At 35.4% G+C, this 288,358-nt stretch overlaps 7 protein-coding genes, 1 long non-coding RNA gene and 1 pseudogene across 18 annotated transcripts; 1 reads left to right on the top strand and 8 right to left on the bottom strand.

Moving 5' to 3' along the window:
• Window positions 1–25,705: 25,705 nt before the first annotated feature.
• LOC126966685 (uncharacterized) lies at window positions 25,706–48,567 on the bottom strand. Its single transcript, XM_050810847.1, has 3 exons — window positions 48,395–48,567; window positions 29,318–29,438; window positions 25,706–27,850 (listed from the first exon to the last, which is right to left on the bottom strand). Exons 1-3 carry the CDS (start codon window positions 48,483–48,485, stop codon window positions 27,727–27,729), a joined length of 336 nt encoding a protein of 111 aa, XP_050666804.1. The 5' UTR covers window positions 48,486–48,567; the 3' UTR covers window positions 25,706–27,726.
• A 15,796-nt stretch (window positions 48,568–64,363) lies between these two features.
• On the bottom strand, window positions 64,364–110,487 carry LOC126966678 (uncharacterized). The gene is made up of 8 exons (XM_050810830.1): window positions 110,265–110,487; window positions 97,163–97,373; window positions 94,375–94,728; window positions 89,967–90,152; window positions 87,732–87,853; window positions 75,469–75,630; window positions 68,358–68,525; window positions 64,364–65,045 (listed from the first exon to the last, which is right to left on the bottom strand). The coding sequence occupies exons 1-8, from the start codon at window positions 110,448–110,450 to the stop codon at window positions 64,755–64,757; spliced, it is 1,680 nt and encodes a 559-aa protein (XP_050666787.1). The 5' UTR covers window positions 110,451–110,487; the 3' UTR covers window positions 64,364–64,754.
• Window positions 110,488–123,076: 12,589 nt separating this feature from the next.
• LOC126966676 (uncharacterized) lies at window positions 123,077–147,987 on the bottom strand. 7 transcript variants are annotated; one of them, XM_050810821.1, is made up of 9 exons: window positions 147,867–147,987; window positions 141,897–142,145; window positions 136,948–137,158; window positions 135,947–136,309; window positions 130,759–130,944; window positions 127,211–127,332; window positions 126,283–126,444; window positions 124,551–124,718; window positions 123,077–123,761 (listed from the first exon to the last, which is right to left on the bottom strand). In XM_050810821.1, the coding sequence occupies exons 2-9, from the start codon at window positions 142,101–142,103 to the stop codon at window positions 123,471–123,473; spliced, it is 1,710 nt and encodes a 569-aa protein (XP_050666778.1). In that variant the 5' UTR covers window positions 142,104–142,145; window positions 147,867–147,987; the 3' UTR covers window positions 123,077–123,470. The 7 variants fall into 7 exon arrangements, with proteins under 7 accessions (XP_050666778.1, XP_050666777.1, XP_050666780.1 ...); XM_050810820.1 differs by having other exon boundaries at window positions 147,879–147,987; XM_050810823.1 differs by having other exon boundaries at window positions 141,897–142,126; window positions 147,879–147,981.
• Window positions 147,988–151,147: 3,160 nt separating this feature from the next.
• LOC126966675 (uncharacterized) lies at window positions 151,148–193,267 on the bottom strand. The gene is made up of 9 exons (XM_050810817.1): window positions 193,017–193,267; window positions 172,747–172,957; window positions 165,963–166,325; window positions 165,132–165,317; window positions 163,617–163,738; window positions 159,968–160,138; window positions 157,354–157,524; window positions 155,140–155,221; window positions 151,148–152,498 (listed from the first exon to the last, which is right to left on the bottom strand). The coding sequence occupies exons 1-9, from the start codon at window positions 193,209–193,211 to the stop codon at window positions 152,290–152,292; spliced, it is 1,710 nt and encodes a 569-aa protein (XP_050666774.1). The 5' UTR covers window positions 193,212–193,267; the 3' UTR covers window positions 151,148–152,289.
• A 9,590-nt stretch (window positions 193,268–202,857) lies between these two features.
• LOC126966677 (uncharacterized) lies at window positions 202,858–229,841 on the bottom strand. Of its 3 annotated transcripts, none has more exons than XM_050810828.1 (9): window positions 229,784–229,841; window positions 229,183–229,383; window positions 227,688–227,898; window positions 217,705–218,061; window positions 214,442–214,627; window positions 212,763–212,881; window positions 211,285–211,449; window positions 210,489–210,659; window positions 202,858–209,196 (listed from the first exon to the last, which is right to left on the bottom strand). In XM_050810828.1, exons 2-9 carry the CDS (start codon window positions 229,369–229,371, stop codon window positions 208,906–208,908), a joined length of 1,689 nt encoding a protein of 562 aa, XP_050666785.1. In that variant the 5' UTR covers window positions 229,372–229,383; window positions 229,784–229,841; the 3' UTR covers window positions 202,858–208,905. The 3 variants fall into 3 exon arrangements, with proteins under 3 accessions (XP_050666785.1, XP_050666784.1, XP_050666783.1); XM_050810827.1 differs by having other exon boundaries at window positions 229,483–229,798; XM_050810826.1 differs by having other exon boundaries at window positions 229,183–229,798.
• Window positions 229,842–244,554: 14,713 nt separating this feature from the next.
• On the bottom strand, window positions 244,555–257,436 carry LOC126966681 (mitochondrial genome maintenance exonuclease 1-like). Of its 3 annotated transcripts, none has more exons than XM_050810833.1 (5): window positions 257,160–257,436; window positions 256,509–256,958; window positions 250,696–250,909; window positions 248,932–249,277; window positions 244,555–247,397 (listed from the first exon to the last, which is right to left on the bottom strand). In XM_050810833.1, exons 1-4 carry the CDS (start codon window positions 257,350–257,352, stop codon window positions 248,941–248,943), a joined length of 1,194 nt encoding a protein of 397 aa, XP_050666790.1. In that variant the 5' UTR covers window positions 257,353–257,436; the 3' UTR covers window positions 244,555–247,397; window positions 248,932–248,940. The 3 variants fall into 3 exon arrangements, with proteins under 3 accessions (XP_050666790.1, XP_050666791.1, XP_050666792.1); XM_050810834.1 differs by having other exon boundaries at window positions 248,979–249,277; window positions 257,160–257,420; XM_050810835.1 differs by lacking the exon at window positions 257,160–257,436 and adding an exon at window positions 257,074–257,088 and having other exon boundaries at window positions 248,979–249,277.
• A 4,323-nt stretch (window positions 257,437–261,759) lies between these two features.
• On the top strand, window positions 261,760–264,318 carry LOC126966680 (uncharacterized). Its single transcript, XM_050810832.1, has 2 exons — window positions 261,760–262,672; window positions 262,793–264,318. The coding sequence occupies exons 1-2, from the start codon at window positions 262,667–262,669 to the stop codon at window positions 264,296–264,298; spliced, it is 1,512 nt and encodes a 503-aa protein (XP_050666789.1). The 5' UTR covers window positions 261,760–262,666; the 3' UTR covers window positions 264,299–264,318.
• A 1,694-nt stretch (window positions 264,319–266,012) lies between these two features.
• On the bottom strand, window positions 266,013–275,150 carry LOC126966687 (uncharacterized). Its single transcript, XR_007729772.1, has 3 exons — window positions 274,856–275,150; window positions 274,321–274,407; window positions 266,013–266,480 (listed from the first exon to the last, which is right to left on the bottom strand). It is a non-coding gene; the product is annotated as an uncharacterized LOC126966687 (long non-coding RNA).
• Window positions 275,151–277,983: 2,833 nt separating this feature from the next.
• On the bottom strand, window positions 277,984–284,079 carry LOC126966959 (uncharacterized; annotated as a pseudogene).
• Window positions 284,080–288,358: the final 4,279 nt, after the last annotated feature.

Here is a 288,358-nt window from a genome sequence, read left to right as displayed (position 1 = left end):
AAGGTATCAAGAGTGGTTATTACCTGGACCATTAAGGCAAATAGGATAATTTTAGAGACACTTTTATATAATAAAATCAGATAATATCTAGGGTTGGCACTTTAGGGTGTCATTTAGTAAACTCGAAAGCTCATTAAACTAGTCGGAATTTCTAATATTGACTTAAATTATTTCCCCTCAAATAAAACCTTATAATGAAAACAGTAAAACTTTCGGTCTTTAATCAAATAACTTAATGGAGGCTTAAAACATTGCTAATAGACTCTTGTTGAAAAATGGTATTCATGATCGCATTTTAGAGCTAAAACCCTCATTATCACTTCGATAAAGCTGACGTGAGTTATAAATTATAATATCTAGGACTCTTCTATAAACCTATTTTAAGCACAATAACAAAAAACATGGTCGAATTTGATCAGCTGTCTGGTATTCGACATTTTTTTTCGATGTCAGTCAGATCGTAGCTGCTAATTAGTTATCATTACCAAACAACAGACTAGGCTCGCTACTGAAAAGTTCGATTTTTGAATTTAGAACTTAATTCTACGTCGATTTTTGACAACTGACTAGCCATTGACATTGAAAGATGTCTATTTCCATAGACAGTTACTCGTTAAATCAGTTAAAATCATGTTTTTTTGGTACGAAATGGCAACCTTGTGTACTATAGAAACGTTATAGTTATCAGAGGTGTATCAAACGATTATGATTAAGGAATTTTATCGAGCATTCGAAAGGTTTAAAACACAATTTAAGTACATAAGTTTATACCTTTGATAAGCATTTTTTATGAACTAGTAGTTGCCTCAAAGGTTTTACCTCAATAAAATATTTAAGTAGGGATAACAGAGAGAGTTGTCATACTGAAACATGCAGGGCAAGGCTGTTAGCCATAAAATTGTCATAGTGACATCCCATTCTGCACGGACGCATGCCAAGAAAGGGAAGATATTAGTAGGATAAGGCCGATATCTGGAATTCGATTTTGTTTGACAAATTTATTACGTGTTTGTAGTATACTTGCACAAGCTAATGCGTAATGTCATCTAGAGAAATATCAATATCTCTAGAAAGAGAAGACGTCTCAACTTGATAGTTTGTAACACGAGGTATGGACAGCTGTAGTCAACTCACTTAATTTATGCTTAGCGTTTGTAGCAATAGCACGCATTTGAGGAATGGGTTTTGTTTTAATACTTCATGTACTATGTAGATTTTTAAGCGGCAAATCGCCCGTGCGATTTCGAATCAACTCGTCAAAATCGGCGAGCAGCTTTCCAGTCACCCGACCGGATCACGCAAGTTGTGATCGTTGTTGAAAGCTGCTCTTGGTAACTTCAACCAGCCGTCCATGCCACCGTTGCACATGAGGAATGACACCCTGGCCCATACGGCAAAAGAGAAAGCCGATCTCCTGTGCGCTCTTTTTGCCTCCAACTCAACTCTTGACGACAACGGAAAAACACCGCCGACCATCCCGGTGTCAGAGCTCTATGCCTGAAGTCTCTACTTCTTTAGACAGAAAACTGTTAGGCGAGCTCTGTTTTCATTGGACGACAGGGCGTCAAGCGTACGGGGTGCTAAGTGATCACTACCGCCCACATTCTCTTGCAACACCAGAGGAATCACAAGAGCGTTGCCGGCATTGAAGGAAGGTGTACGCGCTTATTTGAAGGTACCTATGTCGTATCGTCCCGGAAACACCGCACAAAGAAGTTCAGTCCATAGCTTTGTAGTACGTCGAAGAAAGCTCCTTGAAAACCGCACTGTGGAGGACCGCCACACATCCAGATGGTGGGAATGATATCCTAATTATGTATTGTATAAAACATACATGTTATTTCAGCTCACAAAAACTAACTTTAATTTGACTTACTTGTGTAAGAGTAAGCCGTGTAACATTGAGTGTAAAATTATATATACGATGATTTTTTAATGAAAATAAGGGACGAGACGAGCAGCACGTTCAGCTGATGGTAATTGATACAGTACCAGTCCATTATAATGCAGTGCCGCTCAGGATTCTTGTAAAACGCCTAAAATTCTGAGCGGCACTACAATTGCTCTCGTCACCTTGAGACGTAAGATGTTAGTCTCATTTGCTCAGTAATTTCACTAACTATGGCGGCCTTTAGACCGAAACACAGTAATGTTTACACATGTTCGCGTTTACAAATAACTTCACGGCAGAAATAGGCGCCGTTGTGGTACCTATAATTTAGCCGGCTGTGCCAAGGAGCCTCCCACTGGTAATATGAATTTGTGAATTGACCTAAAGGAGTGGCAATGTGTTTCTTGTTGCTCCTTCTCATTAAAACTCAACTTTTTCCGAAGTGATGGTAAATGAAAAAAGAAAAGAAAACTTTCGACACTTATAAGTGTCATCCTTTACTTTACATCGTTTTTGAGGTGTTAGTCTGTTAATGGACACTTGACCAACGTGAGATAAGTGACGGTGATCATTCAAATGTTTTCATAATAAGCTTGTGTAGAACTAAAGAATTCATCACAACAGATAAATCCGAAGGATACCACATGCGTGTATCAAAGTCAAAAAGTCAAAAATATTTTATTGACATAAAATCAAAAGATTGCTCGTCAACGTCAATCACAAAAAATACAATTCGGATACATACATATTAATTATACAAAAGTTTAAACATATACATATTTTTAAAATAAAGCAATCCAGTAAAACAATACAAGGCTGAACGATAAAATCCATAAAAAAAACAACTATAATACTCTTCAATTCCATATTGTAATATCGTTTACGTGATCTTCAATAATGTAATAAGCCTTCAATATAAGTCTCCGATTAATAAAAGATTTAAGTATATTTATTGATAATTCAGATACATTTTTTGGTAATTTATTGTAAAATTTAAAACCATCGCATGCAAAAGATTTTTTTATTTTACAGAGCCTAGTAGCGGGCGCTATAAGCTTGTAGTTATTTCTAGTGTTCAAATTATGTTTGCCGCTTATTTTATTTTATAAATTATAATGTACGTGCAGGAGATTGCTATAAATATATTGGCCGTACATGGTTATAATAAAAATAACATTCAATTTTTCCCTTAGAGATTCTCGTGGTCTCATTTGGTATATGGCACGTACAGCTGTTTTTTGAAGTATGAAGATATTATTTACTTCCGTTGCACTACCCCATAGTATAATTCCCTTATTTTATTATCGTGTTGACAACCCTGAATGTCTATTTAACATTCAAACCCAAAGTCTTTCATTGTTTCCTCTAAGCAATAAGGAAAATAATTGAGTAAATTAATCCTGAAAGTTTAATGGAAACTGAGAAATGTAGCTCTCGGGAGAACTAGGAGTTGGCATGATTTATTCCGGGCGTCTATTTGTGTCGATTCGATTTCTAGGTACAGTTTTTATACCTTTGTTTATTTTAAAAAAAATAAGGTCTTTCTTAATAGATACACTGACTCGGATGATATAATTGTTTTTTGTATACGGCTTTTATAGGAGTTTTCATTCAGGTTGATTATAAATTATTATAATTAACTGACACTAAAAAGTAAGAAAAAAACTACGTTTAAAAAAACCAACTTCAAAAACTGAAAAGTATTAAATAACGAAAATTTTTATTTAATACACCTCTTATGCAAACCTTTACCTTTAATATTCATAACTATTATTTGTATGTGCTACCGCACCTACAGTATATTAAAAGCAAAAGTATCGTCCTGTGTCAATAATTTATACTGTTCTTTTACTAGTTCTCAGAGTCCATAGACCAAAAGGATCTTATAAAATAAACTGTTCTGTGATCTTAAGCCTTAAAACAAAGCCGTAATTGTCAGAGCTGCTATTTACTGTAATGTAAACATTGCGGTGTTTTTATCCAATTTTCTGAAACGAGTTTTTCTTTTACTGTAACAAATAAGATTCTTTAGGTTAAGTTAGTTTAGTTTAATTTATGTTAAGCAACTAGAAGTAATTATATAGATCTAAGGTGTAAAGGTATTTAGTTTTACAAATTTTAATAACCTTAATTAACAGGCGATACGGGACTCGAACCCACGCCTCAATGGATACGCTCCACCGCTTTAACCACTTAACCAATAAACCGACTGGCGCATGAAAGATAAGTCCCGGTATTTTTGATCAACTCTCCTCTTGTGTCGCCATCTTAACGGTCTACTTTAGTTGGGAAGGAGAGAAGTAGCATAAAAATAGCAAAGTTTAATGCTTATCCTTGATACATGCCATATAGATCGCACGCCAAGTATAGAAGCCGATATTACTCGGTGAATATTTCAGCTTGCATTGCTTTAACTAGGCTTGAAGTTTATTGACCATAAAATAAATGTTAATGTATTTTAAACTACCTCTTGCTACATGCGAATTTCGTATATACATAAATATTATAATCCGAGCATTCCAAATATGACATCAAAGTCCTATAATAAGTAATAAGAAACCCATTTTATCTTTTACAGTATTAAATTTTACTTCAACACAAAATGTACCCCAAACTAGGCCAGCTAAGAACCCTGCCTCGTAACATCATTCATTAAGCATATACCTTGAGTGCCTTAGACAGATAAGAAGCAATGACTATGTTGAAATGTAAATATAATTAAATCATTAATCACCGCACTAAACACTAATATGATTTGCATGGAAATGAAGTTGCTTCGTGTAGTTTCTATGGCAAAATGAGCATTAATTTTGCGAAACAAGTTTCACTATTTTCAATATTTGGTTATATTTCATGGTTTGTTATACAAATGCTGAGTCTACTTAACCAATCAGAGAAGAAGAAGAGAAGTTAGAAGAGATGCGGACAGATCAGTGGGAGGAGAGAAAGGAAGGCAGAAATGTTCAAGCACTATGTCTGTTTCAGTTTGATGGCGAGGCCAAATGTAATTTTAGGTTTCTGATACAGAGCGCTACTGCATTTAAGTGTGCAACGCTATTTTCCTCTCAAGAGAACGTCTTGCTATTCCCGCCAGTTTATTCTGTAAAATATATTCATGACGAAATGACTCATTGACAAGAGTGTCGGTAGAATAAATAATGTACCAGTCCTCCTGCCGAATTTTCTATTCGTCGCTCTTACATCGATGGAAATAGTTGTGAGGAAACTCACCCGCAAAGTAAGTCATAGCTTATGTGCGAAGTTAACCAACTTGCACTAGGCAAACATGGTCGACTGAACACAGAAAAGTTTTCATGCATAGTAGGCGCTCAATATATAAATAAACGTAATAAGCGAGATAACTTGGCTTTGTTTACGGAAGTCGCTTCATTGTGTGTCTTCAACGTATTTATCACGGTGAGTGTTCCGAATTCCACCTTCGCACGATACGCCACAAATTAGGATATCAACCCCACCATCTATATAGCGTTTCACCACAGTGCGGTTTTCAAGGGACTTTCTTATACGTACCACGAAGCTGTGTTTCCAGGGCGACACTACATAGGTACCTCCCTTCAAAAAAATCTAGACACCTAAACACAATAAACTCTAAATTTAAAGAGCCGTCAAGGCCCTCGTCATTCCTCTGAGAATGTGGACGGCGGTGATCACTTAACATCAGGTGACCCGTACACTCTCTTCCATAAAAAAGCCGTAAAAACCCACCATGACACATTCATCTTCATATCCCGTTTGTTCCCAATATTATTCCAAATTCTTCTGTGCTCTAACAGCAAGTTGATGGTGGTGATCACCATTAGGGGAACTTCAAGACATATATAATTTAAATTCTTGCAGGTATAGTTTTAATCTACACTGCTCGTCAAATTGCAAATATTTTTATGTATAATTGATTATAAATAAAATTTATAGAAAACTGTTATTCCTTACTGAAGAAATATTTTTGTGTGTTGGGTAATTGTATAAGGAATAAGATTCTTCATGTGATTCCTTATTCATAAGGGTTGAAAGGGTTCCATTGTCTGTCTGTCTTTCTGCGACAGCGCCTTTTTCAGTAACTTACATATTATTCGGTTGTTAATAAGGTAATGGTTTAGTAGCATTTACACATTTGAATACCATTATTAAACTAAAAGATTTCCTCTTTGTTGACATTATATATTATTATAATAATAGTAATAGATTGGATGAGGGCAGCGCAGGACCGATCGTCATGGCGAACTTTGGGGATAGGTTGGATGAGGGCAGCGCAGGACCGATCATCATGGCGAACTTTAGAGATAAGTTGGATGAGGGCAGTGCAAGACCGATCATCATGGCGATCTTTGGAGATAGGTTGGATGAGGTCAGCGCAAAACCGATCATCATGGCGAACTTTAGAGATAAGTTGGATGAGGGCAGTGCAAGACCGATCATCATGGCGATCTTTGGAGATAGGTTGGATGAGGTCAGCGCAAAACCGATCGTCATGGCGAACTTTGGAGATTGGTTGGATAACGGCAGCGTAAGACTGATCATCATGGCGAACTTTGGGGATATGTTGGATGAGGGCAGCGCAAGACCAATCGTCATGGCAATCTTTTTAGATAGGTTGGATGAGGGCAGCGCAAGACCGATCGTCATGGCAATCTTTGGAGATAGGTTGGATGAGGGCAGCGCAAGACCGATCGTCATGGCGATCTTTGGAGATAGGTTGGATGAGGGCAGCGCAAGACCGATCGTCATGGCAATCTTTGGAGATAGGGTGGACGAGGGCAGCACAAGACCGATCTTCATGGCAATCTTTGGAGATAGGTTGGATGAGGGCAGCGCAAGACCGATCGTCATGGCGATCTTTGGAGATAGGTTGGATGAGGACAGCGTAAGACCCATCGCCATGGCGAACTTTGGAGATAGGTTGGATAAGGGCAGCGCAAGACCGATCGTCATGGCAATCTTTGGAGATAGGTTGGATGAGGGCAGCGCAAGACCGATCGTCATGGCGATCTTTGGAGATAGGTTGGATGAGGGCAGCGCAAGACCGATCTTCATGGCAATCTTTGGAGATAGGTTGGATGAGGGCAGCGCAAAACCGATCATCATGGCGAACTTTAGAGATAAGTTGGATGAGGGCAGTGCAAGACCGATCATCATGGCGATCTTTGGAGATAGGTTGGATGAGGTCAGCGCAAAACCGATCGTCATGGCGAACTTTGGAGATTGGTTGGATAACGGCAGCGTAAGACTGATCATCATGGCGAACTTTGGGGATATGTTGGATGAGGGCAGCGCAAGACCAATCGTCATGGCAATCTTTTTAGATAGGTTGGATGAGGCAGCGCAAGACCGATCGTCATGGCAATCTTTGGAGATAGGTTGGATGAGGGCAGCGCAAGACCGATCGTCATGGCGATCTTTGGAGATAGGTTGGATGAGGGCAGCGCAAGACCGATCGTCATGGCAATCTTTGGAGATAGGGTGGACGAGGGCAGCACAAGACCGATCTTCATGGCAATCTTTGGAGATAGGTTGGATGAGGGCAGCGCAAGACCGATCGTCATGGCGATCTTTGGAGATAGGTTGGATGAGGACAGCGTAAGACCCATCGCCATGGCGAACTTTGGAGATAGGTTGGATAAGGGCAGCGCAAGACCGATCGTCATGGCAATCTTTGGAGATAGGTTGGATGAGGGCAGCGCAAGACCGATCGTCATGGCGATCTTTGGAGATAGGTTGGATGAGGGCAGCGCAAGACCGATCGTCATGGCAATCTTTGAAGATAGGGTGGACGAGGGCAGCACAAGACCGATCTTCATGGCAATCTTTGGAGATAGGTTGGATGAGGGCAGCGCAAGACCGATCGTCATGGCGATCTTTGGAGATAGGTTGGATGAGGACAGCGTAAGACCCATCGCCATGGCGAACTTTGGAGATAGGTTGGATAAGGGCAGCGTAAGACCGATCGTCATGGCGAACTTTGGGGATAGGTTGGATGAGGTCAGCGCAAGACCGATCGTCATGGCAATCTTTGGAGATAGGTTGGATGAGGGCAGCGCAAGACCGATCGTCATGGCGATCTTTGAAGATAGGGTGGAAGAGGGCAGCACAAGACCGATCATCCTGACGATCTTTGGGGGAGGCCTTTGTCTAGCAGTGAACGACTTCTGGGTGAATATAAAATATTTTGCTTTCATATTTTTAGGATATTAAATTAATCAGATTTTCACTTATATCAAGTCTGATTTTCATATTTGATTTATTTCCTGCGTTTTCGAATGCATAAAGCAAATCACAGAGATTAACATTATTAAATCATAAAGAGCTTTACTGAATATTAATATGATGTTGTCAAGCTGAATAATTCACAAAACGTGTCACTCTTAGCATGAAATAGAAAAGCGTTTGTGAATTCACACTGCAATATACAGAATAAAGTCAACGCATACGAATTTACATCACAAACAAACTTCGTATATATATATATATATATATTTTGTCTCTGAAAGATTTATATTGCTTTGTACATACGGTGAACCTGTTCTATTCTATGTACAGTAAAACTGTTATAATATTTCTATTATTATGTGTCACTATTATGTATTTTCAGACGAGATCGAATCAGAAATAAGGAGATCCGTAGGAGAATAAAAGTCACTTACATAGCCTCAACTGGTTTCGAAATTAGTTCAGTTCGTTAATAGTTCGGCGGACAAATGGCCGTTGGGGCTGTAAAGTCCTCGAATGGCGACCACGTTCCGGAAGACGCAGTGTTGGTAGGCCCCCCATAAGATGGACCGACGATCTAGTCAAGATCGCCGGAATACGTTGGATGAGGGCAGCGCAGGACCGATCGTTGTGGAGTTCTTTGGGGTAGAGCTTTGTTGTTTTAAGTAGTGGGTGTCTTCCGGCTGCTGCTGCTGATGATGATGATGATAATGATTATGTATTTTAAGTATTATTGAATACAATATTAGACAAATTTAGTTATATTTCATTACATAATATGACAATACATACAATAAGCGTGGGGTGCTTAATTTATGGCAAAACAACGTTTGCCGCGTCAGTAATCTTTAAACGAGCAATTCTTGTTTATATATTATATCAATATCCGGACGACCGAGCCTTGCTCGGATTTTTAAGAATGTACAAAACTTGAACAAAAAAAACTAATAGGACTTCTGGATTCGAACCGGGGCCTTCTACTTTCCGGATCACCCAATTTCCCATCTGAGCTATTAGTCTTGTGTATATTGGCGAAATTTACCTTTGTATTCTAATGTTATTGCAGCTGTTTCTCATTAAAACACAGATAAAAGCACATTTTTTGGAAGTTGAAACCTAGCTAGATCGATTTATTATATCTTATATCGAGTTACTCTTTTCAAAAAAGATTAGGTTTTACAAGTTCTTATTTTTAATGCAATTTACAAATCGTTTCAATTACAATATATGCAAAGTAACCCAACAACATTTATAATAATTATAAACACAAGAGTTATTGAGTACAGTAGATGCATCAATCCACACATACCGTAAAAAAGGCAATATGCGAGCATTTTATTAAATTAAATAAATAACTTTAATTTTAGTATAGTTAAATAAAGGAAAAAAACTGAAGCATACCTGGCATCCAATAAGGCTTAAACTAAGCGCTTTTGAATAGTCACTATAAATATTTATATTAAATTACTGAATTTACTATATGTTCGGAAAAAGTTGAGCTCGTGAGAAGAACATACAAGAAACTCAACGGCCACTCTTTACAATCAAGTTCGTATGCAAAACTAGAAAACTATGTAAATCTTACAACTCAAAAAGTGGAATATCTAAGCAATGTGAAAGCCTTGGACTAAATTACGACCCTGAATATTTTATAGCAGTAGCAATGACGCAGTACTATGTATAAAAATACTGGTAGACTTGCCCTGTTTCTTGTCTGTCAGAGCACTATTTGTTGTCGAAGTGATTGTGGTTGCAGAGTATTTTCCCCAGGCTTGTAAAAGACATTATTTACTTACTGGACAATTCTTAAACTTATTATTAAAACGTTAAATGGTTACCTAACATTGACATTGCAACTAGAAAAGATTCTGTATTTCCGCTAAACTATAATTAAAATTCTCTGTACAATACAGAACATACCGTTATCAAGTTTGTTCTCAAAGTACATTTTTAATCAACAAAAACAAACAAAATCCAAAGCATAAACAGAACACGAAAAATGTTCAAAATCTTGCTATCGGAAAACGGATTGATCGGATAGAGTTCTGTAAACTAAACCTCAATTTTATTTTTCAATCGCCTCGCACAGTTTAGTGGTCTTTTTATAACCTCAAAACAAAATTTCATAGCTATGCATTGAAAATAGTTTTCATATTTCACTTCTGTAATAACATCTCTTGAGTTTCTAGTTTTCGTATTTTATATACTAGTAATTGTTTTCCACTCAATATTACAAACGCTGCTTTTTCTTTATCATGGTATTATTTACTGTGAAAATAACTTTAGTTCTGTTAAAGTTAATGATTAATTAACTCTAGCTCTGATATTCATACATCAATCAATCTAATTCTCGCTATTTTCCAATTTAAAAATTTACAGACACAATGCGATTTGATACCTTTTAAGAAATAAATGAAATTTAACTCTTTAAATTGAAAAGGCATGAAATACATTTATTTTCTCAAAATTGATTCTGATTCTTTTTGTATTATATTAAATAATGCGCAAATCACACGAAATGATCTTAAATAATCAGTTTAATGTTTTTTTAGAGAAGAACAAACGAACTTACAGATCACCCGATAGTTCATCACCTCATATATTTTCTTTGAATGTCAGTAATCACTGGATCGTGGCCGTCTTTTAGGAAAGTGCCCGCGCTATATAGTAGCCGCTATTTCACACCGGTGTCGAGTGGGGGAGTGGTATTTTTTCCGGGTGTGCCGGCCCAATTCGGTTGTGTCCGTGGGGACTCAACATGGCTCTACCAAACAACAAAAGTGTCATATTTTTCATACGCTAGTACACGATTAAGGCGTTTTAACGCATCTTTCTATAATAAAATAATAATGATAGGTTTCGGTATTGTGCGTTTTAACTAGGTTCCTAAAATTCAAATTTCATGAAAAAAAAATTCAGTATAACCCTTCAAATATCTGCTTTCACCTGACCTGTGGCCGTTCATAACGTACTCATAAATTCTAAAAGTAAAGAAAACATTGCAATAGATAACCTCGCGCATGGAATAGATATTCTATATGAAGAAGGTTTATTCACAAATTTGTAAGTAATACTCAAAAACACATATTCCTTGGAAGAAGTATTATATTAGAATTTCTGCACACTATTTTTCGTTCAATGTTATCGCTTTCTCTTGCTTGTCATCAATAGGCGATATGCGGATGGGTTTTGAATGAAACAAGATGCTTTTCGACTATGTTCGCGTTGACGACAGACAGGACCTATTAAAGGAGTATTCCTATATAACATTTCCATTTCTAACAGAGATGAGAAATTTTATGTTCAAGATGAAAGCAGCATCATTCAAATGTTGACAGTCTCTCTCGAACACCGGTTCCTACGTTGTACCTACAACGGTTATCCAGGGGATGTTGTTTTTCTCTTTCCATGAAGTGAGCCACTTTACCGTTTGTCCTGCTAATAAGAAAAAATAAATGGATAAGAAAAAAATTCCAAATTTGAAAAGTTTATCAGAACTAATTCTGTTTGTTGTTAAATGCATATAAAATGCTCTTTACACAAAGTTCATATTTCGTTATTATCATCGAGCAAAAGAGCAGCTAACCATGCATTAGCACCTGCGGGATTCATTTTTATAACTAAATGCCTTAACTCTACCGCATTCATTAATTCATATTTGCTGAACAGTTCATACAAATATTATATATTAATGTTTAACTAGTGATGATCCGCTCGTGTTTCGTGTGTCACAAATCTGATTTCCAATGTGGAAAATGTTAGAACCTGAATAACTTTTGATCCCAACCATCTAGCAATCCAAACTCAATGATTTCAAGCTTTTCTCATCAAGACCTTTCCAACGATATATTGAAGGTCTGTACCTATTGTGGTTACTGAGGAAAAAAATTTCCAACGCAGTCTTTTTGCTTTATATATTTAGATTTACCTTTACTTTTAAATTTGAATAATAATGAAAATTAAACTAATAACCTTAAATCATTTATAGGTCTAGAGAGAGTATGACAGCTGTGAAAATTTGGAAAAAAAATAGAGATAGATAGAACTATCCTCTATATTTTGTTTGATTAATGCGAGTGTTACACTTTTAAATAAAACACTTTTAAAGGATTAAAACGCGTGTAATTGTACCTGTTTTTACATTAGATTTTTGCGTAAAAGTTACATTTTATTTTAGTTAACCCGACGTTTCAAGACCTTTCCAGATCTCGTTTTAACTCCCTTAACTTACATACTCCCCCTTAACAAAAATATATGCCCTTAAAAAAATGTTACTTATACGCAAAAATCTATTGTAAAATCAGTTACAACTAGCCTCTATTTAGAGCAATTCACGCACACTAACACAATGTGTCATACAAATCGCGACAGTATTTAAGTAATAATTATTAAATCCAGTGTTTTTCGCGTGCGTAACAATAAATTTTTATTATTATTATTTAATTCCGGTTTAAACATTATGGCACGGGATTACCCCATGGTAAGATGCATTTATATCATCAGTAGGGAAATTTGAAAAGGATCGCATTAAAAAATTGAGGTGGAATAGTATTCGGTACTCAGGGGATGATTCCTCCTTGAGTTAAGGAGGTTAATATCTAAAATTGCAAAGACCCTCATCATATAACTGGCAGTATAATTGTGAAGTTTGTCGACAATATTGTAACGAGTGTAATCGATGTCTATTCGTATCTTAGTTTTTTATAAATAATAACTAAACCCTCATATTAAGTGAGAAAATACGCAGTGTGGTACTTTAGATAATTAAAAAAATATTCCGGTACGATCAACAGATGAATGTCCAGAAAAGATTATTTTTAAGGTTTTTATTTACTTTGTTAAACTGAATAATTTTTTATTGAAATTTATTCTATATACCTCACAGATGATTGGACTTGATATAAGTGCACTCATATTAACCTGTAACTACGATATAAATAAAAAAAAAATTGGAAAATGGTTGACTCTAAAGGCCATTCCTGCAACTTCCCGCTAATTCCATACCTACATAGGGCACACTAACGGCCTTACAAATAAAATTGGCAAAAAGTTATAACTAAGCATAAACCAAGAATATGTAAAATGTTTACAACTAGACATTTTGCTTACGAATGGTCTATTTGGACGTTTAACGTTTCCCGTGTTTATTTGCAAGGCTGCTTGTCATTTGGAAAGCTTCAGAATTATCATTGTATTTGACATTGTTGTCAACGATATTATAAACATTTTGCATATTCTTTGTTTATCATCAGTTATAACTTTTTACCAAGTTTATTTGTTAGGCCGTAAAAGTTTCGGAACTATTTGAATTTCGAATGATATATTTTTGAAACGTTGCGACCTTCTTTGAAATAAATAAAAACAATTGGCGGGAAATCATTTGTCAATTGTATTTTATCACACATGAAAATGGAATTAAGTTGAAAAGATTTTAGAGCGATGATTTTAAAAGTTCTCTCTCTCCGCAAGACTATGCCGCTCGCCTTCAAAATGCTTTTAGGAGAGAAGCACCTTGCTTGAGCACCGTGAGGCGATGGTTTGCTGAATTTGAGAGAGGTTTCTTTACATAACGAATTTCGTGAAGGTTCAACTGCCGTCAACGAAAATAATGTGGCTACTGTTAAGCGGATAATTGAAGAAAACCCGCGGATTACCTATAAGACAATTCGAGGACTATTGGGGATTGGTATGAGCGAAATTCAGATTTGAGAATTGAAAGTTCGGAAACTTTGCAACTACTTTACTTTGTAAAGCGGAGCAGAACCGGGCTCGCGTGGAATGATGCTCACAGATGCTAATGAAGTAATACTGTTTATGACATTGTCACAGGAGACAATCTCGAAATAAAAATAACTATCTTGTGAATGGGTGTTTGAAAATGAGAACAGGCCAACAAAAGTGAGGCAGGCGAGAAACGTTGGTAAAAAACTGATCGCATTTTTTTTCTCGGCCCCATCTGTACAATTCCCCTTGAAGATTAAGAAGAAAAGAGTGTTAATGTTAATATTCTACCATTTTTTTACCCAGGGTGTTAAAAAAAGTTCGCGAAAGACGACCAAAAAGCCGCGATTTCCTACATCATGACAACGCTTCTTCACACACGGCCAACAAAATTAAGTAATTTCTAGCTTCCGAAAAAGTACAACTTGTCACCCATCCTGCACATAGCCCCGCCCTAGCACCCTATGATTTCTGCAGTTTCACCAAAATCAAAGATTTGATGAGAGATTTCACTTTTACCAATTCCGAAGAGGCAGTGATAGCATTCAATCAGCACGTAGAAAACATGCCTTCAGATCTGTGGTCCTCCTGTTTTAAAATGGGTTCGGTCGCATGAAAAAATGTTTAAAATGTAAAGGAGAGTATTTTGTTGTTTTTTTAAGTTACGCAAAACTTTTAGTTTGACCTACGTATACGCTTCAAATTGTACTTATAGCGCGCGAGTAAAGTGGTAAATAGTAGAGGTCAGTGGGACGGATAGTGTAGTCTTAATAATAGAGTTCCCTTTGATAAATTTTCGGTGTCGGAACTCGAAAAATTAACCGTTTTAATGTTGAGGTCGTATGAAAAACTCTCATAAAAGGTATCAAGAGTGGTTATTACCTGGACCATTAAGGCAAATAGGATAATTTTAGAGACACTTTTATATAATAAAATCAGATAATATCTAGGGTTGGCACTTTAGGGTGTCATTTGGTAAACTCGAAAGCTCATTAAACTAGTCGGAATGTCTAATATTGACTGAAATTATTTCCCCTCAAATAAAACCTTATAATGAAAACAGTAAAACTTTCGGTCTTTAATCAAATTACTTATTGGAGGCTTAAAACATTGCTAATAGACTCTTGTTGAAAAATGGTATTCATGATCGCATTTTAGAGCTAAAACCCACATTATCACTTCGATAAAGCTGGCGTGAGTTATAAATTATAATAGCTAGGACTCTTCTATAAACCTATTTTAAGCCCAATAACAAAAAACATGGTCGAATTTGATCAGCTGTCTGGTATTCGACATTTTTTTTCGATGTCAGTCAGATCGTAGCTGCTAATTAGTTATCATTACCAAACTACAGACTAGGCTCGCTACTCAAAAGTTCGATTTTTGAAGTTGGAACTTAATTCTACATCGATTTTTGACAACTGACAAGCCATTGACATTGAAAAGATGTCTATTTCCATAGACAGTTACTCGTTAAATCAGTTAAAATCATGTTTTTCTGGTACGAAATGGCAACCTTGTGTACTATAGAAACGTTATAGTTATCAGAGGTGTATCAAACGATTATGAATAAGGAATTTTATCGAGCATTCGAAAGGTTTAAAACACAATTTAAGTACATGAGTTTATACCTTTGATAAGCATTTTTTATGAACTAGTAGTTGCCTCAAAGGTTTTACCTCAATAAAATATTTAAGTAGGGATAACAGAGAGAGTTGTCATACTGAAACATGCAGGGCAAGGCTGTTAGCCATAAAATTGTCATAGTGACATCCCATTCTGCAAGCCGTCCATGCCACCGTTGCACATGAGGAATGACACCCTGGCCCATACGGCAAAAGAGAAAGCCGATCTCCTGTGCGCTCTTTTTGCCTCCAACTCAACTCTTGACGACAACGGAAAAACACCGCCGACCATCCCGGTGTCAGTGCTCTATGCCTGAAGTAGAGTTTAGACAGAAAACTGTTAGGCGAGCTCTGTTTTCATTGGACGACAGGGCGTCAAGCGTACGGGGTGCTAAGTGATCACTACCGCCCACATTCTCTTGCAACACCAGAGGAATCACAAGAGCGTTGCCGGCATTGAAGGATGGTGTACGCGCTTATTTGAAGGTACCTATGTCGTATCGTCCCGGAAACACCGCACAAAGAAGTTCAGTCCATAGCTTTGTAGTACGTCGAAGAAAGCTCCTTGAAAACCGCACTGTACAGGACCGCCACACATCCAGATGGTGGGAATGATATCCTAATTATGTATTGTATAAAACATACATGTTATTTCAGCATATTTATATTTATTTTCATTGATACAGTACCAGTCCATTATAATGCAGTGCCGCTCAGGATTCTTGTAAAACCCCTAAAATTCGGAGCGGCACTACAATTGCTCTCGTCACCTTGAGACGTAAGATGTTAGTCTCATTTGCTCAGTAATTTCACTAACTATGGCGCCGTTCAGACCGAAACACAGTAATGTTTACACATAACTATGTTCGCGTTTACAAATAACCTTACGGCAGAAATAGGCGCCGTTGTGGTACCTATAATTTAGCCGGCTACCTGTGCCAAGGAGCCTCCCACTGGTAATATGCATTTGTGAATTGACTTAAAGTAGTGGCAATGTATTTCTTGGTGCTCCTTCTCATTAATAATTTTCCGAAGTGATGGTAAATGAAAAAAGAAAACTTTCGACACTTATAAGTGTCATCCTTTACTTTACATCGTTTTTGAGGTGTTAGTCTTTTAATGGACACTTGACCAACGTGAGATAAGTGACGGTGATCATTCAAATGTTTTCATAATAAGCTTGTGTAGAACTAAAGAATTCATCACAACAGATAAATCCGAAGGATACCACATGCGTGTATCAAAGTCAAAAAGTCAAAAATATTTTATTGGCATAAAGTCAAAAGATTGCTCGTCAACGTCAATCACAAAAAGTACAATTCAGATACATACATATTAATTATACAAAAGTATAAACATATACATATTTTTAAAATAAAGCAATCCAGTAAAACAATACAAGGCTGAACGATAAAATCCATAAAAAAATCAACTATAATACTCTTCAATTCCATATTGTAATATCGTTTACGTAATCTTCAATAATGTAATAAGCCTTCAATATAAGTCTGCGTTTAATAAAAGATTTAATTGTATTTATTGATAATCCAGATACATTTTTTGGTAATTTATTGTAAAATTTAAAACCATCGCATGCAAAAGATTTTTTTATTTTACAGAGCCTAGTAGCGGGCGCTATAAGCTTGTAGTTATTTCTAGTGTTCAAATTATGTTTGCCGCTTATTTTACTGTATAAATTATAATGTTTATGTACGTGCAGGAGATTGCTATAAATATATTGGCCGTACATGGTCATAATAAAAATAACATTGAATTTTTCCCTTAGAGATTCTCGTGGTCTCATTTGGTATATGGCACGTACAGCTGTTTTTTGAAGTATGAAGATATTATTTATTTCCGCTGCACTACCCCATAGTATAATTCCCTTATTTTATTATCGTGTTGACAACCCTGAATGTCTTTTTAACATTCAAACCCAAAGTCTTTCATTGTTTCCTCTAAGCAATAAGGAAAATAATTGAGTAAATTAATCCTGAAAGTTTAATGGAAACTGAGAAATGTAGCTCTCGGGAGAACTAGGAGTTGGCATGATTTATTCGGGGCGTCTATTTGTGTCGATTCAACTTTTCTAGGTACAGTTTTTATACCTTCGCGACATTTTCTCCTTAGGCATATGTTTATTTTAAAAAAAATAAGGTCTTTCTTAATAGATACATTGACTCGGATGATATAATTGTTTTTTTAGGCGTTTATAGGAGTTTTCATTCAGGTTGATAATAAATTATTATTATTAACTGACACAAAAAAGAAAGAAAAATACTACGTTTAAAAAAACCAACTTCAAAAACTGAAAAGTATTAAATAACTAAAATTTTTATTTAATACACCTCTTATGCAAACCTTTACCTTTAATATTCATAACTATTATTTGTATATGCTATCGCACCTACAGTATATTAAAAGCAAAAGTATCGTCCTGGGTCAATAATTTTTACTGTTCTTTTACTAGTTCTCAGAGTCCATAGACCAAAAGGATCTTATAAAAAAAACTGTTCTGTGATCTTAAACCTTAAAACAAAGCCGTAATTGTCAGAGCTGCTATTTACTGTAATGTAAACATTGCGGTGTTTTTATCCAATTTTCTGAAACGAGTTTTTCTTTTACTGTAACAAATAAGATTCTTTAGGTTAAGTTAGTTTAGTTTAATTTATGTTAAGCAACTAGAAGTAATTATATAGATCTAAGGTGTAAAGGTATTTAGTTTTACAAATTTTAATAACCTTAATTAACAGGCGATACGGGACTCGAACCCACGCCTCAATGGATACGCTCCACCGCTTTAACCACTTAACCAATAAACCGACTGGCGCATGAAAGATAAGTCCCGGTATTTTTGATCAACTCTCCTCTTGTGTCGCCATCTTAACGGTCTACTTTAGTTGGGAAGGAGAGAAGTAGCATAAAAATAGCAAAGTTTAATGCTTATCCTTGATACATGCCATATAGATCGCACGCCAAGTATAGAAGCCGATATTACTCGGTGAAAATTTCAGCTTGCATTGCTTTAACTAGGCTTGAAGTTTATTGACCATAAAATAAATGTTAATGTATTTTAAACTACCTCTTGCTACATGCGAATTTCGTATATACATAAATATTATAATCCGAGAATACCAAATATGACATCAAAGTCCTATAATAAGTAATAAGAAACCCATTTTATCTTTTACAGTATTAAATTTTACTTCAACACAAAATGTACCCCAAACTAGGCCAGCTGAGAACCCTGCCTCGTAACATCATTAATTAAGCATATACCTTCAGTGCCTTAGACAGATAAGAAGCAATGACTATGTTGAAATGTAAATATAATTAAATCATTAATCACCGCACTAAACACTAATATGATTTGCATGGAAATGAAGTTGCTTCGTGTAGTTTCTATGGCAAAATGAGCATTAATTTTGCGAAACAAGTTTCACTATTTTAAATATTTGGTTATATTTCATGGTTTGTTATACAAATGCTGAGTCTACTTAACCAATCAGAGAAGAAGAAGAGAAGTTAGAAGAGATGCGGACAGATCAGTGGGAGGAGAGAAAGGAAGGCAGAAATGTTCAAGCACTATGTCTGTTTCAGTTTGATGGCGAGGCCAAATGCAATTTTAGGTTTTTAATACAGAGCGCTACTGCATTTAAGTGTGCAACGCTATTTTCCTCTCAAGAGAACGTCTTGCTATTCCCGCCAGTTTATTCTGTAAAATATATTCATGACGAAATGACTCATTGACAAGAGTGTCGTTAGAATAAATAATGTACCAGTCCTCCTGCCGAATTTTCTATTCGTCGCTCTTACATCGATGGAAATAGTTGTGAGGAAATTCACCCGCAAAGTAAGTCATAGCTTATGGGCGAAGTTAACCAACATGCACTAGGCAAACATGGTCGACTGAACACAGAAAAGTTTTCATGCATAGTAGGCGCTCAATATAAATAAACGTAATAAGCTAGATAACTTCGCGTTGTGTAGGGACGTCGCTTCATTGTGTGTCTACTAACGTATTTTGTCACGGTGAGTGTTCTGAATTCCACCTTTGCACGACACGCCACAAATTAGGATATCAACCCCACCATCTAGCGTTTCACCACAGTGCGGTTTTCAAGGGACTTTCTTCTACGTACCACGAAGCTGTGTTTCCAGGGCGACACTACATAGGTCGCCCTCATACCTCCCTCCCTTCAAAAAAATCTAGACACCAAAACACAACAAACTTTAAATTTAAAGAGCCGTCAAGGCCCTCGTGATTCCTCTGAGAATGTGGACGGCGGTGATCACTTAACATCAGGTGACCCGTACACTCTCTTCCATAAAAAAAGCCGTATAAACCCACCATGACACATTCATCTTCAATCCCGTTTGTTCCCAATATTATTCCAAATTCTTCTGTGCTCTAACAGCAAGTTGATGGTGGTGATCACCATTAGGGGAACTTCAAGACATATATAATTTAAATTCTTGCATGTATAGTTTAAATCTACACTCCTCGTCAAATTGTAAATATTTTTTTGTATAATTGATTATAAATAAAATTTATAGAAAACTGTTATTCCTTACTGAAGAAATATTTTTGTGTGTTGGGTAATTGTATAAGGAATAAGATTTTTCATGTGATTCCTTATTCATAAGGGTTAAAAGGGTTCCACTGTCTATCTGTCTTTCTGCGACAGCGCCTTTTTCAGTAACTTACATATTACTCGGTTGTTAATAAGGTAATAGTTTAGTAGCATTTACACCGTTGAATACCATTATTAAACTAAAAGATTTCTTCTTTGTTGACATTATATATTATTATAATAATAGTAATAGGTTGGATGAGGGCAGCGCAGGACCAACCGTCATGGCGATCTTTGGAGATAGATTGGATGAGGGCAGCGCAGGACCGATCGTCATGGCGATCTTTGGAGATAGGTTGGATGAGGGCAGCGCAGGACCGATCTTCATGGCGATCTTTGGAGATAGGTTGGATGAGGTCAGCGCAAGACCGATCATCATGGCGAAGTTTGGGGATAGGTTGGATGAGGGCAGCGCAAGACCGATCGTCATGGCGAACTTTGGGGATAGGTTGGATGAGGGCAGCGCAAGACCGATCGTCATGGCGAACTTTAGGGATAGGTTGGATGAGGGCAGCGCAAGACCGATCGTCATGGCAAACTTTAGGGATAGGTTGGATGAGGGCAGCGCAAAACCGATCGTCATGGCGAACTTTGGATATAAGTTGGATGAGGGCAGCGCAAAACCGATCGTCACGGCGATCTTTGGATATAAGTTGGATGTGGGCAGCGCAAAACCGATCGTCATGGCGAACTTTGGGGATAGGTTGGATGAGGGCAGCGCAAGACCGATCGTCATGGCGAACTTTAGGGATAGGTTGGATGAGGGCAGCGCAAGACCGATCGTCATGGCAAACTTTAGGGATAGGTTGGATGAGGGCAGCGCAAAACCGATCGTCATGGCGAACTTTGGATATAAGTTGGATGAGGGCAGCGCAAAACCGATCGTCACGGCGATCTTTGGATATAAGTTGGATGTGGGCAGCGCAAAACCGATCGTCATGGCGAACTTTGGATATAAGTTGGATGAGGGCAGCGCAAAACCGATCATCATGGCGAACTTTGGAGATAAGTTGGACGAGGGCAGCACAAGACCGATCATCATGGCGATCTTTGGGGGAGGCCTTTGTCTAGCAGTGAACGACTTCTGGGTGAAATAATCATATATTATTATTAATATATAATTAATTGTATGTAAGATATCGACATATCGAGAAAGTAAGAATATAAAATATTTTGCTTTCATATTTTTAGGATATTAAATTAATCAGATTTTCACTTATATCAAGTCTGATTTTCATATTTGATTTATTTCCTGCGTTTTCGAATGCATAAAGCAAATCACAGAGATTAACATTATTAAATCATAAAGAGCTTTACTGAATATTAATATGATGTTGTCAAGCTGAATAATTCACAAAACGTGTCACTCTTAGCATGAAATAGAAAAGCGTTTGTGAATTCACACTGCAATATACAGAATAAAGTCAACGCATACGAATTTACATCACAAACAAACTTCGTATATATATAAATTTTATCTCTGAACGATTTATATTACTTTGTACATACGGTGAACCTGTTCTATTCTATGTACAGTAAAACTGTTATAATATTTCTATTATTATATGTCACTACTATGTTATTTCCAGACGAGATCGAATCAGAAATAAGGAGATCCGTAGGAGAATAAAAGTCACTTACATAGCCTCAACTGGTTTCGAAATTAGTTCAGTTCGTTAATAGTTCGGCGGACAAATGGCCGTTGGGGCTGTAAAGTCCTCGAATGGCGACCACGTTCCGGAAGACGCAGTGTTGGTAGGCCCCCCATAAGATGGACCGACGATCTAGTCAAGATCGCCGGAATACGTTGGATGAGGGCAGCGCAGGACCGATCGTTGTGGAGTTCTTTGGGGTAGAGCTTTGTTGTTTTAAGTAGTGGGTGTCTTCCGGCTGCTGCTGCTGATGATGATGATGATAATGATTATGTATTTTAAGTATTATTGAATACAATATTAGACAAATTTAGTTATATTTCATTACATAATATGACAATACATACAATAAGCGTGGGGTGCTTAATTTATGGCAAAACAACGTTTGCCGCGTCAGTAATCTTTAAACGAGCAATTCTTGTTTATATATTATATCAATATCCGGACGACCGAGCCTTGCTCGGATTTTTAAGAATGTACAAAACTTGAACAAAAAAAACTTATAGGACTTCTGGATTCGAACCGGGGCCTTCTACTTTCCGGATCACCCAATTTCCCATCTGAGCTATTAGTCTTGTGTATATTGGCGAAATTTACCTTTGTATTCTAATGTTATTGCAGCTGTTTCTCATTAAAACACAGATAAAAGCACATTTTTTTGAAGTTAAAACCTAGCTAGATCGATTTATCGCCCCCGAAATCCCCTGTATACAAAATTTTATAAAAATCGTTGGAGCCGTTTCGGAGATTCAGATTATATATATACATATATATAAGAATTGCTCATTTAAAGATATAAGATATTAATCTGAATCTCTGAAACGGCTCCAACGATTTTCATAAAATTTTGTGTATAGTGTGTATTTCGGGGGCGATAAATCGATCTAGCCAGGTTTCAATTTAAAAAAATGTAGTCTTATCCGTGTTTTAATGAGGAAACCGCTACATTTTGCCAATATATACAAGACTAGAATAGCCTAAATGGGACATTAGGTGATCAGGAAAGCAGAAGCAGAGCTAGTTTTTTTTTTGTTCAAGTTTTGTACATTCTTAAAAAACCGAGGAAAGCTCGGTCGTCCGAATATTTGTTATTAAAAAGAGGATAATCATTTAGTATTTAAACAATTAGGCTTCTAATTAATCTAATTATTAATTTACTAATTAATTGGTGTCGTGACACTTGACGCGTGGGATCCAGAGGTGCGGAGAATGTTCAAAATATTATCTTCGCGCCTCAATAAGGCTACTGGAAACCCAAACGCTGGCAGCAGCTATATCGGTCAACGGATCAGCCTAGCTATCCAACGCGGTAATGCTGCCAGTATTCTTAGTAAGCTTCCACGTAATGATAGTTTTAATTTTATGTAGTCATAGTATTGTAAATATAGTTATAAGATTCATATTCTTTGAATAATAACGAACTATCAATACAGATAAATAAATGTTTAGATATCTAGGTTAGTGATAAGAGCCCGAGAGAGGAAATCATGAACTGACACGTGGATATTATCATGACCTTACTGTGATCTCATTCACTACAGTATCAATATGAACGTAGATAAATCTCATATTATTTCTTAGAACATGCCCAGTACTAGAAATATATTTATGCAATATTATTATATTGCAATGTATTTATTATACGCAATTTCAGAATTAGTTACATGTAAACATAATAATTTATTTCTTGAATTCATCTTAGGTTTATCTTTAAGAAAGTTTGATAGTAAAATACTTTAAATATATTACTTTTAAAAGATTAAAACGCGTGTGATTGAAACTGTTTGAGCGTAAAATTTTATTATTATTTAAAAAAATGCGTTAATCAAAGAAAGTCTATCTTTAAATCTATATTTAAAAAAATGGAATATTCATCGAAAATAGTAGATATCGCTCAAACTTTTGAGATTATAAGATTGAAAAGAATGGCCGTTGAGTTTCATGTATGTTCCGCTTACGGGCTCTACTTTTTCCGAACATAATATAATAGATTTAGTTTAAGTTTAATACAAATTACTTAATATTGTTAGTGACGACTCAAAAGCGCTTAGTGCCTTATGAAATAAAGTTTAATTGAATTTGAAAAGTAATCATTATGTTAAATTTAAAGGGATTGTTAAAATAGTTTTGTGTTAACGGTTAATATAACAAAAAAAATATGTAGTTAATGATTCCACTGATTGAGAATGGAGCGGCCACCCTCAGGCTATCTATACTTATTATCTATCTGTAGAGATCAAATTTCTGTACAAATAAAAAATTATTTTGGAAAAAAAAAATGGAATGTTTTGTGTCTCTGTCTGTTTGTACGGGCTAATCTCTGAAACGATTGGACCGACCTAATTGAAATTTTGCATGATGACACCTCATATCCCCAGTCAACATGTTTGATACTTTTCATCCCGGAAAATTAAAGAGTTCCCGTGGGACAGTTTAAAACCTCTACTTACTTAAGTTGCGTAGTACACAACAACGTATGCACATAATTTATTAAAAATTGGCATGTTGAAACCTTATATTGCCGGTCATAATCTTAGATACTTTTCATCACGCAAAATTAAAGAGTAACCGTGGGCTAGTTAAAAACCTCTACTTACTTATATAGCGTAATACACAACAACTTATGCACCTAATTTAGAAAAAATTACCATGTTGATACCTTAAATTGCCGGTCAACACTTTAAATACTTTTCACACCAGAAAATTTAAGAGCTCCCGTTAGATAGTTCAAAAACTAAAGTTACTTATATTGCTTAGTAAATAGTAACTTATGCACATAATTTAATAAAATTTGGTATTTTGATAATTATATTACCGGTCAACATCTTGGATATCTTTCATCCTGGAAAACTAACGAGTTCCCGTGGGTAAAATAAAATACTATAGTTTCTTAAATAGTACACAACAACTTATGCACCTAATTTAGTAAAATTTGTGAAGGTGGTAATTGATGCGGCCTGCCCATAACAATGCAGTGCCGCTCAATATTATTGAAAAACCCAAAAATTTTGTGCGGCACTAAAACTACGTTCGTCACCTTGAGATATAAGATGTTAAGTCTCATTTGCCCAGTGATTTCAATACCTACGGCGCCCTTTAGACCGAAACACAGTAATGCTTACACCAGGGGGGTGCATTGGATTTCTAGCAAGGTAGGCACTGTGGATCTAACTAGTCATTTTTGAGCTTTGGAATAAGCAAAGATTGCTTTATGTAGGTATTTAGTATTTACTGAAAGGAAAAAATTTATGAGTAGGTGTTCAATGGAAGTTTGGTAATAAAATAACAGAACCAAATTAAACTTAATTAACTTTAACACTAGTGCTTATTTAGGTTCATAACGAGGTAGGCACTGCCTAATTGCCTACATAATATGCACGCCCCTGGCTTACACATTACTGCTTCACGGCAGAAATAGGCGCTGTTGTGGTACCCATAATCTAGCCGGCATCCGGTGCAAAGTAGCCTCCTACTGGTAGATATGTAAGAAGAGATTTCAAATGTGATGAATGAGTGCTTCTTGAAATTGTTCCCTTTGAATACTTTTTCTATAGAATATCAAAATATTGGTAGTCTTCGTACTTCTACAACATAGTAATAAAAAGAACATAGTATTATATCTTCAACGATGATACGGAACCTTTTGTGTGCGATTCCAGCTTGCACTTGACTCTTCTCTCTACTCTAGTACTTCAGACGTTTGTATTTAAGATAGCTTTATTTTTTTATGTTGCGTCCACATTGTCGCGAAAAGAAAGCAGTAAATCATATTATTTATGCACATTTTTTTTTAAATATGCCAATTAAGTATGCTTCTTACGTGCGGGCATAACACGTGAGTTTCATGAGCATCGAAAGATCGCAGACCCCGCAGATGAGTTCCCTAGATAGAAAACCAAAAAAACTTTACAACTAATCACCATCTGAATCATGCTATAGAAAAAAATTAAACAAATATTTATAATGAAAACTAATTTAATTAAATAAATAACATTAACAATTTGGTGGCAAGATAGCTTCAAGAGTCAGATACAAATATATCTAAAACTCTTATAAAAGGAACTTAACAAACCCTTTGAGCATCAACACTGGTTACATCTTATCATCGACACATACATAATGCTAACTTTTAGTCTTAACAAACATTTACTAGGGTGCCGCAGTCGGACGGCGTACCGCTTCGCTGGGGCGTATATTTGAGCGAAGCGAGGTAAGCTATTGATGCTTATACATCATGAACAATCGAATATGATCAAAGGATAGAAGTGTTACAATAAAGACTTATTGTGATTTGATCAATCGGCTCAATTTTTAAATAAATATAAATAGCGCGCGCTAATTTAGAATTTGTAAATTGTTAATCATGTTTGTTTTTAATTATAATAATTGTATCTAGTCGAAATTTAAAATTTTGTTCCACAATATCCTAGAAAATTTCGAAAGCTTTCTTTGAGTTCAAAATTTTTTAAAATAGGTTCAGAAATGGCCGAGAAACAATTTAACACAGAAATCAATTGGAGTCACCCAGTGGGAGCTCCGCTCAGCTTCGCTCAATAATTGAAATTCCATTAAGGATTTACATCGCTCTTAAATTCAAGGAAACAAATGACACATAATAGTAAAGAAAAGTATAAATTGAACAGATGCATTATTCCATTTATAGAAAGCGTCGTATTTCGAAAGCAGTTGACTGTCAAACAGGTCCAAGTAACTTTTTCATACAAAGTATGATGGTTTTCGAGGACTTAATTATCTCAGACATAAGCCCGGCAAACTCTAGTATTATTTTGCCAATCCCATTTTAGTTCGGTTGGGCTGAAGAGGGTTAACTATTATAATAGATTTTACAAACAATGCTCAAACTTTACATGAAATTTTTGTAACGTTATTTTGTTTACAACAATTTACAAAATATGTTAATGTACAAAACATATATTTACATAGCTGTTCTTGATTTTAAATGTTACAATTTGTACAAATGATTTCACTAGATGAGTAAAATATTTTAACTGGAGCAGTAATCAAATGATCAACGTCATAAAAGTCATTGTGATTTTGACCTTATGTTTAGAAATATTTTTGATAACTTAATTTTAAACCTTGAGATAACAGTATAAGGCTAAATGATAGCATTTAACAACTAAAATTATCATCAAATCATTAAATAACTACAAAGATAACTATATGGTAGTGGATTTCTTAAGCTAACAACTAATCTGCAAGATTTACTTCCATAATCCTACGATTTCAACAATTAATTTTTCACTGCAATTACTATATATAGTGGAAGAGCTAATTAATCTGTTGTGATTCTAAATGGGAATGCGAACAATACGATTGTGAAGTTCCATCGCAATCAATGGTGCACCTGCTCCAATGACCAATGAGCCAACCCTTTCGAAAATGTAATCCCCATGAACCAACTGTGGCCAACGCTACTGCACTGCTACGTATAATCTTAAAAATATACAAAAATTTTTGTTTAATAAACTAAAGTGAGTAGTTTTTAAGTTACCATAAGTAAAGTATCAGCATTATTTTATTTATTTATTATTACATCACGCGTGAAATGATTGAGTGTGGCGCCAAGATAATGAACTAAATATTTATAACACTGTACGTCCCTAAGTATTGTTTTCTTATTAATATTGTTCATAATAGAGCTACTGCAATATTTAAGTCAGTAGAGACTTAAATATTAGTGAAAGAGTTCAATACAAATATTCCGACTAAAGTTAATTTTAGGTCAGTATCTATGGCATTATGGAGAATACGCTGGATGAGAGCAGCGCAGGACCGATCGCCGTGGAAATCTTTAGGGGAGGCCTCTTTCCAGCAGTAGACGTCTTCCGGCTGATGATGATGATGATGTATGGCGTTCCGACTGAATTCAGATTACATTGAGACTGTTGGCACGTTGTTGTAGCTGATGGTGACGTTTACTCAATAACCAGGCAATGCTTGATGGCATATTGATGCTAAATGAGATAGTTGTCTACTTCGCATTTAACATTTGGACAACATTCAGGATAGCTTTTGCTGAGGTCTTCATCAGTTATGAAGCAATTATTGTCATTGCCGGCTATGCCTACCACACCGCATCTGAAAGTAAAATTAATTGTTAACATATGAGTTGGAAATTATTTTCGTACGTGTAGATGGGGAAGAATTGTAACTTAAATGAGAATTTAATTTTTTGTATTATTTTTATATAAGTGATGGAAAACATCACCAACACAACCAGCTAACACCAGGGGTCAAGAGATTTATAGCCAGCCTTCAAGTTATGATCTAGCCTTGTAGGTCCCTAAGTCGTAGTCGGTTCGGGAAATCACAGCTGGTGTGTGTGTAAACACAACGTGAGTGATTTCACAAAGTGGTTACACATACCATTGTTATAGAATGCCAGATGTCAACCTAATTCCGGTTGAATTTCCCATTTTTACGTAATTTCCGGCGGTGCTATTCTGGTGCTGGTATAAACCCGAATAGCTCCTGTGAGAACTCCATGATATATGCGGTGGAAGATGCAGAGAGAACCCACGTATCTACGCATCGCCAAAGTATCAAGCCGATTGGAGATGACTTGGTCGTCAACCAAGAGCTGCTCTTGGTTGCGGTCAAATGGAAGAAGCTGCTACTGGAGAGCACCTGCCCATAGGTGACAACAGTACTCCATGTTAGGTCGAATTTGCACTTTATATAGTTCCAGGCGGTGGCTTGAAGAAAATTACTGTCCGGCCTTACTTTTTTTTCTAAGACTTTAATCAGTGTATAGTCCCAAAGGAAGCCTTATGCTTACTAATGACAAATGCAACTTGCCTTATACTGACCCTCCGGTGTTTGTAATTTATGATTACATTTAAACTAAATATTTAAGAAGCGTCAATGGTGCAAAGGTTTAGTCAATTGCCTCCTATCAGAGACGTGCTGGTTTGATTCCCGCTCGAGAAATTAATGTATTTTCAATTTTCAAATTCACTAGTGCATTTATTGTTTTTACGATACAGTAAAACATCATTAACAAACCTAAGCATACCAACGAATACAATCATAGGTAATGTGTAACGTTTGTCAACTTGCACTTGGCTCAGAAGGGTTTGAACCCATAGCACTTTCATGCAAATATACGCACAGCTATGGGATGCTGATGGTCACTCATAGGGCAATGGAGAGGGCTGTGCTCGGAGTTTCCCTGCGAGATCAATTCAGAAATTAGGATCAGTTTGAGAACCAAAGTCACGAACATAGCCCAGATAGTTGCGAGACTGAAGTGCAGTGGGCAGGGCACAAAGCTCGACGGACAGATGGCCGTTGGGGCAGTAAAGTCCTCAAATGGCGACCGCGTACCGGAAGAAGTTGTGTTGGTAGGCCCCCTACAAAATGGACAGGCTATCTGGTTAAGATCGCCGGAGTAGGTTAGATAAGGGCAGCGCAGGACCGATCATCATGGCGATCTTTAAGGGAGCTCATTTTGCAGCAGTGGACATCTTCCGGCACGGTTGACGAACTGTGCGTATCCATGTCAGCCGGAGTATTTTCCTAAAACGTTACTATAAAAATACTTACGAAGCATATGCAATTATGTCACGGTAGCACTCTATTCTGTAGCAGAAGCCAATAGGTGAGACGGTTTTTCCGAATGGTATCACGTCGTCAATTTCTTTCACGTAACATCCTTCTTTGTGAGCTGAAATAAAAATATTTTAAGTTAGTTATGTTATACTACAATCTGAGCCTCACCGGCGTAGACAACGTTTATCTACACTTTTCATGCTTTAAATCCTCTATTAAACATCATCAACAAACAGTTAGCTTATCGCCAATATTAAAACACCCAACGTCCTAAAAATCACTACATCATCCAAACGAGTGTTGTAATGAAATTCAGTACAACATTATATCATCCGTTTTCATAATAACACTCCTTTTGATGATATTATGATTACTAGGACTGGCTTTTTTAATGTTAGCAGTAAGCTAACTGTTTCAGAATCTTTTAAGAAAGATTCATATTATGGGTGTAGATAAAGTCTTGTATGCAACTGTTGATAATTAGGTATTAAAAATCTCATGTGATACTATTATCTTAAACCCAAATTTGTGTTTTAATACCCTTTATTACACAACAGTTGCATAAATAACTAGCAATGTAACGTAATTTTTATAAGTCACTGCATAAAACATTGATTGCATGCGAAGTAAATAAAAAAAACAACAAGAGAAATGTTACGTTAGAGCCATCCAAGAAGTGAGGGATATCGCTTAAAAATAACTGTTTAGATTTGCAATAGCGACATCTCAAGGTATCATAGGTTATCAACTGTAAAGTAGATCCTGTAAATGGAGCTACAACCTGAGAGTTGAAGTAGACAACTAAACTTGTAAGACGAAGGTTAAAAATAAGTTTTGAAATTTCAGCCACATTGACTAAAGCGCGTTTATAAATTAACTCGTATAATATCAAGCAGACCGGAATGAAACAGCAACTTAATATTATTGGGCACTTGTGAAACGCTTTCGAATCGGTTCAGCTGTTGCTAACACCAGCGTGCACAATCACAGACAAAAAGATAGAAACTTGTATTGATCATTTAAGTAAGTATTTTAATAAAAATCTAAAACACACTTAAATGGTGATATCCACAAAGCAATTAAGTCACCATTAATTATAAAATCCAATTAGAATGAAACTATTCGAATTTGAATTTAAATCACTCGATTAACCTATTAATTTTAATATACAACCAATTATGTGCGGCTTAATTAACGTCATATATTGGAATATTTGAAAGACCATAGACTGAATCGAATTATAAATAATTCAAAAGCGTCAGTGGCGCAATAGATATAACCGCTCTATCTCACAACGGTACCCCAGTTCGATCCTCGCCGATCAACATATTTTAAATTTTCGAATGCATGTTTATTGTACGCGTTATACCAAATTATTATTATTGTTGATCAGTGAAAATAATATGTATATATTATAATGGAAATATGATATACAATAAACTCTTAAACGGCCGTTTGATATTCGGTAAAATCAAATCAATCAAATTATTATGAATGTCAAAAGTTCTTTACTTACTTAGTACTTGTTAGTGATGAGTATAGATAAAAGTAGATTACTTATAAGTAAATAATAAATAAAGGTATTTTAGAGCATTTTATTAGCGATTATAAAAATATAATAACTTTAATGTATAAAAAAGTGCTGGCATAGAAGCTTGACTTTGATACTTCAAGTAATCATAATCATATACTTGATTTTGATTTAAACTTGACAACTCCATGAGTTTTGAGAAGAAAATGCTGGTAGACAAACTGGACAACGAGGTTATCTCAAGGGATAGGATATAAATAGGAAAACTTACTATAGCGTACCATAAAAGCGACTACAATGCAACCATAGACTTAATTCTGTGAGTAAATTTTGGGAGAGAAGAACAACGGAGTTATTCCTTCCGTAATCCGTATGGTCACCTGATGTTAAGTGATCACCACCGCCCACACTCTCATCATCCTTGAAACACCACGTAAAGAACTTTATTCCATAGTTTTGAGGACGTGGTAAAAGAGGTTGAAGTTCCTTAAAAACATCACTGTTGAGAAATGCTACATATCGAGATCAAAAAAAGATTTATATTATTCCTTTGCACCGGATGCCGGCTAGATTATGGGTACTACAATGGCGCCTATATCTGCCGAGAAGCAGTAATGTGTGAGCATTACTGTGTTTTGGTGAGAAGAGCGGCATAACTAGTGAAATTTCTGGGCAAATGAGACTTAACATCTTATGTCTCAAGATGACGAGCGCAGTTGTAGTGCCACTCAGAAAATTTCGGGTTTATCAAGAATCCTGAGCGGCACTGCATTGTATTGGGCAGGGCGCATCAATTACCATCAGCTGAACGTCCTGCTCGTCTCGTCCCTTATTTTCATAAAAAATAAATATATATATATTTAAAAAAATCTTCGGAATAAATATATGTGTTTGAAATACAACGAAGCATAGACTTAGAATATACTAGAGCTTAGACGATCAGACAGCTCGATAATGCGTGAACAATTTTGATTTGCCAATGTGTGCATTAGCTAATGGTTACTATTCAAATATGTACTATGGAACTAATGCCAAGAGTGGCTAAATGATTACGACAATTAATATCGGTTACAGTTACAGCTAGTATTTTGTAACGGCCGTTTTCAATAACCTATCTATCCTTAGTATAACTTAATAGAGGTAGACAAATCTATCCTTTTACGCTTACTTACATTTAAATAACCTATCGTCATAAAGCATTGGACTACAACTATATTGGACATAACTATGGATAGATAAGATCTTGTTCTTTAACAGTGACAGCAATGTATCCGTAACTAGAGATACGTTATTGAAAACGGCCGTAAGTCTATGCAATGAAGCTAGGGGCCTACTCCTAAAATCGATATTCGATATATCGTGGCATTAGTCGTGTCGAATCCTACTCTTAGTTACATCGTATTCAATGTCGAAACGATGATTGAATGAACGAAACATTTTTCGATATTATCGGTCCTAACCTCACCTCGGTCCCCCCGGTCAACCCTCTTAGTTGAAAATGTCATAGACGAATATTCGAATTCGACAAACAATCAAACGACACTTTTACGATAATCTCAGCGACACCTTCTAGGCTGTCGTTGCTATTATCGTTTCAAGTTGTATATATATATTTGCCATACAATATACATACCTAAAAAAAAAAATAATTATAAGTGATATACTATTCAACAGGATTTATTTACTACCAAGTAATTTAAGTCATTTTGTTGATCGTTTATGCATAGATAGTAATGCAAATGGCCGCCCGAGAAATAGGAAGTCGACGAGAAGGGTTGAGTTACTTTTTTTACATTTTATTATCCGCAAGTTTTGTATTATTTATTTAATTTTAAATAGTCATATTACATAATTTTCGAATATTTACATTTTGTGTAAATGATGCAAATTGGTGGTGCAGTCTGTCATGGTCCTAAGCGCCTAAGCTCTGTTTTTACTTTTGACACTTAGGAGCGACATAGCACAGATTTGCCCTGTACTTTCCCCGGGGCGTAAAAAGAATAGGGGAGTCCCAGGCCCATGGGTGTCGCTTTTTAGAAGTGGGAGAGTCACGCTGCCGTCTTATGACGTCGTAGCACAATCGGGCCAGACTTGTCCGGGTGAATTACCACACTCTTACAGAATACCGGCGTGAAGTAACTGCCTAGTGCCGCTATGTTTTGCATAGGTTAGTGTCGCCCCCCCCCCCCCCAAACTAAGTATGAGAGCGGTCCGTCACAAGATATTACCCCAGGAGGGTACCGGCTCTACCAGAGCCGAAGAATCCCTCCCCGAGCACTGTCGCTCGGGCTGCCCTTCGTAGTCTGGGGTGGGCACAGATCCGCGCATGACCGAGGACAAACGAGGCAGTAACACCACGGCACCCCGCTCCACGCTCAACGTGGACTTTAGCAATATCAGGGGGATTCACTCCAATTTAAACGCCGTCCACCACCACCTTGAGACGGCGCAGCCGGCCTTATGTTTCCTTACGGAGACGCAGATATCTCGACCTATCGATACGTCATATTTAACGTACCCCGGGTACAAAATTGAGCACAATTTTTTGCCTCATGCCGGGGTATGTGTGTACTTTAGGGAGGATATCTGCTGTCGCCGTCTCGGCAATTTTGAGGGTAAGGACCTGTCAACTCTCTGGCTCCGCGTAGATTTAGAGGACCGCGTCCGTATCTATGCGTGTGTCTACAGGTCCCATAGTAGTAACGCAGAAACCGATCATCTCATGGGCTGCGTTCAGGCGGCAATTGACGACGTGCTTGCACAGATCCCCTCCGCTGAAATCGTAGTCTTGGGTGATTTCAACGGGCACAATGCCGAATGGCTTGGATCACGTGCCACAGACTATGCAGGGCGATTTGTGCATAATTTTGCATTGGCGTATGGTCTGTCCCAATTGGTTGAGTCGCCAACGCGGCTCCCGGATGTGGATAGCCACATGCCGTCCTTATTAGATCTTCTGCTGACTACACATCCCGATGGTTACCAGGTCTTTGTCGACGCCCCTCTCGGAACGTCCGACCATTGCCTGGTCAGGAGAGTAGTGCCTATCCGACGCCAACGTCGCAGACCACCAGCGACCCGCCGCGTTTAGCACTACAAGTCAGCAGATTGGGATAGGATGAGTTCCTTTTTTGCATCCTACCCTTGGGGCAAGGTTTGTTTCCCTTCGGATGATCCTCGTACCTGCGCCGTTGCAGTAGCCGATGTGATACTGCAGGGCATGGATATTTTTATACCAAGCTCTGTAGTACCGTTCGGTGGCAGATCACAGCCCTGGTTCGATGCGTCAGTTAAAGCAGCATCTGACTGCAAAAAACAGGCGTATCGAACTTGGGTTGCGGCGCTGGGCACAAAGGATCCGAACTGCAAAGTTCTTAAGAGAAAATATAATGTGCCTCCAGATTTTTTAAGCGGCAAATCACCCGTGCGAAGTCTAAGCACTTCGTCAAAATTGGCGAGCAGCATTCCAGTTACCCGACCGGAACACGCAAGTTCTGGTCGTTGTCGAAAGCTGCTCTTGGTAACTTCAACCAGCCGTCTATGCCGCCGTTGCACATGAGGAATGACACCCTGGCCCATACGGCAAAAGAGAAAGCCGAGATCATGTGCGCTCTTTTCGCCTCCAACTCGACTCTTGACGACAGCGGAAAAACACCGCCGACCATCCCGCGGTGTCAGTTCTCTCTGTTTTCGTTGGACGTCAGGAAGTCGAGCGGGCCGGATGGCATTTCTCCAATCGTACTTAGAACGTGTGCCCCTGAGTTGACGCCGGTGCTAACGCGTTTATTCCGGCACTCTTATTCCAAAGGCGTATTCCCTGACTCATGTAAGTCAGCCTTTGTCCATCCGATCCGAAAAAAAGGAGACAGTTCGGATCCGGCGAACTACAGACCTATTGCTATCACCGATCTATATCGATCTATATCGAGGGTCACCAGTTGATCAATGACCGACAGTACGGCTTTCGCCATGGACGGTCGGCAAGTGATCTTCTGGTATACCTAACACATAGATAGGCGGTAGTCGAAAGCAAGGGGGAAGGCCTGGCAGTTAGCCTGGATATAGCGAAGGCCTTTGATCGTGTATGGCACAAGGCGCTCCTCTCAAAACTCCATCATTTGGGCTTCCCGAGAGCTAGTGCAAGTGGACCTCCAGCTCCCTCACTGGGCGTAGCATACAGGTCGTTGTCGACGGATATTGCTCGAACCCGTGAATGCTGGAGTGCCCCGAGGCTGTGTGCTATCTCCTACACTATTTCTTCTGCATATCAATGATATGTTGGACACCTCCAACATACATTGCTATGCAGACGACAGCACTGGTGATGCCGTATACACGGGCCATGCAGGTCTCTCTCGGGAAATTGTCGACTAGTGCCGGAAGAAACTTGTGTCTTCTACCGAGTCCTCTCTCGAGACGGTCGCGGAATGGGGTAAATTGAACCTTGTCCAATTTAACCCCCAGAAGACTCAAGTTTGCGCGTTTACCACTAAAAAAAACCATTTGTCGTATCACCGCTCTTCGAGAACACTTCTCTTAAAGCCGCGCCTAGTATCGGAATACTGGGTCTCGAAATCTCGAGTGATTGCCAATTCCGTGGCCATCATCTGGAGGGCAAAGAAAAATTGGCTTCGAAGAAGCTGGGCGTCATCAATAGAGCACGGCAATACTTCAAGCCGGCCCACATTCTAGCGCTCTACAAAGCGCAGGTCCGGCCACACATGGAGTATTGCTGTCATCTCTGGTCTGGCACACCCCAGTATCTGCTCGATCCATTTGACCGCGTGCAACGTAGAGCAGCTCGAATTGTCGGGAACTCAGTGCTCTGTGAACGGCTGGATCTCTTTGCGTTGCGTAGAGACGTCGCTTCATTGTGTGTCTTCTACCGCATTTATCACGGGGAGTGTTCCGAAGACCTGATTCCTGCCGCCGAATTCCACCTTCGCGCGACACGCCACAAGTTAGGATATCATCCCCACCATCTGGATGTGAGGCGGTCCTCCACAGTGCGGTTTTCAAGGAGCTTTCTCCCTCGTACTACAAAGCTGTGGAATGAGGCCTTAAAGGCCGGCAACGCTCTTGTGATTCTTCTGGTGTTGCAAGAGAATGTGGGCGGCGCTGATCACTCAACACCAGGTGACCCGTACGCTCGTTTGTCCTCCTATTCCTTAAAAAAAATGATTAAACATAGTTTGCGCATAATTCATTTACTCGAACATCGTAAGAAAATCAAAATATCGGTCTATGGTTACGATGTTGTTACGATAAACTGAATACGAACATTTGTTAGAGTAGGGTAGGTGCGATAATATATTCGGGTTAATATCGTATCGTTCCGAATACATCGTTGTCGATTTTGCGAGTAGACTTCCAACTTCGCTTCGTAAATTATCGTAGGCAGCTTAGTACTTTTCTCTAGATTATGCATAAAAAATTATAATGCATTATAGGCTCTCGTTTGCATTTTGTGCTGCATTCAGTATTTCTGGCGAGGTTAAATCTATCAATTGTTCATCTTCTGAACTTTAACTTGAAATTATGACAATTAATTAAGATACAGGAACAAATGCGATACACAAAAAATATGAAAATTATGGGATATGGCTCCAAGAATATTTTTTTTTCACACGCCAAATGTAAGGTGATTTTAAGGTGATTACAGATAGCTATACAATCTACTTCAAAATTATAATTTAAGTCATAAAATGCACATATTTTACAACAAATTATTGTGATTATTAAATAATTTTATAATAAAAAATGTTTTCGTCTTAATTTATTTATTATTTTTATTCCAAAAATGTTAGTGGATTTTCAGCGGCATAAAACTTTTGTTGTTTCAAAAAATCTGTACAACCCGATTAAATTGAATACTCTGTTAATCTCATATACTTTGCAGTTAGGTACTTACTTGACTTTATAGGGATAATTCTATTATGCACTAGTATGTTACATTATATTTTCAAGGAGCTTTCTTCTACGTACTACAAAGCTGTGGAATGAGCTTCCTTGCGGTGTTTCCGGGACGATACGACATACACCTCCCTTAAAGGCCGGCAACGCTCCTGTGATTCCTCTGGTGTTGCAAGAGATTGTGGGCAGCGGTGATCACTTAACAACAGTACGCTCATTTGTCCTCCTATTCCATAAAAAAATATATATAATGCACGTGTGTGTTACAGTTCGGTTTGTGACCCTAAGAACGATGTAATAATATTTTACCAGCAAGTGAGTTGAAAAATTAATTTTATGCTTTATCATTGCTACAATATTTTATAATCACACGAAAGGTCGGGATATCGAAGTTCACACTATTTCAAAAGTTATCATATTATTTGAACAAAGCGTGGCACTCAAGATCGCTTCTGCCCGTTATCTCAGTTCATATCTGTATCACAGCTAATATTTTAATGATATTTTTTCTATGAATTAGTTCCGCTATGACAATATTAATGTTGTTTGAAGTTATACTTCTTTAGGCGCATTATGAAAAAATGATGAGAATGAAATTTTAAGACGCGCGTATATAACACTGTAACACAAAAATAATGGGGTGAAGTTGGTTCCTAAGACTTTCTACCGTTTGCAACATTTGTTATTTTTTTTTTGGTTTCTTCGTCCATTATTAGGACAGGCAAAGGGTTCAAGCCCGTAGAGCCGTATTCGTTATTTAATAATTAATTGTCAAAGCCATCGTTGGAAGATTTTTACAATATTGTTCTTTCTACAAACGTAGAACAGCACGAGGAATAAATAATTTTAAGGATTTTTGATTTGTTTTCTTGAATGCATACATAAGTATCCTACACACACACTTTTTTTTTCTCGCAGTTTATCTATGACAAGATAGGCCGTGATACAATTGATACTGTTAACCTAATTCAAAGTAAAGCTTATCTATTCTGTACTCCCGTAGGAGTGCATTGTGATTGAAACTGCTGCTTATGAACGCGCGCGTTGTAACAGGGACGGAACCATGTTATTCTAGAGTGTGACGTCAGCAGCTGTTTATATTCAGTAGTCAGTTTATACCTCGGATTGGTGATCTTTCAAGTCTATGCGGTTACTATAAAATCACTAAAACGGGGGGCATTCTCTTTTTTTTATGGAATAGGAGGACAAACGAGCGTACGGGTCACCTGGTGTTAAGTGATCACCGCCGCCCACATTCTCTTGCAACACCAGAGGAATCACAAGAGCGTTGCCGGCCTTTAAGGAAGGTGTACGCGCTTTTTTTGAAGGTACCCATGTCGTATCGTCCCGGAAACACCGCAAGGAAGCTCATTCCACAGCGTTGTAGTACGCGGAAGAAAGCTCCTTGAAAACCGCACTGTGGAGGACCGCCACACATCCAGATGATATCTTAACTTGTGGCGAGTCATGCGAAGGTGGAATTCGGGGGCGGGCAAACTTCTTACTCAACGTACGAGTCAACTCATGGTCAGGAACTGTTGACTCGTGAAACGCTGAAATGAGAATTTTTTGCAAGTCAACAGCTACTGAGAAAGGGCGATCGCTCCATTTCTTAGGTGTGATTATTTATATTCAAAAAATTATATATAAATTTTAACTATACCACACAACATACAAAGGCTACTACTATACTATACTATACTACCTACATAAACACTTCTTAACAATTATTATTTTGATTTCATGACACATTTATTTCGTTTCTTTGGATGGTAATATTATAAGAGATTAAATCCTTTATAACGACACTAAAGCTGTGTATTATTAATAAGTTCCAAATTGGACATATAGCCTTTCTTTGTAGAATTTAATATCGGAAATACAGACATTAGAAATTAAGAATCGAAGTAAAAGTCCACCCGATATTGTATTTCAAGAACAAGAGAATTGACTTCCGGAGGGATTAAACATTGCATTGTCGAGAAATGTTGTTAATATTTTACCGGAAACTTTTTATTAGGAAAGTGACACACATATTGTTAACTTGGCAGACTATTCACCTGTATTAATAACTAAGTAATTCCTTTAACATAAATCCGGGCTTAGCTTAAATGACTTACTTATCGAATATTGTTTCTGATTTTCGAATGGTATACGTGGCAAACAGATTTGAACTATTACAAGTATATTTTTTATATTTTTCTCATCATTTCCTTTCAGTTATAATAAAATCTAATATATAAAATTCTCGTGTCATGGTGTTAAACTTTGAACTCCTCCGAAACGGCTTGACCGATTCTCATGAAATTTTAAGTGCATATTGGGTAGGTCTGAGAATCGGACAACATCTATTTTTCATCCCCCTAAATGTTAAGGGTGGTCCACACGAATTTCTTTTTAATTTTTTTGACATTTTTTTTTTAAATTTGTTTGATTATGAGTAAGCATTAAAAAATACATACAACTTCAAATTTTCACCCATCTACGATCAACAGTTACTTTTGTATCGCGATTTTAATATCGGCAATACAACGTTTGGTGGGTCAGCTAGTAATTTATATAATTGTTACATGTAGTGCCGATAGATTTAAAAATCAATTTTAATATCCCAAGTGCTTATTTATAATTTATAATATATTTTTATACTAACAATTACTTTGAATCAAAAATATTGGTTGGTTTTAATACAAAATACAGAGTAGCTTTTATTTATTATTTCGTCATTATTATACGTGGCAAAGGCCGGCAACGCTCCTGTGATTCCTCTGGTGTTGCAAGAGATTGTGGGCGGCGGTGATCACTTAACAACAGGTGACCAGTACGCTTGTTTGTCCTCCTATTCCATAATAAAAAAATTGATGACGTCCAGATTGATACTAAAGTTATAACTTAGTTTTACTGGTTAACTCTACCAAGTTGTATCGACAAACAATGTGTATGTCACAAATTTTTCCTAATAAATATTGAGAATGAAGCTCAATTAATCGCTCGCTTATCGATTGTAAACACTTACATTTGTAGACGGTGGTTTTAAATGAATCCATGCATTACATTGCGGATATGTATATTAAAAATTACAAAATGAAACTTTTTTATGAAATTTTCCCCCATTTAATAATGCATCTTAACACCTTTTGTGACATGTTTGGCTTCACTGCCAAACCTCATAATAAGATTTTACGATAAAAATTACCGTGTTGTTCCGATTGTTTCAATACCTTTCACAAAGTTAGCCGCAAACAGAAACGTACTAAAACAAATTTAAAGGTGTGGTTCAGTAGCGGGATTCCGGCGGTTGGGATTAGAGATTTTTAAATTTTGAACACTCGGAATCAAAGGCGAATAGTTTTAGTATTTATCATCAAATATTTTTGTATATGTACTAATATATAATACTATAATTGGTCATTTATTTTGGGCTCTATGTGTTAAAATAATCTTGAAAAACGGTGTTGTGTGTCAGTGTCGCAAACACTCGTCATAAGATTCAAACGCTCGACTCTGAAGTATCACCACCTCCCAGGAGGCAACTCCTCAAACAATTCTTTGCAACACTCCCTGTGATAAATGCGGTAGAAGACACACTATGAAACGATGTCCCTTCGCTAATATTCAACTTAGTCTCACGTATGCCTGGACGCCTTGATAAATGGATGGAAGATTCTTTCTTTTAGAAAGGAGAAACCTTAAATATAGTAATAATAATTCCTTACTGCTTATAATTACTAATCCATAGATTGTACTTAGACTTAGTATAATTATAATAATAATATTGAGACACTTTTACAAAAATTATCTTGCCCCAAACTAGGCATAGCCTGTACTATGGGTACAAGACAACGATATATTTAATACAATATACATACTTAAACATACATAAATACATATAAAAATCCATGACTCGGAAACAAACATCCATATTTATCATATAAATGATTGCACCTACCGGAATTCGAATCCGGGACCTCTAGCTTAGTAGTCAGGGTCATTCGGCTATCTGGTAGTATGAATCTAGAGAGTTAAGTTGAAATCCGTATTTATAAACATCGCTTTGAGTTCGAGCTAAGTAACCTTAAGTCCACTTAACAAGACTTAGGAAAAACTTAGACTATAGTATAAGCCGAACAAAAAGGAGATCGGAGAGATTTCTTGCGTCATTACAACAGCTGTTGATCGACGTTTTAAAATTCCCGTATAATACACGGATCGATTTAGTTAGATGTTTGTTACTTATCCAAATGTTGTGATTTTTAATGAGTTTATATTCCGCTGTAAATAATTGCAAAACTGAAGTGGCAGTGAACAGGGCACATAGTTCGACAGACAGATGGCTAGTGGGGCAGTAAAGTCTTTGAATGGCGACCACGTACTGGAAGACGCAGTGTTGGTAGGCACACCACAAGATGGACAATCAATGAGTCTCAAAAAATCCAAATTATTCTATTATGCTACGACGTATTGCTTGAGCAATAAAGAAAAATACAAACAAAATAAAATAAAAAATTACATACAAAATAAATGTATACGGAAGAAAATACGGCTAAAAATAAAAAGCTTTATAAAATTTATCACTTTACAAACTTACAAATTGACAGGTTTAATGGAATGCGCCATAGATAACACGCGACTTATTATATAATCCGACCAAATTATACAAATCTAATTGCATTATTCAATAATAAATCTATAATTTATCAACATAAAAACAAAATATGCGAAAATCTTACACGGAGCTGGCGCCAACTAGACATCGTAACTTTTTTACATAATCCATGCTATTAATATGCAAATATTTTAAAGATAATCGAATGAAATTGGTCCAATGTTTAAATCATGTTGGCGCCATTGGGACGCCATTCATTTTACTTTTGGCGCGTAATTGAGTCGAAAAATGGCAATTCGGCGCCGTTTGCCGGTCGCGAATCGTGAACAGATAGTGAATTATGGGACTTCAATCGAATAACAACATTTGGCGGTCAATTAATTTTTGCCGGAATGTTTTATGCGTCCTTGACAAGTTTTACATCTTTTTGGAATTCATTTTTTAAGGAACATAATTTTATTTCATTCTTTAGCGAACATAGTTTTATTATTATTTGTTATTTTTAAAAAATTAAAACGCGTGTAGCTGTAGCTGTGTACATACATTAGATATTGCGTAAAAGTTTCATTTTTATAATAATGGGGGCTGAGTCCCCCTGGAATCGGTCTTGTCTGGTCTTGGAACGTTCGGTTAGCTAAAACAATAATTAAAATGTAACTTTTACGCAAAAAGTATTGTTAAAACACTAATTTTAATTCTTTAAAAAGCGATTTATTTAAATGTGTAACACTCGCATTAATCAAAGATATGTTATTTGTACTTAAGGCAAATTGTATGTATTTCTATGTTACTATGCGTATTATTTCAGCTTGAATGAGTCAAGTGTGACCCCTTAACTGAACATCTGTCCGTGGCTTACATCTGCAAGGTGATTTGTAAATTTGATGTGCAAAAAGTTTTATTAGATATTTTATTTTTCTGTTACAATGTCAGATTATTTTACTCTGTGATTAAAGTTTCTTTGACGCTGATAATGCAAACATAAGTCAATCATAGTAAATTAGGTCACAAATATATTTTAGTGTCTATACATACCAATCACAAATGATCTAACATGAACTATTACCATTGTAGTAAAATAATTAAGTACTTGAAATCAATGAAAGAAAGTAAAACATTTTTGCGAAATGAATAATATAATAATGACTAAATGAATAGTAGAATAAGTCAAAACCTGAAAATTGAACAAGACATATCAAGGTTTATGTATGTTACGTCACTCGAACGGTTGGCTTAGTGGAAGAGCGCTCCAACGGAATGCGAGAGGTCGCGGAGCCGAGTTCGCGTAGCTCATAAATTTTGTTTTAAAATTTTATTTGTGTTATTAATCCGTAAGAAGTGAGAGTTACTTTAAAAAAAAGTGTGTATGTACTTATGTATGCACGCAAGAAGTTATACTTCTTGGGCCTAACGAAGCATAAATTATTAAAATGATTTATTCCTAAGAACCATTTTGTAAAAATCTTGCAAAGATGGCTTTGACAATTAAATATCTAATGAATACGTCTGTATAGGCTAGAACCCTTTGCCTATCCCCGAAAAAAGAAAACGAATGACGCAAGCTACAGAAAAGTTTAGAAACCAACTTCAACCTGTTACTTTTGTGTTACAGTGATGCGCGCGCATCATAAAATTTCACTCTCATCATTTTTTCATAACGCGCCTAAAGAAGTATAACTTCAAAAATAACAAATTAAATATAGTAACGATAATATTGTGTATGTATCTTTTTCGAACCGTAAATGGCACACTCAACGAAATTCGAAATTCGTAATTCAAAAGATGCCAACATTAAAATTAACTCCTTAAAAAGTACTGAACATGACCTCCTATTAATTAGGTCTCATGAATACCTAATTAGCGAGAACTTGAACTTTGTGCATTCAGTGTGATTATCTGAATCGATAAACGGAGGTCGCAAAAGGTCGCCATTGAAGGGTATAAACTAACAACAACATGTGTCTGTAATATATCTTAATTGTGATTATATAAGTGAAGATTAATTGCGTCGTAGTGTAAACGGAAAAGTTTAATCGTGTGTGCAATAGGCCAAATACTAAGGTCATTCGATAAATGGAAGCTAATTAATGATTCTAAACAATTTGTTATGTTTTTAAAGTGATAACCCTTACTTCTAGGATTAATAGACAAATAAAATTTGAAATCAAAATTGTATGAACGATACGGGACTCGGACCCACGACATTTGGCATTCCCTGTCAGTGCTCTGCCAACTGAGCTAACCGTTCGAGTGACGTATCGTCATAATATCTTGTATGCTTTGTTCAACTCTCAGGTTGTGGATTCATCTACAGGATTTACTTTACAGTTGATAACCTGCTCAACCCCAATATTTGCATATTAGGAAATTGACTTGAAATGTCGCTCTTGTAAATCTAAACAATTTGTTATGTCTAATTAATGATTCCTTAAACAATTGTATAACACGAAGTAAAAGTTTATGTGTCAAGTAAGCTGTATTATACAGTAGTATAACAACTTAAAAACTGTAAGCATAGATTACGGATGGGTCTCCACTGCGCTCCATCTACATACCGCACTACCTAAGAACAATAGCTTTTTTATTAAGGCAACTTGACACTTTATAAATTTTGGAACTTACGCTTCGTGCAATTTTACATTGAAATTAATGAAAAACAAAATATTTACTGATTCCCAGTGTCTTTCTACTTTATTGTAGTATTATTTTTACAAAGTTTTACTACGCAACCCGGCATTTTAGTTTAAATTTTAAGCAAAGTTCATTAGAACACGTGGCACGTCAACGTCACACATTGTTCAAGACTGGCTGGAGTACGCCCTTTTGGGCGTAGTAGTAGTTGCCGCAATTTTGTTAGTTCGCGTTGCTACTACGCCTGCGGTATTTAGTTGGAGCACAGCGGAGACCAAACCTTTATCTAAGACTGAAAGCCTATTATTTAGGACTTTATAGATGACTTACGGTATTGAAATTAAGATTGAACTTTATAATTTAGACCTTAACCATATAAAATAAGTCTTATTTTTTTAAGTATCTTCTTTAAGACATTACCAATAAAATACTCAATTTAACTTCTTAATTTTTACTTATTTTATCATTTTCATAATATATTTATATATTCCAGAATCACAAAGAAGTAAGATTACTATGTGAAATTTTAAAAAAATATGTCTTAGTAGATGCTGAGTAGGTACTACCTACTATACTAGTTCTAGTACTACAAGAATTATTTTGTATAATATACTCCCTGTAAATGGAGCAATGACGTTCTTTACATAATATAGAACGTCATTGCTCCCTGTTGTTAACTAAAATGAAATTGTTTCACAGCAGAACTGTCAAACCGTGCGTCAATAAATTCTCTCATAGAAAATATGTTCATACAAAACAAATATTGGAAATAGAAATAATTATGGGTCCCAAATCGAAATAAAAACTATCCTATCTCTCAAGTTGGACAAAAATGCACTCCATGAAGTAATCCCCATTAACATCCGTTCATTAGTTTAGGAGTCCATCGTGGACAAACAACGTGTTTCGTAATTTATATATATTAAGATTAACTTGACCTATCTATCTATACAGGATGTGACAAAACTACTAGTAAATCTGAAAGAAGGTAAAATGGTATTACCCTATTACGAGTCCATTCACAATATTTAAGAACCGTAGTAACGCTGTATATCTAACATTCCCCAAAAAAAAAATAAGTTTTAATTTTCACGGAAATGCAAACACTTTTCAGTAAAGTTAAAGAGTAAGCTACGCAGAACGTACATTTCTATCTAATTTGCTGAATGACAAAAATTTTAAAAGATATAACCTAATGAAACAACCTTAACGACTTTTTTATAATAAACGTCAAATTTACAGAAACGGCTCAAAGTGCTCCGCCTTGCTCAATACACAACCTCACTCGTCGGAATATGGTATGTGGCATTTCGCACCATTGTCGTTGTTATTGATGCGAAAATCCAACACGCTGTTCCATCTCGACAACCGTTGGGCAATCGGAGTAATAAACTCTGTCCTTCACATGACCATTTTTTCCAACTAGTCATTTTTTGAAGCCAGTACTTGAGTATAATGACATCCTTGTATTGAGGTAGCAAACATTTATGAATGAATAATAGAAAAACTATTAAAGTAGACAATTATTAGGTAAAATAGGTACGTAGGCCTTTCTGTTTAAAAATCTGGTTCCCTGACATGACAGCTTACTAAGATTGAAAAAATTTTTGACTTTGATATTTAATTATATTTTTACCCATTGCATAAGGAATTATTGTACGTGATTTTTGACCCGTTGAAAACGTCAGATTTACTTGAAACTTTGCACACTGCTAAAGTGTATTTTATTGTCAAAAAGCGTGATTTTTTTATGATATGTTTAAAATTACTCTACTTTTTCGAATCAAGAAAACATTTATACCAAAGTGACATCAAGCACCCGATGGTTTTTTACTCGGATAATTAATACGTCTCTAGGGACTCTATCTATAGAGCCCCTTGATGTTAGACAACCGATAAAAACAGGCCAGGAATATTAGTTTAGTGTGCGTGACAAGCTACGTCTTACACTCGCAATTTGTATGACACTTTGCGTTAGTGTGCGTGAATAGCTCAAAATAGAGGTTAGTTTTAAATCCAGTTTACTGTTTATTATAATATTTATATAATCACTCCAATCTTAGTTTATGCTTAATGAAAATTATTTTCTATTTATAACCGACTTCAAAAAAGGAGGAGATTCTCAATTCGTCGGTATTTTTTTTAGTTTGGTTTTGTTTAAAAGGGTTTAGTTTTTTTTATCTATTTTTATAAGAAGAAGTAAAAAACAGGAAAGACTTTCATGGTCCCCTAATGGTGAGTTAAGTGAGTGATGCTCTGACTATTACATTTTAATATCGCTTAGGAAACTAAGACTGAGATGTATAAAGCGTACTTAGACTTTGCTCAGAATTTACTCGGGAAAAACTTAGCTGAATGTGATGGGATGGGAAAAACTTTTACATTGAACTGTCTAGCATAATTTCATAATAAAATGACTACAAACCCGAAATCACCGATTATGCTAACCTTACACTCAGCTAGGTTTTACGTAAGTAAAGTCTAAGCAAAGTCTTAGTAAGCTCTATAGATCTCGGCCTTAGATACCTAACATTTGAAGCAGCACGGTGGTTGAGCTTGTCAGCTTAAGAAAATATTGATCCATCAACTGGCATTTTATGCTTTCCATCGGTAAAACAAATATCTATAGTACAAAGTATATAACTCATATTATTCCTATTCAATAAATTAAAAATCAATAAAAAACCTATAAAATAATTTAATAAAAAACCTTTTCGTCGGTCACGGTCGTGATCTTAGAAGTTGCAAACTTCGCGACCGTGACATATCAAAATGGCAACAATAAGTTACAATGAGATTTACACACACACACACACACACACACCTATAGATACAAACCATTTTTATCGACACTTGCTAGTAGGAATGTGTTTAGAGGTTAGCCGTGCGTTAATACACACATTATTACATATTATATGCAATAATGTGTTCATATTATTTTTAAAAAATATATGGAAAAGGAGTACAAACGAACGTTACCGCCTTTAAGGAAGGTTTATGAGCTTTTTTTGAATGTCGTATCGTCCAAGGAAGCTCAATCATCAGCTTTCTCGTACGTGAAAGAAAGCTCCTTGAAAACCGTGCTGTGGAGGACCACCACACATCCAGATGGTGGAGATGATATCCTATGTGTGGCGTGTCATACGAAGGTGGAATTCGGCGACAGGAATCAGGTGAAACAGCTCTTTAAGAGGCATAAAAGGCATTTATTTTCTCAAAATTGATTCCTTAAGAATTCTTTTTGTTGTCATTTCTAATATACTAAATACTACTACCGCTTCGGAACGAAATGGCGCTCTGAGAGAGAAGAAGCGGCGCAAGAAACTCTCCCAACATTCTTTTTTTGCGCTCTTTTTAATTATGCAAACTAACTTTTTTAAATATACAATATTGTAGATTCATTGCTATTGCTATAAAATAATCATAATCTAGTCCCAGGCTGTCCGATCATTTAGATATTCAGGTGTGGAGAAATAGGATTTACGACAGAGCCATTTTTTTATAAAACATTAATTATTTTTTATTAGATAATGCCTGAACAGTGGCTGGGACTTTATTATAAAAGTGTATACAATTACCCTTATAGCTATTATGTACCTTATGAAGCCTACTAGAATTAGTTACAAGCAATCCCTTATTTCTAGTGTAATAATACACTTGGAACACTTCCCGTGATAAATGCGACACATAATGTAGCGACGTCTCTATGCATTTAATAATAATCCATGCTTTTAGATTTAAGATCACACTCAAATGAAAAATGAAATGAACATGAGACCTCATGCCATATAATCTATACACTTAATAAAATCATAAGCCAGTCTCTACAATTTCTTTTTTGTTTAATAAAAAAAATATCCACTTTGTTGTTTGTTGCGAGGCTAAACTTTATAATATTTTGAATTTTTAATAAGTTTATCTGTTTGTGAATGCTAAATTTAATTATTTAAAAACTAATTGGTGTTTGAGTTGACAAGCTCTGTCAGATTTAGTTTGTTCTCCAAATAAATCTATGGTAGAGTCATGGACGCATCCAAGCTAAAATCTAATGTAATATACTTAAAATATTTTTATATCCGCCATACACAATAATAAAAGAACCAAGTAAATTACCGTGCCTGCTATAAGCTTGTATATCGCAATAAATAACAGACTTTGTAAACCTCTCCTTTTAAGTGTACAAAGCTTTACTGTTTTCAGAAAGTGGAATTATCTTAAGGTAAATGATTAAACGTATGCATAAGTTAATGCTCGTTCTTTAAAGCTCGTATACAAATTATTCTTTAAGGGATAGAATACTTTTTAAAATTGCTTTAAGTAATCTGAACATTATTAATAAATTACACAAGCCTTGAGTTAAATAACCAAAAGTTAAAACATTTTTTGTACGTACCAAGATGAGAGGGCTTTAAGGGTAGCTTGCCCTGCCAGGTGGCGCCACTGGCTACCGCCACAAACATTATCAAACACAAAATCCTCGACATCGTTAACAAACTCCAGTCGATCACACCGGTCAAGGCTCAGCACGTTCTGACTTCAGATACATCAACAAGACTGGCCATTCGCATATCTTACACATGTTTTTATTCGTAGTTGGCGGCGCGCACACCAGCGATTTTATGACAATGTCGTGTGACACTAACGCCTTTTTATTATTATTTTTTTGTTTCATATCGTGGTGAATGTTATATTAATGGGTTACCAGTGACGTTCTACACACATATAAGGACATATTATTCATGCATGCAGCAGACTGCATGCATGCACTTTTGCCGTTCCACTATCAGAATAATGGAACGGCAAAAGTGTGCTTTAAGACAGTGTAAGCATGCTTTTCTCCTTAGGCTGCATTTATGCTCGACCGATGGTGTGTCAACTGTCACTGTCCGAATGGGGTTTAATTCAACATCATCAGCAGCGGCAGTCGCCTACTACTGGACAAAGGCCTCCTCCAAAGATGGAGATCTTTGGAGGAGGTCTTTGTCCAGGATCCGTCCTGCGCTGCCCTCATCTGTTGTATATCAGTGATCTTGACAAGATCACCTTTCGATCTTGGGGGGCCTACCAACACTGCCTCTTCCAATTCAACATACGTAACCTCAACTGATAAAGTTTTCAAATTGCTGCTTATTGAACTGGAGTAAATGCGGCAATGTATAGATATAGCAGTCGAAGCTAATTATGGTGTAATTTGTGGCATGTTCCATATTTCGGCTTTGTTTTTATACGACGTGATTGGCGTATGTATAGAACGTCAATGGGTGAAATGGGTAGGTGTGGGTTAAATAAATAAAAGTATCTAAATTTGCATGGCAGACGTAATGAAATATATTATGTGGGATGCCATTAATGAAAATGCTGCTCTGCACATAATGCTTGTTAAGTTGGTAGCACAATGGCGCCTTTTTCCGTCATGAAGCCGAATTCTATTTCAAGAGCGCTGTAGCTAGTAAAATTACTGTATTAATGAGACTTAACATTTAATGATTAAACGTTTAGCTGATATTTTATTGTCACTTTAAGACATTAGAGTCTAATATATTATAGTGACAAGCGCAAGTGTGAATACTGAGCGATACTGCATTGTAATGGAAAGGACTATCAGTTAAAAAAACTCTATCTATTCTTTTTAATTTTCTTATTAATTATCTTTATATGTATATATCTCGAGACACTATTTAAACAATAGTCTTAGTTATCATACATATCATTATTACACATCAGTATATGATAAAGGTTATGCTTGACACTACAGGTTGTCATAAACACATTTTTTGGTGGCATATAATATTACAGATTATTATATTAATTATTGAAAGAGTAAATTAAATTTGATTTTATTTAAAAAAAAATCTATGCATAATAACATTTTTAATTTTATTTTAAAACACACTAAAATTCAGAAAGACAAGTAGGTGTCGCAGCGTGTGTGGTAAGCCTTACGAAGGTCGTCGCTTGTGAGGTATTTATTCGCGGGAAATACGAGTGATTCATCATCGAGATGTAAACAAACGTCATTATTATTATTATGACCAGTTCTTAGATCCGTGTGCTGGCGTCCTTATGTACGATTTTGATTAAACTTTGTCCCGATGTCGTACTCATAGCGTTATGGTATTTTTGTATTAAAAATATATCTGTTCTCACGTTTAAGTTTGGATTCAGATTAACGTTGTTATATACTTAGTTGTTTCTTGTCATAATGTTATACAAATTAAACATATCATATATTTTAAATTAATTAGAATGATTATCTATAATAATAAAAATTAGCAGGAACATACAGACCAGCAGATATTTATTTGAAATTGTTTATACGGAATAAGAACCAAACCATTCAAATCATTCCATTTTCAAGCCGTCTGTGTAAGAATTTACACAGACGGCTCGAAAATGGCTACTGGAACTGGTGCCGGCATGTTCTCACAGGAACTAAACATACACATTTCCATACCCTTGGGCACACACAGCTCCATCTTCCAATGTGAGTGCGTAGCCATCAAGGAAGCCGCCAGCGCTATATTAAGAAGGAAGGTACATGGCCACAGCATCAGATTTCTTTCTGACAGTATGGCGGTACTAACAGCGCTGAAGGGTACCACATACAACTCAGCACTAATACACGAATGTCACCAAACCCTGGAGCAAGTTGCCTCTTATAACCAGGTAGCTCTGCAATGGATCAAGGGACATAGCGGTTCGTTGGGTAATGATGCAGCGGATGAGCTTGCAAGGCGGGCATCGGCAAATATAGTGACTGGTCCTTTGCCACTTCTGCCACTGCCCTTCAGCCAAATGCGCTCATGGATACGCTCTGTCACCAACGACCTACACAACACCCGATGGATGAATGTCTCAAGCTGTAGACAGTCGAAGGTGGCGATACCTGCACTATCGCCCAAACTGACACGTAGACTTATCAGCCTCAACAGACATGACATCCGTATAATGGCGGGCACCCTAACGGGTCACACATCACTAAACAAACACCTTTTCACAATCGGCGTATCGGACAGTCCTAAGTGCAGAGGCTGTCTGACCGAAGACGAAACGGTCGCTCACGTAATCCTGGAATGTGCGGGGGTGGCCAACCAACGGGCAAATACCGTAACCAATACGAGGTCGCTCCAAGAAGTCTGTGAACACCCCAGGAATGTTCTGAACTTCTGGAAGGAGCTGGGCTGGTTGGAGTAACTGGCCATTGCTGCACGCGTCGGCCACGTAATAGAAACATTGACTCTAACCACGGTGCCGCCGTTTCTGTTGTTCTCCTTCGCCTCAATTGGCACATATTAAGGCGACACTAAATGTCAGCGACTGTTAACTATAACCAACAGCAAGCATTAGCAACCTAAAAATAAGACTTAAGGATATGTCTTACAGGATTAAGTAGTGTTCATAGCTCGAATTGCTATACTTTCACCATGTTTGCGTGTTTTCTGTTTACTCTTCGCCTGCGTTTTCGGTTTTCAAATTCATATGTACGTTTCTTCAATGTTGGCAATGCTCGTGTGATTCCTATATTGTGTAGAGAGAGTATAATAGGTTGCAGTGATTACGTGCCATTTCTCTTCCTCTACTAAAAAGCAGGTATAAAACCACGTCTAATAAATAAGTAACCTAACTTGACGGATTTGTATCATTTATGTTTAAACGCCAGGAATTATATAATCCAATCACTAATCTGTTATGAAAAATATTTTTAAATACATTCAATATATCAATAGAGGTATGATTTAATATCGTTTAGTAATTTCACCAATATTTAATCACGAAGTTCGTGTTGTAGTCTCAAAGAGATTTTATTTTTACAAACCGGATCAAAGGCATCTCGTAACATTGACCTAACCAGGATTTGCATTTGAGGACAATTTCTTAGTGTGGGATTATTGTTTTTAAGTTCTTGTTTGTGCCTTTTATAATATATCTTTAGTGCTTCATAAGTATCTTGAATACGAAATATGGTTTTGGAAATTTGGTTTTATGTGTCTTAAAATTCTTTATGAATTCTTAAGCGTGGGATTATGTGAGTGATTAACAGTGCATATAAGTGACCAAAACTGGTATAACAGACCAAAAAAAAATTAAACTGTTACACAAAATTCTGTTACGATATTATTACCCTTATTGCGCACATAATATAAACTCATAGTATTTAAAGACATTAGTAGATCTTGACTGGGGTCAATTTATCTGTACAAAAGGCTGAAGTGGATTCAGTTCAATTGGCTTCAACGTGTGGCTTCACATTTGTCAAGGGGAGTGTTCCAAAGAGCTGTTTGACTTGATTCCTGCCGCCGTATACTACCTTCACAAGTACGCCACAAATTAGAATTTCATTCGCACTATCTGGATGTGTTCCTCTACAGTCTACAGTGCGGTTTTCAAGGCACTTTCTTTCTCATACAATCAAGCTATGGAATGATCTTCCTTGTACGGTGCTTCCATGACGATACGATATGGGTACCTTCCAAAAAAGCGCGTAACTTTCTTAAAGGCCGGCAACGCTCCTGTGATTCCACTGGTGTTGCCAGAGAATGCGTGCAGTGGTGATCACTTAACATCAGATGACCCGTATACTTTTTTGTCCTCCTCTTCGATAAAAAAATTCAGAGAAATTTCGGCAGAACTTTCGAAAGGTCGATTTCAATATTCAATTATCGGTTAAATGTAATAATTTGCCATAAAGTTTGTTACATTTAAAAAAAAAACAAAACTTACTTTTTGGACAAGCAAAACCATACAACAACAACAGGTAGACGTGCTAGATATCTACTGAAAATCAGCGTAGGAATTAGGGAGGGGTAAGGGAATTAGAGCAAAGGGATATGTGTTGTCGGCCTATAAGTAGGAAATATTTTCCAATCTCAAAGTTCTAAGTCGTATCGATTGGGGGAAACTGCAGCCCGTAAATGATTGCACACGGTGGACGTGCAAGGCAAGAAAACTCTCGCAACACGTGCCAGACATCAACATAATTTATAGGTGGAATTTGTCATTTTGACGTAAATCAAATCATTCAATAAAATCAATATAAATCTCAATAGTTTTTGTAAAATTTTCTTTTTATCATGCTTTTCATTTATTTATTATTAAATACTCATACAGTCCTACTGCAAATAATAAATTTTTCCTACCTAATTTCCTCTAATGGTATTGTAACACTAGATCCACGTGTTATTTTGATAGTTTTCTCTTAATGCTGTCCGGGTTAATACCAGCGGCCGAATGCTACTACCGGACATTACGTCAAATGCAAAATACCATCCTGGCATTCCACATCCGCGCGTTTTGCAAGAAATCTTGCATCGCACCGCCACTTTGTGGAATCAATTACCTGCTGCTGCTGATCTCCGGGACCGATACTACTTAGAGGCCTTCAAGAGAAGAGCATACCTTAATGCCGGCAATGCATCTCTTGACATCTGTTGTTGCGGATGTACATAGGCGGTTGCCCACCAATATCCCCTTACGTGAGCCTCTTGCCCCATTTGCACCCTCTTATATATAAAACCCTAATAAACTAAGGTAAAATAGCGTGGGTAGCCCTATGCATGGGCACATAATTCTATTAATATCAGCTAAACTACGCCATTGCGGTTTATTTAATGCGTAAGTTAGTGACAAAAGTTACAGCCAAGAACTTATGATTACGTTAATCAGAATTACGTCAAAATAACTTGTTTATTCTTAATATTAGCAGTAAGGATTACTTTACATGTTAAGTATTAGATATTGTTTATTCTCCTATAATTTGAATTTGTTCCGATGAGCAAACTGTTACTAATATGCTAAACATATGATTTGTTAACCTAGATTTATGATACATGTATTTGTTGTTTTTTCCAAGAAAAATAAACAAATAAATGCAGTATACGGTAGTACATACTTTGAATGTAACTATGTGTCAGTTAATTGCCTTTTCTTTTGAACGGCGTATCCTGCAGAATCGAGTCTATTAGCCAATCCGTCAATGTGGGGTATGTAATTAAGAATCCTCTTAATAACATACACCAATGAATCCTCATTACTGGCAATTATCCATACACACGTTCTCGACTCTTTTCTCTGTGTTTTTTAAGACTAGATCAAAATCATTGTTAAATAAGATCAATATTTTCAATATTTGTTTTGCTTTTTGTGATATTCATGTTTTTGTAAGCGCTAAAGTACTTCAAACGATGCATAGAAAAGTCTTTATCATTTAGGCCATAAACTGATGCCTAGTGTACAAATCTTACAGTCTAACACTGAATATTTCCTTTCCATTTAGAAACACAAATAAAATTTGAAAATAAAATTTATGAACGATGCGAGACTCACCCGCGACGGCTCGCGTTTTTAAAAAGCAAAACATATTGTTTAGATTTGCAAGAGCGACATCTCAAGTCAATTTCCTAATTATAACATTGGGGTTGAGCAGGTTATCAACTGTAAAGTAGATCCTGTAGATGAAGCCACAACCTGAGAGTTGAACAAAGAATACAAAACTTATCGACGATACGTCACTCGAACGGTTGCCTCAGTTGGACGATCTTATCAAGATCGCCGGAATACGTTGGATAAGGGCAGCGCAGGACCGATCGCCTTAGAAATCTTTGGGGGAGGCCTTTGTCCAGCAGTGGACGTCTTCTAGCTGATGATGATGATGATGATGAATTAATCCCAGGAGTGAAGGTTATCACTTTAAAAAACATTAATTCTTTAGATTTCCATTCAGTTTCTAAAATATGCTCTTTAATTTTTAAAGGAATAATTGCCGAAACAAAACCCTATCGTTGAGATTTTTACACACGACTTTAAGTCGGAGCAGCAGTTGTCTCGTCCGTGTTAGTGCAACGGTATATGCTTTTAGAATTCTTAAACCTATGTAATGTCATGTAAGAAATAACAGTTATACCTAAAGCCCAGATCCATATAAAAGTATTTGCCGATATAAAATAAACAATTGAAGACACTCGCGAAGCTAAAGAGATACAGAACAGCGGATCAACTTCGGTGACAACTTTCTCAAGGTCATTTACATTATTCAATGTCTTTTAATTATCACTAAGTATCATTTTTTTAATTAACGTCACTACTGATAATAAATTTACAATCTTTGTCATTTATATGTTCGATTCGAAGTGAAAATCATGAATTAATTCCATGTAATGTTTCCTCAATCTGTCCCAATCGCTACTACGCTATTATTGTTTCCGTCTTCAGTACAACTAACAGCTTTTTAATAATGCCAAATCGTTTCATTTTAAATTGAAACAGTCATTTCTGTGTATAATCGAATGTTATAGTGTCACGTGTTTAAACAATAAAAAGTTTTTACAATAAGATTATGATTAACAAATCTATATTTTAATCAAGGCAACTAAAGTGTAATTTTTTTTATAACTCTAAGGGACGAGAGGAGCAGGGTGTTCAGCTGATGGTAATTGGTATGCCCTGCCCTTTACAATGCAGTGCCGCTGGGGATTTTTAAAAAACCCAATAATTCTGAGCCGCACTATAATTGTGCTCGTCACCTTGAGACATGAGATGTTAAGTCTCATTTGCGCAGCAATTTCACTAGCTACGGCGCCCTTTAGATGAAAACACAGTAATGCTTAGACATTACTGCTTCATGGTAGAAATAGGCGCCGTTGTGGTACCCAAAATCTAGCCGGCATTCTATGGAAAGGAGCTTCCCACTAGTAATTTAAAGCAATATATATAGTTTCTACAAAATGTTGAAGCGCATTGCAAATTGGACATAAAAACTACAAAATTCGTTACTAGTTTATATTTGGATAAGTATGAAATTGCCGTTTTGTTCTGAAAAAGTCACTTATGCGGCAGAAAATTGGGGACCGGGACTCAATAAACTATGTGAAGGCATTTTGTATTGCTCCTTGAGAAGATATTCTTAGGAAGTTAAAAATTATTGTTTAAATCATAGAAAAAATGGCAGTTTCTAAATGCTCCTGTAGGGTTAAAACAGTTTCTGGAGCCGTATGATATCTTGCGTTATCATCCAAGAGTTTGCAAGAATTGCTAGCGGTAGAGAATTACTAAGTTATATGAAATAATAAAAAAATATTCTTCATTTATGTGAAGTTTTTTATTCGTTGTAAAGCAAAAGCTTGATGGTATCAATTTTCAGATGCGCTGAATGTTATGTGATATAACTGCTAAAAGTAGTTAATAAATTCATTAATTTGTAAGTATCTTTACACGCTTTTTATTAGCTTCACCTGTATGTATGTTTGTTTGTATCCAACTCATTTGGCCGCAATTTTGACCCACTTTAAACGGCCAGATTTCGTTCAAATTTCGTAGATTTATCGAGGATCGATGACAATACATTAATTTGATAAAATTGTTTCAATTTTCAATTATTCCATTATTTTTTACCAATTTATCTGATATCAGGAAATTTTTGAATACCAAAGAGAAATTTGGCGTTGCGTAGAGAAGTCGCTTCATTGTGTGTCTTCTACCGCATTTATCACGGGGAGTGTTCCGAAGAGCTGTTTAACCTGATTCCTGCCGCCGAATTCCACCTTCGCACGACACGCCACAAATAAGGATATCATCCCCACCATCTGGATGTGTGGTCGCGATCCTCCACAGTGCGGTTTTCAAGGAGCTCTCTTCTACGTACTACAAAGCTGTGAAATGAACTTCCTTATGCGGTGTTTCCAGGACGATACGACATGGGAACCTTCAAAAAAAGCGCGTACACCTTCCTTAAAGGCCAGCAACGCTCCTGTGATTCCTCTGGTGTTGCAAGAGATTGTTGGCGGCGGTGATCACTTAACAAAGCTCGTTTACCCTCCTATCCCATAAAAAAAAAGTATGTGCTTTGAAGGTTGTTTTTTAGTTTTTCTTTTTTAATCTATTAAGTATATAATATTATTATTCTAAAATAACTTTTGTTTTAAGCTTTCCGAAATTAATACAGGAATAGAAGCGCAAAAATGTAGCAATGAACAAAACATATAATTTAAAACAAAAAATTTAAATTTTAACTAAGTTTTGCCAAAATCACTCTCAACACTCACTACGTTCAACCGTTGCTATTTACAAAACAAACAACAACCAATCAGAATAACAAATTTTATTTTCTTGTTGTTTTTCACGTTCATAGTGAATGCAACAATAACATAACAATTTATTATAAAATAACATTTTATTGAACAGGAAATATCTTTTACAATAACATGTTCAAATAGACATGTTTTATTAGTATGATAATAGCGGAAACCAATTTTATAATGTATTCAACGGAATAGCTGGACAGCTGTTTAACTGGTTTTTAACTTTAAAAGCGACAGCGTACTAAGACGGTTCCTACTTAGTTACGTCTATGATGGATATGTAATGAAATAATAATAATAATAACTTTATTTTCTCACCAACAACCAAAATTACAATACAGCGAAAACTTAAAATTACAGGGGATACAAAAGTTTTGGTCGTGGATCGCTGGTGCCTGTAATAAAATACCTGTATTCTGGTCACCAGGATTAAACTTTTACACAGTGACTAAAAAGCTCTAAAAATCAGAAGGATGGAGGTAAATGCGTGCGTGTGTATGCATGAGAGGGAGAATGTGTATGTGTGTGTGTATGTGTGAGAGAGAGAGAGGGTGTATGTGCAAATCACCGCCGCTTATAAGAGAAATCACAGGAATATCGCTGTCATTAAAGATAAGCTCATCTTTATCAAAGTAGTTTCAATTTCCGCTCAGAATTTTTGGGCTTTTCAGGAATACTGAGTGGTACTGCGTGTTTTTTTGATGAAACTTATTTTAAATTAGCGTTTAGAGAGTATGTATGTATTAGCGATAGGTTGCCTATAAATAATTTACCGCAACCTTTTTGCCGACTATCCCGTGCCAACTATCCAAAAACGGACGTGTGTTTTAAAAAATAAAACTATCAGTTATTGTTCTATAGTCAGTCATAAGTTATGTGTCCGCTTTGACTTTGAGCGCAAAAAAGAATGCTTTGAGAGTTTCTTGCACCGCTTCTTCTCTCTCATAGCGCTATTTGTTTCCAAAGCGGTAGTAGTATCTAGTATATTAAAAATGACAGCAAAAATAATTTTAAAGGAATAAATTTTGAGAAAATAAATGACTTTTATGCCTTTATGACTGGACTTTTCCTACCCACCTACCAATTGAGCATTGGCGTCAAGGCAGTAGGGAATTATTAGCGGTTATTATTGCAGTTTAATTGAAAACTATGTACTTATGTAATTCAGAGAAACAAGGAATACCTTAAGTCATATCTTAAAGTACACTTTTATTACATGAATAAAAATAAAAATCGCTTATATCCTCAAGTTTCTCAAAATAATTCAAATAAGTGCCCTCGAAGTGAAACCTATTATAATGTCAAAGCTACTATGGAACGTAAACAAAATGCCAATATAATAATACCAAGGAATTTCGATTTTACATCGGAATGCGAATAAATCGTCGCAATCGTTTGGATATCCCATGGACGTAAAAAAGTGGCGCCTACATTCCAAATATGAAACAATAAAAATACAGACAGAGTCAAACAATGCCACGGAGATGTTATACAGATGTATTTTTTTTTTCTGTAGTGTAATGAATGTGTAACCTCATGGGACAGAGAGCTGTTGAACTTTCAGCGTAGTGATGAAATGGTTTTGTATTGAATACAATATTATTACAAAGAATTAATATTGTCGGGGTTTGACTCAAGTCTGATGCTCGCTTTTACATCCTAAGTTCTTCTAGTCGCGTCACTCACTGTCATTTCACGGAACCAACCCTGGCATTTGATCAAATCACTAGATTTGTTTAGAGAAATGATAAAATCCTGTTGTTCTTTAAACATAATCCGTGATTTATTCTGATAAACTTAGGGAATTGACTAAGTCTCTATTATTATCATTTCCCTGCGACATATAAAATACACCAAAACTCTGAGACTTAACCTTAGTGACTTATCGAATTAAATAATAAATTATATTGATTTGATTGATGGTTAGAATGACTGTTTAAAATGGCCGTTGCAATTACGTAAGCAACTATCATAAAATATCATTATTTATATTTCGTATATCTAGACTATCCCTCAATTAAAGAGAAAAGCTACTTGGAGGATTCTTCTCAGCTACTCTAGCAATAACTTTATTTTTATTTATGTATTATTTTAATGTTACTAGACTTTTTACCAGTGGGAGGCTCCTCTGCACAGGATGCCGGCTAGATTATGGGTACTACAACGGCGCCTTTTTCTGCCGTGAAGCAGTAATGTGTAAGCGTTACTTTCTTTCGGTCTGAAGGGCGCCGTAGCTAGTGAAATTACTGGGCAAATAAGACTTAATATTTTATGTCTCAAGGTGACGAGCGCAGTTGTAGTTCCGTTCAGAATTTTTGGGGTTTTTCAAGAATCATGAGCGGCACTGCATTGTAATCGGCAGGGTGTGTCAATTACCATCAGCTGAACGTCCTGCTCGTCTCGTCTCTTATTTTCATAAAAAAAAGGCTACATTATTCGTACAGTAAAAAATGCAGCCTTCATTAAAATATATAAATAAGTATAAAATTTTTGGAAAGAGATAATTAGAGTTAAATTTACGTTATTCAAACCTACAACGTTTGATTTACAAATTCACCAAAAGTGTGTAACTTCTAGAAAAAATATTATATGGGGAATCATGTGAAAAAAGTATTAAATTTATTTACATTATTGTGATATGTCCGCTCTATGTAATCACTAGCTCTGAGTATTTATAATGCATAATCCGCGGATGAATATAATTTGCATAATACTTTGTTTTTATTACAATTCTTAATGATGGCAACACGGATCAGAGTTCGACCCACTGATTAACTAAGGCCGTGGGTTTATTACGGACATAAAGCGACATTTTGTTGGCTACTGCGCATGAAGGTTTTACTCGTAATGATAAAGTCTTGGCTTTAAGCCATAATGTAACTAGGTACTCTATTTCCAAACAACATATACCTCAAATAAAACTAAAAACAAAATATTATGAATGATGCGGGATTCGAACGACCTCTCGCGTTCCGTGCGAGCGCACTTCCAACTGTGCAAACCATTCGAGTGACATATCTTTTATAAAATATTGTATGCTTTGTTCAACTCTCAGGTTGGAGTTTTTGTGTTTTCAGGATTATTTGTGTAATTTATCCAAGAAGTGATGGTTGTCACTTTAAAAACACAACTGATTATCAACATATACAAGTTGCGAAATTCTAACCTCGCACAGCCACTCCGTGTAATCAATTACCGGTACCTGTTTTTAACCGACTTCAAAAAGGAGGAGGTTCTCAATTCGATTGGTATTTTTTTTAGTATGTACACCGATTGCGCTGAGATTTATGTTCACACGGGAGGGTCTAAGTTCTTAAAGGCCAGCCGTTCAAAAAGAACCGGATAAATCTTAGACTCTACCCTCAAATTGATGGATGTAAGACGCCAAATGGCCCTACAGTCACCGGACGATGCATTCCAGTATAGGCAGCTAAATAGACAATTCGCCAAGTTATTGACTCGCGATATACGCCGCCATAACACAGATTCGAGGTCGATCAGAGGTCGAGAAGTTCTACGGACAGTTATACACGACTGCACGGGCACCTGTTACAAACAAGGCTGAACACCCAAGAGCCAAACTAACCCGACAATATACCAAAGATATCCCAGACGTCAGCCTGTACGAGATTAGTATGGCCCTAAAATAGCTTAAAAACATCAAGGCGCTGGGTGATGATGGAATTACAGCCTAGCTTCTGAGAGGTGGTGGTACTCCTGTGCTAAAGATGCTCCAGAAGATTTTCAATTCCGTCATCCTCGATGGCAAAACGCCGCAAGCATGGCACAGAGGTATAGTGGCGCTTTTCTTCAAAAAGGGCGATAAAACGCTTTTGACGAACTATAGGCCCATATCACTGCCATGTATATAAGCTGTTTTCTAGGGTTATCATGAATCGTCTCGTGCGCAGGTTCAAAGACTTCCAGCCTCCCGAACAAGCTTAATTCCGAAAAAGCTTAAGTACCATAGACCACATACACACGCTGCAGAAGTTATACAGAAGACGGAGGAGTATAACCAGCCACTATGCTTGGTGTTCGTGGACTATGAGAAAGCCTTTGATTCGATCGAGATCTAAGCGATGCTTCAGTCTCTCCAGAGGTGCCACATTGATTACCGATATATGAAAGTGTTGATGTGTTTATATACACGCGCCACTATGTCAGTCCGTCTCCAGGATCAGATCTCGAAGCTTATCCAACTGCACCAAGGAGTCAGACAAGGCGATGTCATATCACCCAAGCTGTTCACCGCTGCGTTAGAAGATGTCTTTTAGCTTCTGGACTGGAATGGACTGGACATCAACATCAACGGCGAATACATCAGCTCAGCTGGCAATGGAGAGGGCTATGCTCGGAGTTTTCCTGCGAGATCGAACCAAAAATGAGGAGATCCGTAGGACAACCGACATAGCCCAAATGATTGCGAAACTGAAGTGGCAGTGGGCAGAGCACATAGCTCGGCGGACAGATGGCCGTTGGGGCCGTTGGTCAAGATCGCCGGAGTAGATTGGACGAGGGCAGCGCAGGACCGACCGTCATGGCGATCTTTAGGGGAGGCCTTTGTCCAGCAGTGGACGTCTTCCGGCTGAAATGATGATGATGATGACGATTATTTGTATGGGCCGCCTATTGATATTGAAGTCGGTGTCAAGCCAAATGTAATAGTAGGTACCTACACTCGCCACGCGTGACTTTGAGCGGGATAGCTTCATCTAGAATAAATCAACCCAAGTGGGCAGACGTCGTTAATAATTACAGTAAGTAAGCTGTTTATAATATTAATTTTTATGTCGTTTAGGGGCTGGCACCGACTTCAAGCCTATCAATAGGACATACAAATAATAGTATTTTTAGTATGGTTGTTTGCACAAGACGTGTATTAAATTAAATACTAAATTAAATCTTTATTAAGTTAGCCTGAACCGATACGACTTTATGTCGTATCTCTTATGAACGTGAAATAGGGTTTCGAACAGAATTTTTTCGGATTCGATTCCGTTTCGAATCAATACGACATAAAGGCCGGCAACCCATCTCGTGACCCCTGGTGTTGCGGGTGTACATAGGCGGCTACCTCACCACTTTCCATCACGTCTCTTTTATATAAAAATGGGATCAGTAAGAGGGAAATTTACCAGATGAGCTAATACGTATAACGCCTATTTCTGTCGTGAAGCAGTAATGTGTAAGCATTATTGTGTTTCTGTCTGAAGGGCGTCGTAGCTAGTGAAATTACTGCGCAAATGAGACTTAACATCATAAGTCTCAAGGTGACGAGCGCAATTGTAGTGCCGCTTAGAATTATTGTGGCTTTTCAAGAATCCTGAGCGACATTGCATTGTAATGGGCAGGGCATATCCATTACCACACAATTAAAAAAACATATCGTTAGAAATGATATCTTAGCGGGTAAAACCGCAAAGGGTGGGTGATTGTATTAAGGCGACACTAAATGCCGGCGACCTTGAGCGATATGAGTTCACGGCTCCTATGTAACAAAGCCAATATTTTCAAAATTCTTGCGTCGAAAATTTAACATTTTAACAGGCACAAACAGTTTAATTGCTTACAATCCTCATTATTGATTACTAATCTTAATAAATGTACCTACACAAAAAAGTAAAAGCTATAAGAACAACTTTTATGAGAGCAGTATACTAAACAAATGCATCATGCCGAGAAAGTACTTGTTTAATTGCAAACAAAACTGGTAATTCATAATAGCTCTGGAGTGTTAAGTTTAACTAACAGCAAGCATTAGCAACCTACAAGTACGACTTAAGGGTATGTGTAACAGGATAAAGTAGTGTTTATAGCTCCAAATGCTATATTTTCACCACAAAACTTGTATAAAAATACTTTGTTTGCCTGTTTTCTGTTTAATCTTCGCCTTAAATACTAATCCTTCACGATGTCCATTTACCATAATATAACGGAATATAATTGTCATAGTAATTCCGGCCAGCAACAGATGTGAAAACCTGAAACGATGTACGCTCAGCTGCTAAATCTATCAGATTATTGTTAATAAATCGAAATCTATTTAACTTATTATTACAAAATAGTTAAACATGTGTTAAACATTTGTTTTAAAAAGTTCTATTACAAATCTTTAGACATTGCATATATTTAAACACGAGTCGAAGCTTGTATAATTCAAATTCAAATATTTTTATTCAAAAAAGGATTCAAAATCACTTATTGAACGTCAAAAACTAATACCCATTCAAAATAGACTGCCTCAGACCTGACAGGAACGGGCGCAAGAAACTCAGCGGGCTTTTTTATATAAAAATATAGATTACAATGTACTATAGTACAATAAATATATACAATTAAAAGAGACTAAGGGTGACCGCTTCATTCCCAGCCCGTGGTATCATTAAGAAAATCGTTTATGTTATAATAATCTTCCCCACACAAACGTTTTTTAACAATTCTTTTAAATTTCATAGCACATTTGTTTTGTACATTTTCTGGGATCATATAATAATAATAATATTGACACACTTTTTACACAAATTATCTTGCTCCAAGTTAAGCATATAATATAGCCTGTGTTATGGATTACAAGACAACGATATATTTAATGCAATATGCTTACTTAAACATACATAAATTCATATAAACATACATAATATAATCATACATAAATACATTTAAACATCCATGACTCGAAAACAAACATCCATATTCATCATATAAATGCTTGCACCTACCGGGATTCGAACTCGGGACCTCTAGCTTAGTAGGTAGGATCGCTAACCACTCGGCTATACAGGTCGTCAATTTACTCATATTGTAAAAGCATATACATCGCCCAAAAAAGACTTACTAACTCGACTTAACCGAGTAGTAAGCATATAGATTATATGATGACAGGTAGATGACAGCTGACAAAAATTGCGTTCCGTTCCTTTCATTGTTCCCGTACACTGAAGCATTGTTGAATAGAAAGGAACGAAATGATCTGAAGTTTATGTTGTGGTTAACGACGTTTTAGTTAAACACATGCTAAACACTGTTTTGTAATAGAAAAAGATAAACTCCACTTTTTGTCACCAATGTATTTTTTCATGAATTAAATCAACAAGACGCCCGAAAATACAAATAAAATAAAATAGAAAAATTATTTCTCTTTCTTTTACGTTCCTTCCACTTTTCTCTTTGATTTTTAACCCTAGATCAAAGCTATGTTCAAGATATAGATAAGATCGATATCATCATCTGATATTTATGTTTTGTAAGCATAAGAGAGTTCTAATAAATAAAAAAAAAACGCCATATATTTCTTACTAAATTTAATCATTTTATCCTTAAATATTAACGTATTATATACAAGAAAATCTTATTCCTATAACTTTTTATTCAAAAATTTTATGGTAGTAAGAACTCCTCGTTCTCAATAAGGATGGCTTCCTCTAGAGATTTCCAACCATCCCTGTTCTTGGCAGTCTTCATCCACTGTTAACCAGCCACTTGTATGATATCATCAGACCACGGGGTTAACATTCCTCTTCCCTGAACATTACTTTGTTTTGATAAAATCTACCGAGGAAAACCCTGTCTTCTTTTAAAAAGTTATCTATAAAAAAAACTTTAATACTTGAGGAAAAAAAAACAATTAATCTTAAGTGATCACTTCCACCCATGCTTCCGTTATAAAATTATGTCTTCTTAACAATACTTTTGTACAAGCACCCTCCTCAATATCTTTCCCGATGGATTTTTAGGTATAGCATCCAAGATCACTATATCCTTAATTCTCTTGTATGCTGCAACTTTTTCATTAACAAATTCTAATATTTCAGATTCCCTTGCTTTACTATTATTGTTTAATACTACGAATGCTTTTGGTTTTTGTCCGGAAGATGGGTCTGGTGCTCCGACGACTGCCGCATCAAAAACTGCCTCGTGCTCCTTTAATACACTCTCTAACTCTGCTGGTGGCACCTGATAACCTTTAACCTGAAGAAAAAGATCAAATAATCAAAGAGATTTAGGATATATTATCATTTTATAAACTCAAGATCAGTTATAATCCGAGACGTTTTTATGAAAAGGAAAAACCAGCGTGCAGGTTGGGATGGGTTGGTGATGGGAAATGATCATCGCCGTTCATACTCTCCTGCTAAATACCAGAAGAATGATAAGAACATTTCCAGCAGTTTAGATAGATGATCGAGCTTTGTTTGAAGATACTCATTTCACATCCTTCTGGGAAGATCAAGGAAGTAGATCCAAAGTTTAGTAGTACGTGCCAGAAAGATCCTTGATAACCGCACTATGGAGGAATGCCAACTTCTAAGTTAACGGATGATGCGAAGGTAGATTGAGATGGTATTTTTTTGTTTTTATTTCAAATACTAGTCATAGTCATAGTCGTCGAATAGTTTTTATATTTATGTTAGAATTTTTGTCTATTTTTATTGCGCGCTAATCTCAAAAATGGCTAAGTTAAGTATTATTATGTATTCACGTCAATGTAGTTTTTCGCAAGCTCATAAGCAATAATGCTACGTGGGCATAGCAGTAAAAAATACATTCCAGTGATTAAATTTAATTCTTATTATGAAAGTTAATTTGAAATAGAATTGATTGTTTTCTAACTTAATACTTCCAACATTTTAATCATTTTGTAAGTTCTCGCTCGCTTTGCTTACTTAAAATATAAAAAAATCTAACACATTTTAACAATAGACGTGTTTTGAATTTCAAGCGAGCATAGCATCATTTCAAAGATATTACTAAGAGTACCGTTCCTTGAGGTAAATATTTTGTCTTGACGTGTTTTTCGTTACCTTCGCACGACACGCCACAAGTCAGAATATCATCACCACCATCTGGATGTGTGGCGGTCGTCCACAGTGCGGTTTTTAAGGAGCTTTCTTCCTTCGTTTCCGATACGACACGACATGGGTACCTTCAAAAAAAGCGCGTACACCTTCCTTAAAGGCCGGCAACGCTCTTGTGATTCTTCTGGTGTTGCAAGAGAATGTGGGTGGCGGTGATCAGTTAACACCAGGTGACCCTTACACTCGTTTGTCCCCCTATTCCATAAAAAAAAAATTAAGTGTACACTGCTAATTAACTGATCTTTATATAAGCTCTCGATGTCTCGTCTCATGTGTACTAAGACATAATTCGGTCAGTGTTATATGGTTCCCTGGACTGTATTCGAACGTCAGTTAATGTCATTACACGTAACAATGGGAAATGCCGATAACGTCTACGCTAGTAATTGGCTTAAAATTGGGTCAGTTAAAGCCAAAATTCATTTAATTATACTTATTGAGAATTATAAAGATTTAAATAAAACACTTTCAAAGGATTAAAACGCGTGTTATTGTAACTGTCTTTTTACATTCGATTTTTGCTCGTTTTCAGGGGGACTGATCTGGGAGGAGATCTGGAAAGGCCTTGAAACGTCGGGTTAACTAAAATAAAAATGTAACTTTTACGCAAAAATCTAATGTTAAAACACAGTTACAATTACACAAGTTTTAATCCTTAAAAAGTGTTTTATTTTATTTTTTATTAATCAAAGAAAATTATCAAAATAACTATTAAGATTGAAAGATTATTAATTTATGATTATGTTTTATAAAAATTTAAATAAATTCAATGACAAGAGTCTTCAGTAAAGGGTTTATTTTACTATTGTTTATTTTACCATAACAAAAATTGCCTGGACTGTACAGAGTTAGTTTCCAAATTAAATAATTTAAGACTTTGTAGGAAGTTTAGATAGAATAGGGCGGCTTAAAAGAAAATAATTTATTTAGTGTGTCATATTCATAATCGAAGTGAACGCACTCATGCATATTCTATTACTAGTTAAGGCAGGTGACGAACTAACATTTCATATCAGACACCATATCAAAAACATAAAAAATAACCCTACTGCAATGATAAGGCATATAATCCTATAGGCTGCGCCGTCTCAAGTTGGTGGTAGACAGCATTTTAGTTGGAATGGAGGCCCTAAATGATATTAAAGTACTGTCTGTCACCGGAATACGGTTAGGATCATATTATGGTGGAGGGGTGATGGTATCAGGCTATCTACAGTAACCGTCACTTCACGATGGTTTTCTGTGGTAAATAGAGAGATATTTTAATTTATAAAATTTAAAAATTAATTAATTTAAATCCAGTCGAGTCTGGCCGATTTGTGCTGTCGTTGATAAGCTGCAGTATGACTCTCCCATTACTAAGAACCTTTAGTCACCCTGATCCGTTAAGATTGGTTAGTCTTCATGCATAATGCACCGAAAGTCCAACCGCACGGATTAGAGTTAAGCGTTCGACGCGTTCTCCACCGAAAAATCGACCGAACGTCCGGCTTAAGGCTGCTATCTAGCCTAGAAATCGCCGAAATAGCGCATAATTGAAACCATTTCTTGACTGCTGATATTTTTACAAAAAATAATTATATATCTACAAAATATGAGAAGCAAATTATTTTTTTCTGAACATTTCTATTTTTTATAGACAGTGCGAAAAAAAAACACCAATATACCGCTACCTTTTACAGTTGGAGCAATTAAAATTACACTTAGATAAAAAAATTGTACGCAAATTTATTAATTGTACACCAATACTATTTAACATGACATAGTTTGTAAATTTTTGTAAAGAAAATTGTATTATATTTGTAATAAATTAAAAATCCTTCTTATTCATAATTAAAACTATGACGATCTTATGCGAGAGAGGTGACCTAGCTCCGCTCGATTCCTCAAGGCCATTGGCTCGGTCCCCAGCCTTAATTGGCAACGTAAAACTCCGCTTCAACCAAATCGAAACGTTTTTTGCTTTTACACTTGCCAAACTTCTAAAAACAACTTTTCTTCTAGAAAAATTTCTTGAAATGGAAGATGAAAATAATTGGCATAAAATGTTAAGCCAAACTGGTTCAGCAACATTCATTCGGGAGGCATGGAGAGGTTTTTTGTCAGTCAATATTATTTTTTTATATAAGAGGACGGAAACGGGCAAGAGGCTCACGGGATGGGAGTGGTGAGGCAACCGCCTATGGACATCTGCAACAACAGAACGTGTCAGTTGTGTTGCCAGCTTTTAAGGAGGGAGTATGCTCTTTTCTTGAAGGTCCCTAAGTCGTATCGGTTCGGGAAAATAGCAGTCGGTGCGTGGCAAGAAATTTCTTGAAAAACTGGTTGCGGAATTCCAGACGTAAACGTGACATAATACGTGAAAATATTATTTTAATAATATGATTGTTAAACGAAGGCTTTTGAAATCAAGATTGGAAAATACCTTAATTAGTTCCTTGAGTCTATCAGCAATGGTGACGGCTCCCTCCTCATTTATACTCGCTAGATCTCCGCTACGGAACCAGCCATCAACGAACGCGTTCCTGTTTGCTTCCGGATTATCTCTGTATCCTTTCATTATGTTAGGACCTCTCAAAAGAAGTTCACCGACCTTCGAATACAAAAGAGAATTATTTAAATCATATGTCGTGATATTTGTATGCGTTGGATCTAGGTGAAAATTTTAATTAGGAAGCCGGTGTAAGCAAAGAAGATAGGAGGACTTACCAGAGCAGCAGCGATTCTTCCACTACGTGCCGGGTCTCGAATTTCCCTCTTTATTTTGTAGGCGTTTTCTTTGAGTGGCCACTCTTTCTTCCCGAATTCGATAATAATAAAACAAGGGACCACAAGACATTTGATCACGAGAATCCATGTAAGGAGACGAATTAATGAGTTATCACGGCGTTGAAGTACGAAAGTGGGAGGGATAGGGTGCAGGTAGGAAAGAGAAGGAATTAGTGCAACTCTTTGAGCACCCACAATATTTTATTAATTAATTAATTAATTAATTAATGCGGTGACTGTTTCACTATTTATAAAAACCCTTTAGGCATATTTGGCCTAAACAATATTAATGTGTAATTTTTGTAATATACATGTGCATTGTTTATTTATTTATTATGATATATTCTTTTTTTTTCATTGTTTTGATAGTTAGTAGAGACACGATAAATCGACGCAGTAAAACAAAAAGTTTTACAATGAAACACCAAACTAGCCAGTGAGCCATTCAGCATATACCAAATAATTCAAGAAAAAGTAAGTTTACTATAGCATAAACGATTTTCTTACTGATACCACGACTGGGAATGAAGCGAACACCCACAGGCTCTTTAATTATAATGGTTTATTGTACGATATTACATTGTTACCCATATTTTTAAAAAAAGTCCGTTGAGTTTCTTGCGCCCGTTCTTCTCAGGCCTGAGGCAATCTAGTTTTTGACGTTCAATAAGTGATTTTGAATACAAAACTTTGAATTTGAATTGAAATATAGGTAATTTTATCATTGTTCATTTCTTCGATTCTTTAATTGTTACTAGGGCTTCCGCTGAACGAATGCATCACATAAATTAATCAGATTATCAGATGAATCAAATTAAATTCATATCATGCCATCCACAAGCCATATACAAGGAACATCCGCAAACAAAATCGAAATTCATATGTCGTAAATTGGTCAGATAGGATTTTTTGTATAAATTGACGAGCAGCTAAATCACGATACTTTTAATTTGGTAGGTAAATACCTTATTTATATCTACCATAGACTTACAGAATACAGACAAACAAAACGTGCGAGAGAGAGTTTTTGTGTGCAGACGGGGCCTTATGTGAACCCCGTATCACACAACGCATACAAAGATATTATGACGTAGCTAATGTCGTCATTACTACTCATCACTTCTATTATCCTCAAAAACTTTAAACTACTGTAATAGACGAACGCAATGTGAAAGTGAGATAGCTATCCTTATTGAAAACCTATGTTTGAGAAAGAGACGGAATAGATGAAGACTGTGAAACCATTTTGAAACAATTTAGTGTCCGTTAGTCTCCTGTCGAATAAGACCGCGTTTTAATTTAAGTGTTTTTATCGTTATTGTTCTGTTTTTTAATGGATAATAATTAAAAATATAATAGTGTCGTGTTCTGTATTAGATTGTGTCCAATCCAACTAATGATACATTTCACAGATAAGTACTGTTTCAGCAATACAGCTTTCATGATATTTATTTCGTAGAACAAATGCATTAAAATACTAAATATAACATTTTAAATATATAAACACTCTATTTTCTTAATGTTATAATTATTACACTAATCATGTCTTAGATAATAAAGTATTGTTATGTGAATATGACGTAGTTTATCAATATTTGTCATAGGGGTTGACCAAAAGCAAAATACTACACACTCCACTAACTCACTAACACATCTGTAAAACTAGCACATATGGCCATTTTAAATTTATCCTCGCCATAATAATGAAAAAGATAGTCTATTACGCTACTATACTCATGTTTTTGATTATACTAAGCTTAAGTATAGGTATAAAGCAATGTGCACATCATACTCATCAGCTAAATTTATCATTTTGCGACATTTAAATAAACACAGGTGATGACAATAATGATATAATAAAGCGACGTGCGCAAAGTCCAATCATTCATAAACAATATTTGCGCATCATTTAGAGAGGTCATTGATTCCAATGATATCCTATTCAGTGTGATAAATAAATGTGTGGCTACGTCATCTTTGATTCCATTTGGGAATCCGAGGCTCAAAGGTTCAAATGGAACTTTAATTGTAAGCCTGGGACGCTTTTATCTACGTCAGTCATTTATCTGTATATAATATCTAGCTTTTAGGTGATATTTAAACATAACGTGTTAAGCAGAATATCATAGAGTGATTAGTGAATATTTAGAAAAGGGCTATGTAGCACCCGTTACAAATAATAATTCCCTTAAGTCTCATTATGACATACTGCATAACGTTGTTTTGCGACCTGATTAAAAGTACCACAAAATTACGTGTGGTACTCGATGCAAGTATGAAGACATCATCAGGGTAGTCACTTAATGATTTATTGCATGTGGCACCAAAATCTTCAAAATGATTTATTTAATTTTGAAGTGTAGAGGGGTTTTTAGAGCGAGCGAGGTAACCGACTAACGAGGGGGGATGTCGTATCAGGTGGGGGGAAGGCCAACGAAACACTAGCGTCTTATCAGGAAGAGGTTTTAATCAAAAAAATAAATTGAAGTCCGTGAGTACTTACTCTCTATTAGGTCGCTACTAGGGCTAGGTGAAAAATAACCAGGTCCGTGTATACGTACCCTAGCTATAGTAACATGTAGGCCTATGAAGGATTCGACTCGATACAAAACACCTGGGGTCTTCCGCGTAGGCCCTCACGGGCCTCAGGGTAACTATTCGGGGCGACGGCCCCTTTCAGTGGTATAAACGCCGCCTGCAATTACAGGCGGGACTCTGGGTGGGACCAGGCGGGGGCCGCGTAGGTGAGTTGCGTGCGAACGTACGCCTTGTATATGCACAACTTCGTACGGAGAGGCAGGTGGGACGCCAGCACGGGGCGGAGAACGTTCCGTGCGACGGGACGGTTACTCCCAGGCAGCATGATGTTCTTGCCTTGCTTGGGAAACAGGATGACTCGGCCGAGCTTCCACGATGATGGAAAGTGCCCGGTACGCAGGATTCCATTGAAGAGCCGCGTCAGCGTCGCGATTGCTTGCGTAGGTAGGTGATGCAGGGCTTCGTTGGTGATTCGATCAGGGCCGGGGGCTTTACGTAGTCTAGTTCGTCGAATCATATTTTGGACTTGTCCGGGGCAGAACACGACGGGGTCTTCTGTTGGCGCTATCGGCGACTGGAAGTAATTCTTCACATATCACTCGATAATCTCTACGTGCTGCACATTTGTAGTCGGGTTAGGTGTAAACTGCGTCTCCAGGTGGTCCGCAAATATCTCCGCTCGATCCTTAGCTCGGTAACGTGGGGTTCTGTCACTGGCCATGAGCGGTCTAATCGGGGAGGGCCTCCCGGAGAGTTGGCAGCAGTGGCGGTGCATGCCAGACCAGTCATCGCCGGCTCGTTCGATGGCGGAGTGCCAGGATTCCACTGCAACTGTCTACAGTGCGTCTGAGATCTTGGCGACCAGAGCATTCAGCCGCGTCTTCATGGTCGGGTACCGGTTTTGCCATTGCCTTCGCAGCTTCCTCTTCTCCTCTATCATCGCTTGTATGCAGGCAGGGAGCTGGGGTTGCCTACGAGTAGATGCAGCGTCGAGTCTGGACTCTCGAAGCGCATTGGACACTGTTGCGCTGAGGTGCGTGGCGAGTCGGTCGAAATCTGCAGGGCTCTCTACTCTTAAGGACGGCGAATGTTTGGCTATGTGTTCGGCGACGATTTGCCAGTCCTGGCGATGTTTCGGAGAAGGCAGCGATGTCGTAATCGGGGTTGTCTTCAGCGTCAAGAGGACTGCTTGGTGGTCGGAGATGAGGTGGTCATCCAAGACGTCTAGCGACGGTGCAGCAGGTAGGCCGTGCATGCGGGAGGCTATATCGGTGAAGTCATATGAGCTGCACAGTACGGGTAGTGCGTCGGGACCTCTGGTCCTAGCACCTCGTAGCCGTGGCGGTCTGCATCGTCCAGGAGGCGTCTGCCATCCGGGCTAACTATGTTGGAGTTCCACGCCGTGAGTTTCGCGTTAAAGTCGCCTGCGAGGATCGTGGGCAGCGGCAAGTCCAGCAAGGTATAGACATAGACATCAGCCACTGCAATTCGATTCTGCGGCGGCTTGTAGAAGGCGAACATACGGGTGGGTTGACGCTCGATGCAGATCTCCACGCCTAGGGCGTACGACGTCTGCAGTTGAGGTACTGGCAGCAGTTGATGGATGACGTTCCGACGAACCAAGACTGCTAATCCCCTGTAAGCAGTCCCGATCGGCGAGGTGTGGTCCTCCCGGTAGACGAAGTATCTGGAAACCTTCAACTTGTCCACTAGTCTGAGGTGAGTCTCGCTGATCAGGCCGATGTCCACTCGACGCTGAGAGAGCAAGGTCTTGAAGAGACGGGCTTTTTGCGATGAGAGCCCGTCGGCATTCCAAAAAGCGATGCGGAGCTCAGACATAAAGGATGCAGAGCTCCGTGATGCAACCCAAGATCAGCGGAATAGGGTCACGCTGCTCCTAGATGGCCATCAGCACCTGGGTTAGTGTGCTGATAACCTTGGTAAGTCACGGGTCCAGCGGCGCCTCTCTGTCTTCTCCTTCGTCCCCCCTACGGGGGCGGCGACCACGGTGGGCTTGGACGTTTTACTGCGCTGTGGGCCGGTGGTAGTTGTGGGAGGAGTGCCGAAACTGCTGGCATCGGTGGCACTGCGCTGGTCCCCTTCTGCCGCGCCATGCCTTGATGGTTATCCCGGGCATGCAGAGGAGCTCGTGCACCTCGTATATACCCGGGATGAGATTTGGCGTACGCTGGAGTTGCGCGAACATCAGACATCCCGGTCTGCCTGGGCGATCGGGAATCGCGCGCATATGCTCCGGGACGTACCTGAGCTCCCGCAGCTCGATACAAAACAAAATATTCGGACTGAGATCTACATTTAGTAAACCATAAAGATATCGCGATGTAGGATGTTATTACTTTAATCATAAATTCAGTAAAATACAGTGTAATAAAACATTGTCACCTTACCTTTCAAAAATTGAAAGCGTTTGTGCATAATGGTATTTTCCGCGTCGGCGGACGTTTGAGTAACGCCGATTTGCCCTACGATAGTCAACATCCTATATTACTTCCACCACGCGATCATATTGTAAATTTAATAATAGATCATTATCACCAAAAATATTTGCATACTAGACCTCAATTATTATGTCAATATTACGTCAAAAATATTGGATTTTGTCTGCTCGAAATATTGTTCGAAAACAAACAATTGTGTAACATTTGTTTTAAATTTTAACCCAAAAATGAATTTCCTGCGATGGCAGATTTTCCTGCAGCCAGAGTACAGGAATCTAAGGCATTCTTTCACACAGGAGTCGATTATGCAGGTCCCTTACGCGTTATTCCTTATCGTAAGCGTGGTGTTCGTAGTCAAAAGGCCTACATTTGTCTTTTTGTGTGCCTTGTCACTAAAGCGGTGCATATAGAATTGTCGAGGGACTTAAGTACAGAATCATTTTTAAATTCTTTTAATCGTTTTATAGCACGACGTCGTCCCATTAAATTCGTTTATAGTGATTGCGGTACTAATTTTATTGGTGCCAAGTCATATTTGGACGAAATATATAAATTAACGTCATCACAAGAATATAATAATAAGCTAACATCAGAGCTTTCAGGCATCATATTGAGTGGAAACTTAATCCACCTGCATCTCCACACTTTGGTGGCATACGGGAGGCTAATATTTGGAGTGTAAAAATGCATTTGCTAAAGGTAGTGTGTTTCAGCTACTTACTGTAGAAGAAATGAATACCCTCTTAAGTCAGATCGAGGCGGTGCTGAATACCAGGCCTCTGTCTGTCCTTAGTTCAGACCCTTCTGAGCCGTTGGCATTAACCCCGGCGGATTTTCAAACTTTCACGCCCTTAAAGTCGTTTCCTTCTGAATCGATTCCTAGAGATGTGAGTATTATCGACAGGAAGCGTATGGTTGGCAGTCTATTGCAGTCATTCTGGAGACGATCGAAGTTAGAATACCTAAATACATTGCAGTGTCGTAATAAATGGTTGAGTAATACGAGTACGTCACCCTTGTACTGTTGTACTCAGATAATAGTCCACCTTTAGATTGAGTGTATATCGCCGACCGGTAGTCAAAGTATGTCCACTTCAATCTCAATAATTACATACAGTCCACTTAGTATTAACATAAAATAATAGTAGCTTAAAATAAAAATATATTATTAGATTATTATATCAAATAAGTAAGTAGTTATAAGCATCGTTGTTGTATCATTATTAACTTTAATTACTTTTTAACTTAATTAGTTTTGGTGGAAAGAACTGGGTTCCATCAAACTGGGGGGCATCTTTAGGCCAAATATGCATATAAATAGTGAAACAGTCAACGAATTCATTAATTAGTTTATTAATAAATTAAATATTGTGGGTGCACAACGAGTTGTACTAATTCCTTCTCTTTCCTACCTGCACCCTCTCCCTCCTACTTACGGAGTAGCGCGAGCGCAGCTGATCGTTGCATTCCGCGAGGAGTAATGAGGTTTGAAGTTGTCAACGCCGTGATAACCCATTAATTCGTCTCCTTAAGTGTAATCTCGTGATCAAGTGTCTTGTATTCCTAGTTTTACTATTAATGAGACCAGGAAGAAAAAGTGGCCACTCAAAGAAAACGCCTATAAACTAAAGAGGGTAATGTACGGCACGTGGTGGAAGAATCGCTGCTGCTCTGGTAAGTCCTCCTCTCTTCTTTCCTTACACCGGCTTCCTAATTCAAATCTTCATCTAGATCCAGCATATACCTACACCTCTAAAAACGGTTACATACCTCATCCGGCCCCAAATTATTAAGATTCTCGTCGACTATTCGTAGTTGTGTGTTTGGCACAGGGAAGCCAACACTCGCGTAGTTCTTGAAGCCCAGAGGTGCGATCGTCGCGAGGGGAGCTGTCTCCGTCAGACCATACGCTTGACCGAAATGAAATTCACGCTGAAATAGAAAACAAGGTATTATAATTAATATCTATATATATCTACTCATACATTATGTGGAACAACATTTTTATTGGAAGAGGATAAATGAGTATTAGATATTAGATTCCTCTGGTATTGCAAGAGAATGTGGGCGGAGGTGATCACTTAACACCAGGTGACCAGTACGCTCGTTTTCCACAAAATAAAAAAAGTGCCACGCCTTCTACCTATATGCGATAGCCGCCGCCCATATTATATGTGTTTGGTGTACCAGTAAATCGCCTGCCGACCGGCTATGGCGAAAGTCATACTGTTGGTCCTTGATGATCTGGTGACCTCTAGGTATAACAAGAGCTGGTGGTTAATTATGCTCTCTATGATTTTGGAGAACAGGGAGGTAATTGCTGTAGGCCTGCAGTTTGCTGGATCCGAACTGTTTCCTTTTTCTTGGATCGGATGGAAAAGGGCTGGATCCATGAGTCCGAGAATACGCCATTTCAGTATGAGTGCCGGAATAAATGCGTTAACACAAGCCTCAATTCAGGGCCACACGTTCTCGATGGAAGAAACGCGATCCGGCCCACTCGAATTCCTTACGTCCGACAAAAACAGAGCTCGCCGTTCAGTTTATTTTTTATTTTAGTCATAATTATTGATCAGTTCTCTCTACAAAAATCAGAGCTCAAATGACTCACAATATATTTCAACTTAAGAAAAATTCAAAATAATATAACGCCTGGCATTAATCAAGAGCAAAGGTCAATGTAAAATATTTGCCAATCAAAAATATGATGAACAAAGAACTACCTACAGATTTCAGTATTTCTATAGTGTGTACGTTTCAGTATAAAATACAAAAGATTATATTTCCGATATACGCTTTCGTTGGTGGACTTTCAATATGTATTGGAATAAATCATCCTATTTACAATATTCGAAAGTTTTAATAAAAAACGCATCCGTAACACTCAAACTGACATGCAACATATTTTATAAAAAAATTAATCAACGCTGTTACGTAAAATGTTTGTATCCGAGATATTTAATAACTTGTTGGCTGCCAAATAAAACCAATATGAAAGAGTTATTTATTTTTAAAATTTGTAGAAGTTTCATATTTAGAGTAAATAACCTGCTGCTAATTTATCTCACTTTAATTTTAAAGATAAAAAAGCCGCCAAGTGTGAGACAGACTCGCCCATGAAGAGTTCAATAGTAGAACTTGTAGTTTGTTGTAACTTTCATCGATGTTTTAATAAAAGTGTATTTTTTTTCATATTAAGTAATTAATGACTTACTAGCTGACCCGACAAACGTTGTTTTGCCACATAAATTGTATTGATCTTTTGCTTGCTAGTTGATAAGAGATGGCGCTAGTTGCATTCATTAGCAACAATCACACCTCTTTTATATTTTGTATAATTCACACTATAGTTTTATAAATTATAGCCTATTTGTTACTCTGGTGTGTAAGCTATATTATTGTAAAGTTTCATCAAAATCTATTCTGTAGATTTTGCGTTAAAGAAGTTCAAACATACATCCAGACATACAAACTTTCACATTTATAATATGAGTAGGATTAAAAAAACAACTTACTAGATCTCATTCAAAGCAATTTTCGGTGGAAGTTTGCATGGTAATCTTTATCATGGTAAATTTTTTTTTTTGTTTTATCATTCTTTTATTTAAGAATTTACAGGTAGTTTGATGAAAAAAAATTGTGAGTTTCAGTTCAAAGTATGGGCAACCACCAAAATTTATTGGTTTTTTTTCTACTTTTGTGTGTGTTTCAACAGTATAGTTCTTATTGTTTCGGAAAAAAATGGCTGTGACATACGGACGGAGAGACATAACGAATCTATTAGGGTTCTGTTTTTTTGCCATTTGAACCCTAAAAATGAGACAAAATAATATTTAATTATAATATTCAATACACGTAAATGGCACATTTAAAAAAATACTTCTTTTCGACGGATATTTATAAATAAAAACTTTTTTTATCACTGAAGATACTGTACTCTCGCAAATGCTTTGAGAAACGCTGTGTGACACACTTGCAGAAATGATATTTACCAACTACTCCTTATTCTTCTCGTTGGAAAAACCCAACTAAGAAACAAGTACCAAAATATTTATTATTACGCAAAATAAATTGACTTTGCACTAACGGTTCCGTACGAAAAACAAAGATTAAATACATCGAGATATTCCATTCGTTAATTGATCAGGTATATGTTAACGTGGGCTATGTGCTGGGTGTCATACGTTGTTGGAACAACATTAGTAACAGTTTTTGAGACAATTACTTATCATTGCAATTTATATATATATATATATATATATATATATATATATATATATATGACGACCTGTATAGTCGAGTGGTTAGCGATCCTACTTACTAAGCTAGAGGTCCCGGGTTCGAATCCTGGTAGGTGCAAGCATTTATATGATGAATATGGATGTTTGTTTCCGAGTCATGTATCATTATATATCATTGTCTTGTAACCCATAACACATGCTATATATGCTTAACTTGGGGCAAGATAATTTGTGTAAAAAGTGTGTCACTTCAGAAGACCTTTCAATACGTAGCCCATGTTAAGGTATCTTTGTTGTAAATTTCTTCAAAACTGTGCATAAAAGACAATTGTATATTTGGGTTCATTACGAGGTACGTTTGGGGATTTTTATTTATTTTTTCACTGTCTTTTATTGAAGTCTTCCTTGTACATTTTTATACGTCCTGAAATCCCCCGCCCCACCTCGATCAAAAGCCTACTCTCCCTTGTGTTTACTCCTTATACTTTACGTAATTATATTAAACAAAATAATATTATGTTATTACAAACAATACAATAAACGTTTTACATGAGTAACATTATCTGTGTGTTAGCGTTACCAACATATTTATTATTTTGAATTCATTTATAATTCTATATTTGGTTGATTTTATTTAATTTGCATGATTTATTTATTAATCAATCTTATTGTAGATAAGATAATAATTGTAATCTTACGTAGATGTGGCGTTCAGGTAGATGCTCTTGAACGCCACGGGTTATCCTGCCTAACGTCACGCCAGCATTAATGAAGTCATCCGCAGGGCATTTGCCGCTCTTAATATACCAGCTGTTTTAGAGCCAAATGGTATTACCCGCCGGGATGGCAAGCGTCCTGATGGAATGACGCTGGTGGCTTGGACACTCTGGCTCCTTCTCATGTCCAAGTTACGTCAGTTGGTGCTGGGGCTGCTGCTTCGACTGCCGAAGACAGCAAGCGTCGCAAATATGTTGGTCTCAGTGAGTCATACATCTTTGTGCCGTTTGGTGTCGAGACACTTGGCCCGTGGGGCCCAGAGGCGCGGAGAATGTTCAAAATACTATCTTCGCGCCTCAATAAGGCTACTGGAAACCCAAGCGCTGGCAGCAGCTATATCGGTCAACGGATCAGCCTTGCTATCCAACGCGGTAATGCTGCCAGTATTCTTGGTACGCTTCCACGTAATGATAGTTTTAATTTTATGTAGTCGTAGTATTGTAAATATTGTTATAAGATTTGTTTTGATTAAATATATAAATTTTACTGCTTTGGTACAAATCTTATTGTTAAATTGTAATAATTTATTAAAATGTAAAATATAAACAGTCAACTGACAACACCAAGGTGAAGATGTCAGTTGACCACGGATAAAGGCATTCAAATTGTAGCACCAGTACGGGGTGGTCTATTAAAATGTTTTAAATTCTATAATTACATTAATTTGTTACTAAATATAATCTTTAAAATACGAACTTTAATAATTATAAGGTTTGATCTAAAAACAGTGAACAGTGCTAATATGTGTTTTTACATTATAATATACCAGCATGTATATTTGTTTCAGATATACTTAGAAAATAAAACTGTGTGCTATCTGGGCATCCATCATTACCGTAAACACTTGTAAATTGGTTAAAATCATCAAATAAGACACTCTAAGCTTGGTGGTCTATTGAATCGTGACATTGGCTTATTTGTGGTGACTTTTCCACAAAAGCCACAATATAAAGAATAGAATATTCTAATCGATAATAGCGTAGTACTACGCCAAAATGACAATTTAATACTTAAACCAATATTATTGATACAAAAAGTTGTATTAATTTATTTGTACCTGATCAGTTGCAGACAGTAACTTTTTTTTTAATAAAGCCTTTTTTATTTCATATCCTTAATATATGTACATGGCTATAAAGACAGCAGGTGGACACTCAGAATCACGCAGTGGAAGGGACCTAAAGGAAAACGACGAGTAGGCAGACCGAAAAGTAGGTGGGCTTATGAAGTAATGGAAATAGCCGGGAACGACTGGCAAATAACGGGTAAAGACAGAGACGCGTGGAAAAAGTTGGAGGAGGCCTTCACCCGAGGAGGGGTTCATATCCAAATAAATAAATAACCCATACAAATAAGTAACACGTACTAACATCTAGATATTAAGACAGTAACTATTTGAGATTAATCTCAAGACAGTCGTTAGCTTGGATTGTGGGCAGTCACATAATATATCAAAGGTTGCTACGAACCAGTCGGTACTTAACAACGTTCCTACGTATCAGTGCCCTGTACAAAGCTTAATAGCATTAAGAGATTTCAGTTCGGGATATTAGAAAGATATAATAGTCTGTTACTATATAAATAGTACTTAATGTATAGACATGCAATATACTAGCGTATTTTTTTTTTGAATTAATTTAAACTGAATTTTGAAACTAAATGCACCGCCTATATGAAGTCAGTATTTATCGAGGAGTTTTATAAATGAAGGATGAAACTAAAGATATGGATGACAGGACCCTTCATTGGATGCAATTACAAATTGTGACAGAAATCACGACCATCGTGTTCACGAAGTTCACACAAACAATGAGTTCAAGCTCTTAAAGTTGATGCATCCAATATACGATAATTTATATTTATACAGTTAATTCTTTATTACTTTTTTTGAAATAATTTATATTATTTGGTTGCACCACCTTACAAACTAATTTGTGATATATTACAACCATTGTAAAATACTCTATTTGATTGAAAAGTGTGGCCGTTGAGTTTATTGTATGTTCTTCTCACGAGCTCAACTTTTAATGGTTAGGGTCAACTTATAATTGAGTAATTTAAAATAAATATTATTAGTGATGATTCAAAAGCGCTTAGTTTAATCCTAATTGAATAAAGTTTATTTGACTTTGACTTAAGGCGAAACTAAATTCCAGCGACCTTGAGCGATATGAGTTCACGGCCAAAGCCAATATTTTCAATATTCTTGGGTCGAAAACAGTTTATATGCTTACAATCCTCGTTATTCACTACTAATCTGAATAAATGAACCTAAACAAAAAGTACAAGCTACAAGAATAACTTTTCTGAGAAAAGTACCAAAAAAATGCGTCACGCCATGCCAAAAAACTTGTTTAACTTCAAAAAATATTGGTAGTTCAAAAAGGCTCGGCAGTGTTAACTATAACCAACAGCAAGCATTGTAGCAGCCTACAAATAAGACTTAAGGATATGTGTAACAGGATTAAGTAGTGTTCATAGCTCGAATTGCTATACTTTCACTACAAAACTTGTCTACAAACACCATGTTTGCGTGTTTTCTGCTTACTCTTCGCCTAAATTATTTATTCTTAGCGACGTTTCACGTAATTCACAGCCTGCGTGATCACCAGCGACTATATAGAACCTACGCATAACTGCGGTATAAATAAAATATAATATAAAATATTCTGCGATGAATAGATACTGTAGATGATCAGTAATAATCATTACATGCGAGTTTATTTTTAAAAGTATTTAATTCTAATATTTTTTAATATAATACTTATACCAGAACACTGACCTGTATAAACACCACTGGACAGGCTGTTCCAAATGTTTGACAGCAATTTTTTTGTGCCAATTTGAAGCGCCACTCGCGAGCGTCTAGAGAACTAATGTTGACGTATAATACAAATGGCTGCGACAGGAGCGTATAATACTCTGAAGTATTTTTGCATTTTTATTACTTTTTCAGGAATCAACGTAATAAAGTACATTTTTTTTGTAAATAGTTTTCCTATTGATATTTGTTTAGCTGCGGTTGTCAATATTGGTTTTAGTACCGCAGACTCTCGCTTAATGGCCAACAGCGCCAAAAATGGCGAATATCAAACAGGTACAAGACCACTTTGACAGCCACCCGTCCAGTGGTATTTAGTTAGAGTTCAATGTACCTAATTTTAAACATAATTTTGTTGTAGATATATATCTAGCGTTCGTACGTTAGTAATGAGAGCTATTCTTACGACACTCACAGCGACATGATATTAAAATACTGAATAAATCCCCCAGTTTTGACTGATATTTTATTCTAGTATTTCTATATACATGTTACTCGCTGTTTGTATTGATAGATTTAACGATTATTAAAATGTTTTCATTTACATACATTGGTTTGATATTTAAATAACTGTGAATAATAACTTTAAAAATATTCGTTGTTCTAGAAGAATATTAGAAATAAATTTTGTTTAATTGAAGCAATTTTTATATACCTATTATCTGTTTACATTAGTTAAATAATTATTTGATGATGATGACAGCGAATATATAAAACTAGCTGACCCGACAGACGTTGTTCTGTTTATAATTAAAAAAAAATCTTGCGGCAGAATTTCTTAAAATCCATTCTTAGCTGACCTCTACTCGCCGAAAGGAATATTCCTACCAAATATCAAGTCTCTACGCCTTATGGTTCTAGAGATATCGTGATGAGTGACTATATACGTGGAAATCTCTTATATATGTATAGATTTCAATTTGTATTATTAGTTGATGTAATTAAATAATTCAATAGTGTTTAGATAAACGCCTTCTCAAATGTGTTAATACTTATTAATACTCCATCAATTTTATTAAGTACATACAAATGTTGACCATTGGTAAGCTAAATAATTTTTGTTTTGTTACGTCAAAAAAAACTACTTACGATGAAACAATATGAATATTTTTTCATAGAGATAATTTCATCCAAATCTTGTTAGATTTTGCTAGGTTTAAATCAAACTATCACCAAAATTTATCATTTATCAAACTAGAGTCGTAATCTCATACTGAGTTACGATGAACCCAATAAGGCGCTATTTTTTCATCAACACCAAGACAATGTGGAACCCTTAATCATTTATCCGTCTAGGTTTTTTTATGACAGTAAGAGACGAGACGAGCGGGACATTCAGCTGGTGGGAATTGATATGCCCTGCCCATTACAATTAAGTGTCGCTCAGGATTTTTGAGAAACCCAAAAATTCTGAGCGGCACTACAATTTCGCTCGTCACCTTGAGGTATAAGATGTTAAGGGACTACGCGCACTTATTCAGCTCTTTTCAGCTTTTGTCCATAGAAAACAACAATTTTGTATGGAGACGTGTACGCCTCGATTCAGCTTTCCGCGTCCATTCTGCTTTCGCGGCAAACCAGCATAAAATGAGGATAAATGTGTTTTTATTATGCGAATGCTATAGAGAGCGTTCGGCGCTGTTCCGCCGCGTACAGCGCTGTTCGCCGTCGACTGCGGCGGAACAGCTCTTTACAGGGATGGTTCGCGACTCCTTGTCGACAAGTTGCGACCTGTATTGTTCCTGCATTGATTTGACGTAATCATTATGCCCGCAAAGATTAAAGAGTGCAGACGTGATTTAAAGTTATTGTTCTCATTCTTAAGACGCCGTACGCGACTGATAGAAGCAGAGCTGTATAAGTGTGACCAAAATCGATCAGCGAAACGCGAATGGAGCTGAATAAGTGCGCGTCGTCCCTAAGTCTCATTTGCCCTGTAATTTCACTAGCTACGGCGCCCTTCAGACCGAAACACAATAATGCTTACACATTACTGCTTCACGTCAGAAATAGGCGCCATTGTGGTACCCATAATTTAGCTGGCTTCCTGTACAAAGGAACCTCCCACTGGTATATGGATAGACTATGACAGCTGTGAAAACGTCGAAATAAATTGTCTTTAGAACTAACCTCTATTGTAAGCAATGCACGCACACTAACACAAAGTGTCATACAAATCGCGAGTGTATGACGTAGCTTGTCATGCACACTAAAGTAATATTCCTGACTGTGTTTATCGGTTGTCTAATAGCAAGAGAACTATCTAGACGTATAAATCTTAATCTAATATATAATATTCTCATGTCGCGGTGTTTGTAGTTACAACTCCTTCGAAACGGCTTGACCGATTCTCATGAAATTTTGAGTGCATATTGGGTAGGTCTGAGAATCGGACAACATCTATTTTTCATCCCCCTAAATGTTAAGGGTGGTCCACGCCAAATTTTTTTTAAATTTTTTTGACATATTTTTTTTAAATTTGTTTGATGATAAGTCAGCATTGAAATACATACAACTTCAATTTTCACCCATCTACGATCAACAGTAACTTTTGTATCGCGATTTTAATATCGGCAATACAACGTTTGCTGGGTCAGCTAGTATACCTATAGGTATATTTCTTTTGTGCGTCTCTTGTAACTGAACTCCTCCTAAACGGCTGAACCGATTTTAATGAAACTTTCTTTGTGTCTTCAGGTGGATTCTAAAATGGTTTAGATTCACAATTGAACTACCTCCTAAACGGCTGGACCGATTTGGATGATTTTTTGTGTGTTCTAGTGAATTTGAGATTGGTGTATCTTCAGGTGGATTCGAGAATGGTTTAGATTCACAATTGAACTACCTCCTAAACGGCTGAACCGATTTTGATGATTATTTGTGTGTTCCAGTGAATTTGAGATTGGTTTAGATTCTCAATTCCGTCCATATAATTTAATTCTCCTGCTCCTGTGTATGTTAATGAACTCCTAACGGCTGGAATGATTTTTCATATTTAAGACGTGTGTACAGGACAACGTCTGATGGGTTCACTAGTTATACATAAACGTTTGTTTACAAAGCAATCACAATATTATATGGAAGGAGAAATTCAAATTGCAAATGTATTTAAATGCATATAATTCATCGTTTCCGTTGATTATTCCGTTGATTGACCTGAACCTCCAGGGTATGCCCGGATTAATACATTAAGGGGACAAGTATTGGTACGAGAATTGAATTTATCAAAGGGAACTCGAGCAATACGATTTGATTGGTGTATTGAGAGCTGTTTATGGCTATTAGAGCGCTAACTATTAATATAGACTAATAAAAGAAGATGGATACGTCAAGAATTATTATTATTTTAAATATATTTCAGTGAAAGACAAGGCCTAATAATCTTAATGGATATATTTTATCTATATGATATTATATTACTCTTGAATTTAATATATATTTTTATTTTATACACATATGTGGGAAATATTATATATCCATTCAAAACCACTTTATGAATGTAAAAAAATGCTAGTAAGTTGGATAAATTCACTCACTTATACAAAAACTGAAGAACTTTTAACACAATCATAATATTAATATAACATTCATTCATTTGATCACAAACACACATTGACTCACACACACTTCGTAATACCTCTCACACCTTACTTATCACTCACAACACACCCAATGCACACACCTTACACACCTCATTTCTTACTATACATACTTTTTAGATATACTTCTTTGTAGTTAGAGTTTGATTGTCTGTAAATCATGTCATAAATATTAATAAGCTATGGAAAAGCGGAGTTTTCTAACACAGGCGCTATAGTGCTTAAAAGGAGGCTCCAATCATGAATTTTGGTTTATGTACATACTTGATAAAGAAAATAAACATTATGTATTTTGTATTTGTATTTTATACACGTGTAGCTAGTGCGGATGTACGTTAATGCGTGTTTCCACATCACTACGTGATATATCTTTTCTTTTAAGATTTATATTTTTTTTTAAATTTTGAGTTTTATCTGTTGGATACGATACGATAAATAATTAAGTATTTAATAATTATTTCACACATTACAGCCAAAATACCTTAAACGGAAAAACATTTGGAAGTTCATAATATCAGTGTTCGGAATATACGCTCTAACGTTTATTACTATTTACTATTTAACAAATATCAGCGTGGTTATAGACAGTCTCTCAAAGAAAAATTTAAAGAAATAACTGTTTATTGTCAGTATATTTATGAAAATTTAATATACGTTCCCAAAATTGTCACCTTTTTGCTCTTAATAGTGATTTTCATTATTATAAAACTAGAAATAAGGGATTGCTTGTAATTAATTCTAGTAGGCTTCATAAGATACATAATAGCTTTAAGGGTAAATGTATACACTTCTATTATAAAGTCCCAGCCACTGTTCAGGCATTATCTATAAATAAATTTAAATGTTTTATTAAAATATGGCTCTGTCGTAAATCCTATTATTCCACTGCTGAATATCTAAATGATCGGACAGCCTGGGACTAGATTGTGATTATTTTATAGCGATAGAAATGACTGTACAATATTGTATATATTTATTGAAAAGAGCGCAAAAAAAGAATGCTGGGAGAGTTTCTTGCGCCGCTTCTTCTCTCTCAGAGCGCCATTTGTTTCTGAAGCGGTAGTAGTATCTAGTATATTAGAAATGACAACAAAAAGAATTCTAAAGGAATCAATTTTGAGAAAATAAATGCCTTTATGCCTTTTATGCCTTATTATCATTCTAGTTATTAAATAATCCTTCCATGTTTTAAAGCATTAATATCTCTTTCTTTATTGTTTTTTAACAATTGTATTGTTATTTTTTCTATTCTTTATGTAATGTTAATTGTTCATATCTATTGTACTTAGAAAAATATTTGGTGGTAGTTTTCGCAAATAAAGATCATTATTATTATTATAGGCGTAGTGGTCAGCTGATTAAGTGATCACCGCTCACACATTCTCCTGCAATATTAGAGGTATTACTGCTGAGTCAGCAGTATTCACTCCATTTAGGCAATTAGGGAATGCCTATCTGCCTAATTGCCTATATGGAATGCATATATTTATAGGCTAGTAAATTACTCACACACATATATAATACACTAGTATTAAAGTTAATTTAGTTCCGTCATTATTTATCCAAAGTTCTATTTAAGACTGCTATGCCAAGAAATCGCCAAAATAGCGCATAATTGAAACCATTACTTGACGGTTTATATAAAGCTGACATATTTACAAAAAATAATTATGTTACTACAGGAAATGAGAAGAAAATTTTTCTCAACATTTTAAATTTTTATAGACAGTGAAATAAAAATCAGCAAAATGACTCCAACTTTTACAGTTGGGGCCATGCTAATCATTCAATCTTGATAGAAATTGTACGAACATTTATTAATTATACACCAATACTACTTAACATGACAAAGATTTGTAATTTTTGTAAAGAAAATTGATTATGTTGTTTTGAATTAAAACTATGGCGATCTTGTGCGAGAGAGGTGACCCAGCTCCGCTCGATTCCTCAAGGCCATTATCTCGGTCCCCAGCCTTAACACTCATCCAGTAAGTTTGAACTTACGCTAAATAGATCTACACACTACAATACGACCTTATATAGAAAAGATTACGCCCTTTTTTTTATATTACCCTCGTCGCATCGTAATGGAAACACCGCGCAAGGAAACTCATTCCATTTGTGTATGTTTATTTAATTTAAACTATACCTTTGTTATAATAATAATTACATGAAAGATGAAATATTTCTTCTTAGTTGTAAACAGAGAGGTCGTTGTCAATATTTCATTTGATGTCTCGGCACTCGTTGCGTAACGCTGCCTTCCTAGTACATTGGTCTTAACAAAACTTTTTTTATTTTTTCATTCCATTTTCAAATAATCCCCTTTCGGACTTAAAAAAGTTTACAAAACCGTCTATACGTCCCAGACTCTTGCCTGAATTTATTAAAAAATACACAATTGCGAATTGAGAACCTATTCTTTGTTTGAATTCAACACAAACGACTTATCGTATTAAGACATCCTAGAATATAGACTATAATAATTAACATAAAGATAATATTGTAGTGTTATGTGAATAACATTATATACAGTTATGTTCTAGAATATAATATCAAAATTTAATTCGTGATTAATCATACTTAATAACTTACGTTTACTTTTTTCATAAAGTTCTCGATGTCTGTTTTGGGGGATGGCGCAGCTCCTATCGTTACAGATCTTAATTGGTCTAATTGTTCAGACTTTACTTCAGGATGAGTTGCTAGGAAAAGGACTGAAAGAAAAGCAAAAAGAAAACATATAAAAACTTTTTGTTAAATGATAATCTTTTTGTTTTTTTTTTTTTAATTAAAATAAGGGATGAGACGAGCAGGACGTTCAGCTGACGTTAATCGATACGCCTTGTCCTTTACAATGCAGTGTCGCACAGAATTCTTGAAAAACCTAAAAATTCTAAGTGGCACTACAACTGCACTCGTCACATTGAGACATAAGGTATTAAGTCTCATTTCCCAGTAATTTCACTACTTTGCTACACCGTCCTTCAGACCGAAATACAATAATGCTCACACAAAACTGCTTCACGGCAGAAAATGCGCCGTTATAATAATATACCCATAATCTAGCCAGCATCCTGTGCAAAGGAGCCTCCCACTGGTAAATGCCCTTAGTCGTCTCTTACGACGCCCTTGGGCCGGGAACTTCCCTATTTTTATGTCCCGGGGAACCACAAACAGGGCAAATTTTTCCATTAAAAACCATTTATGAATACGATAAAGTAGGTAGCTAAAAATTAAAGAATAAATATACTTTAAACTTTTTGTACCGACAATTTGTTGGTTTCAATTTAAACATGGAAAATATGACATTAAATCTATATAGCAATTAACTATATAGTCAACGAGTACTGTTATGTTCAACAGTCTCATTTAGTTTGATTCGATTTGGAACAGTGTCTTGATAATTTTTGAAAGAGAAAGAAGATACGCTCGAAAGAATTGCAAAAGTGATAAAACATTTAGTTAAAAATAATTTTGATACTATTCCGAATACACATGATATTTAATAAAAATAAAATAAATAACCAAATATAAATCAAATTTAACAACTGTATAACCAACTAGGACGAAACAAGAACCATCAACTATCCAACAAATTCTTTAGACATTACCTTGTAAATCATCATGTTTCGAAATCTAAAACAACCAAAACAATGTGTTACGTAACGTTCATGATGAGATAACTCACGTAACGTTACTTGAAAGGAAACTCAAGGGTGAGGAAGTTGTCATTCTGAGAATTTTAATGATCACAACTAATACGCCTTTCAAGGTTCAACGAATATAATTTGGGATTCATCTTATAGACACCGTTAGAAGGCCAAATTTAATTCTTAAATTATTCTCTCACAGTCAACGGTTTGTTTACCAGTTCTGAATTGCAGGCATGCCGGCTAGATTATGGGTACAACAACGGCGCCTATTTCTGCCGTAAAGCAGTTGTAGTGCCGCTCAGAATTTCTGGGGTTTTTCAAGAACCCTGAGCAGCACTGCATTGTAATGGGCAGGGTGCATCAATTACCATCAGCTGAACATCCTGCTCGTCTCGTCCCTTATTTTCATATAAAAAAATAAATGTTCGTGTGCCGGTTGTAAATTTCATATATCACAAGGCTTCAATTAATGTAATCGATCCGAGTTAGTATCACGCCAGTATCAGCTCGAAACATTTGACCGGATGCAACGCAGAGCTGCTGGAATGGTGGGGGACCCAGTGCTCTGTGAATACCTCGATCGCCTGGCGTTACGTAGAGATGTCATCTCATTGTGTGTCTTCTACCGCATTTATCACGGGGAGTGTTCAGAAGAGCTCTTCTGAATCAGCTCAATCAGCTGATTGAGCTGATTCCTGCCGCTGAATTCCACCTTGGATTTTACACTTCACAAGATATCATGCCCACCATCTGGTGTATTACATTTCTCTGTATTGCAGTTTTCAAGGAACTTTCTTTTACGTACAACTAAACTATGGGACAAGCTTCCTTGCTCGGTGTTTCCAGGTCGATACGGCATAAGTACCTTCAGAAGAGCACGTACACGTTTCTAAAAGGCCATCAGCTCTTCTATAAAAAATAAAAAAATATTACATTTACTGATTCTTAGATACTAAGAAATTGGGTTAGATTCTTATATAAAATATGATTCCTAATTGATAACCACCAACTTCTGAATCTGTTCGTATCATGACAATTCCAATAGGCACAAATCACCCTCTTTTTATAAGTCGGTTGTAACTAATATATTTTTATTCGATTTTTTTCAAAATAATCATAGGATACGAGTATAGTGTCGTTTAGTTGTGAACTATATTTTTTCTAAAATACTTACGTGTTGGTGGCGCCAAATACATAATATTCATTTTGAAATTTTCCAGCGCCTCCACAAAAGTACTCGCCTGGAATTTGGGCAACGTCACAAGTTTGAGGCCAGCTGATAGACCACTAAACATTACAACACTCAATCCATATGAATGGAACATTGGCAGTAAAGCTAGTAATGTATCCTGATTTGTATCTGAAATAGTGATATCCATGTTCAAATTCAAATATTTTTATTCAAAATAGGATGTGACATCACCTTATTGAAAGTCAAAAAAACTACCATCTATTCCAAAATGAATGCCTCAGACCTGAGAAGAATGGGCGCAACAAACTTAGCGGGCTTTTTTTCATCGAATAAATATGGTCACTCCATTCCCAATCTGTGGTACCATTAAGAAAGTCATTTATATTATAGTAACCTTTACCACACAAACGTTTCTTAACAATTCTTTTGAATAACGTTATACTTTTGTTTTGAACATTTTCTGGGATCTCGTTGTAAAAGCATATACATCGCCCCACAAAAGACTTACTAACTCGACTTAGCCGAGTAGTAGGCATCATAAGTTTATGTCTGTTCCTGGTGTTAACATTATGGTTATGACAGTTTCTGGCAAATTCACTTATATGCCTATGAACAAACATTACATTATCAAGAATATATTGAGAAGCAACAGTCAAGATGTTAATTTCTTTGAATTTTGCTCTCAATGATTCTTTAACAACTAGGTTATAAATAGCGCGAATAGCCCTCTTCTGCAGCACAAATATTGTTCGTATGTATAGTTTTTGTATTTATCATATTTAAATTGAAATTACAATTTTAAATCACTTATTGAAAGTTAAAATCAAAAATGACACACGCGAGAGGAACGGACCCAAAAAACTCAGCGGGCTTTTTTTTTCAATTTAATTTAATTTTAACACAATGTATTTATCTAGTAGCCTGAGGGTGGTCGCTCCATTCCTAAGGTGTTGGAAGTCATTTTATCTTATGGTTATCTTTACACAATAAAAGTTTGTAACAATTCTTTTGTACTTCGTAATAAATTTGTTTCGTACATTTTCTGGGATCATGTTGTAAAAGTATATACATTGTCCAACAAAGGATTTACTAGTAGCTCGAGTTAACCAAGTAGTAAACAAAATAAGGTAATGTTTAAATCACTAATGTACGTACGTACGCACATGATTATATTAGCAAGAATATACTATTGAGAGGCAATACCTAAAAACGTTTATTTCTCAAAAGTTTTCTCTTAATGAGCGATGCAGAACGTACAAGTCATGTACAACCACACTGTGACATCAATTTCCTTCAGCGGTGTTTCCAGAACGATACAACATGGGTACCTTTAGAAGAAGTGTGTTCACCTTAAGTATAACGTTACTCAAAAGAATTGTTAAAAAACGTTTGTGTGGTAATGGTTACTATAACATAAATGACTTTCTTAATGATACCACAGATTGGGAATGGAGTGACCGCCCTCAGGCTATTAAATAATAAGTTTAATTGTACAATATTACTTTCCAAACATATTTATTCGATGAAAAAAAAAGCCCGCTGAGTTTGTTGCGCCCATTCTTCTCAGGTCTGAGGCATTCATTTTGGAATGGGTGGTAGTTTTTTGACTTTCAATAAGTGATGTCACATCCTATTTTGAATAAAATATTTGAATTTGATTTCATTTGTGGAAATTGACGTCGAAGAACCGAGTTACCCGATGGCTTGTAATCACCGCGGGCCATTCATTCTTGTATCACATTTCTTTGTCCACCTCTTTCACAAAATAACGAGTATGATGACAGTATTAAATTATAAAAAGATAAAAAGTTTAAGAATATATTAGATAAAAAGGATTCATAAAAACACCTTATTTTGTATTAAAATAAGATCTTCAATTGTACATAAATAAAAATGTTAACAAACAAACAACCGACTTCAAAAACACTATTCCAAAACAATAGATATAATATGCACTAAAAAGTATGAAAATAATTACGTATTTTTTTTATACAATCTTTTGCACAATAATTGTAATAATTGTCTAAATATGTGTAGATCTACTAAACTTTGCAATGCAGCAATAATAAAAGTGCATTGCAATATTATTACAGACAGAATTTCTGCCACGGATCACACCCTTACTGTAAGTCGTTAAGGAGTTCCATTGATCATCATATTTGACTACGACAATTACTTGACCATAACGACGTTACGGTAGGTGATCCAAATATCCGGATAGCATAATAAAGATTTGGCCTAGTATCGTTAATTTGCTCCTAAGAATTGAATAGTTCCGTTAATTTGTCATGGATCCCATAATCAGAACCTAACCAAACTCTCACCAAACTCATTTGAAGTATACCCTTTCCAATAACAAAAGAATTATCGAAATTGCTTGGCGCGATATTGAGTTATTCGTCAATTTGTCGCGCACATACTCATAGCAAATTGAAGACTTTTATGGTTTTGTCAGATCTAGACCAAATTGCTATGGGACTACACGGGAAGCACCAGCTTTCAAATAAAAAAAGAATTATCAAAATCGATTCACCCAGTCCAAAATTTTGAGATAACAAACATAAAAAAATCACATACCGACGAATTGAAAATCTCCTCCTCTTTGGAATTCGGTCAAAAATATTGCAATCGGCCATGTTTACTGAAACACCAATCAGAGTGATTGACGTCAAGGCTCAGTAAATTACGAAATTACATTCACTTCTGAGGTGTGTGACGTATAAGAAGAAAATATGTAATCCTTGCTTTTTATCGGCAACTATTTAAAATTATGTAGGAAATGTAACTGTAATGTAATCAAAGGGGATGCATCAAACATCCATTGTAAATACTAAATACTAAAAATACATCCCACGTAGCTATTACTTAAGATCGACAAACTATGCGACGTGTTTCGCATCTACCGAGAGTGATTACTCTGCGAATGCGGAATCGGAGACAAAACCCCCTTTGTTACTTGTTTCTATACACCCTTTGCTCTCGGTGAGAATTGACGAAATAGACACCTACGTGGTGTAATAACTAGCTTTTGTTTCTCAGTCATACAAAATATTCTCCACAAAACACAAAGTGTGAACTTTAAGAGTTGATAGAATATTTGCGATCCATCAAGAGCATATATGCCGTTAGTAGCCAGAGAACAGTATGTGAAATGTTCTTCCGGGATAGTTTTGCTAACACACCTATTTCTCCCATATAATAGTAGTGTTTTAACAGGAAGTTCCAAGATAAGCGGTACGATAGAAAATACATTTGAACTAAATAAAAAGAACCACTAAGCATTTGGAAGCAAAGTGTGTCTCAAAAAAGACAAGATATGCCACTTAACACCAGATGGCCCTTCTGTTTGTTGTAAATAGGAATCATACAGCAATCTAGTGGCGTCAATGATACGTTAAAATCTACATGACACATTGAAAAGTACCGTTTGCATACTGGACTCACGTAGATGTTTATTGACAAGGTTTTTAAATATATTTAATAGCTTTTTTTCATGACAGTAAGAGAAGAGACGAGCCGGATGTTCAGCTGATGGTAATTGATACGTCCTGCCCATTACAATGCAATGCCACTCAGGATGCTTGAGAAACCGAAAAAATTTAAGCCGTGAATCCCTAGGGTTACCCAAATCACCCCCATGTCTGCTCCACGATCTTACAATTCCTGATAAATTTAAAAGATAATATAAAACTGTTGATTTTTTACTACTTACTTAAGTAATTTCCTAGACGAGTAAATCTAACGGATTTAAAATATTTTTATCCTTTCAATATGTTGAAAATTGACTACTTACGGTTTGTTACTCAGCATTGTTATTAATAATATGTTTTTTTTAGTACACAAAAATATTCTTACTAAAGTACTATTAATTACTAAAAGAAGAAGAAGCTATCCAAAACCGTTCTCCGTTTTGTTAAGCTTAATAAGTCGTCGTCTAAATAGCTTGAAGTCTTCTTTGATGATAAGTAATTACTGGGTGAATCGTCATTACTCGAAATAGAATGTTTGATTCCTTTGAGGATTTTGACTTATTCTGGCTTTCACAGTCTTTAGCTGTAAAAGCACGTGGCCACCCTGATCATGCATGTTCTTCAACAGGGTTGATATATCTATCGATAGTACAATATACGTGACTAATAAGTATTTAGCTTTTGAGGCGTGTTGAAACTGACCGACAACTTACTTTGTGCAAGACAATCCGTGCAATTCTGTTTTCTTTAACACACTCTTTTTTTTGAATAAAATTACCTTCGAAATAATGTGAAATGGTGGAAATCATCGATGTTTATAACATTGTAACCGCGTTCCAAATATGATTTTTGAGATATTCAAAATTAGAAATTGTGAGAATATTTATGGCAAGACTAAAAATAAAAAAAGCAGCATTTACCGGTTGTATGTTCATAGTGTCTACATTCAGTGGTCTGCTGTTGGCAGTTCGCAACGAGATTCCTATGGGTAAGTTCAACCCCTTTGGGAAGACCAGTAGTTCCACTTGAATATGGTAATACTGCAACATCACTGGGCCTTATCTTTACATCCTTTAAAACACTTAAATCAACATCATCTCCAATTAATTCATAATAGGATACAGTTCCTTCCGGTCTTCCAGTAATAAGATCCATAACAATAATGGGAATATTTTGTTTGTTTAGTTTTAAGGCTTCTTTCACAGTTGGAACCAGTTCGGGTGTTGTGAATATCAGCTTAGTATTAGATAGTTCGAGCTGCTTTTTTACTTCATCTGTAAATAGAAATACCATCGGATTAGCACAGTTAAACAAGTGTATGTTCTTTACTGTAATTAATAATATTATGATTATTAAATCACTCTCTTATATCAAGCTACCTAAAAAGTTTTGCGAAAAAAAAGGCATTGGCTGATTATAATTATCTCATAATATATGATTATTTCTAAGAAATACATGTAATAAAATGTCATGTCAATGTCTTCGTATGAAATTTGTTCGGAGTGTGTTCACAAGATTCTAGCACGTTCGCGTGAAGACATTAGATTATTGCTGGGTGCCGCACGCGATCCGATCCCTCGAAGCTTCAAATCCGTTGATTATCGAGCCATTTTAACGCGCGGAACCTTCGAAAAAAAAAAACAAAAATTCTGTGCAATTCACTATCACGTCAGTGGCCGATAAAGACTTATAAAGTTAAACTGTGTTTAACACAGTAATAATCAACATTCCTGTCAAATGCAGGGCATATTGTCATATTTTTAATCATTGCATACTTACTTACAGGCATTCATTTAATATATATTTTGACGTGCTATTTACCTAATAAAAGATAATGAAATGCAGCTTATAACTTACGATAAATCGTTAGCTTTGTATTTTTTCTGAAAAATAGTACAATGTTTTACTACTAAGTGGGGCTTTTAACAGTAGAATATAAAAGCTTATCTTAGCATATATTGCACAACTATTTTTTCGTTCCACCCTCTAAATACTTATAACAATCTAAACAATTTGATATTTTTAAATTGATAACCCTCACATTTGGGATTAATTACATGTATTAAATTTGAAAACAAACAACTGTAATGACATTTCAAGATTCATGAACGTTACGTCACTCGAACTGTTGGCTCAATGGAAGAACGCTCGCACGGAATGCGAGAGGTCACGGGTTCGAGTCCTGCGTTGTTCATAAAGTTTTCGTTATTGCTACGGCTGGAATAAAAATTGTATGCCACTCTTAATTAAGATACACTGCCTCCAAAAATAACTATATCTTAGGAATCATTATCGGTGGAAACCCATAATAGGCCAGTTTCTTCTATTAAAAGTAAAATATGAAAGTATGTATTCTTTAGTGTTTTTGCCATTAGAAATACGAATTCAATACTAATTTATTATAAAAACTTGAGATATATTTATATTTTCAAAATGAAAATCATAGTTTTATTATCTGTATGTCACGTGACCGAAAACGCCGACCACCGTTCTGTGAGGTCACAATAGCAAAAACTATTTGATTTTAGCAACACACCAACGATACTTACTTGCGATTGCATCGCATATTTGACGTTTCTTTGTTGATGTTATTATGACGTCACGATCATGGCGACTATCTATCATTTAAATTTAACAATAATTTTTCTTACCATAAAGTGGAATTATTTTGAAGAAATAAAATTATCAATTGGTATTCGAATCTTTACGATTATTTAAGAAAATATTTGAAAAAATAAAACAATAGCCTATTAAACAAATGGGTTTTCTTAAGTGTAAATTCCGCTAAGATAGAGACGGAGAGATCAAAGACAAAAATTAGCGGCATGTAGGTATATTCAAAAAACTCACAACTTTTGGATAATAATGGTATGTGATAAGTTAGATTTGAACCTACCGTTCTGTGTGGCAAACACATAAATCGTAACAAGATATTGATTTGAAGTAGAAACAAGTTGATTATTAAGTTGTAGAAAAATATTAATACGGAAGTAAGTGCATATTAATTCACATTGCAAAAGCTTTTTAAGATGGTTTTTTTCCCTATTCAAAAAAAAAATTGCATCAGAATATTGCATCATATATCGCGGGTTCGAGTCCCGCATCGTTCATAAATTTTGTTTTGAAATTTAATATGTGTAATTAATCCCAGAAGGGCTGTGACTTTAAAAAATAACCAATTACTCAGGCTACTATCAAATTCAGCGTAATCGGAGTTGAGAGAACGGTTTGCTAGTATTTTATAGAATTGTTACGGCAGACGCAGGCAGATAGGCAACGAAACGTTATGTCGGGCTAAAAATGAATAAGATAATTTTACCAATATGTGATGAAATATTCAAAGTATTTTATTTTGACTTGTATTTTAATACTTTTTTATCTTTTTATTAATTAATTGTTAGCTCACGGAGTTTGTTTGTTTTCGTTTGCTCTTGTGGCACGCGGCAAGGCATGTGATAAGTCCAGAATTAGAAATATACGTACAGGTTATAGTTTTGTTTTTTGGAAAATGGTGTGAGTCTTACCAGTTGTACATTTAATAATGTATCATCAACATTAGCCGGAAGACGTCCACTGGTGGACAAAGGCCTCCCCCATAGATCCCCAGATCCATCTTGTAGGGGGCGTACCGAACTGCGTCTTCCGGTACGTGGTCGCCATTCGAGGACTTTTTTTTTTTTGATAAAATATAAATAAATAAATACCTACATGGTGTATAAATAGGATTTAAAGTAGTAGCGGCTCCTCCAGCTGATTGTATCCCAAGTACTGTAATTGGATATTCTGGAAGGTTCGGCATCATAACCGCAACCATATCCCCGTCCTTTATTTTGAATTTTGTTCTCAAATTTGCTGCTAAGCATTGGGACGCCTTATACAGCTGATTGTAAGAATATTTTCTGTCGGTGACGCCGCAAACCTTTAAACACAAATTATTTTTATTAGTGTTATAGAGTTTTTGGTAGGAGTATGCTCTAGAAAAGAGCACTCAATTTAATGTAGTTGTATAAATTTATAGTAAGATATAATAAAAAATAAATTAAAGAATGAAGAAGTGCTCATCGAAATAAAAGAAAAGCAAATATTTTTTTATTATACTAGTATTGGCTGGTACAAAGCAATTAATATAAATTGGTTTTTATTTTGGAGAATACTAATTAATGTCAGCTTATGATAATATAAGTGTAAATACGGCGCAAAAACCAGTGTGGGAATTATTCGAAATGCATATATTTGAAATGCAAATACTTAATGCAATGTACCTATTTCCAAAATAAGTATTTTGCATTTTGTATTTAAAAATTTTTCTATAAAACTGTTTTGTATATCTATTTGAAATAGTAAAGTTACAATGCATTTAAATTTTGTATTTATATATTTTAACTAAAGTATTTTTTTACATCTTAGTCAAAACACACCCATCCGCGAAATCATTTATTTAGAAACAATATATGAACTTTTTTTAACGCGTTATACATTTGCTTTTAATACTATCTATTATGTACTTATGGAGCCAACTAGAATGAGTTACAAGCAATTCCTTTGTACCAACTAAATTCAATTATTGTAACTAATCTACCTTGACCAAAAAAAAAACGGATTTTTTCAAACATATATATTGTAATATGTCAGAGTGAAGGCCAGTTTGCAGTTGCTTATTTGATTAATTGTGACGTCAGTTGTTATCTTTATATATATATTTCTTGTGTGCGTCTGTTGTAACTGAACTCCTCCTAAGCGGCTGGACCGATTTTTATGAAATTTTTTGTGTGAGTTCAAGGGAATTCGAGGGATTTTAGATTTCCAATTGAACTACCTCCTAAACGAATTTCCCGTTTTTGATGATTTTTTTGTGTGTTCCAGTGAATTTGAGATTGGTGTGTGTCTTCAAGTGGATTTGAGAATGGTGTAGATTCACAATTGAACTACCTTCTAAACGGCTGGACCGATTTTGATGTTTTTTTTTGTATGTTCCAGTGAATTTGAGATTGGTTTGGATTCTCAATTCCGTCCATATAATATAATTATCCTGTTCATGTGTATGTTACTGAACTCTTCCTTACGGCTGGACCGATTTTTCAAATTTAAGACGTGTGTACAGGACACCGACTGTATGTGTGATCAGCTTCATATACAAGAGTAATGAGAGATGTCAACCAAAGACACAATATATTGAATGTTTGAGTACTAAAATTGGCAACTGTGCCTGGAACACATTACATACAGATCAATACATTATTGATCTGTAGATTATTAAAAATAAATGTTTATTTATAGTAATTATGATTAGTACGCTAAGTATCCATTCCTAGCCTGTAGTAATAGATAAAAACTAACGGCACACAAAAGGCGATAACGCACTCACATCGAATTTAGAATCACAAAACAAAAAACAATGTATTAAAAAATGATTCAATTAAGCAGTAATACTTATTTGTGTGAACTTTAAACAGTCAATATTGATTTCAATGACGCAGTCAACCCGATATGGAGTGAATGCGTGATATTTTACTTCTTAAAGTTTTTCCCCAAGAGAATGTCTATAACCAAGCTGATGTGACGAACAGCTTTCTTCTGCAGCGGAAAAAACTGAACCAGTGTCAGACAGTATAATCAGACATCAGGTCATGAGTAGATGTAAGTTTCGCTTTTTTTATTGTCGACATACCCAATGTTAACTTTGTGTCCTAAGCTTAAAATCTTTGAATCATAGCGAGATACTTGTACATCATGATACTTTGGGGGAAACTGAAATATACCTTATCTGGCCGTAGTGGCATTAGCGTACTCTCTAATCTTTCTGTTTCTTTTTACTGTTTAAAAGAAGATTTATTCGCCTCAAACCAACGTACCATCTTTAACAGTGCATTGTTTACGTCGTCAATAATATTTGTAAGGTGTTTAACTGTAAGGATAAGGGAAGTATCATCAGCAAATAGAACAATCTTAATTATGATCAAGAAAGGACCGAGAATAGAACCCAGCGGAACTTTACTCCAAGAGCTATATTAGATATAAAAGGTTTTATCTTGAATTCATAATGTTTTAAGAATAATAATAAGAACATTGTGCATGCAATGACATTTTACAAAACACAAGAAATTCCAATGCTTTTTGGACCCTTCCTAGATGTCAAAGATGTTTTCAGTAAGCTTAATACCTGCACTAATCGTTGATAATCCTGTAGTCAATCCAAATTACTTCTTATTTAATTATTAAAAACATGTTTGTTTAGGTGCTCTAGCAAGCTTTAAGCAAAAATTTACTAAATATTTTCATTTGCATTTCATAGGTTTTGTAGCCGAAACAATATGAGATTGCTCCGAAAATATTGGGAACAGTAAGATCGTGCTCTTACCTCAGCTATTGCAGATGTTCATATGCAGCGGTTTGCTATTACCGTTAGGTAGACCGTTTCCCCTTATAGTATCGGTTTTGTCCAACATATAGTACATTTTAGGTAAGCATTTAAAGAGTCCAATAGAGAGAGAAGTCTCTCTTTTTCTTTATTGCTACTTTGCAATAACAAAAGAAATATACGTGTAGTACCTAACTAGTGTACGTGAATGTCTTACGGCCGTTTTCAAAAACCTATCTATCCTTAGTTTAACTTACTAGACGTCGACAAATCTATCCTTTTACGTTTACTTACATTTCAATTACCTATTGACAGATAGAGTACCTTTGCGAATCTCAAAAATAACAGTGCTTCTTATCTGTAAGTAAATGTCAGTTTATATTTTTATAATTGTCATATAATTTTTTTTTTTTCAATTAAAAACAAATACGTCGTTTGTTCAATATCAACTCGCCATGCATTAACAAGCTGATTTAATACTGTTACAAAATTTTATCAGATCTCGTTTTATCCGTTCACTTTAAAACAAAAGCTATGCTAATCAACAGGGCTCGTAAACTCGTTAGCATTTGCGAACTTTCCGATATGGAATTCGTAAGCGATTTTGTGTACCTCAGAACTTTACTTTCGGACAAGGGAGGGAGTGAACTCGATATCGGAAGACGAATTCAAATTGCCAAAGGTGCGATGAGCAAACTGATCAAAATTTTACAAAGCAGGAAGATCTCTAATACAACCAAAAAGAGACTCGTGTATACTTTAGTCTTCTCAATCTTCCTCTATGGCTCTGAGGCGTACGAGACGATCCGAGCGCCAGAGAGTAAAAAGATTGACGCGTTTGAGATGTGGTGTTGAAGAAGTATTCTTCGAATACCGTAGACGGCTAAGAAAACAAACAAGTCTATCCTGGAGCAACTCCGCATTGGTATTAGGTTGTCCACAATCTACTATCAAAAGATCTTGGGGTATTTTGGCAACATTGTCCGACGCCTTCCCAGTAATAATCCAAACTGATAGTCATAGGCAAGGTGGAGGGCAAGAGACCACGCGGACGATCAACTAGCCGCTAGTCGGACAGATCAAGACATTCACTGGCCCACCACTTACGACCGCAATAAGGAAGGCCGAGGACCGTAAGGAGTGGAAGTATTAAGTGACCAACGAAAACCTTGAATAACGGACAGGACCTTCAGAAATGAAGAACGCAGCCAAGAAGAAGATGTTCGTTTAGGCTACACCAGTAGTTTTATGATGATACCAAACGTGACCCGCTCAGTCTTTTACTTAAATTAAAAATCAATAACATGTTCTTCAGCTGTATATTTTTTTAAAGATATTTGCTTATTAATAATAATTTGATGCTTATTTTTTATCGATACAACAATCAGAAACTCAAAGATTGCGCGTCATTAATCCCCACAAAATAATTACAATCAATTATATATGCAATTTGTAAAGAGAATAATTAGTGTCTTTGAATTGTACGTATTCACTTTGCAAGGTGAAGGTCGAAAAAGAAATAAAACTAATAGTACTTGTTGTATTATATTCTTTGCTAATAGCTTGAACTGTTTGTATCATAAGAGATAACGACTCGTTCACGACGGTGAGTGATAAAATGTCTTCTCCAATACAATGCATTACGGCTCAGTATTATTTTTATTTTAATGCGAAGAGTAAGCAGAAAACTCGCAAACATGGTGTTTTAAGACAAGTTTTGTGGTGAAAGTATAACATTTCGAGCTATGAACACTACTTAATCCTGTTATACATATCCTTAAGTCTTATTTGTAGGTTGCTAATGCTTGCTGTTGGTTATAGTTAGGTACATTATTAGTATATATCCTATAGATGTATGTAAACCTTTTATAACTTTGCATAATTTCATTGGATTTGGCGCCATTTGAAAGGGCTGGACCAAACTTAGATTGAACCGGTAGATTTTAAAAACTCCGGTAGGTTTTTTAGAATAACTTTAAAACTGCTATACCGATCGACTTCAAAACCTAATCAAAAACAACTTCAAAAACTTATCATCATCAAAAAAACCATTTTGATCATAACCAAGCCGATCAAAATCGTTTGAATCGATCATGATGAAAGAAAACCGAAAAATGTGTTTTTTCGGAATTACTTTGAATTTCAGAGTTTGATCAATTGAAATTCAACGATTCTTCATGAGGCTTAGAATTGCGTCGAATGGTGCCAGCCACGTGAAAATCAGTTGATTCATTTACCTTAAATAGTTACTGTCGTTTGAAGATTAAAAAAATAGTGTTTTATTAAACATTTTAGCTCTGCCAGCTCAAAAACATAGAACAGCTAAGTCTTTGAACTCGAAGAGCTCAAAACAGCATTAGTTATATTTTTGAGCTGACAGAGCTCAAAATCGTTATACAATTTAGAATCAGCGGGAAGTTGCAGGGATGGCCTTTAGGTCAACCTTTTTCCTATTTTTTTTAATTTTACATATTTATTTCATCAAAACAATTACCATTATTATCTATACATGGTGCCATCTAATAGGAAGGTCATTAATTATGCCTTTGCGATAGAAATGTGGTGATCTAGATTCGACAAACTGTGTGAAAGCTTTTTGTATTGCCTGAGAAGAAAACCTTTTACCACGTAGAAAATTGGCCAAATCACGAAAAATATGGTTGTCCGTTGGAGCAAGGGCTGGCAAAAATGGAGGGTGACGAATAATGTATATAATATAATATTGACACACTTTTACACAAATTATCTTGCCCCAAACTAGGCATTGCCTGTACTATGGGTACAAGACAACGATATATTTACTACAATATACATATTTAAACATAAATAAATACATATAAACATTCATGACTCGTAAACAAACATCCATATTCATCATATTATATATGATTGATTTCTACTTGCAGTTCCTGTAGAGTTGAAACGGTTTCTCGTGCTGTAAGAGGTCTCTCATAATAATGGTGAAGATTGATTCATAAGTCGGGGCTGTTTCACTGCTACTTTGCTATAATTGTTTGGAGTTCGGCAAAGGTATCTGCCGTTATTGCTTGACCAGATTGAAGAAAGCTATAGTGAATAAAACCATGCTGGTACCACCAAACAGTTACATTACCTTTTTATTGGTAAGCTTTGCTGTTGCGGCATTTGACCTGGAGTCAGCCAGAATCCATTTTTCATCGCATGTCGTAATTCGATCCAATATTTCTTCATTTCTGTATTGATTCAACACGCAATCATGAGGCACATATTTTTCACATTTTTTTAATTTATTGATTTGATGCAAATGCGTCAATGTTGTTGGTACGGTAACGTTAAACCATGCCGCTAATTCCTGGGTAGTTAGACTTGAATCGGCTTCCACTATCTTTTTCAATTCATTGTTATTCACCTGGACGGTCTTCCTCGTGGTTCGTTCTTCAAATAAAAATATCCATCAAGAAAACGTTTAAACAAAAATCGCGCGGTGCGTTTATTAGCAGCCCCTCTCCAAACGCAACATTGATAATGCGAGCTGTTTCTGCTGCGTTTGTTCCGCGTCGGACCTCGTATTCAAAAAATACTGATATTTTCGATCACTTTAATAAAAAATACAACTAAAAGTGTTAAATGTATAATATGTTGCACATTTTTAAAAGAAGAACTACATAGGTACCATGTGAAAAAAATTTCACTCAAAAATCTCAAACCATGAAGGTTCTATGTCAATTCGAAGTACCTATTATATTATAACCCCTATCATAAAGATATGTTTATAGCTGTAGTATATAATGCTTGCATACTGCAATTAAAACACAATATCATCTATTTCAGTTTTTCATTTGGTGGTTATCTAAATTGCCTTACACCATTTAGAACCAAAATATATTATTTTGAAAAGATTTTGTAAGTGTTCATCAACGACACATTAAATAGGTAAAGTTAAGCAGACAGAAATAGGTTAGGTGTGGCAAGTTTGATACAAGTTGTCCTTCAATAGTTAATATCTCAACTTTTATCCAAAAGTCAGAGGTGAGGTTATCAGAGGCCAGCTGTACCGGCCAGAGACGATATCACCTCAATTATCAGTTATGTAACAGACAAATAATTTTCTCTCACTGCGTTTTCGGAGTTTGTACTATTGCCCTAGAAAATATATACAAATATAAAAATATTGTACCGCTACTCTAACCCTTAGATAATTTATACGTCTACATAGATTGTTACAGCTGTTAAAGCGTCGAAACAAATAGAAAAACATCAATAGAGGTGCGTTATTTATATTCCTATTATTTAATAAGCACAAAAAGGGCTTAATGGTTTATAATTTGACGCTATAAAGCGTAATATTAAAATGTATTTTTTGTATTTTCTACGCAAAAAAACCGCTAAAATCATAACATTTTAGGTTTTGAATCGCAACGCATATGGTTCGAGTAAGAGAGACAAACTTATGCAACGACTGTGTCATCTCTTTCTCACACCACGGACCACAGGCAAATTTATTTCGTTCATTCTTTATAAGCGATCCAAGTGCCATTCAGTAAAAGGTGAAGTGCCTTTGGTACGAATTTTAGTGATTCAGTTTAGGTACCTAAACTAAACTGCATCGGAATCTCATCGCTTATTAAAAGTTGATTTTGAATTGAAGGCCCTCAGATCACTCTCATTCACGCACTCGCTCCTCAGGTGCCTCATGCGAAAATGACGTCCGTCACATACAATAGATTTATTTTTGTTTTTCGATTTGTTTTATTTTCTCGCGGGAACCCGTCACTTTAATGGTATTTTTAAGTTTTATAATACACATTGTTTTACCGGCAATATTTGGTATCAACTTGACAATTTTTACTAAATTAGGTGCATAAGTTGTTGTGTACTATATAAGAAACTTTAGTTTTTTTACTTTTCTACGGGAACTCGTTAATTTGCCCGGATGAAAAGAATCCAAGATGTTGACCGGCAATGCTATTAGGTATCAACATGCCAAATTTCATTAAATTATGTGCGTAAGTTATTGTGCAGTAGGCTATAGCAGTTAATTTAGTTTTGTAACATTCCCATAGGAACTAAGTAATTTTTCGGGATGAAAGGTATCTAAGACGTTGACCAGCAATATAAGGTATCAACATGCCAAGCATGCAGCATGCTAAATTAGGTGCATAAGTTTTTGTGCATTCAGCTATATAAGCTACTATAGTTTTTTTACTATATCAAGGGAACTCTTTAATTTTCTAGGATGAAAAGTATTTAAAGTGTTTACCGGCAATATAAAGTATCAATGTGGTAAGTAAGTAAGTTTTACTAAATTAGGTGCATAAGTTCTTGTGTACTAAGATATACATGTTACTTTAGTTTTTCAGGAACTCCTTAAATTTCCGGGATGTAAAGTATTTTAGATTAAGTTGACCGGTAATATAAGGTATCAATATGCCAAATTTTATAAAATTATGAGTATTAGTTGTTGTGCACTACGCTATATAAGTAAGTACAGGTTTTTAACTGTTCCACTCGAACTCTTTTATTTTCCGGGATAAAAGTATCTAAGATATGGACCGGTAATATAACGTATCAACATGCCAAATTTTATGAAATTATGTGCTTAATTTGTTGTGTACTACGCTATATATAAGTAACTATAGGTTTTTAACTGTCCCACCAAAACTCTTTAATTTTCCGGGATGAGAAGTATCTGAGATATTGACCGGGGATGTAAGGTATCATCATGCATGGAAATTTCAATTTCATAGATTAAGAGATTAGCCCGTACAAACAGACAAACAGTCAGAGAAAAAAAAATCAAAAAAATCGAGGTTTGTTCTATTTCTTGACTCTTCTTACATCCCCCTGACTCGGTCTTACGCATTTTTTTTCTTTGTACAGAAATTTGATCTCTACACATTTATTATAAGTATATTTATTTATATATATAATTTATTAATTGTTTGTAATGTATTTTATAATTATTTATACAATATAAATGTAAAACATAAGCGCATTATATTACAAATTTAAATACTTGTAAATATATACAGTAAGTGTATTTTAGAATATTAATAAAAAATTTTGCACAGGGATTTTCGGGGCATAAAACCTTATTAATGGCCTTATTTCTGGATTAGCATTTTCTATCTCAGGTGTCTCCTTCTTTTTGTTCACATAATTCTTAATTTTTTGCTCTATTTTGGGTCAACTTTTTTGTAACAGATCCATTAACCCTTCACATACAAAAAGCAAATTTGGCCCGACAACATTTCAAACAAGAACCTTTAATAACGGTGTCATTTAGTCCCCTTCGACCAACAGAGTTTTAACACTGCAATGGAGATGGCAACATATTTCGAAGGGTTTTCAAATTTATACCGAGCTGGTATGCTCAAGAAAAACTCATACGCGGTCATCCAAACCCGGCAAAGGACTGTCATTGACGATCGGCCATCGGAAAAACCTGGAGTAAAATCAAAAGGTATGCTCAGAACCAATTGCAGTGTAGATGCACTGTTACAAAAATTTAAGTCAATTTAGTAGTCCAAAAAGCTGACCAGTCAGAGTAAAACTACAAATTGGAAGAAATAATATCTATTCGATATACTCCGTTATTATAAAACAACAAAAAGAACTGGTTAAGGTAGCAGTTACAAAACAATGTCTAATAATAATACCATAAAAATAATTTACAGATTTCAATGGTCGGGGATTCTCAGGGTCACGGATGTGAACAGTGAATTATCATTTTAAGTCGATACAAGTGCGAACCGTTTGGTTATTCCCACTGTGAGGAAACATTATTATATTTACACATTGAAATAAAACACTTAAAGGATTAAAACGCAGGGGGACTGCAGATGAAATGAGTCAATGACAGTATTTGTCACAATTATATCTTATATGTACTTCATAATGACAAATATGACAAATACTATCTTTGACTCATTTCATCTGCAGTCCCTGCTGAAACCGATATCTGTAATTAAAATAAAAATTTAATTTTACGTAAAAATTTAATGTAAAAACACAGTTCCATTCACACGCATTTTAATCCTTCAAAAATGTTTTATTTAAAGGAAACATAGAACAACAGGGAGCACTTATTAAAACTAAACTGAAAAAAAAGCCTATGGTGTGAAAAATCTAGTCTTAAATTTTGCAACTACGACGCATACTTTGTTGGGAGTTTATAATGGCGTAGGTGCCACCGGAGCGGACTTCTTATGTTTCCCAATCTTATAGTAGACTGGCTGCTGCCCGCGTCATCGTCCGTGTGGACGCTATCTTACAATAAATTATCAACTTTTATTGTATTTATGGCGATCACTATTGCAGTGATAATGGCTTATACATAAAAAGAAAATATGATAATATATATGCTGTCACGGGCTTTTCTTAGGACTATTTAAGATAAATATTACTCCAACGATTTCAACGGCGCACGCCTGAATAGCTCGCAGATGGCAGGTTATAGTTCAGATAATTCACACAATATCTTTATAAACTATTGCTTATGTGTTATTCTGATGTGTAAGCTATATTATTGTAGAGTTTCATCAACATCCATTCAGTAGTTATTGCGTGAAAGCGTAACAAACATACATCCATACAAACTTTCACATTTATACAAGAGGCTTATTGATTAGATAATTAATTGTAATATTACACTTTAAATATTCATGGTTTGATTCTGAGTGGATACTTCTAGTATGTTGTAGACACTGTGTGGTAAAAAAGATAATAAAATAATTGGTATCTACAATGACAAGTACGAACAAAACCGCAGCCAACAATCTCAAGAACCAGTTTCAACCTCAGTTAATAGGTATTAAGTAACTGTTGTTCTATTAAGCAAACACTTTGGTTGTGCCTTGAGCTAAACTAGTTTTAGATCATAGGTATTTGTTGGAATATAAGAAAACTCACTTCGATTATTATTCTAATCATATTATTATCATTTCAAGGTTAATAAACAAAATGCTAAATGAATCAAAACTCGTAGATAAAAATATTTCGCTGACAAAATTATAAATGTTTGTTTGATTCTTTCACAATCACGATTGCGTGATTTATTGTATAGTTGCATTGGCAACTAACGACCGTTCCCAATATACTTTCTACAGATAGAGATAAATAACTACCTTCTACTGTCAGTAATTAGCTTTCAATAATCTGAAACTGTCCCAATATACCCGATAAATCATTCTTATCGTTATATATTGGGACGCATGAATTGCAATTTCCATACAAACTTCTATCGCTGGTAACCTATACGTCGTCCCATTGACGGATAAGGTGAGTTACCGTCGATAAGTTTATTGGAACAGAAAAGTCAACGACAGTTACAATTTTTATCTCAAGTTAGAGATAGACTGAATATTGGGAACGGCCGTATTTGACAAGAATGGAAAAACATCTCCATAAATGCAGCCAACAAAAAAGACAATATGGACTAAGGGTGCATTTTTAGTTTTTAATCCGATAAAGAATTTGAAGGGAATATATACAGTATAGCTAACCATTTGCTGAAGCGAAGCTAAACGTGAGCCAGCATAAGTATTAAATGTAATATGTTGGTGTATTGACGACCCCTGTAGCTCAGTGGTTAGTGTCCCGGGTTTGAATCCCGGTAGGTGTAATCATTTATATGATGTTTGTATCCTAGTCATGGATGTTTATTTGTATTTATGTATGTTTAAGTAAGTATATATTGTATTTAATATATCGTTGTCTTGCACCTATATGCTATGCCTAGTTTGGGACAAGATAATTTGTGTGAGAGTGTGTCAATATTATTATTATTTTTAATAGTCTACTTCGATCATATTACACTGCGCCCGTCAACCTGACTTCACGTCATTTGAATTGTAAAGATGAAATCTCATATGGCTGTAATAACATCGGCACCCACTGCCTTTCAATCCCAAATGCAACAGTTCAAATTCAAATTGTTTTTGTTTTTGGCGGCTGGAATACGATACCCATGGTTGCTTTACTTTTCTTATATCTTATAGTTCAAGCATTAAATAGTCGATAAGGTGTTAGCAAACATTAGTAACTTAATGATCCTGTCATGGGGAAAGCTGGTTCTGTTATCAAAGTCAAAAATATTTTATTGACATAAAATCAAAAGATTGCTCGTCAACGTCAATCACAAAAAATAAACTTTAAATACATGCATATTGATTATACAAAAGTTTAAACATATATATTTAAAAAAATAATACAATCCAGTAAAACAAGACAAGTGTGAACCATAAAATCCAAAAAAATAACGACTATAATACTATTCAATCCACATTGTAATATCGTTTACGTAATCATCGTTGGTAAACTAAAAACTATTTTTATGAATACTACTATTATACACAAAGTCAAAGTCAAAAAAATCTTTATTCACTGTAAAACTTTATAAGTTACTAGCTGACCCAGCAAATGTTGTATTGCCGATATTAAAATCGCGATACAAAAGTAACTGTTGATCGTTGATGGGTGAAAATTTGAATTTGTATATATTTTTAATGCTGACTCATAATCAAACAAATTTAAAACAAAATGTCAAAAAAAATTGCCATGGACCTCCCTTAACATTTAGGGGGATGAAAAATAGATATTGTCCGATTCTCAGACCTACCCAATATGCACTCAAAATTTCATGAGAATCGGTCAAGCCTTTCGAAGGAGTTTAACTACATACACCGCGACATGAGAATTTTTTATATTAGATTTAGTGCATACTGACATGAACTACAAAAGTTATAATAGCATTCAAATGAGTATAACAATATTCATTAACAAAATTTAGAACGTTAATTCCAACTACATATCTTTATCATTCAAATAATCTTTCACATTATAATAAGCCTTAGATGTTAATATATTTTTTACGATACATTTAAATTTTTTAATAGGTAATAATATTTTAATATCATTTGGGAGTTTATTATAAAATATAAGACAATCCACTTTAAAAGATTTAGCAATTTTTACGGAGCCTAGTAGTAGATGGAACAAGTCGAATATCATTAATGTTAAGGGTCCTTATTATATATCAAGTTTTCTTATTAATCTGTCAAAAACCAGACAAGACTCAAGAAAAATCAAAATATATTCATGACAGGAACCCCCACACAAAGCGAGCTTCTTTACCGGACAAAAACTATCTATTAAGGATTTAGAAAAAAGGAGTTAAAAAAAACTAAAAACACACAGAAAACCGTGCTAAAAATATAAAATATTTCTTCTTTTTAGTTTGGTTTAATTATAAAAACTTTTTTTTAATCTATTATTTGTATTGTTTTATTAAAAAATCACTTCGTTATTCGAAAATTTCTTAATATTAGATAAATTGGTTGAACATAATGGTTGATATTTAAAATTAAAGTGGATCAAGATCGCGCACAAATGAGTCGTTTACAAACAAACATACACACAAGTGAAGCTAATAAATAGCGTGTAAAAAAACCTAATTCATATTATTGTACTCACAACTGCTATTTTGTTCGGCCATCTATGAATCTTGCTCCAAATGTATTCTGAGATTGTTACATCCGGTATATCCACGTCTTTAAAAGGCGAAACCACTACTTTTTCTTTTGTCCACACATTATAACTTCTAAAGTACGCTACAACTCGATTTTGAACAAATTTCTCGTATTGAATTATCTTAAACATATTATGAGATAGATACAAAGAAACACAACAATCTATCGCAGGGTATGAGTGAATAATGTTTACGATATGTATGCTGACCGTAAGTAACCATCTGTTACACCGTAGTCTAAAAAAAGCTGTAATATATAATAATTGTAACATACAATATAATATACAATGATTTACAATTACTGTAAATCATGATCCGGAATTCTTGAATAAATTTAAATATAAGTAAAAATATAAATATATATAATTAAAAGTATAAATTTAAATATATTTCAGTTTCAAACGTTGTTACGTACAAGCCAGCAGGCAAATTCGTCATTGTGATGAATTTCAAGGTATTTAAACAGAAGATTTGAATTTGACAAAAATATGTTTGAAAGATTCTAGTACTTGTATATAATTAATCATATTTTTCCTCCCATTTTTCATATATTTTTAATTATATTGATTTGACGCAAATGGGTCAATATATTGTTGGTTAGGTAACGTTAAACCATGCCGCTAATTCCTGTGTAGTTTAGCTCGGATCCGCTTTCACCAAACCACTCTTTCAATTCATTGTTATCCATTACCTGTGTGGGCGGTCTTCCACGTAGTTTGTTCTTCAAATCAAAGTTTCCATCACGAAAGCGTTTAAACCAAAATCGCACGGTGCGTTCATTCAGTGGTTCATCATTCAGATCATGCAGTCCACTCTCCAAACGCAACTTTGATATTGCGAACTGTTTTTGCCGCGTTTGTTCCGCGTCGGAACTCGAATTCAAAAATTACTCGGATTGTTGAATTATCCATCGTTCTTGTCTAAGTTGAATAAAAAATACGACTGAAAGTGTATAATCGAACGCTGCACATTTTTTTAAAGTAGAAGTTCATAGGTACCATTTCAAAAAAGTTTTAATTAAAAATCTCAAATAATGAAGGTTCTATGTCAATTCGAAGGACCTATTTCAATAAAAAGGCGGTTTCATGCTATAGCCCCTTACTTAAACACATGTAGAGTCATAACAATTACAACATAAGTTTTATTTTACAATTAAAAAATTAAATACAATAGGATTTTAATATATCGTTCGAGTCTCCATTATTAAGCCAATAACACATTACAACATACAGGCTGACAACTCTAGTGTTTCATCTGGTGTTGGGTTAAATGCCTACGGACTAGTGCAAGATCTATAGGTATATACCACTAGGTAATTAATAGATGTGAAACAATTCAGTACACTGGACGGGTGGACATGTGCGTAGTGGTTGTAGTATACTGTATATATAATTATATTATTAAATTTAAGTTATTTTACTAACATATTTTGTATGTTTCTCTGTGTCTGAAAGAAATAAATAATTCTTATTATTAAAGTATTCTGCAATCACGTTGGAGTATTAAGATGGGGCATACTGTGGCAAAGTTTATTACTACTAGTACACACTACAAATGATTACACTACGGTGTAATAGGCGGCAACACTGGACGTATTTTGTTCTACTACTATTTGTAGATAAAAGCAACGCTTTATAATAATTACCATAACAACTTTGTATTAATTCATTAACAGCATATTATCGTACAATACTTTTATCTTGATAATATAACAATATTCAAATAATTGGCAATTTTCTTATCTTTTTCTTTATCTAAAGGCCACTGTACTGTAGTTTTGATAGCGGATGAGCCGGAATACGTCCGCTGCTGGATAAAGACCTCCCCAAAGATCTTCATGATGAACAGTCCTGCGCTGCCCTCATCCAACGTATTCCGGCGATCTTGACTAGGTCGTCGGTCCATCTTGTGGGGGGCCTACCAACACTGAGTCTTCCGGTACGTGGTCGCCATTCGAGGACTTTACTGCCCCACCGGTAATCTGTCCGTCGAACTATCTGCCCTGCCCACTGCCACTTCAGTTTCACAATCAGTTTTGATTAAGTATATAATATTTGTATAGATTGTACAGTAAATTGATACTCGTATTACTGTGTCCTTCATAATTATTATACATCAATAATAATAATACTAATTATTAAACTAGTCGCGTGATCGTATTATTCTATAATTATAAAGACTGTTGAGCACAATTATATTAAACCTTTGTCAACTAATAAAGGTTTCGTATACAAATGTTATTTATTTATTAAGATAACATTAACACATATCCAATTGGAAAGGACCACCAAATAAAAGGAGATTGAAACGCTTCCATACATTCCTGGGCCCAGGTGATAACAAAAAATAAATGTATACACTTCTACAATAAAGTCCTAGCCACTGTGCAGGGATTATCTATAAATAAATTTAAATGTTTTATAAAAAAATGGCTCTGTCGTAAATCCTATTACTCCACTGCTGAATATCTAAATGATCGGACAGCCTGGGACTAGATTGTGATTATTTTATAGCGATAGAAATGACTGTACAATATTGTATATTTTTATTGAAAAGAGCGCAAAAAAAAAGAATGCTGGGAGAGTTTCTTGCGCCGCTTCTTCTCTTTCAGAGCGCCATTTGTTTCCGAAGCGGTAGTAGTATCTAGTAGTATAAGAAATGACATCAAAAAGAATTCTAAAGGAATCAATTTTGAGAAAATAAATGTCTTTTATGCCTTTTACCAACCTTGTTTTTTGTTTTAGATAAAAAATACCTACCTATCTACGTATACCTATCTACTACTGTAACGACATTTTTTTGTATTATCGTAATAAGATAATATAATATAGTATACCTAAATTAAAAGATAGTTTTATTTGCTCAGATAAGAATAATATATACTCAATAGCTCATACATGAAATGTAAAACAGACTGCTAGAGACAATAATTACTTTCCTTGGAATTCAATTGGGTAGGTAGTTAACAAGTCGGTATCGGCATAACTCAACGAATATAACAAGAAACGAAGTGACAATGACGAAGAAACGAAATGATCTGTCAGACTGTCATTGTCAAAGTGAAGTTAGCGTTGAGGAACAAAGATTTCACTAGTATCTATTTTTTATGTAAATCGATTTATTGATCGATCTATTGATAATAAAATAATTGCTCAGTTCTGTTTATTTCTGAGATAATAATATATTTTATTCGTAATAATAATTCGAACATAAACTATGCACCTTACTAATTTTATTGAAATAAAACAACTGGATCTTAATGTTATTTTAATCAATTAAATATTCATTCGATTACGTCATTTTAATCGATTTTCTTTATTTAATGTTTTTTCGGTTTGTAGATTGCATAATGAGCTAGTTTTTTGTATTTTACATCAGAAAAATAAACCCTTTTTTTAAAGTATATTTCAACTTCTTAACCATCAGGCCCAAAAGTCCCATTCTCCTTTGAAAAACAAAATTTTATGAACGATGCGGGATTCGAACCCACGACCTCCGGCGTTCCGTGCCGGTGCTCTAACCAAATGAGCTAACCGTTCGAGTACCGCCTCGTTATAAAATTCTGTTTGCTCTGTTCAACTATCAGGTTGTGGCTTCATATACATGATCTACTTTACAGTTGATAACCTGCTCAACCCCAATATTTGCATATTAGGAAATTGACTTGATGAGATGTCGCTCTCAGGCCAACTTACACTAGATTGATTGATTGGTGGATTTTTAAATAAGGGTTAGGGAATAAATGGCTTATTATTATATTATTATACAAGTATTATTGTAATTTTTTTTTTTCTTAGGTAGTAACCTAAGGCGATACAATCGAATTTTATTAATAAGATGTTGGTTATTAAGATGATATTCTATAAACGCTCTTTTAGCAAGGAGATTTTCTCCTCGCACTCTGTGCCGGTTCCAGTATTTCGGAACTGACATGACAATTTCATACCTACCCTCACTTATTTGAAAGGCCGGCATCGCATCTCTCGACCTCATGTTCATGTTCACTTAGCATGAGATGAGCCACTTGCGCGTTTGCCTCCTCTAATATAAAATGATCCCTTTAAGGTTAAATAGTTTCATATTTATTACAACATCCAATTGAGTTTCTTAAGATTTAACGATGTTATAAGCACAGAACAGGTAATCTCTGTTCTGTGGTTATAAGTGAAGTTTTTTCGAATTTCGAAAAGGACCGAACCAGTATTTTTTATTCAAATGCAAATGGAAATCATCTATGACTTTGACTTTATAATATAAATGTATTGTAATTTTATTTATTCTTAGTATTTAAACGTTATGATTATTTAAGTTTAAGAACATTTACAAAAACCCCGTTTTTGTATCAACGCTCTCTGACAGTACTTCCCTTAAAGCCTCGCACACGCACAGCATGAAGTTTCATGCACAACCCAAAGGGCGCGTGGGGATGTTTTTTTTTTATGGAATAGGAGGACAAACGAGCGTACGGGTCACCTGGTGATCACCGCCGCCCACATTCTCTTGCAACACCAGAGGAATCACAAGAGCGTTGCCGGCCTTTAAGGAAGGTGTACGCGCTTTTTTTGAAGGTACCCATGTCGTATCGTCCCGGAAACACCGCACAAGGAATCTCATTCCACAGCTTTGTAGTACGTGGAAGAAAGCTCCTTGAAAACCGCACTGTGGAGGACCGCCACACATCCAGATGGTGGGGATGATAACCTAACTTATGGCGTGTCGTGCGAAGGTGGAATTTTCGGAGCTAATTTGCCCTCTGGATCATGTTTCTGTCGCTGGGCATACTTATGATCATCAAGTGGAGTAGGGGATGGTCTTTGGAGCCATCTTTTTTTTTAAGTGGCAGGAGAGCGGATGTTCCCTTTTGAGGTCTTCGTCACGTAACCGCATGCAATGCTGAGCTGCTTGAATTGTTGGGGACTAAGTACTCTATGAACGGCTAGATCACTTGGCGTTGCGTAGAGACGTCGCTTCGTTGTGTGTCTTTTAACGCATTTATCACCGGAAGTGTTCCGAAGAGCTGTTTGATCTGATTTCTGCCAAAGAATTCCACCTATGCACAACATGCCACCAATTAGGATATTATCCCCACCATCTTTATGTGCGGCATTCCTCCACAGTGCGGTTTTCAAGCAACTTACTTCCACGTACGTCCAAGTTGTGGAATGAGCTTCATTGTGCCTCGCATTCAGGGCGACACGAAATGGGCACCTTCAAAAAAAAGCGCGTACACTCTCCTAAGGGGTCAGTAACGCTCCTGTCATTTATCTGGTATTGCAAGAGAATGTCGACGGCAGTGATCACATAACATCAGGTAACCCGTACGGGTTATAGAAATGTGATATGAGCGTACGCTCGTTTGTCCTCTCTTCCATAAAAAAATATATTCTCATAAAATAAAACATAAAATAATTTACGTGATAATTGTACATAATAACATACAAAATATTAAATTATTAAGGTTATTACGACTAAGCACTCAAAAAACGAAACGTTACAAAAAATTAAGTTTCTTACATTAAATACGGATAAATAATATTTAAATACGGATTAAGTGAGACTGGAGCCGGCTAATAGTATTATTAATTAATTAACTATGCACTTTAAGTATTTAAGTACTGTTGCGATGTGACATTGAGTTGAAAGTCCAAGATCATTATTGGTTAGGAGCGGACGTATCCGGGTCCTGTGCTATTTACCATTTACTATTTCATCATCATCATCAGCCGAAAGACGGGAATAGACAATTTTCTTATCTTTTTCTTTATCTTAAGGCCACTGTAGTTTTGATATCATCATCATCAACAGGAAGACGTCCACTGCTAGACAAAGACATCCCCCAAAGATCTCTATGACGATCGATTCTGCGCTGCCCTCATCCAATGTATTCCGGCTATCTTGACCAGATCGTCGGTCCATCTTCGGGTTCGAATCCCGGTAGGTGCAAGCATTTATATGATGAATATGGATGTTTGTTTCCAAGTCATGGATGTTTCAACGTATTTATATATGTTTATATGTATTTATATATGTTTAAGTAAGTATATTGTATTAAATATATCGTTGTCTTGCAACCTATAACACAGGCTATATATGCTTAATTTGGAGCAAGATAATTTGTGTAAAAAGTGTGTCAATATTATTATATTATTATTATCTTGTGGAGGGACTACCAACACTGCGTCTTCCGGTACGTGGTCGCCATTTGAGGACTTTACTGCCCCAACAGCCATCTGTCCGTCGAACTATATGAACTATTTACAGAACTCAAATTCAAATATCTTTATTGAAAATAGCATTAAAAATCACTGAACGTCATAAAATTACCAACCATTCGAAATAGTGTGCATCACACCGGCATCAACGGGCGCAAGAAACTCGGCGGGATTTTTTTTTATAAAAAATAAGAATGTAATATCGTACAATGAACATTTTAAATTAAATAGCCTGATTGTTTTCACTCCATTTTCTTTTAAATTTCGTAACACAATTGTTTGGTACATTTTATGGGATCATGTTGTTAAAGTATGTACATCGCCCAATAAAAGACTTACTAACTCGACTTAGTTGAATATTGGTTGTTTCGAAGCACCACAATGGAATTCCCGTTGGCGACGTGTAAGAGCATAGTAGGTAAATTACGTGTCTGCCTGCGGAAATGGGTCACAAACAAAATTAAATTATTCGTAATTGAAGAATATAAAAAAAAATTAACAAAAAAACCACCGACTTCAAAACACTATTTCAAAACAATAGATATAGTATGCACTAAAAAGTATAAAAATAATTGCGTATTTTTATACAATCTAATTAATTAATCTAATTCTAGTTACGATTATTGTTATCGGTGTCCTTCCGCAGCGACCCGCTCTCGCCTCTCGCCTCCTCATGACTCAAGCACATCTCAATTATAACTATATATGTAGTTACAAATCTACCTAGGCTGACACCGACTCCAAAAATAACAATAATCGTAACTAGAACACTTGATTAATTAATTTGATTGTATTAAATACGCAATTATTTTATACATTTTAGTGCATATTATATCTATTGTTTTGGAAAAGTGTTTTTGAAGTCGGATGTTTTTCAGCTATTTTTTTTTATTATATAATTTTTTATTTTAGTGAATTTGAAGTACACTAACTAACAATTTGTTTAAATATGTGTTGACATACAAATTTTTTCAATCCAACAATCAACGTAAGCGCTTTGCAATTTGATTACAGGCAGAAATTTTCCCACAGATCACACCCTTACTGTAAGTCATTAAGTAGTTCCATTGATATCATCAATCATCATATTTGACCTCGAAAATTACTTGACCATAACAACGTTACGGTAGATGACTTAAATATCCTAATAGCATATAAAAGATTCGGCCGAGTATCGATAATTTGCTCCTAAGAATTGAAGAGTTCCGTTACTTTGTCGTGGATCTCGTAATCAGAACCCAACCAAACTATCACCAAACTACCTTTGAAGTATATCCTTTCCAATTAAAAAACGAATCATCGAAATCGGTTGGCACGATATTGAGTTATTCGTAAATTTATCATCCACATACGTGTAGCAAATTTAAGACTTTTATGGTTTTCTCATGGATGCCATTGTCAGATCTGGACTAAATTACAATGCGACCACACGGGAAGCAGCAAGAATTGAGCACCTTCTTCAAGTCGGTTAAAAATACGAGAAGAAAATCATAATTTAGAGAAATTTTGTGAAAGTGTAATATTATCTCATAATGACTCTTATATTTTGTGAGTTGTCAAAACTATTCGGTAATGTGGGGCTGGTAAGTTAATCCAAAGTTTTTTTTCTCGACTCTTTTGTGGGCGATGCGATGTGATAAGTTTATTAGCATGAGCTTTTACAACATGATCCCAGAAAATGTTCAAAACTATAATTATGTGATTATAATAATTGTGATTAAGGTTAATGTAACATAAATTAATTTCTTGACCATATTATAAATAATATTTAGATATATATTATAAATAATATTTAGTAATTTATATAGATTAAGCGGTCCCTTCCCTCATCCCTTTGTCGAAAGACAAGCTCTTTAACTTACCATATAATTTAGATTTAAGTTTATATTTAGTTAAGTATCACTTACAATATTTGTGAACAGCAATAAAGGCTTATTTTAATTATTTATTTCATAGATAAAGAAGACCATTGAGTTTCTTGCTCACTTTTATAAAGTCTGAGGCATAAATTTTCAATTGGGTGGTAGTTTTTGACGTTCAATGAATGATCATACCCTGAATGAATAAAAATATTTGAATTTGAATTACAACGATAATCTGACGCCTGTCTTATTATTTAACAAGGCAGTAATCAGTAACTGACCACGAAAATTTTAAAAAGATATTTTGATATCTACTATTAAGTTCAATTTAATCAATTAATGTTCCAACGATGACATCGGTAACTATTTAGTTCTCTACTGGCTTACTTACCTACGTGCTTTAATACCTACAATGCCAATTAAATAATTTATGCAGGCAATAGTAGCATATTCTCTCATGTACCCAATGGTGGCAAGTCTCAACCGTGCTTCCTGGTTCCACAAATTGATATTACGCCAAATACAGGAGTGATATTGGGCAAAGCTGGTATCGGAGCATGTAAGCAATAGCCTACTTAAGAAACTGTATAAGGATGTTTTCAGGTCCCACCAAAGAAAGTTATTTCTGAGGCAAAGTCGAACCACATATGTGATGTGGGAATGAATGATGAATGTGGGCGGCGGTGATCACCTAACGCCATGTGACCCGTATGCTCGTTTGTCCTCCTTTTCCATAAAAAAAAAACCGAGACTTGCACGCCTTCCCAGGCCCAGTTCTGATCTCTTACCAAAGCTTCACTACATAGGGATGAGGACTCCCTGGATTGTGATGCAAAAAAACAAATATAATCTTTTCAAAATTAAGTAAACTTCATTCGAATAGGCCTTAACTAAGCGCTTAGCGCGAATCTTAGTCTACTTTTTCCGAACATACGATTCGGTTAGTGAATAGAAAATACTAGAAACTCAATAGGCACTTTTTTAAATCTATAATAATTACAATAGCTGTAATATACATAACAAATTATCTGGCAATGTGCTGCATCCAATATATGAAACTTAAATAAAAAGGCGTTTTAAAAATGAAATATTTCATAAAAACTAATAGAAATAGAAACTGTATGAATATTAGATATTGTGTATTAGATGCATCATCCTTTAGAGCTGGAATTCATTGTTTGTGTAAAGATGCTTCGTGAACATTACTTTTGAGATGATATTGCAATAATTAGTAATCTCATTAAAACTTTCAGAGATCTAATAACAATAGCAGGTCAACAGGTGCTAGCAGCACTCGTTCAAGAGTTGACGTATGGACCAGCCGTCGCTCCCTTGATAATTTAACAGTCGGCTATTGAAATACTAAAGAACTAAGTGGATAAGCTCACTTATTACCGACTTTTGATGCGTAAAAATATATCTAAGGTTAGTACCTAATGATCGCTGTCAAGGTGGCATGGTCGCGTGTTACAATTTAAGTGGAGTAATAATTTAAGGACACATTCGTAATCACTTGAATAAAATGACCGTGAATTGGGTTATTTGTGAAATTACCCATTGAAAATTGTAAATTGCCACATTTGGTATAATATTGGCTGTTGCTGGTCGAACGCTTAACGGATTACTAGCAACATAATATTATATTAGTAGTCCTATAACATACCAGTTCCTTTTTTGTAATCCTATTTATTCATAGGAGTAGAAAAACTAACTAACATCTGTCTAGTAGAAAATAAATATGTACAGGGTTTTAATCAATAGGTTGTCGATACTTGTATACTTTAAATGAATGCACACTTGCCCTGTGTATGAAGAAACTAAACCCAAAAATTCTCCTATTGTACGCAAGAGGGTTAATGCTCTTACTTGTAATATACGAGTATATACAATATTTATGGATGTAACTTGTTTACCATTCTTTAGCTGTCTCTAAAAGGGTTGCTATCATTCTATAACGATGACAGCGAACAAAGTTATAGCGCTATTTGTGGAAGGGTGTAGTCAATGTTGTGTGTCCCAGAGGCTAAACGTGAGTCGTTCTACTGTCCAGAGGACTTGGCAACGATTTGAAGGGACTGGTACCGTCAGTAGAAAGCCTGGGTCTGGAAGAAAGCCATGCACAGAAGCTCACCGCTTCCAGGTGAACCAGGCATTGAGAAATCGCAAATACTCTTATGTCGACCTCAAAAAGACACTTGAGGTAGTGAAACAAACAGCTTATGGACTGTCAGGAGGAGGCTTCTCGCTGCCAATATATGCAGTCGCCGTCCAGCCCGTGGCCCTAAATTACTCCGCGATCACAGAGTTGCTAGACCCAGAGTTGCTTCGCTCGAAATAAAGTTTTACTATAATTTGAGTATTATACTCGAATAAAGAAAAACTATATGATGAGGACCGACGTTGGCGAGTACTGCGAAGGCAAGGGGAACGCTTCACAGAAGTTTGCTTTGGAAAAACACCCCTTTTGGTGTTGTTGGATTAATGTATTGACCGTACGGAGTTAGTTGTCATAGAAATCGGCACTTTGAATGCACACTGGTACTGTCTTAATTCCTTACATACAATCCTCATTAAGGGAAGAGTCAAATCGAAGCAACCCGCTCCACAATACATCAGGGAGCTAAGGAATATAATTGTTGCGCGATGGGAGCGTATTCCACAAACAGTTAAGAATAGCATCGATAGCATGCCCGGACTAATATAAGCTGTAATTTTAGCAAGAGGGTCAACTCCACATTAAACATTTTTTTTATGTAATAAAAAACTGAAGGGTTTAGACTGATTTTTTAATAAATGAACAGCGAATGATTTTGATTCACACAAACTCTTTGGTGGTCCTTAATTTTGCGGCAGAATGAAAATGATGATGAAGAGAGATAGTTTGTGGTGACAGTGGAGGACATCACTATCTATTCTCGTTCACTCTTTGCTTATAAAAATGTGCACCTTTCACTTTTGAAGGTAATCGGCGCAGGTCGACCTTAAGTTTAACCCATAATTTGTAATTAATATGGGATGGATTTTTTTCTGATTTTTCTGATGATATTGACCATCTGACCTGTCATCCCGTTTCAGCTTGACCTTGAATATGGAGGCATGCTGTATAAGCTTCAATATATTTTGAATAACATTCACTTGAAGATCACTTATTTAAAGACAACTTTGTTCCTCATATTTTTATTTTAAGATCATTTTTTGATTAAGACTACTGTCTTATTTCTTTACTTATCTCTTCTTTAGTTAACAGGATTACGATAAATGATGAGGTTTAATAAAATAAAGACGTAATTTAATATAGAAATCTGTATTTATATCATTTCTTATACTTGACATTACCGTGAGTTATTATTTACCAATAGATTATTGCACAAACAAAATATTTAATGCCTTTCTTTGAGTATAATATTTACGGCTACTTAAACAAATTAGACAATGTAATGATTCCATAGTTCCATAATATACTGCAAAAGAAAAATAATAACTAATAAAAATAATTACTACCCATTAATAAAATAACATTATTTTGATTATCCGTGTAGTAGGATATACTTATTATATTATTAATAGCTTTTCATAATTTTTTTCCTACATCATAGAATCATTTGAACTTATCAAATGATTCTTTGATGCAAATCATGCGTCATTTTTCTTATCTTGAAACGGGTCAATCTAGATTTTATATTACATAAAAATGCATACAACCTATTTCTCAATTAATTAAAGAAAATTACACACTTTACTGCATACCTAATTACATATTTATACATCAACTAATTCAATACATATGCATAGTTATTATTGCCTTTACCATTTAAAAATTAATAGCATAGTATCAAGGAGATCTTAGTCGTGTAGAAGATCTTTTTAGTACACTGTTGGCTTCAACGATGGGAAATAATTTAATTTGAAAAAAAATATGATGTGAAAAAGAAACAATCGAAGAAGAGACAGATCATGGATCGAAGCGACGACCGTTGTCTTTCTTTATATCAATAAATCATATGAGTGATAAATAAATAATATGTTAAAAGTGATACAATACAGTTATTTTATAAAATATATAGAAGAAATAATTTAAAGTTTCTCTCTATGATTCCCACAGATGAAAACGGCGATAAAACAGCTCACACGTTAAACAATTATAAAGTTAATTAGAAGCTTCATAATCACTACATATCATAAAACACTCCTTCGCCGTGTCTGTCTGTCTTTCGGTTCGCGATAAACTCAAAAACTACTGTATCGATTTTCATGCTGTTTTCACCAATGGATAGCATGGTTCTCGAGAAAGGTTTTAGTATATAATTTGTTATATTTTTGTACACATTTTTGCATACATTAACGATATTTATTGGAGGTGTCGGAAAAAATAAGCCGTCTGGGGCTTTCAACCAAAACGCTGTCTAAGCCCTTAGAGGTATAACAAAATAAAGTATGGTGGAATTCTGTATCTTATATTGGTATACAAAAAAGTCCGCGATAGCATGTGTCTATCTCTTCTTCCTTTAGTATGTTAATACTATCTCCATTTTAATACTTTAAAAAATTGGCAATTATAAAGCGGTAATAATATAAAAGCTGTTTACACAAATACAATATTAATCCTTATCATTTTATTATAAAATTATAAATCATTCAAAAATATGTTTTTGTTTCATTTTTAACTCTTAATGAGTTTTTGAAAATTTATTCAGTCTCCTGCCAGATTTTGGCGAGTCAACATGTCCTGTAGAGGCGAAACACGTGTCGAATTATTTAAAAGACAAATATTGGCGGAATTAACACTAAAGAAATCTCAAAACATTTGGATCATTAACTTTGATTACACATTCGGCTCTAGATATTCCCGAATACTTACATCTTTTTATATTCTATTGACAACAGCGTCTGACGGGTCAGCTAGTGTAAGTTTAAAGGCCAATAGGACTATTGTGACAGACACACAATCTATAGAATTATTACTAATAAATTGAAATACGCAACAAGTAAGAATTTCAAAGAAAGTCCTTGTTGCTGTCTAAAGAATTCATTCTTCATTCATTTGTTAATAGAGATAGAATTTCAGTAATTTTTGGGTTCAGCAATATTTATCTTTCAGTGTTCTTCTGAGAATTTTTCCCGAAGCACTTTTCGGTATACTATCTAAAACCATTACGTCATCAACACGCTTATAAGAAGCGACTCTTTCGCTAACAAAATCAATTATGTCCTTCACATCAAGAGTAACATCTTTTTTAAGAACAATAAATGCTTTAGGCGCTTCTCCTTTTGTAGGGTGTGACACTCCAACAACTGCTGCATCTTGAACACTTGGATGATCACGTAGCACGGCTTCTAATTCAGCGGGTGGTACTTGGAAGCCTTTTACCTACAAAAGATTTAAAGATTTAATCAAAAACTTAAAATAGCGGGCACGTAAATGATGATAGAATTACTAATATTTATTACACAAATTTTATGAACAATGCGGGATTCGAACGCGACCTCTCGCGTTCTATGCGAACGCTCTTACCAACTGACCCAACCGTTCGACTGACTTATTGTTGATGTAATCTTGTATGCTTTGTTCAACTCTCAGGTTGTGGCTTCATCTACAGGATCTACTTTACAGTTGATAACCTGCTCAATATTTGCATATTTAAATTTAATCCCAGAGGTGAGGGTTATCACTGACGACCTGTATAGCCAAGTGGTTAGCGATCCTACCTACTATGCTAGAGGTCCCGGGTTCGAATCCCGGTAGGTGCAAGCATGTATATGATGAGTATGGATGTTTGTTTCCGAGTCATGGATGTTTAAAGGTATCTATGTATGTTTGCGACAATATCTTGCTGATTATTATTTATACATAAATAATTGACAAGTAACAATTATTGACATTTGACACATTTCTGACAAATTACATTGATTGTTTACTTTATTCATAAATATTAATTATATTAGTAAATCAGTATAATTAATATTTTTATAATAAGGAACTTCGTTCCCATCCGGTGTCCCACGACACCACTCGACGTTTTTTAAATATAAGATTTGGATATATATTTAATTTGGTGATATAATAAAGAAATGCTTAATATTTACGTCTATTCGATTCACTCCAGTCTAGTCGGATTAAGCAATTTTTATAATCAATGAAAATTTACGCAATTTTTACCTTTATCAGTTCCTTTACACGGTCTTTTATTTTAAATACTCCATTCTCATCGCAGGCGGCCAGATCTCCAGTTCTAAACCAACCATCAGCAAATGCATTGGCATTAGCTTCATCATTATCTTTATATCCTTTCATCACTTGTGGCCCTCGAACCAGAATTTCTCCTGTCTGCAATTAATTTATTGGTACACCAATAACACATAGAACATCTTAATATGCAATACTTATAATTTTATATAATCTAGTTCATATAATCTTTTACTATTAAAAGAGCAATCTATATTTCCTGTATCTTCGAAATGGCTCTTCGTAAAATCGTAAGATTTAGATGAAATTTCACTCATCTTTGAGAAATTGGGTTTTTCCGAGTTTTCACTATTTTCAGTCAAACTTTTCATGTAGCAGCAAAACTGTTAATACTTTACATATACTAAGGTACTAACGAAAAAAGACGATCACGGCATTTCATAATTCATAATTTACACGGGGAAAATATGAGCAAACTCATTAATTTATCAAAATTATCGAAATGATAATCATCAATTATGCGAATGCCAAGTAAGTGCATGTATCTAACATTACGATCAAGTCTTGGCCAGCGACTAATGATAAGCCTTAGTTAGAAACGGAACGCAGAGATACGAAACAAAGTAACAATTTGGTGAAAAATTAGCATTACAACCGAAATTGGCGTAATCATTGGTTTAATTTGCAATTTAAATTGTCACGAATCACTGAACCTTTGCAAGCTATAGTATTTTGAAACAATTACTAAGCAACTTAATATATAACAGCGCAAGTCAAAAACAAAAAAGAAAGTTTGTTACACTTTCTCATCCTAACAACTCTGCCATCGACATGTAATTTTTCATATATTATGTTGGAATATATTTAGACTGTTCATTGTCAGTAAATTTATAAAAATTTAATATACGTTCACAAAAATCGTCACCTTTTTGCTCTTAATAGTGATTTTCATTATTATAACACTAGAAATAAGGGATTGCTTGTAACTAATTCTAGTAGGCTTCATAAGATACATAATAGCTTTAAGGGTAAAAGTCCCAGCCACTGTTCAGGCATTATCTTAAAATAAATTTAAACCACAGCTGAATATCTAAGTCATCGGACAGCCTGGTACTAGATTATGATTGTTTTATAGCGATAGAAATGACTGTACAATATTTTACATTTTAATGAAAAGAGTGCAAAAAATAATGCTGGGAGAGTTTCTTGCGTTGCTTCTTCTCTCTCAGAGCGCCAGTTGTTTCCGAAGCGGTAGTTGTATATAGTATATTAGAAATGACATCAAAAAGAATTTTAAAGGAATCAATTTTGAGAAAATAAATGCCTTTTATGCCTTTTACAAAGAGTGTGTTAACAATACGAAAAACAAAACAGTCGATGTGAAAATTCTTTACGCACGCTTGACTTGGGTAGTAAATTGGTGAATTGGTAACGAGAGCGTTGATTTCTTGATTATTTCATAATTTCAATATATTCTTGATCAATTTAATAGATTAATATTTTTTTACTTCAACAGTGTTGTCTAATGCACACACGTTTTTATACATATTTAGAAGTAAGAGCATTTAATCTGATGATGACTTTAAATTAAACTGATTATGTTCTGTTAATAGATGACTTTACCCGAGTAAAAATAGTTATTACAAAGCTGAGTCTCATTCAATGCTCACATAATAAAGAATAAACAAGATGTTTCAAAGTTTACCTTATTGGGTCCGACAGTTTTTAGTTCACTATCGACTAGCTTCACTTCAGTGCTTGGTATTGCATGGCCAACGGCTTCGTAATCTTCAAATCCTTTCGGCACCATGCAGACTACTGGAGACGTCTCAGTCAGCCCGTAGCCTTGTCCAAAACGTATTTTACGCTGTAATGAGTAAAAAAATCAATTAACCACTAAAAAAACTTTATTTGTCGTATCACTTTCTTTACCAGCTCTTCGACTTCATCGAAATAACAGGTCTTGAAATCTTGAGCCACGTCTGTTTTGAATGAATTTCCAGTACCACGGTCATCAGGAGGGCAAATCCAAATTGACTTCGAAGAAGCTGGGCGTCACACACTCTAGCTCTCTTCAAAGCGCAGGCCCGGCCACATATGAAGTATTGCTGTTATCTCTCGTATCTCTCTGGCCCACCCCAGTATCAGCTCGATCCATTTGACCGCGTGCAATGCAGAGCTGCTCGAATTGTCAGAGATCCAGTGTTGTGTGAACGGCCCGAGCACCTAGCGATGCGTCGAGAAGTCGCTTCATTGTTTGTCATTTACCACATTTATCACGGGGAGTGTTCCAATGAGTAATTTGACCTGATTTCTGAAGCCAAACTCCACTTTCGCACGACACACCACAAATTAGAACATCATCCACACTATCTGGATTTGTGGTGGTCCTCCACAGTGCGGTTTTCAAACCAGGCTGTGGAATGAGCTTCCTTGTGTAGTGTTTCGGGGACGATACGGCATGGGTACCTTTAAAAAAAGTGCGTACACCTTCCTTAAAGGCCTGCAACGCTCCTGCAAATCCTCTGGTGTTGCAAGAGAATGTAAGGTGTGGTGATCACTTAACATCAGGTAACCCGTAGGCACGTTTAACCTCCTCTTGCATAAAAAACACTGTTTTATTTCTAAAGTACCTGGACTTTGTCAAGAAACCGATCAGCATCAGACGAAGACGTTGACGCAGCGCCATTTATCACAACTTCCAAGTGCTGATATGTCTTCGGGGAAGCTGCTGGGTGATTTGCCATCAGTAGAACTGAAATTTTACGTCATTAATAAATACACTAATTAAAAACGTGCAGTGGAGGAAATATGCGTGCCACACTTGATTTTTCACGTTTGGGGTAAAGATGATGGGTTCGTGAGATCCTGTTCCATAAAGAAATGTCCAGGTGAGCAACTGATCTTAGATCTGACACTACTTCTGTTGTAGAATAAGTTTGGCCATCCAGGAATCGTTTCTAGCTTCCTCGGCATTATTGGGCAAAGTGAGTGCGGCTTATTTCTTATAATATTCTTTGACTATTAATCTGTTTAGATAGACAGTATGAGCATCTAAGTCCATAAAAATTATCAGAAAACTGCTCAGTAGTAATTCTGTTACTGTACGCCATATAAAATTCATATTAAATTATGCGCGATCTACGCAGGAATTACAAAGGACGATTGATTAGCAAAACTTTTAATACCTCCTATTATCCTACTATGCGAAAGTTTGTAAGAATGTATGGATGTCTGGATGTATGTTTGTTACTATTTCACACTACTGAATGGATTTTGATGAAACTTTACAATAATATACCTTATACATCAGAATAACACGTAAGCTATAAATTATAAATATATAGAGTGAATTATTCAAAATAATATGATTAGTGCCAGTAAGTAATAAAACAATCTGCAATCTTAGAGGTACTCATGCGTGCGGCACAATAATTGTAGGAGTTACAAATATTATAATGTATAAATGTTTATCACACTAATATTATAAATGTACTTGTTTGTTTCTTCTTCACGCGCAAATATCTGGACAAATTTTCATAAAATTTGGTATGCAGGAAGCTGACACCCTGAATTAACACAAAGGTTTTATACATGTATATACACTATTTATACACTATGTATATACTTATAAGTTATATATAGTAATTATAGAACTTTATAATATCGACAAAAAAATCCGTGACACACTATATCTACATATACCTTTTACGGCTTAGCCACAGATACTTCTTTTATGTTTTAAAAATTAATAAAATTCTAGGGTGTTTTTAGGTGGTTTTATTGACAATATATCACTACTTTTCGTTAAATTAAATTACTTCATTATTTACTTAGATAAGTTTTATAATCTTACTGTAGTTATGACTCGCTAACGCAAATCCAATCTTTCACAGATCAATTTTCGCTAAATCCATTCAATTTTACTTATAAGATATACACATCACACAGCACTAATGTTGTACAATACGTGGATATGTAAAATTCTTCTAAATCTCTAAAAGTGTTTGTTAAAGATTGTGTTATATTTTATAATAAACATCCAAATGATAATAAAACATTACCAATATTTTTTTTATAAGTATCGGAAAAATAAATTAACATCGAAGGCCTATTATAATGTGAAAGATAGGATATCATCCCCACCATCTGGATGTGTGGCGGTCCTCTACAGTGCGGTTTTCAAGGAGCTTTCTTCCACGTTTCTACAAAGTTGTGGAATGAACTTCCTTGCGCGGTGTTTCCGGGACGATACAACATGGGTACCACCCTTCTTAAAGGCCGGCAACGCTGCTGTGATTCCTCTGGTGTTGCAAAAGATTGTGGGCGGCGGTGATCACTTAACAACAGGTGACCCGTACGCTCGTTTGTCCTCCTATTCCATAAAAAAAAATGATTATTTGAATGATAAAGATAGTTAGGATTAATGTTTCTAAATTTATTGTTAATGAATATTGTTATACTCATTCGAATGCTATTTTAACTTTTGTACTTCATCCTGACTTGCAATAAATAACTTATAAAGTTTAACAGTGAATAAAGATTTTTCTGAATTGAATTCAAAAAACTTCAGCTTAGCCTATACTGCACAGAACACAGAATCTGGTCTGTGGCTATGAACACTTCAGTGACGCAAACTCAGAGATTTCACCCACCCAAAAAGTGTCTAACTATATATATTTATATTCATTTTTTAAATTATATATTTATCGTATACGCCAGTCATGAGCATATCGGTTAAAGAAGTTTCACTTAAAAATAGTCAGCATTTATTTTTAAGGTAGGTATTTATATTAAACAAAGGTATCATCAAAGTAATTGTTATCTTCTTGCTAGATGATTGGGATCAGCGATTTTCGGTAAAGACTACTATAAAATGTCTGATAAAAATTCAATAAGCAACGATAACACAGACACAAGTACCCGATAAATTAATCTCAATATTCATTAAGATATAATTAGTAGCAATCGAATAATGACCTTTTCGATAATAACATTGATTGTAAAGTTTGTATTCTATTGTTATCGTTTCTATTCTTAATTATTATACAAACACTTATATTAAACCACGGAAGAGTAAAAAATGAAGGACTCCGCGCCGTGATATTAGCAAGTGAAGCACCGTTATGATATTGTGTGTGCGGTTACGGGGGACGGTTACTAGTTACACAATTTTTTCTTAAATAATAATTTATGGCCACAAATACTAAATAATAATAATAAAGTAGCGTTTTTACACTTTTTCACAACGCACGACGGCATTTTAAAAATATTTTATTGAGACTAATCATGGCCTCATCATAATGGCCGCCTATCGGCATGTAGTAGTGTAGGTGTGTGCGTGGGGCTATGTATTTACACGTTAATTGGCTTGTTTTGATGCTACACTGCTATGTGAGGTGAAACGGAGTCCTTATTTTTTACTAGTCCGTGTATTAAACTAAACAAATCTTATAACTATATTTACAATACTATGATTGTATAAAATTAAAAATATTATAACGAAGAAGCGTACCAAGAATAGTTGGATAGCCAGGCTGATCCGTTGACCGAAATATCTGCCAGCGCTTGGGTTGGCAGTATTATTGGCGCGAAGATAGTACTTTGTACATTCTCCGCGACTCTATGGCCCACGAGCCAAGTGTCTCGACTCATTGAGATCAACATATTTGCGACGTTACCGTCTTCGGCATTCGAAGCAGCAGCCCCAGCACCAACTGACATAACTTGGACTTGAGAAGGAAAGTTTCGACGTAAGTCGCTATACTAAAGCTAAAATAATTTACTTTTTGTTTTGTTTGCGTTTGTGACAGTTTACCACTGTGTTTTTTTTTGTTACTATTGTATGATCGAAACACGTGTTGGGATTTAGGACGCATCTATATTTTGTAACTCTTCCTATATTGTTCAGTTCTTTTGATGTGTTTGTTATGTTTCCTTGTAATGAATAAATAAATAGATCCTTTTGCTGTTAGGCAACACATGATAACAGGCCAAGTTTATTTCTTTAGTGTGCATAACAGATAAGTCTTACACTCGCGATTTGTTATCTATTTCTTTTAGTGTATGTGCGTATCTGAAAATAGAGGTTAACAGTTCGCCGCTATTTTTTTCGACCTGTTCACAGCTGTCACAGTCTATCTAGACGTAAATAATGTAAGATTATGAGTTAAGTATTTACCTAGAGGTGGAGCCACGAACAAGACGTTTGTTTTGTATTTCTCCAGCGCCTGCATGTAGAGATCAGGTTGTAACTTTGCTAGTGTCACCAACTTAATCCCGTGGGACATCTTATGAAACATTATAACTGATGCTGCGTAAATATGGAAGAAGGGCAGAACCGCCATTACACAGTCTTGATGTGTCGCTGAAATAAAGAATAAATATTATATGAGTAAAAGAGGCAGACCTTATGCTAGACGGGAAGATGAAATTATTCAGTCAGCTGGTAGTAATTGGTTTCAACTAGCTCAAACCAGAGAAGACTGGCAATCCTTTGGAGGAGGCGTTCACCTGTAAAGGGGTTGTTGCAAACATAAAGTAAAACGTTAAAAAACCTTTAAGTACTTAACAATTAGTTTTACATAAGTTACTAGCCCTAGCAATTATAAAATATGTAACTCTTTATTGCTAGAAATATAAGGCATTATATTTTTATTTTATTATATGAGTAACTAGCTGACCCAGCAAACGTCGTATTGCCATATAACCTATATCGGTTTGGTGGATGGAACAGAATAATATAAAAATCGTGATACAAAAATAGTTGTACATCGTAGAAGGGCGAAAATTTAAATTTTACAATGCTGAATAATAATAAAATAAAAATAAAAAAAAATGTCAAAAAATAAAAAATAAATTTGGGGTAGACTACCCTTAACATTTAGGGGGATGAAAAAGAGATAGTAGGCAGTTCTCAGACCTACTGAATATGCATATAAAATTTGGTAAAAATCAGTAAAGCTGTTTCGGAAATGTTTGGGGGAAACCTTTGAAGTGGACGTCTTCCGGCTGCTGATGATGATGATATGAGTAATAAAAAAAAACTCTGTATAATCATCTTTCTCAACTTGAAAAAGATTAATGATATAAAGTTAAATAATTTAGAAGCAACATTAGGTATTATCAATCAGGTACTTATTATGACACTTCTAATCACTACTTATAGTCACGACCATCATGTTCACGAAGCATCCTCAGGCAAACAATGATTAAAGCTGTAAAGGTTGATGCATCCAATATACGATAATTTATATTTATACAGTTAATTCTTTATTACTTTTTATGAATTACTTTATATTATTTAAAGAGGACTCATATATTGGATGCAGTACCATACAAACTAACTTGTTATGTATATAACAGCCATTGTAATATACTATTTTGATTGAAAACAATGGCCGTTGAGTTTCTTATATGTTCTTCTCACGAGCTTAACGAACATTATGGTGAACTTGGTAATTTAAAAGAAATATTTGTAGTGACGATTCGGAATCGCTTAGTTTAAGCCTAATTGAATAAAGTTTATTTGAATTTAACTTTGACTTTGACTATCATCTTCCATGATATACACACAGAATAGATCCAGGAAGTTCCACATCAATAAAGGGCAAAAATATTGCATGTGTCAGTTTTAATCAATTAATCTTCCCCTACACTACTCGGGAATATCAAATTATTGCAATATCGTAAAACTCACCATTATTGTCGTCCGTTAAGGTTTAGTTTCGACTAAATAATAATATTACAATAATGGAACATGCTGGAAAAGACTTTTTATGGAAGAGAGGACAAACGAACGTACGGGTCACCTAGTATTAAGTGATCACCGCCGCCCACATTCTCTTGCAACACCAGAGGAATCACAGGAGCATTTCCGGCCCTTTAGAAAAGTGTAAGACTGGCTTATGTTAGGCATAGACCGAACCAACCAAAATAAAACAAAAATAATTATTAATAATAAAAATAGTACAACTAACATAAAATTATTTTCTACGTGTTTAATTTATATAATATTAGTTTAAGTTAAGATTACTAACGGATAGTTAAAACTAGATAAGTTTAAAAAAAAATTGGCAGCTGTAGAGTGCCAATAGAACTTTTAGTATTAAATTAAATATATGTTAAAAAATATCATTTATTTATCGCGTGCGCCAGTAATGAGCATGTCAGTGACGCGAACCCATAAGATTTTCCCCTACCAAAAAGTGCTCAACGTGACTAAGGAAGTTTTAACTTAAAAAAATTGTAATTCAACATGGTATAAAGGCTTTTTTTATACTTATATTTTTATTGTTCGTAGGTAATTTTGTTTCTCCGCGATACCGCGAGAGCTCGTAAAATATTATTACTGCACGACTTCGCGGTCAGATCATCATGTGTATGTGTGGCCAGTGTGTGGCGAATTTATTAGTTATTTAAATACTGAACGATAATATATTTATTTTTAAATGGACAATAATCATTTCTAAGTACCTTAAAACATAAACTGGACAAAAGCTACAGAAAGAAAAACATAACAGAAATGAGTCGCTATATTTATTTTTAAATGGTCAATATTAATTTTTAAGTACCTTAAAACATAAACTGGATAGAAGTTACCGAAAGAAAAAGACTACTTCGGAAACATTTCTGTTATGTTGATTATTTTCGCAGTTTTTAAAAGCACACTTAGGCATTTTTGGCGATTATTAAACAGACTTAGAATATACTGGCCTATAGACAAATAAGGCTTACAAGAGATAAGAACATTGTAATTATTATGACAGGTACTCACGATATATATTTTATTAATTTGATGCCGATATTTCGATCCAATTGTATGAATCGTGGTCGGGGCGACACTCTTGACACATTGACACTTGACACTAACAGTACATCAATCTGTCCACTTGATGCCTAAATCGTTTTGGTCTTTGATTCCCTAATACACGACACACGCTGCTGATGACGTTCATACTTTCGGATATTTTTGTTGCATATGTACTGCAGAGCAACTGCTGCTGAAAAAAAAAGAAAGAAAGGCGCCACATGGACAGATAGATGTACTATCATTGTCAAGTGTCAATGTGTCTAGAGATTCTTGCCGCCCCCGCAGTGCCGCCGCGACCAGGGTGCGTCATACATAAGATTTTGCTCTTGCACACATGTATAACCTTTGTATGTGGTTACGCTCAAATATACCAGAATTGAAATATATTTTATTACTTTTGCAAACCTGGTCACATTGACGGCTTTAATATAAAAATTCAGTCAAATTGACGATTGAAATGACGTTGTTCTTTATTATAATTTATTAGTACGACAGGACGATTTTTTCTTTATTAGGTTAATTTGTTTTAGTGTTTAATTTAAACTTTTATTATACGTATAAGCCTTAATCTTAATCTTGTGTAATATGTCTTCAAACTACTATTGAATATGTACTAAGTGCGACAGAACACGTTCCGAAGATGAGATTGTCACTTATCATCGGTTTCCAAATCCAGGAAAAAGCAATATTACAAAATTAGTAAGCACAACCATTAGTGTTTATATTTTCCCGTGAGTTAGGGAGCACCATAACATTAATAATTTAATCTCTCAGGAACTCTCATAACAGCACAGTTAAGGTCACCATTTGAACAAATAGAAAACATTGATGTTGCACTTACAACTAACATTGCTGTATCCTAACGAGGATCTTTTGTTAAATCTTTAAAAACACTTGAACCAACAAACATTGAGCAACTATTGTGGCAGATTAATATTCGTTCCTTATAATATTTTAAGGCTTTGTACTTTAGAACCTTGATGTACGGTTTACGTATTACTTATTGGACTGTATTAGGTGGCTACTAGATAGGAAATAACTGTGCTAATTTTAACTATGACATAATTAAATTGCTGCCAAATTAAGGCTATATATGAGCTGATATAATGAATGCCAACACTCGGTCGCTGCTGTGAATGAACTAGTAGCCACGGGGTAGCCGATGCAGCGGCCGCCTTACGCGGTTTAGTTTGCTGATCGGGCGAATAACGAATCAACCTAAATTACATTATTAAAATTTGTTCGATGTACGAACAACTTGAGTTATAGCCAGGTTCTACTAAAGTTTTTCTTTTATAAGATAAAATAATGTGATGAGCAAGATGTTCACATGATGGCAAATGATACAGCCTCCCGATTATAATGCAGTGAGGCGATTGCCAATTACAAACATTCTTTGAGACATGATATTAGTCTAGTAATTTCACTTACTATGTACCCTTCAATCAGAAACACAACAAAGCTTGCACATGTCGGCTTCACATCAGAAGTTACAAGTGGGAGGCTCCTTTAGCCGAGAGAGCAGTAATGTGTCAGCGTTACTGTGTTTCGGTCTGAAGGATGCCGTAGCTGGTGCAATTACTGGGTAAATGAGACTTAACATCTTATGTTTCAAGGTGACGAGCGCAGTTGTAGTGCCGCTCAATTTTTGGGTTTTTCAAGAATCCTGAGCGGCATTGCATTGTAATGGGCAGGGCGTATCAGTTAAATCTCGAGAATGCCGTTCAATTCTTGGTGCCGTTAATAAATAAAAGGCATTTATTTTCTTTACATATTGTCATTACTAGTATACTAGACACTACTACCGCTTTGGAAACAAATGGCGCTCTGAGAGTGAAGAAGCGGCGCAAGAAACTCTCCCAGCATTCTTTTTTTGCGCTCTTTTTAATCAAATACGAGTATTGTACTGTCATTGCTATTGCTATAATCTAATCATAAGCTAGTCCCAGGCTGTCGGAATTAGATTAATTAATTATGTTGTATAAAAATACGCAATTATTTTTATACTTTTTAGTGTATATTATATCTATTACTTTGGAATAGTATTTTTGAAGTCGGTTGTTTATTTGTTAAAAATTTTTTGTTCTAGTGACTGATCAGAGTCGAGTGCTATGTATAGCATTTGGAGTTGTGATTTAAAAATTACCGTAACGAAAAATCGCCGTGAGTAGCCTACCCAAGTAAAATTTAAGAGGGATTCTTCATTTGAAATTTCCCGCTTGAAAAAGTTTTTCTGATAACATGCAATGGTGCTATGGTTACCAATTTTTTCTATAGAGTTACCATTCTTCTCTCGTTCGAGACTGGTATATTTTTTGGCCGCGACCATGATTCATTTTTCAATTTGATCGAAATATCGGCACCAAATTCATAAAATATATATGTATATCGTGAGTACCCATCATAATAATTACAATGTTAAATTTTCGCGATTCCGAAGTTTAAATCCAGATGATGGGGTGATATCTTAATCTGTAGTGTGTCGTGCGAAGGTGGAATTTGGCGGCAGAAATCAGGTGAAACATCTCTTTTGATATACTTAAATTATAATACCTACCGGTTGTTTCTGTGTGACATTTAATAAGAGGCTCATTGATCTGTTCGCAATTTGCAATAATATTCCGGTGTGTCAATTCCACGCCTTTAGGCAAACCAGTAGTTCCACTTGAATAGGGAAGGAAGCAGACATCTTTCCCAGTTCGTCTTACTTCTTTAAGACAAGATTTGTCAACGTTCGCATCTTCACTGAGTTCATTAAATGCAATTGTACCCTCGGGTATAGAATCACCATTCGTTTTTATAACTATAATTGGAATATTGACTTTGGCTAATTGTAAAGCTGCTTTTATAGTTCCGACAATTTCCGGTAATGTTATGATCAGTTTTGCTGCAGACATTACCAACTGTCTTTGGACTTCATCTGGAAAAGAGAAACGAACATGTTAATTGAAATATCTGTCTCCTCTTCTCACTGTTATTGTTTAGACGATCAATTGTCCAAGTCATATTTGAAGCGAAAACAATATTACTAATGACTGAATCATTTTGAGAAAATAAATGCCTTTTACGAATTCTATGATAGTATTTGGTAGCATTTAAAGTCTCAAAAGCACTTGGGACATCAAAAGATCATAAATCATAAGCTAACCACATCTATAAGTAAAAGTTATTTTTATACGTTTTACTTATGTAACCAATACAAAAAATCGAGTGTTCCTTAGACCGCACGACTAAAGTAAGGCAAAATATTAAAGTATAAAATTGTTCAAAAACGAAATTAAATTACGAAATAATCAAGAAATAGCCATTCGCGTAACGCAATCGTCACGCATTCTCAAGTTTACGAAGTTTTACTACAAAAATATAGTAATTATTTTTGGCTTGTCTGAGGGTCAAGATTCCCGGAATACGTTGGATGAGAGCAGTGCAGGACTGTTTACACATTTACTATTTGTTCCATTATAATTGTAAATAAATCCTATTCACGATCATTGTAAACGGAAGCTACGTCGTTTAAATCGGCGGCAACCCATCTTAGTAATATAATTGAATACTTACGTGCTGTATATATCGGATTGAATGTGGTTATAACAGCACCAGCTTCTAAAATCCCCATCGCAACGAGAGGGTAGTCCGGTACATTTGGCAACATAACAGCAACTGCCTCACCGTCCCTAATTTTGAACTTCCTTCGCAGATTCGCGGCAAATGCATTTGACAGTTTAAAGGCTTGCTCATATGTGTAACCACGACCTGTGGTTGCACACACCTGAAAAATTATATTATTATCATTAGAATGTATTTTAGTATTTTTATCATCATTGGAATGAATTCAAAAGTACTGTAAAAAGACGTTTATGTGGTAAACATTAACACAAATTACTTCCTTAATGAAACCACAGACTGGATATGGATCGACCGATCCATATTTAATAATACATATTTTAATTGAAACCAAATTTTATAGAAAATAAATAGAAACCCACTGATTTTATGCTCCCGTTCTTCCCAGGCATTTTTGAATGAGTTTTTGACGTTCGAAAATAGAAAAAATAATTGCATTTGAATTTGATACTTGATTGAATTCAAAGTCTCAGCGGCATTAAATTGCGCTCGTCACTTTGAGATATAAGTTGTTAAGTCTGATTAGCTCAGTTGTTTGAAAAAACTACAGCGTCTTTCAAACTGAAAACAAACTAATGTTGCGAATTACTTCCTTTTTTATTTAAAAGGAGGACAAACAAGTGTACGGGTCACCTGGTGTTAAGTGATCACCGTCGACCACATTTTCTTGCAACACCAGAGGAATAACAGGAGCGTTGCTGGCCTTTAGGGAAGGTGTACGCGCTTTTTTTGGAGGTGACAATGTCGTATTGTCCCGGAAGCACTTCATTCCACAGCTTTGTTGTACATGGAAGAAAGTTCCTTGAAAAACGCACTGTGGGGGAACGCCACACATCCAGATGGTGAGGATGATATCCTAATTTGTGACGTGTCGTGCGACGATGGAATTTGTCGGCAGGAATCAGGTGAAACAGTTCTTTGGAACACTCCCCGTGATAAATTCAATTGAAGACACAATGAAGCGACGTCTCAATGCCTGAAGACCAAGTGGCATCGTGAATAGGAGACTACCACATCTACCACTCATTGTAATCTTTAATTTTAGTATTTATTTTAACTCTAATCAATTTCAACTTACAAAAATCTTAAATTCCTACTTTTTGCTTCTTGGCGTTTCACTGAGAAATCTAAAACCGAATGTTAAGTACGTATTGAGGAAGCTGAAATTTGATAAACAATATAATTCGATCCAACGATATATATTTCTAATATAGTGTTATTCATTTTAATTTTTTTTTTATTATTGTAAGCACTGCTGTTCCTTCTATTAGGTAAACCGTGGTAGACTATAATTGGCTATGTTTTTGGAGTTTTTTGGAGTTTACTAATTAAGAATCGATGTTCATATAAGGCGCCCGGTATGAGAAAAATATGAAGACTAAAATCTGCATATCAAATGCTATAGTAACGTTTTTGGTGAGCATCATTTCTCGCACACCTTTCACTTTCTTGTATTTTGAAGCTTTATTATATTATTGAAATTTATTTATTATTATACTTTCATAAAGTTAAGTGAAAATTCTGTAAATTATAGAAGTAAGTGGTGTAAATAATAGTGCCGGAAAATCTGATAACCACGTGGGGTACTAAGTAAGTTACAATTCATACATTAATATGACATATATTGTATATATAAACATGTGTGCTTTGTATTTATTAAATATTGAATTATCAATATAGTTGATACAAATTTATATGAGAGTATATTATATAGTGCATTTCACGCCAAATAGACAATTTTTAACCTAAGCTATTGTTTTATTTTTTAATTAATACACTTTTATTAGCTTCTGCTGTATGTCTGTTCGCAACTGACTCCATTGGACTTCATTTTGTTTAGTACCTGTTCAAAGACAATCGTTGTTGAAGAGTTAACTCCAGTCGTGCGCCGGAGCTGACACACATACTTTTTGTATTAATTAATTATAGGTGATTATTTTGTATTAAGCTGTTGTCAACCCCAATAAAATGAAATAAAATAATAATTATTTATTCCCCTTACAGCTATAGAAACCTTAGAAGTAAAGATAATAACATATTATATTAACGAAAGATTAAGATAAAGAATTTAATAGAACAAATATAGTTGGAAAGTTGAATCTATGATACCAGCAGGTACTTCTACGATAATGTTTCGATAACAAATATATCATTCAATATTGTTGTTGTTTTTAAAAAACATAAAAAGGCATAAAAGGCACGTTATGTTGTAAACGTTGTATTGCCATATAAAGTAATAAAAAAAATTTTGGGGTGTATAAAGTAGATGCATCCGATTCTCAGACCTACCAAATTTATCGTACTACAATTATTGTAAGTATTGATCCATTGCCATCTTGCAACCCTATAGCGGATTTGTGGATGGAACAGAATACTATAAAAATCGCGATACAAAAATAGGGGTTGATCGTAGAGGGTTGAAAGTTTAGGGTTACATAAATTTTATTAATGTTGTATCATAAAATAATAAAAACAAAAAATTACGTCCAAAAAAATGTTGACATTTAGGGGATAGTAGCCGATTTTCAGACCTACTGAATATGCATATAAAATTTGGTAAAAATCAGTAAAGCCGTTTCGGAGGAGTAAGGTAACTAACATTGTGACACGAGAATTTTATGAATAAGATTTATTAGATTATTGTTGACGTTGACAACCCATCTAAAGACCCAGTGGTTAGTGACTCTGCATACTGAGCTAGAGGTCCCGGGTTCGAAACCCGGTAGGTGCAAACATTTATATTATGATGAGTTTGTTTCCGAGTTATGGATATTATGTACGCTTAAGTAAGTATATTGTATTAAATATATCGTTGTCTGCTTCTTGTACACATAGTACAGGCTATGCCTTGTTTGGGACGAGATAATTTGTCTAAATGTGTGTGTATTATATTATATTTTTATATATCTCCGTGGAAAAGTTATTATTTCCTGTTACTTTCTGTCACCTCAAATATGGCGCGGTAACATAAAATCTTGTTGGTGAAATGCATAAGATATAAATTCAAATATTGTTATTAAATAGATACGAGAGAAGTTTAAATTATGCTTCGGACCTGAGAAGAACGAGCGCAAGAAAATTATAAAGTATTCTAATAGCCTTCTTTTGTAGGACAAAGATGGTCTTAATATCGGCTGCAGTGCCCCATAATAATATGTCATAGGAAATAATACTATTTAAGCAACTTAAACTGGCACGCCGTATCTATGTCGGTTAATAGTCTAATAACCTTTGTAGCCACGTATGCTATGCAACGATATCGTCTTACGATATTTTTATCATCAGAGCTGACCATATACCAGCACATGAGTAAATAAATTTATTTACTAATGTGATACCAGTGTCGTGTCGTTACCGTCTAACATAAAAACAGCAAATTTCTCTTAACTGCTACTGCTGGTTAATAAATTAATGCTTCTATAGTTTAAATGAATTATTATTATGATGTTATTTGATAATAATATATGTTAATTAATTGGTTAACTATATTCAAATTCAAATATTTTTATTCAAAATAGGATTCAAAAACACTTATTGAACGTCAAAAACTACCACCAATTCAAAAGAGACTGCCTCTTACTTTTGTGACATTAAATTTGTTGACATTATACATGGGTACTAAATGAATTATTAAATTATTTACATCTTATATCATAATATCTTTAAATTTTAATTTTATTAATATTAATTATAGAATTGTGAAATCCGACATGTTTCAGTATTACAGTATTGTGTTGGTACTTAGACAACTCATATATTATCGTTATATATAACATATTTTGCATGTCAATTGACGAAACATAATTGGATTATAAATAATATTATGTTAACATCTTAACTACAATCATGTTTCTTGCAAATAAAATTTCCTTTCTGCATGTTCAATTGAATCGTGCAAAGCAGTGCAGTGGCAATTGACGTATTGGGTTCACATTACTATATGCAGTAATGCCCGGACGAACATTGCATTAATTCTACTGCTACTACAAGTAATAGTTATTTATGCAACTGTTGTGTAATAAGGGGTATTAAAACACGAATGTGGATTTATCTCACGAGGCGAAATCGAGTGTGATAATAGTATCACATGAGTGTTTTAATACCTAATTATCAACAGTTGCATACAACACTTTATCTACACCCATAATATGAATCCTATAAAAGATTCTGAAACAGTTTGCTTACTGCTAACATTAAAACAGCCAGTCCTAGTAGTAGCCTAATATCATCCATTACTGATTATATACAAATAAACTAAGTATTAATGAAATAATTATTTATTTTAGTAGTAATTTACATTATGTACAGTGCAATAATTAAAATTCAATTGAATATTATGTTCTTTTGGAAATTAATCGCTCATTTTTTGTAAACAAAACAATAAAAATATCGAAGTAAAATGGCGGGGATTCGAATAACCTACTTTTTTACGGCGCGCGACGTTCTGGTGGTGTGGAACGCGCGTAAAGCAAAATGTTCTTTTTTTGAAATTCATACAGATACCATGCATCGAGCAATAAGAATGTGGCTGTCTGTTAAAACTCTTTTAGCATGAATGGAATGAAAAAAAATAGGAGTGTTGTTATGAAATTCAATACAACATTACAACACTCTTTTGCATGATGATTACATCATCCAAACTCTAATAACCATTAGGTGTTTTAATGTTGGCAATAAGCTAACTGTTTTATAATAAAAATATTAATCGCACAATATTAGTCGAGCATTCAATATAAGCCATACTATCCTCACCTGGAAGCAGAAAGACCCTTAAGTAGGGACTAAATAAATTGACCCACTTGGTATTATATGAATCTCACAACTTTTTACGGTAGAACAATCGAGTTGCACGACTTGGTTTTTTTACTTTGGCTTCTACTTACGGACACAGTTCTCTCCGGCCATTTCTCCAGATTCTGCCACACGTAGTCATATAGAGTACAGTTGGGTATTTCAATATCTTTGTACGGCGACTTGACTGTTCCATCTTTCGTCCAAACACCAAATTTACGTACACACAATGCAGAGAACTTTGTACTCTCGTTTAATACACATAAAGTCCTTTTTACAGCACGCAAGCTCTTAGCCATGTTAACGTGTGTTTATTATGTAACTATGTTGAATAATGAACGCTGTTGTTGTGAATGGTGATAAGTATGTGTTGATACGCAAAGTAGATAAATAACTAATTATATTATTTATTTTATGTAGAAACGTTATCACCTATGTAAGGTGATAACGTCAATAATAATCCGTCAACCGGAATAATAACTCGTCTAATGCATGTGGCTTAGGGCTACCATTACCGCTGTCTATCTCCAATCTCGGTATTGGTAAAATAGGCGATTTTTTTTTTGAAAATAAAGGACGATATGAACAGGAAGTTCAGCTGATAGTAATTGATACGCTATGCCCCATTAAAATGCAGTGCCGTTCAAGATTATTGAAAAACCCAAAAATTCTGAGCGCAACTACAACTGCGCTCGTCAAGTCTCATTTGCCCAGTAATTTCACTAGATAGGCCCTTTAGACCTAAACACAGAAATCCTTACACATTACTGCTTCAAGACAGAGATAGGCTCCGTTTTGGTACCCATAATCTAGCCGGCATCCGGTGGAAAGGTCCTCCCACTGGTAAATCTGCGGGATCTCGGAATTCGTGGAATCCCGCACTAACCAATATAATCTAATCTAAGGCATTTTTAGGTGAGAGATGTGGTCTCTGTCTACCCCTGTAATGATTAAGTACGTATTCGAACGTAAATATAAAATAATTACTTAAGTAACAAATACCTTTATTCTTGAAAATAAGTATAAAAAATGTTTTTCTTAGAAAACATAACACGTCCAGTGTTTCATCCGCCTTACTACTTCCTCTGCTTCTCTGTAATCCTGCAAATCCCGCGGGATCCCGCACTCGTAATACCTCATTACGCGTGGCTTGAAAATGATGCGGTGAAAATGACTCGATATTCCGAGATCCCGCAATACAATTGGAAGCCCTAATGTGACTTATGTCAACTATGAACTAATGTTCGAAGCATTCGGATGATTCATAACATGAATGTAAATTTAAACAAGGTTAACATTATGGCTGCAAGCATCAGTCTGTCGCTATGATAACACAACCATCTCATACTGGTTAAACGGGTGAAAATGGGAACTTTCTCTTGAAAGCTGCACTTGTCGCCACAACCTCTGTTCGGGTACCGCGTGGAGAATAAATTACACATCTAGGGTGTGCTGATAAAAAGGCATTTATTTTTCTCAAAATTAATTCCTTTAGTATTCTTTTTGATGTCATTTCTAAAATACTAGATACTACTATGGCTTCGGAAACAAATGGCGCTCTGAGAGAGAAGAAGCGGCGCAAGAAACTTTCCCAGCATTCTTTTTTTGCGCTCTTTTTAATAAAAATATACAATATTGTACTGTCATTGCTATTGCTATAAAATAATCACAATCTAGTCCCAGGCGGTCCGATGACTTAGATATTCAGCTGTGAAGGACCTACGACAGAGCCATATTTTAATAAAACATTTAAATTTATTTATAGATAATGCCTGAACAGTGGCTGGGACTTTATTATAGAAGTTAATACACTGACCCTTAAAGCTATTATGTATCTTATGAAGCCTACTAGAATTAGATACAAGAAATCCCTTATTTCTAGTGTTATAATAATGAAAAATCACATTAGCAAAAAGCTGACGATTTTTGTGAACGTATATTAGATAGTCCGATAATTCTGTTCAATACGCTAATGAACTTGCTAATATGCTACAAAAAACATTTTACAAAGCTTCGTCACTGTCTGATCGCAGGGACTTTATTGATCTCTCTTTCCTGAAAAATATTATAGATGGAGGGATCGATTGCCCAAATCTGTTGATTATGGTTCGATTGGTGGTACCAAAGCGTAATGGTAGGTGACATAATATTATTAACAAATTAACGTTCAGGCCTAGATTCGCCAGATCTAATCTAGGCAGCAATCTAGATGGTGGTGGCCTTGTGTACAATAGTTGTCACTTACAACAATTTGTTTAAAAGAGCTGGCATAGATATTTTTCGGCATTCTGCCCAATATTTCACAAAAAAAGTTAAAAAAATTATAAAACTACTGCAAGATGGTAAGTCTTGTTCGTAGTTATTGTTTCTTTTTTCTTTTGTTTTCCTTCTTTATTATAAACTTATTATTTTTTCAGCCTTTTGCTTGTGGCTTTATTTATGTTATATTTTTCAAATTATCTTTAGCTTTAAGTTGTAAACAAAAAATGTTATACCTATTACGCGTGTCGAGTTAGCCTATAAGTGAAGGAATTTTATCATTATGAAAGAACTTTTAAATGTTTCCGTAGATTAAGATATTTGTATGCACGTTGGCTTCCTAATAAATAAAGACCTTCAGAAAGAAAGAGAAAGACTAGGGCTATCGATGAATACGAAAAGTCAAGGCTTTTATTTTTTTTTCTGTATTGGAGCTATTCATCTGTGGTTGTGGCTATTCAATATTAGTTTCTTAAATATTCAGTGACATCGAAGTTAGTTAATGCAAGTAGTTTTTTTATAGAGAATATAATCTAAAAATAATCTCCAATCTTGCTATTTCCATTTTGGTATATAAATAAGAATGTCTGAGTCATAATTTTTGTCATAACGTTTGCTCTGCCTTAATATATTTATTAAATCATTCCAAACTCTTCACAGAGAGACATATTATGATGAAGCTGAACACGATTGGGCCTTTTTAGTTTTTAAATCATATAAATTCAACTAAAATGCCTTTGTTTGTATTCGAATAGAAACAGAATTTAGGAGATGAAACCAACTCGTCAATCCGGTTTGAATCTGAGATGTTTTGAAATAACTATTGTGTTAAATAGTAAGCCTCTGTCCACAACCTGTTGTGACATTTTTTCAATAGTTTAGGAGTTCATCGCGAGCAAAAAAACGTAATACGATTTTTTTATTTATAAAGATTATCATCGAATTACTATAATGATATTGTTATAACCAAAATCCACAGTACGGTGACTTTCAATTTCGAATACGTATATTTTACGAATATACATATATTTACGTACTTAAGCCGGTCAATCAAACTCGGGACCTGAGTTCAGAAGCGACCATTCTCTCTCTCCGCGTTCCCCACCCCGCCCTCGTGCTGTTAGTAGCGTTAGCAACATAGCACACTGAATATCTGTAGATTATTATTCAATTTTATACTATTAAGCTCGTATCCTTACATTTTATTCTAGCATCTAAACATGACGTTATGAATAATAACTACTAAGCATTTTCTAGTTGTACGGAATATAATAAAATAAAATGTATAAAAGGACGTTAATATTGCTGGTAAGGAAATGAACTATTGATTTTTAAGGACAATTTTTTCAATTTGTTTGTTGAATTTGTAACATCATATTAGTGTATGCATACATTGAAATTTTTAATTTTTCGCCCGGTAGCCCGGTAAAAAAGTTGTAGTGAATAAACTGTTCTATTAAAATAGATAGATTCATTTTTTTATTAATCCAATATTTTAAAAGTTATTGGCCGAGATAAAAAAACCGTATCATTAAATGGGCCATAAATCGTAAACATCAAGTCTTACCAAAAATTTCACAAGAAATAAAAGATGCGAAATTTTATTATCTGGAATAATGGTCTTCATCGCTTTTGTCCTTCTACCTTACAAAAATAAATTGGCTCGATGATTTAGTGCGAGGTTAAATTCTATTTTACTGGTTACTTGATTCAAACTGCTTTTGTTGAATTTTTCTTGCTGACTGTACTTCCTAGAACCGTCATTCGAGCCAGGTCCCGATTTAAATTGACGTACTAATATTATTATATTCATATGACACCTACTTGGTTCACCAACCGGTTTGGAAATAGTGTCCTCAAGGATAACATCATTATATTAAATTCTTTGTATTTGTTAAATAGTTCTAGTTTTAATTGATAGAGGTTGCTACTTTGTACGGAACCTAGGTATAGGAATAATAGTTGCGATTGTGAAGAATCTGTGCGTAGTTGAAAGTATGCAAAGAGACCTTAAGGCCACATTAAATGCCAGCGACCTTGAGCGATATGAGTTCACGGCTGCCGGCCCGCCATCTATGTAACAAAGCCAATATTTTCAAAATTCTTGCGTGGAAAACAGTTTATATACTTACAATCCTCGTTATTCACTACTAATCTGAATAAATGAACCTACACAAAAAAGTACAAGCTATAAGAATAACTATTCTGAGAGAAGTACTAAAAAAAATGCGTCACGCCATGCCAAAAAACTTGTTTAACTTCAAAGAAAAGTGGTAGTTCAAAAAGGCTTGGCAGGGTTAACTATAACCAACAGCAAGCATTAGCAACCTACAAATAAGACTTAAGGATATGTGTAACAGGATTAAGTAGTGTTCATAGCTCGAAATGCTATAGTTTCACCACTAAACTTGTCAAAAAACACCATGTTTGCGTGTTTTCTGCTTACTCTTCGCCTTAAGAAAATATTGTAGCATAATAGTGCATAATTATTAATTTTGTAACATTTGAACAAAAGTCATTGTTCTATATAATTAACATCTTCAATATCTTATATATTATGAGGTTAAGGTAAGGGCTACAAAGGATTTTAATGGAAAATATTAGCGTAGTAACTTTGTATGATTTAAAAAAACGGCCAAGTGCGAGTCGGACTCGCCCATGAAGGGTTCCGTAGCAGCAAGTAACATAATATAAAGTTCTTGTACTTGTAAACAAAAACTACTTACTGGATCTCCTTCAAACCAATAATCGATGAATGTTGGCATGGTAATGTACATCATATACTTTTTTGTTTTATCATTCTCTCATTTTAGAAGTTAAGGAGGGGGGGGGGGAACATTTAACCACTATGGAAGTATCTCTCGCGCGAACTATTGAGCTAAGAAAAAAATGATAGTAGAAACCTCAATATCATTTTTGAAGACCTATCCATCAATAACCCTAACGTATGGGTTTGATGAAAAAAAAATAAGGTATACTTTTATCCATCCGATTTCTAAATTTTTCCATACGAATCCTTAGCTAATTAAATGATTTACACTAATTATGTGAGTGATTCAAACAGCTTTTGTTACAGCTAGGTTATTAGTTCCGAGTAAAATACCGACCATTGATATGCCTGCTTCATAAATATTCTACACTTATCCACGGTAGGAATGCATAAAAGTCACATCAACGACCTTTAATACAGTTGCAGAGCTACAAATATGTTTGCGAGAGCGAGAGTACCCGATTTCTTTGCAATAATTGGCACAAGAATTGCATCTTTTTGGTGCCGAATGAGACGTTCCAACAACGAAATTCTGGAAATATATAGAATACGAAGTGTATAGACGTCCATATTGATAAAATTTGAAAATGATTTGATAGATTGTATTTAATTTAATTTCTTAAAACTTGTTATTTGTATTAATTTTTAATATTACCACATTTATTTCAATTGTATTTTCTATGGGTCGGTTATGCCTGAATAAACTGATTATTATTATTTTTCATACAAACTGTCCTTATTAAAGCAATTGCCATTCATAACAGCTACTCGCTAATAGAATCATTGTTGTTATTAACAACTACTTAATTAACTCGCTCGTTGTCTTAATGTCGTGCACGTAGGATTGAAGACAAATAACAAGGATATAAACAAAGCAGGCATTCTAACTTTACACTAAATCTAGATTTATCTAACAACCTATTTGCAGATTCGTCACACGTCAAACACAACATAAAGTTCGTATATCACAAATGCAGTAAACAAAGAAATATGTAGGTACACATATAACAATAGACATTGAATTGAAACATACTAAAATACAGACTATTTACAATCACAACACACGACCATATTGTTTTGTGTACAGTATTATAAAAGCCACTTCAACTTGCAGCAATACAATCTATTTATAGACGTGCGCATGGAATCAAAACCCGACAAATACTGAGTTACTGACCTGACTGAGTCTGTATGCTGATGATAGTAAACAAATAAATGTAATCGACCCAATTAAGGGCTAACAAGTAACAATAAATAAATAAATCATAATATTACAAAACAGCTGCGTATATTTGTAATATTATGATTTATTTATTTATTCATGTGAAACATCTATACGCGATAAACGTTCTTGTTGACGTGGCGATACATACCGTGGCGACGTATAGCCACGCTATATGACGGAATATAATATTATGTACTATACGTATTCTATTTTGAAATATATTTTTTTAAATATTTTTAAACAAAATTTTATTGAATATATATTTTTAAATCATTTTTAATCGAAATTTTACTGAATGTTTTTTTTTATATTTTGTATGGAAATACTTTTTTTAATATTTTTCATTAAAATATATATATATCCATATGAACATGGATATAATTCTTGCTCGGAGTGTCAATAGATGTGAAAACCAGATTGATGTTTATAATTTTAATTCAAACATGAAATTTCTAATGCGAATTTTCAACGTTCCAAGTTTTCACTTCAATCAGCAATGTCTACATCTCCCAATATTTTTGGTCTCAGTTACAATAATTTTACGAATTTATTAATTTAATTTGCTTAAGAGATTGTTTTACCAATTGTAAAGTAGTTATTCTAATCCATATTAACTGAACAAAATTTATAAATTACAAATTATTACTACGATACAATTGTACGATGACCTTCGAAAGATTAACGTACAAATTATTGTTTTGTATCTACTAATAGACTTTGTCCTTTTGCATACATTTTCAGTGTAAACCAAAATTTACATAAATACATACATTTAGAGCTAAACATCAACTTGAGTATTGTTAAGTGGCTGTATAATATTAGTCCAGCGTAAAATTTGTGAAGTTGTATATTGTTTTATCTACATCCATGCTTTAAATCCTCTATTAAGGATTCTAAAACAGTTAGCTTATTGCCAACATTAAAACACCCGATGTCCTAATAACCATTACATCATCCAAACGAGTGTTAATTAGTAATGAAATTCAGTACAACATTATACCATCCGTTTTCATAATAACACTCCTTTGGATGATATTATGGTTACTGGGACTGGTTTTTTTAATGTTGCAGTAAGCTGTATCAGAACCTTTTTTATATAGGATTCATATTATGGTTGTAGATAAAGTTTTGTATGCAACTGTTGATAATTAAGTATTTAAATACTCATGTGATACTATCATCAAACAAACCCACATTCGTGTTTTAAAACCCCTTATTACACAACAGTTGCATAAATAACTTTTGAATAGTAGTTACCTATTTAGGATGGGTCAGCTAGATCCAGCTAGGCCTATCCAGCTTCAAGTTCTTATTAAGTCCGGAATTTGAAATTGACTACCAGTGACGTTCCTTATGGTCTTAAGTGTTCTGTTAATACGATCTAAGAAAATCTCTTGATTCGCTTTGTGTGCACTCCTTTTTCGCAAAAATGAAGACTTGTGACTCCTTGATCAGTACTTCAGCACGCGGACGCCCCGATCTATTATGATCTTCGACTGAGAATCTTTTGGTATATCTACCAGTGGGAGGCTCCTTTGCACAGGATGCCGGCTAGATTATGGGCACCACAACAGCACCTTTTTCTGCCGTGAATCAGTAATGTGTATTTCGCATTTAGCATTATTGTATTTCGGTCTGAAGGGCACCGTAGCTACTGGACAAATGAGACTTAACATCTTATGTCTCAAGGTGACGAGCGCAATTGTGGTGATGCTAAGGATTTTTGCGTTTTTCAAGAATCCTGCGCGGCACAGTATTATAATGGGCAGGACGTATCAATATCAACCATCAGCTGAACGTCCTGCTCGTCTTCGTCCCTTATTGTCTTAAAATAATATTTAAAGACAATAAGGCAGACCGGCAGACTTCGTACTGCCTCAATCGATAAAAAAAAACATAAGCTTTTGTATAAAATAAACTTAAAACAAACAAAAGCAATCATTTTTTTAAGTGTTACCCGTGTTTTAAGGAAGTTTATTTTTTACCTTATCAGAAAGTTAGAAAGATATAAGAATTCTAATTAGTTATACATTTTAAACTATTATTTTGATTTGATTTCTGAACATCGCGACGGGGGACACGTCGGAGGAAAATCAAAATTGTTGTTTTTATTATTCTTTATATAAAAACGGGGATTTTCATGATTATTAAAACCTTTTAAACCTTCCCTGGACTTCCACAAATAATTCAAGACCAAAATTAGCCAAATCGGTCAAGCTGTTCTCGAGTTTTAGCGAGACTAACGAACAGCAATTCATTTTTATATATATATAGATAATCCGACATAAGAACATGCGACTGGTAATCACTGCCATTTTGTTTTCTTTAACACCCCATACTATTATTAGTAATTAAATTTAGCCTCGAAAAAAATATGTGAAGTGGCGGAAAAAGATGAAAGTTTCGAATAAACGCGTTCCAAACAATTCAATAAAATAAAGATTAAAAGTTTTAACAATGTTTATGGCCCAACTAGTTAAATACTGTACTCGTGAGAGACACACGACATTCATCAATTGGAGGCTCCTTTGCACCGGATCCCGGCTAGATTATGGGTACCACAACGGTTCCTATTTCTGCCGTGAAGCAGCAATGTGTAATCATTACTGTGTTTCAGTCTGAAGGGCGCCGTAGCTAGTGATATTTCTGGGCAAATATGTGACTTTTAACTAGACAACTTATGTCTCATGTGTGACGAGCGCACTTGTAGTGCCACTCAAAATTTTTGGGATTATCAATAATCCTGAGCGTTACATTGTAATGGGCAGGGCGTATCAATTATCATCAGCTGAACGTCCTGCTCGTCTCGGCCCTTAATTTCATAAAAAAATACTCATTAATATTATTTATAATTTACCAGTTTTAAAAACTTTCACCGTCACCCTCGCACGGTCCGCTGATAAACTGCTTCTAAAAAACCTGTCATTCTAAGCCGTCGCACAAGCCCTTAGGTATTTGTCCTCTTTCTCCAAAGGCTGAAGATAATACTCTGGGCAATAGTACTTAATCTTCTCTTTATATTTGCCTTTGATTGAAAAAGGGAAAGTCTATGAAAAAAGGTTATATTCAGCAAAAATAAAAACCACATAAACAATACACATAATATATTTGTACAAAATTTATATCATTCTTAACAAATAACACCTATACTTATTAAAACATATATACAAAATGTAGTATATTACATCTGTCATATAATAGTTATCGAACACCGAATGTTTTTCATAAAGGTTTTAAGGTTTAAGGCTGGGGACCGAGCCAACGGCCTTGAGAAATCGAGTGGAGCTACGTTACCACTCTCACACAAGATCGCCATAGTATTAATTCAGAATTAGGAGCATTTTTAATATGTTACCAAAATAATACAAATTTACAATTACAATTATTAATTACATATTATATTACATAATTAATTAAAATTTCTTTTATAAAACTAACCAAACTATGTCATGTTAAATAGTATTGGTAAACAGTTAATAATTTTTCATGCAATAAAAAACATACAGTTCAATTCAATTCAAAGTGTTATGATATTATGTACTAGCTTTTACCCGCGACTCCGTGCGCGTGTAATTGCAAATAATACACAATAAACTGCTGTGGTTAATATACATTTTTATTAGCTACCAACTATAGAATTTTCATCCCCAGGTCTAAATTTTAAGAGTGCTAGAACAATTAATATTTATTTATTTCTTATTAAGTGCCTTAATACAAAGTTTCATGGTGTTATCTTCGATGATGACGAACTTTTATACAAACTTCCATACCATATTTCAATCCCGCCAAGCCTTTTTTTCGCGATAAAAGATAGCCAATGTCCTTTCCCAAGCTCTTGTCTATCTCTGTACTAAACTTCATCAAAATCGATTTCTAATCAAGTGCCTTAATACAAAGTTTCATGGTGTTCTTGTTGGATATTCGATAATGACGAACTTACATACAAATTTCCACCCCGCCCTATTATTCGCGATAAAAGATAGCCTTACCCAAGCTCTTCTGTACAAAATCTCATCAAAATCAGTTATGTGGTTAAGGCGAGAAAGCGTAACAAACAAACTTACATTCACATTTATAATATTAGTAGGGATTACTTGACACAAGTTATATTGTGTGATGTTAATGAAGCGTCTGGGAGTGGTTAAAATTGCATAGAAAGATTCGATTTCATATTTAGTCAAGCTTGTGTAAAGCGCGTAAAAATAAATATTATATCTCTGCAGTCAAAGTCTCATGCATATATTTTCTTTAAGTCTTTTCTCAGAATCTTTCCGGTGTTGGTTTTTGGAATGTCATTCACAAATATAACTTCATCTATCTTCTTGAATGGAGCGACCTGATCGGCGACATAGTTCTGGATTTCCTCAGGGGACGTATTGAGGCCGTTCTTCTTTATGATGAAGGCCTTCGGTACCTCGCCGTAGAACGGATGAGGCACTCCTGAAATCGATAAAACAATTATTTTGGTTGTCAATGTGATAGTACTATCGACAAAATTGAATTGTGATCCGCGCCTATATAAATACATTGCCGTGCAAGCTGCTGCTTTTTTAGCTGATAAAAGTGTGAAGTAAGTAGAAAAGAAATCTGCAATCTGCAAGCTATTCGTGCTTGCTCCGCAAAAATCACAGGATTTACAAATACACATAATAATGTTAATTCTTAAATAATCTTACACAAAAGTGAACGATAAAAATTATTAATTTATTTCTAACGCACATTTGATAGTAAGTGCTTTTATCGCATATGGTATTTAAGGTAGATGATTTTTGTCTTTGACACTACTTTATTTCGACAAATATTTGAATAGTTTTATGACGTTGACGATAGTATGTCATAGTCTGGGTGTGTGTTCTAATGGCACGAGCGTGCGGGCGTTCAGACGCCTGCGGGTCCAACGCGGTTGAAGGTTGTGTCCTTAATGCGAATTTTCAAGGCACTAGCAATTTGTTGAAAACGCACTGTTCGTATGTATTGTAATAGTTCTAAAGGGTTTTTTTGTGGTTAGGAGACACGTATAGGAAGATACTTTATTTTTATTAGATTACATCGGTAGGTTTCATTACTTTATACTTAACAGTTACAATAATTATCTTAACATCTTAAATATTTGTGGTTGTACCCACCTCACCTGGCTTCCTATGCAAACAAGCCTCCAATTGTATAATTAGACTTCTAAAAACTAAATATTACTGTTACTAAATTTTAGGTAACTACGATGTATTTATATTATGTACTACGCCGTAGCTAGTGAAATTACTGAGCAAATGAGGCTTAACATCTTATGTCTCAAGGTGACGAGCGCAATTGTAGTGCCGCTCAGAATTTTTGGGTTTTTCGGGAATCCTGAGCGGCACTGCGTTGTATTGGGCATGGCGTATCAATTACCATCAGCTGAACGTCCTGCTCGTCTCGTCCCTCATTATCATAAAAATAAAATGTCTTAAAATTTCTATAAGATCAACACCACTGATGCAGATTAATCTCTAAGATATTCAGATTATTATTAGCACAGACATGGATCAAAATAGATGCCGCGAGTGTATGTACTTCGCGTGTCAAAAAGAGGAGCAATGATCTTCGTTTGACGCTTTTATTTTATTGTTGGAGTTTTTCTCCTTAAGAATCGATTTTCTTTTAAGGCGCCCGGTGTTGTTGTTGTGTGTGTGTGTGTGTGTGTGTGTGTGTGTGTGTGTGTGTGTGTGTGTGTGTGTGTGTGTGTGTGTGTGTGTGTGTGTGTATATACTTGTGTGTAGCCAGCATACACAGTATACTGCGTGATAGCTTACGCATGTAGTATATTATACCTATTAGGGTGTGACAAATGTAACTTCCTTGATGGACCTTTTAAAATTGGAATTTTGAGATCCGCTTTTAACAGGAGTTGTGTTTAAGTTTTAGCGTTAAGGGTATATTTGATTTTCATAGAATTTTTTAACAGGAGTTATGTTCGACCAAATTTTGAAATTCCAGCAAAAATGCCTTTTTTTATGGAATAGGAGGACAAACGAGCGTACGGGTCACCTGGTGTTAAGTGATCACCGCCGCCCACAATCTCTTGCAACACCAGAGGAATCACAGGAGCGTTGCCGGCCTTTAAGGAAGGTGTACGCGCTTTTTTTGAAGGTACCCATGTCGTATCGTCCCGGAAACACCGTAGAAGGAAGTTCACTCCACAGCTTTGTAGTACGTGGAAGAAAGCTCCTTGAAAACCGCACTGTGGAGGACCGCCACACATCCAGATGGTGGTGATGATATCCTAACTTGTGGCTTGTCGTGCGAAGGTGCAATGCCTAGTGCGAATTTCCATTAATGCGTTTATTTACCCTTACATATGATGTCGATCTTTTTTAATTAATACGCTTTTATTAGCTTCTGCTGTATGTCTGTCTGTAACCGACTCAATTGGACTTGATTTCGTTTGTCATGACATGTCATTGACACTCCAGTCGTGCGTCGGAGCTGACACACACACTTTTTTTATTATGATTTATAATACATTGCCGACTGTTAATGTACTGAAAACGTCAACTAATTTCATAATTAGTTTAGCCACTCACCTTATGGTGAGTGGCTAAACGTTAGGCTCGATGCTCTGGCATTTTTAACGACGTCACAGTAGGTACATAAAAAAAGGGGCACGCCTAGTTTTCATACAGACGGAGAGATTTGCGTTATCTACTTGGATCTATGTCTGTGATTATTAGAATGAGAAGCGACGCCATTTTTTCTAAGAACTTGGCTTCTTAGTTAAAATAAACACATCGCAAAGAAGTTCAAGACAGGAGTGATCAACTTACCTCAAGCTTACACCATCCTCGTACGTTTAAAGTAAGTATAAATACATATTAAAATTTTCACGCCTTAGATAGTTTAAACGCTTAGATAGACTGTGGCAGCTGTGAATACCTCAAAAAAATAGCGGCGAACTGTTAGTCTCTATTTTCAGCAACGCACGCTCACTTAAACAAAGTGACTAACGTATCAAGTAATAAACCTGGCCTCTTGTCACCTAACCCAGCGGCTCTATCTAGACGTATAAATTATCTAAGATTTCAGCAATTAAAGTTATTTATATTACCTATGACAGCTGCGTCTTGCACGGCAGGATGGGAACGAAGCAAACTTTCTAATTCCGCTGGAGCAACTTGCATACCCTTAACCTGAAATAATAGGATAACTTTTAAATTTATATTTTAACCCAAATTTCGACAGTGTGGGATATGCCATATGGGTTAACCCCTCTCGCGCTCTAACCAAGTCCATTAACTTTGATGAAAAAATAAATTCAGAAATAAGCAGAAGGGAAAAAATCACTTTAAATACTAAAAACGTATTAATAAAATAGTTACTCGCACAATCTTCTAGTAGTAGGAAAATTCTACAGAAATTTCTGTCCTAAAATAACAACGAAGTTTCTAATATGATACGACCATTTCCAGTCAGAGGTATACGCCAAAATAGAATGTGCGGAAACCATCCTAAATAAAGGCCGATGTAGGCAAGTGTATTTATATCCACACAGGTAGTCAGGCGGCTCTGTCCACTATAGACTCCAACAGAACAGTCTCAAAGCTTGTAGACAACTGCCGAACTATACTGAATACTCTGGGAGGAATAAACGTAGTTACACTTTGATAGGTTCCAGGACATGCAGGGATCGAAGGTAATGAGAATACGCCAACGAACAAGAATTGGTGCTAAACGCACTCAATTTGGCCCTGAAGCCTTCAGTGTTGTCCCAAGGAGTCTTGTTAAACCAACCCTTGATACATCATGTTCACAAGAGTGCAGTTAACTCTGAAACAACACTCCGGGTTTAACCCATTCCAAAACCTTAATCCTAGCCTTCAAAAAGAAGGCTTTAAGGCCTTAGGCACTAGGGCTAAGTAGAGAAAACTTACGCATTCTAACCATGACACTAACGGGGCACTGCAGATTAAACAAATACCTCTCAATCTTAGGTCTCAGAGATAGCAGAACGTGTAGATTCTGTAATAGAGCAGATGAAAACCCGTTACACATACTCTTTTTTTATGAAATGCGTAAACGTAGCATCTCTTTGGGAAGTCCAATTCTAAAACCACTTGAGATACGTCAGCCCAATGCATAAGATATAATAAGATTCATGTAAAGAATCAATCTTAGCAATGAGCTATAGTTAACAGTGGCTATCACAATAGATCACATTGGTCGCAGTGAAAACTGCACTGAAAGCTGCACTGAACTAACCAAAGCCACTTTACAAACCATAACCATGAGATGATACGACATTGGAACTTGCGCTTCGAAAAAAACGCGTACATCTTTGCGAGATAATATGGGCGGTGGTGATCACTTCACGTTCAGTGGTCACCGCAGTATATAGGCACTGGTGGTAAGAGAAGTGAGGGTGCTGGAGTAATTATTTCAGAGACAATCTTTAAGGTCCTTATTCCAGAGAGCATCTCAATACGTTCCTCGATCAAGAGTATTTTGTCACTATCTTCATAATTGTGTATAAAAATATAGAGAGATCTTAAATGTCAGGTTGACGTGCGCAATGTTCATCGAATAATATTTCACTTTGGGATGTTTTATTATGTGTTCCAACTCATTATAAAACATCCCAAAGCGAAATAATATCTTCTAAATTGTAACAATGTTTACAACTGCATTATGTTAGATTTATTTATTAACTGGTTGTTTGCTACTAAGTGTAATTTAAGTGTAAATTAAAATATTAAGTGTACTTAGTGGAACTGTTCAAGGTGACATCCTTGTGTCCATATTCAAATTTTTACTATATCTACTTTATGTTTGTAGGATTAAGGGATCTTAAGGATGTATCAGTATTCGTTTCCAAATAAATCAATAAATAGCTCAATGTCATTTGCTCACTGTTATTATCAAATAGCTGAACATCAATTACAACTGCCTATTTTCATCATTAGTACATTTTCCACACATTAGTACATTTTGAACTCTTTCGGCTGATATGAATGCATTGTAATAAACTTAATTTGTATCATTATTATAAATAATTCATTTTATTTTTAATGGAGTTTGGAGATTTTTGGCAACTCTTTTTTTAAGGATTTTTATATTGTTACGTTATACGTTACGCGTGTTAAGTACACACACACACACATCCTTTTTTATACACGTTACACGCTAAGTACAGACACACATACTTCATAACACACGTTACGCGTGTTAAGTACAGACACACACATACTTTTTTACATACGTTAAGTACAGACATAGACACATACTTTTTGAAATAAACAATTATAAATTTAGAGTTTGATATTACCTTGATTAGTTCCTTAATTCTATCAGTCACAAAGAGTCCCTGACCAGGCTTATAGTATCCTAAGTCACCAGTCTTGAAGAACCCATCTTCAGTCATACACTCCTGCGTCGCTGTCTCGTTCTTGTGATACCCTTTCATAACTGTTGGTGATTTGACCAACAGTTCCCCTTGCTGTCGAAAAATTGTTATTTACAATTTTATTATCAATATTGATTATATTCTAAATAGTAGTTTACTATATTTAATTATATTCATAATATTATCATTTGAATATAAATTATGCTAAAATTAAACTATATTATAATATCGATTTATCAAAACATAAATAAAATATAAAAGACAGCATTTACTATAAATATTCAAACACATTAAGGCGACACTAAATTATAGCGACCTTGAGCAAATTCAAATATTTTTATTCAAAATAGGATTTAAAATCACTTATTGAACGTCAAAAACTACCACCCATTTAAAAGAGACTGCCTCAGACCAGAGAAGAATGGGCGCAAGAAACTCAGCGGGCTTTTTTAATATAAAATATGGATTACAATATGATATCGTACAATAAACATTTATAATTAAAGAGCCTGAGGGTGTTCGCTTTATTCCCAGTCCGTGGGAGAGTCCTAGAAAATCGTTTATGCTATAATAATCTTTCCCACACAAACGTTTTTTAACAATTCTTTTAAATTTCGTAACACATTTTTTTTGTACATTTTCTGGGATCATATTGTAGAAGCATATACATCGCCCAACAAAAGACTTACTAACTCGACCCAACCGAGTAGTAGGCATAAAAAGTTTATGTTTGTTCCTCGTGTTAACATTATGAATGTGACAGTTTCTAGAAAATTCCTCAATGTACTTATGAACATACAGAACATTATCAAAAATGTATTGAGAAGCAACAGTCAAAATGTTAATGGTAATTAAATGGTAATTTAGCGGCCGCCTGCCCGCCATCTATGTAACAAAGTAGGAAACACAGCAAACGCCTGGACCAAATATATGTAGATGAAAACTGATCATACCACACGCGTGCAATAAAGATGGTATTTTTAAATAGCTCTAGAGTTTTAACTATAACCAACAACAAGCATTGGCAACCTACAAATAAGACTAAAGGGTATGTGTAACAGGATTAAGTAGTGTTCATAGCTCCAAAGGCTATATTTTTACCACAAAACTTGTCTTAACATCTTGTCCGTGATGCCTATTTGAATTGACAGAGGCATGTATGTGCCAGACCTCGGCTCATCATTCTTTTAAAACTGAAGAGATATGCATCACCAAGCGCTACTGCCAACCTTGGTGGAGATTTAGTAGACGATTCGATAAATACGTTAAAAGTACAACTTTGTTTAAGACCATAACATCTTTAAAATGGCGGTTAGCTAAGATGAGTAAAATATTACGACATATTCTAATTACAAATAGATTAGTGTCTATACGTGGAAATGTTTTTAAAATATATAAGTACCTACAAATGAGTGGCTTAGTTATCTCGAACTTCGATATAACTATTCATGTTATATAGAGCAATCAACTAAGTGTGAGTGATATGAACAAACCTTGAGTGCAACTCCAGATTCAACTCATAAAAATAAGTATTAACAACTCTGCATACAAATAGCGGTGCGGAATTCGAAACCCAGAAAATCCAAACAATTTTTTTTTGCTTTGAGCAGATTATAATTTATCAATACTTATTTAACGAATATTTGTTATATTTAACGAATATGTTATAGAGTTTTTTATATTGTTAGTTTGACGATGAATGTTAGTGAAAGAAATATGGCGGTTGCGAAGTGTCCTTAGCTAGAGAGAATTTATTTACAAGATAAAGCCCGCTGAGAAACATCGGAGTCTTAATAATTGGGTTACTCCTAAGGAACCCTAAAAACACAAACGTTGAGTGAAGAGACAGTTTTCGATATAATAATTCTCTAATGTACGGGGTGAGGTGAGCGAGGCTATTATAACCAAAAACTTATATTACCTTGCTTAAGGGCTCACATTCCACATAGACTGAATCAACATAGGCGTGGCTTGAATCTAATTTAACGTAAAATCTGCTTAGGTGTATTTTTTGAGTTGATTTTAAATTAATTATAATATTAGTAGTTAGATCTAACACAAGAGTACATAATGAAAAATAAGAGGCATTTCTGAAGGTAGTCGCCGCCCAAGAAATACCCCGTGTAATTTCATTTAAGACCTTATAAAATAGATTTTGATATTCGCAAAAACTGTAGGTATTTACGGTTTGAATAAATAAGACTTTTATTTTAAGAAAAGAAGAGGCGAGATGAGCAGGACGTTCAATTGATGGTAATTGATACGCCCATTACAATGCAGTGCCGCTCAGGATTCTTGAAAAACACAAAAATTCTGAGTGGCACTACAATTATTGCGCTCGTCACCTTGAGACATAGGAGTTAAGCCTCATTTGTCAGTAATTTCACTGGCTAAGGCGCCCTTCAGACCGAAACACAATAATGCTTACACATAACTGCTTCACGGCAGAAATAGAGGCCGTTGTGGTACCCAAAATCTGGTCGGCATCGTGTGCAAAGGAGCCTCCCACTGGTGATGAACAAGATCTTGTACTTACTTCTCCAAGGGGCAGATCATGACCGGTGACAGGGTCGATGAACTTCAGCTGAACGTTGGCCATCGGTTCCCCGCACGCCGAGTAGTCCAGAACCTTCGTTCCCACAAACGTGCTCGTGGCCAACGAACTGGTTTCAGTGGCGCCAAAACCTTGGTTGAACTCTAAATTAGTCTGGAAACAATTGGTTTCACTTTAACTTATAATAATTTCCCAGAGATGGCGCGGGCAACTTTGCCCGAGTAGAATCCGGCATGTTATTTTTTTGAAAACATACTAACTTGTCACAATACATCAGTGAAAACCTCATTTAAATCGGCTTATTTATTTCAGAGGCTAGCGAGCACATACGCGTATTTAATGTACAGACACGCCACGTTTAAAATACAAAAGACTGTTTGTCAACAATTAACAATGCTGGATTTTTCCTTCAATGCGTAATTTTTTTATAGTTATATTTTCTTTTTACTTTGAAATATTATATTTACAGTACCTAAAGCCCAAGCTCAAACCTGAATAAATACAATATTTAAAATGACAATAAAGACAAACTCACAAAGAAACATAATATTAAATCTGTGTAGTGCCCAGTAACAGCATACCTGACATAATTGCTCGTATTACTTTCTGGGCAAATAATTGTCACAAATTCTTAGTATTTTTGGATTGTCCAGTAGTTTTAGCCCAAGATAATCTTACAGTTTTATCGAAATTAGAGGAAATGCGCAGCGCCGTCTGTTTTTGAATTCAAATTCAAATTCAAATATTTTTATTCAAAATAGGATTTATAATCACTTATTGAACGTCAAAATCTACCACCCATTCAAAAGAGACTGCCTCAGACCTGAGAAGAATGGGCGCAAGAAACTCAGCGGGCTTTTTTTTTATATAAAATATGGATTACAATGTAATATCGTACAATAAACATTAATAATTAAAGAGCCTGAGGGTGTTCGCTTTAATCCGAGTCCATGGTGTCATTAAGAAAATCGTTTATGCTATAATAACCTTTCCCACACAAACGTTTTTTAACAATTCTTTTAAATTTCGTAACACATTTGTTTTGTACATTTTCTGGGATCATATTGTAGAAGCATATACATCGCCCAACAAAAGACTTACTAACTCGACCCAACCGAGTAGTAGGCATAACAAGTTTATGTTTGTTCCTCGTGTTAACATTATGAATGTCACAGTTTCTAGAAAATTCCTTAATGTGCTTATGAACATACAAAACATTATCAAAAATGTATTGAGAAGCAACAGTCAAAATGTTTATTTCTTTAAATTTTTCTCTTAATGATTCTTTAGGACCTAGGTTATAAATCGTGCAAATAACCCTCTTCTGCAGCACAAAGATAGTATTAATATCGGCCGCACTGCCCCATAACAATATACCATAGGACATAATACTATGAAAATAACTAAAGTATACTAATCTCGCCGTATCTATGTCAGTTAACCTTCTGATTTTCTTAACCGCATATGCTGCAGAACTAATAATTAGCAAATGACCTTGGTAAGACACGAAACTTGGTCCTTGACCGGGGGCTTCGCAGAGGGATTATGTTGTCAGTCGAAACTCGTCCACATCAGCGAAATCGGTGTGATGTAGTGTATAAAATATTTTAGTTGCAGCAGAACTTTTAGTCCAGTCTGTTAGGGCGAAAAGCGATGCAAAACCATCACTACATCTACTACTGATACTCACACTGCGTTACAGTTCAAATTATTCTTTTTTATGAAAATAAGGGACAAGACGAGCTGGATATTTAGCTGATGGTAATTGATACGCCTTGCTCATTACAATGCAGTGCAGCTCAGTATACTTGAAAAGAACAAAAAAGTACTACAAACGCGCTCGTCACCTTGAGACATAAGATGTTAAGTCTCATTTGCCCAGTTTCACTAGCTATGGCGCCCTTCAGACCGAAACACGGTAATGTTTACACATTACTGCTTCACGGTAGAAATACGCGCCGTTGTGGTACCCATAATCTAGCCGGCATCCTGTGCAAAGGAGCCTCCCACTGGTAGAAGTTATATAGTCGCTATTATGACCAAATAATTCCGCTAATTATTAAGTAGTGCCGTTCCCTATGAACGTATTCCAGAAGGCTTCTCACTACATTACGAGCTTCGGCAGTCGTAGCAGCAGCCCCAGCACCAACTGACGTAAGTATATTGTACTAGCTGACACGGCAAACGTTGTTTTGCCATATAAATTGTTTTGATCTTTTGCTTGCTGGTTGATAAGAGATGGCGCTAGTTGTATTCATTAGTAACAATCACACTCCTTAGTTTTATAAATTATAGCTTATTTGTTATTCTGGTGTGTAAGCTATATTATTGTACAGTTTCATCAAAATATATTCAATAGATTTTGCGTTAAAGAAGTTCAAACATACATCCAGACATACAAACTTTCACATTTATAATATTAGTAGGATTAAATATATCGTTGTCTTGCACCTTTATGCCTTGCCTAGGTTGGGGCAAGATAATTTGTGTAAGAGTGTGTCAATATTATTATTATTACTATTATGGGCGGCCTGAATTTTCTCGCTCTATTAAAATTTATAATTAACTCCTATTCTTTTTCTTTACAATGTCAATCCTATAGATATAGACATCTTAGTTCTTATAATAGTACTTTTTTCATTTACTCTGCTAGATTAATCATATCAAACGTATTTCCACACCACTATGTAAACTATTGCTGTACTCAATTAAGTTACCTTCACGTCCAATATTTATTAATATTCGTTTGTTTTACATTACCTAGTCTAAAAGGTGTCGTAAGAGGCGACTAAGGGCATATACAAGTGGGAGGCTTCTCTGCAAAATGCCGGCTAGATAATGGGTACCACAACGGCGCCCTTTTTCTGCCGTGAATAAGTAATGTGTAAACATTTAAATAAAACACTTTTAAAGGATTAAAACGCGTGTAATTGTAACGGTTTTACATTAGATGTTTGTGTAAGACTGGTACCGAAGCCATCGAAATTAAAAAACACCCAAATTTCAATAGAGAAGACGGTCTAAAATTATCTAACACCTGGGATCCAATAATCTCTAAATTAAAACCCATAACTACACATACCAAAAAAGAAGAGGACACTGTCAGTAAATTTTGCCAAAAACCATCTGTGTACAGCAAATACCACCTCCGAGGAAAAAAATGGCGCTAAACTTCATAATGACAACTATGACAAATACTATCTTTGACTCACTTCATCTGCAGTCCCCCAGAAAACGAGATCTGGAAAGGTCTTGAAACGTCGGGTTAACTAAAATAAAAATGTAACTTTTTACACAAACATCTAATGTAAAAGCGTTACAATAACACGCGTTTTAATCCTTTAAAAGTGTTTTATTTAAATGTGTAACACTCGCGTTAATCAAAGAAAATACAATATGTAAGCACCGTTGCTAGTGAAATCACTGGGCAAATGAGACTTAACATCTTATGTCTCAAGGTGACAAGCGCAATTGTAGTGCCGCTCAGAATTTTTGCGTTTTTTAAGAATCCTGAGTGGCAGTGCATTCTTGCCCATGCAAGGCTTATCAATTACTATGAGCTGAACATCCTGCTCGTCTCGTTCCTTATTGTCATAAAAACATAATTCCTTGATACAAAATTGAAACTTACCTTACTCTTTTCAAGAACAGCATTTACATCGGATGATGAAAGCGGTGCTGCACCGCAAACAATATGTCGGAGGTTCTTGAAATACTCCTGCTTTACATCGGGATGCTTGCCAAGTAAAATTACTGAAATTATCAACAAAAATCTTTTAAGTTACAACTGATATGATTATTTAAACTAATAGCACTAGGTAATGACATCATATTTTATAATGATTCGAGATCTTTAACGGCCGTTCCCAATATACTATCGACAGATAGAGATAAATTACTACCTTCTACTGTCAGTAATTAGCTGTCAATAATCTGAAGGTGTCCCAATATACCCGATACGTCATTCTTCCCACCTTATATTGGGTGAATTGCAATTTCCATAACAAACTTCTATCGCTGGTAAGCTACACGTCGTACAATTGAAGCGTGTACGCATAAGGTGAGTTACCGTCGATAAGTTTATTGGGACAGATAAGTCAACGATAGTTACGATTTTTATCTCAAGTAAGAGATAGACTGAATATTGGGAACGGCTGTAAGTCTTATGGAGACGCACAATATATACTCACATAAGTAAATTTTTAAGAGTGTTATTAGTTATATTATTTTTTTGCTTTTATTCAAATTGAATTTGTAACCAAAATTTCTGAACGGTGCGGGACTCCAACCCGTACCTCTCGAGATCCGTTCGAGCGCTTTACCAACTTAGCCAACCGTTCGAGTGAAGCATCGAACATAAATCTTGGTATGTCTTTTTCAACTCTCATTGCAATTGCAGCATCTCAATCGCATCGTTCATATTTATGAATAACCAAAATTTTTTGGTTACAAATTTAATTAATCCCAGAACTGAGGGATATCACTTTAGAAATAACAAATAGTTTAGATTTTGCTTTTAGCTTGCCTAAAATATACAAATCGCACTTCTTTTAAATTTTTAATTTATATATTATACTAGCTGACCCAGCAAACGTTGTATTGCCGATATTAAAATCGCGATACATAAGTAACTTTATTTACTAGTATTTATTGTTTGTGGTTTTTTCAAAATGTGTGGACCACCCTTAATATTTAGAGGGATGAAAAATAGATGTTGTCCGATTCTCAGACCTACTCAATATGCACTTAAAATATCATGAGAATCGGTCAAGCCGTTTCGGAGGAGTTCGGTCCCGCACACCGTGACACGAGAATTTTATAAATTAGATAAAATATAATGTATGTTTGTATGTTCCCTAATAACTCCTAAACATCCTTTACATATATAGTTTGTCGTGTCATGATCCCACCCACGGACTCACCCACGCATTTACCATATCTCTCGAACCGTTTATTAACAGAACAACGTCTGTCGGGTCAGCTAGTATTGAATAAATAAATAAAGATGTTTTTTTTAAATATCTGAATAAATCAATGATATTACAAAAAATCTACTTATCTTGAGGATATTATAAGAACAACAAGAACACAGAAAAAAATAATAGCATCCAGAAATTATGATTATTATTTCCTAACACGAACTTACCAATGGGAGGTACGACGTACAGTAAATTGGGTTTTTCATTTTCCAGAACATCAAAATATGTGATCGGCGAGAACCTTGACATTGTAATGAGCTTGCATCCTTTAGATATGTGCCCGAATAATGTTACCATCAGGCCATAAATGTGGAAAAATGGCAGAATACAAGGCACTACGTCCTGATATGATCCTGAAATAAAATGAAAAAAGTAATTACTAAAAATTACAACCATCTAAACATATTTTAGGACTTAGAGGTTGAAATTTGATAATTTGAAATAAATAGTTAATGATGATTTTATAAGACGGATGAAATTGATGACTTTTCTTGATGAAAATAAGGGATCAGACGAGCAGGACGTTCAGCTGATGGTAGTTGATACGCCCTGCCCATTACAAATTCTGAGCGGTAATACAACAGCACTCGTCAACTTGAGACATAAGATGTCAAATCTCATTTGCCCAGTAATTTCACTAGTTACGGCGCACTTCAGACCACAACACAGTAATGCTTACACATTACTGCTTCACGGCAGAAATAGGCGCCATTGTGGTAACCATAATCTAGCTGGCATCCGGTGCAAAGGAGCCTCCTACTTGTACATAACAGTTATATATATTGATATTACATCTTGCGATCAAAAAAAAAATTACTAGTAATATCTAATATACAATTCTTATGAGCTTTTACGGATAGAACAGTAGTTGAATAATTAAATTTCAATATTAGTTTAATAATTTATGATATTATCTACCTTGTCAATAAAGCCAACTTACATACCATACTTAAGTATAATATGACTGTAACTAATTAAAGAATAATTTGATTTCTTACCATCCGCCATATAAGCAAAGTCATTCTCCTTTTGGCACATCATTTCGTTAGATGCTATTAGATTTCCATGAGTTATTTCAACACCTTTTGGCAAACCAGTCGTACCGCTTGAGAATGGAATAAATGCAACATCATCTTTTTTCACATCAACTTTATCTAATACAGCTGTATCTACTTCTCCATTTTCAGCAATCTCTGAAAATCGTATGGTACCTTCTGGAACGGGCTTATCTGTTCTATCAAGAATAACAATCTTAGTTTGTCTTTTAGCGTTTGCGAGGCCTTTTTTAAGATTTTCGTAGCATTCTGGTACCGTTATTACGACTTTTGGTTCTGTTATGCTTACTTGGTGGCTTATCTCCACTAAAACAAAAAATCGAACATTAAAAATATTTCTGCTAAATATTTCATGAAATTGGCATCATTCTCGTAAGGTTACTGTTCCAAATGGACTAGTGCAATGGTTCATCAAATCAATTATTAAACCAAAAAAAAATGTGTATTATAAGTATATATAAACTATGGAATAACAGACCGATACACGGGGAGTACTAATATCCTAAACACAGGGAAACTTAGTTAGGAGTTAGAGCTCAGCCATGTACTAGTAGATTGTTGTCATAATGTAGACTACATACCCACCACTCCAGTAAAATATCAATTTTCTGGGAAGGCACCAGCTTTTATGTCTGCTTCACATAAAACCTACTGTATGTATGTGCCTAGGTTCTTTAAGAAGTCCTAACAATAAAAACTTCGTACCTACTTGTCTAGATGCACTTACCAAACATAAGTATATAGGCTTCTTAATGTTTGTATCTAAAGGTTGTGATGTATAATGTTATGTAGTAGGTATTATGAGTATGTAGTAGTATGGACATGGCTTTTTTGTATAATACGTTTTTCTTTTGAGACAAAATAAAATATTTGTAAAAATTTGTATTTGTATAAAATGATCGCGATCAACAGACCTGTATTAAATATATATAAGAACCTGAACAAATGCGTATATTATTATATATAGTACAAAATTTCATATTGAAATATTTTTTTTATTTGGTTTATTTAAAGTCGCTTTTTAACAACAAGGTCATTAGCGACCACAGTGTTTTACAAATATTTATACAAATCTATAATTTTTAAAAATTCTAGTGTTCTTATATATCCATCTTGATTTAAACAATCTTTTATACTATTCGGAAGATTACAGTTAATGTTTACATTAGGATAAGAATTACACTCAACTAACAGGTGTAACACAGTTAAGTCTAGTCCACATTTGTTCTTTTCAGATTTTGTAATCAAATGAATGGGAGTTAAATTTGTATGTCCAATACGGAGTCTAGTAATGGCTACTTGGTCATTTCTACATGGGAAGAAAGTAGATGGTTTTTCAAAAATAGAATTTCGTATCTGCATGAGATTGCTTGTCTTATCTGAGGTTTTCCAATAAATATCCCAAACATTTCTTACTTCTAACTTGAAGAAACTTTTAATTTCAGATTGACTTGCTTTAACTGAATTTTTTTTTTTTTGCTAATTAGGTACGAAATTTGTGGAGTATCAATCATTAAAATAATTATTTCATAATTCCCTGTTCATGTTATGAAATAATAACACAGCAGATCTGTCAAACTGTACGTCAAAAATTTATATCATAGAATTATTTATACAGTAATAATGCTTGAAATTAAAAAATAATAAGGGTCAAATAATAAGAATCGAACTGCACTAATTTGATTAAAATCGGTACGGTATTAACCCAAAATTTTGTTTTGAGAAAAGATTTATAAATAAATAAGTAAAAAAAACTTTTCCCGTCTATAAAATATTGAAAATACTATTAATAATAAATGGTACTTTTATAATAAATCAGTCCAGAAGAATCCACGAAAGGTGATCGCGAATAAATTAAAAAAACTAGCTTGAGAACTAGATTGAAGCTGTCAATAATGTTGCCTTTCCTTTTAAATATTAAAAAGTAATGAGAGTTGAACCAAACCCTCATTACTTTCATAGATAAACACACGAACTATACATTTTAGAAACGATATTTTTTGCAAATTTTATAATAAGTAAACTAAAGTGGTGATGGTTAAACAAATAAATGTAATGGATGGCATTATGCAAAAGATTATAATTGCTGCTCTTTGCATAATAGATATACTGTTTTGTTATTCAGCCTGAAAGGATGACATATTTAAAAACTATAGCGTAATTGTCGTTGGGTAAAGTCTGACTATAGGAGCCAGATGTCCACCTGGTGGTATTTGATTTGTCTTCCCCATAGCCTAAAAATTTTGCTGTAATAAACTGTAAAAAAAGTGTGTTTTCTACGTATTGGGAGAGCCTTTGCCAGTGGGAGGCTCCTTTGCACAGGATGGCAGCGAGATAATGGGTACAACGGCACTTGTTCTGCCGTGAAGCAGTAATGTGTAAACTTTATTGTGTTTCGGTCTGAAGGGCGCCGTAGTTAGTGAGATTACTGGTACAAATGATATTTAGCATCTTATGTGTCAAGGTGACTCCACTGCATTGTAATAGGCAGGGCGTATGAATTATCATCAGCTGAACATACTGCTCGTCTCGTCCCTTATTTCATTAAAAAAAATAGCAAGCATTATTATTTTTTACGGAAAAGGAGGATCAACGAGGGATTACTCTTCACTTTTCGTAATATTTTTTTTATATCCTACTTCGGCGAATTATAGCATTTTTAGTTCAAACAGCACGCTTAGCTCAGACAACTCCGATCTTTCTGTCTCTCTCTGTCGAAGACAGAGAACTTGTTGTTATTTCTATCAATACTACGATATACGAACACATAACTGATACCTAGCTTTACAAGTGTCTTGAAAATTAATGACGACTCCAATATTCACTTTGCACAACCCCTGCATTTTTTTTTTCTTTAACAGCCCATTACAATATTGGGATTTATTTACCCCGAAAAAATTATGTGTAAAAGCAGAAAATGATTAAAGTTTCTAACATAATAAACGCGTTTCAAGTTTGAATTTAAAAAAAAGTTTTAATTTGTAACCAGAATAACACTATACTAATTATGGTTGTTACAATAAGTTTAAAGTTTAAATATTTTACAAGATTATATATTATATGACTACATATAGTTCGTCAGTGAATCGCCACAATATTCAGAGACTATTTTTATTTATGGTGGGATCGGATAAATCTATGATTAACATGGTTTTGCATTGGTATGATTTTATAAATATTGATATCATAAAAATATGTATTACAAATTAATAAGTGTAAAGTGTGTGTAATAAACTTAATATTTCTGTGAGTGGCCTTGATTACGTAAATCTTCACAAACAGCGTTTATTATCTAACATAATAGAAATTGTTAAAGAATACCAATTCTGGCCGTGTTAGCATTGATTCAGTTGTTAAAATACAATTCCTTGATTGTGAAACAAACATAATTACTTCACTAGACACTATTCAGTTAGAGAAATTGAATAAATACTTGATAATACTCATCAAAACTTTGTTCAGCTGTATTGTCTTATTAAAATGACACAAATTTATCGTTTAAACAGCTTAATTCAATTGTTTAAAACTTTTTATTTTCAGTTGTATCAAATAAATGATCCGATGTGGCTAATATTATTATAGTATACTTGCTGACCCAGCAAACGTTGCATTGCCGATATTAAAATCGCGATACAAAAGTAACTGTTGATGGGTGAAAATTTGAAGTTGTATGTATTTTTAATGCTGACTCATAATCAAACAAATTTTAAAAAAAAATTCAAAAAAATTAAATTCAAAACATTTAGGGGGATGAAAAATAGATGTCCGATTCTCAGACCTACCCAATATGCACTCAAAATTTCATGAGAATCGGTCAAGCCGTTTCGAAGGAGTTTTAACTACAAACACCGCGACATGAGAATTTTATATATTAGATAAATTTATTAACATTTTGTCCAAATTTGTCCATTACGAAACTGAAGTGGCAGTGGGCAGGGCACATAGTTCGACACGGACAGATGGCCGTTGGGGCAGTAAACTCCTTGAATGGCGACCACGTACCGGAAGAAGTAATGATGGTAGGCCCCCCCACAAGATCGCCGGAATACGATGGCTGAGGGCATCGCAGGACCGATCGTTGTTGAATTCTTTGGGGGAGGCCTTTGTCCAGCAGTGGACGTCTTCCGGCTGATGATGATGATGATATAAATATATATTATTAATGTTATTTAATAGAGCAATGATTCACTAAGGCTTAATTAAATGATTTCAATTAAACGATTAGAAGAGACTACTTTAAATTTAAGATCTAGAATGTTATACTGTAGTAGACGCAATAAATAAAGAAGAAAGCCCAGAGTCGCATAGGTCTTGTACACCTCTTCAATAATAAAGCGGCCAAGTGCGAGTCGGACTCGCTCATGAAGGGTTCCGTAGCAGCAAGTAACATAATATAAAAGTTATGTAGAAAGGAAAATGATATTAAATTATTTAAATGGAAAGGCAAAACATATTTGGTCCAAATCATACAGTGCAGATAAGCTCTCGTCATTTTTGCGTACCTATTAAAAAAAACTACTTATTAGATCTGGTTGAAAAAGAATTTGTTTAAAAAGCGCAGGTCCGGCCACACATGGAGTATTGCTGTCATCTCTGGTCTGGCGCACCCCAGTATCAGCTCGATCCATTTGACCGCGTGCAACGCAGAGCAGCTTCAATTGTCGGGGTCCCAGTGCTCTGTGAACGGCTGGATCACTTGGCGTTGCGTAGAGACGTCGCTTCATTGTGTGTCTTCTACTGCATTTATCATGGGGAGTGTTCCGAAGAGCTGTTTAACCTGATTCCTGCCGCCGAATTCCACCTTCGCACGACACGCCACAAGTTAGGATATCATCCTCACCATCTGGATGTGCGGCGGTCCTCCACAGTGCGGTTTTCAAGGAGCTTTCTTCCTCGTACCACGAAGCTATGGAATGAGCTTCCTTCTGCGGTGTTTCCGGGACGATACGACATGGGTACCTTCAAAAAAAGCTCGTACACCTTCCTTAAAGGCCGGCAACGCTCCTGTAATTCCTTTGGTGTTGCAAGAGATTGTGGGCGGCGGTGATCACTTAACAACAGGTGACCCGTACGCTCGTTTGTCCTCCTATTCCATAAAAATAAAAAAAATAAATAAACAATTTTCAGTGGAACTTTGTATGGTAATGTACATCACATATTTTTTTAATTTAATCATTCTGTTATTTTAAAAGTTACATTTAAGCACTTTGGAAATGTATCTCGCGCAAACTATTCAGTGTAGAAAAAATTATATTAAAAACTTCAATATCATTTGTGAAGACCTATCCATAGATACCCCACACTTATGGGTTTGATGAAAAATTTTTTTTTAGTTTCAGTTATAATTTTGACCCCCAAACTTTATTGTTGTTTTACTATTTTGTGTGAAAATGTTAATGCCATGATTCGCATCTGTGAACAGAATACATCTACATACCAAGTTTCAACGGTATAGTTATTATAGTTTTGGAAATAAGTGGCTGTTATATACACGGACAGACAGACAGACATGACGAATCTATAAGGGTCGTTTTTTGCCATTTGGACACGGAACCCTAAAAATACGGGGAATATCGCAAAAAAAGTGGTTGTGCATGAGAAATATAATTTTCAAATGTTGGCACCATTTTCCCTAACACCATTTTACGTTTAGATCATGATTATACAGGCAGGTGTCATAGTAACCTATCTAAAATAAACCGATTGCAGAGATAAAGAAAAAGACGCCATTTATACTTGATGGATAAGGAATCGAGAAAATAATTGCTCTGCTAAAACATCACTTTACGTCCTTTCCGTGTCCAGAGTCTCAAAATGCATCATGACAATGTCAGTGTCAAAAGTAGCCGCCATTTTGCGTCATTAATGCTTATTGATATTTATTTTGAAATGATCAGGCTCTTAGCCTAAAAACTCAGTAAAGTTAATCGAAATAACAAATACTGACTTCATCATCTTTTTGTGTGGTGCACAAGACGAAGCCATTTTATTTCATTTAAACCTACATCCGAGTCACAAGTCTTTGGCATTGTTGGAAGTAGCCAGTACTGCAACACGATGCAACCGAGAATGCTACAATTGTCCTCACAATTTTTTTACGCTTTTAAAATTATGTTGTTATTTTATTGTGTTTAATAATGTTGTTATTTATTATGACAATAAGAGATGAGCAGGTCGTTCAGCTGATGGTAATTTTTTTTTTAATTTTTTTATAAAAGTCAACAGCTAGTTGTAGGTACATACATTAAAATAATTAACAAACATAATTCATTGGAGCTAATAATAGGCTTCCACATGTACCTAAAGTATAAGCGTAATTGATACGCCTTGCCCAATACGATGCAGTGCCGCTTAAGATTCTTGAAAAACCCAAAAATTCTGAGCGGTACTACAATTGCGCTCGTCTCCTTGAGACATGAGATGTTAAGTCTCGTTTGCCCAGTAATTTCACTAGCTACGGCGCCCTTCAGACCGAAACACAATAATGCTTATGCAATTGCAATGCTTGCAATATGGTACCCATAATCTAGCCGGCATCCTGTGCAAAAGAATCTCACACTGTTTATTCAAACGTGTGATAAGTTGCCAATTCCGCGGTCAACTGTAGCGCAAAGCCAAATTTGCTTCGAAGAAGCTGGGGGTGATAAATAGAGCACGGCAATACTTCAAGCCAGCCCACATTCTACCGCTCAATACAATGAATTAGTCAAATCAATTGTTAACTTACACTCTTTGTAAATAGGGTTCATAGTAGTAGCTATGCAGCCAGCTCTCAAGATGCCCAATGCTGCTAAGCAAAATTCTGGAGAGTTGGGCAAAAATAAACAAATGACATCTTTCTCTTGTAAGCCAAGTTTCTTCCGCAAAGATGTTGCAAATATGTCAATATTTTTTCTTAACTCCTTGTACGTATATGTTTTTTTTGTTTCTGCGCATGTCTGTAATAAAAAAAAATAATATTATTAATTATTGCATACGTATAAAAATATTTATAATATGTTTTCGTATACGAACACAATATGCAACATTGCATATGATGTTTTCTTATCCTACAATACTATAATTAACTATAATAAAAATTGTGTAAGCTTATACTTTTTAACAAAAATACTACTAATGTAATGGTAATCCAAGAAAAGGAAAAATACAGATAACTCAAGTCCAAGGTAAATTGTGAATTAAAGTTTATTGTAACATTATATAATACTAGTGGACCCTACATACGTTGTCCTGTACACACGTCTTAAATTTGAAAAATCGGTCCAGCCGTTATAAGGAGTTCACTAACATACACATGAGAAGAATTATATTATACTAGCTGACTCGACAGACGTTGTTCTGTAGATAATAAAAAAGATACTGTTTTATAGGAATTTGCCAATAATATTTCAAAACATCAAGAATTATTTTTTATGTAAAAAATGCTCCCTGTTGTTATAATGTAATTGTTTCACAGCGGCACTGTCAAACCGTGCGTCACTAAATTCTCTCATAGAAATATGTCCATACAAAACAAATATTGAAAATAAAAATGATTATGGGTTCCAAATCGAAATAAAAACTATCCTATCTCTCAAGTTGGACCAAATTGCACTCCATGAAGTAATCCCCATTAAAATCCGTTCATTAGTTTAGAAGTCCATCGCGGACAAACATCGTGTCACGTAATTTATATATATTTAGATGGACGGAATTAAGAATCTAAACCAATTTCAAATTCTCTGGAACACACAAAACATCATCAAAATCGGTCCAGCCGTTTAGGAAGTAGTTCAATTGTTAATTATTCTATACACCATTTTCGAATCCACCTGAAGACACACAGAAAGTTTCATTAAAATCGGTCCAGTCGTTTAATAGGAGTTCAGTTACAACAGACGCACAAAAGAAATATATATATTAAGATGAATGATGAATATTGTATCTAAAAACGGCAAAATTTTGCTTTGGTTGAAATTCACTATCACCATTGAAACCCAGGAAAATTTCTTTATATCTAAATCTGCTAGTTATGTGGTAACTAATGCAGTATTTGTCCTTGATGTAGACATGAAGTTACTTTAAGTTGATAATCATGATTATATCCATGATGCAATGGGATTTTCCTTGTTTTCATATAATATTGTTGTAGAAGATAGGCGCGATTTTTGTCAATGCGTATTATTTTACGTATAGCAATAGATTGCTTATAATTAGAATGAGTTGAGTGAATGTATTTGAAAGCTATTGAAACAAGCTATAAGACCATCCAAAATAAACTATCTTATGAACAAATTAAGGGTCACAACTTGTTGAGGGAATAGTGTGCCGTATGGCACATTCGGTTTTGGCGTATTTGAAAGGTCTAGTGCCCTGCTCCCTCCATGTGCTACTGATAATTACGGAAGGCTAGACGAGACGCTAGGGTGCGAGAGAGAAGATCATCTTGTACAACGAGATCGAACGGATAAGCGAATATTTTTTTACTGTAACCGATTTTGATTTAAAAGTCGTAAGCAGTCAGCCACGCTTGGTATCAGCTCCTTAGTATTTTGAACATTTTACCTGTACCTAAAGAGGGCCACGCATTATCATGCTAATAGGTCGTCTATACCCTGGTGTTTTCAAATTCAAATATTTTATTCAAAATAGGATATGAAATCATTTATTGAAAGTCAAAAATTACCACCCATTGACTCAGACCTGAGAAGAACGGGCGCCAGAAACACAGCGGGCTTCCATAAAAATATCGTTATAATGAATATCATATAATAAAATTTATTATTGAATAGTCTGAGGATGGTCGCTCCATTTCAAATCTTTGGTATTATTAAGGAAGTCATTTATGTTATAGTAACCTTTAAAACATTTACTTTGAACATTTTCTAGGATCTTGTTGTATAACCACATACATAGCCCCACAATAGACTTACTATCTCGACTTAACCGAGTAGTAGGCATAATAATTTTAATATATTATAACATTCTACGTCTATGGTCTGGTTTAATTTGTTTGTAGGCGTTATTAATTGCCATTAATTGGTATGCTTCTAGAACAATACAATACTTGTAACGACTTTAAAGATTACTTTCAGGCATTTTTCGGGTCGTTGAACCAGAGACGAATTATCTCAAAGTGAAACTGGGCACGTGTCTTGGGGTGCAAGTTTACAGTGCGACGCGGAATTTTCGAAACAGAGAAAATATAATATACTGTGCTAATAACACATGTCGTGTGTTAATAAATGATTTAAAATTACGTATTCAAGCTAAATAATATAAAAAAGATACTGTATAATTTTTTTAACCGTTTTAAATTTATAATAATTATCTACCGAAAAAGAGTGGTGGCGTTTTTAACATTTAAGGCGCATAATTGAAACAGTTTCTTATCGGTTTGTATAAAGCTTCTATTTTTACAAAAAATAATTATATATTTCTATCTATAATAGACAATTAACATGAAGAATTGAATGATTAACATGGATCCTTAACTGTTTACAGTTGCTATGTACTATAATTGCTATGTTGCCATCAGTATGGTAAGGTATAAGTCGATGACCTCAACCTAAATACCCAAGTGCTTGTTTAGAATTTAAAGATCAATTGGGCTAACCATATGCCACACAGTTTGTCAATACGTGTGATATTCTAGATTTAATACTAAAATACAAATGATTTAAGTTTTCTTTAGTGTTAATTCCGCCAATATTTGTTTTTAAACAATTCGACACGTGTTTCGCCTCTACACGAGTCATCCTCAGGACGTGTTGTCTCGCCAAAATCTGGCACGAGACATTTTGCGTCAAATCATTTGTATGATTATGGATTTCCGCAAATGATCTAATTACCACTCTAAACGAAATTCACTACTTTACGGTAGGCTACGCAGACGACCTAACTATATTGATATGCGGAAAGTTTGCCAGTAGGGGAGACCGGGGTTGGTTGTGACATTTTTTTACAAACTGTCATATTTTTTGATTGGTTTGAGTGTTTTACCTGAGTATAGGTTTTTTTGATAGAGTAACTATACAAGATGTTTATTTAAAATAAATTTTATGTAACAGACTGAGAGTAATGACATAAATGGACAAATTCTGAAAAAAAAAGCCCTGTAACTTTCAACCCCGTGCTCGGGGCTGTTATTAGTAGTTGTTACACAACCATGGGGCAAATTGTTACAACAGAAAATAAATTTATTATTAAAGTTTTTAGTAGGAGCAATGATCACAATCAGTTACTTTTCTTAATTTAAACATCTTAACATTACGTCTAAAAAGCAGTATTTTGCCTAATTACAACGAAAATATAAATCTAAAATAAAACTAAACTACACACTTAATATTTGATCCAAAAAACATTTGCACCTACTAATGAACAAATCGTATTTAAAAATTGAAGATAAACTATACTTGAACTTTAACTTGAAGATCATATCTTTAATGAACGCCAAGCAGTTAGTTGCTGTAGTCTGTGAAGTAGTAGGTGAACAAAATAGTCCGTGTATTTAAATCGAAGGAAGATCCACTGCAGAGATACACTGCACCGAGTTCCCCACTGCATTTACTGCTACGCAGAGACTTACAAGAGTCCCTCTGTCTGCTGATGTAATGGAACCCACTTGTTTAGATCTTTTTGGAGCTAAATTCTTTCTAGCTTTCACTTGTTTGAACGACATTCCAAAAATCAGCTAATTTTGAAAATAATTTATTAACATTCGTTTTAATAAATGGCTCTGCTCAAGCTAGCAGCTTCTGGTGTTCTTATATATGACGACTGGTTGCGTTGTAATGTTGCTACCCAACCAGATCCAACGTCATTTTTGTGTATTACAGTGTTGTGCTTAAGTGCGCAAGAAAATGCCAGTTGCTTGACATCCTTTAACTTCAATCCGTAGCAACATTGGCTGTATTTAATAACCTAACTCACCACGGGTTATTAGTCATCGTTAAAAACTTGTCTATTTTTCTGATAGCCGACTGTGAGAGATTCCACAGGTATGTCCTTCTCTTCTGCATCTTTTCTTTTCTTTAAATATCTTATTAGCGACATATGACATAATCCAAAATCTTGCGATTTTTTCTTCCTCCAAAATAGCTGCTGCTTGTTCGTCAATTTTTTTTTAGATATTTTGGCATGCTCAATTTTTTCATATATATATTATTCGTACAAAAAAGATGACCTAAATATAAGAATAGCTGCATCACTAGGAGCTCATAACACTGTCTTCCAAACAAAATGCATGGTTATCATAGAAGCAGTCACAGCTACTTTGACTCGAAAGGTAAAAGACTACTCCATCCGCCTCCTTTCAGATAGCAAATCAGTACTACAAGCCCTACAAAGCCACACTATCACCTCTAAGCTAATATACAACTGTCACTAGTGTCTGAGGGAGTTATGCAAAAATAACAACCAAGTAACTCTTCAATGGATAAAGGGTCACAGTAACTTACGAGGGAACGATGCCGCTGATGAATTGGCCAGGAGAGGCTCAGCGATTACAGCAAAAGGACCACAACCAACTATCCCTCTCCCGCCTAGCTGGCCTACGACGGTAATACGCCAACACACCAAGGAATTACATAATAAGTACTGGATGGAAGTGAGTGGGTGTAGACAAGCAAAAGAAGCTCTACCTCAAATAGACCCCAAGCTCTCTCGCAAGCTAGTAAATCTTCCACGACCTAGGTAACGGAAAATAACTCATGTACTAACGGTTCACGGCCCTTTTAACAAGCATCTGTTTAATATAGGTGTCACCGATAGCCCACTGTGCAGAGCCTGCATGGAGGCAGATGAAACAGCCGCATATGTCATTCTGGAGTGTAGGAGTGTGGCCACATACCGGGCCAAACACCTGGGGTCATCGAGAACTCTCCCCGAGGTCATGGGTGACATCAGAGGTTTGATACAATACCTTGAGGAACTGGGGTGGCAGGATTAGCCGCCCACCTCACCATGCAAAAAAGGCGCGCTGTAGTAGTCGAGTTGCGGATAATAGCCCGTGATAACCTATAACCTATGGATTTCCGCAAAGTAACGCCTACTTCAATAAATTTTCTTAATACTAAAAGCCATACATTGTTATTATTTAATTAAAATTTTAACTTCTCAAACTTGTAAAAGAAAATAAATAAATAAAATACAACTTTTACATATTTTTATTCCTTTAGTTTATATATTCCCCTGGCACATTCCCTATTTGGGGTCGGCCCTCCTGATACAAGATCGCCAGTGTTTGCGATCTTGCTGGCGTTAGTCCTAGCATCGTCATGTCTTTGCTAACCGATCTCTTTCTTTGCCTCATCCATATCCATGACTCGTCTCGTCATGTGGTGGTCGTCCCTACGCATTACATGCCCATACCAGCGTAATCGGCCTTCCTACATTTTATGATGTATAGGTGCAATTTTAAAGGTGCCTCGGATATATTCATTACGAATTTAGTCTATCCGTGTAACACCCCCAGAACAATACAACATTTTCATTTCGGTGACAAGCATTTTTTGTTCCGTCACATATTCTCATTCCCCAGCATTCGGATCCATAGAGCAAAGCTGGTCTCACTGCTCATTTGTACACGGTGCCCTTAATTTTAATTGGCATTTTCGCGTCACATAGAACACCGGAATCTCCACTTCAGCCATCCTGTTTTTATTTTATTTTTAATATCACTTTCAATATTGGCTTTAGTGTTAATAACGGACCCGAGATATATGAATCGTCAACCTTATTCAAGGGGTTTCCCTCGATTGTGGGTGGAGGCTGGGTATATGTGTCGCTTTCAGAGAAAGTGCAGTGCATTTATTCAGTTTTCTGTCGGCTCACTCTTAGACCTTTTCCCTCCAATGCTACCAGCCATGCTTCGAGGCTTCTTTGAAGTTCCGGCAGTGATTCCTCTACTAGGACTATATCATCCACATATAAAAGTGTCCACGGGGCCGGTTTTTGAAGATCTTTGGTGATGTAGTCCATGACGATGTTGAATAGCAGGGGACTCAGTGAGGATCCTTGATGAACGCCGACTTTCACTTCGAAGCTGTTACTCATGCCAACAGGTGAAACAACTCTATTTATTTTGTAATGTTTAGCAAATGGGAAATACGTCACTAATTCTAAGATTTTTTTTCCTATAAACTGCCTTAAACTAATGAGAGGCAAGTGACAAATATAATCTATACATAAAACTACTACACGTAAAAGAGAATGTATGTGTGTATGTATGTTCACCTAAAACTCGTAAACCATTAGCACAATTGAAATAGAGCTTTGCACACATATATTAAAAATCAAATATTTTTATTCAATTTTAAAATCACTTATTGAAAGTCAAAAACTACCACGCATTCGAAATAGTATAATGCCTCAGCCCTGAGCAGTATCTCATTAAACATATTATATATTATACAATTATAAATAATAAATATTATATTATGATTTTATTTCAGTAAATCATTAATATAAAGATAATTAAATTCCTAAGCTGTTTGAAATCACTAGTTTACTCTCCACAGGGTTAATAACTGAGCCATCCAGTGATATAAATACATAAACGTACCTCTTTGTTAATTTTAGGAAAAATAGGATTGTAAAAATTATAATAGGCAGCAAAAAGTATGACAATTTGTTCATTATAACACAATATAATCTATATATATAAAAATGAATTGCTGTTCGTTAGTCTCGCTAAAACTCGAGAACGACTGGACCGATTTGGCTAATTTTGGTCTTGAATTATTTGTGGAAGTCCAGGGAAGGTTTAAAAAGTTTAAATAAATGTGAAAATGCTCGGAATTAAATAAAAACAACAAATTTGTTTTTCCATTGATGCCTACCCCGTCGAATTTATTGACGCAACGGTTTGAAAGTTATGCTGTGAAACAATTTCATTACAACAACAGGATGCATTTTTACGAAGTAATTCTTGATGTATATATATATTATTGACAAATTCATAAAAAAAAAAAAACATTTTTTTATTTAGTATATGCAGAACAACGTCTGTCGGGTCAGCTTGTAATTAATAATAATTATTAATAAGTAAGTTGAATTGTATTATTATTTTCGAGGTGCTGAAACTATTAGACATTTTATGATTGATTGGTTGTCGTGTTATTTGATATCATATTACTGTATAATAATTAATGATTACAGTTCAAAGTTATAGACAGACAGATCTCGCTAATTCTCATAAAAACCCTATTATCGATCCCGGAAAAATATACCTAATTAGCTAGAAGATAATCAATTCAATCAGTACGGTGAGATATGTTGATAATTGTTGTCCAATTAACTATTTAATATCCGCCTATTTATACATTATATTTTGAAATATAAAAAATACCCATGTGGTCGTAAGTTCTTCATAGATGAGGAGGACAAGTGTGCTTAAGAATTACCTGATGTTGATTTATCACTGATGTAAACATTCTCCTGCAATGCCAGAGGACTCACAGGAGCGTCGCTGGCTGGGGACCGAGCCAATAGCCTTGAGGAGCTAGGGTTACCTAGCACAAGATCGCCATAGTTTTAATTCAGAATTATTAATTTATTACAAACATAATACAATTTTCTTTAAAAAACTAACAAAACTATGTCATGTTAAATAGGTGTACAATTAATACATTTTCGTACAATTTTTACCTAGATTGAATGATTAGCATGGCTCCAACTGTAAAAGTTCGGGGTATTTTGGTGATTTTATTTCGCACTGTCTATAAAAAATAAATTGTAAAGAAAAAATGAATTTGCTTCTCATATTCTGTAGATATATCATTGTTTTTTGTTAAAATATAAGGTTTATATAAACCGTCTAGAAATTGTTTCAATTATGCGCTATTTTGGCGATTACTTGGGATAGCGGTACCAGTGGGAGGCTCCTTTGCTCAGGAAGCATATATTATGGGTACCACAACGGCGCCTATTTCTGCCGTGAAGCAATAATGTGTAATCATTACTGTGTTTCGGTCTGAAGGGCGCCGTAGCTAGAAAAATTACTGGGCAAATGAGACTTTACATCTTATATCTCAAGGTGACGAGCGCAACTGTATTGCCGCTCCAAATTTTGGATTCTTCAAGAATCCTAAGCGGCACTGCATTATAATGGGTAGGGCGTATCAATTACCATGAGCTGAACGTCCTGCTCGTCGCGTCCCTTATTTTTATAAAAAAAAGCGGCCTTAAGGTACCTATGTTTTATCGTCCTAAAAACTGTTGTCTAGTTATTTGGTTGAATAGGTTTACGCTATTACACGAAATCTTATAAAGAACTAAGGTCAATACAATAAACAGATCGCGAAGGCCAAAACATCGCACATTTAGTCTAGTGAGTACGTACGTCATACAAACTCTCAAACTTCCGGCATCCAACTTCTTAAGGCCTTTCGTAAATAATTTATATTTATTATTCATAAAATATTCATGAAATCAGATAAAAAATGATTTTTTAGTGTAAGTGAAATAAAGGGTGTTCGGTATTTAGGACTCTATATGTTTGACTCTTGAGGTATCCTATTATTTTCTCAATAAAATATTGCGTACACAAACTAAAATTTTCAGCTTTCAAATTTTATTAGTGTATTAATCCCAGAAGTGAGGGTTATCACTTCAAAGAATAATTAAATACTGCGTAGTTACCAATTTCCTTGGTCATAACGTTATTTTTAAGCGATAGTTTCTTCAAATACCTATTTTTCAACTTACGCTTGACCCGGGTCCCCTCAAGTTATTGGTGTTTCCTGCTTTAATATCTAACGCAATGCAATTTTTTTTTATGGAATATGAGGACAAACGAGCGTACAGGTCACCTGGTGTTAAGTGATCACCAACGCCCACATTCTCTCTCTCTCTCTCTCGCAACACCAGAGGAATCACAAGAGCGTTGTCGGCTTTTAAGGAAGGTGTACGTGTTTTGTCAGGTTCTGATAGTTTATGTAATTCCAGAACTATTTATTACAACTTATTAAAATACGCAAACTGAGCAATAATCTTTTATTTCGAACAGCAATAAGTTTACAGCCTACGGAACAGTACACAGATTATATATATAAAATAGAACAAAATATACAAAATAGAACATACATGACGTATTGACGATGGCACATGGCATTAATTAATTTCAACAACTTTGTATATAGCATTATTTTATCAATTAAGTTTTATTAATTAAGTAATAGAGGTACTATTAGATATCTTTATAATTTACATTTGTTATAATTATGTAGCCGACGCCAAACATTTAGAAAATTCTGCCTGTTTATTAGAGAGTGAATCTCAGAAGCGGTTGACACTATTTAAATGCGGCTTTCAATGATGTATTGTGGCAAGCTCCCGTTATATTTAGGGTTTAAAAATCGGTTAAAATATCTATAGGTCTAAATATATGTCGAATTTTCTTTTATGATATTATCATCATCATCATCAGCCGGAAAACGTCCACTGCTGGACAAAGGCCTCCCCCAGATTTCCACGACGATCGGTCCTACGCTGCCCTTATCCAATGTATTCCGGCGATCTTGACCAGATCGTCGGTCCATCTTGTGGTGTGCCTACCAACACTGCGTCTACTGGTACGTTGTCGCCATTCGAGAACTTTACTGCCCCAACGGCCATCTGTCCGTCGAACTATGTGCCCTGCCCACTGCCACTTCAGTTTCGCAATCATTTGGACTACGTCGGTAACTTTGGTTCTCCTATAAATCTCCTGTAAATTAACAACTACCGATTCAAAAACTAACTTAATTTCGCTAAAAAAATCTTTGTACGTCCACGTACTAGTAAAAAAGAAGGACTCCGCGCCGTGATATTAGCAAGTCAAGCACATTTATGGTAGTGTGTGTGCGGCTACGGAGTATACCACTTTTTTCTAACTCAAATAATTATACATCCACAAATACTTTTACATTATTATTTTTACACTTTTTCACAACCCACGACGACGTTTTTAAAATATTTTATAGCGACGCACACTGATCTGTCACAGACGATGGTAAATCTCTTAATGGCTGCCGATCGGCTTGTATTAGTGTAAGTGTATGTTATTAGGGCTATGTTTTTACACGTTTACCGGCTTGTTTTGGTGCCTCACTGTGTTATGTAAGGTGGCATGGAGTCCTTATTTTTTTACTCGTCCGTGTGTACGTTAAACTGATTATACTACATACGAATTAAATAAATTCCTTATGAATTTTAATGCCAGAAGTACTGGTAACGTGACATAATGTGTTTATTTGTACACACCAGACGAATTACGCGATGTTTGGCCTTCGCGATATTATCTTTAGGTATTATACATTGACCTTGCAAAAAAAAATGTATTCTTATAACACACTAAATAGTACAACCATCTGTTTCAATAGGTTACTATACTTTATGGAAAGAAATAACAAAACGTTATAACTGAGGTAATTAAATATTATAATAGATTATCATTAATATTAATTTTTAAACAATTAACATTTATTTAAAAGTATTAACGTTATAAATGGTAATTATATGCTTAATGATAAAAGACAGAACAGAAAAAAAATATACCCGTGAATTAGGTAAAAAACATTTAACAACAGTAAGTATGTATACAATTTGTTATGATCTTAAAGTGATAACCCTCACTTCTGGGATTATTTACACAAATCTTATCTTCAAAACTTTAAAATCTTGTAGGCATGCTTTATTCAACTCGCAGGTTGTGGCTTCATCTACAGGATATTGATATTAAAAAATTTGATGACCGATACGTCACTCTAACGGTTGGCTCAGTTGGAAAGAGCGTTCGCACGGAAGGCGAGAGGTCGCGGGTTTGAGTCCCGCATCTTTCATACAATTTTGTTTTCAGTTTTATTTGTGTATATTTAAGAAATTAACTTACGACTCGTATCACATAATTAACGTAACGTATTAGGTAATCATTTAAACCAGAGATTAAAAATTAATTTTTCAAAGAGATTTCACAAGACGATTTCAGTTTTCTGAAAGTTAATTGAAGAGAGTAATAGTACAGTAGATTATATTTCAGTATCTGAAAATGTATATCATTGGTTACATGCCTTGTAAACAATTTGTGACTTCGACATGCACAAATATAATAAAAGATAAACACATAATTAGATGGATTGATAATAATACTGCTATCTTATCTTCATAATATGTTAGGGGCCTTGATAGCATGGCTTATACGGACTGCGTTTGTTATCAACTTATCAGTATCAACAACGAGAGGTGTGTATTTCCTACACGACTTTCTTTATTGTATAAATTAATTATCAGACGATTTTTTAGGGTATATGAGGACATGACCTAATGGTTAGTGATCACCTCTGCCTGAGGACACAACACTAAAGGAACTACAGGAGCGTTGCCGACTTTTGGGTGCTAGAAGTAAAGGTATACATGGCATCCCATAGCTATGCTACATGGAGGAGAAGTTTTACCTTGAACCTTAAATATTGTAGATGTAACATTTTATTAAATTAGACTTTATTATAATAAAAGTAGTTAAGTTAGTTAAGCAGGGCACAGTTCGACCGACAGATGGCCGTTGGGGCAGTAAAGTCCTCGAACGGCGAGACCGGAAGACGCAGTGTTACAAGGTTACTCCACAAGATGGACCGACGATCTAGTCAAGATCGCCGGAATACGTTGGATGAGGGCAGCGCAGGACTGATCGTCGTGGAGTCTATGGGGGAAGCCTTTTCCAGCAGTGGACGTCTTCCGGCTGATGATGATGATGATGATGATGAAGACTTTATTCTAATTTAAAAAACAATTTAAACTGTATTCATAGATTTTTAAATAATTGGTAGGTTGAACCGAGAATCGAGCGCTTTATTACACCGGCTTCATCATAGCGTCAGATATAAAAGAAGATAAAAAGACCATGAATTTTAATGTTTTTTTTTATAAAAATTAGGGACGAGACGAGCAGGATGTTCATCTGATGGTAATTGATACGCACTACCCATTATAACGCAGTGCCGCTCAGGATTCTTGAAAAACCCAACAATGTGAGCGACAATACAATTGCGCTCGTCACCTTGAGACATAAGATGTTAAATCTAATTTGCCCAGTAATTTCACTAGCTACGATGCCCTTCAAACCAAAACCCAGTGATGTTTACATATTACTGCTTTACGGCAGAAATAGGAGCCGTTGTGGTACCCACGGCTTACTGTGCAAAGGAGCCTCCTACTGGTATATTCCAGTAAATAAATATCAGGGTTTATGTGCCATGTGTACCACAGGATGCCGGCTAGATTATGGGTACCACAACGACGCCTATTTCTGCCGTGAAGCAGTAATGTGTAAACGTTATTGTGTTTCGGTCTGAAGGGCGCCGTAGCTAGTGATATTACTGGGCAAATGAGATGTAACATCTTATGTCTCAAGGTGACGAGCGCAAGTGTAGTGCCGCTCAGAATTTTTGGGTTTTTTCAATAATCCTAAGCGGTACTGAATTGTAATGGGCACGGCGTATCAATAATAAAATAAAATCAACGTCCTGCTCGTCTCGTCCTTTATTTTCATAAAAAAAAAGGTTTGGACGTCCAGCTGATGGTAATAGATACGATAAGTTTCTACACTGTTTTTGATGGCTATGAATAACGAATAGATACTTATTTCGATACAATTTTCCCCATACTAAAAGAACTACTTTTTACTTACAAAGAATATTTCTTTATCCTTCAACAAATAACAATAAATAAAGCTGTTTCGTCTTATCATAATACAATATCGCTTGTACTGATAACAATTTTATTCGGTTATTGAACTATCTTAGAACAAACTTGCTAAATATAACATGATCTGGGAACATGAATAGCATTTTCCAGCTAAGACCTGCATACTCGAACAGTTTTACTTTCAATGTCTCCGCCGTTTGACCTGGATAAAACAAGTTTTATATGTACTAAAGCCAGCTTTTCAATAACTGCTCATATACAATAGATAACACTTTGGAATGGGGATCATCTAGTTATAAAAAGAAAGTATTTTACGATAGTTTTGGATTCTTATCCAAATGTTGATTATTATTAGATTAATTTAACTGCAAACGAGTCCAATTAAATACCCGAGGTTCAACGACCGATTGCTAGTAACCTTATAACTGTTTAAAAATTATTCAAGTAATACGGAAATCATACCAATAATAACACGAAGTCCATGAAGTACGTAAATAGTTCAATAATTATTATATTTTTGTCTCGAGGCTATATGCCAAGTAAGGAATAAAACATTATTACCATGTTCATGAAAACTAAAAAAGAAATAAATCTTTATATTTCAGTTTTTTTGCGCCCAGATAAAGGGAAAGGGCTACCCTCCAGGATAACGACGGGAGGGAGGTGGTAAATGGGCATACATTTTTTTTATGAAAAAAAACGGGACGAGATGAGCAGGAAGTTCAGCTGATGGTAATTGATACGCCTTGTCCATTACAATGCAGTGCCGCTTAGGATTGTTGAAAAACCCCCAAAAATTCGGAGCGGCACTACAACTGCGCTCGTCACCTTGAGACATTTTATGAAGACGTTGAGTTGAGAAGATGTTGAGTCTTATTTGCCCAGTAATGTTAGTCAATAATAGTTTATAATGAACCTTATTGAAAACTCCTAAATAAACCGTACACAAAAAATTACATCGTCCACGTAAACAATAATTTTCATAAAACATGTTTATAAAATAAAAACTACTCGGCCAAACTATGTACAATTTTTATGGGACCAAAATGCATCTATTCCGCATCGAACTAAAGAAGAATTACACAAATGGGATAATTAATCTCAGCGTAATCGGTGTACATATATAAAAAAACCTATGGAATTGAGAACCTCCTCCTTTATGAAGTCGGTTAAAAAGTGAACATTGATAACATTTTTCAAGATAATCCGACGTCCAAATTATATTTAAAAACAAGATAACTGAAAATTAAAAGGCAAATATTATATGCAAGGTGCATTAAGTGGGTGGTAATTGCTGCCTGAGACAATATACTTTGCATTAGCTTTACTTTACAAGAAGCTTGATAAATAAACTTAATCTTTACACTTAAATTGGCACCAACTTCAAAATGGCTGTGTGTTAATTTTTATTCAAATGTTATGAGTTTTTGGAATGAACACTCAAGAAAAACTGATTACATTTGGATAATTACGGATTTCCCCAAAATAACGTCTAAGTTTTTTACTTTGTTAATATTTAGTTTGCTAGGAAAAAAAATTACTGCAACACTAGGGATGTCATACAGTTACATGTTACAGTCTAACACTATAGTTTAGTACTAAAATATTGTAGCATGCATTAAGCCGGTCCTACATTGGAAGCGGAGTCGGTCTGGCTAGCAGGCCCGACCCCGCCAGACCAGTCCAGACTCGAGGAGTAGACAGGAGCTGACGAACCAGTCAGAATCCAGAGTCAGTACTGTGTGAACTCTCGACGAGGAAAGGTGTCGATATTGTCTGGAGTCTGGACTTGACGAAAAACAAACCTGTTTGGTTGTTGTCAGACTTGTTCCCGCTCCCGGGAGCGAGCACCGTAGTGTAAGAGGGGAGGCCAATATTTGTTTTGTTCAGTCCTGACCAGACCCGCCCAGACCGTCTGGTCGGGAGAAATTCCGCTTCCAATGAAGGACCGGCCTTAGTCTTATAGTGACGAGCATAGTGTAATTTGGGACTTAAGGCAAAGGGTAGACAGAAAACATGCAAACATTCACCACAAAACTTGTCTAACAATAGTTAGACAAGTTTTGTGGTGAAAATATAGCATTTGGAGCTATGAACACTACTTTATCCTGTTACACATACACTTAAGTCTTACTTGTAGGTTGCTAATGCTTATTGTTGGTTAAAGTTAGCACTCCAGAGCTATTATGAACTACCAGTTTTCTTTGCAGTTAAACAAGTTTCTTCTCGGCATCATTCATTTGTTTAGTATACTACTATCATAAAAGTTGTTCTTATAGATTTTACTTTTTTATGTAGGTACATTTATTCAGATTAGCAATTAATAATGAGGATTGTAAGCAATTAAACAGTTTGCGCCTGTTAAAATGTAAAATTTTCGAAACAAGAATTTTGAATATATTGGCTTTGTTTTATAGGAGCCGTGAATTCATATCGCTCAAGGTCGCCGGCATTTAGTGTCGCCTTAAGTTTCTTAAACTGTCTATCGTTATTTGACAATTGTCACTGTTCTGTGCAGATCATTCCATAATAAAAATTAATAAATGAATCAAAATAATGAAATAACAGTATCTACTATTTATCTACTTTTTAAAAAATGATTTTTTTTGTTTTGCGTGACGGCCATTTACGAACACGCTAAAGTGTAACCGTAAAATTAAGCAGTTTAACCTTTGGGTTTACACAATACAGTCCATTGACCGACAGACGGAAGGACAGTTGGGCGTGGATGAACGGACAGAAGAGTCTGAGTGATATTAATAAATTGAGTTTTGAGTTAAGTATGCAAAAAACTCACAATAAATCAATTGCATGCTTTGATATAATTTCATTGGAGGTCGCTTTAAATAAGATAATCAAAGAGTACTTCAAATACAATGGCCTGATAAAATTAAGTGTCCTAGTGCAGAAAATTGCAAGCTTTCAACGTAACCATTTATTTTGAAATTACTTTTAGAAAAAAAAGATAATGCATTCACATTTTAAAATCCTTCCGGTACTATATTTGTCTTCATATTCGGCCACAAGTATAAGTGTATATATACATAGACGGAACTTCTCATTGATAAATTCATGAGTTCAAGATATGTATTTACTCGATAGTTCAAGATATCTAGCATGAATCCTTGTCGAGTTTGAGCAAAATTGATCACAAACGCTCATAAATTATGATTTAAGGATTATTAGAAATGGTAATTATTTACAAATCGGCAATTTCATACTTTAACCCCTAATATCTAAAAACTAACTGTTACCCGTGACTTTGACCGCATTTGTCAGTGTAAGCATTAGTTGTTATATACAAAACAATCAAATCTCTTAACGTGTTCGTTCGACTGTTTTTTCTCTGACTTACTATGCAAACCCGACACCACGAAAAAAAGTATTTTCGAGTAAATATATAACCTAGGATATTCACAAAAAATATGGTTTTATATTGGTAACAGAATTTTAAAAATTTGTTCTGTAAATCTAAAGATTACCCCCTAGAACCTCATAAACGGACCTCTATATAATATTATTATAGATAAGTATTTTAGTATCGAATTATTTTACGAATTGACGATGACGAATTTCATGCAGCTTATATATAATCGTAATCATATAATATCTAAAAAAGATATAATGTCGATACGAAATGCAGGTAATAAAAAACGATAATTTAGTATACATATAAATTTAATATTATCTTTTGTCTATAACATTTACACTATAATCTACAAATAGTCATTGTACCCCTTTTTAGTACGTTGCACGAACAGAGGAGTATGAGATACAACATAGTGAAAGTTTAAGTAGAGAAAAACTACAGAAACCTAGAACGAATTACACTTTACTGTGTACAGCAAAAGATAATTCAATTATTGATAAACACGGATGAGAATGTTTGATTAATGGAATAATAGGATAAACTTTTATATTAAACTATTAACCTTCTGTGATCTACCTAAGGTTTTTGATTGTGTTCAACATTGAACGCTGGTCAGGAAGCTATGTCCTAATGTTGTAAAAGGAACTGCGGTCGATCTTCTGTTTTCATAGTTAAACAATTGAATTCAGAAGGTCGATGTGAACAGCGGGAGATCTCCTGGGATCCCTCTCAATGTGGGAACCACAAAGTTTTATTCTAGGACCGTTCCTCTTCCTTATTTACATTAATGATCTACCAAAGCTTATGAAAAACACAAAGGGTAGTATTTTTTGCGAAAACTTTATTCATATTCAAATTGAGAAGGTTCCAAGTTACGTATGACGAAGTAAACAATGTTCTATCTGACATTTTGTACTGGTTTGTAATAATCTGTAATTAAATAGCAAGAAAACGAATAGTATTACTGCTCTTGCGCGAAATTTCCTTAAGGCTGATCCCAAGAAATCACCAAAATAACGATAAATTGAAACCATTTCTTGACAGTTTATATATAGCTGATGTTTTCACAAAAATTAATTATATATCTACAGAATATGAGGCGAACATTCATTTTTTCTGAACATTTCTATTTTTATAGACACTGCAAAAAGAATCTGCAAAATAACTCCAACTTTTACAGTTGGAGCCATGCTATTCATTCAATCTTGATAAAAATTGTACGAAAATTTATTAATTGTACACCAATACTGTTTAACATGACATAGTAATGTTATTTTTGTAAACAAAATTGTATTAAGTTTGTAATAAATTAAAAATGCTTCTTATTCTGAATTAAAACTATGGCGATCTTGTTCGAGAGAGGTAACCTAGCTCCGCTCGATTCCTTAAGGCCATTGGCTCGATCCCCAGCCTTAAGCGCCTTGCCTATTATAATACAAACTATCCAGTGATTCCACGCTCATCTAGAAGGCATTGCTAAATTGGGTTTGATCAAACTGGGGTCGTCAAAAGAGTAAGAGAATTTTATAAACAGTTCAATCGCTTGGCCTTGTGTAGAGACGGCACTTTATAACATTGTCTATTAAACCTACAGCATAATTATATCACGGGAAGTATTCCGATGAGCTGTTTGACCTGAGCCCTGGCACCGAAGTACAACATCTGTATGTATAGCGGTCCTCCACGATTCTCGATATTTTTTTACTGTTTTATTTTGTTAAATATTTAAATTCAAACTCCAATGATTCAATAGAAAAGCAATATGATAATTAATGATGATTAAAGCAATAATTAACGAGTTGAATTTTTTATTGAAAAGTGAAACTGTTTCCTTCACACGAGTCAACTAGGCTTGCCGTCAAAAATAGGCCGTCACGGGACGTCTACCTGGGTTCCGGAATTTATCACTTGGATCTACGAAACCCTAAAACATAATTATGTATATAGATATATTGCTTTTGAAATTTAATGACTCTGTATCGTTTAAATGAAACACTTTTTAAAGGATTGAAACGCGAGTAATTGTGACTGTTTTTTAAATGTGAAAATCAAATGCGATTTCTAGTAAAAACACAGTTACCATTTAAATTTAATAATTTAAAAAGTGTTTTGTTTTTAATATATAACACTTACGTTAGAATAGGGGAATCCCAGGCCCATGGGTGTCGTAAGAGGCGACTAAGGGCTTTTTAGAAGTGGGAGAGTCACGCTGCCGTCTTATGACGTCAGCATAATCGGGCCAGACTCGTCCGGGCTAATTACCACACTCGCACAGGCCCCATCCCCCCTCCCTCCTCCCAACAAAATATGAGAGCGGTCTTGAAAAAGAAATTACCCCAGGAGCCGGTAGGCTCTACCAGAGCCGGAGAATTCCTCCCCGAGCACTCTCGCTCGGGCTGCCCTTCGTATTCTGGGGAGGGCACAGAACCACGCATGACCGAGGACAAACCAGGCAGTAACACCACGTTATCCCGCTCCACGCTCAACGCGGACTTTTGCAATAACAGGGGAATTCACTCCAATTTAAACGCCGTCTACCACCACCTTGAGACGGCGCCGCCGGCCTTGTGTTTCCTTACGGAGACGCAGATATCTCGTCCTAGCGATACGTCATATTTAACGTACCCCGGGTACAAAATTGAGCACGATTTTTTGCCTCATGCCGGGGAATGTTAGGGAGGATATCTGCTGTCGCTGTCTCGGCAATTTTGAGGGTAGGCTATCTACTCTCTGGCTCCGCGTAGATTTAGAGGACCGCGTCCGCATCTATGCGTGTGTCTACAGGTCCCATAGTGGTAACGCAGAAACCGATCAACTCATGGGCTGCGTTCAAGCGGTAATTGACGACGTGCTTGCACAGATTCCCTCCGCTGAAATCGTAGTCTTGGGTGATTTCACTGGGCTTGCCGAATGGCTTGGATCACGCACCACAGACTACGCAGGGCAATCTGTGTATAATTTTGCATTGGCGTATGGTCTGTCCCAATTGGTTGAGTCGCCAACGCGGCATTTTTTTATTAATAACATTGACAAGTATGTCAATATTATTAATAAAAAAAATACCAATTATCTAACTATATACAATATCAAAACTAGGCATAGCCCTATGGGTTCAAGACATCGAAATAATTCACACGATAATACATACTTAAACACATATCACATTCATGAGTAGTAAACAAACATCCCGAATCATAATATTTGCACCTACCGGGATTCGATCCCGGAACCTCTACCTCATAAGCACAACGACTGGGCTTTGGGTCGTCATCTTCAAAACGTTACCACAAGGCTGTGAAGAATTTTGGTAAGTTTTACGTTGTTTGTTAAAATGTTACATTATTGTTACATATTTCTCATAAAGACATTTTGGATATATATGCGATTTTTGATATTCGAAAAGTCTAAAATCCAAATATTTCAATTACACCATTATACAGGCACTTTTGAAGATCACATATTAATAAAAAAATGAAATCTAATGTACCAGAATATATTCAAACCCCTAGGTTAAACTTTGTAACATAATTGATTTACAATTTTTTATCATATAGATTACAAGGTACAGAACTATTAAACTAATGTTTTTGATTAACTAAATTAGTAAACGGGTGGTCACAGTCTCAGCATTTTAATGACAACGAAGACAGAGCTCTTAAAAAAATATAACTTGCCTGGAAATCACAACATCCAGTGTCCTTCAGTTCAGAAAATTTCTACTGCATTATTTTTCTCATGAAATCTTTACATACAATCATAACTGTGGCAACGTAACAATTTCACGTGTTTACAAAATTTATAATATAATAAATAATATTTATTACTTATTTTTATCATGCTACGACTATAGTCATATTTCTATACTTTATCAATTTTCAATTAATAAAATAGATAACAAAAGAATTGATTGTTGTTTTTGTCCATAAAATAAAATTATTTCAATAAATAGTTAATTTATAACTTACCAGGGCAACATGATTACAATCCCATTTATTGTAATTAATCCACAGCTGATCCAAAAACCTTCCCTCAGGTATGACCATATCAGTTAGCCTGGACTTCCATATGAACTCCTCGTTCCTCCTTAAACTCGCACTGCAAGACAGTCTCCTTAGCGCCTTTAGCTCTTGAATTTCCCGCAACAAGAATTTACGCGCCATTTTGTGATCGCGCGCGGTTTTCGCAACAACGCAACGTGGACTGTACTTCAAGTACCGCGCGCTCGGTTTAATTGTATTATGAAAACCCCGCGTTCTACTGATTGCCGAGGCCGATGAGGATATTATCGAAAACAATATTTTATGAGGGTGTGTATTAATAAGATGGATTCACTACTTTGACGGCCAATTATTGGTATCGAAACGATTAAAGTATTGATCCCTATTTGGAATTATAATCGACGCATCTGTCATTGATGGATTTAATTCGATTGTCTTTAACGCGCCTCCAATAAACATTATTAACCGGTTACATTTACTCGGATCTGGCGTCGATGACGTCACATCGTCGCTTTCTTACGGTATGCAAAACAAGCATCTCTAGGATATTATTATTAATAAATAAACAATTATTAATTTTTTCAGTATAATAGATTGATGTAAAGGTATTTTGTTGTGATGCAGAAATCAATGAAATAATCTGGGTTAAGTAAAAAAAGTGTTTATTTTTCTGGCTATTATAGCGACACAGAAAACTTCAGAACAATAGTTCTGTATTTGTTATAACAAAAAAAGTCAAACAGCAGTGTAGCATGAAGATATGCGTCATGTACCTAACGGTAGTGAAACTGCAAACCGTACTGACGCAACAGGAGGAGCGTTAGGGGCTGAAAGGGGATTCTTTATACGAGACAATAATATCATGGGGCCGCAGAGATGGTGAGTTGAAAACTATCAATGGGTTTTCATTATAAAAAAAGAAGAAATTTTCTTGCGCGGTTAGTTTCGTCTCAAAGAGTGCCAAAAATATCCGAAGTGCCAGTGATTCAAATGATATACATCCTTCATATCTTTTCATGGTGCTCGCGTTTATAGGAATACTACGTAAATTATTGTAAATGTGTTGTATATATTTGAGAAACTAGCTCAACTCGATACACTTATTATAAGTATATATTTTGAATTTGAATCGGAGGCCTTTCAGGTCGATTGAGATGAGTTCGAAGAGTGATGAGAGATTCGTTAGAAAAGTTTACGTTCGAGAGCATTCTGTGACTGTTTGGTGTGAGTTAAACCGTTTCAAATATATCGTTAAGGCTGGGGACCGAGCCAACGGCCTTGAGGAATCGAGCGGAGCTAGGTTACCTCTCTCGCACAAGATAGTTTTAAGTCAGAATTATAACTATTTTTAATTTATTACAAACATAATACAATTGTCTTTACAAAACTAATAAAACTATGTACAATTAATAAATTTTCATACAATTTTTATACAGATTTAATGATTAACATGGCTCTAACTGTAAAAGTTAGGGGTAGTTTGGTGATTTTTTTTGCACTGTCCATAAAAAATGGAAATGTAAAGAAAAAATGAATTTTCTTCTTATATTTTGTAGATTTATAATTATTTTTTATAAAAATATATGCTATATATAAACCATCAAGACTTTTTCGTTTAGAAGAAGAAGTTTCAATTATGCGCTATTTTGGTGATTTCTTCGGATAGCGGCCTTAAGGCGACACTAAATGCCAGCGACCTTGAGCGATATGAGTTCACGGCTGCCGGCCCGCCGTCTATGTAACAAAGCCAATATTTACAAAATTCTTGCATGGAAAACAGTTTATATCCTTACAATCCTCGTTACTCACTACTAATCTGAATAAATGAACCTACACAAAAAAGTACAAGCTATAAGAATAACTTTTCTGAGAGAAGTACCAAAAAAGTGCGTCACGCCATGCCAAAAAACATGTTTAACTTCAAAGAAATGTGATAGTTCAAAAAGGCTCGGCAGTGTTAACTATAACCAACAGCAAGCATTAGCAACCTACAAATAAGACTTAAGGGTATGTGTAACAGGATTAAGTAGTGTTCATAGCTCGAAATGCTATACTTTCACCACAAAACTTCTAGTCTAAAAACTCTAAAAACACCATGTTTGCGTGTTTTCTGTTAACTCTTCGCCTTAATAGTATTTCTTTGATTATCGCGAGTGTTAGACATTTAAATAAAACATTTTTAAAGGATTAAAACGCGTGAAATTGTAACTGTGTTTTAATATTAGATTTTTGCGTAAAATTTTAATTTTTATTTTAGTTAACCCGACGTTTCAAGACCTTTCCAGATCTCGGTTTTTGGGGATCTGCAACGAAAACTTTTATGCAAATATGTAATGTAAAAACACAGTTACAATTACACGCGTTTTTATTATAAGCCATACATGATACTGATTAAGTCGGCTAGTTACACGCGTTTTAATCGTTTAAAAGTGTTCTATTTAAATATATATATACAATAAATAATAAATAATTATACAGTGTTATCAGTAATGGTAGTAGAACTCTGTAGACTGCAGAGTAGTATTTCACAGAAAATAATTAAATAATAATATAGGAAAAACTAATTCACTGAGAAAATAACGTTAATTTGATATTTATATTTAAATTTACAACCAACAAATAATACATGTATTATAAATAATATGAAATATATTATAACGAATGAAGGAAAATGAAATCATGTGTATCATTCTTTTTACGCGGAAAATATGAATGGACTCAGGTTCAGGTTTTCAAGGAACTTTTTTCCACGTACAACCAAGCTGTGGAATGAGCTTCCTTGTCATTTCCGGGATGCGCTGGTACGGTACCTTCTAAAAATACGTGCGCAATGCATACACCTTTCTTAAATGCCGGCAACGCTCTTGTCATTCCTCTGGTGTTGTAAGAGAATGTGAGCAGCGGTGATCACTTAACACCAGGTGATCCGTTCGCTCTCTTGTCATCTTCTTATATAAAAAAATCTCAACGTTTTGGTGGCTGTTTGATGCAAGCTCATTTCTCTGTCGCAGCTTGGATTGCAGATCCTTCTCTGAACTATCTCGTCAATGTATTAGTTATACGAACATAGGAAGTAATGATTTTAATATACATTTATTCTTCGAGATATTCAAAAGATAATTAATCATATTATAATAATAATTCACTGTCCTTTTGAGATTTTGCCTTATATCGAGCTAATAAATCATATCAGTTAAAACAGTACGAGAGAGAATTTAAAATCATCCTGTATAGAAGACATATCTTTTTGTGACGTCACGCATGGCCACTCGACGAATACTATAGTAAATAATAAATATATGATAACATGCCCTGCTATAATTTATAGAGCTTATGAAGGACTTCAAGCGGCTTATCTCTAGTTTGGTTGAATCCGGATATCCACACGTGAATTATGCACTATTTATTATTATTAATTTTATCTATTGTGCAATAGTTTTGAGATACAAAATATAATAACAATTAAAGAACAAAAAATATGTCAGCCCTGCTAAAAAACGAACTAAAACATAATTATCAATTTGTCGTATTTATTTATAGCTACATAGCGAAAGGTAATTCCTTTGCTTATTTTTATTGACGGAGTAAACAGATAAATAAAGTTTACAGTAGCTATGGAGGACCTCTTAAATTAAAATGTAATCCACAGACCAGTCTCCTATATGCCTGAATGCAATAAAATGTTACGGAGTAAAAAAGAAATTTAAATACAGGACGCGGGTCCTTTATGAACTCTTACAGCAAAGTACGCACCGAATACCAATCTTTAGAAGATGTATTTTTCAAACTCAAATAAAATTTATTCAAATATCCTAAAACTAAGCGCTCTTGAGTCATCATTATAAATATTTCTTTTTAATAACTGAATCTATCATACGTTCGGAAAAAGTAGAGCTCGTAGGAACATACAAGAAACTCAACGGCCATCATTTCAATCAATGTCTTTTATAATAGCTGTAATAGAAGTAGGTACTGCATCGAATACATGAAACGCCTTCGAAATAAAAAAGCGTTCTAAGTATCAATTATTTCTACATAATATAAGGATATCGGAAAAATAATATAATAACCGTTTACCGATATTTATTTAAAAGCATTATATGGAAATCTTCGAAAAGCGTTTTTGATTGTCGTAACCACGTCGCATTAAAATATCTACAAAAATTGGATTACTCGTTCCTCCAAAATTAATAAGAAAAATGCCTATTCGTTGTATGAAGTACCACAATCTATGACTAATCTGGGTCAAAACGCAACTATTTCTAGGCTCTGTAGGTAATATAACTCACTGGCCAAATCGCAGAACATTGATTTATTCATTCCGCTTGCTCAATATAAAAAGAAAATACTTAATTTACACACGTGACTTAGAAACCATGTTTTCATATTTCATTTTTATTTTTCTATTATATTACAATAGATTTTAGTTTTTAAATTGTTAAAAGTCTTATAAACTATGATTATAAAATTATGAATGCTGTGGTAGCTTATAAGTGAATTAACTCTTATCCATATTATTATTATATTTTAAGTTTAAGAATGTAGAGTGTAATTTGTTAGTTGCCCAAATAAATAAATAAATAAAGAATTACAATATTGTGATGTAGCACCTAGCACCATCCTTCAAAGTTGACTTCATTTTGTATGTAAACAGTGCCTTTATTTTGACAGCAATATATTTATTTATTCATAAAGGCTTACCAACTTAATACAATTTATTAACTTATGCACTAAGAATTAAACAAATATAATAAAATAGTTTAAATGTACTTAAATTATAGGTAGGCACAACATTACTATAAGAAATACATGTGATATTTTAAAATCTAAAATCTATAATTTTGGAGAGCAATATAAATTTGTTTTTTCAAAATTAAGAAAGTTTGAAAAGAAGATATCAGTGTTTTCATCTATATTAAAAATACAATTATATAATTGTAACATTAGCTGTAGAGGAGAGTTTAAGCCATAATTACTGTGGTGGAATTTAATGTGCATTGGGGAAAAAGTACTAAGCCGACAATTGAAGGCAGGCACATGCAAATCGATTTGTGATAAAAGCGAAGGACAGTCCATATCATAGTTTAAAAGTTTATGTAAACACAGCAATTGTGAAGCATTTCTACGTATTCGCAGAGACCTCATTTGAAATGTATTTAATCTATTCTCATAGCTATCATTACGGATATATTTATTCTTCAGATATCCAATGGTGAATGATATGTACTGCCTGGTTACATTATATTTGGGACTGACGTCGATGACGTCACATCGTCGCTTTGTTACGGTGTTCAAAACGAGCATCACTAGGATGTTATTATTAATTAATATCCAAGGATTTATTTATTCAGTATTACAGATTGATGTTATTTTGATGCTGATTATTAATATTATGACGATATAAAATCAATGAAAGAATCTGGGTTAAATAAAAAAAGTATTTATTTTTCTATCAGTACGCTATAATATGCGATACAGAACAACAGAAACTACAGAACTAAGTCAGAAGAAACTAAGAACATAACAATAAAAACTTCAAAAATAAAGCAGTGATTGCACGAAAATATGTACCTAACCGCAATGAAACTGCAAACCGTACTGACGCAACAGAACGAGAGCGGGGGGGGGATGGGGTGAAAGGGTAACGGGAGGGGCTTCACGTTCCAACGAGGTCCACAGATAGCGCGGCCGTGTGGTAAGTTTAAATTGAGATCGGCCCGAGACTTAATATAAACAGATGGTTTTATTTTACAATTCCGTTGTGACTGTTGAGGAAAAACCTTCAATTAATGTCATTTATTAATAAAACAATAATTTAAAATGTTTACCCGAATATTAATTAAATACGTTAAAGCAGAAAACCAATAACCCGGATAGAAAGTAATCGCCTTTGTAAGTCTTTCAGACATTGAACCTTTGATAAGACTCTAATGATAAGAAAATACGCAGTGTCTAATCTTTTAATAACAACGATAATTTGTATTGAAGCAATAAGGCACTTTGATAAAAACACTTGGAGATTGAATGTGTAACATCTAAATCACTAAGGTCACAAATTATTATATTGAGGACAGCGTAGTGTGTGCCCAAAGTTTCAATTCGTAACCCACTTTCGAATGGAGTTCTATTATTACCAATTAGTCAAAAAAAATCTAGTGTGGGTGTGTCTACTCGAAGCTTCTTCTTGGTCGCATTCTCATTTCTGAAGGTCGTGTCGGTACTTCAAAGTTTTTGAAGTTATACTTCTTTAGGCGCTTTATGAAAAAATTATGAGAGTGAATTATAAAGATGAGCGCGCATCCCTAAATCACAAAAGTAACAGGGTGAAGTTGGTTCCTAAAATTTTCTGACGTTTGCTTTTGGTATCTTCGTCCATTATTAGGATAGGCAAAGGGTTCTAGCCCATACAGCCGTTATTTAATAATTAATTATCAAAGCCATCGTTGCAAGATTTTAACAATATTGTTCTTTCTACAAACGTAGAATATCACGAGGAATAAATAATTTTAAGGATTTTTGCCTTGTTAGGCCAAAGAAGTATTACTTCTTGCGTGCATACATAAGTAAACGCACACTTTTTTGTTACTTTGGTCACTAAAGCCTTCCACTCCTTTCGGTCCTCGGCCTTCCTTAGTGGTAGGCCAGTGAGTGTCTTGATCTGGTCCGACCAGCGGCTGGGTGATCATCCGCGTGGTTTTGTGCCCTTCACCTTGCCTATAACTATCAGTTTGTCTAAATTACTGGGAAGGCGTCGGACAATGTTGCCAAAATACCCCAAGATCTTTTGATAGCAGATTGTAGACGATCTAATGCGAAGTTGCTCCAGGATACACGTTCGATCTCTTACCTCTTCTCCAACACCACATCTCAAGCGCGACAATCTTCCTCTCTGCCGCTCGGATCGTCCATGCTTCAGAGACTGATGCTTCCATAGAGGAAGGAGGAAGGCATTCGACCGTTGTTTCACCGTGAAACATCATTACAACAAAAATGTTTGATACTGGAAACCGAGTAGCTGTTCCGGCCATCAACATAGTTATCCAACGCGGAAATGTTGCTAGTATTCTTGGTACACTTCCTTAGTTTATAGTTTTTACTTCATGTAATCATATTAGATATTGTGAATACAGTTATGAGCAGTTGTATTGCGAATAAATTAAATATAATCAAAATTATTTGACTGAGCCAACCGTCCGTGTGACGCATCGATCGTAAACCTTGGTATGTGTTGTTCAGTTAGTAAAAGCGCTCGGCCGGAACCCGAAAGGCACCGCTTCGAGTTCCGCATCGTTCATGAATTTTGGTAAAAAATAAATTTGTAAATTTAATCCCACAAGTGAGGCATATCACTTAAAAAATAACAAACTGTCTATTTGTAGTGTATATTAAATTCATAAACATGATGCATTGACAACATTGTATAGTTTGATTTTAGAATTAAGATTTAAGTTCATTTCCTTTTTCAAATGTTGAATGTATGTTAATGTTAAGTTGAATTATTGTTCGTACATCTAATTAAATAAATAAAACAAAGGTATTTGTGGTGCCTCTGGTGTTGCAAGAGAATGTAGGTGATGGTGATCACTTAACACCAGGTGACCCGATAACTATCGATAAAGTAACTATCGAGCAATAATTCTAGATCTTAAACATTTTTACGCAACACCGTACAGGTATTATTACATACAAATACTTCCTCTTCATAATAGTAGTAAACAGATGCATGATATTTTTCTATAGTTGGTAATTTTAGTGTATCAACCTTGTTATTGTCAAGATTGTTATTTAAAATCTGTACGTTCATTTCTGGGTACATAAGGAAGTTGAATAAAACTATAGTAAAATAATAAAAAAAATTACGAAGACCTTGGGTGCTTTCTAGCAATTTTAGACAAAGCCAATTTGACTTCGAGAAACTGATGGTCGTAAATAGAGCACGGTAATACTTCAAGCCGGCTTACATTCTAGCGCTTTGCAAAGTGCATGTCCGGCCACAAAGCTGTCACCCCTGGTGCAGCCCAGTATCAGCTCAAACCATTTGACCGCGTGCAACGAACAGCTCCTAGAATTATGCAGAAACGGTGCTCTGTGAACTTCACTTGGCGTTGCGTAGAGACGTCGCTTCATTGTGTGTCGTCTACCACATTTAGCAGGGGGATTCCTGTCGCCAAATTCCATCTTCGTTCTAGCAAACTATGGATTCAGCTTCCTTGTGTGTTATTTCCAGGACGATACGATATGGATACCATAAAAAAGTGACTTCAAATAAAAAGTGCGCATACTTTTCTAAAAGGCCCGCACCGCTTCTGTGTTTCCTCTGGTGTTGCAAGAGAATGTGGGCGGCGGTGACCACTTAACATCAGGTGACCCGTACGCTCGTATGTCCTGTATTCTTTAAACAAAACTAAACTAAAGCCACTACTATTGACAGAAAGCATCTAGCTTCTTCGGCACTACTATTGGTGCACTCTAAGGTCAAATTGAAGGACAAGTTGATAACATTTTATTTCAGCATTTTCTGAATTTGATTTTCAACTTCATTTTTACGTTTCACAGTTTCACGGCTTGACTTATAATAGGGGCTGAATTTACTGTATTTTGAATGTTATGTAATATCATCTTCATCATCATCAGCCGGAAGACGTCCACTGCTGGACAAAGGCATCCCCCAAAGTTTTCCGCGACGATCGGTCCTTTGTTTTGGTTTTGTAATATAATTCGAAATCCTACATCGGTTTTGTAATATCTATTTCATAATTTACGAACGAGTCGGACGTTCAGCTGATGGATCCAAAAATTCTGAGCGGCACTACAACTGCGCTCGTCACCTTGAGACATGACATGTTAAGTCTCATTTGCCCATATAAATTGATTTGAAATTCTTGACACATTGACACTTGACAATCAATATGTCCATGTGGCGCCTAAATCGTTTTGGTCTTTGATTGCCTAATTCACGACAAACACTACTGACGACGTCCATACTTTCGGGTCTTTTTGTTGCTTCTTTTTGTTACTCAGTGGAAGAGTGGAAGAGCGCTCGCACGGAGCGCGAGAGGTCACGCGTTCCGAGTCCCGCATCCTTCATAAATTTTGTTAAAAATAACAAATTGTTTAGATGTTCTGCAGGAAACCGGTTTGTTTAGAGATGATTGAAATATAACTATAATAACACATTTCAATAACAATATTCAGACATTACTTAAATTAAATTCAATATGTCTTGTGTAAGTTAGTAGGCACTACAGCTGTGCCAACTAATTTCTTAGTATTAACACAATTGGTTATCGTGAAAATTTATAAGCTAGAGCGCTATGTTTAAAGCACCTATTACTTACCTAAGTAAATAATAATAGGTGGAAACTCTGCCCAAATACAGTGATAATAAGAATTGTGTTTGTTTTAAAAAACCACCCCCATTTACATACATAACTAATATAAATATATTACTTATATTTAAACTGTCAAATAAAAATAAATGAATTAATACTAAATAAATATATAAAAATACTAATATAAATAAATAATAATAATAATATTGACACACACAAATTATCTTGCCCCAAACTAGGCATAGCCTGTACTATGGGTACAATATAACGATATATTTAATGCAATATACTTACTAGGAATCCATGACTCGGAAACAAACATCTATATTCATCATAATATAAATGATTGCAACTACCGGGATTCGAACCCGGGACCTCTAGCTTAGTAGTCAGGGTCACTAACCATTCGGCTATATGGGTCGTACATTTAAACTGTCACATTAAAATAAAAAATATTGAATTAAAACAAAGTAAAAAACTTTTAAAAAGATTTATTAATAGAGATTACAAAAGTATTAAATCATGTAAATAGTACAACTTCATAAACATAATAATATACAAGCTATCAACAACAATAATAAACAAATTCAAAGTCGAAATAACAATTTATAGCACCTCATAGAATAACCCCCTTATTCATAATGGTCCGCTAACTTTAAACAGCCGCTAAGGAGTGTGTTTTCTCATTCTGACTTAGGTCGATAGAAGAAGACAGAGTGAGAATTAGCAATGCTTTAAGTTAGCAGACTATTATGAATAAGGGGGTAAGTATATTATAATCAATTTAAATTGCATAAAATGAATATTGCCGAACTGTACTGTTTTGACAAACAGAATATTTTATATATTTTTATGTCAATAAGGGACGAGACGAGCAGGACGTTCAGCTGATGGTAATTGATACACCCTGCCCAATACAATGTAGTGCCGCTCAAAATTCTTGAAAATCCCAAAAATTCTGATCGGCACTACAATTCCACAAGTCTCCTTGAGACGATAAGTCTCATTTGCCCAGTAATTTCACTAGCTATGGCTACACAATAATGATTACACATTACTGCTTCACGGCAGAAATAGACGCCGTTGTGGTACCAATAATCTAGCCGGCATCCTGTGCAAAGGAGCCTCCCACTTGCCAACGTAACGACTTCATAATAAAATAGTAATGTTATAAACAGTCTTTACATTGGTTGTAAAGTTAGGACGTCCATAATATACAAATGATTTAAGTTTTCTTTAGTGCATGAGCACTAAAGAAAACAAATATTGGCGGAATGATCCGCCAATATTTGTTTTTAAACAATTCGACACGTGTTTCGCCTCTACACGAGGCATCGTGTTGTCTCGCCAAAATCTGGCACGAGATTGACGGTCAGTTTAAAAGAAAGAAGTAAGTAAGTAAGTAAGAATTAACACTAAAGAAAACTTAAATCATTTGTATAATTATGAATTTCCGCAAAGTAACGCCTACTTCAATAAATTTACGTCGATAAAAGCCGTAAATACAAAACTCCATATGAATTTGTCCGCTACTGTTAATATGTCATGTAGTAAGTCTGTGTTTCGGTCTGAAGGGAGCCGTAAGCTAGTGAAATTACTGGGCAAATGGGACTTAACATCTTTTGTCTCAAGATGACGAGCGCAGTTGTAGTGCCACTCTGAATTTTTGAGGTTTTTCAAGAATCCTGAGCGGCACTGCTTTGTAATGGGCAGGGCGTATCAATTACCATCAGCTGAACGTCCTGCTCGTTTTGTCCCTTATTTTCATATAAAAAAATAATAATTACTATAAAGACTTAAAGTTCAATTGACAAAGAAATCTGAAAAATTCGAATTTGATTCTTATTTGAATCTGCATCGTCCTCATTGTGCGAATTGGTAAAAAAAAAATATTACACGGTAATTTCTAGACTAATCCCCTTATTCATAATAGACTGCTAACTTAAAGCATTGCTAATTCACACTCTGTCTTCTTCTATTGACCTAAGTCAGAATGAGAAAACACACTCCTTAGCGGCTGTTTTAAGTAAGCGGACCATTATGAATAAGGGGGTAAATATTTACAATCACTTATTAAAAAAAATATCACTGTTTACTGAAAATAAGAAAGTCCAATATTTTTTTTATCACAAAAGTGTCATTTTTACAATAAGCACTAAAGCAAAAATAAGTAAAAAAAGATCTGTCTAAAATATTGTTGTTTTTTGTTAAGAAATAAATATTATTCTGTTAAAATTTAAGCCGTCTAACTAAAATAGTTTATGAGACATAGAACTACTTCCGAATATATGGTAGATTCAGTAATTTAAATTAAATATTTAGAGTGACGATTCAAACTACTTCGATTGCACACAGTTTTCACTTATATAAAACTTGTAGATATTAATTTTAGGGATACTTTAAACATTATACAAAAATATTCGAAAGATACACTTAATGCTACGAATATAAAAATAGAAAATCTTCACAATATGATTTGTAATGTTTTTAAAGTGATAACCCTCACTTCTAGGATTAATACACAAATAAAATTTTATGAACGACGCTCTAACCAACTGAGCTCACCGTTCGAGTGACGTATCGTCATACAATCTTGTATGCTTTGTTCAACTCTCAGGTTGTGGCTTCATCTACAGGATCTACTTTACAGTTGATAACCTGCTCAACCCCAATATTTGCATATTAGGAAATTGACTTGAGATGTCGCTCTTGTAAATCTCAACAATTTGTTATGTTTTTAAAAGCATACAAGATTTTATGACGATACGTCACTCGAACGCTTAACTTAAGTGAACGTTAGAGCACCGGCACGGAACGCCGAAGGTCGTGGGATCGAGTCCCGCATCGTGCATAAAATTTTGTTTTCGAACTTCACAATATGATAAAATTAACACTAACAGTATCATTATATTCGATATAAACCATTTAGTAAGCTATTTCATTATGTTACTTTCAATATGATACAATTATCTTAATATATAATATAATGTCCATACACTTTATAGACATTGTTAAGGCATAGGTTAATACATACTTCGACTAAGTGTGAGATTTATAGATCGTACTAAGACCTTGCTTAAGTAAATATTAGCTGTGTGTAAACTTAACATTTTTTTACTTTTTTTTTTATTTTATGGAAAAGGAGGACAATCGAGCATACGGGTCACCTGGTGTTAAGTGATCACGCCGCCCACATTCTCTTGCAACCAGAATAATCGTAGAGCGTTGCCGGCCTTTAAGGTAGGTGTATGTGCTTTTTTTGAAGGTACCCATGCCGTATCGTCCCGGAAACACCGCACAAGGAAGCTCATACCACAGTTTTGTAGTTTGTGGACGAAAGCTCCTTGAAAACCGCACTGTGGAGGACCACCACACATCCAGATGGTGAGGATGATATCCTAATTTGTGGCGTGCAAGCGAAGGTGTCATTCGGCGGCAGGAATCAGGTGAAACAGAACTTTGGAACACTCCCCGTGATAAATGCGGTAGAAGACACACAATGACACGACGTCTCTACGCAACGCCAAGTGATCGAGCCGTTCATAGAGCACTGGGTCCCCGACAATTCGAGCTGCTCTGCGTTGCACGCGGTCAAATGGATCGAGCTGATACTGGGGTGTGCCAGACCAGAGATGACAACAATACTCCATATGTTACCGGACCTGCGCTTTGTACAGAATGCACTTTGGACAGAATGTGGGCCGGCTTGAAGTATTGCCGTGCTCTATTTACGACGCCCAGGTTCTTTGAAACCAATTTTTCTTTGCCCTCCAGACGACGATGATTGATGATGACCAGTATTCCGATACTAGGCGAGGCTTTATGGGAAGTGTTGTCGAAGAGCGGTGATACGACAAATGGGTTTTTTTTTGTGGTAAACGCACAAACTTGAGTCTTATGTGGGTTAAATTGGACAAGATTAATGATTGATTCAATTTACCCCATTCCGCTACCTTATCAAGAGAGGACTCGATAGAAAACACTAGTTTTTCCTGGCACAAGTCAACGATTTCCCGAAAGACCTGCATGGCCCGTATGCATGCATAATCTTTGATTCCGTGATTATAGTCATTTGCCCAATGCAAAAGTCAAGTTCGCTTTTTATCACATTCAGCTAAGTTTTAGGTATGTAAAGTCTGAGCAAACTCTAAGTTCGGTCTGTAGATCTCAGCCTAATTCGCATGGATCATGTTCACAAGCACATACTTTAAGATCTTCACTAAAGCATCGTTTAATAAGTAAAATTACAAAAAAATATTTATAAGTATTGGTCCTCTTTATCACAGAATATCCTTTTTATAACATTAAATAGGCTTTTATCATTTATACGTCTAGATTGACTATGAAAGCCGTGAAAACGTGGAAAAAATATTGAGGTTGACTGTTAAACTCTTTTGAGCAAAACACGCACACTAATATAAAAAAACATACAAATCGCGATTGTAAGACGTAACTTGTCACACACACTAAAGTAATAAACCTGGCCTGTTTTCATCGGTTGTCTAGCAGCAATAGACTATCTAGACGTATAATTTATCTAAGAGAACAGGTATGTACATAACTTGATAATTTTCTTTGTTTATTTCCAGGCAGTGATTTGTAATATTATTATTATATACAGATTATTAATATCTAAACATGGAGAATCTATTTTATATTTGACAAGGTGGTATCGCAAGTATGCAATTATTATAAAAATGAAAAAGTACGATAAAATATCTATATTATATACACAAATATTTCTATATATAATAATACTATATATAAAAATAAACATGTTTTAGAGAACAATCTTACATAAAATTATTAGTCCAAGTCATGTGACACTGAAAGACCAATCATGGCATGTGACGTCATTTAGTTCCCAAACTGTCACTTAAACTGTTAAAATTTCCAAATCACCAACATAATATAGCACCATAGACAAGTACGCGCGATTATTAACGATTTATTTTGATTAAAAAACAATCTATCTAGGGTTCTAAAAAGGTCTATAACGACCGTTCTCAATACACTATCTACAGATAGAGATAAATTACTACCTTCTACTGTCAGTAATTAGCTGTCAATAATCTGAAGCTGTCCCAATATACCCGATAAGTCATTCTTATCGCCTTATATTGGGACGAGTGAATTGCAATTTCCGGAAAAACATCTATCGCTGGTAAGTTATACGTCGTTCCACTGACAGACAGCGCGTACGGATAAGGTGAGTTACCGTCGATAAGTTTATTGGGAAAGAAAAGTCAACGATAGTTACGATTTTTTATCTCAAGTAAGAGATAGACTGAATATTGGGAACGGCCGTTAGAGAATAAACGTCAGTAAAAATCAGATCTTTGTTTAAGTAAAAAATTGTAGATTTTGTAATGGTTATATGAAACAAAATATATTTTACAATGAATTATTGCGTCATGCCATATATAAGTACCTTAGATTCGAAAATATAAACAGCTTGTATATGTTTATTATATACTCACAAAAATTGTGGATTCAAACGAATTATTTGCGGATTGTAGGGTAGTATTTAAATTCAAATAATGAGTGTGAATTTCCGACACCGTGATGATAATAGATAAAAATCCCTCTAGTATATTCTATTACTTCACACTATACTATATACCTAGTATAGTCAATATATTTAGCTAATCACACTGTCAATATCTTATGTCGTAGCCACAATATAGAGAAAGGTGAAATCTATACTGTCGCTACACTAATCTAGATAAATAATTCATTATATAATTATATTTATCTACACCCATGCTTTAAATCCTCTATTTAAGATTCTAAAACAGTTAGCTTATTGCCAACATTACAACACCCAATGTCTTAATAACCATTACATCATAGATATTTAAATTTCTTATATATATAAATAATTGTAAATCTCTGACTTGTATCATGCTTTGTATAGAGCTGAATAGCAAACTGTAAACATTTGTACAATGCCATCTTGTATTGAAACCTATTCAATGCAAATAAAGTTTATATTATCTTATCATCCAAACGAGTGTTGTAATGAAATTCAGTACAACATTAAATCGTCCGTTTTCATAATAACACTCCTTTGGATGATATTGATGCTAACTGTTTCAGAATCTTTTTATAGAGGATTCATATTATGGGTGTAGATAAAGTGTTGTATGCAACTGTTGATAATTAGGTATTAAAACAGTCTGTGAAACTATTATCACTCGGCTTCACCTCGTGTAACAAACCCACGTTCGTGTTTTAATACCCCTTATTACACAACAGTTGCATAAATAACTAATATGAGTTATGGAGTTTTGTTTTCTATGCGATTAAAAAAATTTGAATTTGCATCACACAATTAATATAAAATTTATAAAACCTATTTATTTATACCTACCATAGAACTTAAACTTACAATATCCTAATATCATTCCCAAACCTTTATAAATCCTCAAAAATCTAATAAACACAAGCAAATATAAAACATATTAAAACATCGTAACAAAAAATAATATAATGATTTTTTCTTACAACTAGCAATACCTCCTTTAACAATATTTATCTTTCAAAACCCTCCTCAATATCTTACCCGCCGGGTTCTTGGGTATATCGTCCACAAACTGCAGTTCTTTGATCTTCTTAAATGTTGCTAACTGCTGGTTAACGAACTTCATTAACTCCTTGGCGTCGACAGTTTGTTTTGGCTTAGTGACAACGAACGCTTTCGGAGCCTCGCCGGTAATTTCATCTTTGATGGCGATCACTGCACAGTCTAACACCTTTGGATGTGTCCGTAGAACCATTTCCAATTCTGCGGGCGGCACTTGGAATGCTTTGACCTGAGTTTAAAACAAATATTGATTATGTAGTTATACACATTCAAGCTTCAATGTTGAGGATAATGTTATATCGCTAAAAATAAGTAAATTGCGAAGCGAAATGAGGAAAATATACTAATCTGATCTTATATCTTTAAACGAGCAATTCTTGTATATATATTTTCTATGAGAGAATTTATGGCGCACGGTTTGACAGTTCTTCTGTGCAACAATTTCATTCTAACAACAGGAAGCATATACTATGAAATAATTCTTGATGTTATGAAATATTATTGACAAATTCATAAACAAACAGTATTTTATTTATTATGTATAAACGGCTCCAACGATTTTAATGAAATTTAGTAAAGAGGGGATTTCGGGGGCGATCAAGCGGTTTCAATTTAAAAAAAAAAATAGTTTTATCTGTGTTTTAATGAGAAACAGCTACAATAACAATAGAATACAAAGGTAAATTTCGCCATTATATACAAGACTATAATAGCTCAGATGGGACATTGGGTGATCCGGAAAGCAAAAGACCCCGGTTTCAAATCCAGTTCCCATTAGTTTTTTTTTGTTCAAGTTTTGTACATTCTTAAAAATCCGAGCAAGGCTCAGTCGTCCGGATATTAATATATTAAGTGACAAAAATATTGTATTAAAGCAAACAAATAGACTACGGACTGGGCAAATTCAGCTCATAGAAATTTAACCCTTTAACTTTGTTTTTTTGGTTGGATATTTATTTGAAAAAACTTATAAAATCGTATGTAAAAAAAATTAAGATGGACTCCAACGCGCAGCTGAAGGCAATGGGCAGGATTTTGGAAAGAGTTGGACGTCCATTGCAGGTGACGAAAGAGACCGGAGTTGCACTCCAAAGGAAACTAAGCAAACCGATAATCACTGAATGGAAACAGCTGCGAAGAGGGAGAAATTGAAGAGGATGGAGGAGGCCTATACCCGCATACTCTGTTATTAAATTTCTAAATAAAAATTGAGTTTAGTCTTAATTTTGATAAATAACAACAGCTTAATAATAATAACTAAATATATTTTCAGGTTAGATTTAAGTATTTGAGAAATATTATACAGATCGTTGTAAGTACTTCGCCATTTTATTTTAGCATTTGCCAACAGTTTTTCGCTCAACTTTTCAGCATATAACTTTCAGTGTTTTTTTATTTTAAATCTATATAAAGTTTTATTTTATTAGTAGCGGATCTAAATAAGTGTGCCAACAGACTGTATTGCCAACACACCTGTTTCTGTCATCAATATTCATTAAAAAAAATATATTTTCAACTTACCTTAATAAGCTCTTTAAGTCTATCGGTGATATACAGATATTTGTTTTCGTCATATTTCCCAATGTCGCCGGTTTTGAGCCACCCGTCCTCAGTGAATACTTCGCGGTTCGCTTCTTCGTTGTTGAGATAGCCACGCATTACACTCGGACCACGGAACCAAATCTCACCTTCCTAGGACAGAAAGAAACAATCATATAATAGAAGTTGCCCTTATATATATAAAAATATAGAGGAAAAAACTTTTTTTGCTAGGATTAATATATTAGTACTCAAAGTTTTTTTTATGGGGGGGGGGCAAACGGGCAAGAGGCTCACGGGTTGGTGAGACAGCCGCCCATTGATATCGAGAGATGCGTTGCCGGCTTTTAAATATTATTACATGATTGAATTTCTGTTCTCAAGAACTGTTCTGCTCAACAGGTAACGGCCTCCTCCAAAGATACCAATCTTCTCTGGATTGAGCTAGCCAGAACCAATTTCTACCACTAGTCTTCGTCGACCGATTTATCAAAAAACAATTTTAAACACATAAGTAACAAATGTCATTCTGACAGCGATCTATTTGTTATAAGTTGGAAATCTGTAATCTCTGTTTTTCCTTTCGGACTATTTTTTATCTCGGAGGGAATGTGTATTTTCAGACAAATAAGACCTTCATTTCGAGTGAAACACTCTAGTTTCATCCTTTTCGCGACGAATCTTCAACTGGAATTCTCATTGGGCTCTTTTAGTCTGTAATGGATTGAGTTATGGATATGAGTCTGTGTTTGTGAATGAATAAGTAATTAATAACTACTTGATCAGGTCCCAGGGTCTCTTGAGTGTCCAGATCAGCAATCTTGACCTCGCAGCTACCGAAGACATGCCCGAGGGCGGTGAGGTTTTTATCGCCCTTCCGTCCGACCGATATCCCGCCGTTAGTCTCTGTCAGACCGTAACCTTGACGGAAGTTTATGTTCCTCTGGAAAAGAGAATGTATAGATGAATAAGTATTTATAATAATAGAGATGCTTTAAAAATCCGTGGAATTTCGATGAAATTATTATACAGCTTACTAGCTGACCCAACCAAGGTTGTATGTATTGCCATATAAAGTAATTAATAGATGCAACCGATTATCAGATTTAACGTAAATATATCGTACTATTATTATATTCGATTGCCATCTTGCAACCCTATAGCGGATTTGTGGATGGAACACAATAATATAAAATCGCGATTCAAAAATAGTTGTAGCAGTGAAAATTTAACGTTGTGTGTTTTTTAATGCTGAATAGCAATAAAATAAAACAAAAAAAATTGTCAAAAAAATAAAAAAATAATATTTGACCTTATCATTTTGGGGTATGAAATATAGAAGTTGGCCGATTCTCAGACCTATCCTATATGCACACAAAATTTCATACAAATCGGTTCAGCCATTTTGGAGGAGTTTGGTAACAAACACTGGGACAGGAGAATTTTATGGTAGATTGTATGATAGTTAAATTAATCAAATATATTATTGTGTCTCTCATTCATGTGACAAACTCAACTCGCTCGAATTCTATACATATTTTTACAGCACGGGATTTTTTTTTTCAAATTATTTATATCCATCTGTTTCTTTATTCCTTTTTTTAGACGGAACTATTGAACTATTGTTAAAAATATAAAAATTGTCCGTGTATAAAAATTTAAAACCACGAAATTGTACAGAAAATCGGATTCTAAGATCATTGGCACGTGAACTAAATATAATCGGGCGCTACTTGTGGTGGATGATCCTGATACCGGGAAGTCTGCTTAATGTTATTTTATTAATCTTATTTCATTATTTGTTATTTTAAGTTATTAATAGCACTAATAAAATGCTCGCATAACACCTTTATTAATTTACGGTGTGTGTGGATTAATGCACCTACTGTACTCAATAACTCTTGTGTTTTTACCTATTAATTTACATTTACTTTTTTTACTTACTTCTTGTGTAAATTATTTCGTATTTGACGTTTGAGTATATTTGTTGCATCACTTTTCATATATTGTTATTGAAATTATTTATAAAACGATAAAGCTGTAAGTGTTGATTTAAAGCAGTGCCAATGACCTTCTTGCCACTTCTTCTCATTAAATCCCAACCTTTTCCGGTAAATGTAACAAAAAAAGAATACTTAACAATCAAATCAAATCAAATTGAAAATCAAAGTGTCATTTCCTTAATCTCTACATGAATAGTGATTTTGATTCAAGGGGACGCGCGGGATGTCTATCGCGTATATAATAGAGACTCACATTTTTCTTGATGAGAGCTTCAGCATCGTTGCTGGAAAGGCTTGCGGCTCCACATACTATGGACCGTAGAGACTGTACGTGGGTTGGTGTGACCGCAGGGTGCTTGCCAAGGAACAATACTGAAATCATTACGATCTATGTACATATTTTATTGGTGTGTGTCTTCCACGTACGACCAAACTGTGGATAGAACTACCTTGTCCGAGACGATACGACATTGGTACCTTTAAAAAAAAACGCGTTCACTTTCTCAAATGGGCCGGCAACGCTCTTGTGATTGCTCTGGTGTTGCAGGAGAATATGGATAGCGATGATAACTTAACATTAGATGACCCGTACGCAAGTTTGTCTTCTCTTCCATAAAAAATTATTATTTTCATAGAAGTATTGCCCTTTTTCAATATCTGTTGATATCCTCTATATCCTATAACAGAGTAATTGGCGCCTGAAACACAAAATATCGGCTCATTTTCGATGCTAGGAGTAGGTACCTACGATGTTTTATGTAAATTTACCTAAGAAAGTCTATTAGAAAAGTCTATTTAGTAATTTTGTGTAGAAATATGAAATCATCTCAGCGGATACTCCATAGGGAGTGCCGCTTGCGGCTCTCTCTCCCCAAGAGAAGGTCGCCTTCGATGAAGGCTTAGAGGGCACCTGCCCAAAGCCAACCTCAGGTGGTGTTTCACAGGCACCTAGGTTCCACGTGAGTTCCACGTAACTAACGCAGACTTAGGCTGCGTTGGTATGCATGAGCATTCACCACCTCCCTCCCGTCGTTATCGTTTGAGCGCAAAGAAAAAAAATCTGAAATAGATCTTCCAACGATTGTCTATCCGTAACGATACCTATATTTGTATTTGTATATAGAAATATACCACAAGTGATATCATCAGTTCGTAATTCTGTATTTGTAAAAGTGATTTAATATTCTTTATACAAGCTGTTATGAGCTTATTTCAATGTCTGCTAGGTATATAGGCACACTGGGAGGGAGGGCAAACAATGAAACGAGTAAACACGTTACTGGACAGTAAGTCATTCTTTTATTATTTCGTATGTTATTATACTTATAACGGTATTGTAGTGTTTTGACATCTAGTCTGAACTGAGTATGTGTTAACAAACATTGTCACTGTCATGACATCGACAGTGACATTAATCGTGTGACGTTGAGTGCTATATAAGAAATTCTCAATGCACATTACAGCGGAAGGCAGTTCTAATCGGCTATCGGTTGCGTGCGGACGTCCCCGGGTGTAGTTCTACATAGTAAAGACTAGTTGTTTCACTCGTGAGCAAACGTGGAACATTACATTACCCATCACATATACAACTACAGGTTGACGATCTGTATAGCCGAGTGGTAAGCGATCCTACCTACAAAGCTAGAGGTCCCGGGTTCGAATCCCGGTAGGTGCAAGCATTTATATGATGAATATGAATGTTTGTTTCCGAGTCATGGATGTTTAAGTAAGTATATTGTATTAAATATATCATTGTCTTGTAACCCATAACACATGCCATATATGCTTAACTTGGGGCAAGATAATTTGTGTAAAATTTTTATAAGAAATTGGGATAAATTTACGATATAATGCAAGAATGTAGTGGTGATTACTTGCCAACAGGAAGGCAAGGCTTTTTTGTACTTCAGGTACATAAAAAAAAATACTTACTCATAGGAGGAACTGCGTACAAATGCTGAGTCCTGTGCCTCACAATGGTCTCCAAGAACACTTCAGGTTTGAAATGACTTATTGTCACTAGCTTCACTCCCAAACACATGAGATTCAACATTAGGACATTGAAGCCGAAAATGTGAAAAAAGGGGAGAACTCCCGGCAGCACTGACTGATATGTTGCTGAAATAAATTTGACTCTAATTAAAGTCCTAACAATATTATAAATAAGTAGTCAATCGATAAATAAATAATAAATTGTTAAGATTTTAAAGAGCGACATCTCAAGTAACCTAATATGCAATTGTTGGGGTTGAGATCCTGAAGATGGGGCCACAACCTGAGATATGAACAATTAATACTAAGATTTACGAACCATGTGTCAATCGAACAGTTGGCTCAGTTAGAAGGGCGCTCGGAAGGAACCCGAGAGGTCGCGGGTTCGAGTCCCGCATGGTTCATAAATTTTGGTTACAAATTTAATTAAATTAATCCCAGAATTGAGGGATATAACTTAAAAAATAACAAATTGTTTAGATTTGAAAGAGTCAATTACATAATAGGCAATTTTTGGGGTTGATCAGGTTATCAACACTAAAGTAGATCTTGTAGATGGAGCCACAACCTGAGAGTTGAACAAGACATACCAAGATTTACAAACCATGAGCCACTCGAACATTTTGATGACAAATTTGATTTACTCAATCGATGATTATGATTTTTTATATAATATATAGTTAATATAATAGTTTCGTATACATATTTCTCGAAATTAAAATAAGAGTTGTTTAGAATCATCTTTAACATTCATCCATCTCTAACATTCTTGGTCTGTTTCTTCGATTCACCATTTCTTTATAATTAACTAAAGTAGAGGGAGGTGAGATGAAAAATTGGGCACCCGTGTTTTAAGACTGAGATCTATAGAGCGTACTTAGACTTAAATCAGACTTTACTTACGTTAAACTTAGCTGAGTGTAAACTTAGCATTATCTTTGATGGCGTTTGTATCACTGACCTGTATAAATACCAATAGACAGCTGTTACATATCTTTGACAGCACTTTTTTGTGCCTGTTTGAAGCGCCACTCGCGAGCGTCTTTTGACGTATAATACAAATGGCTGCGAAGGAACGTACAATACTTTGAGGTATTTTTGCATTTTGAATTTAGTTCGTTCGTTTTCCGTGTTATTTATGATTCAAGCATTGAATTGTTTTTTGTAAATAGTTTCCCACCATCTATCGATGTTTGCTGAGGTTGTCATCACTAGCTTTAGTACCGCAGACCCTCGCTGAAATGGCGAAAACAGGCACAAAAGCACTTTGACAGCCGCCAGTCCAGTGGTTTATAATAGTAGAGTGCATTTCTATAGTCGAAGTGCGTTTCTATAGTAATTTGACAGCTGAAATTATTTAAGATAGCCCAAAAGTGCAATACGATGCAAAAGTCAAGTTCGCGTTTTATCGCACTCAGCTAAGTACAACTTTGCTAAGTGCGATAAAAAAAATGAGAGCAAAATCTAAGTGCGCTCTATAGATCTCAGCCTTATAACCTTAAATTATTAAAACTTCCGAGAGTCATTATTAAATTATTTATTAATACGGCTTTACTCAGGTTTTTTTGGGTTTTTTCACGCAACTGTGGACACCAATAGTGACATAGTGTCAATGATATCGTCCTCGTCATCACCGGCGCACCCCGCACGCACCGCTCTGTCTAGCCGCGCACTACGAGCCCAAGTCCGCAGTAAGAGGTGGGACGTTATCGCGAACCCACCACACTCACCCTGATGAAGGACCCCTGAATGGTCTGAAACTAGTCGATACCGAAACCGACAAAAACGTAAGTAAAGCCGTATTAATAAATACTTTCATAACCTTAGTTATAAATAGCATTTATATTAATTAGTTTTCAGTAAAAACAGACCACACTGACAAATAACATAACTTGTTTTATGAGAAATACTCAGAAATGGGAAAAAATTATTAATAAAACCAGTTGTCCAATAGTTGTTATTAAAATTATAGCGTTTATACCCAAAAAAAATAAATGTTTTTACTGAGGTTTACGAGTAAAAGTATTTATTAATGTCAAGGATTATATGAAAAGAATAACTAAACATTATCTGTTGCAGGTTTGTTTTTATTGATTATTGTAATAAGGTGATTTAAAAAACATTCAACGAGAATAAGCAACTCCGACCTTTTTGATGTCTTACAAGTGTGAATTAGTGATGGGATACTATTTTCGATAATTTTAATCCCTATATATATTATGTTAAAGTCAAACATTATTGAGTTTACAACTTTTTTACCTTTTTTCAAAAAAATTCAAAATCGCAACTTCAAAAATTTGTTTTAAAAATATACAATAATACATTATTTGATTAAAATGCGTGGCCGTTGCGTTTCTTGTATGTTCTACTCACGAGCTCTACTTTTTCGGAACAAATTATGTAGATTCAGTTATTCAATTATTTAAATATTATTAATGGCGATTCAAAAGCGTTAATTAATTAGCTTAGTTTAGATTTATTAAATAAGTTTAATTGGCTTTGACTATTATTTGATTAAAGGATACTGAGGCGTTGTAAAAAATTACAATCATTAATAGAATGCCTCCAAGAGATAGAATAGAGCATATTAAAAAAATTAAAAAAGTTATTTGTAAATAAAAAAAAATGGAGCCGTGTGCAACGTAGAGCTTTTCCAATTGTCGGGGATCCAGTGCTCTGTGAAAGCCTATCAGATGTCGTTACTTGGAGATGTTGCCACATTGTGTGTTTTCAATCGCATTTATCACGGGATGTGTTCCGAAGAGCTATTTGACCTGATTCCTGTCGCCAAATTCCACCTCATACGACACGCCACAAATTAGGATACCATCCCTACCATCTAGATGAGTGATATACCTCCACAGTACGGTTTTCAAGGAAGTTTCTGCCACGTACAACCAAGCTGTGGAATGAGCTTCCTTGTGCGGTGTACGACATCAGCACCTTCAAAAAATTTACCTTTCTAGAAGGCTGGCGATGCTCCTGAAATTCCTTGCTGTTGCAAGAGAATATGGGCGGCGGTGATCACTTAACATCAGGTGACGTGTACGCTCGTTTGTCCTATGGAAGAGGTCCATAAAAGAAATAGGCAATATTGAAAGACAAACAAACGGCGATGAAGAATAGGATGACTTGCATCTTTTATCAAATAAAGATTTAATCAGTGTAATCGGTTTTCGTAAAAATCGTTATATCTAAATTACCTGTAGCCTCTTCAACTTCAATAACGTTTGGATCATAAATCATCTTATTAAAAGCCACAATGGACCGATGCGTCGACACAACAGCCTTCGGGAATCCCGTAGTGCCGCTGGAAAACGGCAATATAGCAACATCGTCCGCACTTCTTTTAACTGCTTTCAAACAATCTGTGTTCACGTTGAAATCATTCGCGAACTCTGCGAACCGTATAGTGCCTTCGGGCAAAGCGTCGTTATCAATTAATATGACTGGTACATTACGTTTGATAGTCTTCAGTGCTTCGCTGATATTTTTGTAGGATAATTTTGATGATATTATCGCTTTACAGTTGATTTGTTCTAGCTGGCGTTTTAGTTCATCTGAAAATTGTGTAATGAATTAGGAAGATACTACTTAATCGGGAATCGAACCGACGACTCCCGGATGAAAAGCATCGACTCTATAGACTATGCTTTACGCCAGCGTACTATTGTTCAAATAACGTAAAGAGTAGCCCCCTTAATAGTCTGCTAACTTAAAGCATTGCTAATTCTCACTCTGTCTTCTTCTATTGACCTAAGTCAGAATGAGAAAAAACACTCCTTAGCGGCTGTTTAAAGTTAGCGGACCATTATGAATAAGGGGGTAGGTATACAGGTGTCCCAAAGTTATGGGACATGAAGGGAAAGTACCTTAAATATCGAAGATAGGCTATTTTACTGAAAGAAGACTTTATGTTATTTTTAAAAGTTAGTACTTCTGCATTCAAAGATTTTCTAAAAATTACTTGCCTCGTCTGGGAATCGAACCGACTTAAATATAAAAAAAACCAAACCAGTTTTTGGCCAATCGAAAGAATGGCCAAAAACTAATAACTCTTCTTAAGTAACATAGTATTTTAAAAGAAAGTAGTCAATTAAGTGGGTTTTTTTTTTGTAAATTAATTAATTAAATGCTCAAAATGACACCCCTCTTGTCTTACGCAAATCGCCAATCTTTTAATGAGTCCGCTGCCTGTTGATTTTCTTATCATTTTATGGTGAATACTCGATAAGATATGGCACAATTCTGTTTGTAACTCGCCCACGTTCTCGTATCGTTTTCTGTATAGCATATCTTTGACGTATCCCCAAAAGAAGAAATCTAATGGTGTAAGGTCCGGGGATCTGGCCGGCCATCTAATCGGTCCATTCGTACCATTCCAAGTAGGAAAACATTCATTTTACGTTGTTCCTTTCTTTTAAAATACTATGTTACTTAAGAAGAGTTATTAGTTTTTGGCCATTCTTTCGATTGGCATTATAAAAGTAGGGGTGTTTTTTTTTACATTTCAGTCGGTTCGATTCCCAGACGAGGCAAGTAATTTTTAGAAAATCTTTGAATGCAGAAGTACTAACTTTTAAAAATAACACGATATTTAAGGTACTTTCCCTTCATGTCCCATAACTTTGGGACACCCTGTATAAGTTGTAGAGTATAGAAGTAGGTCAGGGGTGCTCAAGCTGGAACTGCTGGGGATCTACCTCAAAATTGTTAGACTACGATCGATCGACTCTTGAGAGGCTTCAAGTATCTGTGATGAAGGATTGTCATCTAGGTAGATTTTTCAAATTTAAATTCAAATATTTTTATTCAAAATAGGATGTGACATCACTTATTGAAAGTCAAACACTACCCATTCCAAAATGAATGCCTCAGACCTGAGAAGAACGGGCGCAACAAACTCAGCGGGCTTTTTTTTTCATCGAAAAAATATGTTTACAAATAATATTGTACAATTAAACTTATTATTTAATAGCCTGTAGGCGGTCACTCCATTCCCAATCTGTGGCATAATTAAGAAAGTCATTTATGTTATAGTAACCTTTACCACACAAACGTTTTTTAACAATTCTTTTGAATAACGTAATAATTTTTGAACATTTTCTGGGATCTTGTTGTAAAAGCATATATACTCCCCCAAGCATATATATACAAAAGACTTACTAACTCGACTTAGCCGAGTAGTAGGCATTATAAGTTTGTGTGTTCCTGGTGTTAACATTATGGTTATGACAGTTTCTAGCAAATTCACTTATGTGCCTATGAACATAAATGTATGTTCATAGTTCAATGTAATGACATTATCATGAATATATTGTAAAACAACAGTCAAGATGTTAATTTATTTTACTCTCAATGATTCTTTAGGACCTAGGTTATAAATAGCGCGAATAGCCCTCTTCTGCAGCACAAATGTTGTAGTAATATCGGCAGCGTTGTCCCATAGCAATATACCATAGCACATACTACTATGGTAATAACTAAAGTATACTAGTCGCGCCGTATCTATGTCAGTTAAATGTCTAATCTTTTTAACCGTGTATGCTGCAGAACTAAGTCTGTTCGTCAATCCTTCAATATCTACAGTGTCACGATGACATAGAAATTAGTTTTGCGCACAATAATATGCATTTATTAGTCAAGGTAAGTGTAGGTCTGCTCTAAAACGTCAATGAAAAAACTAATAATTATTCAAAATTGCGAGTTTATTGGTTCTTACATAACAAACGCGTTCTAGTATCTAAAGTTGTAAACTTATCTATAGTGACTTTGAATGTTGAATCTGCATGACACTGCATGTACCGAGCATACATTTCATAAGATAGTACGTAATTACCGATTTTAGTTACCTAAAACAAAAATCTGTGAATAGACTCGGCTCAAACAGCACTCGCGATCGACCGTTTGAGCATCCCTGAAGTAGGTAATATAAAATACATTCTAATATGGTACGGGTGGCAACCCTAACTACGTCATACAAAAGTATATTTTATTATCCAGATGTTTGAAAGTTGGAATATATTTCATTATCTCATTCATTCATTCATACACTCACGCCTTGTTCCCGTCGGGGTAGGCAGAGACAATAGAATGCCATTTGCTTCTATCCTTACAAACCTAACGCGCTTCCTCTACATTCATTACTCTTTTCATACATGCTCGCCGGTTGCGGGTGCTTCGAACCTCTCCTTTTCTCATAACTTCCCCAATTTGGTCGACGAATGTTCTACGAGGTCTCCCGCGACCGACTTGCCCACACACACTTGCCTTATATATTTGATGCGTCATTCTTTCTTCACTCATTCGCTCCACGTGTCCAAATAATTTCAGCATTCCTTTTTTTTTTCATTATCTGTTCGTGATAATTTCAAGTATTCATAAGTAGATTATATTGTCATCAAGAATAAGATAATGTTGCATGCTGTCACAATCCAGCGGTTTTATCGGTTATATTGTAGGCGTCATACAATCAAACAATTATTGATAAAGTAGATAATACATGCCTACTAATATTATAAATGTGAATGTAAGTTTGTTTGTTACGCTTTCACGCCTAAAGTACCGAACCGATTTTGATTAAATTTAGTACAGAGATAGACTAGAGCTTGAAAAAGAACATAGGCGACCTTTTATTGCAAAAAAATAAATGAAGGGGTTTAGTTAGGGAATGGCAGTTTGTATGAAAATTCGGCACTATCAAAGATAAAACCATGAAACTTTGTATTAGGCACTCGATAAGAAATAATTTGAAACTTTGACGTGACGTGGAGATGAAATAGGAGATTAAAGTTCACAGGGAAATACTATTTAAAGAGACTTTCCACAATGACAAGGCATATGCGCTGTATCATAGAAGAGCGGTGCCAGCAGCGAAATATCAGTTTGTGTGTGTTAAAAAATTGCCCAAATTAACTATTCAACGCGGACGAAGTCGCGGAATAAAGCTAGTATTATATACGTAGATAGCCACTACATATTAATAAATCTACAATATTGTAATATAATACATATATTTTAATTATTTTTTAACTTTTCGTAAATTATATTACTAAAAAAAAAAAAAAAAAAAAAAAAAAAAATTATTGAATAAGGCGTTACTTTGCGGAAATCCATAACTATACAAACTATTTAAGTTTTCTTTAGTGTTAATTCCTTCAGTCTCGTGCCAGATTTTGGCGAGACAACACGTCCTGAGGATGCCTCGTGTAGAGGCGAAACACGTGTCGAATTGTTTTAAAGACAAATATTGGCGGAATTAACACTAAAGAAAACTTAAATAGTTTGTATAATTATATTACTTTTATCTATATATATAAAAATGAATTGCTGTTCGTTAGTCTCACTAAAACTCGAGAACGGCTTGACCGATTTGGCTAATTTTGGTCTTGAATTATTTGTGGAAGTCCAAGGAAGGTTTAAAACGTAGATAAATATGAAAATGCTCGGAATTAAATAAAACCAACAATTTTGTTTCTCCTTTGACGTGTCCCCATCGTTCAGAAATCAAACTGAAAGAATAGTTTAAATTGAATAACTAATTAGAATTTTTATATATTTCTAACTTTTTCAGGCGGAAAACAATAAACATAATTTTATCTAACTATAGTTGGTAGATTAACTACAGTTGTTAACTATCTATCAGATTATGTTTACGTAGATTGATATATCTTAAGTTTTGTCACAAATTAAATTTCTAAACACAAACAATACTATTTGACGGACATACAAAAGTTTAGGTCTTTTAAATATCTATTGAGGCAGTACGAAGTCTGCCGGGTCAGCTAGTGATAAATAATTAATTCTCAGGGTTTTTCTGTAATAACAAATACTTACCACAATTTAAAAAAATATTTAAAAAGTGCATAAACAAAAGTAAGTGTTAATCGAGTGTAAATTTAAGACTATCAAAAAAAAAAGCTTTTTTAAACTCAATTTAATATAGTTATTTTCAATAGGGCCTGAACTAAACGACCGTAGATAGGATGTGTCCAACACTTTGAAACCACCCCATGAACACAAATATCTGTCATACAAAGCCTGGCAATAGGTAGACCTCAGTAATGCAGACTCTAATCTGAATGAAATAATATTATAACTTTGACCACTGTGGATCCACTTTTGAAAAATTTATGTACTTAGACGTAAAGTTTAATAAGCACATAATATAAGTTAACATTTACAAGTTGAAAGCCGATTAAACAATAACTTATAAATAATCTTATTCTGAAAGGATTATTTCAATTATACGTATGCTTGGGTATAAAGTGGCCTAAAATATTAGAGCATTTAATTACTCTTATTAAAAATATGATGTTAATTATGAATTATATTATAATTATTAATGGGAATGGAGCGACTGCCCTCAGGCTAATGATGGTAGTTTTTGACTTTCAATAACTGATGTCACATCCTATTTTTAATGAAAATATTTGTATTTGAATATGCAAATTTATACAAAATGGTCAAACTGTAAGTAGAGGTATTGTATAATATTATGTTATACAAAAATTAATTTTGTTAATTAGTTCGTGCGACAGCATTTGTAATGCAAGATCCAGGTCGTACTGTACAGGTGTCTGGATGATCTTGTCAACGAAAACACTGCTTCATGGTTTTTAAAAGAATTGGTGTTAAAGATATTGCTTGCATATATCTATTTTTTATTAATTTACATTTAGTTTACTGACTTTTTTTATGGAATAGGAGGACAAACGAGCGTACGGGTCCCCACAGGAAGCCGGCTAGGTTAAGGGTACAACAACGGCACCTATTTCTGCCGTGAAGTGAGTAGGTGTAACCTAATGTGTAAACATTACTGTGTTTCGATGCGTGTGAAATTACTGGGCGAATGATACTTAATATCTAATGTCTCAAGGTGACGAGGGCAACTGTGGTGCCGCTCAGAATTTTTGGGTTTTTCAAGAATCCTGAGCGGCACTGCATTTTTTTTATGGAATAGGAGGACAAATGAGCGTACGGGTCACCTGGTGTTAAGTGATCACCGCCGCCCACATTCTCTTGCAACACAGAGAAATCACAAGAGCGTTGCCGGCCTTTAAGAAAGGTGCACGCGCTTTTTTTGAAGGTACCCATGTCGTATCGTCCCGGAAACACCGCACAAGGAAGCTCATTCCACAGCTTCGTAGTACGTGGAAGAAAGCTCCCTGAAAACCGCACTGTGGAGGACCGCCACACATCCAGATGGTGGGGATGATATCCTAACTTGTGGCGTGTCATGTGAAGGTGGAATTCGGCGGCAGAAATCAGGCTGCTTGCATATATCTCTTTTTTTTATTAATTCATATTTCGTTTTTTGACTTACTTGTGTATAGCATTGAGTAGGTATTTGATGTTTGACGACTTTTATTTTTTTATCCTTTCAAGTAGTTTGACACACATAATAGTAAATTATTATTGAAGACTAGCTGACCCGGCAAACGTTGTTTTGCCATACAAATTATTTTTAGAGTTAGACCGTTTCTTCGACATTGCAACATTTTTTTTTCTAAAATAAATGTAGCCTATGTTACTCCTTATTACATCAGCTACCTGCCAATAAAAGTCCCGTCAAAATCGGTCCAGCCATTTCAGAGATTAGCAGGAACAAACAGACAGACAAAAATTGTAAAAAAAAAAAATGATATTTTGGTGTACCTATACATATTCATATACATGTAGTAAACAATGGTTATTTACATATTACAAACAGACACTCCAATTTTATTCATATGTATAGAAGTGGTCATCTAGAGACTAAAATTCAGTATAATTATACCTCTGTATAGTCGTCAATTATACTGTATTTTGATACTGAAATTTGCAACAATTATAGAGATAATTGCTGCAAATTTCAACATTATTGGGTGGCTTTACTTGGTTTTCTTACCTGCTAATTAGTTAATTTAATGAATTTGTAATTCATATTTTTGCATTATATGCTATTATTAGTAATGTTACGTAAATTTTATGCAAATGAGTAATCTTCATTTATTTATATACTTAATAGAGTAATTTAATAGCAAATTATTATATGGCAAAACCATTAATATTGATATTAATATTTCCAACAAAAAATAACAGGATACAAAATTTAATGTCCATTGAAACATTAGTTATTATGGTTTATTATTTTTTGTTACTTATAACATTGTTATTAATTGACATTTAAAAAAGAACAATATCAAATCCTTAAAGAGTATTCATGCTAGCATTATTCTAAGCAATCACTTAAAACATAACTTATATAGTGAAGTTCAGTACTTATTGATTTTTAAAAAATTGGATTTTTCATCAAACAATTGAATAAAATAAGTAAACAAATTGTTGAAAATGGTATGAAAGGGAAAAATCCAATCATAAAACTATAGGTTGTATCATTATTATTGTAGTTTCCAATTACAGCACCAAAGTGCATTATACATCAGAATAATAATAATATAAGCCTTTATTCAGATCATTTACATAAATACTTACAAACTATCCTTAACTAAATATCTATCACTATCTGTTTGTCTATTGACAAAGGCCTCTTCCAACTTCTTCCACTCTTTTCTATCTTTAGCTAAACTATACCATGTCATGCCTGCTATCGTCCTAAGTTCGTCTGACTATCTCCTGTATTATCCCCCCGGTTTCCTTTTTAAGTTTCTGGGATACCAGTCTGTGATACATTTTCTCCATTTGTCTATACCCCGAAGGGTGTGGCCTGTCCAGCGCCATTTAAATTTTTCGGCAGAATGCAATATTGAATGTTTCATCGACACCAATTTCGCACAAAAGAGAACTCTCAAAAGTACTGCTTTCGCGTGATGCGTACAATAGATACCAACTCTGTCGCAGAAAATTGACAAGCGTTTATTCTTTAAGTTGGCATTGATCGAAGGTTTATTTACATTTACAGTTCGTAATATTGTTAATTGTTAAAAATTTGTTTTTTTTTGAGATAATAAAAGTTAATTCAGACTGTGTTAAAAATTAAAAGCATGTATAAATGAATAAAGGTGAAAAAATTACTCAAAACATAAAAAAAAAATGTTAATAAAATAATCAAAATCCAAATTACGTATATATATTACTAGCTGACCCGGCAAACGTTGTTTTGCCATATAAAGTATAATTCACGCGATAGTTTTATAAGTAATAAAATATTGCCTATATTATAGCCTGTACATCATTTTGTTCTATTGTCAATAGTTTTTGCAGCGCACGCAAAAATAGGTTTTCGATTTTACACCTTGTGTTACAAAATAGCAATTTTATTACGGATCCCTAATTTTGAAGAAAAAACATAGCCTATAGCCTTCCTCGATAAATGGACTACCCAACACTGAAAGAATCATTCAAATCGGACCAGTAGTACCAGAGATTAGCGCGTTCAAACAAACAAACACTGCAGCTTTATATATTAGTATAGATAATAACCATGAATAGTTTTTAACCACTTATCATTACATACTTAGTCTGGCTATATATAAATACTGTTACAATTATTAATAATAAAAAACTACGTTTAAAAAAACCTACTTCAAAAACTGAAAAGTATCAAATAACTAAAAATTTGATTTAATACACTTTTACCTTTATTACCGTAGTTTTTTTCTGTGTTTTCCTTTTTAGTGTCGGTTAATAATTATAATATATAATCAACCTGAATGAAAACTAAAAAAGCCGTACACAAAAAACAATTATATCATCAAGGTAAACAAAAATTTCATAAGAAATGTTCATAAAATGACTACTCGGCCAAACTATGTAAATTTTTTATGGGACCAAATGGCATCTATTCTGCATCGAATTACGTAAGTCGGATCATAAATCTCAGAGTAATCGGTGTACATACATAAAAAAAAAATATACATAAAAAAAATATACCGATCGAATTGATAACCTCCTCCTTTTTGAAGTCGGTTAGAAATAAATAAAATATTACATTTGAATTTGGAATCTGCCATTTGATTGTTCATTGAGTTTTGTAATTTTGGTGCATTGCATAATTATTTTGCGATATTAAAATGGAGTGGGGTGATAAAGAGAACCGAATCTCTGTGATTGCATTACACAAAGTAGGTATTGGGCCAAATGCAATTTTTAAAACTCTCCATATGTCAGCATATGGAGAGTGTATTAGTAAAATGTTTGTGTACTCTGTGTCTGTAATCTGAACGTCCAGGTAGTCGTACGAAAAAGGTAGCCAATGCAGTAAGGGAAATAATTCAAAGAAATCCTGTCTGAAAGCAAAATATTTTATCTCGGGAGATAAAGATAGCACATAAAACCATTGCACGCGTATTTTTAATAGATGACTTAGGACTTGCAGCCTATAAGAGACGTAGTGGTCATTTCTTAACTGATAATTTAAAAAATAATAGGTAAAATCGAAGCAACACAGGGAGGTCACAGAAAATTTTTGTTTATGACTGCGAATTTTTTTACGATAGAGCAACATTTTAACAGACAAAATGACCGTATTTATGCTCAAAGCTCTCAGGAAGCTTCCGAATTAGTCGACAGAGTGCAACGTGGGCACTATCCGACTTCAGTGATGGTTTGGTGAAGTATTAGCTATGAAGGAGTGACTGAGCCATACTTTTGTGAAATAGGTATCAAAACATCGGAAGAAGTTTATCAAGATACCATTCTTGAGAAGGTAGTGAAGCCCCTTAACAACACCATGTTCAATAACCAAGAATGGTCCTTCCAGCAAGACTTGGCGCCGGGTCATAAAGCTCGGTCTACACAGTCTTGCTTGGAAACAAACATTTCGGACTTCATCATAGCTGAAGACTGGCCATTGTCTAGTCCCAATCTTAATCAGCTGTACAGCTGCCTCTAAACGCCATGATAATTTGGAGTCCCTAAAACAATCCTTACGATTTGCAGTGAAGAATTCTCCCATGAAAAGAGTGCATGCTTCTATTGATAACTGACCACAACATTTAAAGGACTGTATTGCAGCCAATGGAGACCACTTCGAATAAGCTTTTTATATTTTAAATTGTTTTATATTTATGTATTAAACTAACACACTGTAAAAGTAATAAATGCTATTTGCAATAGAAATTTTTTTTCATTCGTTAGGTATACCACTTTATTTAAACATTAATGAGGTTGCTAACTCAATGAATTTTTTTTCAACATTGAACTCATCGCACTCTGCTGGCACATTTAAATATTAATAACTTACCTGCTGTGTAGGCCGGATTCATCAAGCTAGCAATACAACCTGCTTCCAAAACACCTAATGACACACATGGATACTCGGGCACATTAGGAAGAATTATTGCAACTGTGTCATCATTCTGTAATTTTAGCTTCAATCGTAACGAAGCAGCCAGCTGGACAGACATTTTGTGTGTTTGTGCATATGTGTACCCATGACCTGTTGATGCACAAACCTAGAAGCAAAAATAAATAATCTTAGATATAAAGATGTATATCTTCTAGCAATTCTAAACATATTAAATATGATTTTATAATATTTTTGTAGTATTTGATAAAAAAAAAATCATTTGAAATAGATAACATTCATATATTTGAATTTAATTGGGTTTGAATTGCGGTAGTTACATTTGTTTGATGAATATAGATGTTTGTTTCTGAGTCGTGGATGTTTATATGTACAATTTATGTATGTTTAAGTATGTTTGTATTTAATATATCGGTGTTAAGTGATCACCACCACCCACATTCTCTTGCAGCACCAGAAGAATCACAAGAGTGTTGCCGGCCTTTAGGAAGGTGTACACGCTTTTTTTGAAGGTACCCATGTCCTTTCGTCCCGGAAACACCACAAAAGCAAGCTCATTCCACACAGTTTTGTAGTATGTTGAAGAAAGCTCCTTGAAAACTGCAGTGTGGAGGACCGCCACACATCCAGATGGTGGGGATGATATCCTAACTTGTGGCGTGTCGTGTTAAACAGCTCTTCGGAACACTCTCCGTGATAAATGCGGTAGAAGACACACAATGAAGCGACGTCTCTACGCAATGCCCAGTGATCCAGCCGTTCACAGAGCACTGGGTCCCCGATAATTCGAGCTGCTCTGCGATGCACGCGGTCAAATGGATTGAGCTGATACTGGGGTGCGCCAGACAAGAGATGATAGTAATACTCCATGTGTAGCCAGACCTGCGCTTAATAAATTAATTAAATATTAATATGGTTACTGTACGAACAATTTAATAAGGTTACCATACAAATAATTAATAATTACTTATAAGCGTACTGGACACTGGGTCTCTGCCACTCTTGTGTTTTGTGGTCAACAGTCTAAATTTGTTTTTGGGACCTACTTGTGAGCAAAGGTCGATTCAATATGATAACAATTACTTGATTACACTAATGCATAACTATCTAATAATGACTATACAATAAATACAAGAAACAGACCAATCAGCTTAGGCCACATAAAGTAACAACCACTAATAATGTTAAAATATCATTGTCTTACAATATCAATATAGTATACCCCATGGAGTAATATAGTCACTTAAACCAGGCACTCATGTGGCTAATCCTTTGCTAAAGTAACTTTATTTATGTATAGTATGTGGTTTTTTTCTATGAATTTACATTTTTTATTTTTAACTTACTCATGTAATTTATGCTATCTGAATATTTTTGTTGCATTCCATAACATAGATTTAAAAAAAAAATGTAAATTGATGCAAATACTTACCGTAAAGGTTTTATCAGGCCATTTATCTAAGTTTTGCCAAACAAACTGATTAATAGTATAATTTACATCTTCAATATCTTTGAAAACAGATTTTAACACTTTTGAATCAGTACTGTTATGTAAAAAGGAGGTTGAATAAACACTGTTTTTTCTTAATACTTGACTAAAAGCCTTTCTTAATGTTGTCATGATTTTTAATTTCTGAAAACAATAATGTTTAAGGTGGTTTCCTACCCAGCGTACCCACTTTGAAATAAATTAATAATATTTATAACAAATTTGAAACAACACTACTGTGACCTCTTATTTTAATACTGAACTGAATGTTTTAGTTAATTATCTTCTTTACTTTACGTACGACTTTAGACTTTGTACTCACTAAACAAAAATAATTAGCATACAAATAATTATTAACGATTATTACGATACCCGATAAAAATATTATAAGCACAGAATACTTTTACTCAACAAAATTAGTGCACTCCTTCTCTAATATTCATTCTAAGATCCAAAAACATGTCATATTGACAAAACTAGAAAGCGGTTGATAAAATTCACAACACAATCAAAATGACAGACGAAATATTATGTAGGTACTAACACGTCCACACTCCACACAAACCACACACTAATCACTATTATATAGAAACACTAAAGCTATAAATACATGATCATATTCGGTTTGGGCGAACCATCGGACGCGGTTCGGTAGCGGAACATATTCGGCGATGAGCGGAATATCTAACGTTCGGACCGTACCGTGTACGACGGCGGACCGATTAATGCGAGGCGCCCGTTCAAGCCCACCGGGCCGTCCGATGGTCCGGCCGTACCAAATCCGATCATGTGTTTAGGCTATAAACCTAGGCCCTAGACTCTTGATCACAGAACAGGTAAATTACTTTCGAGATGTTTTTGCATTTGTTTGTGTGAGACGTGTACGGTCAGAACATAAATAAACAAACCAATAATTTTATATATATTTTAAAATAGTTTTCATAGACATGTACTTCATATGGAACTTATAACGATATTATAATAGTGAATATTTAATATAATGAATATAAAATGAATAATGTAATTTCTTCAACTCCAGACACTTTGCACTCTTCCTCATCCTCACTTTTATCCGATGAATCATTTGTGTTAACTGTAATTCGTTCTGATATTACTATATCTAAAATCTCATCCGTGCTTTGAAATTTCTAATAACTTTACAATAATAAAACTGAACAGTAAATACTATGATAATTTATACATCTAGATAGAGCTGCGGCTCTTGCTGTTAGACAACCGGTGAAAACAGGACAGGTTTATTACTTTAATGTGCCTGACAAGCTACATCTTACAATCGCGACTTATATGGCACTTTGTGTAAGCATTGCTCATAATATAGGTTTACTGTCAACCAGCTGTCACAGTCTATTTAGAGGTATAAATGATCTACGAATAAATGTTAAAAAAAGTGTGTGTGTCAGTTACGACGCACGACTGGAGTTTACTCCTCAAGAACGATTGTCTTTGAACAGGTACTAAACAAAATCAAGTCCATTGGGTTACAAACAGACATACAGCAGAAGCTAATAAAAGCGTATTCATTAAAAAAGATCGACTCATATGTAAGGGTAAATAAACGCATTAATGAAAATTCTTAAAGAATATATATATTTTTATTTTATTTACATTTTTTAAGACTATTCGACGAAATATTATAGGTATATCAAATATTTTAAATTTTAATAGATCTTACATGATTACACCATTATAATTATATAATCGAATCATTAATTATCATAACTGAAACTACAAAAATAGTTAATAGAAAATAAATAATAATAACTTTAAAAAAATTATAGATAAAAAAATAAAAATTGTCTATTTGGCGTGAAATGCGCTTTATATACTCTCCATATTAAATTAAACATTTAATTATGTGCATAGCTCATATTAATTTGTATGAACTATATTGATAATTCAATATTTAATAAATATAAAGCACTCTTAGTACCCACGTGCTTATCAGATTTTCCTCCATAATTTATAGAATTTTTACTTAACTTTATGAAAGTATAATAAAATCAATTCAAATAAAATAACAACCCTTTAAAATACAACAAAGTGAAAGGTGCGCGAGAAATGATGCGCACCAAAAACGTTACTATGCTATAATTCATGAGTAGGTTTTACCCTCCATATTTTTCTCATACCGGGCGCCTTATATGAAAATCGGTTCTTAAGGAGTAAATTAACTATATTTATTTATATATACAAACTCTATAATTATTTATTTAACTGAACATACATACCTTATTTAAGGTAAAATACATAACTCCGAGATGTGTGTACCAAGGAATAAATCTAACTTACTCGGATATTATTATTATTACAAGTATTCTGTCATTCTATAATTAGTTTTATTACCTAATAGTCGGTTGAAACTATTTAACTTTATATTAACTATGTAAACATAATACAAAACTTACAAAGTAACTTCTATCGTTATATCAAAGTAATAATAATGATTAATCTAATGGTTATTACGCATCAACAAGTACGAACTGTAATTAATTGTTACTTTATAAAAAATATACAAACTAGAATTTATATAAAACAATTTAAATCACAAGATAATGTTAAAAATGAACAAATAATAATAATAATTGAAGTAATAATGATAGCGTGAGCAAACTCGAACTAGTAGGTACTTGGGTTCAAAGTCGGGTGGATATCGCCAGTATCTAACCAATACAGAACATAATTATAGTGTAACTATTTCAAGGGGAAAATAATAATGACTTTGTTGTATTGACTCACGCGCCCGAATGTAAGCATGATACTAAAAATATTGGCGAGATTATTTTACTCTTATTGATGTGAAACATCAATTGGCGGAGGGTATCTGTTTATTGTGGTAAAGTAGAACATAATTATTTTAACAGTGTAATAATTATTATACTTTCATTTGTTGAGTAAATGCTTAAACAGTGGTCCTAACCTTATAACCCGAATTTCAAAAGTTCCGTTTATTGTTGTGAAACAGAACATACATAATTATTTTAACAATTATATAAGAATTACATCATTTCCTGGAGAAAATTCGTAAGATTGTATTTTTTATCATGCCAAATTTAGTTCCTGACATAATCTGTACTTTTGTGCCTATTACTTGTACAAAATAATTTCGATGTTTCACATCTGCCAGGCGTCCCAATTCTTGAATATGTAGGTATATTAGAATGTTGTGTGTGTACATTATTAGTATCAATATTTAAACCTATAAAATAACAAGTAGTAAGAATGAGAGAGGAGGAGCCTTCCTACCGCACCGTATGCGTGGGATAATGGGAAGATAGACAGACTGGCGCCGTAACGCGTTAAGTTACGAAACGAATTACCATCCCATACGTAGTTATTACTTCAAATACGAAACATAACTCTCTCTTTCTCTTTTCACTAACTTACATATTCCTCTAAACTTCCGTTCACCTCGTACGATCACACTTTTCGTAACGCTCTCGTCACGCATTCACCAGCTTACTCCCCAAGTCTAGCGTAGGCACCTACGTATAGAAGATATACAACGTGAAACTTAATGGGTATACTATTATTGCGTAGCAACCCTTCGAAGTATATGACGAGAGTTGTCAAACTTCAAGACATTGTTAATTTCAACAGCTCCGTCAGCAATACTCGTAGCTCAGCGGAAAAGTGTTTACTCTAGACGCTGTAGACCCGGGTTCGATACACCTACCAGTGTATGGATTTTTTTGGGTTTTGTAAAGTTAAAGGAAATTTCTAGTGCCCAGGAACAAAAAGGGATGGAAAATGTGTAAGCAGGATAAAAATGGTTAAAAGAATTTTCTAGTACAATTTAAATTTAAAGATGGAATGGGAGAATCATTTTGAAAATAGAACGGATCCGGGGATAATAAGCCGTACTAAGCGTGGCCTACGGCAGTTCTAGTTCTGACTCGAAAGTGTAAAGAAGAAGAAGAAGAAAAGAAGAAGTAGTGAAAAGTGGAAGTGTTCCAAGAGGAAGAAGATAGAAGAGACTTAGTGTTCGGTGCGGTGTGACGCGTTGAAGGTACCGCCGCCCACAAGAGGAACAGCGGCAGACCGGCGAAGTGCAAGTTCAGAAAAAGTGAACGCAAATAAAGACTCGTTCCTATAAGCGGAGTATTATTTCCAATCCCTGACCCACTCCCGTGTCAATTGGTGTCAGAAATGGGATTGGAAAGATGCCATTAGTGCCCAGGAACGAGAAGGGAGTGACCACGCGAGCGGGAACAGCTGCAGCGGCAGAGGACGAGTCACAACAAGCATCCGGCTCTGGACTCAGTGCGACCGTGTTAGCACCGCAGGCTCCTGCCGTAGACATCAGCGCGCTCATGCAGATGAGCCATGATGCAAGAGCAAGCGCGCCGACAGGAGGAGCAGCTGCGGAGCTTGCAAGAGGAACAAGCGCGCCGACAGGAGGAGCAAGCGCGCCGACAGGAAGAGCAGCTGCGGGGCTTGCAAGAGGAACAAGCGCTCCGACAGGAGGAGCAAGTGCGTCGACAGGAGAAGCAGCTGCGAGCCTTGCAGGAAGAGCAAGCACGTCGACAGGAGGAGCAGCTGCAAGGTCTGCATGAAGGCCTCTCCAAGGAAATTTTATCAGTGGTGCAGAAAAACTCCGCCCGGATTGACGCTGTAGAAAAGGAGATCGCCAGGATTGATACTGTAGAAAAGGAGATCGCCCGGATTGACACTGTGGAAAGGAAGATGGGGGAGATGGAAGCAACTAGTCATCAGCTCAATAGGAAGGTCGTGTGTGGGGGTCCTTCAGACAACCCAGGAGTCACCTGCGGAATCACATCGACCAGAAGTTTGGAAGTACCCCCCTACGACGGCAAGTCTTCCTGGGCCGCCTTCAAGCTACAATTAGAGACGGTCAGAAGAGCAAGTGGTTGGAGTGATCAAGAAGCACACTCTGCCCTCACACTAGCGCTCCGTGATGAAGCACTTTCTGTATTGGAAGCACTCGGCGCTGGGAAGGAGGAAGTAACCTATACGGACCTTCTTAACGCGTTGGAGGCACGTTATGGCGATAAACACCTTGAGCATTTGTATCGGGCGCAGTTTAAGGACCGCAGTCAAAGGGCCAACGAAACTCTGCAGCAGTGGTCCCTCGAAGCTGAGAAACTAGTGCGTAAAGCATATCAGTCGTCGCCAACTGGCATAGAAGAAATGTTGCTCCAAGTGTTCATCGATGGAATACGGGACGCCGAAGTTAGAGCAGCCGTACGATTGAATCATCATACCAGCTTGAAGAAAGCGGTGGCACATGCGTTGGAAGTGGAAGCGGTTCGCCACGATTCTCGGGCGTTGAGACTCCGCAAAATTGTACCAGCAGATTCCAGCCGCAGGCAAGCATATAACCCAGCATGCTATAGTTGTGGGGAGCGAGGACACGTTAGAAGCACTTGCCCCAGGCGTGAGAGCATAACGCAAGGTAGGAAGGATGCGGCGGTCTCAACATCACCGCTGGAGCAGCAGGAAAAGGCCAGGGCAGTGGGGTGGGCGCTGGCCGGTAGAAGCAAAGCCCCAAGGATCTTCGTTAAGCAGACATGTGACGGAAACACTTTAGTTATAGAAGGAATGATAAATGGAACATCTTGCCGTTTCACTTTGGATACGGGAGCCTCACGTACAGTCGTTAGCCAAAGAAGACTAGAGAGCATCGGAAGACGACATATGCGAGAAAATGTAAACTTAACACTCACAACAGCTACCGGCCAGCGCATACCAGTCCAGGGAGAGAAGATCGTGGCCATGAAAATCGGGGATACGTTGTACTGGCAAAAAGTGGTAATCGCGGATATCACAGATGACTGAATCATTTGGTTGGATTTTCTTCGAAATCATCAGTGTACCATTGACATGAAACATGGTGTATTGAAGCATGGAGGTGAAGAAATTCCAATAAAAGGCGGAACTGTTGGGAAAGTGTTGTGTTTAAGAGACACTACTTTAAATCCGAGATCGCAGACCCTAGTCCCGGTAGTCCTGCCAAGGGATGACAGAGGAAGACCTTGTAAATGCGCTATAATAGAAAGGGAGACATCGGACACGACATGGATCCCAGCCAGGACTGTTGTGGGTAACTCCCAGATTGCGATGGTTCCCGTGTTTAATCCTCATGAGGACAAGCAAATCATTAGGAAGGGAACAGTGATCGGAGCTTGTGAGGAGATAGCTTGGTTAAGAAAGTGTGAAGAAGGGAGGAAGACCGTAGCTGCAAACCAGGATGTGAACATACAGAAACTTCTGGATAGCTGTAAGGACAATCTTACCAAGCTACAGTTAATAAAAGCGAGAAATTTCCTGCTACGCTACTCCGGGATTTTCTCAAAGAACGACGGGGACATCGGAAGAACTGGTTTGGTGAAACACAAGATCGACACAGGAGACACTGTTCCGATACGGCAAAGACCAAGACGTATTCCGTTTGCACGCGAACAAGAAGTGGAAGACATGATTCGGGATATGAAAGAAAATGGTGTGATAGAACCGTCGTCGAGTCCATGGTGTTCTCCAGTGGTTCTGGTGAAGAAGAAGGATGGATCAACTAGATTTTGTGTGGACTATCGGCGTTTGAACGATGTAACTAAGAAAGACAATTATCCATTGCCAAGAATCGATGACACATTAGATTCACTTTGTGGCATGACGTGGTTCTATACTCTTGATTTGAAAAGTGGCTACTGGCAAGTCGATCTGGACCCTAAAGACAAGGAGAAGACGGCTTTTTCAACCAGAAAACGGTTATGGCAGTTCAAAACAACGCCCTTCGGATTATGCAACGCCCCAGCTACTTTCGAAAGGTTGATGGAGCATGTGCTGGCAGGTATGTTGGGAGAAACCTGCCTTGTCTACTTGGATGACATAATCATTATGGGACGAAGTTTAGAAGATCATCTTAAGAAGCTCGAAAAAGTCTTCACAAAACTGCAAGGTGCCAACTTGAAGTTGAGTCTAAAGAAATGTTCCTTCTTTCAACGTCAGGTGAATTACTTGGGGCACGTTATCTCGGAGCAAGGCGTTGCGACTGATCCTGCCAAGATAAGTGCTGTCAAAGACTGGCCGACGCCGACAGTAAAGACACATGTGAGAGCATTTCTAGGACTATGCTCTTATTATCGACGCTTTGTGAAAGGGTTTTCCGATGTTGCTAAGCCCTTACATCGACTGACGGAGGAGAAAAGAGCCTTTTCCTGGAATGAAGAATGCGAACAAGCTTTCTTAGAGTTGAAGAAAAGACTATGTGAATCACCTATCCTCGGATATCCTGACACAGAGGGAAGATTCATAGTGGATGCTGATGCTAGCAACACTGGAATTGGTGAGTACTATATCAGAAGAGAGGAGATCAAGAAGTTGTAATTGCATACTTTAGCAAATCTTTATCAAAGCCGGAGAGAAACTACTGTGTAACTCGTAGGGAGTTACTGGCCGTGGTGAAGACATTACAACATTTCAAAAAGTACTTGTTGGGTCGCAAATTCCTCGTAAGGACTGATCATGCCGCCTTGAAGTGGTTACTAGAATTCAAGAATCCGGAAGGACAAGTGGCCAGATGGATTGAGCAACTTCAAGAGTACGACTTTGAAATCGAACATCGAGGAGGAAAAACTCATGGAAACGCAGATGCTTTATCTAGAAGACCTTGTCCGACGGAATGCAAACATTGCATTCGTCAGGAGGAGAAAGCAAATCCAATAATCCGACTGATCAGAACAGATTCGATCGATGGGAACTGGAGCAACAATGCAATGAGGAGAGCTCAGGAAAATGATAAGGATCTTCAACCACTTTTACATTGGCTAGCAAGTGGATCACTTAAACCAAAATGGTCCGAAGTGGCTAGACACAGTACGGCTACCAAGAGTCTCTGGGCACAATGGAACAGTTTGGTGATGCATGACGGGTTGCTCTGCCGTAAATGGGAAACCCCGCAAGGAAAGGATTGCCATCTGCAACTGGTCGTTCCCAGGGAGAAGGTGAACGAGATCCTGAGAGCTTATCACGATGGTCCTTCAGGTGGACATTTGGGAATAAGAAGAACTCTCACAAAAATTAAAGAACGATTTTACTGGTTGCATTGCCGTGATGATGTGGAAGACTGGTGCCGAAAATGCAAGAGTTGTGCTGCTGTCAAAGGACCTCAGACCCGGAGCAGAGGAGTTATGAAGTTGTACAATGTTGGGGCTCCGTGGGAAAGAGTAGCTCTGGATATGGCCGGACCGTTCCCAGCCACCAAATCTGGAAACCGTTACATAATGGTGGTGATGGATTATTTCACGAAGTGGCCGGAAGCATTTGCCCTACCGAATCAAGAAGCAGTTACCGTTGCGACGAAGCTGGTGAATGAAGTTTTCTGCAGATTCAGCAGAAAGCCAATTTTGGAAGGGAATTGAAATTGCCAGCTGATTTACTCTCAGGCTGTCCACCGGATACTCCGAAAAGTATAACAGAATATGTGGATGAGTTACGGAAAAAGATGGTTGACATCTACGAGGAAATTAGAACAACTGGGCTTAAGGCAAGTGAACGGATGAAGACCCGCTACGATCGAAGAGCTAATATTCCTAGTTTTGAAGAGGGAACCCTGATTTGGTTACACAATCCTGTAAGGCGAAAGGGGAAGTCTCCGAAGCTCCAACCAAGTTGGGAGGGACCATATAAAGTAATCACAAGGATAAATGATGTGACTCTCAGGATCCAACGTACCCCTCGAAGTCCCCCGAAAATCGTACATGTCGATCGGGTGGCTAAGTACTACGGAAGCAACGATGATCGGGACGATCATGTCTTGGGAGGGGGCAGTGTTGCGTAGCAACCCTTCGAAGTATATGACGAGAGTTGTCAAACTTCAAGACATTGTTAATTTCAACAGCTCCGTCAGCAATACTCGTAGCTCAGCGGAAAAGTGTTTACTTTAGACGCTGTAGACCCGGGTTCGATACACCTACCAGTGTATGGATTTTTTTGGGTTTTGTAAAGTTAAAGGAAATTTCTAGTAAGTTCAGGATCAAATCGAACAGAAAAAAAGGGATGTAAAAATGTGTAAGCAGGATAAAAATGGTTAAAAGAATTTTCTAGTACAATTTAAATTTAAAGATGGAATGGGAGAATCATTTTGAAAATAGAACGGATCCGGGGTTATATAAGCCGTACTAAGCGTGGCCTACGGCAGTTCTAGTTCTGACTCGAAAGTGTAAAGAAGAAGAAGAAGAAAAGAAGAAGTAGTGAAAAGTGGAAGTGTTCCAAGAGGAAGAAGATAGAAGAGACTTAGTGTTCGGTGCGGTGTGACGCGTTGAAGGTACGGCCGCCCACAAGAGGAACAGCGACAGACCGGCGAAGTACAAGTTCAGAAAAAGTGAACGCAAATAAAGACTCGTTCCTATAAGCGGAGTATTATTTCCAATCCCTGACCCACTCCCGTGTCACTATGCTTTGAACCAGACATTCCTTAGGTCATCTGTAATGACTATGTGAAGTCAGAAATGAATTAGCATTATATTTTAATACAATATTTAAAGTTCAAAGTTTCCCAAAAACTATGATTCCCTCAACCCTAATCAGCTGTTTTTTTGAACTCTCTTTGACCTAAAACAGATGAAAAACGTAGATGTGACATAATATCAGATAATAGTAAAATGCCTACTATTTATTGCAGCTGTGAAGCAATTTGTGTTCTCATTTTGCCATGAAGACAAATGTTATTTTGTATTTGCATTTGCTTTAGCTGACATTTAAAATACTTCTAAATTTGTATTTACTGTAGTTATGTATTACCCAATAAAGATAGTTAATTTTAATCTAATTATGAAACTATGTTATGTCAGTATTTACTCTGATTTCCGCGAGTGTTACACATTTAAATAAAAATAATTTAAAAGATAAAAACTAGTGTTATTGTAACTGTGTTTTTACATTTTGTGTTTATTTAAATATGTTAGGTTGAAAAGATCGGCCTGTCTGCATTAATACACTTTGAATTGTGCTTTGAAACACGATATTTACTGCTCTGTGTATGTGTAAATGTCTATTCTAAAGGCACCCTACACACTGCACCATTTTTAATTCAAGATTTGTTTATTATGTTGGAAATTAAATGAGTTCACATTTTTGATAACTTATTACGTAAGCACTTCAATGTAGAATTATTTGAAGTTTTCTTCAAGTTACATTGAAAAGAATTCCAAATTTGTAATTATAGATTATGGGTACCACAACGGCACCTTTTTCTGCCGTGAAGCAAAAATGTGTAAGCATTATGGTTTGGTCTGAATGGCACTGTAGCTGTTGTTATTACTGGGCAAATGAGACTTGACATTTTAATTCAAAAATGTTTTATCCAATAAAGATAATTCTAATAGACTCCTATTAAGAAATTGTTCTTCACGGATTTTTTTTGTCAAATTTGGATATCTTTGGCCATCCTCGTATTAATAATAGGTACTCCATTCCCGGACCGGGTTTTCTATCCGGCCTGGGTATGGAATGGGGCAGTTATTGAGTTTTTCGTAGGAAATTTCTCACTAGCAGCCCATAGTTCAGAAATGTAGATGCTCGCCCCCTATTACGTGGGAATTAAACATAGTGAAACGTGGGTGGAAAAAATACACCTCTAACCCTTCAGGAATACAGATGTGAAACTGTGTAATGTTATGTAATTTCTTATATTGTTTATTTGTTTCGCAATAACAGGAAGTAAAAAATGAATGAATAAATACATAGACACAAGCCACATTTCATGTAGTGTGCATACTCCTTAATCATAGATTATTGTTTATGTTTAACTCCATAGGTAGGTGACCTCATTCTGTTTATAAACAAAGTTAGGGTTGTCTAAGAAAAGAAATTGAAAAATAATATTTTTAATTTCGTAGGGAAGTTTTTTTCTTTTTTTTATTTATTTTTTAAAAATTAAACATCACCATACAATTGCATATGACCCAAATAACGTACCATTGAAGGGATGTTATACCCTTTCTGGTTCACGTTGTATATATATATATATGTGTGTGTGTGTGTGTGTGTGTGTGTGTGTGTGTAGAATTCTTCCGTACTCGCTATTTGGACATTTTTTAGGTACCTATATGGTAAAAACTTTTTCTTCTCAAGAAGTATTTCATACAGTATGTATTCACAGAGTTTTTCGAGCTCTACGGCTCACTACTTTGTTACCGACTCCACCCTCCGCATGATGTGGAGTAAGCTGCTGCCAGCCCACGTCCGCTCCGTGCTCGCCGTCAGCGAGTCTTTCAGCGCGAAGTCCACGCTGGAGGAACTAGCGTTGCTTGCTGACACGATGATGGAGCAAATCCAGGAGGTAGCAACCATCTCCAGCCAGCTACCAGCCGTCTCCAGCCAGCCACCAGCATCAAACCATCGACGTCAAATCAGGTAGATCACACACAATTCCTTATTAACGAGATATGAAAACTATCACTAGAAGTCGCCGTACTCAAGTCAAGGCCATCTCAACACTATCATCGCCACCAATTTCGCTCGTCATCTCACTCAATAGCTCACCAACACTTTACTGTTATTACCATCGCCGATTTGGTAGTGAAGCACGACGTTGTACTACGCCCTGCAGCTTCAAGAAAGAGCCATCGGGAAACTAGAACGGACGTTAGCTGCGGCGGAACCCGGCGTCCTTCACACTTCATACCGCCTTTTTGTCACAGACAAGAAAACAAAGATGTCATTCTTAGTAGATACCGGTGCTAATATATCCGTCCTACCAAGAAAACTAGGCCTGAAAGCAACGCCTCTACCATTTAAATTGTACGCTGAAAACAACACAATTTCAACTTATGGTGAGAAAACATTAGAACTCGATCTCAACCTCCGTCGACCATACAAGTGGAAGTTTATTGTAGCTGGCGTCACGAAACCAATATTAGGTGCCGATTTTCTCAACCACCATCAACTTATCGTAGACTTAAAAAATCGAAGATTAATTGATGCCGTCACAAGTCTTAAAATTAACGCGCCAATAATGTCAACGACCTCACCCACAATACGAAGTATCGATATACAGGCCCCGAACCACGCGATACTCGCCGAATTCCCCGGTACCACGAGATTAACATCGATGCAGTTATCGCCAAAAATTAACGTGGAACATTATATTGAAACACAAGGACCTCCATTACATTGCAGTGCTCGTCCCATTCCACCTCATCGTTATGAAATAGTGAAGAAAGAATTTGAAAACATGATGCAACAAGGACTCTGCAGACCGAGTAAAAGTCCATGGTCTTCACCACTCCATATAGTACCTAAGAAGAATGGCGATATACGGGTATGCGGTGATTATAGACGATTGAACAGCATAACCAAACCCGATCGTTATCCAGTGCCGAGAGTCAAGAACTTCACCCATCATCTGTCTGGTAAAACAATATTCTCCACAATCGATCTCAACCGCGCTTCTCATTAGCTCAACCCTTTACGAAGTAGCGGTAAATTCAATAAGAAACAATATTTATATATTTTTTTTTGACATTCATAAGTGTCATTTTTGTGACCTACATGAATAGTGTTTTTGAATTTGAATATTGGTTGAAATGTAAGCTTTAGTATTGGTGTGTATTTTCTGAACTTGTAAATATTTTTTAAGTAAATATTAATTGTGATTGGGTAACTAGTTTTAAGGATTTTGTATATATATCATGTAACTTTTTAATAAATCATATATCTTCCACATATTCCTCACAGTCAAGCAGTTGTTTTATTTAATCGCCAAACGCTCTGTCTCTAAATAACAATTGCTGCCGATATACAAAACATGGAAAAAATCGGTCAAAAAGTAGACTTTTAATTTAGAGCGAATATTAACATGCTGTACATTGTACAATCGAGTCACGAGGTCACTGGGTCAACACTCAATGAATCTCTTTGCACATCAAAATGCGATGTTGCCATCCCGCGTGCTTCAAGTTCAGAGACGCTGGTCGTTTGTCGGATAGAACACAAGCGATGTTGCCTGTTCGCTTCTCGCGGTGACTTCAAACGTACGGACCGTGCTAAAGTGAAAGAACGCGGACGGGCTTAGGGTAGGGCGCAAACTATCGATAAATAGCTTCTTTTAAAGGAAATAATACCCGATTTCAAACGCTATTTAACTTTAAATACTTAGCGCACAGTGTTTCTAGAAATATCGTAAAAAACGTTAAAACACTACGCTTACTAAATTACTTAAACTTAAATACTTAATGTATTTAATAAAATAAAATTTATTTAAATTATTATTTTTTTGTTTAAGTAGTAAACAGATAATAATTATAAACAGAGGAGAAATAAACAATAACGTTTTTTAATGTCTTACATGTTATGTAATACAAAGCAATCTAATTTTTAAAAACCGTATCAACTTACCCGTGGCTACTTAGGTTTTATTAAACGGACAAATGAGCGTACAGGACCCCTGATGTTAATTGATCACCGTCGCCCACATTCTCTTACAACACCAAAGGAATCACAGGAGCACTTCCGGGCTTTTAGAAAGGTGTACAGGCTGATTTTAAAGATGAAAGGGAACGCCTGACATCCTGATGGTGGAGATGATATCGTAATTTGTGGCGAGTCGTGCAAAAGTGGAATTCGGCGGCAGGAATCAGGTCAAGCAGTTGTTCGGAAACTCCCAGCAACGCCAAATGATCTAGCCGTTCATAGAGCACTGGATCCCCGACAATTCGAGCAGATAGCTGCTCAACGCATAGGCGTTGCACGCGGGCAATAGGTTCTAGCTGATACTGGGGTGCGTCCGACCAGAGGTTACAACAATACAGGCAGTATCTGGTGTTCCTGCGCTTTTGGAGAGCGCTAGAATCTAGGTCAGCTTGAAGTATTACCGTGATCTATTAATGACCCCTAGCTTCATTGAAGCCAATTTGGCTTCCTTGACACCTTCCAGATGACCTGTAGACATGACCGGACGTGGTCTTCATAATCTACTCGCAGCCAGAGAGTACACCTTACCCTTGAAATTGCCGAAACGCTGACACCAGATATCCTCCCCAACAAACACACCTACCTATATTTATTATTATTCTTTCATTATTCTGTGCGAGTGAGGAACTTAATCCGAACGAGTCTGGTCCGATCGTACTGTAGTCATAGGACGACAGCATGACGCACATCAAAAAACCCCTTTACCAAGTTACCCACACCTCACAAAACAGAAGTTTCGTAAGTTAAATCAAAAAAAAATACTTGCTAGAAGTTCATTAAATTTATAATTTGTTAAAATTATAATAACATTCGAATAACACAAAAATAGTTGTATCCTATCCTTGGGTAGGTATTTCGTAATGGATGCTAAATAATCTGGTAAAAAAGTATCGATAGACTATAATTGTGAGGCATTCCCTATTAAAGACTTATTTTTTTTCGTTATTTGAATGTTCACCACATCACTCATCAGTGACCGGTGTATCGCGAGTCTTCTGGGCGAATAGATTATGTGTTTGCCTTTCGAAGGAATCAAGCAGAAATGGACACTGTCTAGTACTGTATGTGTGTACATGTGTAAATTGTGTTTTTAAGTTTGTTAATTGTTATTGCTTTTACGGAGAATTTAACATTTATTTTTTCATTGACCTGAACGTTTGCGAATACGGATGAGTTTTTTTTATATTAAACAAGATGCACAATATTGAATTTACAGTTCAGTTCAGTTATACCTGAACTGAACTGTAAATTAAATTAAGAACATAGAGAATTTTTATTTCGTCGCAAATAATCAAACAAACAAAGGTGAAGCCGACGATCCAGAGGTCAATGTACGTCGTCTAAACAGTACTGCTAATTCTTAGTATATTTATTTTGTTTGAAAATTTCACTTTTTCAATTTAAAGTTTTTAATTAAATAATAAATTTTGCTATAGTTCTGTGGACTAGTATTACTTATATTTTTATTTATTTCATAGGTATGCAGACCATACTGTATACCGTATAAACGATACCAAGCCTTAGTGTCAGCTCACAAATTCACGTTTTGCCAGTTTATATTATTTTAAGATTGCGAAACGGAAGTGGCAGTGGGCAGGGCACATAGTTCGACGAACAGATGGCCGTTGGGGCAGTAAAGTCCTTAAATGGCGACCACGTATCGAAAGACGCAGTATTAGTAGGCCCTCACCAGATAGACCGACGACCTGGTCAAGATCGCCGGAATACGTTGGATGAGGGCAGCGCCGGACCGATCGTCGTGGAAATCTTTGGGGGAGTCCTTTGTCCAGCAGTGGACGTCTTCTGCTGATGATGTGGTAATAATTCGTGTTTTATATTTCTGTAAGAGAAATAAAAGACCAATCAGTGTCGCATCATTTATTATAAGTACAAAAGACACATCAATAAGCAACGGATACTAATAAATGCTTAAAAGTAATGATATCAACAAGATTTACTGACTAGTAAAATCCTATTTTGGCGTTTATTATAAAGTTATATTAAAACTAAATAAGAAGCATTTGAGATAATAGAGAAATAATTATTTTTATAGCGCATATTACTATTGACAAAATCCTTAATTAAAAGTTACCGATATTCATCATAACAACTACAAATCTAATAGAAAAACAAATTATCATTATTAGTTATCTTCTACTAAAAAAAAGGGTACTACGAAATTAAGCATTTAAAAATGTATACTGCCGTGCTGGCCTTGTTTTGGCCTTTCTTTTGTTATTTTTTTCATTTCGGCGTAATATTTCCGTTCAATTATTAATAATTATATCGTGTATATAATCCGGCATTTTCTAGGTTTTATTATGTCTTTAACTTCTGGGATTAATTGTACAAATAAGATTTTTCCAACAATTCGTGTGACGCATGGATCGTAAATGTTGGCATGTCTTACTATGTCTTTGGCGCGGGTTTGAGTCCCGCATGGTTCAAAAATTTTGGTTAAAAATTTAATTTGTATAATGATCTTTAGCATGAAAGTGAAAATTCATTGTGTTACAGAACCAATTTGGATTTAGTTACCATACTTCGTAACTCTTTAGATAAATTCGTTTAAAATACACTTGGCAATGGTTTTACTAGCTCACATGATCAAATATTTGAATGGAAAATCATTAACGCACATACTTAACAGGCTAATATCGCAGTATCCCTTTGTATATCTAAACTAGTGACAAGAAGCAAAATATATAATTATAAAAAAAAATCAAAATAAAACTAAATGAAAACAGGAAGGTATAAAGTCTTTTCCCTAACCATATATACAAGCCAGTCTTATACATGAAATACAATTTAATCATTTTTCACACTTCGAGAATGTTCTTAGAGAGGTGACACATAAACCACTGAATGGCACTATTGAACGTTTGCAGTCATCTGTATTCTCTCTGTGTTATTAATAAACGCGAAGAAAAGTTATTCCAAATTTAAAACTTTCTGTCATTATCTTTTTTACTTTTATGTTAATTACCTTTGTCACTACAGAATTACATGACAGGGAGAAGTACTTTTATACTTGCAATAACTTTACATTGCGTTTATTGATAAGGCAGTCTGTGATTTAAGGATTCACAACGAGACACGCAACACGTTGTGTGAACACACAACACACAACTGAAAATTCTGATAGGTGTCGCGATTGTCACCTTAAGATGTAAGTAAGAGTCTCAATACTTAATAAGTCATAGTTCATATTATACAAAAATAGCCAAACAAAAGCCAGCAATAGGTCTCCTTTCTCTTTCACTAGCGTCGCCACACACACACACTCTCTTTCATTCATTAGTTTTAACCTTAGCTTCGGCGCTCTTCAAACTAATAGTGATGTGCCGGCACTCTGTGTAAAGAAGGGTTCAACTGATAGACTGTTCACTCATCATACCTATTACTCAGACGGACCTCAAGTAGGTCCACTTCACACAATTTTCACACGTGTCAGTATGAAGGAGGACCACATTGCAACACACAGCGAAAAACTGAATATTTCCAAGGCACGGGGTCCCAAGTGGAGCGATAACCATCCGAAATCATTTGACAGTTAATTGTGTGACAGTTAATCTCGACCACTCGTCTTTTAATTCAAGCGATCCAATGCAAGGCTTGGAAACCAAAAAATAAACTTTTTCCAACATTACCTTTACATTAAACAATCTCGTAATTATAAATTGATCCTCGGCAAATCTGCGTTCGTGTTAATTAATACTAATATTATGTATTGGAAAATAGTAAGCTTATCGTCAAAAAAGCTCAGGATAGTAACATTAATTTATAATACATCGTCATGGGTCAAGAAAAGCCAAAATATCTGTTACAAAAGTATATATGCTACAAAACTATTTAAACATTCAAAGTAAGTGGTTTACTCTGAACTAATTTCAAGACAGCTTATATTTAACCCGTTACAAAAACAGTATTAGGATAATCTATTGTACCTACTACTTTCGTGGAAGATACACAACAATTTAGCCATGTCACGTTTAATTAGACCACCAAGCTTAGAGTATGTGTTTTATAATTTTAATGGTAATGATCGGTGCTTTAAGACGAAAATATGTCCATATGACAGTTGACAACTGACAGAATGCATATTATTGTAAGGCTGCATTTAGTGCTCGACCGTCGGTCAGCGCTGACGTCGTTCAAGTGTAGCTATAAAAATGAAAACATATGACCGCGCTTAGTCTAGCGCTGATGAATTGCTACGCGCGGAATGCTACTTCGCGCTGACGAGAATTGTCAGTCGAGCGATATGGTGATAACTTGTGCGTTCAGTGCGACGCTGACCTAGCAACCAACCGTACGCGCACGTGTTACAACAATTGGGTAAACATGATAATTATCATCTCAGTCCTTTATTCCGTAAACGTTTGCGAAAGTAGTACGCACATAATAAAGAATTTATCAATTGATTCATTTTTGTACACGCCCAATCAAATTTGCCCTCAGCTGATCACTAAACGCAACATGGTCAGATAAGCGCTACGCTCGACCGATATCAGCGCTGACCGACGGTCGAGCACTAAATGCAGATGTATGTATATGTCATATCCTACCTACACATGAACAACTTATAAATGTATAAGTAATGAATGTGTGATGATAATTGCTTCACAATTCATCTGAGACTCATCGTATTTGAGTAAGAATTTTTCTTCAGTCCAATAAAGTTCCATCTTTACGTGGTTCCGTTTCTAAAAGGAATGGAAACAAATTAAATAATATTATATTAAATGTTATAATAGGCATTATGACAGATATCACCCTGTAATGTGGGTACTTAAACAAAACTTTATTTTAAAGCAATAAAATACTGCAATTTTATCAATCTACTAAGATTTGACGTCATGATTCAGTTAAAATAACCGATTGTTGTTATTTATACCTTTATATTTAAAAATAATTTCTTAGTGTCAATATTTTTATCAATATAGGGTAATTTTTTAGTATCTTGTCATCAAATATTTTTTTTAATATCATTTATTCATCCATTCTTTAATACTGTCATAATGTCCATTATTGGGCAGAGAATATAAAAAAAAACTATTCTCAAGAACTTATATTACTGTTGACATACATTATAAGTTTGGAATGGTAGGTGGTAAGCATTGAAAGGCGCCAATTAAGTATCATGTAAAAGGCAGGTTTGATTATGTTAGGTTGTCTGTCTCGCATGCGATAATGATCGAAATTCCCAGTAGCTGTAGCTATTGTGTACAATGAAAATGTATTTATATGACCAGATCGTAACAAATATTTATAAGAATATAGTTTTCTACATAAGAGAGGGCCAACGGAGAAAACTAAGTAGAGATGCAAAGTAAACAAAAACAGCTGTCCGTGTACATCAGTAATACCAAAGGTCAGAGAGATGCCGATTGTAAGATGGGAGTATGCTCTAAACTTGAAGGTACCGTTGTATCGTAAAGTCGTATCTATTCTGGAATACAGCAGCCCGCAGATGGCTTCACAAATTGGCTGTGCGCGGTTGTTTAATGACATACACATCAACGTGATACGGTATTTCTATTGACGTAATGTCCACTGGTAAAAATTGGCTGCTAGTATTAGCCTGAGCCCTCCCCATCAAGTATACCGTAGAAGATGTAGAGAGACCCCACATACCTCACACTACTTGATCGTCGATAATTTCTTTTTATGGGAAAGGAGGACAAACGAGCGTACGGGTTACCTGGTGTTAAGTGATTAGCGTCGTCCACATTCTCTTGCAACACCAGAGGAATTACAGGAGCGTTGCCAGACTTTAAGGTAACTGTACGCACTTTTTTTAAGGTGCCCATGTCGTATCGTTCCGGAAAGATCGCACAAGGAAGTTCATTCCACAGCTTTTTAGTACGTGGAAGAAAGCTCCTTGAAAACCGCACTGTGGAGGAACGCCACACATTCAGATGGTGGGGATGACATCCTAATTTGATTCGGACCGCTCTTAATTGAATGTAGTCAAATGAAATGAGATGGTACTGGGGGGTATCCGCCCAGTTTAAAAGTCTGTATTCTTAAGTTGACCACACATAAGTAAACTTAACACACAACATTTGAAATTTTTTCTCAGATATATATATGAATATCCACACAAAACTTAAAACACATTTGATAATGCAGATGGTTTCGAATTTAATTAGTAAGTCTGGCATCTACAAAATATGTTATGAAAACTATCGTGCAATATCATCAGGAATCAGCATCTCAATCCTTACGAAGACTAACCTTAATCATTTATAGACTCCCAATTTCCAATTCAAAAAGACGCTTACCCCCTTTGAGAATTTTCTCTGCATCTTTGCCATACTTTATCATGTACTCTTCAAGTCTTATGAGCCACTGGGCCCAATGCTCCCTCAGCTTGTCGTTGGAGAGGTGATACACATCGGCCTTCGATCCGTCAGTATAGGCTATAACGAGTAGGGCATCTTTCACATTTAAATGTTTGTAATTCAGATCGTTGCTCACACCACCATAGTATGCGGCAAGCTGTACCGGATTATCATATGTTAAGGCTAAGGACTTTCGTGGTTTGTCAGATTTCTTCCATTCTATTAATGTAGGCTTATCCCTGTAAGTAAATATTTTAAACTATTAATAGTATTAAATCCAATTAGCTATCCATCTGCTGTTTTTAACTCCCAGGCTCCAGTGGGAGGCTCCTTTGCAGGATGCCGATTAGATTATGGGCACCACAGCGGCGCCTATTTATGCCGTGAAGCAGTAATGTGTAAGCATTACTGTGTTTCGGTCTGAAGGGCGCCGTAGCTTTTAAAATTACTGGGCAAATGAGACTTAACATCTTGTCTCAAGGTGACGAGCGCAGTTGTAGTGCCGCTCAGAATTTTTGGGGTTTCAAGAATCCTGAGCGGCACTGCATTGTAATGGGCAGGGCGTATCAATTACCATCAGCTGAACGTCCTGCTCGTCTTGTCCCTTATTTTCATTTAAAAAAAAGACTCGAGTATTAACAAGTCATTTAAGTGGTGTGTGAGTAATATAATGGCAATATCAAACAATTCCCAAAATATATGATGACATCAATGAATATATATATATATGTATGAATTTGGGGGCCAATTTGTATAAATTATTTATTGAAGTGAAACAGGCACATGAGGGTAAATTTTTTACGGATGAAACGCAATAATAATAATATGAAATAAATATTAGCGTCACGAAGATGTGCAGCGTTTTTGTCGATTGAGACCGATCGAGAGAGTGAAAAAGGGCGAACGTAGCATGAAACACATAGGTCATGGAGCGAGAGTAGGGAGGCAGCAAATGAGAAAGATTGAGAGAGAGAGAGTGTGAGATAGAACGAACGTCGCATCACGCACAGCGCCATGAGAGCGAGAGGTGGGAGAAAACTAGTGAAAAAAATTGAGAGAGAGTAAGGGAATTCGAGAAAAAATACTCGCTATTGGTTGCTGTATTGGTTTAGTAGTTAAATATTTGTACTTAGATGGCAATTCTGTCGCATAACGTCTTTGTCATAAAGCCGCGAAAAACGTAGAACATCATCCCTACTAGCGTTGGATTGTGCAGGATTAGCGCGTGGCCGCGAGTTAGTAGAACATCTTTTAATTTCTAATATTGACAAAAAACATGTTTGGTTTAGAGAATAGATTAGGTAATTAATATAAACGAGATTTAAAAATTAGTTTTCGAAAGAAATTTCACCTCTGACGTGTACTTTGTACGCACGTAATGTTTTTTCATCGTTCATTATTCAAAAAGCACCAAGATTTTTTTATTTTTATTCCATTGATTCATTCAGTAACTGAGCATTCCTGGAGGCATTCAGTGCGATATAACAAGTGAAAGGATAAGTGAGTAATTGATCATTTATATCAGTGCGTAACGAGTTTTTGATATTCAGTGAGAAGTGTCTCTCCGACAGCTGGAACATGTAATATATTATGTTCGAAACTACACTGTTGTTTTCTGAACTGTGTCTTAATGGTACCATGATATTTAAAAACTTACTCATAATCAGCGATAGCATCAAAAATCCCTCGATACTTCAAAACTGGATGAACCACATTGGACTCTATGGCCTTTGGTGAAGATATATGTTTTAATATCTCCGACACCGACGCCCAGACGCCCTCCACATCACTCTCGATTCGCAGCTGACTCTGAGGCTGAGTAAAGTAGTTCTTCAGAGTGTTATGGAATTTTGTGCCAACCGCCATTTGTGCTGAACAATAAGAAAATTGGTGTTACTGTAAAACTTAATTTAAAGCTTAATAGTTTTTATAGATAATTCTAAAACAGGGTTTATACACAAATAAAATTTTGAAAAACAAAATTTTATAAACGATGGGGGATTCGAACCCACGACCTCCGGCGTTCCGTGCCGGTGCTCTAGCCAACTGAGCTAACCGTTCGAGTACCGCCTCGTTATAAAATTCTGTTTGCTTTGTTCAACTCTCAGGTTGTGGCTTCATCTACAGATCTACTTTACAGTTGATAACCTGCTCAAACCCAATATTTTGCATATTAGGAAATTGACTTGAGATGTCGCTCTTGTAAATCTTAACAATATGTTATGAAATTTGAAAAACAAAATTATGTATGTCAGTTGAAAAACAAAATTTTATGAACGATTCGAATCCCGCATCGAAAAACATAATAGATATAACATAACAGAGCGACATCTCAAGTCAATTTCCTAATATGCAAAATATTGACGATGCGGGATTCGAATCGTTCATAAAATTTTGTTCTTCAAAATTTTATTTGTGTATTAATCCTAGAAGTGAGGGCTATCACTTTAAAAACAACATATTGTTAAGGGCTTATACAGTTAAAGAAACAAAAACTATTTAAACTTAATTCGTTAAATAATATCCTCCTAAAATAACACCCCCCCCCCCCCCCCACACACCTCTATAAAATGCCTCTTCTCCCTAGTTTAATCTTGGCACCGATCATTACCGTATGCACTGGTAAATTCATTAACACCGATCAAATAACACACTCTAAAGCTTGGTGGTCTAATGTAACATGACATTGGCTGAAAGTGGTGCCCCATCTACAGGAGCCACGGTAGGAAGAATTGCATAGAATCATTGGGGTTTAGCAGGCCCAGATACAGGCCATCAACTGTAAAATAGATCCTGTGATGAAGCTACAACTTGACAGTTCAACATACTAAGATTTATCAGCTTAACACCCATTCTTTATATATTAATACGTAATCGTAATCGTATATGGAGAAAAAGTATTTTTCTCATATAAAATGCCTTATAAATACATTACTTAAAAAAATATTACACACATTACTGCTTGAATGACACACAACATACACACACATATACAGTAGAGGTCTTTGACAAATAAACTTTTATAAAGTTCCAACTTAAAAATTAAATTATGGTCGAATCTCGACTTCTGGGCAACCACTAGTATATTATAAGTTTGGATAACAATACCTCATACGTACAAAAAAAAATATCATTATGTTACATTTATAAATCACTACATGGGTATATTTTAACTCTTAAACGCCTGGATCACTTGGCGTTGCGTAGAGACGTCGCTTCACTGTATACCGCATTTATCACGGGGAGTGTTCCGAAGAGCTGTTTCACCTGATTCCTGCCGCCGAATTCCACCTTAGCAGGATGTGTGGTCCTCCACAGTGCGATTTTCATGGAGCTTTCTTCCATGTACTACAAAGCTGTGGAATGAGCTACCTTGTGCGGTATTTCCGGGACGTTATGGCATGGGTATCTTCAAAAAAAAAGCATGTACACCTTCCTTAAAAGCCGGCAACGCTTCTGTGATTCCTCTGGTGTTGCAACAGAATGTGGGCGGTGGTGATCACTTAACACCAGGTGACCCGTACCCCCTTTTCTCCACCTTTACCACACAAAAAAGTTGTGGAGAACGCCTTTGGTATCTTAAATTCTCTGTTCAGAATAATGAGGAAACCCTTGGTATTAGAAGCAGAAGCATATTATGTCGTTCGTCCAACAAGCGAGGCAAATATCTTTTATTTTGAACATTTATTCAGTGATCTTTTTAGATGTAAATGACGGAAAACCCTTCACATTACCTTAACATTAGTAATGTTTGTAATGCAAGTAAGTGGCTGATTGAAGTATACTATTAAATATAGTTACACTGAAATGGTTTAAATGATTTCAATGGTCAAATAGTATCTGGGGACCCAAACACTGATTTGGTCCCTTGTTCCAAAAAACAAACAAGAATATGTGATTCATAAAACATTATTTAATAGTTAGTCAGACTTTTGTAGTGCTCAAACACCTTCACTTTTGATGACAGCTTCCTAAGAGACCGGTCAAGTATGAGTCTGATTCGCACACAACGGGTACCATCATACAAGTTATACTATGTATTAGTAGTATTTGTTGTTATAGAGGCAATAAATACTATAATAAGTGTACATTAAGACAATCGGGTAATATTTCAGCTCACTGACATACAGAAGGACGGACAGCACAGTGTTGGTAATAGGGATCGTCTTGGTGTACAGAATAGAAGAAAAATAACAAATTCAATGGGCTAGCAGATAAAATGGTCTCGAATTTTGAATTGAATCTACTGGTTTTAACTATATAAATGAGACAGTCAGACAGGAGTGTAATGTAGACAAAGAACATATTATTAGCACAGCAATTAACATATGTCACCAATATACAACAACAAAATGTTAAAATATTGTATATTGCATTGTAATAAGTAAACATCATTTGCCAAACAGTTGGCATCGGTATCAGAATGTCATTGTGTTGTTGACTTCAGCATTTTCAAGGTGACTCACACAAGTTGCAATAATTAAAACAGGTTTTTAATATATGATTAACACAAAGTTCACCTGCAGCCAAAAATAATAGGTGAAATATCACTAAATAAAACACTTCAATACCAAGCAGAACTTAACAGTACAGAATATTTTCATTTTTATGTATGAAGAGTTATTTTTGTAGTACCCGACTGATTCATGTTTGATTAGCCAAATTTGTAATAATTTTAAAATAAGAATTAAGCTATTAATATTTTTATTATTCTCAATGTATGTATTACAATCAATTAAAATCTTTTAGTTACGAACATAACATAGTATGTAATAGTGCATCCATATATTACATGAGACTATTTTGACAATTTTTAGTCATGAGATTTTAAGTAGCCCCCTCCCCCAATACCTAATCTCACATGAGTTTTTTCTAAGTGCATATTTTTAAGGTAAACTACAAACAAAAAAGTAAATTACAAAACTACTTTATTACTGTTTCTACCAAAAAAGTTACATGATATTTGCCGAGACCACACTCTCTCAATGAGATTGGATAAGAATAATATCAACCCCTCATTCCGCTACATACCTCATGCAATTAATGGATGCCCCCTAACCTCTGTCACATCCTCTTTATTATAGTAATGTGTCTGGATAAAATCCTTAAGAGATATTGCACTTCAGTCACAGTTTGTTACACATTTTTTATACTGGCAAAGATGTGAATGCTGTGGTATATGTTCTATATAGGATTTGATATATAATATTTGATTTGTGCCATGTGAATTATTAATGTTGTACAGATATACATGCACCAAACAATAAATCCTAGTTTCTCAACCTTATTTTGCTCACTGCCCACTTTGAGAATTTATTTTTTCTAGAGTATTTTCATGTATTTTTTTGCCTTTTAAGACTATATTTTTTAATCTACCCACGCCCCATCTGCACTATCTCAATGCCCCCTAATTTTCTCTGGGTCTTCTACTGCCCCCCAAAAGTCTCAAACACCCACAAGGCGGCATTATCGCCCACATTGAGAACCTATGCAATAAATGAACTGATAGACATTATCTTCAGCTTCATCCAGATAATAACTTTTATTTAATTTAATTACATTGAGAAACAAAGAGAAACAATTGTTGGATGAGTAATCTGATAGTGATTTTTATTATCACTTGCATGTAAACATTAAGGCACAAAAGGTCAACCCCCCCTTATCGTTGCAATTTCAAAATAACAATTGGATGAGTCTTGGATTGATTGTTATTTCTGTTAAAGAAAAAAAAATCTAATCTTAATATATATAAATCTCGTGTCACAATGTTTGTCCTCAATGGACTCCTAAACTAATGAACGGATTTCAATGGGGATTACTTCATGGAGTGCAGTTTAGTCCAACTTAAGAGATAGGATAGTTTTTATTTCGATTTTGGACCCATAATTATTTTTATTTCCAATATTTGTTTTGCTTGGACATATTTTCTGTGAGAGTATTTTTGACGCGCGGTTTGACAGTTCTGCTGTGAAACAATTTCATTATAACAACAAGGAGCATATTATTATGTTACAATGAAAAATTATTGACTAATTCATCAAAAATGGTATTTTATTTATTATGTACAGAACAATGTCTGTCTGGTCAGCTAGTACTACTATGAAATCAAATTAAACACATAAATATTAAGTTCGTTGCGTATTTGGGAGCATATTTTAATGAAATGTTATAAACCTGATTTTGCATGTATGGTTTTCCTTTATCAGTTAGTTATGAATATTAAATAAAATTTTAGAAATCACAGACACACTAGACATTTTAGATACATATAGATGCCTTAAATTAAGAAATCTTTAAACCCCTTATTCATAATAGTCTGCTAACTTAAAACATTGCTAGTTCTCACTCTGCCTTCCAGACTAAGACCTAAGTCAGAATGAAAAAAAAACACTCCTTAGCCGCTGTTTAAAGTTAGCGGACCATTATGAATAAGGGGGTAAATGTTTATCAAAATTTAATATAAGTACATGACACTGACAAACCAATCATGGGGAATGATTTAGCATCTTCAATTTGGGCTCCAACTATAACTAATGGAATGATGACAACCATTTTGTAGATAATGTTAATTTAAAAGGCACTTTTTAACATCAAAATAACACTACTCTTGGTAAGGTCATGTTAATGGTGGAATCATGGTGTGCAATTCATATTATCATGAACTTAAATCAGAAGTCTTATATTATTATTTTGTAGTTAAAACTATCTGTATGTCATACAAAGAGCAACCAATAAAATATAAATAATAATAAGCACAAAAACAAGATTCAGAAGGATGGATTCTTGTATGAATGTATTTTTTATATATATTACTTAGTTCCACAACTTTTATATTTTATGCCGTTTAGGTTATTTAATGATAACTTTACAGATCAGATTCATACTAACTCCAAACTTACACAAACACCTAAAGCATTATACAGCGTGTTTTTTTTAACTGAGACAGTATGTGGAAAACTTAATCCAGAAGATATACAGAAAAGTTGTTTACGAGAGTACCTATTAATTTTTTTGGTGTAGCACAAGTTCTCCATTTTGATGATTTTTTTATGCAGATTGACAAGTTTCATGTCAGGATCATATGATTGTATCCAAAAAAAATCTGAGCAGCAGAAGTTAGACGATTTAAGAGCCAGTTCCTACAAGTCCTTGAATCACAGTTGATTTTTATTCTGATAATGCTTTAGGTCGGAATAATAATAATATTATTTACATTATGAACCTGATAACCACCACCAGTTGGGGGTTCCTTTGCACAGGATGCCAGCAAAATTATGGGTACCACAATGGCTTCTATTTATGCCTTGAAGCAGTAATGTGTAACCTAGTGAAATTACATAAATTACTACTAGAATTTTTGGGTTTTTCAAGAATCCTAAGTGTCACTGCAAAGTAATCAGCTGAATGTCCTGCTGATCTTGTTCCTTATTTGCATTAAAAAAAAATAGTAAAAGAAACTGAATATAGTACCTTCATAAAATCGATTGAACTCTTCTAGGCCCATTTCCTCAATTCTCTCTTTCTTCCACTTCTCCAGTGCTTTTCTAGAATCTTCAGTCATTGTTTTATTTAAAATTAAAGTTACTGATGGAAATTGCTTGGTATAGTCATTCTGATGCTGCTTAATAGTTAAGATTCGGTCATCACTTTCAAATCCTGGTACAGCAGGAAAACTTTGAGCTGCACATACCCAGGATGAAGTCTTAAGACCCCTAAATATTATGTTATTCAATAGCCCACCAGCACTATTCAAACATCTATGAGTATTTTGCCACATTATGGCATTCAAACTTGAAGCAGCAGTAGAATAATACTTCAATAGTTCAACACTTGTATTATTTCTTGTTTTCACGTTAACAAAGTTTTGCGTACTCTCACTTTGCACTCTGGGTGTGTTGTTTTGATGTGATCTATTTTTAGCTGCAAAAGATAAAATTACATTAAACGTAGTAATGTATATTGCGTTTCTATATCACACGGCGCTTGTCATATGATGTCTAATTGGCACTTATGTGGTAAACAAAATTACAACTACCTAACTGATTACTGTTAGCGACAGGCTGTGGGAAAGTTGAATTGCTACAAGTCAAATACCAAGGTTATCACTTATTTATCACTCACCTTCCTTTTTTATACGGCTCTTTTTTTGCTTATTGCTCTCTAATAGAGGACCAAATAATCCTTTATTTTCTTTATTGTAGAGCTTAAGCTTTTCAGCGGGATTGAGAAGAGAGGCTGGTTTTACTATTTTATTTCTCACGAATTGTTTTCTAAGCGATTGCCTTGCAGCTTTGCACAAAAAAGGTATGAGCATAATATTAAATATAGGAGATAATGGTCTGCTTACTCAAATACAAAAATATAGAGTAGAGTGTAGACCAATCAAATTTCTCATATTTAAATTTTTTTTCTTTTCAAACAGCAGGCTGACCGTTTCAATCAGTCTACTGTCTAGTGTCCAGCGAAACTCTCATAGAAAAAAGCGATTGTATGATACGTGCAGTGATTGATAGATTGACAGATGACGGCCATAGATAATCTTGTAAAAAAGGGAGATAGCCAAAATCCACTACGTTTTATGCAACTGTTCACTTTCAAATTTAGCCGGACTATACTGCGTAGCCATATTGTAATTACTATTTCAAACTTAGGTCAAATCTCACTGCACGTTTCATACTAAATTCCAATTTTTAATAGGGCAGTCCCGCCTCTTATTACGTAGTACTTAGATTCTCTTTGGTTTCAATTTTCATATTAATAACTCCCCTTTTTTTTGAATTGGAAAGGGCGGGAAACTTAAGATCGGTTGCACGTAATTGTGATAATTTTTCATTTTATTTTTAAATTTCATGTAAATATTTAGATATTTTGATCAGATAAGTTGTAGTTTGTATATATTTTAGTAGTTAGTTTTTATTAAAGTGTTAATTTGTGTAAATTTCATCCTATTGGTAAGTCTTCTTTTCTTCACTTTTCTATGATATGATGGACCCCCCGGATGATCCTGGGGGGACAGCCCCTGATATAGGTCATGTAGTGACAATTTCTAATAATGACGAAGGTAGCACTATGCATACAGATGGTTCTGTGTCTCAGACATCTAGTGGCCGTAAAAGAGTGTCAGCTCGACCCAGAATATGCAGACACTGTAATAAAAGACGAAGAAAACACCGTGGCGATAAGAAGGATATTAAGGAAAGTGATTGCAAATGTGTAGACATTAGTGACAAACAAATTCTTTCCAAAGTCGATTCCTGCAATAATTCTTCTATAGTAGTAGAGACCATACAAAAAAATAACACAGACACTCCACAACAGCCACAGCCCCCTGTTGCAAGGCTGTTATACAACTCATTAGATGCTGCTCCTTTTGTTGTACACATTCAGAAACAGTATTCATCTCCCGATGATAATGTTACTTTACATCCAGTTACATTTGGTCGTTTTCTCAAAAGAAATTCTATTAAAAATATTGTGAATGGAAGTTTAAAAAGGATAGGCCGGAATAGGTTATCTATTTCTTTTTCTAAGTACCAAGATGCAAATGACTTTGTTGAAAACAAAAATTTAGAAAATGAAAAATATAAGGCTTTTATTCCATCATTTTCTGTGAGTAGAATAGGAATAGTCAGAGGAGTACCAGCTGAGTGGTCTGAAGAGGAAATAAAAGATAATGTTTCTGTTCCTATTGGCTGTGGCCCAATCATAAAAATTAGGAGAATAAAACGAAAGATGATGATTGATGGACAAAACCATCTTAAATGTACTGAGTCTGTGGTATTTACTTTTGATGGACAGTTTTTGCCTAAACGAGTATATATGTGCTACACTTCTCTTACTGTAGACTTGTATATATATCCTACTATTCAATGCTACAATTGTTGTCGGTTTGGTCATGTGAAATCACAATGCAGATCTAAACCAAGATGTTTTAGATGTGGTCAAGGACATAGTGGTGATAACTGCTCAAGATGATTTTATATCTTGTTGTTTATGTAAAGGTTCCCATATTGCAACTGATAAAAAATGTTTAGAATATGAAAGACAAAGAGCTATAAAGGAATCAATGGCTAAAAACTGTATTTCCTATTCAGAAGCTTCAAAGATACATCCATCTGTCTCTCGAATTTCATATGCAGATACATTACTCTCATCACCTAACATCACTCCTAATACTTTTCCAACCCAGCATCAACATTCAACACCTAAAGCTATAAACAATACTTCATATAAAAAAAACTGTTTTTGTTACACCAAAGCCTCCACCTACACTTAGCAAAGCTTAGCTTAGCTTAAGGATTCTGCTCCTGGACTGGACGGTATTCCGTATTCCTTTATCTCTCATTTAGATGATGATGCTTTATTTTATTATTTATCTCTTATAAATTTCATAGTGACATCTGGTAAATCCCCTCCACGTGGAAACGTCAAGAAATAATTCCCGTACTGAAACCTAATAGGTGTTCTTCAGACCATTCTGCCCATCGCCCAATCGCACTTTCTTCTGTTTTGATGAAAATTACAGAACATCTTATAAAAAATCGTTTAGAATGGTTTGTTGAGCATAACGGTCTATTATGTGAATCCCAATTCGGTTTCAGACGTGGGAAAAGTACTATTGATACCTTAAATATATTCATTTCTGATATTCAATTATCATTTTCATATAATAAATCAGTAATAGCTGCGTTCTTAGATATAAATTGTGCCTATGATAATGTCGTAATAAGTATTTTAAAGAGTAAGCTTTTACAACTTAATATACCTCTGCTATTAACAAATTTTATCATAAACATGCTTTCCGAAAGATACATAATCCTGAAACTAGATGACAGGAAGTCAATTACTCGACTTGTTTCAAAGGGCCTCCCCCAGGGATCAGTACTTAGCCCAATATTGTATAATATTTATACACACGATTTAAAATCATCACTTAATAGTGTAAATGTTCTTCAGTATGCTGATGATCTATTAATTTACTGTCGTGATATTACTATTGAAAAAGCTAGTTCTTCTATAACACAACCGCTGATAAATTTAAAAACTTGGTTGGACTTAAATGGCCTTGATCTATCACCTGAAAAAAGTACAATAGTTTTATTCACGAGATCAAGAACTCCTCCTCCTATTTCTATATTTTATGAGGGTTATCAGATCCCAGTTAAAGATAATGTTAAGTTTTTGGGAATTGTCTTAGATTCGAAACTAACTGGTATCCCACATTGTGATTACCTAAATGCTAAATGTGAGCGTACTCTTAATATTTTAAGATGTCTGTCAGGTGTTTGGTGGGGTGCGCCCCCCCATTTTGCATGAAATTGTTATATAATGCTCTTATAAGAAGTATATTAGATTATGGTACATTCTTGCTGGAGCCTGGTAGTGTTAAGGACATTTAAAAAACTAGATCTCATACAGTCCAAAGCTTTACGAGTAGTTTCTGGTGCTATGCGGTCAAGTCCTATCAATGCTCTTCAAGTAGAATGTGGTGATCCTCCACTACATCTACGTCGTCAATATTTAGCAGACAAATTTATATTCCGATATTTTCAGTTTCTTAACCACTCTCTTTATAACAAACTTCAGAAACTTTCTCATCATATAGATTCATCTGCATATTGGTCAAATAAAAAACCACCTTGTCTAATCAATAGTTTTAAGAAATTTATCAACATAAAAGCTCCTATTCATCGATCCATTAATTATCCTCTTTTCACTACTAGCTTTGAAGCATTAATGTTGCTTCCAGAAATTAATTTTAACTCAGATTTAAATAAGCACGATATTAGTACAAATTTTTCGTTTAATCTTCTTAAAAATACTGTTTGGGTTGATTACCATCATATTTACACAGACGCATCTAAACATTCCTCCTCGGATCCCGTTGGTGTAGGTGTCTATCACGCTCAATTTAAAATATCACAGAAAATTAAACTACCTCCGGAAACATCGGTGTTTACTGGGGAATGTTATGGTATTTTTAAGGCTATTGAATATATTATTCTATTTAAACTTCCAAAAACAATAATTTTCTCTGATTCAAAAAGTGCCTTACAGTCTCTCAATAGGTTCCCATTTAAATCAAAAAACATTTCTTCTGTTGTCATAGAAATAAGAAATCTATTAAATAAATGCAATCACTTTGGTCTTTCTGTGTTGTTTGTATGGATCCCCAGCCATAGCGACATTCCTGGTAATATAAAAGCAGACCAACTAGCTAATGAAGCCGTGGTCGATGGCGACATTTTCCCTTATAAAGTTTTTTGCCAGGATCTAGGTGCTCTTCCTATAGTTCACCTTCAGGATTGTTGGAATAGACTTTGGACTGAAACTAGTCAATCAAAAGGCAGGAAATATTTTAACCTTCAGCCACTTATTTCATTTAAACCATTCCAATCATTTCATTTTCCGTGCCAAATGCAATAAGTTAGTATGTTCTTCTATCATAAGAATGCGTTTGGGTCATGTTTGCACTCCTGTTCATCTTAATAGATTAGGCATTGTATCTACTGACATGTGTGAATGTGAATCCGATAAATGTGATCTAGATCACATTTTCTTTTCATGTTCTCTATACGACCGCTCCTCATTCCTGAATGATCTAATATCTCTTAATGTTTCTGTTGAAACTACATTGTGAGTGTAGTCGCCCATACATAATTGTATAAAACTAGTGCATAGTAAATTTACATTGAGTTAAAACAGTAGCTTTAAAGTCCTCGAACCGAGAGCATGTTTTTTATTACCGACAAGCAATAAACAATCTAATCACCCTTACAATACAGTACATAGTGGTCCAAACGAGTCCGATTATTAGCGAGTGCATCAAACAAAAGACGGATTAGTGTGAACAGATTATAGCGATAAGAAACCGGCCGCCGTGTAGTGCTAACACCAGTGCACCTTATTGCGCTGTAATACGGTTGAAACTTCAGAACAGCTATCGAAGAATTTTTTGTGGAAGTTTCTTACAAGTTCTATTACAAAACTAGAAACAACACGTGATATAATTACGTCAAAATGGCTACTGCAGTTGAACAATTATTGAATTTGTTACAAGATGCTTCTAATTTGTTAAAGAAGACACAGATTAACTTAAAGAAATGTTCAAAGTCTCGGCTTACACGTGGATATTTAACAGCGCGGTTGGAGTGTATTAAAGAATATTGGAAACTGTTTATAACTACGCATCAAACTTTAATAAAAACAACGACTCAAGTGCAACGTAACGATATAGCTTATTTTGTTAACGATGAGTACAACTCCTTTGAAGACTTGTACATATGTATCAAGGCTGATATTCAAGATATGTTATCAGATATGGAAACGCCGCCTTCTACGAGTAGTCAACAGAGGAATTGCAGCTTGATGTCGACTGAGGGAGCTTCATCGCAAGTTTTGCTACCTAGGATACAACTGCCTGTTTACAATGGACATTATGAAGAATGGCCTACATTCCACGATTTATTTGTCAGTTTGGTGCATAATAACACATCTCTTTCCGACGTACAAAAACTACACTACTTAAAGACAAGTTTAGCTGGTGAAGCCGAAGCGCTGTTAAGACACATTCAAGTCACCGACACCAATTATGCACAAGCGTAAAACAACGTTTCGGTAACAAGAGGATGATTGTAAGTACAATACTTAAACGTTTATTTAATCAGAAAAGGATAAGTGTACCGTCTGCCCAACACATCAAACTGTTGCTTGAAACTACTTGTGAGTGTCTTAATACTTCAAATAATTTGAAGGTTACCACCGAGTCCTGGGACCCAGTAATTATATTTCTTGTGATACAGAAATTGGATCAGGACTCACACAAAGAATGGGAGACATACAACTACAAACAAAACACAGATGATTTACCTTCTTGGAGTGATTTGAAGATCTTTTTGGAATCTAAATTAAGGACATTAGAGTTAGTTACCCCAACCAGTGAGAATGCATTTCATGTAACTCCTTCCGTGAAATCATGTTTATTATGTAATCAAAGTCATACGTTGTGTCATTGTAAAGAATTTTGTAGAATGTCAATAAGCGAAAGAAACAAATATGTAAAAATTAATAACTTGTGTTACAATTGCTTATCGATAGGGCATCCAGTTAAGTCGTGTCGATTGCCAATATCCTGTCGTATCTGCAACAAACGCCATCATAGTCTTTTACATGAAAACAAACAGGAGGAAGCTGTGGCTCATACCAGTGTGTCACAAATACAACCACAGATTCCTAACAACACACATGTCGAAGATGGTGAATTCCAAGTAAGTACAATGATGACGTCACATTCAAACACAAACACAAAACACAATTTTGCTTTATTAGCAACAGCAATGGTAAAACTATGCAGTGAAGAAGGACACACTGTTGTTTTACGAACTTTAATCGATCAAGGTTCACAGGCATCCTTTCTTAGTGAACTTGCTGCACAACTTCTCAAACTAAAAAGGAGACAGGTTCGAGGTACAATCACAGGGGTAGGTTCAACACAAACGCAAGTCAGTAGCATCGTACACATACAAATTTTTTCTACATTTGATTCTAATTTTTGTATGCCAACAGAAGCTTATGTAATGTCTAAACAAATTACAACAAGGTTGCCATCCAAGTCACTCATCAAGAACAACTGGCCACATATACTAGGTTTACAATTAGCAGATCCAACTTATGACAAACCTGGACCTATAGATTTATTATTAGGTGTCAAGGAATATGCTAATCTAATAAAACAGGATATTATAAGAGGTCCTCCTGGTACGCCATGTGCCCAAAAAACGAAGTTGGGTTGGATTCTTTTCGGACAAATAGATGACCCTTTTACAGAAACACAACCCTTAATTGTAATGCATCATCAAATTGACTTGGATGTCATGATAAAAAAAATGTGGGAGTTGGAAAATGACACGGACAGAAAATTAACACAAGAAGAATGGCTCTGTGAAGAGATTTATAAACAAACACACAGAAGAAATGAAGATGGTAGGTATGTTGTAAATTTACCATTTAAAACAAGCAATGAAAAATCGCCTGATGGAAATAGCAAAGATATAGCCTATGGAAGATTTTTACAATTAGAGAGAAGGTTCGAAAGGAACCCTACATATAAAGAAGCTTACACAAAAGTAATCAAAGAGTATTTGACATTAAACCACGCAGAAGAAGTTCCTGAAAATGAAAAAGATAATAGAGCGGTGTATTTAAGTCATCATGCAGTTATTCGTAATGATAGTGAAAGTATTCCGGAGTTAAAACAGTAGCATTAAAGACCTCGAACCGAGAGCATGTTTTTTATTACCGACAAGCAAGAAACAATCTAATAACCCTTACAATACAGTACAGTTCCTTTTCCTACCTGTATATCCTGTCTAATTATGTATCCATGTAAATTTTATAAAATATTGTCATCTTTCATTCTTCAGAATCATATTAAAGTTTAAATATTTGTAATGTTGTGTAAGTAGCAAGTATATATGTATATTTATGAAATTTTTAATATCCGTTTCAATCCTCTTTCTACTTATCTGATCCTTTCCCGTGTTCCGTATCCTTTTTTAACTTAGTTTCCCAATCTTTTAATTTACGTTATTGGCAAAAAGTAAACGCTATTGCCAAAAGAAGAAAAAAAAATCTCCCCTTTTTGAAAAAAAGGGCGGGAAACTTAAGATCGGTCGCACGCAATTTTGATAATTTTTCATTTTATTTTTAAATTTCATGTAAATATTTAGATATTTTGATCGGATAAGTTGTAGTTTGTATATATTTTAGTAGTTAGTTTGTATTAAAGTGTAAATTTGTTTATTTGTGTAAATTTCATCCTATTGGTAAGTCTTCTTTTCTTCACTTTTCTATGATATGATGGACCCCCCGGATGATCCTGGGGGGACAGCCCCTGATATAGGTCATGTAGTGACGATTTCCAATAATGACGATGGTAGTACGATGGATACAGATGGTTCTGTGTCTCAGACATCTAGTGGCCGTTAAAGAGTGTCAGCTCGACCCAGAATATGCAGACACTGTAATAAAAGACGACGAAAACACCGTGGTGATAAGAAGGATATTAAGGAAAGTGATTGCAAATGTGTAGACATTAGCGACAAACAAATTCTTTCCAAAGTCGATATACCACAGACTCAGTACATCTTAAATGTACTGAGTCTGTGGTATTTACTTTCGATGGACAGTTTTTGCCTAAACGAGTGTATATGTGCTACACTTCTCTTACTGTAGACTTGTATATATATCGTACTATTCTATGCTACAATTGTTGTCTGTTTGGTCATGTGAAATCTCAATACAGATCTAAACCAAGATGTTTTAGATGTGGTCAAGGACATACTGGTGATAACTCTTCTATTCAAGATGATTTTATATCTTGTTGTTTATGTAAAGGTTGCAACGGATAAAAAATGTTTAGAATATGAAAGACAAAGAGCTATAAAGGAATCAATGGCTAAAAACTGTATTTCCTATTCAGAAGCTTCAAAGATACATCCATCTGTCTCTCGAATTTCATATGCAGATACATTACTCTCATCACCTAACATCACTCCTAATACTTTTCCAACCCAGCATCAACATTCAACACCTAAAGCTATAAACAATACTTCATATAAAAAAAACTGTTTTTGTTACACCAAAGCCTCCACCTACACTTAGCAAAGGATATGACAAATCTGCTCACCAAGAATTTTTAAGGGATTTTAACATTCCCCAACCCTCTAATGGATGTGCATTAATTAACAAAGAAAATGAAAAGCCTTTGGAATCCTCAGTAATTGATTTAATTATTTCTCTTATAAAATCTCTTAGTCAATCGAATCAATTTTCACCGTCCAACGCTGCCTTATTAGTTTCTGCAATTATTCAAATTTATAAACCAAATAATGGACAAAGTTCTTCAATGGAATTGTCAAAGCATCACTCCTAAAAAAGTGATCTTATTTATTTATTAAATAAATATAAATCTTATATCTGTGCTCTTCAAGAGACTTGGTTGAAACCAGGATCTTTATTTAAGATTCGTGGTTATTCATGTCTCAGAGAAGATCGTGTGGATGGGCAAGGCGGAGTAGCCATGCTTGTGAAACACCCTCTTTCCTTTTCTCTCTTCTCTATTCCTTTTCACAGTAATGATTTTTCTATTATTGCTGCTTTAGTCGAAAATATCTGTTATGTATCTATTTATATACCTCATCCTTCTTCTGCAATCTTAAATGAAATTAAAGATATTATTTCCATTCTTCCGAAGCCTTTTATGATCCTTGGTGATTTTAACTGTCGCCATGAAACCTGGGGTTACTTATCTTCTAATAGTTATGGTAACACATTAATAGATATATTTGATTCAGTGAATTTGTGTATATTAAATGATGGTCGTCCTACACGATGTTCTCATCCTGACGAGCGCCCAAGTGCTCCAGATTTAACAGTCACTTTCTTTTCTTTTTTTTTTATGGAATAGGAGGACAAACGAGCTTACGGGTCACCTGTTGTTAAGTGATCACCGCCGCCCACACTCTCTTGCAACACCAGAGGAATCACAGGAGCGTTGCCGGCCTTTAAGGAAGGTGTACGCGCTTTTTTTGAAGGTACCCATGTCGTATCGTCCCGGAAACACCGCACAAGGAAGTTCATTCCACAGCTTTGTAGTACGTGGAAGAAAGCTCCTTGTAAACCGGACTGTGGAGGACCGCCACACATCCAGATGGTGAGGATGATATCCTAACTTGTGGCGTGTCGAAGGTGGAATTCGGCGGCAGGAATTAGGTAAAACAGCTCTTCGGAACACTCCCCGTGATAAATGCGGTAGAAGACACACAATGAAGCGACGTCTCTACGCAACGCCAAGTGATCCAGCCGTTCACAGAGTACTGGGTCCCCGGCAATTCGAGCTGCTCTGCGTTGCACGCGGTCAAATGGATCGAGCTGATACTGGGGTGCGCCAGACCAGAGATGACAGCAATACTCCATGTGTGGCCGGACCTGTGCTTTGTACGGCGCTAGATTGTGGGCCGGCTTGAAGTATTGCCGTGCTCTATTAATGACGCCCAGTTTCTTTGAAGCCAATTTGGCTTTGCCCTCCAGATGGCCACGGAATTGGCAATCGCTCGAGATTTCAAGACCCAATATTCCGATACTAGGCGAGGCTTTTAGGGAAGTGTTGTCGAAGAGCGGTGATGCGACAAATGGGGTTTTTTTAGTGGTAAACGCATAAACTTGAGTCTTCTGGGGGTTAAATTGGACAAGGTTCAATTTACCCCATTCCGCGACCTTCTCAAGAGAGGACTTGATAGAAGACACAAGTTTCTCCCGGCACTGGTCGACGATTTCCCTAGAGAGACCTGCATGGCCCGTGTATACGGCATCACCAGTGCTGTCATCTGCATAGCAATGAATGTTGGAGGTGCCCAACATATCATTGATATGCAGAAGAAACAGCGTGGGAGATAGCACACAGCCTTGGGGACTCCAGCATTCACGGGCTTCAGCTTCGACCAATGTCCGTCGACAACGACCTGTATGCTGCGCCCAGTGAGGAAGCTGGAGGTCCACTTGCACAAGCTGTCGGGGAGCCCAAATGATGGAAGTTTAGGGAGGAGCGCCTTGTGCCATACACGATCAAAGGCCTTCGCTATATCCAGTCTAACTGCCAGGCCTTCCCCCTTGCTTTCAATAGCCGCAGCCCATCTATGTGTTAGGTATACCAGAAGATCACCTGCCGACCGACCATGGCGAAAGCCGTATTCTCAGTCGTTGATCAACTGGTGACCCTCTAGGTATACCAAGAGCTGACGGCTAATTATGCTCTCCATGATTTTGGAGAGCAGGGAGGTAATAGCAATAGGCCTGTAGTTTGCCGGATCCGAACTGTCTCCTTTTTTTGGATCGGATGGACAAGGGCTGACTTCCATGAGTCAGGGACTACGCCTTTGGAATAAGAGTGCCGGAATAAACGCGTTAGCACCGGCGTCAACTCAGGGGCACACGTTCTAAGCACGATTGGAGAAATGCCATCCGGCCCGCTCGACTTCCTGACGTCCAACAAAAACAGAGCTCGCCTAACAGTTTTCTGTCTGTCTGTTCTCGTAGTGTTTCTTGCGATAAAGACGCACAGTTCGTATTTAACCACGCCACCCGCATTTTTTATTAGTTGTAATACGTGTGTAAAAAAAAAATTGCATTCCCCCACTCATTGCCGTAACAAGTATGTAGTGATGGGAAAGTTCAACATCGATATCGATATACAATTTTTATTTACTGGCATCCAATATGGATAGATTTTTGACTAGATCAAATTCCGTGTCATCCTTGCCAAATACTAAATGACCAGGTGATATGGAGCTAGACTGGTCCATACCTAAAAGAGATGCGCATGGAACACAAGTGAAAACGCAAACACCAGTGAAAACATTCAATAGATTTAGCGGCCTTCCTGACCAAGGTTCATCAGCATCCATCAAACTTCGGGAGGCGTCCATAACTGTGAAGAAATCTAGTTAGATCCCTCCAATTCACATTTATATTAAATCTGATTGGACTCACGAGTACATAAAAACTGGTTTGGTGGTTTCCCGTTATACCAAGGGTTTCCATCTTAAATATCAAGGCCATCAAAGAATCATTGTTTACTGTTACTCAGTAGAGGGCCACAAATCACTTCAAGATGGCTTGCGCTCTGAGAACATTAATTTCTAAACTTTTTCGAGGAAAGAAGAACGAACATTTAAATTTATTATAATCGGGCTCCCTAACTATGTTCAAAAAAATGTAACTGGTTTGTTAGATGAACTTGGTTTTCCTAATGCAACCGCTAAAAAACTCAGACATGCAGACGATAAATCTGACGCTAGTCCCTTATACTTGGTGCAATTACCTCCAGGAGCTAATGTCATTGCTTTTAGTAAAATTAAATATCTAAGTAATTGTGTTTTGCAAATACGCAAATTTCAGCCAAAGACCCATGCTGGAACTCAATGTTTTCGCTGCCAAGCTTTTGGGCACTCTTCCAAAAACTGCAACTTGCCACCTCGCTGCGTAAAGTGCTTAGAAAATCACATCTCTAGTGAATGCCCAAAGAAAGACAGAAACACGCCTGCGCAGTGTTGCAACTGCAATGAAAATCACCCTGCAAACTATCGGCAATGTAGAGAACGACAAAAATACCTCAAGCTTGTCGAGTCAAGGAAGGAAGAACATAAATTAATCCAAACGTCTAAGCGTCTTCCTAAAAATGCTGGAATTGATGGTCGTTCTTGGGCTAATGTGGCAGGTGCCAATGTGAAGAAAATCCCTATGTTCGAGAATCCAGCCGAAAACAATGTGACAACTGCAGCACCTTCATGCCATCCGGATAGTGCTACTGCAGAGATGTTAAAGATTTTAGCAACGTTATGCTGATTCTTTCTCATCTGGGTCAGTATGTCTAAGTGTAGTGAATTACGTTTTCTTTATTGGAATGCCGATGGCATTAGTCCTAAGCTATATGAGCTTATTGATATCATTTGTAAACTGTCAGTTGACATTATAGCATTGTGTGAAACCAAACTTAGCCCTAAGCATAAACTGCACATTCCCGGTTATGTAACTTATCGACAAGATAAAAGATCGAATGGGTCAGGCCAAGGTGTAGCTTTACTTATCAAATCAGAAATCCCCCATACTCCGTTACATATAACGGCAATCCAGACCCTTGAATGTATCGGTGTTAATATAACATTGTCGGGTAAAGACACGTCTATAATTTCGGCATACCAATCTCCAAACCAAGAACTTCTTGTCAGCTACCTAGACTTAGTAATTAATTCGTATGATAGGATTCTACTCATGGGAGACCTTAATTCTAAACATGACTACTGGAACTGCGAAAAAGCTAATCAAAGAGGAAATCGCCTATTTGATCATATGGTTAGTAATGATTATGACGTACTCGGTCCGCTTGTCCCCACACTTGTACATTATCGTAGTGATTACTCACCCTCCATTCCTGATATAGTTTTAGTTAAAAATGTTTACAATATATCACGGCCGGAGACTTCATCACGTCTTTCATCTAACCACCTTCCTGTTGCCTTCTCTGTCGGTGAATCTTTTACTCGAAAACCGTTTATTCGATATAGGTACGAAGATGCAAATTGGAAGCAGTTTAGATCTTACTTAAACGCGAATATCGCACTCTCACCAAAATGTAACAATATCAGTTACGAAATCGATTTTTCCATAGAGCAACTTACTGCTATGATTGTTAAGGCAAGAGATATGAGTATTCCTCATGGCCCTGATATAATCACCCCACATAAACTACCAAAATATATTAAAACTAAAATCAAGAATAAAAATAAACTAAGGTCCTTAGCTACTAAAGAAACTGACAGAATTATCAAAAGAATATTATGCTCAGAAATTAATAAACTACAAAAAAGTATTAAAGTATCTTTGAGAAATTTTAATGATCAAATTTGGAATAACAAACTCAAAAAAATTGATAATCCAAGTTCTGACCTTTGGCGCGTAGTGAAATCTTTAAGTGCGAAACCTACGACTATTCCACCTTTAAGATGCCATGACAATAGGTTTACCTCCAATGTTTTAGAACAATGCGAAGTACTTGCCGATGCCTTTTATGATAATATGAAACTCACAAATAGCTGGGTAAGCGATCCTACTACTGAGAAAATTGTTGAAGAAGCTAATACTTCTCTTTATATACCAAACTATAGTTCTCCGTTGCGGCCCATTACCCCAACAGAAATAGCTAAAGCCGTTAAAAAATTAAAAAATCGTAAAGCTCCAGGTATTGATGGCCTAAATAATCAATTACTGAAAAACCTACCGCAGAAATTATTGGTTCTTTTACCAAAAATTCTAAATGACTGTCTTCGTAACAGTTATTTTCCTTCAATGTGGAAAATTGCTAAAGTTATTAACATTACAATCAAAAAACCCGGAAAGGACGATACTATCCCATCTCATTATCGCCCTATCAGCTTACTTTCTTCCTTAGCTAAACTATTTGAATCGTTAATTGCAAAGAGGCTATTAGATGTAATAGAAAACAAAATTATTCCTGAGCAGTTCGGCTTTCGCAAGGGTCATTCCACTGCGCAGCAATTAGCAAGAGTCGCCGAACACGTGACTCATCATCTTAATTTAGGCCAGTCTACTGGCATGATACTATTAGACGTTGAAAAAGCCTTTGACACTGTTTGGCATGCTGGACTGATTCATAAACTAATTTCACCCGATGTTCCATTGCCTCTGGTTAGATTACTTAAGTCATATTTAGAAGATCGTTCTTTTACAGTCCACATAGGTGATATTATATCGAGCCCACGACCTGTACCAGCCGGTATACCACAGGGTTCAATCTTAGGGCCCTATTTATTCGTGATGTACCTAAATGACATCAAAAAACAACCTCATAACCACCTCGCTGGATTTGCAGACGATACTGCGAGTTTTACGTCTTCTGATGACATTGATATTATAATATCACGCCTTCAGTGGTCACTGGAACTACTTATCACTTATTTCACCAAGTGGAAGTTAAAAATAAATACCCTTAAAACGGAAGCTATTATGTTTACTCGAAAACGCTCAACTCCAATTCGCAAACTAAGAATAGACGGTCAACTTATCCCATGGAGTACTACGGTAAAATACCTGGGCCTAATACTAGATAATAAGCTAAACTGGACACAAAATACAAATGCTCTTCATGTTAAAGGTATTAAAGCAATTAACGCTCTCAGTCCTGTGCTTAACCGCAAATCAAATTTAAGTTGCAACACTAAAATGCGTATATATTCTAGTCTTGTCAGGCCATGCATTACATATGCTGCTCCCGTGTGGTGGAGCACTTGCAATACTAATTACGATAAAATTCAATCAATACAGAATAAATCCATTAAAATTTCATATAATACCGTGTTTCGAACTAACCTGAAAAAATTACAATTTAATAAAAAAATTCTATTAATCAAACACTTCATATTTAGGATATCTAAGAAATTCTATCTTTTTAAAAATCCGACTCACAAGAATCCCTTAATTTCCTCAATTGTTAGAACCCGCTTAAATAACTTACGATACGCTGGCAGGTATAATCGATATCGCCTCCCACATCACTATTTCCTCGAGTATGGATAACGTCACATAATACCGGTTTCAACTAGCTTGGTGTCGCAGGCTCGCAGCCTGTAGGTAGTGTAATCCGTTACCTTACGCATTGATGCAATGCTATAATTTTGATAATGACTGTATTACTACGTTATTCTTTTCTCCATGATTAGTATTGAACAATTTAATTGTGATTAATGTGCTAGTATTATGTCACAATAATACTTATATTGCAAAATAATATTGTTATAATTTAAGTAGGTACATAATCTAAAACTTGTATGACCATAAAGTCAGCGAGATGTTTTTGTATTTTAATACCTACCTATTTCATTATCTTGTTTATTAAGTTTATATTGTTTTATATCTAAATATTTTAAAAAGACGTAATTAGTCTATGTAAAATAATTGTCTTTAAGTGATTATGTACAGCATCCATTGTATTAGATTTTAAGCTTATGGTAAATAAAGACCTTTATAAACTAACTAACTCTGACACCGCGGGATGGTCGGCGGTGTTTTTCCGTTGTCCTCAAGAGTCGAGTTGGAGGCGAAAAGAGCGCACAGGAGATCGGCTTTCTCTTTTGCCGTATAGGCCAGGGTGTCATTCCTCATGTGCAACGGCGGCATGGACGGCTGGCTGAAGTTACCAAGAGCAGCTTTCGACAATGACCAGAACTTGCGTGTTCCGGTCGGGTAACTGGAAAGCTGCTCGCCGATTTTGACGACGAGTTTTGACTTTGCACGGGCGATTTGCCGCTTAAAAAATCTGGAAGCACGGTTGTATTTCCTCTTAAGAACTATGCAGATCGGATCCTTTGTGCCCAGCGCCGCAACCCAAGTTCGATACGCCTGTTTTTTGCAGTCAGATGCTGCTTTTACTGACGCATCGAACCAGGGCTGTGATCTGCCATCGATCGGTACTACAGAGTTTGGTATAAAAATATCCATACCCTGTAGTATCACATCGGCTACTGCAACGGCGCAGGCACTAGGATCATCCGAAGGGAAACAAACCCCGCCCCAAGGGTAGGATGCAAAAAAGGAACGCATCCTATCCCAATCTGCTGACTTGTAGTGCCATACGCGGCGGGTCGCTGGGGGTCTGCGACGTTGGCGTCGGATAGGCACTACACTCCTGACCAGGCAATGGTTGGACGTTCCGAGAGGGGCGTCGACAAAGACCTGGTAACCATCGGGATGTGTAGTCAGCAGAAGATCCAATAAGGACGGCATGTGGCTATCCACACCCGGGAGCCGCGTTGGCGACTCGACTAATTGGGCCAGACCATACGCCAATGCAAAATTATGCGCAGATCGCCCTGCGTAGTCTGTGGTACGTGATCCAAGCCATTCGGCATTGTGCCCGTTGAAATCACCCAAGACTACGATTTCTGCGGAGGGGATCTGTGCAAGCACGTCGTCATTTGCCGCTTGAACGCAGCCCATGAGATGATCGGTTTCTGCGTTACCACTAATGGGACCTGTAGACACACGCATAGATGCGGACGCGGTCCTCTAAATCTACGCGGAGCCAGAGAGTGGACAGGTCCCTACCCTCAAAATTGCCGAGACGGCGACAGCAGATATCCTCCCTAACGTACACACATACCCCGGCATGAGGCAAAAAATTGAGCTCAATTTTGTACCCGGGGTACGTTAAATATGACGTATCGCTAGGTCCAGATATCTGCGTCTCCGTAAGGAAACACAAGGCCGGCTTCGCCGTCTCAAGGTGGTGGTGGACGGCGTTTAAGTTGGAGTGAATTCCCCTGATATTGCAAAAGTCCACGTTGAGTGTGGAGCGGGGTGCCGTGGTGTTACTGCCTCGTTTGTCCTTGGTCATGCGCGGTACTGTGCCCTCGCCAGAATACGAAGGGCAGCCCGAGCTAGGGTGCTCGGGGAGGGATTCTCCGACTCTGGTAGAGCCGGTACCCTCCTGGGGTACTATCTCTTTAGGGACCGCTGTCATAATCTTTGTTGGGGAAGGGGGGGGGGGAAATGGCCTCCGGTCCCGGACGAGTCTGGCCCGATTGTGCTGACGTCAAAAGACGGCTGCGTGACTCTCCCACTTCTAAAAAGCCCTTAGTCGCCTCTTACGACACCCATGGGCCTGGGACTCCCCTATTCTTTTTATGCCCCGGGGAAAGTACAGTACTACACCTAATCTTGCTTCTTCTTTGTCCTGGGATCCATTGCGATCTACTTTTGGTAGTGATCACTTCCCACTATTATTATCATTTCCAACCTGCAATAATAACAATAAAGTATTACATATTCAAATTCAAATTCAAATATTTTTATTCAAATAGGATTTATAATCACTTATTGAACGTCAAAATCTACCACCCATTCAAAAGAGACTGCCTCAGACCTGAGAAGGATGGGCGCAAGAAACTGAGCGGGCTTTTTTTTTTATATAAAATATGGATTACAATGTAATATCGTACAATAAACATTAATAATTAAAGAGCCTGAGGGTGTTCGCTTTAATCCCAATCCGTGGTGTCATTAAGAAAATCGTTTATGCTATAATAACCTTTCCCACACAAACGTTTTTTTACAATTCTTTTAAATTTCGTAAATAAATTAATAATAAATTTCGTTAAATAAACATATTCTCCTCGTTTAAAATATAAGCTTAATGATGTTGATTGGGATTTATATAAAGATCTAATAAAGAACAAAATTATTACACTTCCAAAAATTAATCCAGGTACAGAATCTCAGTGTGCAGATTCTTTAACAAGAATCTTTATTGAGGTTGCCAATGAGATATTTCCAATTAAAAATAGCTCTTTGGGTTTTATTCCTTCTCCTCCTTGGTGGAATAACGAATGTACTGAGGCAGTAAAGAGAAGAAAATATGCTGAAATTACATACTGTCAATGTTCCACTGATGAGAATTTTGAAATTCTTACAAAGAGTATGTCAGAAACTTCAAAATTTCTAAAGAAAAAGAAATTTGATGGCTGGAAAAACTTCTGCTATTCAATATCACCTGATGTCAAACCATCTCTTGTGTGGCAAAATATAAGAAGGTTTAGATCTGCATCCAAAGATTCATCTCCGAAATCAATCCCTTTTCATTTAATTAATAGCTTTTTAGATAAATTGGCTCCACCTTTCGTTCCTGAAGACTTAATAATTTTTTACCCTGTAATAAATATAAATAATGATAACTGCTTTGGTTTAAACAGTATATTTTCTCTCACTGAATTAAAAGGTGTATTGTCACATGTTAAGGATTCTGCTCCTGGACTGGACGGTATTCCGTATTCCTTTATCTCTCATTTAGATGATGATGCTTTATTTTATTATTTATCTCTTATAAATTCCATAGTGACATCTGGTAACATCCCCTCCACGTGGAAACGTCAAGAAATAATTCCCCTACTGAAACCTAATAGGTGTTCTTCAGACCATTCTGCCCATCGCCCAATCGCACTTTCTTCTGTTTTGATGAAAATTACAAAACATGTTATAAAAAATCGTTTAGAATGGTTTGTTGAGCATAACGGTCTATTATGTGAATCCCAATTCGGTTTCGGACGTGGGAAAAGTACTATTGATACCTTAAGTATATTCATTTCTGATATTCAATTATCATTTTCATATAATAAATCAGTAATAGCTGCGTTCTTAGATATAAATTGTGCCTATGATAATGTCGTAAGAAGTATTTTAAAAAGTAAGTTTTTACAACTTAATATACCTCTGCTATTAACAAATTTTATCATAAACATGCTTTCCGAAATATACATAATCCTGAAACTAGATGACGGCAAGTCAATTACTCGACTTGTTTCAAAGGGCCTCCCCCAGGGATCAGTACTTAACCCAATATTATATAATATTTATACACACTATTTAAAATCACCACTTAATAGTGTAAATGTTCTTCAGTATGCTGATGATCTATTAATTTACTGTCGTGATATTTCTATTGAAAAAGCTAGTTCTTCTGTATGGTTGGGCTTAAATGGCCTTGATCTATCACCTGAAAAAAGCACAATAGTTTTATTCACGAGATCAAGAACTCCTCCTCCTATTTCTATATTTTATGAGTGTTATCAGATTCCAGTTAAAGATAATGTTAAGTTTTTGGGAATTGTCTTAGATTCGAAACTAACTGGTATCCCACATTGTGAATACCTAAATGCTAAATGTGAGCGTACTCTTAATATTTTAAGATGTCTGTCAGGTGTTTGGTGGGGTGCGCCCCCTTTTTAAATGAAATTGTTATATAATGCTCATATAAGAAGTATATTAGATTATGGTACATTCTTGCTGGAGCCTGGTAGTGTTAAGGCATTTAAAAAACTAGTCCAAAGCTTTACGAGTAGTTTCTGGTGCTATGCGGTCAAGTCCTATTAATGCTCTTCAAGTAGAATGTGGTGATCCTGCACTACATCTACGTCGTCAATATTTAGCAGACAAATTTATATTCCGATCTTTTCAGTTTCTTAACCACTCTCTTTATAACAAACTTTAGAAACTCTCATTATATAGATTCATCTGAATATTGGTCAAATAAAAAACCACCTTGTCTAATCAATAGTTTTAAGAAATTTATCAACATAAAAGCTCCTATTCATCGATCCATTAATTATCCTCTTTTCAGTACTAGCTTTGAAGCATTAATGTTTCTTCCAGAAATTCATTTTAACTCAGATTTAAATAAGCACGATATTTGTACAAATTTTTCGTTTAATCTTCTTAAAAATACTGTTTGGGTTGATTACCATCATATTTACACAGATGCGTCAAAACATTCCTCCTCGGATCCTGTTGGTGTAGGTATCTATTACGCTAATATAAAAGCAGACCACCTAGCTAATGAAGCCGTGGTCGATGGCGACATTTTCCCTTATAAAGTTTTTTGCCAGGATCTAGGTGCTCTTCCTATAGTTCACCTTTAGGATTGTTGGAATAGACTTTGGACTGAAACTGGTCAATCAAAAGGCAGGAAATATTTTAACCTTCAGCCACTTATTTAATTTAAACCATGGTTTTTTCGTGCCAAATGCAATAAGTTAGTATGTTCTTCTATCATAAGAATGCGTTTGGGTCATGTTTGCACTCCTGTTCATCGTAATAGATTAGGCATTGTATCTACTGACATATTGTGTGAATGTGAATCCGATAAATGTGATCTAGATCACATTTTCTTTTCATGTTCTCTATACGATCGCTCCTCATTCCTGAATGATATAATATCTCTTAATGTTCCTTTTCCTACCTGTATATCCTGTCTAATTATGTAACCATGTAAAATATTGTCATCTTTCATTCTTCAGAATCATATTAAAGTTTAAATAATTGTAATGTTGTGTAAGTAGCAAGTATATATGTATATTTATGAAATTTTTATTATCCGTTTCAATCCTCTTTCTACTTATCTGATCCTTTCCCGTGTTCCATATCCTTTTTTAACTTAGTTCCCCAATCTTTTAATTTACGTTATTGGCAAAAAGTAAACGCTATTGCCAAAAGAAGAAAAAAAAAACTTCCCTTTTATACGTCTGTGTCTGCGTGTGTAAAAGACAAGTACAGACACGTACTCTGTGGCTGATCCAAAGAATATAATATTTACTCTAGATATGATAATTTTTTTTTTATAATATAATGATTATATTTCAACGTAAAGTTTGTAATAAGATCTTTTGTTATCGGGACGGACGAACGCATTTAAAGTTATCTGTATTTGTTTGTACATAAATTTGATTACCATATTATTCTTTGTTATATTGGATATGTTAAGGTTAATTTTCAATTATAATTACATCAGTGTGATATATTTATTATTTTTTTTTTATAATAATTAAAATATATATTTTGAATAAGCATGATCCAGGCGGATTGCCGATGATGAATAATCAGATGAATCATCGTAACTATTTTCAGATTCTGTATCAGACTCAGTATTCAATTCTATTATGAATCTGTCCATAGCAGTATCCATAAACCCATCTCTTTCACAAAACTTGCTTTCAATGTGGTGCACATGTTCGCATTGTTTTTGCCAGTCTTCTGCAGTGATAGACTGAAAATAATCTTTAGTTAAATGAACTATGTTGTTTGTTTCTTACCCTACATTTTCAATAGCTACGCGCCTTTTAACGAGACTCCGTTTTTAAAGAGATTCAATTGCGTTTAGCTCGCAGTGGTATGGCGGTAATCTCGCCACCTTGTGGCCATGAGCTTGAAGCATTTCATCGGCTTCATATATTATTGGAGCGTCTTTACGGTCTTTTATAATTTCATATAGTTGAGGTATTAGGTACCAGAGTAGGCAGATAAGATAACCCCTTATTTGTTATAAAGTTTTGCATTTCTGCTTTGGTACAGCTTAATGTCGGTGCTTTGTTTAACTTTACCGCGTGATAACGGGCATTTTCCATAACTTCTAAATGATTAGCTGGCAAGTTAGTAATTAGTTTTTCCTGAAGCCATTACATAAAATTTGTTTTAATTCATGTCATCGATTTCGACTGGGATTTTAATATTAATGAGGCATTTGGTATAAATCCCATTTCACCACCTGCATGAACAATTATCCATCGCACGCCAGTAAGATCGTTTCTTAGGATACCTTCTTCATTTTCTATTTTCCAGCATTTATTTACTGTGTAAGACGCATGAATATAGGTATCATCCAGAAATACAACAGACCTGTCTTCATCGCGGTGTTGTACACTTTACAATCAATCACGAATTTAAAATATATATAAATATTGAAATAGTGTATAATGAAAACCTAAATATGTAACAAAGTATAAATAAAACGTTTGTGGAAGGAATCTGGCGTAGGTTTCTTTTCAGGAAATGGATATTCACAGCTGTTAAATGTAGTATTTGTAGTTCGCTAAATTTGCCCAATATGTCCAATGAAGGGCCACTAAGATAGTGGCACTTCTTTGATTGCAGAAGGTGTAGAAGATAAAATGCTTGCCATTTTAAACAGTTCTCTGTTTAAAATTTTCTGGATAAAGATTGCTGTCCTGTGATAGCAGTAGTTGGAGATGGTTCTTGGGCAAAACGTTCTTACAAAGGTGTATGTAACTCAGCGCTTAGTGCTGCATTGTTGGACAGCAAAGTATAAAGTTACTGATACTGGTGATGAAAAGAATGTACCTAATAAGGTCGGCTAGAATTAGAGCCTGATAAGTGATATGTCTCGTCTGTATAAGTTAAATCTAATATATAAAATTCTCGTGTCACGGTGTGCGGGACCGAACTCCTCCGAAACGGCTTGACCGATTCTCATGAAATTTTGAGTGCGTATTGGGTAGGTCTGAGAATCGGACAACATTTATTTTTCATCACCCTAAATGTTAAGGGTGGTCCACACTAATTTTTTTTTTAATTTTTTAAATTTGTTTGATTATGAGTCAGCATTAAAAAATACATACAACTTCAATTTTTCACCTATCTACGATCAACAGTTACTTTTGTATCGCGATTTTAATATCGGCAATATAACGTTTGCTAGATCAGCTAGTTTATAGATAAAAAGCTCAAGAGCTTCAACACACAACAATTGATCAGAGTGATGATGAATTGTAGGCGTTAGAGAGGCGCAAGCGTATTATTGCGTAAAATTTTTCCGATTGCTACTTTACCCGAATTGATTGACAGTCGTATTCCAAGAAATTTACCTGTACGGGGCAGAGTAGAAATAACGATAATATAATAAATTACTTAATTATTTGAAAAATAACTATATTATGTTTTGTGTGTAATAATAAGCGCCCCCTTTTACATATTATGTATATTATTTTGGTATGTTTATAAAAATAAAATAAAAAAGCCTTTTATTCCCATACTAAATTACATAATTAAGTTAAACTAAATTTAAAAATTAAAACAAACATAATTATTGTTAGTAAACTTAACTTAACTTAAGCCTAATATTATAAGAACTCAAAAAGAGAAAAGTTTTATGTTAGTAAGTTTTTTATCTATTTCTTAATAACTTAATAATTAATGTTTAATTAGTAGTATGGGCCCCTCTTTGGGTGAAAGCCTTCTCCATTTTCCCCATTTCAATCACATCATCAGCCCACCTCTTACACCGTTTCCCAACTTTTCTAAAGCCCACCGGCCCTTTCCATTTCGTTGTCTGCATCGTCCATCTCTTGTCTGTGAGTCGTGATATATGACCGGCCCATTTGCCATTTTAGTTTCAATGCGTGGGTCAGTGCATCTTTTATTTTTGTTCTTTGTCTGATTAGAACATTTCTTATCTTTTGAATTTTACGTATTTTAAATATGCTTCTTTCTATAGCTCTCTGTGTCGTTAAAGCTTTTGTTTTACTTTATTTGTGAAAGTCCATGTTTGACATCTATATAGAAGACAAGGTAATAAGCATGACGTGTCAACTACAGTTTTCTTCAGCTTCAGATTGAAATCTCCCTTTAGATTTTCAAAGACCAAATTTTCTTCAGGTTAGATTCCTTCTTCTTTCGACATCTTCTTCGTTGGAATTTTTTCCAAATGATATTTGTTTGCCCAGATAAATATATTTTTCAACGTATTTAATTTCATTGTCGCTAGTGATAATGGGTATTTTAAATCTGTTGGTCATTGGTTTACTTTGGTTTTATTGAAATTCATTTTTAATCCAATTTTTAAACTTTCTTTGTCTAGTGAATTGATCATATTTTCTAGGTCTTTTGGAGTTTCTGCTAGTACTACGATGTCATCAGCGTACCTTAGACGACGCAAGAAATAGCCATTAACGTTATGCCTTTGTTCACTCAGTCAATTTGTCGAAATACATAATCCAGTAAGTACTAAAATGAAGATTTTTGGGGACATAGGGTCTCCTTGTTTTACTCCTTGTTCGATTTTTATTGACTCTCCTATTGTTTCCAATTTAACATTACTGATACTGTTAGAGTAGATATTTTTGAGGTACATTAAGGGATTTCAGTGCTTTCCAAATTGAATCATGACTAATACTATCGAATGCTTTGTTATAATCAACGAAAGCTGCGTAAAGTGGTCTATTGTACTCTTTATATTTTTCGAAGACTTGTTCTAAGGTATTAGGTAGTAAGGTACGAAAGCCAGTTTGTTCTACAGGTTGTTCGTTATCAATTTGTTGTGTTATCCTTTTTAAGATTATTGAGGAAAATAATTTATATAAGTTTGCCAGTAAATTGATAGGCCTGTAGTTTTCTATATTGTTAGAATCGCCTTTTTTTTATTTAATAATATGATATCTGATGCGTTCCATTGTTTCGGTACTACTTCTGTCTCAATTATCATATTAAATAGCTTTATCAGATGAGGAACAAGAATGGGTGCATAAATTTTGAGTATCTCATTACTTATGTTGTCCAGGCCTGGGCTTTTATTTGTTTTTAGGTTTTTAATATTATCATATAAGTACTTCTTTTTTTTTGTATTATAATATCATTTGTCTGTGTACATTTATTATTTGTATGTTTTGTTATTTCAGGCCTCAGTTCCTCTTCCTCTGTTTTACGATATAATTCTTTATAAAATATTTGATGCTTGATCCATTATATATTTTCTAGTATTTGCTATGGTTCTTTTATTTTCCATTTTCGGGATCCATGTTTTATGACGACATAATTATTTGAAAGCTTTTTTTACGCTTCTGTGCTTTTCTAAATTTTTTGTGATAATATTTTTCCTTTGAGTACTGTAATCTTTTTTTTATCGATTTTTTAGTTTCTTTGTAAATTTCACTCAATTATTCTTTAAGTTCTTTATTCTTATTTTTTATATGTATCAATTCTGTTCTTTTTTAAATTAGATTGTCTGTTTTTTCACTAAATATTCTGTTCCGGTTTTTCTTTATCTGCACTTTTTATGGTGTAGGTCTCTGTAATATAGCCTCTAGTAGAAAATTGTAATAAGTTTGTACCTCAATTTCTTTTTCCCGTTCTCCTTCTTTCTTTCTCGTAACTTTTATAGTGTTCTAAGTAATTCTTTGTTTCTTCTTCTGATTTAGGGATGAGAAGCTTTGTTCTGTATGATCCTACTCTTCTTGATACAACTTACTATAAAAGTTAGTCGTAACAGTCTATGATCCGACGGAAAATTTAGTTTACTTAAGACCTCAAAGTTTGTGACAGATTTTGGTGAATTCGTCAGGGCAAAATCGATTTCATTTTTGACTTTTTGATCTGGCGACATCCACGTCCATTAATTTTTTTGTTTTTTAATAAAAAACGTATTAGCTATTGACAGTTTGTATTCAAGAGCATATTCTATTAATCTTTCTCCTCTTGTGTTTCTTTGTCCAATACCATATTTTCCCATGACCATACTTTCTCTTGTTTTAGGTTGACCTATTTTTGCATTGAAGTCTCCTATAACTACAACCTTGCTGTCTGCTAAATCATGCGCTTTTTGAAGGTCATCATAGAATCTATCAATTTCTGTATCACTTGCTTTTTCTGTAGGTGCGTATACCTGTATTATTGAAATTTTTATTTCGTAAAAAGACATTTGTAACAGTGCTACTCTTTCTGATATACCTGTGCAATTTGATATATTTTCTTTAAATCTCTTCTTCACCAAGAATACTACTCCATGCTTGCCTTTAGTTTCTCCCATGTAACAAAATATATATTCTTCTATACTGCAGCCAAGTCTTCTTACTAGAGCAAGTCCTATTATTTCACAATTAATGGATTATATGTATGTATGTTTACAGTACCTATACATCAAAATAAATATATACATTATCGGTTCATGAGTTGTCACAGTCTACCTACTCCAAAATCTCTACTCCATGTCGATGTCGACTACTGATGGAAGCAGCTGTGATTGATCTATTTCAAGTTCAGTTTCGCCCAGCTCCGTGTCAGTGGAAACGCACCCTTATACTTGTGGTTGCGTGTATAATTTATACATGTTCAAATTCAAATTCAAATATTTTTATTCAAAATAGGATTTAAAATCACTTATTGAACCTAAAAAAACTACCACCCATTCAAAAGAGACTGCCTCAGACCTTAGAAGAATGGGCACAAGAAACTCAGCGGGTTTTTTTTTTAAATATAAAATATGGATTACAATGTGATATCGTACGATAAACATTTATAGTTAAAGAGCCTGAGGGTGTTCGCTTTATTCCCAGTCCGTGGTGTCATTAAGAAAATCGTTTATGGTATAGTAACCTTTCTCACACAAACGTTTATTAACAATTCTTTTAAATTTCGTAACACATTTATTTTCTACATTTTCTTGAAACATATTGTAGAAGCATATAAATCGCCCAACCTCCTCGTGTTAACATTATGAATGTCACAGTTTCTAGAAAATTCTTCAATGTGCTTATGAACATACAGAACATTATCAAAAATGTATTGAGAAGCAACAGTCAAAATGTTTATGTCTTTAAATTTTTCTCTTAATGATTATTTAGGAATCAATTTTTCAAAAATTTTATAATTCAAAAATTTTACTTAGGGTCGGCTACACTGAAACAGGGCGATAGTTATTCGGTTCAGAAGTGAGTCAGAGTAAATATTGGTGTAATTTTACTATATTTCAGAAGGTCAGGAAACACGCCATGTTCAATACAGCTATTAGAAACTAGTGCTAGATATGGTGCTATGACGTCAATAACAGAACTTATTATTTTTACAGATATGCACCATGTATCAGCAGTTTTTTTCATTTCTAAAGATCTGAAAGTTTTAATTATTTGTGCTGGGCTAACAACACTGAATTTGCAATTTTGTTTACATTCCTTAACATTTTCCAAAAGAAGTGACTCGGCAACATAGGAGGAGGAGACAAGGATGCTTGAGATAGAAACTGGAATGTCAGAAAAAAATTTCTAAAAAGCACAAGCTACTTCCTGCTCAGAGTGGATTTTTGTATTGTTTATTATTAGATTATATTCAAACTTGCAGTCTTTCGCTCTTCCATATTCCCAGCTAATAACTTTCCTAGTATTTTTTATTTTATTTGAAGCATTTTTAATTATTTCTCTAATATGCATTGACTTAGCAATAGTACATACTTTCTTAAATAATTTTGAATAATTTTTCACATATACAAGGAAAGATGCATCATGGTTACATGTTGATCTCTCACTATATAGTTCATATAACCGTTGTCTGCTCCTATGAATACCAGCTGTTGCCCAGTTGTTAAATGACAAGAGACCACCCGAGTTGACTGTCTTTGAAGTAAATATAGAAGTAAACTCTGTTTTAATTATTTTAAATAACTTACCATACATCTCATTTGGAGTACTGTTATAAATCAAATACAAATTTGAGAGTTTTTCCGAAACATTGCCTCTATATTTCTCCATTCGCCAATTATTTACCGGAACAAACATAAACTTTTTAGCTGAAGTACATTTGTTTACTTCAATATTAAAAGAGGCTTATTGACCAAAGTGGTCTGAGCTCAGTTTACTAATTATTGACTGAGGTTTATAATCATATATCATGCTTGTCTATCCGTAGGTAACTTGCATTGATTTATTCTATATAAATTAATATAATCCATCATCAGTCACACACTACATACTATACATCTCACATTCACCAAAATTATCAATAAATTAATTCTACTAAATCGACAAGCAAACTCATAGTATCTGGGTGATGCACTATATTTTATGTGCATAACTCATAAGTTATGCTCCGGACTGGCCAACCAACGCCCCTCACCTCCAGTCTTCCCCCGAAGAGTGCGATAGGGACAAATGCAGCTCAGTCCGATTTAACCCAATGATATTATAGTATTAAAAGAGGTAGATATGTTACTAGCGCGCCGAAAATCAATCGCCTAAATGGAGTCAATTGGTTCCTTTGGTCTTAGTCGCTCTCTCTATACGAAAACGGTACGCACGCGTTTGCTGTTGACATAATTGATTACTTTGATATAGATACACCATTAAAATGCCGTCTTGTGTTATGGGAAGATGCAGTAATTACGAAAGTGAAAAGAAATCATACATTTACATACCACAGTTAAGAAATCATGAATTATAGCATTTTATTTGATTTCATTAATTCTCTAACAAAATAAATATGACGCCATGACATCGCCGATCGCCGCCAAGCTGAGTCAAGCCAAATGCTGCAACTTGACTCGAGTCTCGAGTGCGGACATAGATTAACGTACAGAAATAGCGAAATATTGATGCTGTCTGTTTCGGGATGATCGAGGTAGTATATTTCAGGAAATTATGTAAAAAAAGCGTTGTTCCAGTGAATGTAATACGAAATGTAATAATAAACAAGTGCGGATATAGGTAGCTGAACTATCAAACTACAAAAACAAGTTTTAGGGTAGGTAGCGGACGTAGACAGTGAGTGATATTTGCTTATACAGGAGTTTTTTTATCCCTTGCTAACTGCAGAAGAATCAACGGATCATTTTATTCTTCTCCTATTATCTTATTGTAATAAACCCTCAATAAAAAGACAAAAAATAATAATTGTAAACTTAAAACTTTTTGGGAGCCGTCGTTAGTAAAATTGTAAAAATGGGACCCTTACTGTAAATAAATATCGGTTTTGTTTGGTTATGTCTGCATGGTTTTCATTATTTTATGTACAAATAATTGATATCATCAATGTGGCTATATACCTACTATATTTAATATTAAATTATATTTTTAAACTTTTACTACATAAACTCATGAATGAATCGTATTTTAGGCATAAATCACGGAGTACGGTAAAAAATCATATCTGACGGATGATTCTGTATATTTTATCTATTCAAATACGAAGCAATTAGCAAATTAGATTTATGATTCTTTTTCGCTTGCAATAATTGCATTTACTATCCTTCTTTGACGTGTAATCGTAATGTACTGTGCTATTGCAATGTTAAAATATTCGAATTTGAATTTGAATTCATGTGTGCGTATTCGTGTATCATTTATAAACACCGAATTTTGTCTAGATAACCTATCTATACTTTTAAATATCATTGCTTTTACCTACAATATTTTGACTAAATAGAGGTTTCGTTTTCCCGTTTTCCTCTAAAATATTGAACATACCAAAAAAAATTTTGGTACAATATTTTCGGGAAGAATGAGTCTGTGTCGGTACGTTTTTCTTTTATCTTAAAAACTTTTCAAAATTGTTCGTCTGAACAGGGCGGTATAAAAATGGCATTATCTACGATGTTTGAAGAGTCATATTTTCTTATGTGGTTAGTTGATTGAAAAAACATAACATACCGACATATTTTTAGAATATCTAGATTTTTTGACAAAAAATCTCTTCTCTAGAAGCATTATCCAGGGAGAAAAAAAGGGAATACGTTTGTATGGAATAACGCTGCTAGCGGCCCCTCTTAAATGAGTATTATTTTGTTTTTCTCTTTCACAGAAATTACGCACCGATAAAATATTATTTCTTCCGCTACTTTGAATTCTTTTTAATTAAAATATTTTTAATTTGACAGTTCTCCAACAACGGTTTTTTTTTAATGAACTAGAAAACTTCAATACATACTTCATTCATTTGAATGCTGCGTCAAGAAATGCGGCTGACAATATACGGGATTGCGTCCCGTTTTAAATAGTAACCAGAATAACTAACTATAAAGGAACGGCTTCACAGTATACTAAATTGACGTCACACTGTACAGTGGTCGCAGTGCAACATACCCTTGGTTTGTTTTACAAGTTATACGTTTTACGTTACCAACGTAGAACATGCAGGTCTGTTTTGGGAAGTTGGGAGTACTTTATCTTTAGTTAAGGCTTTAAATTAATTAATTTAATTAGCGGAATGATGTAAATTATATATGTTGTTCAGTTTACCATGGAGAAGGCTCATCTGCTTACTGTCGGTGACCCGTGACCATTACTGTAACATCACAGCTACCTCGGAGACCGCTCACTGAACTAGTAATTTGGTTTTATTTTCGTAATTTTTTTTTCGCAGAATATAAATTATTATTAACAGTATTTTATAGATTTTTTAGCTTTATTAATCTGCATTCTCAGCTACGTTACGAATCCTCGTTATCTTCGTCAGAATCACACTCGGAACGAAAGACAAAGCTTGTCAACCATATCCTGCTGTATTTCAATTTCTTGTCTGTCCTTTTCGGTTTACGCGCACAGCAAATCCAGTTCAAAATTAAATCAAGGGTCAAAACGTAGACGGATTAAACAATAGACTAATAGATAGGTTCCATCTCATTCACACATGAAAGAGAACAGCATATACATTAGTCATGTAAAGAAATGAGATAACATCATATTATCTTCTGTTTCATGAAGTGTGCCGGTTTTTTCAAGGTCATCGCAGCACTGCGCGAAATATACATTGAATTACTTCTCAGCTTCGAATAATAATTTTTCTATCCGAATTTCAATGAAAACATGGATCAATGCAGTGTATTAGGTTGCAAAAGTGATCAAAGCATCCTGATTTGTCTTTTCTTACGTAAGTATAGCATTTTGGATTTTAAGTACCTTCAAAATTAATTTTTTTTACTCAATCACAATATACAAACCAACTAAGAGTTGAACTTTGTTTGTTTTTCGTCAAGTTGGCCGCTATGTATTATGTATGTGCTATATGTTAATATGTAAGTAGTAAGCATTAGTATGTTACTGTTTTAATACAATGCCACTTAGCTTTAATGTTGTTTTATTTTTTCATTCATTCTTAATGCGTATATATGAAAATAGTCACATCACGCTCATCATATTATTCAATAACCCTTTAGACACTGCTGCGTTTGGCGATTAAATTAAATAAAACAAACTGCTGGACTGTGAGGAATATGTGGAAGATGATTTATTAGAAAGTTACATGATATATAATATACAAAATCCTTAAAACTAGTTAGCCAATTACAATTGTTACTTAAAAAATATTTACAAGTTTAGAAAATACACATCAATACTATAGCTTACATTTTGACCAGTAGTAAAACGTTTCATTCAATAAGAATTGAGAATAATATTATGTGTTCTATTTCGCTCTAAAACTAATGCTATCGCAGTAAGCCGGCCAGCGAGCGCGGGCTTGTGTAAACTCGCGTCGAACCTCGATCATTCGATGTCAATGAGCATTTAGCACCTACTCTGTCGCTCATTGATTAAAATTGCATGAATAGTGGTCGACGCCCCGACGCGTCAATCGAGTACGCTCGGCCTTACTGTGCGGTTGTGTAACGCGGAGCATATGACTGATCACGTGAGTATATCTGCGGT

This window comes from Leptidea sinapis, chromosome 11 (genome assembly GCF_905404315.1).
Source record: "Leptidea sinapis chromosome 11, ilLepSina1.1, whole genome shotgun sequence".
NCBI lineage: Eukaryota > Metazoa > Arthropoda > Insecta > Lepidoptera > Pieridae > Leptidea > Leptidea sinapis.
The sequence above is the reverse complement of the archived record's forward strand: the minus strand, read 5'-3'. Positions and strand labels throughout refer to the sequence as shown.

Bases quoted from the DNA above. Each gene is read 5' to 3' on its own strand.
- LOC126966685 (XM_050810847.1), bottom strand. From the start codon at position 48,485: ATGTCGAGGATTTTGTGTTTGATAATGTTTGTGGCGGTAGCCAGTGGC. The intron at 29,439-48,394 runs GTACGTACAAAA...TTTTTATTTCAG, and splicing joins CTTAAAGCCCTCTCATCTTG to CTCACAAAGAAGGATGTTAC. The intron at 27,851-29,317 runs GTAAGTATTTTT...TTTTACTTTCAG, and splicing joins GACATAATTGCATATGCTTC to ATGCGGTGTGGTAGGCATAG.
- LOC126966678 (XM_050810830.1), bottom strand. From the start codon at position 110,450: ATGTTTAAGATAATTCAATACGAGAAATTTGTTCAAAATCGAGTTGTA. The intron at 87,854-89,966 runs GTAAGTATTTTA...CTTTTCTTTCAG, and splicing joins GTATTTGGCGCCACCAACAC to TCCTTTTCCTAGCAACTCAT. The intron at 65,046-68,357 runs GTATTTTCCAAT...CTTTTTCTTCAG, and splicing joins GACTCAAGGAACTAATTAAG to GTTAAAGGTTATCAGGTGCC.
- LOC126966676 (XM_050810821.1), bottom strand. From the start codon at position 142,103: ATGGCTAAGAGCTTGCGTGCTGTAAAAAGGACTTTATGTGTATTAAAC. The intron at 137,159-141,896 runs GTAAGTAGAAGC...ATAATTTTTCAG, and splicing joins GGCCGGAGAGAACTGTGTCC to GTGTGTGCAACCACAGGTCG. The intron at 136,310-136,947 runs GTAAGTATTCAA...TCTCTTTTCCAG, and splicing joins CAATCCGATATATACAGCAC to ATGAAGTCCAAAGACAGTTG.
- LOC126966675 (XM_050810817.1), bottom strand. From the start codon at position 193,211: ATGGCGCGTAAATTCTTGTTGCGGGAAATTCAAGAGCTAAAGGCGCTA. The intron at 165,318-165,962 runs GTAAGAAATCAA...ATTTTATTTCAG, and splicing joins CTTTGCTTATATGGCGGATG to GATCATATCAGGACGTAGTG. The intron at 155,222-157,353 runs GTAATATCAAAC...CTATTATTTCAG, and splicing joins GAATTAAGGAACTAATCAAG to GTTAAGGGTATGCAAGTTGC.
- LOC126966677 (XM_050810828.1), bottom strand. From the start codon at position 229,371: ATGACAACATTAAGAAAGGCTTTTAGTCAAGTATTAAGAAAAAACAGT. The intron at 212,882-214,441 runs GTAAGTATTTTT...TAATGATTTCAG, and splicing joins GTACGCAGTTCCTCCTATGA to TATTGTTCCTTGGCAAGCAC. The intron at 211,450-212,762 runs GTGAGTCTCTAT...TCTCTTTTCCAG, and splicing joins AAGCTCTCATCAAGAAAAAT to AGGAACATAAACTTCCGTCA.
- LOC126966681 (XM_050810833.1), bottom strand. From the start codon at position 257,352: ATGCTCATACCTTTTTTGTGCAAAGCTGCAAGGCAATCGCTTAGAAAA. The intron at 250,910-256,508 runs GTACTATATTCA...CTTATTGTTCAG, and splicing joins GTTCAATCGATTTTATGAAG to CACAAATGGCGGTTGGCACA. The intron at 249,278-250,695 runs GTAAGTTTTTAA...ATTTACTTACAG, and splicing joins GATGCTATCGCTGATTATGA to GGATAAGCCTACATTAATAG.